The sequence below is a fragment of the Mustelus asterias genome, chromosome 4, assembly GCF_964213995.1.
Source record: "Mustelus asterias chromosome 4, sMusAst1.hap1.1, whole genome shotgun sequence".
NCBI lineage: Eukaryota > Metazoa > Chordata > Chondrichthyes > Carcharhiniformes > Triakidae > Mustelus > Mustelus asterias.
The window spans coordinates 100,238,373-100,526,730 of record NC_135804.1 but is presented as its reverse complement, the minus strand read 5'-3'; the positions used below and the strand labels follow the sequence as shown (position 1 = coordinate 100,526,730).

The following is a 288,358-nucleotide window of genomic DNA, read 5'->3' as shown; positions in this document are numbered from 1 at the left end:
AAACCGGGATGTTGGATTTATATCACATTATCAGTAACCCCACAGCTTGCCTCCTGGGCTTGCAGAATTTCACCAGCTGTTCTGTCTGGAGACAATACACATCTCTTTAACCTGTGTTGAATGCTCCCTCCACCCACATTGTCTGTACATTTAAGACCTGGCTGGCTGTAGAGATTTGCATTCTAATCAGTATTCTGTAATTTGATTTCTGTGTCTGTTTGCACTGTTTGAGAACAGATAACCACTCCATCTGACGAAGAAGCTGTGCTCCGAAAGCTTATGGTATTTGGCTACCAAATAAACCTGTTGGACTTTAACCTGGTGTTGTGAGACTTCTTACTGAAAGTTAGAAGCCAGTGGTACATTGCAAGGTACAAGTATGATTGTAGAGAAGACTGCATAAATCAATAAATTATTAAAAAGAGAAAGAGACTGCAATAGCTATAAAAAAAAATAGATTAATGAACAATAAAAAGCATACAATTTAGAATCTGGCAAAAAAGTAAGATTTGTGATGGGACTCTTCAACATGACTGGCTGGCACAATCAAATATTCAATCCCCTTTTTTAGGAGTTATTAAACAAAGAGGGGAAAATGAACTGTAGTAATTCAACTAAACTCCAGTTTGCCATCACTAACACCCTTGGTGTACCAAAGGAAAAGGCCGCTCCGGTAGCTTACCGTCAGATAGTCTTCACCTTGCGACCTACAACTCCGGTCCGGGTAAAGTTACAAACTTAAAAGTCCCTGCTGACTGTTTCTCAGTCAGCCTCCGCTTGCTCAGTGAGGCAGCTCGTACTTCACAAAGCCCACGAGGAGATCTACTGGTGATCCCTCATGGTCTTTGTGGTCATCAAAATATGAACAAAAGCTGGAGGTCAAGAGCATACAAATATATGCCTTTAAGTGGATTTCAAGCAAGAGGCAGGTAAGGGATTGCATTTTTTTTAAGTAATCTGAGTTAGACATGTGAAAACAAAGACAAAAAAATGACTTGAACATGGTTGTAAACTCGAAGAAGTCTCACAACACCAGGTTAAAGTCTCTTAAAGTCCTGGTGTTGTGAGACTTCTTACCGTGTTCACCCCAGTCCAACGCCGGCATCTCCACATCATGTAAACTGGAATGCAGTGCAGTGCTTGGGAGAATCAATATGAAAATCTAGGGGATAGCCAATCAAGAGATGATAGTTAGATGACACCAAACTTGAGTTTTAAAGCCTGGGAATTGTAGACAGAATGACAGACTGAGGGAGGTAAGGAACTCAAAACAATGATAGAATAAATGTTCTGAAATGAATGTTTAGTATAATAATATCAGCTTGTGGTGTAGGGGGTACAATAAAGGAAAGTTCAGCGAAAAACTGAGCAGGGTTCTATCAAAATAAAAATAGAAAAGAAAGATTGTGAAAGGCAGAGTTTGGAAGCTAGTGATGGAAGATTTGAGTAACAGATGACAAAAATGTCAAGTATTGTGTATAGCAGTGTGAGAGAGAAGCTAGAAGAACCAGCTAAGATATAGGAACATAGGGAGAGGAATAGCTTACTCAACCCTTTGCACCTGTTTTTTTTTCTTTTTTCTAACCCTTTGCACCTGTTCTGACATTTAATTTGATCGTTGTGACTCAGCACATCAGCACTATTAACCACTTCTGTCCTATATTATCCTGACTTCAACTGGTCCAGATTCACAAGAAATATCACATGATGGACAGACTTGAGAAATTATAGGGTTAAAAACAGTGTCAAAAATCCATTAAGCTTCAAGAGAAAACATAAGCAAGAGGACAATGGGCTCAAAAATACTTTAGAGACTAGCTGTAAAGCAACACTGTTTTTCACACTGTATAATTTCTAACTGGAGTTTCTCTCTATAAATAGTTAAGAATTGGCTGATGAATTCCCAGCAAAGACAAATGGGAAAACTGTCCTGCCTTAGCTTAGATGAGTGATGCACTGCTGGGAATCTGTGTGAGATTGGGTCATAACAATGCAGACTGAGAGTCAGATTCAGCTACCATGGATCAGCTATCAGTCCCCTGCGTTTCTTCACACATTATGGAGAGGTATTTAATTTGACAGCAGGCCAGCACATGGCCAAAGTATTTTTGTCTTTACAATTTGTTACCAACCTGCCAGGAAGCCTGTAGGAACAGAACACAAAAGGACTGCTCAATCTCCGTTGAAGTCTACATAACAGCACTTTGTTAGTCTTCAAAATAGAAACAGTTTTTTAATGCTTCACATTTGCACATACAATGAATGACTCTGAATGAGAGGTCTAAGCTGTAATTACAGTCTTGTGTCAGTCTTCAATGTTTCAGCTCTGTTGAGCCTTCTCTCTGGTACACAGCAGAAGGCATCTTTATATGCTTAATTTCCTTATTTCTTTGTTCTGGTTATTTGACATCATTGCAAGGGTTCTCAGCAGTTGTTGATTTAATTGGTAACAAGTTATTACCTCTAGTTTAGAGGTATTAACAGGGAAATAAGCTGGAATCTCAAATTGTACAATATACATTTGGTTCAGGCTGCATGCTGTTGCATTCCATCCTACTCAGATATTTCTGTGCAGCCCTACTCAGCATATATCTGCATTAAACAGCTTGGTGTCACGAGTAATGAAACAATATCCACAAAACTGGAAAGGCAGTTTAAAAATGCTATCACCTAAACCAAATAATGATACAGCACTGTTCTGTTATGACATTCTCCAGCTCTCCTCCTTTCTCCACCAATCACTCATTTTTAAAAATGAAACACTTTTACTTTCTCCATTAATAAACACAGAAAGTGCTGGGTACTCAGCAAATCCTGCAGCACATGCAGAAGAGTAACAAAGTTAATATTTCAGGTTGTGGCCTTTCGTCAGAACTGCCAGCATTTTCTGTTTTTTATTTCAGATTTCCAGCATCTGCAGTATTTTCCTTCCGGTCCACTTTCTTCATTCCTTTCTGTGCACCTGTCCATTCCACTGCATCTCTAGGAAAGTTATTCCATTATTATGCTGAACTCATAATAACTCAACTGCATGCCGGCAGGATCTTCTGACCCCACTGATGGTGCGCCCTAGTCGTGGGTTTCCCAATGGTATGGCGTGCAGTCAATGGGAAGTGGAAGCGACAGGGCCAAAAGATCCCATGCCGGCGAATGGTGTGCCATCTTCTGCCATGAGGAACACATTGTGGGGAGGCCAAAAGTGAACCCCCACCGTCTCCCCAATGATGTCTACGTGCAATGTATGCCAAAAGTACAGAAACACACAGCAGAAAGAGGAGATGATAGTTACTGAAGTTCCACCCTAACCATAGTGTACTTTGTCACTGTGGCACATTAAGAATGGCACCTCAAAGTTTTGCAGTCTTTTGAAACATCTAAGATCCTCAGGGGTCTTGACAGGGTGGATGTGGAGAGGCTGTTTCCTCTTGTGGGAGAATCTAGAATTAGGACTCAATGCTCAAAAGAAAAGGTGTCCAAAATTTTTCTCTTGATGGGTTATGCGTCTTTGGAAGTCCCTTCCTGAAAAGATAGTGGAAGCAGAGTCCTTGAACAATTTTAAGGCAGATTCTGGATAAGCAAGAGTGTGCTAGGTTCAGGGGTCAGCGGGATATGGATTTGAGGTTATTATCAGATCAGCCATGATCTTATTAAATGGTGGAGCAGTCTTGAGGAGCTGAGTGGTTTACTTTTGCTTCTTGTTCTTATGCTTGTATAGTTGCAGACTCAAAGTTTTCTTTTATCCAGAAGATGAAAGACTTGAGAGCCACAACAATCATCTCAGTAGTACGAGTTCTGTTTGCTGAGCAAGGGATTCCTGCAAGATTAATATGTGATAAGGCACCCAGTTCAAATCCAGGGAAGTTAAGGAATTCGCTGAACAGTATAGGTTCAACATCAACACCTCATCACCCTCGAGGACACAGGTTTATAGAACAACACATCCAGATTGTGTAAAGAATGCTTGCAAAATGCTGAGAGACAAAGAAAGACCCTAATCTTGCCTTATTGTCACTCCGATCCACACTCTCGTGGCTGACATGAAGTCCTCTGCAGAGTTGCCAAGCAAAATACATCCCCCAAGTAACCAGGAAGAAGTTATAACAACTCACTGAAGCACAGAAAAGAGATCAGCACTTCAACTAACATGCTAAATCCCTACCTGAGCTGTTAACAGGATAAAGTGTACATGTGCAGGGTCCAACCATGAAAGCTTGGAGGTCAGAAGAAGTTGATGCTGAACTCGAGACACCAAGGTCATAGATTATTGAAATTGAGGGGAATTGAAAACTAGAGGGCATAGGTTTAAGGTGAGAGGGGAAAGATTTAAAAGGGATCTGAGGGGTAAGCTCCATGCAGAGGGTGGTGCGTATATGTAATGAGCTGCCAGAGAAAGGCAGGTTCAATAGCAACATTTAAAAAGCATATGGTTAAGTACATGGATGGGAAAGGATTAGAGGGGTATGGACCAAATGCTGGCAGCTGTGACGAGCTGAGAGGCCACCATGGTCGACATGGACCGGTTGGGCCGTAGGGCCTATTTCCATGCTGTATTGCTCTATGACTCTATAATTAAGACTGAAACCAGCAAACAAAAGAGAAGAAACCATGAAAAGTATCAAATGTCAAACTACTAGGTGGCGGCACAACATTTTACTACCTAAACAACACCATGAATAATATTTTAGAAAAGAATATACAATGTAAAAGAATTGACGAAGGAGTTCCATTTATTTCCAAAAGTTGATACTTTTTGGTTTATAAAAGTTAATGTCTGGAACAGTTACATTAATAGGGGCATTACATTTTAAAGAAACAAAGATGTTGTATATTGTTGTATTATGTGTAAATATCTGTTAAAAGCTAGGTACTACTTAGCTAGGGACTAATGTGTTATGTGGAAGTATTCCAGGGAGACACTAAACACTGAAATGAAGTGTACTTAACTAGTTCAATCTAGTTTTTCTTTTGAACTAGGAAGCAGGGCAATGTTAAGCATTAAGAGTTTCTGGTCTTTATAAATTTAAAGTGAACAACACCCATGAACCAAGAAAAACAAGAAGTGATATAAACTATAGGGTACAACTCCAAACAGGGGTGTAGGAACAGAGAGTCCTGAGGTCATCAATGCTAAAATCATTGAAAATGTCGAAAAAGGTTGAGAAAGCAATTTAAAAAGGCATATGGAATCCTGGACTTTATAATTAGAGGCATAGAATACAAAAGCAAAGAGGTATGCTGAAAATTTAGAAAATAGTGTTCAGTCTCAACTAGAGTATTGTGTCCAATTCTGGGCAACACATTGTAGGAAAAATGTGAAGATTTTCGAGAGGGTGTAAAAAAGATATATGAGACTGGTTCCGGGGGTGAGGGATTTCAGTTATGTGGATAGATTAGAGAATCTGGGGTTGTTCTCCTTAGAGAAGTGAAGGTTGAGAGGAGATCTGGTAGAGTTGTTCAAAATCATGAGGGGTCTAGACATAGAAGATAGAAGAAACTGTTCCCATTCATGGTAGAATTACAAACCAGAAGACACCGATTTAAGGCGATAGGCAAAAGAATCAGAGGTGACATGAAGAAAACTTTTTTTACATAGCAAATGGTAATGATCTGAAATACCATAAGGAGTGGGAGAGGGAGATTCAGTCGTGGCTTTCAAAAAGAAATTACACAAGCACTTGAAGGAAAAACATCTGCTGAATGATGATGAAAGGTCAAGAGAGTGGTACTGGCTAAATTGCTTTTGAAGAAAGTTGGCATGGCCTCCCTCTGTGCTGTAACCATTGAATGATTCTAAGTTTTAAATGTATATGGAATGGGAAATAGAAAGTTTAAAATAGGTTAAACAGTAAAAATATTGCTATCTGTCTAAGGGAAGGCGTAAAGCAGAGAATTGATCAAATCATATATTAATGGACAGAATATAAAAACAAAATTGGGGGACTTGGCATGAAGACATGCACATATCTGCAGTATGAAGTTAAATGATATGATGGAAAATCTACTGCTTTCCAATGAACTGATTCATTAAGACTTCTATATGTGCAGCAATATCACCTCCCAATATTTTTTCGTATCCTCTATTTGCTTTCTTAATTTTCATTTTTACGTCACTCCTTTATTTTCTATACTCCTCTATGCTTTCTACTGTATTAAGTCTTTAATGACTGCCATAAGCTTTTCTTCTGCATTACCTGGTCTATATGTATCTGGATAAATCAGGGGTCTCTAGATTTGGCAGTACCATCCTTCTTTTTTGTGAGGACATGTTCACATGGTGCCCGCAGAATTTCGCCTTTGAATAACTGTCTCCAGTCCACTCTTGCCAGGTTATCTCTTGGCTTTGTAAAATTTGTCTTCCCCCAGTTTAAAACTTTTACTCTTGTTCTACCTCAATCCTTTTCCATAATGATTCCAAATCTAACTATATTATAGTCACTATCTCGAAAATGGTCCCCCATTACTACTTCATCCACTTGCCCAGCTTAATTTCCTAAGACTAAATATGGAATTGTACCCCTTCGTTGGGCTTGTTGTATGCTGGCTAAAAAAGTTTTTTGAATGCAGTTCAAGAATTTTGTCCCCTCTGTGCCCTTTACACGGTTCAATACCTGATTGATATTAGGATTGTTGAAGTCCCCAATGATTACTGCCCTATTGCTTTTGCACTCAGAAATCTACATATTTGTTCATCTGACTGCTTTCCACTATTTAGTGGTCTATCGTACAGTTCGAGCAGCGTGACTGCCCCTTTTTTATTTCTGAATTCAACCTATATGGTCTCATTTGGTGCTTTGTATAGTATATCATCCCTCCACACAACTGTAATTATTCTTTAGCCAAAGATGCAACAACCCACCTTTTGTATCTCCCTCCCTATCCTGCTTGCAAACCCTGTATCCAGGGATGTTGAGCTACCATTTTCGTCCCTCCTTAAGCCTAATTTCCATTATAGCGATGATATCAAACTGCCATGTGTCTTTCTGTGCCCTCAGCTCATTGGCTTTACTTAAATATTCTTTGCATTTACATATATATCTTTTAACACCGTCAATTTCCTGTGCTGTACACTTTTTAACCTGTGCTACCCCCTTGTTTTCAGTCATTAACTAATTCCCCATCTTGCATTTCTTGCTCTGAATTTTCACTCAGGTTCTCTGAGGTGGTGATGTAGTGGTATTGTCACTGGAAATAGTAATCCAGAGACCCAGCTTTGTGTCTCTGGTTCGAATCCCACCATGGCAGTTGATGAAATTTGAATTCAATAAAAATCTGGAATTAAAGTTTAATGATGACCCTGACACATTGTTGATTGTCGTGAAGATCTATCTGGTCCACTAATGTCCTTTATGCATAATAAATCTATCATTCTTACCTGGTCTGGTCTACTTGTGACTCCAGATCTATAGCAACATAGTTGACTCTGAAAAGCCCTTTGAAACAGCCTAACAAGCCACTCAGTTCAAGGGCAATGAGGGATAGGCAATAAATGGTGGCCCTGTCAGTGACACCTAGATTCCATGAATGAATAAAAGAAAATCCCTTGCCAATCTAGTTTAAACCCACCTGAACAGCACTAGTGAATCTCCCTGCGAAGATATTTGTCCCAGTCCTGTTCAGGAGGTGTTCAGACCCCACTTCCCCAGAACAGGTTCACAATGCCTCATAAATCAGATGCCCTTCCTCCTACATGAGCTTTCCAGCCATGTGTTTAATCGCTCAATGTTCCTATTTCTATCCTCATTTGCACTTGGATTAGTAATCCAAGGTGGTGTTTCAATTTAATTAATAAATCCAGAATTAAAAGCTACTCTCAGTCATGGTAACCTTGGCAACTATCATCAATTGTTGAAAAACCCATCTGATTCTAATGCCCTTTAGAGAAGTAAATCTGCCATCCTTGCCTGGTCTGGCCTATATAATGACTCCAGACCCAGAGCATTGTGGTTCACTCTTACGTGCTCTCTAAAATGGTTTTAGTAAGCCAAGGGAAATTAAGGATAGATATCAAATGCTGGCATTGCCAGCAAAACCCACATCTCATGAAAGAATAAAGTGAAAAAAAAGAACAGATTTAGACAAACTAAGTCTGTTTGTCTTAGTTTGGGCAAAGAAATTTTACTTATCTTGACCTGGTTGGGACAGCAGATAGAGCGCAGGGATAATGGACAGAGAAGGGATAATGGGCAGGTACTCTAATTGGTAGGATGTGACCAATGGTGTCCTGCAAGGATCTGTGTTGATACCTCAACATTTACCATAGCTTTTCATGACTTAGATGATGGGATAGAAAGACAAATACCGAAATCTGCCAATTACACAAAGATAGGCGACATTGTAAGTAGTCAAGGTGGAAGCTACAGAGATATATTAATGGATTATGTGAATGGGAAAAAATGTTGAAAATGGATTTCAATGTAGACAAAAATACAGTCGACCACTTTAGACCTAAAAAGGATAGAACAGGGTACAGGTGGTGGTCACAGGTACGTAGATAATTAAAATGTCATGAACAGGTATAGAAAATAATCAAAAGGTTGAATGTGATTTATCTATATCTTTATATCTAGGTGAATAGAATAGAAAGGGGAGAAGTCATGTTCAAACTATACAAAGCCAGTTAGACCACATCTGGGGCACTGTGAACAATTTGGGTACCACACCTCAGGAAAACCATATTGGTGGGGAAAGTACAGGGTTGATTTACTAGAATGATCCTGAGACTCAAAGGGTTAAATTACAAAGAAAAATTACACAAAATAGGGTTGTATTCCCTGAGAAATTTAAGGGGTGATTTGATCTAAGTTTTCAAGATTTTAACAGGAACAGATGGGATAGAAAAAAAGAATGTATTTCCACTGTTTGGGAAGTCCAGGACAAAGGCACATAGTCTAAAAACTAGACTCAGGTTTTTCATGAGTGAAATTAAGAAACACCTTTACATATAAAGGATGTTAAAAGTTTGAGACTATCTTCTGAAAATGGCAAATTGGTGCTTTATCAATTTTAAATCGAAGATTGAAAGTTTTTGTTAACCCAAGTGCAGACCCAGTGGTCACTTGAGAAGGTGATGACATAAGAGGTCACTTGGTGGGAGCTATCCTCGGGACTGCAGGCAGCGCACAAGTGTTGAAGTAGCTGCTAAGCTAGTGAATAAAATACTCTTTGTTGGCAGTACTTGCTGTCAGTGATTCGGGAACCCAGCACTTTTACATGGCGTCAAGAGTTGGCAGTATGGCACAAGGACTTTCCCACATTGACCCACTCACCTTTGATGAAAATATTGTGGATAGTTGGGAAACATTCGAGAAGGAATATATTTACTGCGGTGCTGCATTGTCTGAGAGGTCGAAAAAAGTACAGGTTTATACTTTATTAAACATAGTGGGCCCCAAGGCCATTGAAAAATCCAATCATTTGTTTTCCAGATGGAGGAGGAGGAAAAAGGAGACTCTGAAATAAACCTAAAGTATTTGAGAATATCTGTCTCCCAGTAAAAAATATAATCCTAGATGGACATGGGTTCAATTCAACAAATCAAAGAGTGGGTGAATCAATACAATCTTACACAGCTATCATGAAAATATTGGCAAAGAAATGGCACTCTCGCTGATGAACTAATCAAGGATCAATTAGTTTGTGGAATTCACAGTGATTTAGACCAGAAGCAGCTGGGAGAAGGAACTAAACATTACAAGCAGCCAATCGAACATTCAGAAAAAAAAAGCAGAGATTTTAAGTGGGAAACAGAAGTTTTCACAGCAGAGGACACACTGCTCCAATTGCAATTTCCATTACCCCCCTGTACTGTTCTAATTATGTTGGGGGTTGTGGGTTTTAAACAAAAAGAAAAAAGATGTGGTTTGCACACAGATGCTAACTAACAACAACAGATTTATTGAAGGAGTTCAATAAACTGAAACTAAAACAGCAGCCTGTGCAACATCTAATGACATTACCATTAAATCATGTGACTGGCTCTTAAAGCAATCATGCAACTACTTAAAGAATAACCGTCCCCATTTACTTCTGTGATCATGACAGCAAATTACTACGATGTTATTCATAAGATCAATAATACTCCAGACATAGTTCTATGCATTATTAATCATTAAACACAGTCAATAAGAAAGTCAATCAGGAGCATGTCTATTCCTCTTTGGTTGCATACGATATTCTGGCATTTGGCTGTCCTTGACCCTAGAAGCATGATTTGGAACATCAGCAGACATTTCTTCTCTTGGAACTAATTCTACATCATTCTCACATGGTACAGAAACATAGACACAATTATCAGGCAACTCAGGTTCAACAAATCTTTTATAGTAGTATTCACAACACTAGGGATTGAAGAAGTTGGCACTTCAGGAGATGATGTGAGAAATAATTTCCAGATGACAACAATTGGTGAGCATGGTGTTGCCAAACTAGTTCGTCTTCAAGTTGAACAGTGTAAAAAATTGGACCTGGTTTTGCTAAAGCACGTGGCATAATTATGTGCTAACACAGTAATCCAGCTAAGCTTTTATCTTCTCTAAGCATGATCTCGCAAATTGAGCTTGAAAATTACCATTGACCGCATGGAGAGGCAACCCCACTCTTTGTCCACTCAACTCTACGTTGACCATGATGTACCCTTTTAAAGGCACAATCTTTTCCATGCATGTCCTTAAATTCTCATCAGTTCGTTTTAAAGGAAGATACTTCAACTTTTGTTGATATTCAGTCTTAGGAATTAAAGATACAGCAACACCAGTATCAATATTCATCCCAGTAGGTTGTCCACATAACTTCAGAATCATCCAGAAACTGTGAGATTAACCCTGTATGAGTAAAACATTCAGTTGGTGCTCTTCATCATATTTCTGGACATTTTCTTCTTCAGTCATAATTCTTTTCTTTCATGTTGTAAATTATTTTTGTTGAATGCAACTTGTTTTTCTCCTGAATGTTCTTCTCAGGAGAAGCTGGTCTAATCCAATAAGCTTTTGTAATGTGACCCATTTTGCCACAATTCTTGCATTGACTATCAGTTCCCTCACTAAATGGCCCATTTTGATGCATCTGTGACATGCTCGTTTCTGTTTTGACTTTTTATGGACAGTTGCCAACTTGTGGATCTTCAAGTCTGCACCAAATTGCGAAGCCTCTTTGGCATGCCATCGACACTGCCATTTCTACTTCTTTCTTTAAAGTCAAAGCATGTTTAGTAAGCATTGTTCTTTGGATAGCACCATTTTGGAGACCACAAGCTAGACGATCTTGAAGAGTATCTTCTAATAACTCACCAAACTTTTTAATGTTGCCACAAACTGAGAAATGATATTACCTTTTGCTTGATTTCTTTGGTGCAACTTGAACCATTCCATGATGATCAGTGGCTTTGGAGAGTAATGCTCCTCAAGGATCAATTCATTTTGATTCCTGGCTTTGGTGGATGTATCAAGCACCTGAGCAAATTGAAGGTTTACTTCCTGATTTACTGAGAAACGCTGGTATGAACAACTCATTTTAATTTTACTTGCCTGTAAAGAGTATTGAACTCCATGATTCATTTTCTCCATTGAAATGACCTATGGATCCTAATTGACCCATCTTCTCTCTTGCAGGCACTAGCGACTCAAGACTGTTCGGTATATATTTTTTTATTGTCTTCCCAGTACTCCGCTTTTTACTTGGAGACTGTAGGCTTGATTTTTTTTTCAAGTGATCCTGGCCATACAGTAAAGCTTCCCCCCTTCTTTTTAAATGTGCCAGATACTGCCTGGAATCTCATCCTTCTCTGATCAGAAAAAGCCCTATTTTAAAACCACACGGAGAGCTTTTTTCCTACATGGCCTTCCTTCACTGGCACCTTAGTCTTTCATCCTGTTGTTGATTTTCCCCAGACTTCTAATATATGAAGCGTGGGGTCCCACAATGTCTTTTTCTTCTACTTAGAACCTTTTCTCAATTTTCTCGATGAAACAAAATCCCGACTCACACCAATTTTCATTTTTTATCCCCTAACTATTTTAAGGGTTATGCATTTAAACTAAAAGAAAAGGCAATGGGTTGGACATGTAGATTCAATCTAATGCCCAACAGGTTTTATTGATGGAGATGTTCTTTGCACTGCACAGAGTACAAACTGAAAGTGAAACAGCAGCCTGTGGCAACACCCTAATGATATCACCATTAAATCATGAGTCTGGCTCTCAAAGTAACCTTGCAACTATTTAAATATATGACACCTTCGAACAGAACAGTTTGTCCTGCATATAGTAAAAGGTGCAATAAATGTGGGAAATGGAATCACTTCGCTTAGTGCTGCAGATTAAAACCACAGCAACATGTCAGCTGGTCAATCTTCCACAGGTTGGAGCATCGTAAAGTGAATGAATTAGAGTTTAACCAAAGCAGTGAAATTACAAAGCCTCAAACAACACTCGATTGCAAGAGTGTTGACATTGTCGCAGAAAGGGTGAGATCTGCACCACTCTCAACATAATTAGCAGTAATGCAAGATCAAAGGTTAAGATTGAGATTGGAGCAAGTGTAAAGTATTGTCCAGCCGCATGTTATAGAAACTAGACTCATATGCAGCACAAGACCCCAGCACCCAGGCGGATCTTGTGGCTGAGAGCAGACAAACCATCTGTACCAAAGGTGTAGTTACCCTCCACTGCATACAGGGCAATTTCAAGTTTCATATAGTTTACCTGAATGCAAGGCCAATACTAGGTCTTTGGGTCAGAGTTTTCTGCCATTTACACATTCTGATCTCTTAATGGGCTGCTATTAGTACCATTCTCAGCCTTAATTATAGTCCCTTTGTCTTTTTGTCTGTGGCATCTTTGTCATTTACACCCCCCTCCCCCAACCCCCACCCCTGCCGCTTACAGTCATAAATCTCATCGTATTTTCTTTGGCTTCAGCTCTGAAGAAGAGTCATTCTTGAAATGTTGGCTCTATTCTCTCTCCACAGATGCGGTCATTTTCAGTTTTTGTTCTATTATGCGGACATTTGAACGCTGACCTGGGGTTTTTTGTAAAGGAGGTCATAAATTCACCTTGGACTGGGAACAAGCCTGCCGTCTTTGAAGAAATCACCTAGCCTGCTTTGTACTTGAGGAAGATCTGTTTGTTTGTTTAGAACTGCTATCATTTTAATTGATGAGGAAAAAAACTGAAAGACTTCGTGGAAATCACATTGCAGATCCAACCTTTAAGTTTGAACCTACTAGTTTTGAAGTAAGTCTTGTCGTAGAATAAGCTGAGAAAGGGAGACTACCGTAACTGGCTCTCTGTCTGTCTCCCCTGAAATTGTGTGTTTCTCAACCTGCTGCCAGAAAATCCCCATCTGAATGTAATATGCCAGCATTTGGACCTGCAAAGCTGAGGCAAGTCCTATATTCTCCTCTATGCTGAAATCCCATTGATGAGAACTTCCGGATGTCCATTGGGAATATCAGCCCGTCCTCACAGAGGGGCCTCCATCCTTCATTTTATAATGCCTATCCACTAAAGCCCATCTCTACAAAGAACCATATAGAACCTTAGAAAAGTTACAACGCAGGAAGAAACCATTCATCCCATCTTGTCCATGCCAGCCTGAAGATGCCCAGGGGCCCTTTCTAATCTCACTTTCCTGCACCCAGCCCATAGCTCTGTAGGTTACAGCATTTAAGGTGAAGATCCAGATACTTCTTAAAAGCGTTTAGGGTCTCTGCCTCCACCACCAACTCAGGCAGTGAATTCCAAACATTCTTCATCCTTTGCATAAAAAAGTTCTTCCTCATGTCCCCCCTACACATATTGCCATTTATCTTGAATCTATGTCCCCTGGTTCTAGAACTCTCCACCAAGGGAAACAATGTTATCCTGTCCATTCTAACTTTTCCCCCCATAATTTTGTACATTGCTAACAACTCACTCCTCAGTCTTCTTTGGAAAATAGCCCCAACCTATCCAATCTCTCCTCATAGCTACACTTCTCTAGCCCTGGCAACATTCTTGTAAATCTCCTCTGCACTCTCTCCCGAGCAATGACGTCTTTCCTGTAATGTGGTGACCAGAACGGCACACAATATTCCAGTTGTGGCTTCACCAATGTTTTATGCAATTCCAACATTATATCCTTATTTTTATATTATATACTTTTGCCAATGAAGATGGGCATTCCTTATGTGCCTTCTTTACAACCTTGTCTATTGAACATTTGCCTTTAGGGACCTGTGTACTTGTATGGCAAGGTTTCTCACTTCATCTACACCTCTTAATATATTCCCATTCATTGTGTATTCCCAATATCTGTTTGACTTCCCTAAATGCATTACCTCACACTTTTCTACATAAAAATCCATCTGACACTTTACTGCCCACTCGGTCAACCCATTGATATTGTTTTGTGGATTATAGCTCTACACTACTACACGGCCAATCTTCGTGTCATCTGCAAATTTTCCAATCATGCCCTCCAAGTTCACATCCAAATCATTATTATATAACACAAATTTGATTTGATTTGATTTGATTTATTATTGTCACATGTATTAGCATACAGTGAAAATTACTGCTTCTTGCGCGCTTTACAGACAAAGCATACCGTTTATAGAGAAGGAAATGAGAGAATGCAGAATGTAGTGTTACAGTTATAGCTAGGGTGTAGAGAAAGATCAACTTAATGCAAGGTTGGTCCATTCAAAATCTGATGGCAGCAGGGAAGAGGCTGTTCTTAAGTCGGTTGGTACATGACCTCCTTGTGTCTTTTTCCCGATGGAAGAAAGTGGAAGAGGGAATGTTCAGGGTGCATGGGATCCTTAATTATGCTGGCTGCTTTGCCGAGGCAACGGGAAGTGTAGATAGAGTCAATGGATGGGAGGCTGGTTTGCATGATGGATTGAGTTACATTCATGACCTTTTGTAGTTTCTTGCAGTCTTGGGCAGAGCTGGGGCCATACCAAGCTGTGATACAACCAGAAAGAATGCTTCTATGGTATATCTGTAAAAGTTGGTGAGAGTTGTATCTGAAATGCCAAATTTTCTTAGCCTTGAGAAAGTAGAGGCGTTGGTGGGTTTTCTTAACTGTAGTGTTGGCACGGGGGGACCAGGACAGGTTGTTGGTGATCTGGACACCTAAAATCTTGAAGCTCTCGACCCTTTCTTCTTCATCCAGCAAGGGTCCCAAAACTGAGTCCTGTGGACCACCAATTGAAACAGCTTTCTATTTGCAAAAGCATCTATCGACCATTACCCTTTGTTTCCCGTTACTATCTGTCCTTTGCTTGTTTGTCTGTGTGCTGGGGAATTTTTTTTTGTAAGAGATAGATAATTATACTTCCAGACTACAACTCACCCCTCAGTCTTCTTTGTTCCAAGGAAAATAACCCCAACCTATCCAATCTCTCCTCATAGCTACACTTTTCTCACCCTGGCAACCATAACCAGTACTTGCAACATGTTAAAGATTTATTTTGTTTTATAATAAACTGATATGTTTTTTGTATATTGAAAGAAGCATGGTTAAAATCTTTTTTATTTAGGTACCAGTATTGAAGGTAAATGATTGGCTATTTTTGTGAGAAAATTAGATTTTTAAGTTACTGGTATGGTCTACCGAGTTAGTAGGGCTAGATCATATGTGCTCTCCCATCCTGGTTGTAACACAAGATTAAAAGGTACATTTTTTCAAGGGAAAGTGGATATATGAAACAGATCACAAGTGAAAGTAGCTAATTCTTGGTTAATTGATGCCATTATAATAGAGTTTAATCTCCAGATAAGAAGTAAGGCAATTAGCTGATCTGAGATTAGAACTAGCAAACACAATTTTGCTCGTGTCATTGCGAACAAGTCAGACAGAATGGACATACTCACAAGAAGGAAATTGAACTTATAATTTAGATATAATCCTTTTACACAGTATGCCGTTAATGTGTGGGAGGCAATGGAGGTGGATAATGTTGAAAAATTCAAGAAGGAACTAAGAGATTTTTGGTGAAAGGAAGATTGAGGATTACAAGGTGTCATGCTGCTGGCAGGGTGTTTTGCACAGCTAATGCATATAGGAAAATCATGCCACCCAACCTGCAATTCTTCATCCATAATTTGTTAATGATCATGGACAGTTGCCTGTGACTTTTCATATTGGCTGTCTGCAGGCGAGATCCTAACATTAATGTACGGAACCTTTTGCACTATGGGGCATGTCACATTGATCCCAGTGATCCTTTTGGTCCTGTATATTTTTGCACAGCCGGTGCAATACAGCTTAATACCACCTTAAACACATTGCAACATTTTCCAGAGACTGCTGTTTTATTTTAGGTCTTGATTTTGTGTTGAATTCACAGATCCTGCCAGCAGGTGGTTCTGAAGGGCAATAGCACAAGCAACATTACTAGTGACTTGCTAGCTGTGAATGGAAATTCTCCAGCTTTCCACTGAAACCACCTGCAAAGACAATCAATTTGCACCAGGCAATCACACTCGCACAGTACATACGCAACACACTGGGGTCTCCAAGTTTTAACGGGAAATGTTAATGTTACTTTTTTTGCCTAAGAAAAGCTCATGGAGTGGGGAGTAACACATTGGCATGGATAGAAGATTGCCCAGCTAACAGGAAACAGAGGAGACACAAATGTATAATTTTCTGGTTGGGAGAATGTGACGAGTGGTATGCCACAAGGGTCCGGAGCTGCGCCACAAATCTTTACAATTTATATAAATGATTTGGATGGAGGTACTAATGGATTGGTTGCTAACTTTACTGATGACACAAAGATAGGTAGGAAAGTAAGTTCTGAAGAGGACATAAGGTTAAGTGAGTGGACATGATCTGGCAAATGGAGTATAAAATGTGAAAATGTGAGGCTGTCTATTTTGGCACGATGAATTAAAAAGAAGCATTTTATCTAAATGATGACAGATTGCAGAGCTCTGAAATACAGATATTAATCTTGAAAACCTTGTAAACCTTGAATCACAAAAGGTTAGTATGCAGATGCAGCAAGTAATTAGCAAAGCTAATGGAATGTTATCAATTATTGTTAAAGGAATTGAATACAATGGTAGGGAGGTTGAGCTTCAGTTACAAAGGGCATTGGTAAGACCATACCTGAAGCACTTGTACAGAACTGGTTTCCTTATTTAAAGAAAGATGTAAATGCATTGAAAGCAGTTCAGAGAAGGTTTACTAGATTAATATCTGGAATGGCTGGTTGCCTTCTGAGGAAAGGTTAGGCTTGTAATCGCTGGAGTTTAAGAGGAAACTTGACGGAAACATAAGATAATAAGGGGTCTTGACAGGATCAATGTGGAGAGGATATTTCCTCTTGTAGAGAGCCTAGGACTGGGCTCTACTGCTTAAAAATAGATGACAGAAATTAGCGGGGGGCCATTTTCTGGCCTTGCTGTACCTGGTGCAATCCCCAAAAATTGCATGCGGGCCTAAAAATGGGTATTATGCCCAGCGCCAAATAATTTGTAATTGTCTTGGTCCCTTTATATTGGCGCAAACTGGATCATGCTCAGTAAAGCTGATTAGCATATTTAAAGTAACAATAATACGCTAAGCCCATTTGACACCAGGTTCTCCCAGCTCCTGGGTTCTTCCGACTCTGGGGAGTGGTGGGAGCCTGGCAAGAATCACTACTGGTCTTCACTAGTGGAGACCTAGTATTCGGAGGCCACTGAAACTCCCAGTGGTCGAGGAAATGGCCCACCTGGCAATGCCCATCTGGCACAGTGCCAATTGGTCACTGCCAGTGTGACAGCAGCAGTGCCAAGGGGGTGGGGCTTTGATGGGGGGCTCTGTTCGGGGTAGTCGCGAAGGGGCGGGGCATGAAGGGGACATGTTGGTGTCATGAAGGGGGGCCTATTGGGAGGGCCCCAATGTCGATGATCTGTGTTGGGGAGGGGGTGGGGAAACATGTCGTCGATGAAGGGGGTGTCCTGATGTCCATGGGTGGAGGGAGGGGTCTCTCAATACATTGTGAGATCAGAGTGCCTTTTCAAAATGGCACCCGATCGCTTTGCCACCAGGCTCACTGGTGTGTTTAAGCCCTGTCCCTCACAGTACCAGCATGCAACTCACCACACTCCCAATAACTATGGGATGGTTGCGGTCAAGTCCATGCATAACTTCAGTTTTCTCACCATTATGATACTTAGGTCATCTTTTGGGAAATTCCAGCCTAGGAAAAGAAAATTCTCGCACAGGATTGTGAGACTTTTGAATTCTCTTCCTCAAAAAGTGTTTGAGGCAAAGTGTTTGAATATCTTTAAGGCTGAAGTAGACAGGATTCTTGATAAACAAGAAGGTGAAAGGGCATTGGTAGCAATGTGAATTGAGGTGAAAATCAAATCAGCCTTGAAGTTTTTGAATGGCAGAGCAGGCTTGAGGGACTGAGTGGCCTAATGCTCCTAATTCATATGTTTGTACATAAGTGCCTTACAGGGAGAATTTTGAAACTTGTTTAATTCACATAAAATTGTTACAAAGTCACATTAAGGATCAAAATCAATGCAAAATTCCATGTAACTTCAGTTTTTCTGCTTTCTCAGTAAATCCCAATTGGAACATCAATGTACTTTACTCCAATTCTTCTGTTGCAGTTAAAGTAAAGGGTACTGGATGAGGTTTAGGACTGGTCAGTGACAAGCAGTAATCTGGACAATAAACCACATTTGTTTTCAGGCTTTCAATGTCAATGCATTAAAATAACATTGCTTTTCGATGCAGATTTTTGCTTCTAAGGTATTAACTTAATTGCAATTAGCCAAGAAATTATTATAATTATTTCCGAATAGTATGATTAATAGCAAAGGATTTGGATTTTAAAAAATTTATCGGGTGAATCTGAAATAACCTAGGAAATTAGCATAGATTAAATTTAAATTAAAGTAAGGATTAGGGAAGTCAGAACTCAAGGATGGGAATAATCCAGATTGAGATTTGCACCAAAAACATTTCTTATGAAGACTTAATTGCTTATGTATGGACTGCATTGAATTTAGATCATTTTAAGAAAAGTCTCTTACTGTAGTATTAGGGTGTTTCGGTTAATAAGAGTTATTGTGACACTGGGAAACAGTGCCACCCACATTATAAAGTAGAGAGTCACATGATGGCTGACTTGTGTGTAGAGAGGATCTGAAAGAAGTTGGCATGAAGATAACAACTAGTTGGGGCCAAACTTCAGAGATATGTATCCAGTTTTGTGTTAATAATAAACAGTTTCAACCACAAAAGCCTCCAGATCTCTTAGTGAGATACCTAACAACCTTAAAACACTTACCATTGTTTTACCATGTCTTCTGTTATTGTCTAATTTTGACAAAAACACATACTTAAAGGAAAAGGTGACACTGACCTCTGGACAGGATGTATGGATGGGGGATACATAGCTGCAAACGTTCTCGAGTTCAAATGTTTCTTTCTCCTTTATCTGTATAAGCTCAGGCATATCCTCGATGGCACTCTGGTTAGAGGGATAACTATCAACGATGCCTTGATCATAGTAGTTATATCTCTAGATAAAAATACAAACACAGGTATTTGTTAATTATTTCTGCTAATTCAATAAATTTAAGGAAAAATGAATCTTGGTTTCCCTAACCCGAACACTTCTAGGTAGAATACCAAAACCCATTTGGGACAACCATTTGTGAATAGAAGAAAAATTAAGGCTGCCCTGGTTTGGGATGAACAATGAGTACTCTCACTAACATGAGTTATTTTAATCCTGGAACTCGAGGTAGTTAATTTTCATTGAAATTAGCCTAGATGTTCCAATTGAAGATTAGCCCTAGAAATTGGTATTTTATGACTGCAGACACCAGTATAATTTCAGAATCAGTCTCATGGCAATATTTTGTACATACCCCAAGCATGAGTAGTACTTTTGATTGGGAGATTGTCTCATTGGGAGTTGCGAAGTAGGGATATAAAACTGCAGCAGGGTCCAAACATCAATATCATTATTTTTTAATTTTAAAAAGTCTTGCAGGAGAAAAATAGACCTTTGTTACATGGAACCAAACTATTCAGCCTAAGGGAGAGCCTCCCTTGAGTTGTTCAGGATCCTCAGTGCCAACTGCAATGTGATTTGGTACAGTACAGAAGAAATTTTAATTACCTAATCAAATCAAACAAGGTAAAAGAAGTCTGCAATATCGTGCAACAGTTAATAGCACTTAAACAAGCCAGTCATTTGCAAATACCTCTTCCACACTTGGGCCAGTATTTCAATCCTGTGCACAGAGTTGGGAGAATTCCCAGATCCACAAACCCATCTTTAAAAATGGCTGCCCTGACATCATATTTTCTGTCTGAGGGTGGTGGGGTTTGTGCTGGATTAGAAACTGGGGCCAGTGACCTCGAAAGAATTGAGGAGGCTGCAGGGTACAGAGGCAGGTTGACCAGAGGGACTGCTTCTGGAACTGCCTCAGGATCTTTAGAAGGATGAGGGGGGATCTTATTGAAACTTACAGGATAGTGCGAGACCTGGATAGAGTGGATGTGGAGAGGATGTTTCCACTCATAGGAAAAACTAGAACCAGAGGGCACAGCCTCAGGCTAAAGGGACGATCCTTTAAAACAGAGATGAGGAGGAATTTCTTCAGCCAGGGAGTGGTGAACCTGTGGAACTCTTTGTCGCAGAAGGCTGCAGAGGCCAGGTCATTGAGTGTCTTTAAGACAGAGATAGATAGATTCTTGATTAATAAAGGGATCAGGGTATGTGGAAAAGGCAGGAGAATGGGGATGAGAAAAATATCAGCTATGATTGAATGGTGGAGCAGACTCGATGGGCCAAGTGGCCTAATTCTGCTCCTCTGTCTTATGGTCTTAGGGCACTGTGTCCAAAATTTTAAAATATGAATAAAACATGAAACATCCGCCCAGCCCTAATCCCTCAAACTTCCCATGTCCCATCCCTGCCAACCCAGGGCACTTCATGCCATGTACCTACCCCATAACCCCTCATAACCATGCCGACCTAAACCCCTTCAATGTACCTCCATGGCTTCTCATACTCTCCATGCCAACCTACCCACCCCCAGGCTCTTTACAGTCCCTATGCCAACTTAGTACCAACCCATACCTCCCACCCACTTTTAAACCTACCATACCAACTCACCCAGTAAGGGGGCATTGGGCAAGGTAGCCTTGTCTGCTGGAGGGATTGAGTGTCAGATTTAAGAGATGTCTATGCAGAGTTGACTGAAAACTTTGTCGGAACTCACATGGAGATGTGTTTGGCTTGCTCATTTTCTTATCAAGGGTTGTAAAGAGTTTCCAAAAGAAGTGCAGTGGACTGTATTGAAAAACCAGGGTCTTGGTCCATGAAGTTAGAGAGAGTAGAATGGGCCATTTGTGTTGGATTGTGCTGAGGACTGTGAGGCTATCCATGTAAAGCATCAGCAGCTCTAACACGGCTCTGCTATGTACTTGTACTCCTAGCTCCCTCTGTTTCTCAGCACTCCCCAAGGCCCTACCATTTACTTTCTAAGTCCTACCTGGCTTCATTTCATCCCTCATTATTTTGCCTCTGAATATAACATGAAAAAATAGCATTGTATTATTCTCCTTCACTTGCCTGATCCAAGATGGAAAGAAATAGCAGAGAAAAATGCCCTGATGAGCATTTATGGATCAGGGTTGTGGTGTTTATATGCCCAGATGCACAGCGGTACAAATAAAGATGTGGCACAATAGGTATTAATTACAATGAAGGGACATGATAGCCTTGACATAAACTTGGCTTCAGATGAGGTGTGACTAGAAAGCAAATATTCCCAGCTATAGAGGTGGACAAGGAAAAAAGGGATGACCTGTAAATTAAGGACACAATCAATGTCAATTAAAAAAAGATTTATTAATGGTAGTGGTTGAACAAAGTCTGGGTTGAATTTGGTAATTGTAAGGGATGTGTTATGATGCTGGAAATAAATGATATATCATCAAATAGTCCAAATGTATCCAAGGATGAATTTGTATGAAATTAAGCATGATTTTCACTTGCTGTGGAGTTGTGGCTACCACAGGGTACGTAGTCACAAGGTTATGCCCCTTTATTTTGAAAATATATTTATTCAACTTTCAACTGAATAGAAATTTTACAATTTGAAATGAGACCGAGCAAACAACTTAAAAATGCAAGGCTAGATGCCAAGGAGAAGGTGAAAACAAACAAGAGTCTCAGGGAAGTGTAATTCAGAGACCCACTGAAACTCATCACTGTCTGAGGAAGAAACATTAAAATGCAAATATTGAAACAATGGCTGCTACAGACCCACCCAAAACCTCTTGGAAATACATAATGGGTTAAGTATTTCAAGCCAGGCTGCAGCCACTGCAGAGAGATTGCAAGAAAGACTCCATCAGAAGTGACAGGCTGAAAGCTCTATCTGTATCTTTTGGAAAAAGTATATTACCTGGTTCAAAAACCCACCCTATTAGGAATTTACCCAGCAAACTGAGATTCGTAATACTTACAGCATCTTTTACATCTGACTGCAACAACAAAACCAGCTAATCCAATCAACCACAACATGTAAAAATCTACACCTCAAAGAAAATCAAAGGACATTTAACTGTATATTCCTTTAACATTTTTTCTCTAACTTCCTTTATTTCTGACAATTGTGTGTGCAATGTTGCATCTAAATTATTTTCCCCTTGATTTAATGGTTAATAAATTTGCTATTTCATTGACTCAAGAAAGCCTTGTTTGATTGGCTCCTTATTGCTCACAGTTAAATTCTTCTGGGTTTGTTTATATCATTTAAAGGATATTCCCATGAAAAAGAAATTTAAGGCTTTGCTTTGACCAACTGAGGTGATTGACTCTTGTGTCCTCGCTGGTGGTGAGCTTGGAGGCGGGATGGTTGTGGTGAACCAACGTTGATTCCCACTGGATAGTACTGAGCCAGGGTCTGGCCAGTACTACAAGGATGTACATATGTTACTGTTGCGTTGTGCTCCTTGTTGCTGTTGGGGTTAGGGTGGGGTTGTTACACCTTTGTACTGGAGTGTTGTGGTACATCCCAGTCGGGTTCCGCCTCCTGGGAGAGGTATAAAAGTCTCTGCTCTGGCTGGGACCCCTTCAGTCTGGGATACTGTATATAATTATTGGCTGCTTCATTACAGTAAATAAAAGCCTTTTATTTCCCGAGCATCTGGCCTCGTGTTTGAGAAGCGCATCAATTTTATTTACGGTTGTTAAACTCTCGTCGAAGAAAAAAAAAGAGTATGGAGCAGATACTGAAGCCGGAACGCCTTACACTAGATCCACGTGCAGTGGGCGCTTCTAACACCTTCGACCACTGGATGAAGTGCTTCGAAGACTACTTGGCAGCCTCTGCAGCGGTCACCACAGATGATGACAGACTCCGGGTCCTCCATGCGAGGGTAAGCGACACTGTCTACCTCGCGATCCGTGCGGCCACCGATTATACTAAGGCCCTCGAGCTTCTGAAGAAGCGTTATATCAAACCACCCAATGAAATACACGCTCGTTACCTCCTAGCCACTCGACGACGGCAGTCTGGCGAAACGATGGAGGAATATGCGAACGAGCTCCTACAGCTAGCCAGGGGCTGTAACTGCAAAGCTGTGTCGGCTGAGCAGAGCATGAACGACCTCGCCCGAGATGCGTTTGTGGCGGGAGTCGGATCGTCGTACATTCGACTTAAACTATTGGAGAAGGGTAACCTTAACCTTACCCAGGCAATCGAGCTAGCGGAGATGCTCGAGACGGCCTCCAAAAGCTTAGTATTATATCCGGAGGACCATGTGGAGACAATGTGGCAGGAGCAGTCGCCAATCCCTCCTCGTCCCTCGGGTTCAAAATGCTGTGTAATGGCGTGCTCACACTCGGGCCAGACGACGGCAACAGCTCCGGGCGGCCCGCGGTGCTACTTCTGTGGGGGAGCGAAGCATACTCGGCAACGGTGTCCCGCTAAGGCTGTGTTGTGCACCGTATGCGGTAAGAAAGGGCACTATTCGAAAGTGTGCCGATCTAAACCTAGGAACGGCAGTGCGGCCTGCGATTCTTCAGAGCTCGGGTCTTCGTCGTCGAAGTCATCGAGGGGTTCGTCCACGTGCAAGGCCAGGACGACGCCATTACGGTCGACGGAGTCAGAGGTGTGTGACCACCAGGGGTCGCTGAGTTTGGCGCCATCACCCACGTGCGACTCATGGGAGCGGCCATGTTGGTCGGCACTGACCGCGAACGACCAGCAGGGGTCCACCTCATCGATTTCAGCTGCCTGCAGTGGCGCTCATGAACCAACGGTGGCGTCGATCATCTTGGACCAGGCCAAGCCTCATAGACTTGACAAATCTATGATGAATATCCAGGTAAATGACCACGTGATTTATTGTCTGTTTGACAGCGGGAGCACTGAGAGCTTTATCCACCCAGACACTGTGAAGCGGTGTGGACTCCAGATTCAACCTGCCAAACAGACAATCTCTATGGCATCGAGGTCCCGGTCTGTCACCGTGCTAGGGAGTTGCGTGGTAAATTTGAAGGTGCAAGGCACAGTTTACGAGCGTTTCAAGCTCCTAGTGTTGCCGTATCTTTGCGCGCCAATACTTCTCGGACTAAACTTCATGGTCCACTTGAGGAGTGTAACCCTACAGTACAGTGGGCCACTCCCTTCACTGGCAGTGGGAAAACAGCAGCAGCCTCCAAATTGCCCAACGCCTGTAGCATCTCGACGCTGAAGATCACCACACCCTCCTTGTTCCAGAATCTTGTACCAGGCTGCAAGCCCATCGCGACTAAAAGTAGGTGTTACAGCGCTGAGGATCGGATCTTCATTAGATCTGAGGTTCAGCGGCTCCTCAAAGAAAGGATCATACAACCCAGCGCTAGTCCGTGGAGAGCGCAGGTCGTGGTGGTCAAGAGCGGGAACAAACCCCGGATGGTCATTGACTACAGTCAGACCATTAACCGATATACGCAGCTGGATGCGTATCCTCTCCCGCGCATATCTGATATGGTCAATCAGATTGCGCAGTACCGGGTGTTCTCCACCATAGACCTCTAGTCTGCCTACCACCAACTCCCCATTCGCCCAGAGGACCGACAATACACGGCTTTTGAGGCGGATGGTCACTTGTATCACTTTCTCAGGGTTCCCTTTGGTGTCACCAATGGGGTCTCGGTCTTCCAGCGTGCTATGGACCGAATGGTGGACCAGAACGGGCTGCGGGCTACCTTCCCGTACCTGGATAATGTCACCATCTGCGGCCATGACCAGCAGGACCACGACATGAATCTCCTGAACTTCCTACGCACTGCATCTCGCCTGAACTTGACCTACAACAGGGAGAAGTGTGTGTTTCGTACGCGCCGTTTAGCCATCCTAGGATACGTGGTGGAAAACGGGGTCATTGGCCCTGATCCAGACCGTATGCGCCCCCTTTCTGAACTTCCCTTGCCTGCTAGTGCAAAAGCACTGAGAAGATGCTTAGGCTTCTTCTCTTATTATGCGCAGTGGGTTCCCAATTACGCGGACAAAGCCCGTCCGCTCATTAAGTCCACGACTTTTCCCCTAACGCCAGAGGCCCGATTGGCCTTCGATAAATTGAAAGCCGACATCGCGAAAGCTACGATGCACGCTGTAGACGAGTCCATCCCCTTTCAGGTGGAGAGCGATGCATCTGATTTCGCCCTGGCCGCCACACTTAACCAGGCGGGCAGGCCCGTCGCATTTTTTTCCCGCACCCTCCAAGGCCCCGAAATTCGGCATTCAGCGGTGGAAAAGGAGACCCAGGCCATTGTGGAGGCCGTCAGGCACTGGCGCCATTACTTGGCGGGAAAACGGTTCACCGTGATCACGGACCAGTGGTCCGTGGCGTTCATGTTTAACAACACGCAGAGGGGCAAGATCAAAAATGACAAGATCTTGCGGTGGAGAATTGAACTTTCCACCTATAACTACGACATCATGTACCGTCCAGGGAAACTCAATGAGCCCTCGGATGCCCTCTCGCGTGGAACATGCGCCAGTATACAGGAGGACCGTTTGCAGGCTCTCCATAATGACCTATGCCATCCTGGGGTCACTCGGCTCTACCACTTTATAAAAGCCCGCAACCTGCCCTACTCGGTGGAGGACGTCAGGTCAGTAACAAGAAGCTGTCGGGTTTGCGCGGAATGCAAACCGCACTTTTACCGACCTGACCGGGCACATTTAGTCAAGGCCACTCGTCCCTTCGAGAGACTGAGTGTCGATTTTAAGGGCCCCCTTCCCTCAACAGATCGGAATGTGTACTTCCTCAATATCATTGACGAGTACTCTCGGTTCCCTTTTGTTGTTCCCTGCTCTGATACATCCGCTGCCACGGTTATCAAGGCATTCCGTGATCTCTTTACCCTGTTCGGGTACCCCGGCTACATCCATAGCGACAGGGGCTCGTCGTTCATGAGCGATGACTTGAGGCAATTCCTGCTCTCATACAGGATTGCCTCTAGTAGGACCACGAGCTACAACCCTAGGGGTAACGGACAGGTGGAACGTGAGAATGCTACAGTCTGGAAGGCTGTCTTATTGGCGTTGAAGTCAAAAGGTCTTCCAGTCTCCCGTTGGCAAGAGGTGCTCCCTGATGCGCTCCATTCTATTCGCTCCCTCCTGTGTACGGCAACCAATGCTACTCCCCACGAGAGGATGTTCTCATTCCCTCGGAAGTCTTCCTTGGGGACCTCATTACCGTCTTGGTTGACGTACTCAGGACCCGTCCTCCTGCGGCGACATGTAAGGGCCCGCAAGTCCGACCCGTTGGTCGAACAGGTCCATCTCCTCCACACCAACCCTCAGTATGCCTATGTGGCATACCCTGACGGTCTCGATCCGAGACCTGCCGCCAGCAGGGGACATAGCAACCCCTGTCGCTCCCATACCCCCTGTTACAAACCCCATAACTCTTGTTTCTCCCCTGGACACGGCGCGGGCAGCATCGGGACCATTGCTTAACCCTTTTACTCCCATGTACAGCTTGCCTGAGCCCAGAAGATGGTCGCCACTGCAGGGCATGTCAGGACCCCATGGACTACCGTCACCTCAGGGTCAACCGGCCTGTGAGTCCGTGGAAGAACAGCTGGACGCCGCCTTGGGGAGAACGCCACCGCAAGTGCCTACTCCAGTGTCACCGCCGGTATTGAGGAGGTCACAACGACGGTGCGGTCCCCCTGACCGTCTGAACTTATAGACTGATGACACTTTATTCTGTTTTGTACCCCGCCGGCCTTTGTTCTCAAAGGAGGGGTGAATGTGGTGAACCATCGTTGGTTCCCACTGGATAGTACTGAGCCAGGGTCTGGCCAGTACTACAAGGATGTACATATGTTACTGTTGGGTTGTGCTACTTGTTGCTGTTGGGGTTAGGGTGGGGTTGTTACACCTTTGTACTGTAGTGTTGTGGTACATCCCAGTCGGGCTCCGCCTCCTGGGAGAGGTATAAAAGTCCTTGCTCTGGCTGGGACCCCTTCAGTCTGGGATAGTGTATATAATTATTGGCTGCTTCATTACAGTAAATAAAAGCCTTTTATTTCCCGAGCATCTGGCCTCGTGTTTGAGACGCGCATCAATGGTAGTGTGCTGGAACCCTGTCAACATCCCACCCTGCCAGAATTAAGCTCTAGGTGGGAAGGGGCATGGCCCCTTCCCACCCCACTGCCAATTGAGACCCTTGGGAAGCTGATTAACAGGCCCTTAATGTCCTCATCCTGGTAATAACCCTGCTGCAGGCAGGCTTGTGCAGCCAAGCTTGTCACCTTCGGGGAACAGGGGTTCCTCAATCAAAGGCACTCAATGCCTGAATGAATTTAAGTTTAAGTTTATTTATCATTGTCAGAAGTAGGCATACATTAACACTACAATGAAGTCACTGTGAAAATCCCCCAGTCTCCACACTCCGGCGCATGTTCAATGCAGCATGAGTTTCGGACTGTGGGAGGAAACTGGAGCACCTGGAGGAAACTCACGAAGACATGGGAAAAACGTGCAGACTCCGCACAGACGGTGGCCCAAGCCAGGAATCGAACCCGGGTCCACAGTGACACCGTGTCGCCCCAAGAGGGACTGGATATCAGGAAGGGGGAGACCTGCTGAGTGTTAACCCCCTGTCCTTGCTGTTGCCCACTAAACCCTTCTCCCAGTGTAACCACCTCAACACTGTCGTCCCCACACCCCCTCCCCCCAAACCTCCTTCCGCATTATTTACCAATGAGCCAGAAGAAGATAATGGAAGAACAAATAATAGGGATATAAAAACAAAAATGTTCTGAAAAAACTCAGCAGGTCTGGTTGCCTGTGAAGAGTGAAACAGAGTTAACATTGAGTTCAATATCACTCTTCAGTCAAATTGGACTCAAAATGTAACATTGTTCCTCTCTCCATGGATGCAGCCTGACCTGCTGAGTTTCTCCAGAACTTTCCATTTTCTTTTCAGATCACCAGCATCTGCAGTATTTTGCTTTTACAACAAGAGAGAATACCTAATTGACATTTATTCAGCAATCCAGCTGCTACAGATGCATCTGTTCATTTCAATATTGCTGGAGTGACCACTGCACAGTCCTGTCGTCAGGCTGAGAAGACCCTTCATTGTTTTGTGTGGCACTACCATTGTAGTGCATAGAATAGACTTAGGACAGATCTTGCAGTTCAAAACTGGGCATTCATGAGGTGCTGTGGAAGCAGAATTGTATTCAGCCACAATTTGTAACCTCATGGTCCATCATATCCCTCACATTACCATTAACAACACACCAATGGTTCAACCTTGGTTTTAGTAAGAGTAGAAGAGCAGGTTAACGCTCTCTCCACTCACATTGTCTGTACCTTTAAGACTTGATTACCTGTAAAGACTCGCATTCCAATCATTATTTTGTAAATTGAGTTTGTGTCTTTATATGCCCTGTTTGTGAACAGAACTCCCACTCACCTGATGAAGGAACAGCGCTCCGAATGCTAGTGGCTTGTGCTACCAAATAAACCTGTTGGACTTTAACCTGGTTTGTGAGACTTCTTACTGTGTTTACCCCAGTCCAACGCCGGCATCTCCACATCATTAGAAGCAGAACAGATCCCATCCAGAAAACTATTGCCGCATCAGGCTGCTCCCAATCATCAGCAAAGCGTTGGAAGTGGTCACTGTCCATATTATCACGCGGTATTTGCTCAGTAATAACCTAGCAATAACCTGCACAGTGATGCTCAGTTTGGCTTCCTCAAGTCAGATTCAGCTCCAGACCTCATTATGAAGGTGAGGTGAGCCCTTGACATCAAAGCAGCATTGGATCACACGTCACAATTTGCCTTAGCAAATTAGAAGTCAATGGCAAAAGGGGGGGGGGGGGGAACTTTGCACTGCTGGAATCATAGCTAGCACAAAGGAAGATGGTTGTGCTTTTGGAGGACAATCATCGCTGTCCCAGGATATAACTGCAGGAGGTCCTCTGGATAGTTTCCTTGACCCAACCATCTTTGGATACTTCATCAATGACCTTCCCTCCATCATAAGGTCAGAAGTGGATCCTGATTGATGATTTCAGTGTTCAGTACCATTCGCGATCTTTCAAATAATAAAGAAATACATGTCCAAATGCTGGAGGCCCTGGCCAACATTGAGTCTTGGGCTGATAAATTACTATTAACATTTACATCACACAAGTGCCAGGAAATGAACATCTTCAACAAGAGAGAATCTAACTATTCCCCTTAACATTCAATTACATTACTATTTGTGAAACACCTACTATAAATGTCCTGGGGGTTACCACTGACAAGAAACTGACTGGATCTGCCATATAAATACCATTGCTACAAGAGCAGGTCAGAGGCTGGTAATTTTGCATGAGTAATTCACTTCTTTACTCTTCAATGCCTGTCCACCAATTACAAAGCATAAGTCAGGTGCGCAATAGAATCGTCCCCATTAGCTTTGGTACGAGCTGGTCTAAAAATACTCAAGAAGCTCAACACCATTTAGGATAAAGCAGCTGCTTGATCAGCACCCCAAACATGCAAACTTATGGATTAGGAGCAGGAGTAGGTCATTCAACCCCGCAAGCCTGCTCTGCTATTCAGTAAGTTCATGGCTTATCTGATTATGGCCTCAACTCCATATTCTGCCTACATCTGATAACCTTTCATTTCCCTGTTAGTCAAGAATCTAACTAACTTTGCCTTAAAAATATTCAAACACCCTGCCTCTATCACTCTCCAGGAAAGAGAAAAAAAAAATCTTCTCATCATTGTCTTAAGTGGGAGAATTCTTATTTTTAAATGAGGATTCAACAAATATATATTTGCTACCAAATATTAACCATATTAAAGAAGATTTTTTCCAATTTACAACAATCAACTTGGCAACTCAAAAAATGCACATCTGATGTTCAGCCCCCATGTTCCACAGCATTTCAGTTAAAATGAGTTTTTAAAGCAGTCATTTAAAAACAAGGTCCTTAGTTCTACTCTCAACCCACAAGGGAAAACATCCTTTCTGCATCCATCCTGTTAAATCCTCTCACGATCTTATATGTTTTAATAAGATCACTTCTCATTCTTTTAAATTCCAATAGATACAGGCCCAATCTATTCAACCTTGCCTCATGTGATAACTCCGCCATCGCAGGTATCAGTTGAGTGAACTTTCGCTGAACTGCTTTTAACAAATTTATATCCGTTCTTAAATGAGGAGACCAAAACTGTACACAGTACACCAGCTGTCTCACCAATGCCCTGTACCACTTTAGCAAAACATCCCTACTTTAATATTCCATTCCCTTTGCAATAAGCAACAATATTCCATTTGCCTCCTTTATCACTTGCTGTACCTGCATACTAACTTTGTGATTCATGTACCAGTACACCCATAAAACCTCTGTATCACAGAGTTCTGCAATATCTCTCTATTTAATAATATGCTGCTTTTCTATTCATCCTGCAAAGTTCACATTTTCCCAGATTATATTCCACCTATGAATACTTCTGCCCACTCACTTAACCTACGACCCTTTGCAGACTCCTTTTTTCTTAACAACTTACTTTCCTACATACCTTTGTGTCATCAACAAATTTAGCAACCATACATTCTGTCTCTTTATCCAAATCATTGATATAAATTGTAAATAGTTGAGGTCCTAGTATTAATCCCTATGGCACTCCACTCATCAATCTTGCCAACCTGAAAATGACCCAGGTGGTAACCTGGTTGGAAGGATTCAAAAACATGGCATTCCAAAAGCAATGGAAAAATATTTAGCAGCCGACAACATGTTCAATTAAGCAGAGAGGAAAGGGAGGTTGGAGATGGGATGGTAGTTTGCCAAGACTCTGGGGTCGAGATAATTAAAATTTCTGCTGGATAAGGTACAAGTGAAATATATTCTCACTTGGAGTAAATGGGAAGTGCCAAACATTTGAGTGCCATTGTTAAATAGAAGTTAAAGCAAAGCAAGGTTTTAGAACAGAGGGATATGATAAATAAAGGGGCAATACTATAGAAAAAAGTTGTGAGAAATATGTATAGCATAAACAGGACATTTGATGACATCACGAACTCTACAGACACATAAATACTGCAAAAACAGGCTGGCTTTACAGTCCACTTTTGAACAGATAATTACACTGCAGCAGGTGGCAGCCAAACCACACAAATACAAGGAGTCAGTATATGTTGCCTACATCAACTTAAAAAGAGCTTTTGAGTCAATGAATAAAGTATGCCAATGTTACAAACCATTAGACAGCTCAATCGAATTTATATAACTAGTCCCTTGGAAGTACAGAACTTGAGTATTGCTGAAAAATAGGCATGTTGTCAAAGTTTTTTATCTTCCACTCATCAGGATAGATTCATAGTTGTTTCGTCTGAGATTTGGTGTTCTTGCAAATCTGTCCTGACTGTCAACGTATCAGCAATTGCATCCTTTGGCAATTACATTGTTAAGCCAATTGTATTGTTAAAGACAGATGATGATTATTGAGTCAACAATAAATGGACACAACTAGAACAGCTGGGTGTGAGGAATCATTAGGAGAATATCATCATGCCAAACTGTTGAGAATAAACTTGCTTAAGGTAAAAGACAAGCTCAGGCTTATCCCTTCACCACATCCTATTATTGAAATTAACACTGAGCAGAAGAAGAAAAGTTTTGACAGCATGTCTCTTTTTCAGCAATATTCAAAATTATATAACTAATCCAAGGGGTTTATGCCCACACAAACAGCTGGGTCCATATTGACAGAAAACTACTGAGCCTTTCAATACACCAGATTATATCAGAGTTATATTCTTACCTGAGCTTTATTCTAGCCAGATATTGACTCATCATGAATTCAAGAACAGAGGAAGAGTGGATGTACCAGCCTAGACAATCATTACATGTATATAGGTCTGGACTTTGCTATTGGCACAACGGCCTTGGCTGAAATGGTGTAATTCTCAACAAAGCCCCATGCGCAACCTTCCTTCTGGTTTGTTTTAGTTGTAGAAGAAACATAGAAAGAAACATAGAAAAACTACAGCACAAAACAGGCCCTTTGGCCCCACAAGTTGTGCCAAACATATCCTTACCTTTTAGGCCTACCTATAACCCTCCATCCTATTAAGTCCCATGTACTCATCCAGGAGTCTCTTAAAAGACCCTATTGAGTTTGCCTCCACCACCACTGACGGCAGCCGATTCCACTCACCCACCACCCTCTGTGTGAAAAACTTCCCCCTAACATTTCCCCTGTACCTACCCCCCAGCACCTTAAACCTGTGTCCTTTCGTAGCAGCCATTTCCACCCTGGGAAAAAGCTTCTGAGAGTCCACCCAATCTATGCCTCTCAACATCTTATATACCTCTATTAGGTCTCCTCTCATCCTACATCTCTCCAAGGAGAAAAGACTGAGCTTCCTCAGCCTATCCTCATAAGGCATGCCACTCAATCCAGGCAACATCCTTGTAAATCTCCTCTGCACCCTTTCAATCATTTCCACATCCTTCCTGTTATGAGGCGACCAGAACTGAGCACAGTACTCCAAGTGGGGTCTGACGAGGGTCTTATATAGCTGCATCATTATCCCCGGACTCCTAAACTCAATCCCTTGATTGATAAAGGCCAGCACACCATACACCTTCTTAACCACCTCCTCCACCTGCGGGGCCGATTTTAGAGTCCTATGGACCCGGACCCCAAGGTCCTTCTGATCCTCTACAGTACTAAGAGTCTTTCCCTTGATATTGTACTCCTTCATCCCATTTGACCTGCCAAAATGGACCACTACGCATTTATCTGGGTTGAAGTCCATCTGCCACTTCTCTGCCCAGTCTTGCATCCTATCTATGTCCCTCTGTAACTTCTGACATCCCTCCAGACTATCCACAACCCCACCAACCTTCGTGTCGTTGGCAAACTTACCAACCCATCCCTCCACTTCCTCATCTAGGTCATTTATGAAAATGACAAACAGCAAGGGTCCCAGAACAGATCCCTGGGGCACACCACTGGTGACCGACCTCCATTTAGAAAAAGACCCATCTATACACACTCTCTGCCTCCTTTGGGCAAGCCAGTTCTGGATCCACAGGGCAGCAGCACCTTGGATCCCATGCCCTCTCACTTTTTCTAGAAGCCTTGCATGGGGGACCTTATCGAACGCCTTGCTAAAATCCATATAAACTACATCTACCACTTTCCCTTCGTCAATGTGTTTAGTCATATTTTTGAAGAACTCCACCAGGCTCGTAAGGCACGATCTGCCTTTAACACAGCCATGCTGAGTATTCTTGAGCATACTAAACCTCTCTAAATGCTCATAAATCTTGTCCCTCAGGATCTTCTCCATCAGCTTACCAACCACTGAGGTTAGACTCACCGGTCGGTAATTTCCTGGGCTATCCCTATTCCCCTTCTTGAAAATAGGAACCACATCCGCAATCCTCCAATCCTCCGGCCTATTCATTAAAGTGCACAAACCCTTTTAAATTCTTTTTTGACAGGATGGAAAATCATTGACTTGGGTTGCATTGTTGCTCAAATGGAAAATGTATTTTTCCTATTTCTTCAGCAAGGTAACTTAAAGAGGCCAACGTGTGCTCGTCCTGCATAGAACTTCTAGATTGGAAGAAACGGATAAGCTTTTAGATGACAATAACAACGATAAAAAGGAAACAGGAAAGGAAATTAAGGAAGATAAAAGAAAGAATGAAAGAAGAGAAATAGCAAGTATTTTCATAAGCTTAATGAATGTGTTAGGCTGGAACCATGCAGAGTTGAAAGGCGTTTTTGGGTACTTTAGGGTCAAGGAATGAGAAAGATATATACATTTAGAGAAAAAAGTGAAATTGAGAAGAGGATTTGAATAGATGTTTAAAAAAGTCACAGAACTACAAATATAAAAGGCATGATTATGCAAGATAATAAGCAACCCAGGATACAGTATAGGATGAGAAGGAAGTATCAGAGCCACTAACCACAACTTTCCAAAAGAAAGTTGTTGAATGATGGAAATGTTATTGTCTGCTGAAGAAATAGGAAAAGGATAAGCCAGGAATGACAGACTAACTGAGGTTTCAGGGAAGACATCCAAGAGGAGATTTTCTACTTTGGCACTCATGGCACAAGGCCAGAATACATATTTGACAACTGTGCAACCCAAGCCCATGATTTTTCATCCTGTCAAAGTCACCAGATTGGAAAACCCTGCCTCCAAAATTTATAATACGGGACAAAATTAGTGAATACTTAGAAATATGTGATTAATCAATGACAGTTAATAGATTGGTTTAAGCCAAATCTGTTTGATTAACATAATTTAAAATTTGAGGAAATGAATATAACAAGAATTAATATGTATGATATTAAAGAAATGTGCACATACATAGAGATGTGACTGGGAACAGAAAGCAAATACATGAAGGAAATAGATGCTTGGAGATCAGCCAATGTGTAGTTAGTGATATGGTGCTGAAACCTTTATTTTCCTGTTTACAGAAGTTATTTGGGTGGGGGATAAATTATATTAAAATTTCTTGATACCATATAACCAGCTGTGAAGAAGAATGTTTGAGGATTATCACCCAAGGAATGAAGGGAAAATAAACAGGAATTATTTCTAAACAGAAGCTATGAAATGCTTTATTGCTCATGGTTAGTGAGACATCAGCTAGGGGGCAGACCACATAGTTCCACATGTAGAAATATCAATTGCTCAGGCATCGTGGACTGATTCACTTCCTCTGTGTTATTTTGTTAAGGATTCTATACCCATTTACAAGTATTAACAATGCTCCATCAGCATACACAGATCTATATTTAGTGGTATTCTTTGTGCAGGCAATTGCTAGGGAAAAAAAATTCACAGATGTTTACTATTCCCAATTGTAAGCCTTTCTTTGACTTTATAACCTGGCACAGTACTTTCAGAAGTAGGCATTTGAAAAACAATACCAGTTGATGCTTATTCGTTATGATAAGGAATCTGACAAACTTCAATAATTTCCTTACAAACAGTATTCAATTATTTAAGCTCCATCTAAAATATCACCATGTTATTTGCATTTCTGCACAGGTCCCAGTTTCTATTTTCTCTGCAAAAGCATTCAATTGTCCAAATGATAAAATAGGACCCAAAGACTCAATTGCAAGATAATGGGCCCTATTTTACCATTTTGATTTGATGTTCTGGGCGGACTTATAGAGTCATAGAGGTTTACAGCATGGAAACAGGTCCTTTGGTCCAACTTGTCCCTGCCGCCCCTTTTTTTAACCCCTAAGCTAATCCCAGTTGCCCATGTTTGGCCCATATCCCTCTATACCCATTTTACCAATAACGGTGTAAACATTTTTTAAAAGACAAAATTGTACCCGCCCTCCCAAGTATACTCCTCAGGCAGCTTATTCCAGACACTCACCACCCTCTATGTGAAAAAATTGCCCCTCTGGACCCTTTTGTATCTCTCCACTCTCACCTTAAACATAAGCCCTCTAGTTTTAGACTCCCCTATCTTTGGGAAAAGATGTGACTATCTAACTGATCTATGCCCCTATTTTATAGACTTTATGCCCCTATTTCACCCCTAAGCCTTCCACGCTCAGAGAAAATAGTCTCTCCAGTCTCTCCTCATAACTCAAACCATCAAGTCCCAATAGCATCCTAGTAAATCTTTTCTGCACTCTTTCTAGTTTAATAATATCCTTCCTATAATAGAGTGACCAGAACTGTACACAGTATTCCAAGTGTGGCCTTACCAATGTCTTGTACAACTTCAACAAGACGTCCCAACTCCTGTATTCAATGTTCTGACCAATGAAGCCAAGCATGCCGAATGCCTTCTACACCACTCTGTCCACCTGTGACTCCACTTTCAGGGAGCTATGAATGTGTACCCCCTAGATCTCCCCAACGCCCTACCATTAACTGAGTAAGCCCTGCCCTGGTTTGGTCGACCAAAATGCATCACCTCGCATTGATCTAAATTAAACTCCATCTGCCATTCGTCAGCCCACTGGCCCAATTGATCAAGATCCCGTTGCAATCCTAGATAACCTTCTTCACTGTCCACTATGCCACCAATCTAGGTGTCATCTGCAAACTTACTAACCATGCCTCCTATATTCTCATCCAAATCATTAATATAAATGGCAAATAACAGTGGAACCAGTACCGATCCCTAAGGCACACCACTGGTCACAGGCCTCCAGTTTGAAAAACAACCCTCTACAATCTTCTGTCATCAATCTAATTTTGTATCTGGGACTTGAAACTGGGAGTGTTTCAGATCTGACTTTTAGACCCGTTCTCAGGGGCCCCCATATGCACTTTGCCTGCAAAAATATCAGCAATTCCGAATTGCGCTGCACAGGCCTGTGGGTGGGGCTTAACGTGCCCGAAATCCAGCTGCTCCGATCGACACCTCCAAGTGCGCATGCGCAGAAAAAAAATGATAGAATGCGGCTCCCCTGTCACATCGCTCCTGGGTCGGATAATGCCTCCCCCTGGCCGCTACAGACATTGCCCCACCCCCACAACATTACTGACCCCCTTATTCCCCCCACACCCTCTGCAACCCAGAATGATCACGGGCCCCTCCCCCCTTCCCCTTCACTGATCTCAGGCAGAATGGCAGCAGACTCCCCTTCTCTCCCACTGATCTGAGGTAGCATGGCAGCGGACCCCCCCCTTCCTGCTCACTGATCTCAGGCAGAGAGGCAGCAGAACCCCTCCCTTCGCTTCCTCCACCGATCTCAAGAAGTGAGCTATCAGACTCCCCCCCACCCCCCCACCGATCTCAAGTATTGAGCCGTCGGACGCTTGGCACCTACATCCTCACTAACTGGAGTGCCCAAATCGGACTTTTGTGGAGCATGTCTGTTTTGGTCCGATTCTGATGGGCGAATGCAGTGGTAAAGGGGGAAATGCCAGTAAAGTTGGGTGTGCAGCCTATTAGGTCAATTGAAATGCATGCAAATGCATTTAAATTGCTGTCGCGCCCGTTTTGGGTGTGGTCCCGATCGCGGCTATTTACGGGCCTTGGTAAAGGGGGAACCAGCACGGAGGCGGGCACGGATCGTGCCACTCGCCTCATGGCTGACTTTGCCATGTTTTCGCGCTTGAAAATGGGCGCAACCTGATGATGAAATCAAGCCCAATGGTTAGAATGGAGTCTTTACAGGTAATCAAGTCTTTACAGGTACAGACAATGCGAGTGGAGAGAGGGATAATCACAGGTTAAAGAAGTGTGAATTGTCTTAAGCCAGGACATTTAGTAGGATTGTACAAGCCCAGGCCATATGGTGGGGGTTAGTGTGACATGAACCCAAGATCCCGGTTCAGGCCATCCTCATGTGTGCGGAACTTAGCTATCAGTTTCTGCTCGGTGATTCTGCGTTGTCGTGTCTTGAAACCCACCTTGGAGAACGCTTACCCAAAGATCGGAGGCTGAGTGCCCTTGACTGCTGTAGTGTTCCCTGACAGGAAGGGAACACTCCTAGTGTCCATTCATCCATTGTCGTAGTGTCTGCATGGTCTCACTGACGTACCATGCCTCGGATCATCCTTTCCTGCAGTGAATAAGGTAGACAACTTGAGTATGTACCGTATACCTGGTGGATGGTGTTCTCCTGTGTGATGATGGCATCTGTGTCGATGATCCGGCATGTCTTGCAGAGGTTGCTGTGGCAGGGTTGTGTGGTGTCGTGGTCACTGTTCTCCTGAAGGCTGGGTAGTTTGCTGCGGACAATGGTCTGTTTGAGGTTGCGTGGTTGTTTGAAAGCAAGTGGTGGGGGCATGGGGATGGCCTTAGCGAGATGTTCGTTTTCATCGATGACATGCTGAAGGCCCCAAAGAAGATGTTGTAGCTTCTCCGCTCCAGGGAAGCACTGGGCGACGAAGGGTACTCTGTCGGCCGTGTCCTGTGTTTGTCTTCTGAGGAGGTCAGTGCGGTTTTTCGCTGTGGCGCGTCGGAACTGTCGATCGATGAGTTGAGCGCATATCCTGTTCTTACGAGGGTGTCTTTCAGTGTCTGGAGGTGTCTGTTATGTTCCTCCTCGTCTGAGCAGATCCTGTGTATACAGAGGGCTTGTCCGTAGGGGATGGCTTCTTTAACGTGTTTAGGGTGGAAGCTGGAGAAGTGGAGCATTGTGAGGTTATCCATGGGTTTGCGGTACAGTGAAGTGTTGAGGTGACCGTCCTTGATGGAGATGCGTGTGTCCAAGAATGCAACCGACTCTGGAGAGTAGTCCATGACGAGTCTGATGGTGGGATGGATCTTGTTGATGTCATCATATAGTTGTTTCAGTGATTCTTCGCTGTGAGTCTAAAGGAAGAAAATGTCATTGATGTATCTGGTGTATAGCATTGGCTACAGATCTAGTGCGATGAAAAGGTCTTTTTGAACTTGTGCACGAAGTTGTTCGCATATTAAGGTGCGAATTTGGTCCCCGTGGCTGTTCCGTGTGTCTGGATGAAGAACTGGTTGAAGGTGAAGACATTGTGGTCCAGGGTGAAGCGGATGAGTTGTAGAATTGCATCTGGAGATTGGCAGTTGTTGGGTTGAGTACTGAGGCAGTTGCAGCAATGTCGTCATCATGGGGGATGCTGGTGTAGAGTGCCGAGACGTCCATTGTGACAAGGAGTGTTCCTGGTTCAACTGCTCCATGGGTGCTGAATTTCTGCAAGAAGTCGTAGTGTCATGACGGAAGCTGGAGGTTCCTTGTACGAGGAGTTTCAGGATGCCTTCGATGTAGCCAGAGAGGTTCTCACACAGGGTCCCATTGCCTGATACATTTATATACTTTAATAGAAGCCTGTAGAAAGATCTGTGAGTTCAGATCCAAGCTCCTTGGAGCATTATCTCAGTTAATGACATTCCGAAACCAGAACTGATGCTCATTAAGAAAATCACAGAGTCAATTATTGACAGTGGTCCTACATGGATGGATTAAAATCAATTAATAATTAAAGTAGCAAGTATCTTTACATTCATGCTGTTCCTTAATTTCATTCCCTTGATAGCAGCTACCCCTGCAGCTAATGAATCCATTTAGCACTCTGAAATCAGCCTGTCTCCCCACCTGCCCCAATTTTTCACCCCTCCATTTGTTGTTATCAAAACCTTGCTGGGATAAGTTGTACAAGCACCAACAATCTTTTAGCAGCTTGTACATATACTTGATAATAATTCACTCTTACTTCCACTCACACTCTGTAAAGTGAGTTTCAACTTGAGATTTTGCTGAAATTTGATCGGGGAATCTGAAATGGAACACGTCCTTTTTTTCATTTTCTGCCAGGGAGTCACAAACATTGCAGGAATAGTGAACATTGAGAAAGTGAAATTCTGTACCACAGTGCTTCTTATTATGATACGCATTAATCTCCATGAGCAGTATTAAAAGAAAATGAACGTGGCAATAGATAATTCCACCAATACCCAGTTATCTCATCTGTAATTGGATATTTTAAATTGCTTCAGGTTTATTTTTCTGCTGAGTTGCAATCTTCATTTCACTGCTTTTCAAATGGATCAAGTGGTGGCACAGTGGTTCGCACTGCTGCCTCACAGCTCCAGGAACCTGAGTTCAATTTCTGGGTTTGGTGACTGCCTGTGTGGAGTTTGCATATTCTCCCTGTGTCTGCGTGGGTTTCCTTTGGATGCTCCAGTTTCCTCCCACAGTCCAAAGATGTGCAGGTTAGGTGGATTAGCTTTGCTAAATTGACCCTCAGTGTCCAAACATGTCTAGGTTAGATGGATTATAATGGTAAATCACGATACATGACAACGCAGAATCGCTGAGCAGAGACTGATAGCCAAGTTCTGTACACATGAGGACGGCCTCAACCGGGATCTTGGGTTCATGTCACACTATCTGTAACCCCCACAACGCTGGAGGCAATTCACACCTCTTTAACCTGTGCTTAACCCTCTCTCCACTCAATTGTCTGCACCTGTAAAGACTTGATTACCTGTTAAGATTCACATTCCAACCATTATCTTGTAATTGAGTTTGTGTCTATATATGCCCTGTTTGTGAACCAAATCCTGCACTCAACTGATGAAGGGGCAGTGCTCCGAAAGCTCATGCTACCAAATAAACCTGTTGGACTTTAACCTGGTGTTGTGAGATTTCTTACTGGTAAATATGTGAGTTACTGGGATAGAGTGGGGAAGAAGGCATGGGTAAAATACTCTGTCAGGGAGTTGGTGCAGACTCAATGGGCCGAATGACCTCTGCACGATAGGGATTCAATTCTATCATGCTGCCACTGCTAAGACCAGATTTTCACGATTAAGGCGGGTAGCTCAAGTTGGGATATTTCTGGACTTGGCAGACCCACCTCGATATAAAGGATCACATTGTATACAATTTTCACTCTGGGGAGGTGGAGGAAGAATCGCGATGGGCTCGCTGAACCTGGGAATAGTTTAGAAGCAGCCAAAGGTGTTGCGTTATTATAATGATAGTTATTATAACCTTGTAATTATTGGCTGTACAAGGCACAAGTTACCAATCGCTCATAAGGGATTGTGTAAGCATGTTGTTGGTTCATTTATTAAGACTAGGCATAAAATAGCCGTTAGAAAGATGTAAAGCTTGAAGACATCAGAGCTGTGTCTATGCTCTGTTCAAAGAAAAAGTGGAATTAGACTGGATCACATGATACATTTCCCTTCTAGTGATATCATGCTGATATCCCTTAAAGGCATATTACAATGAGGTGAGGGAGTACAAGTGCCAAGGGGGACTGGTTAGAGGCCCTCTTTGGTTCTCTGGGAAGTCATGCTAGCTGTATTAAAAGAGGTTAGGTTCTTCAGACTACACCCCTTAGAATGCCACCTCCACTGCATGTCTTCTCGTACCCCATGCCACATCCATGGCCACTCACCAGTATCCATTATGGGCAGACCTCAGGAGCCATATGGAGAATAAAAAACTTTAAACAACTGATACAGCTCTCACTCATACACGTTTGATACTGCAAAACTCTCATTCATGGAACCTATTCAAGGATTTTAAGTCCCCTCAAATAGTCAATCTACTATGTGAACAAAGTATTCAGTAACCATATCAAAGACAGGAAATCCTTCTGTAGCCTCATAAAACTATCCATCAAAATGTGAAGTCAGCCCATTTTTGATTAGTCTGTGAAGCTTTTAGCCATGTATTCATAATTGGCACAGCTTTGGTAATGACCCTTTGGAAATGTCAACAATGAAGTTTATCCAAACTGCAGACACAGATGGTATTTTCTAAGCTATACCAGATGGTCTGTTAATCAAAGGAGTCCCGCAGCTGATGTTTCTGCAACTCTAAATGATAGCTGCAGCTTGTTCTTTTTTCATGTTGGGATTTAGATCTTGACACTTACAGAAACCATATCTGCTCTTCAGAAGTGTTTATATCTTCCCCATAGATTTACGATTCCGACATTGTGGGTTAAGGTCCTTGTGGTTTGTTTGAATTTAACACTAATTTCAAATGCCCTGCTAAGCTTGGGTTTCCTGCCTGTCCTCATGTCTCCTTCCATCCATGCCACCATCCCCCAATTCCATGCCCGAAATGGGAGCAGGACTTCCACATTTGGGTCCTGCCTGTCATTTTTAAAGACCTCTGGAGTTGGCTCATCCCTGTGAAAGTCTAGCCTCTAAATTCTGCAGATTTCCTCTATACTCCTAGAGAATTCCTCTTCTTCCAAAGGTGTAAGTGGTACAGTTCTGTTTTATTTCTGCGAGGAAACTGTAATAACTCCACGGAGGGGAAAGCCCAAGTTACTTTATTTACATCATACATTTGTACACAGTCAGCTCTCCAGTTGCTCCCTGCTGAATGCAGGCTGGGAGACTGACACACCTGCTTTAAATAGGGAGCATGAGGCTCCCTGATTTAACCATCAATTAAGACCCATCAGGTAGTTCGTAATCTAGCAAGCCAACCTCATTAGCCTGGCTGAAGTCATCACACTCCTCCACCTCCCAAAGTCCGAGGAATGCCCTCGGTTTGCTTCCCTCAGGGGTCTTTTCCTCCGCTTCAGCACCGGGTCTGGATCCTCCAACTTGGCCTCTGATGTCGGCGGTGTGTAACGGTTGGGCGCCCGTCTCTTCCACTGCGAATACCGGAGGTCTGGTTCCTCGTCCACTCCAGATGGTAGGGGAATCGCTGCAGCTTTGTCCCCTGTGTCCTTTTCGGACCCTGAGGTCCCCATCAAGGGTGCAGGGGAGGCGGTACTGGCTTGTCGAGGGGACCGTGCTCATCCCTAGGGTTGCGGGGCGGACTCGGCTCTGGAACAGGTGGAGAGCTTGAGGCCCGGACCTGGGATGTTTCCTTACCACTGCCTCACTTACGCGTACTCGGTAGGATACCCGTCCGGTCCTGGACTTGAAAGTTCTGGTTACCCAGGTGGGTCCATTTGCATAATTTCTGACCCAAACTCTCTCCCCTGCTTCAAAGTGCCTCTCTCGGCGAGTGTTGTTATGGCCCCTGCATTGGGCTTCCTGGTGTCTTTCCACCTTTCCTCCCAGGTTTGGCAACAACAGGCTCAGTCTGGTGCGGGGCCGTCTGCCCACCAGTAACTCTGCTGGCGCAGTTCCCACGGTGGTGTGTGGAGTGATCCTATTGTCAAATAACCACCTGGCTATTTTTTCAATCCAGCCTTTAACATCTGGACTGCTCTCTCCGCTAGCCCATTTGATGCCGGGTGATAAGGTGCCATCTTGATGTGCTGGATCGCATTTGATGCCATAAATTTTGTGAACTCTAGGTTGGTGAACACTGAACCATTATCGGAAACTGATACTTCTGGGATCCTGTGCCTTGCGAACGAGGTGCGCAGTTTCTCAGCGGTTGCCATCGTGTTTGCCGAGTTTAGTTTATAGGCGTCTAACCGCTTGGAATGAGCATCTATTATCACCAGAAACATGGACCCCATAAACGGGCCTGGAACATCGAATTGGAGTCGCGACCATGGATTGCCTGGCCATTCCCACGGGTGCAGCGGGGCTGCCGGTGGTGCCTTCTGCCCCTGTTGGCACTGTCCTACCAGTTTCGCTATGTCTGTGTCCAGACCTGGCCACCGGACATAGCTCCTGGCCGGCATCCTCATTTTTTATACTCCAGGGTGCCCATGATGTAGTTCGGCCAGTATGTCCCGATGGCCCTGCCTTGGGACTATGACCCGTGCTCCCCACAGCAGTGTCCCGTGATCTGCTCACTCCTGCTGAAGTATGGGTGGAACTGTGGATGGACCGGTCTTTCCAGCTGCCCTGTTAGCACCAGGTGCTTCACCTTCGTCAATACAGGGTCTTTCTGCGTCCACTGGCGTATATTGTGTGCATCCACCGGGTGGGTATCCATAAAGTTTAATGTCATCATGGTCTCCTCTATTCTGGGTACCAATGGTGGGGTGTCCGGTAACAGTAGCTGGCTTAAGGCATCGGTATTTGCCACTCTAGTCCCTGGTCAGTGCTCCAATCGATACTGATATGCCACCAACAATAATGCCCAATGCTGTATCCAGGCTGACGCTATCAGCGGCACTGCTTTGTCTTCCTTCAGTAGGCCCAGCAAGGGTTTATGATCTGTTACGATCGTAAATTTTCGCCCATATAAATACTGGTGAAATTTTTTAACTGCGAAGATTACCGCCAGTCCTTCCTTTTCAATCTGGGCATATCTTCGCTCTGCCATTGTTAGGGTCCTGGAGGCATACACTATTGGCCGCTCTTGTCCGTCCTGCAACCTGTGTGCCAGGACTGCGCCAACTCCATATAGGGACGCGTCATAGGTGAGTACCAATTCCTTCTTGGGGTCATAATGTACCAATACATTTTCAGATGAGAGTTGTTGTTTAATTTTCTTGAAGGCCCTGTCCTGGTGGGCCGACCATTCCCAAATTTGTCCCTTTTGTAGCAACTGGTGGAGAGGATCCAGAATGGAGGCCCTATTCTGTATGAATTTCCCGTAATAAGTTACTAGTCCTAAAAACGACATTAGCTCCTGGACGGTTGTGGGAGCTGGGGCGTCTTTTATTGCTCGCACCCGATCCTCCAGAGGATGTAGGCCCGACTTATCTACTTTGTACTCGAGGTGGGTTACTTGTGGTGCTAAAAAGATGCATTTCTCCCTTTACAGATGCACTCCCGCTGCTGTAAATCTCCTGAGATTCTGCAGATGTTCCACCCTTGTTTTACCCGTAATGAGGACATCGTCTAGGTAAATGGCAACCTCTGGTAACCCCTGTAGGATGCTCTCCATGGTCCTTTGGAATATGGCACATTCTGATAAAACCCCGAAGGGCAATCTTTTATACTGGAAGAGGCCTTTCAGCGTATTTATTGTGGCGAATCTTTACGAATCCTCGTCCAGCCGTAGTTGCAGATATGCATGGCTCATGTCCAGTTTTGTGAATAGGAGTCCTCCTGCCAACTTTGCGTACAGGTCCTCAATCCTGGGAATTGGGTATTTGTCTAGCTGAGAGTAACGGTTTATCATCTGTTGAAATTGCTGCAAAGGCGCACCGAGCCATCTGACTTTAAGATAGGAACCACGGGTGCCATCCATTCCGTGAACTGGACCGATTTTATTATTCCTTCGTGCAATAATCTTTTGACTTCCGCATCGACCTTTTCCCTTAACACAAAAGGTACCGATCGGGCTTTGCAAAACTTTGGGACAGCCTCCGGGTCGACATGCAATTTTCCTTTGATTGTCCCGAAGCCTTCCCGAAAAAGCTTCAGATATTTGCTCAGGGCCTCACTCAGGCGACCATTTTCCAGCTGGAAGATATTTGTCCAATCTAGCTGGATCTCTTTTCGCCAATTTCACCCTAATAGGCTCGGTCCCGAACCTTTCACTACCATTAATGGGAGCCTAACTAATTATTTCCCGTAAGCAACTGGCACATGGGTTGTACCCATCATTTTCAGTGGTTTCCCCATATAGGTCCTCAGCCTTGCCAAAGTTTTGACCAGGGTTAAGGTTTGGAGTCCAGTGCGTATCTTGTTAAACATTGTCTCCTCCATGACCGATACGGCTGCGCTGTGTCGACCTCCATTAAAATTGGACGTTTTCAGTCTCACTGACAATTTGATGGGTTCTGATTTTGTCATTGCTATGCATAGTAGCTGTTCCTCGTCAGAAGTAGGGGGAGCTTCCAGGTTGTGCATTCTCCTGTCCCTCGACCTATGTGTTCTTTTCGGCCATGTTGGTTTAGGAGACTTGTTTTTCCTCTGTGCATTCTGACACTGGCAACCATAGCAATGTTGTTTTGGGTGGGGCTCTACAGGAACTGCTGTCACTCTGGGCTTAGCTTGATCTTGTCTAGGTGCAGTTCTATAGGCGGACTTGGGCTCCCTCATATCCGAATCCTTCCGGAAGGCCGCTATGTAGTGGCCTGCCCCGTAGTGGTAGTCCGCTAACCCAGTCTCCCTGGTGTTGGCCTCTACCTCCTTCGGGATACCTTGGAGCTCATGCTCTCCGCTTGCCGCTTTTTCTAACGACAAGGCCAGCTGTAATGCCTATTTACAGTCCAACTGGGCCTCCGCCAACGGGTATTTCTGTTTAGTCATATCATTAATTCCGCACACCAATCGGTCTCGGAGCATCTCGTTTAGTGTCCCCCGAATTCGCAAGCCTCTGCCAGACATCTTTGTTAGAAAACTGGTGGTTGAATCCTCCGCTTCTCTAAAGCGGTAAAAACGGTACCTCCGCAGGATCAGGGGTGGCTTAGGGTCATAATATTCTTGAACTAAGTTTGACAACCCTTGGGAAGGACTTTGTGTCCGGTTCCTCCGGGAAAGTTAAACCGCGCATAATCGAAAAAGCTGCTGGTCCGCACGCAGTCAGCAAGATAACCCTTTGCTCCTCATCTGAGGTTATGTCATTTGCCTTGAAGAAATACTTCATCCTTTCCATATATTGGCCCAGTCCTCCACTACGGGCTCAAAAAAATCCAACTTCCCAAACAACGGCATGTTTTCTCAACAATGGCTTACCCTCAATATGTGCGGTGATTCAGCAAGTTCCTCCAGGCACTCCTTTTTCCTCGTCGCCACTGTAATAACTCCACAGAGGCAAAAGTCCCGTCACCAAGTTACTTTATTTACACCATACATCTGTACACAGTCAACTCTCCAGTTGCTCGCTGCTGAATGCAGACTGATGGTCTGACACACCTGCTTTAAATAGGGAGCATGAGGCTCCCTGATTTAACCATCAATTAGGACTCATCAGGTGCCTCTTTTTGTGTACCAGCCAAATAAACAAAGTCAAATTAACTGAGGGACAACTCAAAAAGGGCAGCTCCCTATAGGAAGGGGGAACTGCCTGAAACAAAAAACAAAGCAGAAAGGAAACTTAAAACATCAAATTAAAATGTGATTATCGGGGTCAATAATGCACCCCAATCCCTGTAGTGCCCCCGGACACCGCATGTGCCCTCTCCATGGACTCCTGGCCGCGAATATAAGACTCATCAGGTATCGCTTTCAACACCAACCAAATAAACTAACTCAAACTAACTTAGAGACAAATTAAAAGGGGCAGCTCCCCAAAAGGACGGGGAACAGCCCGAACAAACAACAAAATCAAAAGGAAACTTAAAACATTAAATGAAAATGTGATTATCAGGGTTAATAATACACCCAGCCCCTGCCGTGCCCAGCGGGCACGGAAGGCGTCAACTGTGCCCCCGGACACTGTATGCTTCCTCTCCAGGGACACCTGGCCGCGAATATAAGACTCATCAGGTAGTTCACACTCGAGCAATTCAACCTCATTAGCCTGGCTGAAGTCATCACAGAAACTTCATTTTGCTAGCATCATTTTAGATATGTTTCATTTGAACATTACCTCATGAATAGACTGATTTAGTGGTTCAGCTGAATCATCAAATTAACAGCTGAACCGTCGGTTTGAGATTTGGTCTGTGCTGTATCATTTCATCTCATTTGGTTAACAGATGAGTACTGCAATTGGCTTCTATGCCTCTGGGGAAATGAAGCCCAGAGCCTCACGTCCAATTACTACTTAGTGGTTCCTACAGGAAGTGTACATTTGTGAACATGATATTAGGAAATATTTTGGTAGTGATCATGATATTACATAATCAAATTGCCAAAACTTATTTGCAAGGTTCACATACAAAGAAAGGCCACTTGAGTGATGTACTGGACGGTTGCTGGCATTATTCTCTGGGGAAAAAAAACTGTCCAACAAGGAATCACATTTTATCTTTATATAACTTATAAGGGCAATCATGGGTCCTCTCCAACTTATGTAAGTGAAATAACAAAACCAAGGTCAAGCCAGACTTGATGTTGCTGTGACCTGGCAGTATCAGGGGGAGCAAGGACTAACAATATAATGGGGAAGGGGAGTCTGGGACCTTAATTGCCTTGGCCTCTTTCAAACTATGGGCTGGATTTAATGCACTGAGGAAACCATGACAGCAGATCCACTTAATCATGGGAGAGGCCGCACATCACACTCCCCTTGCATGAGATCATCCAGTGAATATGCTGGAGGTCAGCAGGGGCTGATGTAGGATCGTGGCCACCGGTGGCAGGGTATCAGTCAGGCACATTAATGAGCCCAAGAACATTCAGAGGTTCTCTGACTGGTGAGCAAATCACCCACAAAATCCAGCCTATGACCCTCATCCATTCCCGACCAGCAGTCTTCTCCATTGACTTGTTTGCAATCACTTCTGTGTCTAAGGTTACTCATCACCATTTGTCTCAACAACACCTAATTCCTGTTGTTACTTTACTGCCATGAGGTCTTTAAGCATATATTTTGCTTCTTAAAATTAACAGATGGAAACTAATGCACTGGAGTTTGCAGTTTCTTGATATGCATTCCTCCAATTATGTGCCAGGAGAATAGAAACACTGTTAGTGAATTTGCCAAGATACAGTCTTCAGTCAGTAAGTGTACATTTCCGTAAACAAACAAAAGTGTGTCATGAAGATGTGCTATATTGAATTAATTTGATATTTCATCTGCTGATTTCACATATTAAATGTTCACTGAAAAACAAAGGTACTGTGAAGGCTGTGAAGAATGTGGTGATGGGGCGGGAGGACAGATGGTTCACAGCTCATCCCCTGCCCCGAAAGCAAAGTCGACGTGCAGTTGCTTTTGGTGCCCGCCCAACCCTTTTTACAGAGGTGAGCTTGGGGTGGGTGGGAAAGTGGTGGCTGCCCCCATCACTGGAAACGTGGCTGGCAGGACATGTAAAATGCAGCCCACTGATTTAAAATGGCTGCCAATTTGTATCTGTGTAGTCACAGTCCATTTCATGGAGACAAAGGCTGGAATTTTCCAGCCATTTACACTAGTGGCATCGAGGGGTACATTCAATGGAAAATCCTGTTGACAAAAGCAGGACCAAAAGATCCCGCCGCCGGCCAATGGCGGGCCGCCACCGCAAGAAACACAGCAGGTTGGGTGAAAAATCCCACCCAAAAGGTCTATGGAGGCCTCAACACACAATGACCTCCTTGGAGGTGTGAAGAGCTTCTTCTCTATCACATTCAAATGAAAGAATGAACCATTCAGGATTTAATTGCTAGAACATTAAAAATTAATTTGGGCGGCACGGTGGCACAGTGGTTAGCACTGCTGCCTCACAGCGCCAGGGACCTGGGTTCAATTTCAGTCTCGGGTCACTGTCTGTATGGAGTTTGCACATTCTCCCCATGTCTGCGTGGGTTTCCTCTGGGTGCTTAGGTTTTCTCCCACAATCTAAAAATGTGCGTGTTAGGTTGACTGGCCATGGTAAATTGACCCTAGTGTTGGGGATTGGCAGGGAAAATATGAAGGGTCACAGGAATAGGGCTTGGGTGGGCTTGTGGCCAGTGCAGACTCGATGGGCCGAATGGCCTCTTTCTGCACTTTAGGGATTCTATAACTCTATTCTATAATCAGCTCAGCTATCACAATGGCTAAGAGAAGCTGTGCCAGACATGAGTTGATAACCTTCTTTGAGAATATACACTTGGCAGGGAATATGCAACCTTTTGTGTGGATGCTTGAGTTTGGGATTTGGCAGAGATATTCTAGTTGATGGAGCGAGCGGCCATCTGTTGTGCTCTCTCTCTGTACACTTTGAACCTTGTTCTGCTGATTTAAAAGTGGGTCTATGATTTCTACAACAATGTCCCTCGGAAAAAAGGGACATACCAGTCATGAACTTGAACTTAAACCAACTGCCTCAGCTGAAGAACCAACGCTTCCAGATACAATCAGTGAATCTTTTTTGACTTTCCTTTTTTTTAAGCCTGCACTTTCATTTAGCCAACTTTAACATCTTATACTCTGAAAAGTAGCATTTGTCCTCCATGCTTGGGGTTTGAATGTGTGTTTGCACGCGTTCATGGGAAGTAGGACATATTTATATACTTTTCACATTTAAAATTTTTTCACCTGTGTGGGTTTTAGCACAATAAAACTAACCCCCTATGTGTTTAACTCCAATATGCCTGTCTGGTTGAATTTTTGCGAACTGACAGAGTCAAGTGCATACTGAATTATCAATCCAGCATCCTTTTGAAAAATTCAAAACCCCTGCTGCAACCAAACAATGAGTGAGAAAAGAAGAGCTTCTTCCATTCTTGTTCATCTGGTTGTAACAAGTAGCTTTATAATATAGTTGGATGTTCAAAGAAACTCTATATCATTATTTTTTTTGTCACAAAGTTGTGTCAAATTTCATTATGAAAAGATAAACACTTGCATTTGTACAGAGCCTTTCATGACTTCAGGGCATTCCATAGTGCTTTATAGCAAATTAACAACTTTTGGAGATTATAACTTCCAATGTCTAAATTTATAATTGGTTTTTACCCGTGCAAAACCTCTCATACTGTAGTTGCATAATCTGCCTACCAGGGTCCCCGTAATTGCACAAAATGCTTTCCCCTCAGACATTTATTTGTGAGTAACTAGAATTTCAAAGGTAAGAAACCTCTGTAAATAGGTTACAGGAATTACAGCATGCGATTAACTCATGTTCGTTCATCGCAATGGAGAGAGCTCATTAATTTGGCGCTGCCTGATCTTTTAAATGGTGTTGTGAAAAGCCAGAGCTGGCATTAGCAGACTGCCCAATATCACCAGTGGATAATGCTAGTGGACCTTTGGACCGTCTGGGAGTAGAAGAGAAGAAATCAAGACACTCTGAGGAATTTGTTGCTCCCTGAAGAAACGTCTGAAGAGGAATGATCTTCAGCTCCCGGAAGACTATCACAGCTGTAGTCATAGACCGCCTCAGAATCTTAAAATCAAAACTGCATGCATACATTGGGGCTGAGTGCACGGTTGTGCAGACTGGACACTCCCCCACCCTCTACTCCACTCCCCACAAACCCAGGTGAAATTGACATCTTCTCTCTGTCATAGGACTTTGAAGGGGTCTGCTCACACCTGCAGCTTCTGATAGGGAGAAAGGAAAATCTCTGCTGCAGAATGGAGTGCTGCAATAATTTAAAATCCTACCAGGTGATCGGGGGGATGAGGGGTGCATGGAGATTAAAGTGACCCGGCCACTTCAGAATTTTCACAGCTGACAGGCAGGAATGCAGATGTTGATCACAGGGCTGCCTGAAATCATCATGGATGGGGTGCCAATCAAGCAGGTTGCTTTGTCCTGTGGTATCTAGCTTCTTCAGTGTTGTCGGAGCTGTTCTCATCCAGGGAAGTGGTGAGTATCCATCACACTTTTGTAGATTGTGGACAGGCTTTGGGGAGTCAGAAGGTGAGTTACTCATCACAGGATTCTTAGCCTCTAACTTGCTTTCATAGGCACAGTAGCCACTGATCCAATTAAGTTTCTTGTCAATGGCAGCCCTAAGATGTTGACAGTGAGGAATTAAGCGATGATAATCCCATTGAACATTGTGGGCGATTGCTAGATTCTCTCTGGTCGGACATGATTATTGACTGGCAACTGTGTGGTCTGAATGTTACTTGCCACTTGTTAGTCCAAGTCTGGATATTATTCAGGTTTTGCTGCATTTGGACATGGACTGCCTCTGTATCTGAGGAGTCACGAATGGTGCTGAACATTGAGCAATCATCAGCGAACATCCTTACTTCTGCCCTTATGATGGAGGAAAAGTCATTGACAAAGCAGCTGAAGGTTGTTGGGGTGGTGGGACATCTACCCTGAGAAAACCTTGCAGTGATGGCTTAGAACTGAGATGATTGACCTCCAGCCACCACAACCATCTTCCTTTGTGCCAGGTATGTCTCCAACCTGTGGAGCATTTTCCCCGATTCCCATTGACTCCAGTTTTGCTAGGTCTCCTTGATGCCACGCCCGGTCAAACACTGCCTTGATGCCAAGGGCAGTCAATCTCACCTCCCCTCTGGATTCCAGCTCTTTTGTCCATGGCAGAAACAAGGTTGTAATGAGGTCAGGAGCTAAGTGACCCTGTTGGAACCCAAACTGAACATCCGTGAGCAGATTGTTTCTGGGTAAGTGCTACTTGACAGCACGGTTGATGCCCCCTTCCATCACTTTGCTGATGATCAGGCGTAGGGTGATGGGGTGGTAATTGAATTTGTCCAACTTTTTGTGTACAGGAGATAGCAGGGTAGTTGTCAATATTACCGTGTAGATGCCAGTGTTGTAGATGTAGTGGGACAGCTTGGCTAGGGGCACAGCATTAATTTATCTTAAAAAATTTAACACAGAACCTCATCATAAGCTTCTTCTTGTTTCCTTCCTGGCAGTCCACCAGATTGACAGGCTGGCATGCTGCTACGTTGGAAAACAGTAACAAGACGCTGCAGCTGGAGATTGTTGAGGCAGTTGGAAGCAAGAGATCATGGCTTGAGATTGTAGCTTGTTGGAAGGGGTGGGAGGGAAAGCCCGGCAACAGTGGGGGGATAACTGAGGCTTGTTTTGTGGGGGAGGGGTTAGGTGATGATTATGGCAGTGGAAAAACTCAAATATCAGTAGAAGGGAGATCAAAAGCTTTCATGAAGGGCCAGAGCAAGAATTCCTGCTCCTCCTGGCCCACAAGTAGGATGATAAAAAGCTCAACTTCTGGAACTGACAGCTCACACTTCCATTTCCCAACCAGATTTTCCAAGACCTGGGAAATCCAGTCCACAGCTATTACATTTAAATTAGGCCCCTATCTGCACTGTGGGAACCTAATTTAAGTGTGACAGTGAAACTCCCCCCACCCTAAGACAGGATATATGCATGACTTGCAGCCCATTGCTGTAAAAATAGCGACAGGCACATAAGCAGCGGGATGGTTACATGTTTCTTGATTTTTAAACCTCCCCTCAACCCAAGTCTTAATGGGTGTTCATATCGAGATCACTATTCAGAAACCTCACCAACCCTTAAAACTGCAGGTTAAAAATGTTACTTTTAAAGAATTAGCCACATGCTTTACTTGATCAACTTGCCTGTTTAAGGCAGCTTTCAATGGTCAAAGAACTCTGGAATTGAGCACTTCAACGAGTTTTGTCCTTGCTTGCTGAACAGTTATATTTACTATTGTTTGTCAGGATTTGTTTTTCACTCTATTGGGCATTGTAGAATCCACCTTAGCGTCAACAAATTTTGTTACATTAAACTGTGTGCCTGGATCAACGCAAAAAGTGTATCTGACATCTTCTTGTCACAGAATTCAATTAAGGGATTGTTTGGAGTTCTATTTATTGATATTAATGCCAACATCTGAAGAATTTATGTAAATTAAGCACACATAGGAGCTTCTCCTCAAAGTTACTTACCCTTAAGCAACTCACAATGAAGTAATAAAAGCCCTAGCTCTTAAAACAATGATAAGTGAGTTCCTAAATATATCGTTTTCTTAAATATATACATTTGGCCCAACTACCTGCTGTGTTGAAGATCTCACATAGTAATTTATTTTTTTTAATTTACTGTTTAAATGCAGCAAAGAGATGAAAAACATTCTGTATCATACCACTGAACATTCTCACCATTGACAAAGAGTACCACCCACCTTGCAGCCAAATGTTAAGGAGACTCTGATATTCGTGCCTGGTATGACACACTGGCACAGAAACGGGCAGGAATAGTTTGAATCACCATAGTACGAAGCCATTCTTCAGTTCAAGAAATTAATTCGAAGCCAGACATACTTGAAGCAAAAGCAAAAGTCATGTAGATGTTCCCCAGGAAGTGGCAGAGAATCGTTGAAATGTATTCAAACCTGTTTGACTTCCAATCTGCCTTTTTTCTCTCAACGCTAATGTTGTGACGTAATTCAGACCAGTTGCAGTGTGGTCCCAATGCCTATGGCTCTCAGGTGATGAAGCTGCACAAAAGGTGAAAGTGAAGGTAGGAAAAATTGCCGCAATGGCGCATCCAGAAAAACTAAAACTCTGGAGAAGATTTGTACATTTGGATCCACTTCAACCATTTACATTTGGCAACGCAGAAACATGCCGTTCAATTAGTCATCTGAATAAGGGCTGCACCCTACCAATACTTCCTCGCTTATGGTCAGTTTTATTATTCTGCCATTCTTCATCTAATGTTATTCTGATGGCCATCAAAAGCCACAGATAACTAAACAGCAGCCGCAAACAAGCTATTACTGATCAGTCCGATCCCTCTCTTAATGGTTCATTGGTTTCTTCCCGTTATTGTGCGCAATGAATTATTACTAGCAAAATGTTGATTTGCCAGTAACTAATTTTCATTGGATAACCCAACATTATTATTTAAAAGAAGTTAAAACTATCATTATTTGTACGCACCGATGCTTATCAAGAAGCTCATTGCTTCTTGGAAGTGCAGCAGAGAGGGAGAGATTCGCGAGAGGAGTGCTGCGGGTAAGCGCTGTTATTTTTTAACTTACTTTTTCGCGGGTTTTTAAAAAAAAAATATCTAAACCCGGAAGTGGTCGCGCAGGGAGGTCTGGGAGAGAGATTTTTTTTCCCCAATAAATTGGAACAGAGAGGAATCCCGATACTCTACACTTGTAGAGTATCCCACCCTCCCTCCTCCTCTAACCTAAAAAAAAAGACCCAGTGAGAGCAGGGCTTTGGAGAAAACAGGAGGAGGAAAGGTAAGTTTAAAATTTTCATTCACTTTTTTTTTTCCCTGTGTGTTTAAAGGGGCAATTATGAGTGTGAGGCCAGTATGTTGTTCCCAATGTAGGATGTGGGAGGTCCTGGAGGCTCCTAGCCTCCCGGACGACCATATCTGTGCTGGGTGTGTTGAGCTGCGGTTCCTAAGGGACCATGTTAGGGAACTGGAATTGCAGCTCGAGGACCTTCGCCGGGTTAGGGATAGTGAGGAGGTCATTGACAGGAGCTATCGGCAGGTGGTCACACCGGGACCACGGGAGGAGGGTAACTGGGTAACAGTGAGGAAGGAGAAAGCTCGGTTGATGGTGAGCACCCCGGTGGATGTGCCCCTTAATAATAAGTACTCCTGTCTGAGTACTACTGGGGTGGACAGCCCACCTGGGGGAAGCAGCGGTGGCAGTGTCTCTGGAGCTGAGCCTGGCCCAGTAGTGCAAAAGTGTAAGGAAAGGAGGGTAGTGCTAATTGGGGACTCTACGGTGAGGGGGTCAGATAGGTGTTTTTGCGGACACAGACGGGACTCTCGGATGGTGGTTTGCCTCCCTGGTGCAGGGGTCCGGGATGTCTCTGGTCGAGTCCCAGAAATCCTGAAGGGGGAGGGAGAGGAGCCGAAGGTCGTGATGCATATAGGTACAGCTGACATAGGTAGGAAGAGGGAAGGGGTCATGAAAAGAGAATATAGGGAGTTAGGTAGACAGCTGAGAAAGAGGAATGCAAAGGTAGTAATCTCGGGATTGCTGCCTGTGCCGCGGGAGAGTGAGAACAGGAATCGGTGGAGAATGAATGCGTGGCTGAGGGACTGGAGCAAGGGACAAGGATTTGGGTACTTGGATCATTGGGACCTCTTTAGGGGCAGGTGTGACCTGTTTAAAAAAGACGGGTGGCACTTGAATCCCAGGGGGACCAATATCCTGGCGGGAAGGTTGGCTAAGGCTACTGGAGAGACTTTAAACTAGAAAGGTTGGGGGGAGGGAATCGAAATGAGGGGACTGAGAGCGAGGAGGTTAGCTCGCAAATAGATAAGGAATGTAAACAGGGTAAGAGGGAGGTTAGACGAGTGATGGAGAAGGGAAGTGCTCAGGCTGAAGGTCTGAGATGTGTCTATTTTAATGCCAGGAGTGTAGTGAATAAAGTGGATGAGCTTAGAGCGTGGATTGCTGCTTCGAATTGTGATATGGTGGCCATTACGGAGACTTGGATGTCTCAGGGACAGGACTGGGTGCTTCAGGTGCCGGGTTTTAGATGTTTCAGGAAGGACAGGGAGGGAGGCAAGAGAGGGGGGGGAGTGGCACTGTTGATCAGGGATAGTGTCACGGCTGTAGAGAAGGTGGACGCCGTGGAGGGATTGACTACGGAGTCTCTGTGGGTGGAGGTTAGGAACAGGAAGGGGTCGGTAACGTTGCTGGGTGTTTTCTATAGGCCGCCCAATAGTAACAGAGATGTTGAGGAGCAGATGGGGAAACAGATCCTGGAGAGATGTAGGAATAACAGAGTTGTCGTGATGGGAGATTTTAATTTCCCAAACATAGATTGGAATATCCCTAGGGCTAGGGGTTTGGATGGAGAGGAGTTTGTTAGGGGTGTCCAGGAGAGTTTCCTGACACAGTATGTGGATAAGCCTACTAGAGGAGAGGCTGTACTTGATCTGGTGCTGGCTAATGAACCTGGACAGGTGGAGGATCTCTCGGTGGGTGAGCATCTTGGGAATAGCGATCATAATTCTATCTCCTTCACGATAGCATTGGAAAGAGATAGGATCAGGCAGGCTAGGAAAGTGTTTCTCTGGAGTAAAGGGAAATACAGTGTCATCAGGGAGGAAATTAGACGGGTAAATTGGAAGGAGGCATTCTTGGGGAAAAGTACCGAAGGAAAGTGGAGGATTTTCAAGGAATGTTTGTCTGGAGCTCTGCATGACAACGTTCCGATGAGACAGGGGGCTGTTGGTAGGGTACGGGAACCGTGGTGCACGAAGGTTGTGATGAACCTGGTGAATAAGAAAAGAGAGGCGTACAGAAGGTTCAGAGAGCTAGGAGGTGTTAAGGATTTAGAGGAGTATACGGGATGTAGGAAGGAGCTTAAGAAGGAAATTAGGAGAGCGAGAAGGGGTCATGAGAAGGCCTTGGCGGGTAAGATTAAGGAGAATCCCAAGGCTTTCTACAAATATGTCAAGAGTAAAAGGATGAGATGTGAAGGCATAGGACCCTTAAAAGGTGAAGGGGGAAAAGTTTGTGCGGAACCGTTAGAAATGGCGGAGCTGCTTAATGAATACTTTACCTCGGTATTCACGGTGGAAAGGGATCTGGGTGGTTGTACTGCTGGTTTGCGGTGGACAGAAAGGATCGAGCATGTGGACATAAAGAAAGAGGATGTGTTGGAACTATTGAATGGCATCAAGGTTGGTAAGTCGCCGGGACCGGATGGGATGTACCCCAGGTTACTGTGGGAGGCGAGGGAGGAGATTGCGGAGCCTTTGGCGATGATCTTTGCATCGTCGATGGAGACGGGAGAGGTTCCGGAGGATTGGAGGATTGCAGATGTGGTCCCTATATTCAAGAAAGGGACCAGGGACAGCCCGGGAAATTACCGACCGGTGAGTCTAACCTCAGTGGTTGGTAAGTTGATGGAGAGAATCCTGAGAGACAGGATTTATGATCATCTAGAGAAGTTTAGTATGATCAAAAGTAGTCAGCACGGCTTTGTCAAGGGCAGGTCGTGCCTTACGAGCCTGGTTGAGTTCTTTGAAAATGTGACCAAACACATTGACGAAGGAAGAGCGGTGGATGTGGTCTATATGGACTTCAGCAAGGCGTTCGATAAGGTCCCCCATGCAAGACTTCTTGAGAAAGTGAGAGGGCATGGGATCCAAGGGGCTGTTGCCTTGTGGATCCAGAACTGGCTTGCCTGCAGAAGGCAGAGAGTGGCTGTGGAGGGGTCTTTCTCTGCATGGAGGTCAGTGACCAGTGGAGTGCCCCAGGGATCTGTTCTGGGACCCTTGCTGTTTGTCATTTTCATAAATGACCTGGATGAGGAAGTGGAGGGATGGGTTGGTAAGTTTGCTGACGACACCAAGGTAGGTGGTGTTGTGGATAGTTTGGAGGGATGTCAGAAGTTGCAGCGAGACATAGATAGAATGCAAGACTGGGCGGAGAAGTGGCAGATGGACTTCAACCCGGATAAGTGTGTAGTGATCCATTTTGGCAGATCCAATGGGATGAAGCAGCAGTATAATATGAAGGGTACCATTCTTAGCAGTGTAGAGGATCAGAAGGACCTTGGGGTCCGGGTCCATAGGACTCTTAAATCGGCCTCGCAGGTGGAGGATGCGGTCAAGAAGGCGTACGGCGTACTAGCCTTCATTAATCGAGGGATTGAGTTTAGGAGTCGGGAGATAATGCTGCAGCTTTATAGGACCCTGGTTAGACCCCACTTGGAGTACTGCGCGCAGTTCTGGTCACCTCATTACAGGAAAGATGTTGAAGCCATTGAAAGGGTGCAGAGGAGATTTACAAGGATGTTGCCTGGATTGGGGGGCATGCCTTATGAGGATAGGTTGAGGGAGCTTGGTCTCTTCTCCCTGGAGAGACGAAGGATGAGAGGTGACCTGATAGAGGTTTACAAGATGTTGAGAGGTCTGGATAGGGTAGACTCTCAGAGGCTATTTCCAAGGGCTGAAATGGTTGCTACAAGAGGACACAGGTTTAAGGTGCTGGGGGGTAGGTACAGAGGAGATGTCAGGGGTAAGTTTTTCACTCAGAGGGTGGTGGGTGAGTGGAATCGGCTGACGTCGGTGGTGGTGGAGGCAAACTCGTTGGGGTCTTTTAAGAGACTTCTGGATGAGTACATGGGACTTAATGGGATTGAGGGCTATAGATAGGCCTAGAGGTGGAGATGTGATCGGCGCAACTTGTGGGCCGAAGGGCCTGTTTGTGCTGTGGCTTTCTATGTTCTATGAAATCTGCATGTAAATATGCACTCAGTAAGGTTAGCAGAACAAATGCACAAGCAGAAAAAAAGCCACCGGTCTGTGCGATTCACACTTAGCACGGTATTTTCTGGGGCCTGTAAGAGAGGGAAATGTGACAGGTTGACTGACTTAATTAGTTGAGAGGTAAAAATTTGGTTTCCTGACGATGGGTTGAGATGCAGAAATTAAATAAGTGGCATGGCAGTGGCGGCTCATTTGGAGGGCCGATGCAGATGCAATGGCCACCCTCTGCACTGTAAAATTCTGTGATTCTGTGGGTTGATTTGATTTGATTTGATTTGATTTGATTATTATCACATGTATTATGTCTACACGGGGGTGAAGTAGAAAGGGTCGAGAACTTCAGGTTTTTAGGTATCCAGATCACCAACAACCTGTCCTGGTCCCCCCATGCTGACGCTATAGTTAAGAAAGCCCACCAATGCCTCTACTTTCTCAGAAGACTGAGGAAATTTGGCATGTCAGCTATGACTCTCACCAACCTTTACAGATGCACCATAGAAAGCATTCTTTCTGGTTATATCACAGCTTGGTATGGCTCCTGCTCTACCCAAGACCACGAGGAACTACAAAAGGTCGTGAATGTAGCCCAGTTCATCACGTAAACCAGCCTCCCATCCATTGACTCTGTCTACACTTCCCGCTGCCTCGGCAGAGCAGCCAACATAATTAAGGACCCCACGCACCCCGTACATTCTCTCTTCCACCTTCTTCCTTCGGCAAAAAGATACAAAAATCTGAGGTCACATACCAACCGACTCAAGAACAGCTTCTTCCCTGCTGCTGTCAGACTTTTGAATGGACTTACCTTGCATTAAGTTGATCTTTCTTTACACCCTAGCTATGACTGTAACACTATATTCTGCACTCTCTCGTTTCCTTCACTATGAACGGTATGTTTTGTCTGTATAGCGCGCAAGAAACAATACTTTTCACTGTATGTTAATACATGTGATAACAATAAATCAAATCAAAATCAAATTAAATCATACAGACAAAGCATACCATTCATAGAGAAGGAATCGAGAGAGTGCAAATGTAGTGTTACAGTCATAGCTAGGGTGTAGAGAAATGCAAGGGAGGTCCATTCAAAAGTCTGATGGCAGCAGGGAAGAAGCTGTTCTTGTGTCGGTTGGTATGTGACCTCAGACTTTTGTATCTTTTTCCCAACGGAAGATAGTGGAAGAAAGAATATCCGGGGTGCGTGGAGTCCTTAATAATGCTGGCTGCTTTGCTGAGGCAGTGGGAAGTGTAGACAGAGTCAATGGATGGGAGGCTGGTTTGCATGATGGATTGGGCTACATTCACGACCTTTTGTAGTTCCTTGCTGGTTGGAGCTCACACTGTACCGTGGTGGGTTCCCGTTCCTGTTGTAATAAAACTCCATGCCATGAATACACATTATATTAAAACTTTTTGTAATTACCTCCTACTTTCAAGATTAAGCCAACAGCATGTGGGAATTTTCTGGTTCACGTTTGTTTAAAGGTGGGAGTGCGACAGTCAGCTTTATGCAGTCGTGTCTGAGGTCAGCTGTTTCCTTTGTTGAACTCTGCGCCACAGGGGAGGGGAGCAGGAGAATGGCAGCTTGCATGGTGGCTCAAGAACTGGCAAGGGTAAGTCAGGGGTGAGCAGGTGGTTTTAGGGTGGGGTGTCAAATGGAATTGGGGGCATGGAGGATTGGAGCAGGGCTCCGAGGGAAGACAGAGGCTGGGGTTGGAGGTATGGAGAAGAGGATGTAACATAGGAGGGCTCTTCCCAGTCATATCAGAGTGAGAGGTTGGTCAGGATGCAGCCATCTGGGGAAGGCATCATGGAAGGCAAGTACTAGTGCATCACCATGTCTTCAGAACACAAACTAATTACCTGAAGATGTCATAGAGGCAATGGCAGAGGCAACTGAGACTGCCTCAGGAAGTGGTCACTGAAGCATGTGGAAATGTGTAGCCACATGGATTTTGTGGGACCCCATACCAATGGTCCTCAAGGTGACGGCCATGCTCAATTTTTGTGCCATTAGTGCTTTCCAGGGCTCCACAGGCGATATGTGTGGCATGTCATAGGCTTCCACACATGGCTGCAAAAAGGGCCTGACCAATGTCCTCTTCTGATTTAATTTTGATTTGATTTGATTTGATTTATTATTGTCTCATGTATTAACCTACAGTGAAAAGTATTGTTTCTTGTGCGCTATACAGACAAAACATACCGTTCATAGAGAAGGAAACGAGAGAGTGCCGAATGTAGTGTTACAGTCATAGCTAGGGTGTAGAGAAAGATCAACTTAATGCAAAGTAAGTCCATTAAAAAGTCTGACAGCAGCAGTGAAGAAGCTGTTCTTGAGTCGGTTGGTGTGTGACCTTTTCCCGAAGGAAGAAGGTAGAAGAGAGAATGTCCAGAGTCATCAATTACTTCACAGATGAGGACAGCCAGGTGGCAAGGGCACTGGGGTTTTGGACCATCACTCCCTTGTCCAAAATGTAAGGGGTCATCGACTGCACTCATGTGGCCATTAGAGCTCCCTGGGACCAGAATCACAAGGGCTTTCATTCTTTGCATGTGCATCTGGTCTGCGATCACAGGCAAAGAACTATTCATGTCTGTGCTTGTTTCCCAATGAGTCTTATGATTCACATATTTTGCACAACTCACAGTTCCCAGTGCTTTTTGAGGTTCCAGCCCAGGTTGGCAGCGGGCACTGAATACCTGCGTGATTGCATGTGTCCCCCAAGCATGCCACCAGCATATTAAATTTTAATTAGAATTGTGTGGGAGCTGGATTTCAACACAAGAGTAGAAGTGCCGCCCTCTTCTGGTAAGTATGGCATAGTAAGAAGTTTAACAACACCAGGTTAAAGTCCAACAGGTTTATTTGGTAGCAAAAGCTACCAAATTTAACCTGGTGTTGTTAAACTTCTTACTGTGTTTACCCCAGTCCAACGCCGGCATCTCCACATCAAGTATGGCATGCCAGAGATAAAATACTGCCCTTACTTACCAGGTTCTGTTAGAACATGAGCTGTCACCTTTTATCATTTTCCTTTTCCAAACACAAAGCCCTCCGCTGCCTAATGAATCTAGAGTGTTTAAAGCACTATGTGCGGATCTTTTCCACAAGTGTATGACTTCAACAGTGAGATTAATTTTAGTTGGTAACTTCTGACAGGATATTTGCTCCCAGTCCATGCCAAGCAGAACATCACTGCTGCAAAGGCCCACAGTAAGGAGTCACCAACCTTCAGTTGCCTTCTCGAATCATCTGGCTTCTCTCAAACCTGCTTTGCTTCAATTCTGTTCTCTGCAGCTTTCTCTCTTTAATTCAGGGAATTTTTATTCTGCTCCTTACTTTTAACTTTCCTAAACAGGGCCCGTTTCAAATTCCTGTCCCTGTCCCTTAACTTGGGTTGTCTTTTAGGATCTCTTTCTCTCCCACTCCCTGGTATAGGGTCTTCTCCCTGTCCCTCTCCTGCGTCTTGCTCCTTGGGACACCTTCTCTGGAATGATGCTACTCTTCTGGTCACCTGGCTTCCAGTTTCGCATTGTTTCACATTTTCTTCTTTTTTCCTTCTGCGCAGGTACGCAGAGCTGGTCTCTGATATGAAGAAATCAAAAAATCAAAATGCGCAAATATGCAGGGCTGCTTACTTGTCTGAAGACAGTGAAATCTATCAACTGTGCAGGTGCAGCCATTCTTCAGCCAGAGTATGCAAGCATGAAAATGAAAAAACTTTGAACTGCATATGTGTGGCCATTCTATGGTTGCCACATGGAAAAAACCACGAGGCTCATTGGGAACAGGAGTTTCCAGCCTCCGACAACCGATTTAAGGTAAGATTTTTCTGAGGTGCATCTCAACAGTTTGACTGCAGTGTCATTGCCTGCAATGGCCTAGCTTTGTAAGACACCCTCGATCTCTTCAATTCCGCCTGCCTTGAATGTTGCCAAACCAAAACACATAATCAACCCATGTGTGGTCAGCCAACTATTCCCCTTCCTACATGTGCTGAAAGAGAGACTCTGAAATATGTTAAGCAGTCTCCTTACCTTCGCAGCCACCTCTCAAAAAGCCACCATTGTACAAGAGATCCAATATCAGATTAACTGCTCCAGTTCGGCAGTCTATCAACTACATCAGTCAGTGTTTGTCCACAAAGACCTCCACAAATCAACAAAAGTCCCAGTTCTGTCACCATGCTCTTGTACTGGAATTAGACCTGGAATTTGTATCAGTGACATAAAAGTGCTAGAGAAATTCCATCTGCAAAGGCTCCTGTGCATCTTCCAGAGTCAATGGGAATATCGTTCAACAAACACTCGTGTTCTTATTGAAGTCAGCTTCATAAGAATCCAGACAAAACTGCAAAATCAACTTCAATGGACTGGACACCATGATCAGATAGCTGAAAACCATCTCTCAGGCCCTGCATCTCTCAGTTCTCAAATGGCCAATGTTCCAGTGGAAGGTAAAGAAAATTCTTCACAGATACTCTGAAGCTCTCTTTGAAATGTGTCAGTATTAACCTTGATGACTGCAAGGAGCTTGCTATCAATCACTAAGAATAGAGACAATCTGTGCATCAATCCCAATCCCAATTTGAATCCCAACACCTTAATGACGAGATAAAGTGACGGCAAAATGGAAAAGAAAGCATATCTTGCACTTCAGATCCCACTACCTTATGCCCAAAGATCTGTGGGTTGAGAATTAGCCTATTCAGTCACATGAGGACCCATGGCAGAACTGGGAACTCCTGAGTAGTTATCATCCTCGACTTTAAGTCTATTCTGATCACTTTTTATCAGAGGATCTTTTAGAACAAAGAACCAAAAAGAACAAAGAACAATACAGCACAGGAACAGACCCTTCACCCCACCAAGCCTATCAAGATACACTTTGAACGCGACTAACGTGTCTGCTTCCACCACCTCCACTGGCAGTGTGTTCCAGGCACCTGCCACCCTCTGTGTGAAAAACTTTCTCTGCACGATTCCCCTAAACTTACTATGAAATTACAAATTAAGCCTCGTTCATTGCACAATACTAGATCTGAAATAGTTTAATCTCTTATTGGTTCCACCACATATTGTTCCTAAAAGCTGTTCTGAAAGTATTCCACAAGCTCATTTTGCAAAAACGTTTATAAGGATTAGAAATAAAAACAGAAAACGCTGAAAAAACGCAGCAGGCTCGGCAGAAGCTGTGTAGAAAGAAAAACAGTTAACGTTTCAGATCTGTGACCTTGCATCAGAACTGGGAAAAGTTAGAGATGTAATGGATTGTGTGCAAGGGATGGATGGGACAAGGACAAAGGAATGTCAGTGATAGGGTGGAAGACAGGAGAGATTGAATGACAGAAATGTTTGCCCTTGAGGACCAAAGAGAATGGAGATGGGGCAAGAAGAGAAACAGAAGATTAGCTGAGAGTAGGTTTGTTGCTGTATGAATGAAAAGAAACAAAAACAGAGAAAAGGAAACAAAATGCGGGACAGAGTTTATGTCAGAAAGTATTGAACTCAAATGTTGAGTTCAGGTGGCTGTAAAGTGCCAAATTATGGTGCAGTTCCTGAAGCTTATATCGAGCCTCACTGGAACAGTGTAGCAGGCTAAAGACAGAGATGTAAGTGTGAGAACAAGGTAGAGAATTAAAATGACAGGCCACTGGAAGTGTTAAGTCATGTTTGCAGACAGAAGAGAGGTGTTCTGCAAAGCAGTCACTCAATCTGTAGTTGTTCTCCCCAGTTTAGAGAAGATCACATGGTAAGCAGTGAATGCCGTTGACTGAAAGTACATGTGTATTGCTGCTTCACCTGGCAGGAATGTTTAGGCATCGCTTAGGTCCTACGTGGGTACACCTTTTATCTGAAGGAAATGAGAGGAGTTAATTTAGAAATTGTTCAATGAGCGAACAAGCTCAGCCAAGAGGAAGAGGGTTTATTCTGTTCATCGATCATGGGAAAGAGGTTGGAAAGAGGTGCATGAAATTAGAAAACTATGAGGTCAGAAGCCATGGAGCGAACATCATCGGAGCAGAATAAGTCAGTGACTCTTCTCGAAAATATAGATTGATTTGTGGTTTTACACTGCAGTTGGTGGATTGACAAATCTTGTGGTTCAATAAGTACTCCTGGTTGTTCTGGGGAACAGTTAACATACATGTTAATGTATGTTAACTCTATTGTTAGAATACATAGGTAAAGGGCATTGTTTCCGCAGTCTGAGCACATATAAATAGGCATCCACTTGGCAGTGGGGGAGGTCCCCAGTGAAGGGCTCCCTACATGGGAGTCCTCCTTGTTTCCATTGGGGACCTGAAGTGGGGGTTGTTACATGCAGCAGTGCCATGCAATCAGAGATTTAAATGGCTCACATGCCTTTTTTTGCTGTCAAAGTGAGTCATTTATGTAGATTGCCCAAGGTTGCAGCCCCTTTTCAGTTATTTGATGGGGTTGCTCCCCAAATTTTGGTTGCACTCCAGCCCTTGCTCCTAATCTGCTCATAGACCTGCTCCTCTGCCTGGTCAAGTTGGCCATTAACAGGTCCAGGCAGCGGGCGATCAAGGGGGTCATCCAACCTGTCTATTTTCTATCTTTCTATATATTTTTTTCTATGACTATCTGCCTGTCTGCCCTGGCTATATTTTCGCTTGGTGTCCTTGGAGAGGGAGCATTCTTCAGGCCTTCCACGACCAATGGGCACCATGGGTTAGGGTTAGGGGTGCATCATCAACCCCGAATGACATTTTAGTTCAATTAGTTAAGTTTCCTTTTGATGTTTCTTTTTTGTTACAGCGGCTGTCACCCCTGAATTTTTGTTTAATTTATTGATTATTGATTTTATGAAAAGAGTATAAATTGGGAACATCTAGACACTAGGTATATGAGGAGACAAAGTCAACAAACCCTCTGAAAAGCTCTGTATCTTAATTTTTACAGGCATGGATTCTACTAACATCCCAATTTAGCACATGTCTACTGTCAGTGGCACGCTGACTTCTGGAAGCCAGCCAGAAATTCAAAACCACTCATTCCGACTGGCACCATCGCAGAAAAAGTTTATATAATTACCCAGGAAAAGAAGCCCAGGAAACCGATGGGTTCAACGTTAACATGAAAACAGTGTGTCAATAGTGCTCCAATTGAACAATTAACAAATGAAATTTGTTTCATTTTTGGGGCGGCTCGGTAGCAGTGGTTAGCACTGCTGCCTCAAAGCGCAAGGGACCTGGGTTTTGATTCCCGGCTTGGGTCACTGTCTGTGTGGAGTTTGCACGTTCTTCCCATGTCTGCGTGGATTTCCTGCGGGTGCTCCAGTTTCCTCCCACAATCTGAAAGATGCGCTGGTTAGGCGCATTGACCCGAACAGGTTGGAGTGTGGTGACTAGGGGAATTTCACAGTAACTTCATTGTAGTGTTAATGTAAGCTTTACTTGTGACTAATAAATAAACTTTAACTTTAAAATTGGAAGTTGTCTCTCTTGTGGGGATTACACTCAGACACCTTAATGCGCTGGAATCAATTAAACAGACTAGTGTGCTACAGCCAGCTTCACAACCTGCAGTTAATTTTGTCAGTTTTAACTCTCTACCCATACTCAGACCAATGTGCATTTCCAAGTTAAAATTCATCCCCAATATTCTGGGGCTAATTCTTTATGGATTAAGTTTTATTTATTCAATTAATTAATAAATCTGGGAAACAATGCTAGTTTCATTAATAATAATCAGGAAACTACTGGATTGTCGTAAAAACCCATCCAGATCACTTCTGTCTTTCAGGGGAAGAAATCTGCCATTATTAACTGATCAGGTCTACATGTAACTCCAAACTCATTGTGATGTAGTTGACTCTTAACTGCCCTTTGAAATGGCCGAGCAAGCCATTCATTTACTTCAAACCATAATACAAATAAGAATAAAAGCAGATGGGCGATATGGCAGTGATTCAGGCAACAGAATTGTTTTATGATCTGGCAGATGGTAGTTGCCACGCAAACCAAATCCCAAAATTTGACATACTTATCACAATTCTTTCTTTTGACCATGAGAAGGTACATTTACTAAATTGAGAAGCCACAAATTCCAGTAGCACTACTGGGGATTTTAAATATTAAATTAAAACATTTATTAATAAAAGCAAAGTAAACTTTAACACACAAGGTTACATTTACAGTGAAAATTCGTCTTACACAACATTTCCCCTACAAAGCTTCCCACTTTGTCAGACTCACAAGACATCCTCACCTATGTCCATATTTAATTAGGTAACCAGACACTTGATACTATCTATCATCCAAATGCTAAAAGTCACATAATTTTTAGCAGCCATCTTTATAGCTTGTTTGTGTCCAATTTTTAAAAGTATTCACTGAAAGCCTATCATATGACATGGCTGTACTGGGCAAGGCACTGACCTTGACATCAAGGCAGCACTTGACCAAGAGCCACATCCAAGGTCCCTAGTAAAACTGAAGTCAATGGGAATCAGTGGAGAAACCTGCCACATACAGGAGTTATACCTAGCAAAAAGGAAAATGATTGTGTTCATTGGAAGCCAATTATCTCAACCCCAGGACATCACTGCAGGAGTTTCTCAGGGCAGTTTTGTAGGCCCAATCATCTTCAGCTGCTTCATAAATGACCTTTCCTCCTTCATAATGTCAGCAGTGGGGATGTTAGCTGATGATTGCACAACTTTTAGCACCATCCAGGACTCCTCAGATATTGAAGCAGTCCATGCCTACATCCAGCAAGACATTAGATAACTAGGGCTTAAGTAACATTTGTGCCACACAAGTGCCAGGCAATGACCATCCCCAACAAGGCAAAATCTGGCCATCTCCCCAGGATATACAACAGCATTGCCATTGCTGAATCCCACACCATAAATATTCTGGAGTTACCATTGACCAGAAGCTCAACTGGACCAACCATTTAAATATAAATACTGTGGCTTCAAGAGCAGGGAATTGTGTTCTGAGTGATTCGCCTCAAATTCCCACAGCATTTGCACCATCTGTAAGACACAGTCAGGGTGTGAAGGGATGCTCTCTAGTTGCCTGAGTTCCAGCAACACCCAAGAAGCTCAACATCAGCCAGGGCAAATCAGCCCACTTGATCAGCACTCTTTCCACCACCTTAAACATGCATGTCTTCCACCAACAGTGCAAAGAGTGTACCATCTACAAGATCCACAGCATCAACTCTACAACAGTCCTTTGACAGCACCTTCCAAACCAGTGACTTGAATGACCTAGAAGGACAAGGGCAGCAGACACATGAGAAAACCAGTACATCCAAGTTCTCTTCCAACTCATACATCATATTGACTTAGAACTATGGGGACGATTCTCCCAAAAGTGCTGAACTGGGGAGAAAACTGGTCTGAATCTCGACTGTTTTTTCAGTTCAACTTCACACTCGAATCTCCACACTCTGTGCATTGCAGAGGTCACAATCGTGAATCTCAATAAAAGCTGGGGGCCTATTCATGCCAGAGGCTGACAGCTCTGGAACTCTGCACATGCAGAGTGGCCCTGATCTGTCAGTCTCACCGTTTGCTGGCCAGCGATTGAGCTGGCCAGCCTGGGACCCTCGCACTGCTGCCCCTCTGACGCCCCTCCCCCCCATGGCCTAAATGCGGCCTCCGCAAGCATTCCCGGGCCTGCCCCGAACACCCCCCCCATCCAGGAGCGGCCGGCTGACCAGCCGCCCCCCCCTCCACCCCCCCCCTCCCCACCCAGCAGTGGCGATCCCCTCACCCTCCCCACAACCCCAGCAGGCCCCCCACCCCCTACCCTAGGAGGCAGCCCCCCCCCCTCCAGCAGACCAGCTTCCCCAGCCCACCCTGATTGCTGGCCTCCCTCCAGCCCTGACTGATCCTGTCTGCAGAGTGGCAGCGGGACACCCCAACTCCACTGACTGCCCCCAGGTCCCACCCACAATAGACCCCACCCCACTGGCACTGCCCGATGCCTGATGGGGAGTGCCAAGGTGCCCCCTTGGCATGAGCACTTTGCCCTTTTGCTAGCTGGCACTGCCAGGGTGACCACCCCTCCGCTGCCCAACCCCCTGGGGGGCCCCAATTGCGCCCCCTTCACTCCGGCGGAGTCTCCTGCCAGTTCCCTGAATGTGGGGAGCTACTCTAAACCCCGCCAGAGGAAATACTCCTGGCGGGGTGGGAGATGCTATCGGGCCCGGCAAATTCCGTGCCGGGCCCGATTATCACATTTAAAATACATTTTTAAAAGATTTAGATTACGTATTTCTCTTCCCGCCCATTTCCAGCGCGGTCCCGACTGCGACTGTTCTCCAGCTGTGGGAGACGCGCATGCGTCCCAAATCCTGCAAAATGGCCGACATGCGATTTTCCCGTCCCGCCGCACCAAAAAACGTGCTGTTACTGTTACTTTCACTGTCGCTCAGTGAAAATCCTTCAGTTCTTTCCAAATAGCACTGTAGGTGTATTTACATCAAACTGACTGTCGCGATTCATGAAGGCAGCTTACCACCACCTGCTGAAGTCAATTCAGGTTGGGCCTTGCCAATAATGCTCACATCCCAATTAAGAATGAAAAATGTGAAAGCAAACATCTTCAGTGAACAAGTGCAGCATTGTAACACATTGGCTAGGATTTTCTGCTCCCATTTGAAAGGGGGGTGGTTCAGCAACGGGAGCATAAAATATCACAAGAAGGACAAATTCATGTTTTACATTGAAGTAAATGTGTGACACGATGGTCTGTGCCACCAGTCAGATATGAGGCGCGTTTCCTGGTATTCAATGACAGGAACATTATTTAAATAGATTGACATATAATTATCAGGCTCCTACACTTGAATCATCATCTCCCATCATCAGAACATCTATTCAGATTGGCATGACGGCAGAACTGCTTGAAACCCGACTGCTCTCCCAAGGCCTGCACCTAGCAATGCAGACCTACCACGGGAGCTCTGGTGAGTGCAGCAATCAGGGGCAAGAGGGTTATGCTTGGGCACAGCCCCTTGTCCCTCCACCCCGGGCACCATCCCGGTAATGTGTGGCAGTGCCTGGGGCAGTGCCTGGGGCAGTGCTAGGTTGCAGTACCAGGGAGCAGTGCCGGGGCAGTGCTGGATTGTTCCAGGGTGAGTTACTTTGTGTCAGGTGGCCTTTGAAAATGGTGGGCCGATCCACAAATGTCTAAGTTGCCGGCGATTCAGAGATCAGAGATTGCAAGAGCTACGTCATAGGACCTGCCCCTTTAAGTTTTTTCTTCAAAGTCCGGGACTCTACAGCGGTGAAAGCTGCCCTTGCTGTTGACGGCTTCACTGCTGTTATTCCCGCCCACCACCGGTGATTTGTTGATTTCCAGTAAAATCCCGCCTCTTATTTCAATTAAGGCAGATGTTATAATGAATAATGTAGAAGAAAAAGGCATTTCAAATTTGTGTTCACTGCAAAATTGTGGCTTCCATAAAAATCATAGATTCCTACAGTGCAGAAGAAGGCCATTCGGCCCATCGAGTATGCACCGACCACAATCCCACCCAGGCCCTATCCCACAACCTCATGCATTTACCCTAGCTAGTCCCCCTGACGCTAAGGGACAATTTAGCATGGCCAATCCACCTAATCTGCACATCTTTCGAGTGTGAGAGGAAACAGGAGCACCCGGAGGAAACCCACGGAGACACGGGGAGAAAGTGCAAACTCCACACAGACAGTGACCCAAGCAGGAAATTGAACCCGGGTCCGTGGCACTGTGAGGCAGCAGTGCTAACCACTGTGCCACCATGCTGCTCCTAAGAAGCTTGCGAACTAAAGGAGTATCTTTTAAGAAATGAAATTTGTGGCATGTTGCATGGCATGAGTGAGATAATGTGCTATAGGAACAGCTATTTTCATTTTCTGTAGCATTATGCATCAGATATATTGGGCGGGATTTTCATCCCACCACCTGTGGCATGTTTCGAGCTGATAGAGCCAGTCCACCATTCGCAGGGAGACCCGCAGCGGGGTTTGTCATCTGCAGGACCGAAAATTCCACCGGTGGGAACAGACAGTAAATTCCCGTTTATGCACGTACTGACACAAACACATAAAAGCTTATGGTGTTGGGAGTAAAATGTCAGCATTGATAGAGGATTGACCAACTACCAGGAAACAGAAAGTCAGGACAAATTGGTCATTTTCAGATGAGCAAATTAACTAGTGGAATGTCACAGTGATCAGTGCTGGAGCCTTAAATACTTACAATCTATATGAATTACTTGGATGAAGGGACAGAGAGTATTGCAGCCAAATTTACTGATGGTGTAAAAGGGAAAGCAATTTGCGAGAAGGACACAGAGAACCTGCACAGGGAACTAGGGAGATTGTAACGTTACTGGACTAGTAATCCAGAGGCCCAGGCTAATGCTCTGGAGGCATGTGTTCATATCCCACCACTCAGTTTAAGGGGAATTAGGTATGAGCATCAAATATTGGCCTTTCCAGTGATGTCCGTATCCCATCAAAGAGTGAAAGAAAAATAAATGGGATAGTTTGAGTGAATGGGCACAAATTTGGCAGATGGACTAGAAACGTGGAACAATGTAGGTTGTTCACTTTGGTGAGAAGAGCAGAATATTATTTAAGTGGGAGAAACTGCAGGATCTGTAGTACAGAAGGATCTGGGTCTCCTTGTATGTGAATCATAAAACATTAGCATGCAGATATAGCAAGTTTTTAGGCAACTGGAATGTTGCCCTTTGTTACAAGGGGAATGGGGTATAAAAGTAAGGAACTCTTGCTACTGCTATACAAGGACACCTCGAGTATTGTGCACAGTATTGGTCTCTCTATTTAAGGAAGGATATACTTGCATTGGAGGCAGGTTGGAGAAGGTTCACTGGGTTGATTCCTGGGGTGAAAAGGTTGTCCAATGAAGAAAGGTTGAGAAGCTTGAACCTTTACTCATTAGAGTTGAGAAGAATTGGAGTTGACCTTATTGTAATATTTAAGCTTCTAAGGGGGCTTGATAGGGTAGATGCTAAGAGGATGTTTCTCTTTGTGGGGAATCTAGAACTGGAGATAAATTTTGAAAATAAAGGATTTGCCATTTAAAAGAGGGGTGGGGAAGAATTTCTTCTCTCAGATGGTCACTAATCTTTCAAATTCCGTACCCCAGAGAGAGTGGATGCTCAGTCATTAAATGTATTCAAGGCTAGGTTTGAAAAAACTTTTGATCTCCAAGTGAGTGGAGTTAAGGCTACAATCAGATCAGCTACAATTTTATTGAATGGCAGAACAAACTTGAAGGTCAAATTGCCTACTTTGCACCCATTTCTCATGTTCTCATGTACTGCTAAGATCTGGGCACCGGGAAGTCCAGGTCAAGGGAGATCCACGTGTGTGGGGCTTAGAGGAGCATTCCTTCTCTGGAATTAAAAAATCTTAGGACTACTGTCCAGATATAATCCTGCCTTTCTTTTTGAAATGGAGTCAGGCTTCATTAAAAAAAGATTAATTCGCAATAGCCCTGCAGGCAATCAGAATACTCAACCAGATGTGAGTGACAAAAATCTCTTGGCTGGCAACTAAGTCATTTATAGTTGATCACAACAGAAATTAAACAGGATCTTTGGTAAGGTTTTACAAATTTGCTGGCATTAACATTTCAAAAATATATGAGACTAAACAAACTTTGCCCAACTAGATTCTGAATACAGGCAGTGCCTGGCTGGCTCACTGTCTCCCCACAAAACTAACAACTATTTCATTGAATGGTTGCAGCACAGGTTTGTCTTTCACCCCATGAGAAAAAACTCTTGAGCATATAGCTAAACAAAATGTGGGTAAAATGCTTCTGAACTCTGTATTGAAGCTCACTCCACTTCCGCCACCGTGCCACCCCCACCAACCAAAAGGTTGTAAACAATTAGTTAGCTTGACTTGGTATTGGTGAACACTGTGATCGCAAAACAGGTGCATGGCACATTTTATCTGGCAGTCATCCTCCCCTTTGTTGCAAACATACGGGGATAAAAATGGGAACTGTCAGGCTTTTAATTAAGGATTAGAATAGGTATTATATTAGTACTATTAGTACTGTACTACAAGTATTAAAATATTAGAATAAGCTTTCACCAGAGTCAACCCTAGAGGACTGGAAGCATAGAAAACCCTTCAGGACAAGTGAGTGTGAAATGAGGGGTACCTAGGACAGATCTGCTGCCATGTAACACCAGGGATAATTACAACTCAGATGGGGACTTAGTATGATGTCGAGTTTAATGTTTTTTGAACACAGCAAAATGATTGATCAGGTGATTCCTGACTTGTCAAGAAGTATATGCTCATTAGCCATATGTTCCTCATTCTACTACATTTCCAACAGAGAGTAGCAGCAACTTTGGTGGTCTCAGGACAATCGTGGATGCCTAGAGTAGTTTTGGATGTGAGAATTTGTTAAGGAATATATCACAAGGTAGTTTGAAATAATCCATGAATATAATTTTTCTGCAAGATGATTGAAGACTTCATGAAGTTAGAATACCCCGAGTTACTGCTTCCGTTCTCCAAGCCTATACTCTCACCAGCTGTGAGTGTATATTTCCAAACTCTAATGACTGGAAAATTGAGAATTGTACTTGTGCTATATTCTGTTATCATTCCCAACAGACAGTGCTCTATGCCAGAACTGAGAAATTTACTGATGTTCCAAGGTATTGTTCTTTTTTAAAGTTTTTTTAATTGGTGTCAATGCATATTGGAAAAATATTTTAATGAATATGTATAGAAAAAAGCTTGCTTGCTGCCTGCAATGTATTCTTTAAAATTATTCTTTAATGGGATGTGGGTGTCATTGGCTGGGCCAGCATTTATTGCCCATCCTGAATTGCCCTCGAGGAGGCAATTAAGGGTTAACCAGATTGCTGTGGATCTGGAGTCATGTGTAGGCCTGACCAGGTAAAAGTTTCCTTCCCTAAAATACATCAGTAAACCAGGTGGGTTTATAAGACAATTGACAGGGTTTCATGGTCATCACCAGACTTTTAATTCCCGATTTTCTTTTTATTGAATTCAAATTTCACCATCTGCTGTGGTGGGATTTGAACCAGTGTCCCCGAATCATGTCCTGGGCCTCTGGATTACTAGTCCAACAACAATACCGCTAAGCCACTGCCACCACTAATATCGTGCAAATAAAATGGAAGGAAAAAATTTCAATGTTGGGAGAAAAGAGCATGGAAGGGAGATGATCACAAATATCGATAAAGAGAGTTAGGAGACTGAATTTTCAGGTTGGTATCAGAAACCTGATATTGGAACTTTTTCCAGGTACTAACCCTGCACTGGGGAAGTAGAGACAGCTTGAGATTTTCCTCGAGGAAGGCTGTTAATTAGCTGGAGGGCAGGTTTGGTGGACAACTACTGGCGGAAGGCGTGGCATGGAGGCAGGACTTGTTAAGTGTAGACCTGACGGCAGCCATTATTGGGGTAGCCACTTAACATTGCTTTGAAAGCCCAAAGTCAGTAGAGAAAAAGGAAAGGCTTGAACCCGTGGCAGGGCTGCACCATTGCTGCCTGGTGTAATCCTTGACATTATGTTGGGAGGCAGCATGCAAGAGGTGAGAGGTTGGAATGACTCAGGAAGCCCAACTGGAAAGGAACATAGTTTATTACAGAATGAAAAGTAAAACCACTACTGTGGTGTACACATTAGTCCCTGCCAGGGACTAATGTTCAGCAGGCCCAGCCCAGAAGCAGTCTATTCAACTCATGTGCATGAATCTGGCTCAGGGTGTTAAAGGCATGAGTTCCTTCATTGAGAGGGTGTCCGACCTCATGGGCAACCATATGTTGCAGCACTCAGAGCAGATGCAGGAGCAGGGCAGTGATATGCATTAGTCAGTGGTGCTGATATATAAAGAATGCATTAAGTGCATGTCAGTTGTGCCCCAGTTGTTGTTCCCCCACAGCGTACCATCCAAAGGCTGAGGCAGTCAATGTGGAAGAAGAGGTTGCCAGCCCTCACGGGATTCTATCATCTTCATCGGCCTCCATAGTCCCTCTAACTGAAGAACCATCTATGCTGTAGGGCCCTGTGACGGAGGCTGCCTATGCATTAAAGTCAGTGCAACATCCACTCGAGGTACCCCCACTGCAGCTCCACAATGTGGGTGACCACCACATGCACCTCAGCTGTAACCAGACACACACAAGCAGGCTGCCTCCAACTCATCCGAGGCCACAAGGGAAACACTGGGTAGAAGTGGAAATGTGGAATTTTAAATACAAACAGATAAGCCATGATCTTATTGAATGACAGAGCAGGCTCAAGGGACCAAATGGCCTACTTCTGCTCCTATTTCATATGTTCGTAAGTGGCTGAGACTGGAGGTCAGAGCACTTTCATTCACAGGGGTTAATTTCATTTGTGAATGTACAATTTGTAATGTATTACTACCATTGAAAATGTTAATCCATGATCCCAGACATTCGAGCTTCCATTCTTTCATGGTAAGGCTGCAAAAGAGGATTGAAGTGGTGAAGGGAATCCACGGTCTTTGAATGGGGTCAGTGAGACCACTAGACCGATGTGCATCATGCATTGGCAGTAAGAGTGAATCTAAAGATTATGGGTGGAATTTTACAGTCTCGCTCGACATTCCTAACTGGGCCCCTTGCCCCCTCCAATTCTGTGGCGGGTGGGGCGGTAAAATTCCGGTGTATGACTTCAATGGGAACAATCTCATACACAAGTCTGGGGTCACATAGCAACCAACTCAAGAACAGCTTTTTCCCTGCTACAATCAGACTTTTGAATGGACCTATCTCACATTAAATTGATCTTTGTCTACACCCTAGCTATAACTGTAACACTACATTCTGCACTCTCTCCTTTCCTTCTCTATGAACGGTATGCTTTGTCTGCAAGAAACAATACTTTTCACTGTATACTAATATATGTGACAATAATAAATCAAATCAAATCAAATCGCAGGTAGATCAAAGTGAGTTCCAGAGAATGCAGTCCTGCTAATAAGTAGCTCTCAGGTGAAACATGTCTAGATTATACATGCCCTGGAATTGATGCCATCTGTTGACAGCTTTGATTCCTAATCTGGTCCTGGACACTTCCCTACTCAACATGGATACCTCTCTGTTCTGCCTCTTCTTTGTCTTTCTCTGATGAACTGTGTCACTGTTTACAAGGTCCAATCCACTCTGGAAGACCATGTTATTATGTAGAGCACAGAAAATCACCACAATGTGCAAAATATGCAGAAATGTACTGCAAGGTTCAACCTGACTGGTGTGGGCACAGGAACTACATCTTCAGAAGCCTGATGGCTTGTTTGTTGGTGACATCATTGTGCCTCGCTCTCTCGAGATGATGTAAAAGTGTGAGTAGACATCTCTTCAAGGAATATCCCTTATCCCCTCGAGTTCATTCATGTAGTTTGGAGGAGGGGTTGGAATGAAAAGCTGCTGAACCCTGGATGAATGTGTCCAGGATAATGAGCGCACACATGCATAAAGCACTTCTTGTGGTCAAATACCAGATGAACATTGAAAGAGTGGAAGCCCTTCCTGTCAATAATTTTCACGAGCTGATCACACAATTCTTCGATGGTCACTTGGGTGCAGTCACCTGCAGGAATCCAGCAATAGAAGCAAATCTCACTGCCCTTGTGTCTGCGAGGCCCACCTGTTTGTATTGCCCAGCTCTCACAAATCGGGAAGTGGTGGCATAGTGGTATTGTCACTGGACTGGTAATTCAGAGACCTAGCGGACTTGAGTTCAAATCCCACCAAGGCAGATGGTGAAATTTGAATTCCATTAAAAAATCCTGAATTGAAAGTCTAATGATGATTGTCGTAAAAACCCATTTGGTTCACTAATGTCCTTTAGGCAAGGAGATCTGTTGCCCTTACCTGGTCTCCAATGTGGGTTTGACTCTTAAATGCCCTCAGGGATGGGCAACAAATGATGGCCCATTAATTTCAATTTAATCTGCTGGACTCAAATACGAAACTATTTTAATAGACAGTTTCAACTGCTCAAATGACACTGACTTAAGATGGTTCTCACTCGCCACCTGACATATTTGCACCTGTAAGTTAGTCAAGTTTCTGGACGTTCCAATGTGGATTACAATTACAACATGTCCAAGCAGCCTTCTCATTGAATTTCACACATGCTGATGTCAAGGATTATTTCAAAGTTGGATTGTAACTTAAAATGGCTGTCGCCATTTGCATCATTTTACCAGCTACATTCCATTAGACAAAGACAGAAAGAATGTGTGGGGTGTGTGTACATTTCAACAAGCCCTATTACAATCAGGTCCCCACTTGGTCATAGCACACCAATGGGTCACTGCATGACTAGCTTCCTGCTGTGTTGCCTTCCATTTACATTATTCCTGATCCATTATGGGCCCGGTGAGGTCCCAAAAAATTCCAAACTTTATGTTTACAAGCTAACAACAAACTGGTCAACAAGTTCAACTGGATACTAATCTGAATTGAGTGGTTTTCTGGGTTCCACCTTCCCCTCTCCTGAGCAAAGCTGCTGACAGTTACAATGGCGAATCAACCTGCCATGTTGGCTGGTGGCACTAATTTTGTACCTGCCTGCCCCCATACCCATATAGGGGTGAAAATTCATTGCACAGAGAAGAAAGGTAAACAGTTATGGCTACATAAAAAGAGAAAGAGAAAAATAGAAAGATGTGACAAACCTGAGTTGAGATATATACACAAACAAGAGTATTCAAACTATTCTCCATGGAAAAGTAAACAGTTTTGCTGTAAGTTTCCGTTGAGTCCAAGATGACATTCTTATTGACAGAAGCTTAGAACCAAGCCAACTCGCTGAGGTCAGTAGTAATTTGCAGCAGCCCAGGGCAACCTCAATGAATGATCAACCAAATTGAGTTTTGATTTTGTTTCATTTTAAATCAATTATATTGATTTGCGATCAATGAGGTTATGATAGATAGCACCCCAACTCAACAGGTACATAATGGTGGTTGGGGGAGGGATGTGTGTTCATGTGAAAGCAAGAAAGAGAATGAAAAGAAAAACAAGGAAAATGAAACACAATGGGGCGATTCTCCCGGCCTGCTACGCTGCTCGAGCAGTGCAATGGGCCAGGAGATATTAGTGGAGGCTGTTTCGTGGGCTTCCCGCTGGGCACCATGGCCTCCGCTGATGTCTCCATTTCATTAGAGAGCCCGGGACTGAAGTCTCCGGACCAACGAGCATCTCCCACCTCGTCAGGAGTGGTTCACTCCAGCGGGGTTTACTACTGCTCCCCACTAATCGGGAATAGGCAGCAGCCCTGCTGGAGGGAAGAGAGGACATTGAGGTCCCCCCAGGATGTCGGGGGTAAGGGGGGTGCTCCCTTGGCATCGGGCAGTGCCAAGGGCAGGGCAATTGGTAGGGGAACCCACAGGCAGAGGCAGGGAAGAGGTGATTGGGGCTGGCCATCCAGGTGTTTGGTGGGGCGGGTGAGGGCAGGGAACAGGACATTGGGGCTCGTGTGCGGAGGCCTGGGAGGCCAGCGTTCAGGGGGCTGGGGGGTGTCGGAGGGCCAGTGGAGTATGGTGTTCAATTCTGGTTGCCACACTACCAGAAGAATGTGGAGGCTTTGGAGAGGGTGCAGAGGAGATTTACCAGGATGTTGCCTAGTATGGAGGGCATTAGCTGTGGCGAGAGGTTGGAGAAACTTGGTTTGTTCTCACTGAAACAATGGAGGTTGAGGGGTGACCTGATTGATGTCTATGGGATTATGAGCAGCATGGACAGAATGGATAGTCAGAAGCTTTTTCCCAAGGTGAAAGAGTCAATTACTGGGGGGCATAGGTTTAAGGTGTAAGACGCAAGGTTTAAAGGAGATGTACGAGATAAATTTTGCTACACAGAGGTTGGTGGGTGCCTGGAACTCGCTGCCGGGGGAGGTAGTGGAAGCAGATACAATAGTGACTTTTAGGGGGCATCTGGACAAATACATGATTGGATGGGACTAGAGGGATATGGTCCCTGGAAGGGTAGGGGGTTTTAGTTCAGTCGGGCAGCATGGTCGGTGCAGGCTTGGAGGGCTGAAGGTCCTGTTCCTGTGCTGTCATTTTCTTTGTTCTTGTTCAGTGATGGCTGGTTGCAGGGCTGGCCAGTATACACCTGTGGGACTGGAGTGCATCATCACACTGGGAATATCAATCTAATCTGATTAGTTAATTTTGCTTTATTTGTTTTGTCTTTTTGTTACGGTACATCAGTGGTACCTCTTTCAGAATGGGCACTTCGTTCCTTGTTTTGGCAACCTAATGGTTGGATCAAAAGAAGTATAAATAGATAGAGGCTGGAATTTTACCGCTCCGCCCGTCATAGGAATCGGAGCAGGTGAGGGGCAGACAATGGAAAGGCCCATTGACCTTGGGTGGGATTTTACGGTTTTGGGACGAGCGAGCCATAAAATCTCACCCATAGACTGGAACTGAGGTTGTAAGGAGGTGAAAGATTGTAATGTGTAACACGAGATAAATGTAAAGGTGTGTAAAAGTAAGTTAGATTTCTAAACCAGCAGTGATAAAGTATGTAGCAGAAGATTTACATACAGTGTATTTTGACCAGTTGACTTTTGGCTGCTCTCCAAATTTTCCCCTCCTGTTCCACCTGCGACGATGTCTGCCACTGATGTGGCCGAAAAATCCTGCCCATGGTGAATTGCATTGAGGTGGTTCACAATGAATGGTTCTGCTGCTAAAGTGCAGCTGTGTTTTAGTGGCTACTCCCTTCCAGGTCACAAAGTCTAAATAGAATAATCCTGAAATCAATGGGAAATTAATTGTTGTTGGTGAGGAAAGCTTGTGGAATGGCAGGGCAATTGTGAATTCTCAACTCCAGCTGGAAAGAAACCAGCATGGGATGAGCAGTTTCTTTTCAACGCTGTTATATACTGCAGGATTCCATTTAACACCTTGTGCAGTCTTACAGTGCATTGGTGAAACTGATCTACCCCAGCAGTGCAAAACAGGCTTGTAGCAAGTTGGCTGCTAATTTTATACCATGTCAGTTTTAATTTTACATTGACTTGGAAAACGGTGGTGTTAGTTCAAATCAGGTATGGTTTTATGAACGTCAATGGAAATACGATCCATTATGCTGAAAAATAGGCTGGTGGCTTGTTATAAGCCCGCTTTGCACGACTGGTGTAAGCCAACTTCACTCCCACATGTCTCATACTCACTGACTAATGGATTTTAATAGTTCGTCTTCTGCTGAAACGCCTATCTGCACTTTTGTTACCTCCAAATCTGACAACTCCAATGCATGCAGACCAGCACCAGATCATCCAAAGTATTTCCGCTTCTATCCTGACTTTCAACATCACCCATATGCTCCAACATTGGCTTCAGTCCAGCAATGCCTTGATTTCTTTTTAAAGATTCATGTTTTCAAATCCTTCCAAGGTCCACTCCTCCTCATCGATATGATTTCCTCCAGTTCTATAACCCTCCAAGATATCGGCATTCCTTCAATTTTTGCCTTTTGAGCATTCCTGATTTAATTGCCCCACCATTGGTGGCCGTACCTTGAGTTGTTGAGGCCCAAAATTCCTTCTCTAAACCTGTCACTCTGTCTACCTTTCTTTCTTTAAGACATTTCCTCACACATACCTCTTTCACCAAGTTTAGGTCATGTGTGGCTAGGTATCAAATTTTCTTTCAGAACACTACTGTGAAGCACTTTGAGGTGTTTTATTTTGTTAAAGGTGCATTTTAAATACATGTAATTGTTATTGAATATCTATATTACCCAGCAAGAATTCATCACATCTACTGAAGCTATCAAAGCTCCTGGACAGTTTTAATTCTTCAGTTTTATTACTTTATTGATTCAATCTTCCGTCATATTTTTGATGTATTTGGTCCTTGTTACTTGCTCATTCCATTTCTATTTCTTTGTCGATTGTTTTTGAATGCTCTGGATCTCCCTTATCATTTATTCACTGTCCATGTCACTCATTCTCCCTTCTCTCTGCTGGCCAGCCTCATCTCCCCTGTTGATTACATTTAGTTCCTCTGATTTTTGATTCTATTTCAAATTTCAGAGTTCCTAGGAGTAGTTCATCTCATCCTTAGGAAGTGTGATACAAATCATTTTTCAGCAAGGCGATAATGACAGAAGCTAGATACAAGCAGGCTCGGGGAGACAGGTGAAAAGCCAGATTGGAAAAAAAATCAATGCAGATAGCAGGCAAGGACGATGGATGAGCAGGCAACACTCAAGAAGGGTAGTTAAAACATGTGTTATTCTGTTTTTTCTTGTTTGTTTAATTAAGTTTAACAACAATCATAATGAATCAGAAACTAGCCTACAGTACAGCAATAATTTCATAAACTTACAGTTGGAAAAGAAAGGGAAAGGTAGAAAGTAGGAGGAAATTGAAATTTTTGAAGAGTGAAGAACAGGTAATTTTCATTCCACTCTATCAAAAATCTTATCTGCATCCCTAGTTATAAGAACCCCAGGTGGAGGAGTATCTGAATGGATATAAATAATATTAAAAAGACACCTTAAACTAGAGAAGGATTGCCTGCCCTATATAAAACGTGTCTGGTCAGGAGAGATAATAGATGGAAGGATAGGTTCAAGATGATGGACAAAGGCTTTAGCTAGTATCTTGACATCAGCATTTAAAAGGCCAGTATGAACTGCACTGCAGAGGATCCTTATCCCTGTTTAAAATAACAGACAAAACTGTCTCACGCTGCGTAGGAGGTAGCATTTTAGAGAGAAAGCATTCTGAAAACAGGAACAATAATGACGGTGAAGGTTTAAATTGATCATTGATCTCCTGATGAACAGTGGTGGTTGACCCTGTTGGAGTGGTGATTTCAGTAATAGATTTGAGAGGAAGTAGACTCTGAAGCTGGTGAGTCAAGAGTCTATTTGTTCTTTCAGCATGTTCATAGAATGTACAACATGATCTAAATATAGGGTTTTTTGCTTGTTTAGTAGAGAAAAGATCAAGTTCAATCTGTAAAATCAGACGCTTTTTTTTCTCAATTAGCATACTGCTGGTCCACTAAAAGAATTTCATCAATTCAAATCTGATCAGACAATTTTGAGGTATTGCATTTGTTAAGTTGAGCAGTCAATGAAGTTACTTGTCCACATAGTTAAGCCTTCATACTCTTCCAAACAGTAACAAAAGATATATCTGGAGTAGCATTGTTCTATTAATGTATTATTTGTGAGGAAGTGAATTTAATAAAATTCAGGTTCGCCAGAAGAAGAAAATTAAGTTGCCATGATGGATGAGAAACAGAGTTGGTCATGGAATGTATAGTATGTTGCAAAGACGGGTGACCACAGGTGGATTAATGAATGGGTATCGTCGTTGTCTAAGTGTCAGCCCAAGTGATATAGGTGACCAGGGTCTTCCAAACGTTCTGATCATAGCAACAGTGGATGACTTCAGTGCTGGAGCTCTGATCACGTCAATTTTTAATTTTGTCAAGCTGCTTACTTCGCTGTCGGCTTCAAACTCTTTTGTTAATCCTTCCAGTAGCAATTAGGAATTCCAACCTTTCTGCATGGAAAACATGTCCAAAGAACTCCATTTGTCTTCTTTTAAAATTTAAGAGTTCTCTTGCTCTTCTTACACCACTGAGTAATTCTTCACCCTTAGGAACGTTTTTATGTTCCACTTTTTGAAGATATTGATTTTCTTTTCTTCTTTCCCAATGTTCCAAGATTCACACCTATAATTCATTAACGACCAGACATAACATATTGACACAAGAACTCTTATTTCAAGACTCAAGCTGGTGTTTCTTAGAATGTTGCCTAATTTTGTAAAACACTTTTGGCTTGCCCAATCCATTTTGTATTTCAATGCTGCTTCCAACTTCTGGGTGTCACTGTGCTTCCTAGGTAGTTGAACTCATTGACATGTTCTAACTTGCTTCCATTTATTGTGATTTGCAATCTGGAGTGTCTTTTCCCTTCATCATAACTATACAATTGAGTGTAAGCTTGTGTCTAGACTTTCTTTTATGACTTCCCTTTGTTGTTATAAGTGTCATCAGCATGGTGAATGTTGTTGCTGACTGGCTCTCCTACATTCATACCATCTCTTCTTCAATTAATCTGAGAATTATTTCACGAGATGTATAAAGAGAAACAGTTTAGTGATAGAATGCAACCTTGTTCTCATATCTGATTGCTACTACCTGATTCCAGTAAATAGTCCTGATGTATTGAAAATGTTTAGTGTCAATGTTGATGCCTTTCAGAATTTTCATGACAAGATTTTGCTGGACTTAATCAAAAACTTTCGTATAATCAATAAAACATAGAGGTCATTTTTTTATTTCAATGGCTCTTTCTGCCGACTTTTTTAAAAGATAGATTGTATTTTGTCATGAGGATTCTTGAGGATAATCTTTACTACTTGACTCATTAGGCTGATTATTTGATGTGTCTCGTATCCTATTATGCCAGGTTTCTTTGGCAAAGCGATAAAAACAGATTTAAGTTAGATATTCAGGGGTAATGCCAGTGTTGTAGAAGTTGTTGACGCTACTAGTTAATCAGTTCCTAGCTCTCTTCTTGCTTGAATAATCACTTTTGTTATTTCATTCCGTCCTGTTGTTTCCTCATTCTTCATCTTCTTCAGTGTATGTTCAATTTCTTCTCTGGGCTCATGTTACTTCAGCCAACAACATCTGCATCCTTCAGCTCCAGCTTCACCTGGTTATTATAGCTTTGTGTCTCACCTAGGTCTCTTGAAGTAAGCATCCTGCACCCACTATAGCTGAGTGTCTCTTGTCTGCTGCTTATGAGGAAAAGATGCAACATTGGGTTTATGGGCAGGATCCATAGTTTACTAAAGAAGAAAGACCAGGTACTGATTTTCCTCTGCTTGTTATTATTCCACATCTAGGAAGACACGATGAGCTGGATTTACCATGCGACCCCGTGGCATGATTCACAGCAGCGGAGGTGGCTTGTCATTGGCTGGTGGAGGGACCTTCTGGTTTCATGTTGTTTGCACCCCTTCACTGTTGGGAAACACACGGCGAGGGTTCACTATTGGTGGGACTGAACGATCCCATTGCCGTGAATGGCCTTAAAATTCAAGCCGATATATTCAGAAGTAAATTCACAAGTCAACTGGTACCCTGAAAGATTGCACAGGCACTTCATTCAGGTAGCGGATTACTAAGTCAGCCATGGAACAAGCACCCAGTTCTGAACTTCAATCATCAAGCATGTTATCTAGGTACTTCCTCAATTTGAAAGAGATAGCACTTTCTCAAGTATCCACTAATCCCTGGAGGATAATCTTACAGTGCGGGATTTTCCATGTGCCCTGCGCATGTTTCATGGCAGCAGAGTCAGCCTGCCATTGGCCGGTGGCAGGAACCTCTGTTCCTGCTGCTGTCAACGGGGTTTTATGTTGTTTGTATCCGGCAGCAGGATTTGCCGTCAGCAGGACCAAAGGGAATGGCTGGACATTTCCAGCCATATAATCTTTAGAATTGAACTGACTGAACATGTTAAAATGACCAAAGAAAGAGATGCATCAGATATAAAGGAACAAAATGCATTGACGATTAGTCATTGCTCTTTTTCTCTCTCCCTACTGACAACAAATCCACCACAGTGGAAGTTAATGCAGTCCTTAACCGAGTAATAACAACCCTTCAGGAAACTGCAATTTCAATGCATGAGGAAGCAGGGATCAATCCAAATCTTTTGGAATGAGTTAACTGAGTCAGTTAATAAAATATTCCACATTACTGTTTTATTAAAACTATTTGTTCTTGCATTTCTCATTAGACTTGAAATGAGCCCAATTAAATTTCCTTTCCTATGGTTATATTTAACAATTGCCACTGTTTAACCTTGGGTGATTTGCAATAGGTTCTCTGTGCTCCTCTTTGCTGTGGCTCCTGGATCAAAATAAAAAAAGGATAAATAATGGGCGGGGAAGCCAATTGTGGCACTTACAATTGTGGTCTCAAAAAATTCTGATTCATAAACATATTTCATCATATCCTTGAAATTTTTGTCCAAAATTGAGTGGCCATGTTGACTCATCAGCATATACACATATATATACCTACTAATGAAATGTATAACAAAACACAGAAAATAAAAAGCACTGAACCTACCCAGGAACTGATGCATTGCTACAGAACTTAATTTTTATGCCACTGGATCCTTTCAGTCTGATTGCATCAGCTACAATCCCAGACTGCAGTTCAGAGTTGCATTAAGCAGGTCAGCAAAACCCACTTTTCTAGATCCAAGTGTTCATCACTTTCCTCACTGATCACAGCAGTTAACAGGACAGAGCTCATGGATTTACAGCAGCAGTTGTTGGCTTCAGTCTGTCCGGGGCATGATTGACCGCACACATATGTCCATCAGGATACTGGAACACAACCCAACAGCATTCACCCATAGGAAAAAGGATACCACTATATCAATGTACAACTAGTGCCTGATCACAGGTGATCCCAGGAACAACATTATGTACCTCTGTGTGAAAGTACCCAGGGGAATTATTATGACATGGGCTGATGAGGGCATTGCTGAGTGGAAGTCCTGACAAAGACCATCACTCACTGCTGACCTCATGCCACTGCCACTCATTTGGGGCTGGGGTTTTTCACTTCCACTGATCTGTAGAAGAACAGTCTGCACAAGATAACTGACCCTTCAAACCTTTATCTATTGGAGTCCAAAGTTTGCAGGGCAGCTGTTTGAGCTTCTATCAAAGATGCAAAGCATGCTAGCATAGACTCGATGTGAGGGTCCAGGTGCAGCATTTTTGGACTGCACTATCCAGGACAGACATTGGGGAAGCGATGGCCAAGTGGTATTATTGCTGGACTATTAATCCAGAAACTCAACTAATGTTCTGGGGACCCGGGTTCGAATCCTGCCACAACAGATGGTGGAATTTGAATTCAGTAAAAAAAATCTGGAATTAAGAATCTATTGTTGACCATGAAACCATTGTCAATTGTCAGAAAAACCCATCTGGTTCTCTAATGTCCTTTAGAGAAGGAAATCTGCCATCCTTACCTGGTCTGGCCTACATGTGACTCCAGAGCCACAGCAATGTGGTTGACTCTCAACTGTCCAAGGGCAACTAGGGATAGGCAATAAATGCTGGCCAGCCAGTGGCACCCATGCCCCATGAATGAATAAAAAAAAGACTGCAGAGTGTGTTATTCTGTGATAGAATACCATGGAGACTAGCAATGAATCATTAGACACTAAGCAATAGCAGTGAAACCTGGAAGGCATTACAATAATTTATAAAGCTGTTTATGTGAAACCATCAGTTTTTGTCTGATGTTGGAACTCTCAAGCTCCTCGACTCTGTCTTCCTGAGTAAAACTGGGAGAGGGACAAGCTTTGGACAAGGTCTCTTTTGGCCTGTGTTTGCCAGAAGTCCTTACTGCTGCCCACTGGTTCTACATGTTTCACCCAGATAACTAGCTGACCCATATGGGATTGCCAAAAACTGCACTGGTGCTTGAGGAGTGTCTGACACTGTTTCCTCAGAAAGACTGTCCCTTCCAAGATCTATTCCTCTGCAGAAGCCCTGGAAGAAAGAGAAAAGGGGGAAGAGTTGTGATGGGAGAGAAACGTTGCAGATGATCATGTGACAGTTTTAAGAACTCAAGTTGAAGCTGTTAGTTTGTTTTCATCTGTGCTAAGTTGAGTGAAGGGCTGCAAGTAATATGCAGGCCCTTGCTTGGATAAGCCACCACTTTGGCCTTTCCCACTGTTCATGACTTTACCTAGGCCAGGCATGTCCGAAGCTTCTCACTCTTGTGTGTGTGGTTGATCATACTGGGGTTTCCTCCATTCATTCTGTTCCTCCCTCTGGTAATATATGCAACCTTGTCCAGTAGAAGGTCAGAGGTGTAAGTGCTGGTTGAGGAAGTGAATGGAGGTGTGCAAGACTTGCACATAAATGACCTGTACAGACTCGTGGAGAATGGTGACTATGGGATCGTCAGCAATTAATTAGTACTCGACTGTATCTTAAATAAAACACTTTCAGACCTTTTACAAATGAGGGAAGACATTACTCTTGCAAATACTGTGCAAATAATGCAACAGACCAAGCTTAGGTAACTAAACAGAATGGTTGTTCATGCGAAAAGTGATGTCCCTTGGGAAATAAATAATGAAACCATTCAATATGTCAGATAAAAAAGAGAAAGTACAGTGAAACTAAAACCCTCAAAATCAGAAACAAGTGCACCAACCACCACCTTGGAATGCTCTTGGTGTGTCAGGAAAATCTGCAAAAACAGGAAGAATGTCCAACAGGGGAGCAGAGTGTCACAACTCTGGGAAAGTAGGTCATTTTAAACATGTCTGCAAATCTAAAGTGCCAATAGCTCATAGGAGGAAGAGAAAATAATGAAATCAAGTTAAATCCAAGAAGTGGAAGAGTCACAGAAAAAAAAATAACCTTCTTAAGAGAAGTTAACAAAGTAGAAAATAATTATTGGAGCATTAACTTCGAAGTTGATGGCCACCCCACAGAATTCAAGCTAGAGAGGTGTTTCAGTATTATCTGATTAAGCGACGTGGCTTGAAGATATTACATTACAGCCAACCACCATCCTGTTACAAGATCCAGGAGAGATGAAACTGAAAGTAATAGGCCAACATTTGGCAAGATTGAGATATAAAGATAAAGAATTTGTGGAACCCGTGTATGTGATAAAAAACTAGGAGTCATGATTGCTGAGCAGAAAGGCATGTTTGCAGCTGATGCTCATTTACAAGGTTGAGGAAATTGCTGATGAGCAGTCTAGTAATGGTTTCAGGAATCAATTTACGTCCCTATTTTCAGGCTTTGGAAAGCTAAAGACGGAATACCACGCAACCCTAAAGGTGGATGGTAAGCAACGAAGTTCCCTCACTCACTCTTAGACAAAGTCAAAAGTGAGACTGTGCATATGGGCCATCTCTCCAGTAACCATACTGACAAAATGGTGTTCTGGAATGGTCATGGTGCCAAAGACTAATAGTTCGCTCAGAATTAACATGTGGCATCCCTGATGTAGTGGTGCCTTCAGTTTGTGAAAAACATTCTTCCATAACTTTGCATGAAAACATGGGTTCATGTATGTGACTAGTTCGCTGGATATTCCGGATCGAACGGAGAAGCAGAATGAAGATTTCATACAATCAAGCAATTAATGGAAAAGAACAAAGATATTCATTTAGCTCTTCTTAACTACAGAAACTCACTGCTAAAAATGAGCTCTTGCCATCAGAACTATTGATGGGAAGATGGTTGCAAACACAACTTATAGCTCAACAACAAACTCCATAACCTAAATCACTTGAGATGATCGTGAGAATGTTAGGAAGCACGAGGGAGCAATCAAGTGAAAGCCAAGCTTGTAATTTCAACTCAAGACATGGGGCATGGGATTTGAAAGTGCGACAGTCTGGGGAGAGGATGTGGATACATCAACAATAAAAGGGAATTGTCACAGAAAAAGCTTCACGATCGAGATTTTATAGAATTGAGATGGATCAGGGAAACATCAGAAAGAACTGAAGAGCCTTGACATCATTGGAAAGGAAATCAATGGAACCTTGGACATACTATTCTGGATGAAAACAAAGATCCAGAAAAACATAAAAGCTGTACAACAATGCACTCTCATTAAAAGATGAGAGAGAGCACAATTCATCCTCAACCTCAAAACGAAATAGGGACCAGACCAGGGAGATTGGTCTAAACTCTGTGATGTCTGATACTTAGGGAGGGAATTTGGGGGTATATAGTTGGGATAAAGATTTTGGGAGGAGTAAAGAGTTAATATCAGGAATACCACTATGTAACTGCTGATGTAACTGTGATGCAGTGTAACTCGGTTCAGTAACTGAGAACAGGTGGGAAGCAAGAAGTAGAACCTTAGGTATAGCACTGATATATACACATATATCTGTAAATAAACAGGAATGTTTATTTAAATGATTAATAACCTACAGTTGTATTGTTAGGGCAACTGACGTACCCTCAAGAAATCCATCCAAGACTCTAACTCAAGATGAAACATCCATTGGCGTATTTGAAAGTGGCTTCGTAATCTTCCCGCTCACCTGTGACCTGTTTCCTAAATTACATTACAGTGGGGAGGAAAGCTATCAGACAGCCTGCCTGCCCTGAGGTCAAATGAGGTCTTTAGGTGGCCAATTAATGGCCATTTAAGGATCTCATCCTACCTCCACCACTATTTCAAGTGCAATAGAAAACAAGGCGGCAAGGGAGGTAGCCCAGCAGCTTTCATGGCAAGGGCTGCAGATAGGCAGGAATGGGTGTACTTCATCTGGGCGATCCCCTGTGCCCATTAGAGACATCTCCCTCTAACCTTCGCCCCTGGCCTCACTAATCTGCCACTGCGCCTCCTCATCATCCTCCTCACTGGGGTCCGCCATTCAGACCTGCCCAAAGCTCTTGACTTACTTCGAAATCCAGCTCCATCACTTTTACTTTTTTGGGGCTGCCTATTATTCCAGCAGTTGCCATTGTTGCAAGAACCAAAGAGTTAGTGGTTGCATGAGTAGAGTAGTGACAATCTTCGATGGAACTGAAGAAGAGCTTGAGATTCCCGATTTTAACTTACAGCTATGGCAGCACAGTGGTTATTGGACTAGTAATCCAGAGACCTGGCCACTGTTTGATCTTGGTGCTGCACTGATTGCAAAGTTGCTGTCCAATCAGATAGCCAGCAGCTCTTCAGGGTGAAACTTCCTCCCAAATGGCAGCAGAAGTCTCGTCCTGAAACAAATAAGGCTGCTCCCAGTGTAATATCATTTCGGGACAGTCGGATTTTGGGTGGGTAGGCTGACAACTGACCTTTCAGTTCGGGGGGAAGTGAGGGATATGGCACTCCATCAAATCCAGTCCCATGTCTCCGAATCAAAAGTCATGTCTCTGAATTACTAGTCCAGTGACATAACCGCTGTGCTACCATACCTGTAACCTAAAACTGGGACTCGCATTCTCATTTTCAATGTCCTCTAAGACTCTTACTGTTTTAAATATACAACCATTAGCTCTTTGCTTCTCCAAATCTATTGTATGTTCTTCTCTGCCTTCACCCTGCTTTTGGTGACAGTCCTCAGATATCCCAACACTCTCCCTAACTCTCCACTTCATCGCTTCTCTGTCCATTTTTAAAGATTTTTAATAATGTAGCTTTTCAGTCACCTTTTTGTCACATCTCATTCTCTTATTGTGTCCTGTGTCCATTCCATTTCAATTTTATCCTCTATAAAGTGGGAAAGTTTTTTCTATATCAGAGACGCCATAAAACTGATAGTTGTCATGATCAATCAATGCAATGTGAGAGGACAAGAGAGTATCAGATTGTGAGTATTTATGGCATGAAATTTGAAAGATAGAGCGGATGAATGTATTACAGTACAAAATTGCCAGTAAGTGCGGACGTAGTTGAATGTTGCAAAGTTACTCACTGAAATGAAGAAGAAACTGAGTGGGAGAGAGAACAGAGCCCAAGGGAAACCTTATATTAATGAAAAGACCCAGATGACAAATCATCAGCTGCACCGCAGACAACGCAATTTGAAGTGTAACTTGACAGCCATGAGTATTGCTCTTGGGGGAGCTGATGATGGTTTAGAAGAGCACAGCTAGTGATGTCATCTACGAACCACTCAAGCTTCATTCTTGACCTTCACAGCATGACCTGAATCCATAGAACTAGAAATGTTTTCACCACAGTCAGGGACCATGAAGTCTGCACTAGTTCTTTGCTGAACTAATCAATAGCTAATTCCGTTGCTCTGCACTTTTCTTATGGCTTTTTTAAAATCTTTCTCTGATTTAAATCGGTATCCAGTTTTTCTTTAAGAGATGTGATTGTGTCTGCTTTAACCATTCCTTGTAGGCAAAGAATTCTATGCTCCAAGAAACTTCTGAATAAACAATGGGAGCAATTTTCCGGACCTGATCGCGATGGAAGTAAATTCCATTATGGCCGTTAACTCTTGTGAGAGGGCCATAATGGGATCTGCACCGCTCCCCACCAGTGACACAATCAGGTTCACAGCCAGTGAGGACATTTACCTGATTTCCATCAATTTAAATATACTGAAATATACTGTAACTTCAAATTGAGACTTGGGTGCTCTTTAAAAATAGTGCCCTGATTTCAATGGAGCCCGCCTTGCTGGTATCTTTGGGCCCTGCCCCTCAGGAATGATGATGCAAAACATGCCCCCCTGCTTTTTTTTGACAAAATGTCAACCAGAAGATCTGCGGAGTGAAAACCTGTCTGTTTCTGGGGAGAAACGTACCGGTTTTCAGTCAGAACCTGACACTTTGCCATTTATAAGGAAAATTCTGCCAATGTTTTCCTAATCTCTCTCCTCCATCTCATTCACATTTTTAAATTGATGAACCTTCATCAATTACTTACATCTAAATGAAATGGCCTTTTCCTGTCACTATCAACATTCCTCAAAAATTAAAAAGCTTCTATTCAATTTCCTCTTTGACTTCTCAGTTCCAGAGGAAATAGTATTAGCATCTTAAATTTCTTATCATAATTGTTTCCCATGCCTTGTATTATTCTGGTAAATTAATGCTCCAAGCTCTCCAAGGCTCTGACATCCATGATATAATAGGGCGCCCAAAACTACACACAATTTATTCTAACTGGGCTGGCCAATGCCTTGTACTAATTTATCGATAATTCTTTATTCTTGCATTCTTTGCCAGTGTGTCTTCTTCTTCTCTCTCCCCCATCTACTGACACAAGGCAAACAAAGCATGCACTTAAGTCTGCTTCCATAGTTCATTTTTCCTGGAACAGGTCACTAGCCTGCCACAAGATGCTATAGCTTGAGTGGCACCACTCTGCATAATGCATGGTTGACCAGGGGCTCTCCCTCACTTATTGCCTACCATAGGTGTATCTGTAGTCCATGTTTAACAATTAGCTTTAGTTTAGTTATGTTTAATGATCAAGTAATTGAAGTATATGACTCAATTAACTTAATATTATATCCTGCTTAACTGTAATTAATGCAGGACACTAGTACACCACGTGACTGGCTCTTTATGGTTGACAAGTGAAAGACAGCGCATGACCTCACACTGTGCAAGTCACACTTTTACGATCTAATGACAAAGCAAATGATACAAAGCTGTCAAGGTTGAGTAGTTCAATTCCCTAACCATCATACTCCTTGGCAATCAAAACTTATCAGCTGTATCTGATACCTATGATTCAGAGGGGAGTTAGAAAGGCCTATTGTACAAACAACACTGCAATGTTAAACATTCAGCCTTTTGTCCTAAATTAGTGTGATGTTTAACTTGTAATGCTTTAAAAGTGACGTGGTCACTTCCTGTTACATTAAATAACAGCTCTATGTATCCTTTGTTTAGAATTAAGTTCTGTAATTTATATAGTTATGTACCTGTTTTGACTCTTGACCAATCGAATGTATCATGCTGTATTTTATAAGTGCATCTCAGCTTTAACATACTGACTTTATATCCACTTCGTATAAATTTTACGTATCAGATAACTTTGTAATTTCTGTATTAGTTCAAGCTGTGAGCAAAACACTTCTAATATTTTTAATTGTACCAAGTACCAGCAAGCAGTCCTCTCAACCAAAACATACTGGTCTTAACAAGAATTCTACAAGACATACAACACATCAATATACCTCTATATCAATTGGCATTTGAGCCCAATCATTGGGTATTACCAACATCATACCCTATTTTATATAAACATAGAAAGTAGGTACAGGAGTAGGACATTCGGCCCTTTGAGCCTGCACCATCATTCAATATGAACATGGCTGATCATGCACTTTCAGTATCCCACTCCCGCTTTCTCTCCATACCCTTCATCCCTTTAGATGCAAGGGCCACGTCCAGCTCACTCTTGAACATATCTAATGAACTGGCCCCAATAGCTTTCTGTGGTAGAGAATTCCACAGGTTCACAACTCTCTGAGTGAAGAAGTTCTTCCTCATCTCAGTCCTGAATGGCTTACCCCTTATTCTTAGACTGTGATCTCTGGTTCTGGACTTCCCCAACACCAGGAACATTCTTCCTACATCTAGCCTGTCCAGTCCCATCGGGATTTTATATGTTTCTGTGAGATTCCCTCTCATTCTTCTAAATTCCACTGAGTACACGCCCAGTTGATCCAGTCTCTCTTCATATGTTAGTCCTGTCATTCCGGGAATCAGTCTGGTGAACCTTTGCTGGACTCCCGCAGTAGCAAGAATGCCGTTCCTCAGATTAGGAGACCAAAACTGCGCACAATACTCAAGGGGTAGCCTCACCAAGTCCCTGTATAACTGCAACAAGACATCTTTACTCCTTTACTTAAATCCTCTTGCTATGCATGCCAGCATGCCATTATCTTTCCTCACCATCTGCTGTACCTGCTTGCCAACCTTCAGTGACTATTCCACCATGACACCCAGGTCACATTGTACTTCCCCTTTTCCTAAACTGCCACCATTCAGATAATAATCTTCCTTCCTGTTTTTGCCACCAAAGTGGATAACCTCACATTTATCCACATTATATTGCATTTGTCCACTCAGCCAGCCTGTCCAAGTCACCCTGCAGCCTCTTAGCACCCTCCTCAGCACAAATTGTCACCCAGCTTAGTGTCATCTGCAAATTTGAAGATATTGCATTCAATTCCTTCGTCCAAATCATTTATATATATTGTGAACAGCTGGGGTCCCAGCACTGCACTCTGCGGTACCCCACTAGTCACTGCCTGTCACTCTGAAAAGGGCCCATTTATTCCCACTCTCTGCTTCCTGTCTGCCAACCAGTTCTCTATTCATATTAGTACATTACCCCCAAAACCACGAGCGTTAATTTTGCTCATTTATCTGTCTGTGTGGGGTCTGCACGTTCTCCCCGTGTCTGCATGGGTTTCCTCCTGGTACTCTGGTTTCTTCCCACATTCTGAAAGACGCGCTGGTTAGGTGCATTGACCCGAACTGGCGCCGGACTGTGGTGGCTAGAGGAATTTCACAGTAACTTCATTGCAGTGTTAATGCAAGTCTTACTTGTGACGAATAAACAAACTTTACTTTACTTTAATCTCTTGTATGGGACCTTGTTAAAGCCTTTTGAAAGTTCAGATACACAACATCCACTGGTTCACCCTTGTCCACTCTACTGGTCACATCCTCAAATGATTCCAGAAGATTTGTCAAGCACGATTTCTCTTTAGTGAATCCATGCTGACTTGGACCGATCCTGTCATCGCTTTCCAAATGCTCAGTTGTTAAATCCTTAATACATCTTATCTTAAAGAAGCAGATACCGAAACTACCTTGAGGCTTCCTGTTATCTCAATAGAACATCATAAAATATAGCAAAATTACAGGAAAGTTATAATGAGGGTTATGGTCCCACAAATTGCTGATATATTAAGTGAGCAGTCAGAAGACAACAGGAAATGACATCAGTGGACAACCATTACCCCGAAGACACTAATCAGAAACCAATCATGGACTAATTGTGCACTGTCCAAACTACTCTGAGTTCAGGAACACCACTGATCATTCACATGAGCTGTGTGCGAGGAAACGTTAAGAAGCACCAGCTTTCAGCTGCCAGGTGTGTTAAATTTAAAACTGAACACAAGAGACTACCTTTGACGCAGGAGCAGAAAATCACAGAAATGTTAGACAGAAAGAGCGAGGAAGAGCGAGAGAAGAGCATGTCGCCTCGCACCCTAAGCTGAACTGGGAAGCAAGAACGCATTGAGCCTAGTAAAGTTGCTGCCTAGCCTTGTGAAGTATTACTTCTTGTTGCTTAATAAACATTTCCTGAGTTGCATCACTAGGTTCTATACTGTTCAATTCTATAGTGGAATATAGTGTTCAATTCTGGTCGCCACACTACCAGAAGGATGTGGAGGCTTTGGAGAGGGTACAGAAAAGATTTACCAGGATGTTGCCTGGTATGGAGGGCATTAGCTATGAGGAGAGGTTGGAGAAACTTTGTTTGTTCTCACTGGAGCGACGGAGGTTGAGGGGAGACCTGATAGAAGTCTACAAGATTATGAGAGGCATGGACAGAGTGGATAGTCAGAAGCTTTTTCCCAGGGTGGAAGAGTCAATTACTCGGGGGCATAGGTTTAAGGTACGAGGGGCAAGGTTTAAAGGAGATGTACGAGGCAGATTCTTTACACGGAGAGTAGTGGGTGCCTGGAACTTGTTGCCGGGGGAGATAGTGGAAGCGGATACGGTAGTGACTTTTAAGGGCCATCTTGACAAGTACATGAATAGGATGGGAATAGAGGGATGTGGTCCCCGGAAGGGTAGGGGGTTTTAGTTAAGTCAGGCAGCATAGTCGGTGCAGGCTTGGAGGGCCGAAGGGCCTGTTCCTGTGTTGTAATTTTCTTTGTTCTTTGTTCTCTCCAGGGCCTGATTGGCTAAGCCTCAAAAGAACAAATTTAATATTGAGTGAGTGTAGACTCATGGATTGGGATTTAAACACTTCTAAAAACTCACATAATTGGAAGGATTTACAGGTTGATAATCAATCTGTTTGACCGCGTTATGAATTCAATTTCCACGATCATCAAGACCTCAAGTGGGTCTTGAAACCTGCTTCTTCTTTGGCAATCACTCAGGTTCGAGGAGAACTTGCTTCCATTCCGGGGAGGTGGGTTCTGCAGTGGTTGAATAATCCAATCCTGGAGCTACAGACTCTGCCGAAGATTTGATAGATGGTGTTTGATGAGGTGGGTGGGTGGAATGCTCTGAATTATGCACCCTCTTTCACTGTTCATGCTTGGCCTCCGCATATTCTATCCGGTGTCACTTGAGGCGGTTGGCTCCTTCGCGGATGCTTCTTCTCCAGTTTGTGTGTTCTAAGGGAAGCAATTCCCACGTGTCGATGGGGATGTTGCATTTATTTAGGGAAGTTTTCAGTGTGTCCTTGTAACATTTCCTCTGACATCCTAGTGATCATTTGTCATTGCAGAGATCGGAGTAGAGGACTTGTTTCGGGGGTCTTGCGTTGGGCATGTGGACAATGTGGCCCTCCCATTGCTGCTGGTCGAGTATGACCAGTGCCTCGATACTGGGCATATTGGCCTGAGAGAGGACGTTCACATTGCTACCTGGATTTGCAGGATTTTGCAGAGGCAATGTTGGTGATATCTCTCCAGGAATTTGAGGTGCCTGCTGTATTTTGTCCATGTTTCTGATGCTTTGAGGAGGGCAGTAACCATGGCCGCTCAATAGACCATGATCCTGGTGCCAAACCTGAAGTCCCGGTCTTCGAAGATTGGTCCTCAGGCATCCCAAGACTGCACTGATGCATTGGAATCGATGCTGCATTTCACCATCAATATCTGCTCTTGCCAAGAAGAGGCTCCCGAAGAATGGGGAATGATCCATATTTTCCAGGGGTTGACCGTGGATCTTGGTGGTTGGGGGGGCGGTGGGGGGGGGGGGGGGGGGGGGCAGTTTTGTGTGGCAAGATCAGGCTGGTAGAGAACCTTAGTTTTCTGGATCTTTAATCTTTGGCTCATTCTCTCATACGCCTCGATAAATGCGTTGACAATGATTAAATTGACCTATGAGTGTGCGCACACACAGGCGTCGTGTGTGTACTGCAGCTCGATAACAGAAGTTGGGGTGGTCTTGGTTCTGGCCTGAATGCATCAGTGGTTGAACAGTTTTCCATTTGTCTGGTAGGTTAGCTCCACTCCAGGGGGAAGTGTTGTGGGAAAAATCCACTAGTAGTCAGACTTCGAGATTCAGAAAATACGATTTATTAAACGGATCCGTGGAGACAAGGCACGTGGTCTGTAGCAAACCTTCTCTCAATTGTATGCCGGGAGCGGTTCATTTTTATACCCTTTACACAATGGGCATACCGGTGATTCGAACATTATCACATTGTTTAAGTGAGTACAAGTATTTAACATTTCATGAATGGGTACATTTCCCCATGTTTACAAGAGTACAAACAGGTATAGACATTTAACATTTTATGAATGGGTACATCTCCTTATGTCTGTATCTATCAATGGCTAGTTTCGTCTCGTTCAGGTGCTAATCGGTTCCCTTGCATTCATATTTCCCGCCTTCCTTTAACATTAATCTAAGCTCTTTGTTTTGGGGTTTCCTTATCTTAAAAGATGTCTTGACCCTTGGCTTTGGCTTCCTGAGGTGTTTGTTTGCTATGAGTCACTGTCTGTGATTTGGAAATGGCTTGTCTGTTAGGTTTTTCTGAACAGCAGGAGCCTGTGTCTGCTCTTTTGGCTTTCCCAGTTAACCCTTTATGTGCCAGGCAGCCATTTTAAAGTGTGCTTTCTTGTATTGCCATTTTAAAGTGTGCTCCCTTGTATTTTTCCCCTTACAGGAAGCTTCAAGGTGGAGCTGTGAGAATGATGGAGAAGGGCGGCACGGTGGCACTGCTGCCTCACAGCGCCAGGGACCCGGGTTCGATTCTGGCCTTGGCTAACTGTGTGGATTTTGTACATTCTTCACATGTTTGCGTGTGTTTCCTCTGGGTGCTCCTGTTTCCTCCCACACTCCAAAGATATGCGGGTTAGGTTGATTGGCCATGCCAAATTGTCCCTTAGTGTCAGGAGGGTTAACAGGGTTAATACATGGGATTACGGAGATAGGGTCTGGGTGGGATTATTGTCGGTGTAGGCTTGATGCGTTGAATGACCTCTTACTGCACTGTAGGGATTCTATGAATCGAAGAGCATTGGTTCAATCTCACAGCCCTTTTTGATCTCAGTTTGCACACATATTGCGTCTGCAGTGCTTCCGTTGGTGAGGATCATGTAATCGTGCAGAGGGTGGGTGCAGGAATATATTGCAGGGGGGCTGTTTAATTATATGGAATTATATTAAAATGCATTGAAACCTAATTATGTTGCCAGTGAGGGGTGATGAAAATCAGAATTCATGATCTCGTCAGGTTTTGCAGGATTTTAAGCCCCTGCTGCCATTCCTGTGGTAGGCGAGAGTGGGCTCAAGATCCCGCCGATTGTCTTTGATGAGTGTTGCAGACAGACTGACTCACCTCCAATGGAATGTGGAACATATGGGAATGCAAATGAAGTTCCCCTCCAAACCACTCATCATCCTGACTTGGAAATACATCACTGTTCCTTTACTGTTGTAGGGCCAAAATCCTGGAACTCCCTCCACAACAGTACTGTGGGTGTACTAACACCACACGAACTGCAACAGTTCAAATTTGCAGCTCACCATCACCTTTGCAAGGGCAATTAGGGATGGGCAATAAATGCTGGCCTCACCTGTGATGCCCACATCCCATGAATGAATTTTTTTAAAAATTCTTGATTCTGATTTTAAGTGTTATAAAGTGACAGGCTGTGGTCCTGTTGGCTTTGGATCACTGACTGCCCCCACTTATTCTAACTTTTGATAGTCCATGGATCACCTACTTGTTGGCAGCAGCCAGGTCCACTTCATCTGCAAATTGGAAAACTATATGACACATATGGGGCTCTGCCTGCAATTTTGAGTAACAGATAGGCAGACCAATTAGCTTTTGTCCAAGGTGAGCATTAAAAAAAAGGCTCCAGGTTTTCTTTAGTGCTATTTTTGTGGGGCCACCACAATATTTAATCTGAAAACAGGCCTGTGTGGTACCTTCTGGCCTACTGCGTGGCTACACAAGGATGCAACTTAACAGGAATACCACTGGTAAATCTTAACTGCTACCAAACATCTTGCCTGGTACTGAAAATTTACTTTGTCAAATGCAGTCTTCACGTTTTAATTATCTTTTAAAAGTTGTTTTGAATTATTTTCTTTTTGTCTCATCTCTCTCTTAATCCCATCTTTTTTCCTTCTATTTCATTTTTTGTATGTGATTTTACATTGAATTAAATATTTTAATTTACATTTACACTTCCTGGCTTTGATTCCACATGTCTCATTAACAATCCTTCAATCTGATTAGTTATAGAGACACCCGCTGTGGCTTTCCCTTTTTGCACAGGTCTCAGAACTCCTGTAGTTGGTACCATGCTGAAATTTATCTCTAATTGCCATACGTTGCCAGGAAAAGTCTGTGTGCAGCTCTAAGCATAGTGAATAACAAGCCCCATTCATTTGCCACTAATCACAAAATCTGAGCCATAAAACATGCATATAACACAATACTCAGAAAGTCCATTCTCTGAGGCAGTAAAGTTATTATCATACTGTCACTCATTTCCAAGATGTTGTTGACTGGTTACGTCAGGATTTATTCTAATATAAAAAAAATCAAAACAAATGTTAATCGACAAACCTCCTAATACTAGTGCAGTAACAAGTTTTTGTTAATTCAGGTTGCTCTCCAAAGCTGAGTATGCTTAAGGTCTAAGCTGTTTTAAAATGATGGGAACACAGCAATCCAATGAATGTGCAGATTATGCTATACCAGTGATAGAAAGTTCAGCCTGAGCTCTGCCCTAATTACATTGACTGAGAGTTCCAGTGACCAACCTTCTTTAATCAGTGTAGCACCAGCACATTGCATTCATTAAAGTGCAGTGGTGGTGACATCTAATGCCTTTGTCATTACTTTGCCACAACTAAGCACGGAATGCTTTGCTGCACTGCAGTGGCTACGAAGTGTTATAATGCAAAATATGTTCCATTCAGCCCTAATGAACAGAAAATACAGTATTCCACATCTATGCTTAGCATTGCAATCTGCAGACAGTGTTTTCGTTAGAAAGTGAAAACATACAATTTGATTCTTACTGATGCAGGAACTCTGAAAATGATAAATACAGTTTAAAGCAATATATTGTCAAATTCAAGAGGGTACAAATTAGCTGTTAGAGGTTTCGACAGATGCAGACATTTTAGAAACTGTGAAAACAATCTGAATGTGTGTGTATCATTACAGCATGTCTGCAGCCATGAACAAAAATTCAGCCAAAACACGGTAGCTTCTAAATCTGCTCTTCTTGTTCTAACTGACATTTTTACGATAAGTATGGTGCCTGTTTTCTTCTAAACATTCAGTAACACGTGCGCAAAAAATGCATATCATTTGAAATTATAAGCTCGCTTAAATCTTTTTATTCCAGCTTATGCCAACTTGTGAATAACAGCATGCAGCAGTTCACAAATGTTTTGGTACAAGCATGGTTCTTGTCCAGATATGGTTCTGATAAAGCAAGTTTTTTTTTCAATGCTGCACAAGTTTCCAGTGACAAGCAATTCACATGTTTTAAAAACTGATCAAGCTTTTTTCTGCTTCAATTTGAAATCAGCTTATTTTTTCTTTTATTCTCTACAGATTTGACTATGCAGTCAGATGTAATCCAGTCTCCGATGACATCCTACTTTTGTACGGATTTGTTGTTTACCTGACCAGGTACGGGAGGGGGTGGAGGATATTGGGGGTGGAGGATATTGGCGCTGGAAAAGGCTTTTAACTTTCCCTGCTGAAAAGTAACAGAGTGGGTGGGCAGTTAAAATGAAGCCATCCCATTTCCCTCTCTGACCCCACCAATTTACAATTTTAACACAATTTGTTTGGCTAGTGGATGAGGCACCCACCAAACTCAGGTGTGAACCTCATCTATAAATGTGAATTGGGATCCCCTGACTTCAGTAGAAGCCTGTGGCATTTTAACTGTGGCCTGATAAGGGAAACCATCATGCGTTTCTCATCAGCCTCAGCAGATCGGTAGCTGGATAAAGAAGGATAAAGAAGCCCTGCAGGTAAGTGAAGAACCTTCCCCTGCAGAGCCAGAAAAATTCTTGTAGTACCCACAGGAAAATGTTTGGTATCATTTGCCTGGGATCTCTTCCACCTTCCTTCCGAAAAAATCCTAACGAAAACCACTCCCTGCCATTTAACTGGAAACCAACTGGATGCCAAAAACAGCTGCTCTGTGCTCTCTTCCTACCTGGTGGACTGGCAGAATTTAGGCCCATGAGATAAAATATCCTAGAAATGATACTCAGGCCAATGAATGTACTCTACACTCACCCCATCAACATGCCTGTCCGAAAGCCACTGGGTTAAAATTGATACCTTGGATGTTAAATAGGTCTAATATTGTTTCCATTGCTATTTTAGAGATTTAGCTCATGACAATACTTGCTAGCATAATGAAATGAATCTTCTGACCATGTCTTCAGCTGATGAGGTATTCTTCTGATGAGTAACTGCAGAGTTCAGCAGTGGTATCCCTAGAATGCTGTTGGCTGCAGGTCACCTTAACATTCTTTCCGATGTGCCCAAGCAGAAGGATTCCTTCTGGCATTTCCCAGGATTATGCTAATGGACCACAAGTCTCAATTGCTCAACACGTCAGAACATAATTTGTTTGTTGAGAAAAGTTTGATTTTCAGTTGACAGGATGATTTTGTAAGAAACATTCATTAAGGGTAAGTTTTTGCTATTTTTACTGGTATGAAAGAAAATAAAGCAATTTTTCATTTCAAACCCTAGCAATATTTCAAATTCATCAAATTAATTTCTGTTTTGACAACCATGAATGGCTACGCTTTTGAAATTTAGATTTAATTAAGACGAATAATAATAAAGCTAAAGAATCTTAAGAATTAAACGTTTAAAAAAAAATCTTGGTCATGAATGTGCGCATATACAAACAACTAATTTAAAGATGGTACAGGTACCTGACCTGTATCCAGAAAGCTCGGGACTGGACATGGACTGGATAGGGGAATTTTCAGAATTTTGGGACCCAGATAAGGGGCTTAGGACCTGTATTTATGTCCAGAAGTCATACAAAGAGAGAGCGCACAACACAGAAGACTTCTGTAAATCAGTGCTCAACAGCCAGCATTTTATTTAGTTCCACTTGACAAAATGGACAGAGTTAAATCAGACCTGGAATAATTAAACCATGTCAGCACTAAAATCAGGAAGTGACTGGACTTTACTTTTCTCCAGGATCGTTATATGTGAACTGCATAGGTGTGGATTTCAATATGTGCAATGCAAACCATTTATATTTCCTCTATTGCTATTAGAGTTCGCAAACTTTATACACGACCCACGTTATCTAAGTTTCTATAAACTTCCAGACTGAGTTGATCATCATGGTAGCAGTTTGGGAAGACCAGAGCACTGAGATGGTTCCAGTCTTCCTCGACTGGTAATTGTTAAATAATTGAACATTTTCTAATTTTGTTTTGCAATTAGTTGCATTGATTCAGTAACGGATATTTGTGAAGACACGTAAAGAATGGGTGATATGTCCCACTGACAAAATAGTTTCAAAAAATAAAACATAGTAAACAAAGATACAATACATTGACAAGTCGTCGCTTTGATAACCCCAATTAGAGACTCAATAACCAATAAATAAAGAAAAATCAAAACGTTTTTACCAATTTGCAATTTGCTGCTGTTGTTATATAACTCCTTATCTAGTCATCCATTCGAAAATACTACCAAAAAGAGCAATGAAACATTCAGTTCTACATTTTTACCATTTTCCATCTTTTGCCTTGTTTTCCTTTTCCAGGTATTCTGTAAACAGCGATGCATTGTTGACACATCAAGAAAAATTAAACATTTATTTCAATTTTGTATTGTTGGACAGACCTCTATGAGTAAATTTCAGAGAATTTTACCAAAAAACACAGAACCATACAATCATTTTTGGCTACAAAATTAATCTGCAACGATTATGTACTAAATGATAGCTTACCCATCTGGATTCAACATTTTCCACCTCTCCGCCATTAAGCACATCTGCAGAATCATTTGGACCAACAGAAGGGGAATTTTGGAGCTGTTTTACATCATATAAATGTTATGTTCACAACATTTTTCTGGCTACCAAATATGTTAAGCACCACTGGTAGCTAATGCACTCTCTACTTGCCTATGGATGTGACTCATTAAATGAAGATCTGTTTCTTCTGTCAACTGAAAGGGTCATGTATCACAATAGTTTTTCACAGTTTCAGCTACAATGTGGCAGAGAAAGCCACCATTGTCTTCGACAGATTCCACGCCCCTTTTCACACCCAACATCAGCTTTTGCCAACGGCCAGGACTTTCCCGGATAATGTCATCAATTGCCCAAAACCACTGCATTCAAACATTTATGATTGGCAACATCACTTAAACATTCAGACACCAAAGAGTTTATTCTCCATATTTCTGAATCTCGATAGCTTCAAACATAATGGGGGCGATTCTCCCAAAAAAACTTGAGTGTCCAAGGGTCAGGAAAATGGGAGACTTTCCCGCCCGTTTTGTGGGCATACTTAGTTTTATGAATCTCCGGCACACTATGCTCCACAGAGTGCCTCAGGGGGATTCATGCCGATAAATGGGGGACGGGGCCTCATCCTGCTGGAAAGGCCAGCATCAACGAGTTGAGTGGGCCACTGCGCATGCACCGATCTGTCAGTGTGGTGATCGGCGCATGCGCACGAGCGTGCCATCGTCGGCCTCCCAATCACCCAATCAGCATTCCGATTTCTTCCCAGGGCCCCTCCCCCCCACACTGACTGCCGGCTTCCCCAACCCAACCCCGCATTCACCAGCCTCCCCAAACCCCCCCGTCAAGCCAGCCCCAATCACCAGCCCCCATGACCATTCACAGTAACTTCATTGCTTACATTCACACTGCCTTACTTGTGATGAATAAATAAACGTTTAATTTTACCGTCCCAGGCTCGCTAATGGTATTGAAATCTCGATTTCAATACTGTAATCAGCCTTCCGTTGCTTTCTGGCGCGAGGCTGAATACTCTGAAAAAACGGGCCTGGGAGACTGGCGATTGGCCGGATGCCGAGCAGCGCAGTGGGCCAGGAGAACTGCCCCACATAAAACTGAGCTAACTTTACAAAAAGCAGACTCTGTTCTTAATGAGGTATCTTTATGTTTTTCTTGATAACCCATAACTCATGGGCCTGAATGTTTTTGCCCGCCGGGCACACACACACACTCAGCAGACCTGGAAGTGGATGTGAAACTTATTCTGGTCGGCCCCAGAGCACAATTTCACGCTGGCTAATCAATTAATGGCCATTCAATGTGAAACACGCTCTGTTAAAGGCTGAGCACTGCCAAGGAGGGTGGGGAAGCACGGGCAGGAAAAGGAGTTTGGGGGATGGTAGTTCTAATATGCTCCTTCAGCACTACAGCCGCTGCTGAGCTGTCTCGGGTAGCTGCTGACCCATGAGATATCAGTCAAAACTATGCCACTAGTGTGTAGACAGCACAATCACACACAGACCTCAGTCCCCAAACACACTTGTTAATATTATTTCAGCCCTGACTGTTCGTCCCGCCCTGGATTGAGGTTGCAGCTAAAATGTAAAGGCCACCTGGCCAATTAGCTCACCCAATGCCCTCTCCGCAGCCTCTCCCTATTTTCCCTCCCCACCTCCTCCCCTCTTTCCCCACCGCTCCACCAACCAGAGATCTCCATTGACAGGGATCGGCTGGAAATGATGTTTTCCATCCAGCACCCTGCAGAGCTCAATTTGGCATGGGAGCAGCAAGGACAGTTAGAATAGCTAGGGGAGTTTCACCGTAACTTCATTGCAGTGTTAATGTAAGCCTTACCTGTGACTAATAAATAAATTTTAAAACTTTAATAAGGTCAGTACAGAGGAGGTTGGGGGTGGGGAGGAGGTCGGGGAGCGCCGAGAAAGGTCGAGGAGAGCTCCTGGAACATCAGGAATGCCCAGAATTCACTTGCATTGGTGGGATCCAAGGCCTGAATTCAGGAGAGAGTGTGGTATGGGAATATTTGGGGGCTGAAGGGAGGGAGAGAGAGTGCTTGGAGGTTGGAAAGAAGAGTGCAGAGAGTCGAGACTGGAGGGAGAGAGGGGGAGAGTTTTGAGGCTGGAGGACCTAGAGGGAGGAGAGTTTGCAGGCTGGAGGGAGACTGGAGGGAGGTGGGGAGAGTTTGGAGGCTGGAGGAAGAGGGATAATTTGGAGGCTGGAGGGAAGGAGGAGAGATTCAAGACTGCAGGGAGAGAGGGGGGCTGAGTTTGGAGACTGGAGGAAGATAATGGGGAGATTTTAGAGGCTGGAGGGAGATGGGGACGGTTTGAAGGCTGGAGGGAGGGGGAAGAGAATTGAGACTGCAGGGAGAGAGGGGGAGAATTTGGAGGCTGGATGGAGAGTGGAAGAGCCAGGAGACTGGAGGGAGAAGAGGAGGAGAGTTTGGAGGCTGGAGGTGACAGGAGAGCAAAGATAATTTTAAATAATTTATATTTGTATTGGTAAACATTAGCATTCAGGTATTGTTTTATGTAGGTTTAATTTAGTGTTTCTGTGGAAGGAAGGGTGAAACCTATGGCTAGATTCATGCTAGACAAAGGTGTTTGTATGTGTGGGGATTGGTTCAATTCAAACTGTGCTTCTATTGTGCTTACAGAGGGATACAGGAGACCAAGATATTGTTCAGGAGAATTCAAGAGATAAGTAAATGAAGTGTTCTAAGTTAAAGAGTTAGTTGCAGTAACCAGAATTAAAGTGGTTCCAGTTCCAGCCTCCATGAATGTTACTGGCAGATTGGAATGTTGTGGGCCAGGCTGAAGACTAACTTTTGCTCATTCGATAAATAGGCATGTGTTACCACAGCTAACATGTTCCTAAATATACAAAAGTGCAAACCCCAAATCTAAACCATCCTCTGGCTCTCAACCCTGAAGTCCCCTGAGTACTGCTATATGTTGATTTCTATAAAAGACTGTAAAATTGAAGCTTCACAAAAGTCATCATACTTACCTAGTTATTCTTTATGATAATGTTCCTGCATATTGCACATGCAAGCGATTAGGTAAGCCCTGACTTGGTCCGCTTTGCCCAAAACCAAAAGGGATATGACAGACAGACACTGAAGGCTCACTCCATTACTCACCTGCTATTTAAATTTTACAATTAAATATCTGATAGTGCTTTTTATGCTATCGCTATCCAATGTGAATTGAATCCAAAGGGAAAACAGATCTAATATCTTTCTACAGCCACATTAGCTGCAGGTCACTACTTATGTCCTAGCCATGAACCTTCAAATGTAACATAAGATCCATAATTTTGCAGCCCAGAGTGAGAGCAGTGGAAAATCCATCATCAAATTAGAATGGTTGAGGGTACAGTCTTTCATTTTCACCACACTTATTCTGATGATGAGAATACGATACCATGTGGAAATTAACCTAGAGTGAGCAATTTTCCAGCTATTTGCTTAATTGTCTTAAATATTGAATCAATTATTTTAAACAATTTAAAAATATCAAAAGTTTAGAACACTGTTTATTCGTCCGCAGATCAACATCCATAAACCTGACATTACAAGTGAAAGCAGCATATTTAATAAATTAATAATGGACCCGTCCACACCATTCATGTAATTAATAGGCGGTATAATTCTAAGATACAGTGCTCCTATGATTGTGAAAACATGTTCCCAGATAGCATTACTCCCCACTGGGAACACATTCATGCATATCTCAATTTAGCTTCAGGAACAATTGCTATACATCAAAGTGAAAGATCTATCTTCCCTCTGTCTTCTTTCACATAATGTGCAGTTACCTTACTCACAGGGAGCTGGGAGGAACCTACTGCCTGAAATTCAAGAAAAATAAGGGTAAATTTTGTGTTTATATATTGTCTTATGATGGTAGAAAAAAATCTGGAATTGCTTCACATAGTTAATGATTTTTGGAGAAAAGGGAGTTGAGACTGATATTCAGATAGATGTGATAATTTATGGTGATTGGTCGAAGGATTAGAGGGGGTGATAGGAAAAGCTTTGCACCCAGAGGGTGTTGGGTGTCTGGAATTTACTGCCCAGATTGATGGTTGAGGCAGAAACCCTCAACACATTTGAAAAGTAGCAGGATCTGTACCTGAAGTCCTGTAACCTGCAAGGCTACAGACCAGGTGATGGAAGATGGAATTAGAATGGGCAGCAACTTTTTTTCCCAGTCGACAGAAACACAATGAGCTGAGTGGCCTCTTTCTGTGCTGTAATTTTTCTACGGTTCTATGTGTTTAGCAGTGTGATGCTGTTAATATCCCAAATATCAATGATCAGTGAATCTACTTTGTTTTGGTGGTTTTGGTCAAGGGAGAAATGCTGCCAAAGAAGGGTGCTGACATGTCCCAACATTACCTGCTGCTTCCTCTATTTCCCCTAGGTCTACCCCATCTATGAACAGTGGATGGTACTGTTTTCCCTCCAAAAGACACAGGAGCAGAATTAGGTCACTCGGTCCATCGCGTCTGCTCCGTCATTCAACCATGGCTGATATTTTTCTCATCCCCCATTCTCCTGCTTTTTCCCTATAACCCCCGATCCCCTTATTAATCAAGAACCTACCTATCTCTGTCTTAAAGACACTCAATGACCTGGCCACCACAGCCTTCTGCGGCAAAGAGTTCCACAGATTCACCACTCTCTGGTTGAAGAAATTCCTCCTCATCTCTGTTTTAAAGGATCGCCCTCTGGTTATAGTTTTTCCTACTAGTGGAAACATCCTCTCCACGTCCACTCTATTCAGGCCTTGCAGTATCCTGTAAGTTTCAATAAGATCCACTCTCATCCTTCTAAACTCCAATGAGTACAGACCTAGTGTCTTCAACCGTTCCTCATAGGACAAGCTCTTCATTCCAGGGATCATTCTTGCGAACCTCCTCTGGATCCTTTCCAAGGCCAGCACATCCTTCCTTAGATATGGGCCCCAAAACTGCACACAATACTCCAAATAGGGAATGACCAGAGCCTTATGCAGCCTCAGAGGTACATCCCTGGTCTTGTAATCTAGCCCTCTCGACATGAATACTAACATTACATTTGCCTTCCTAACTGCCGACTGAACCTGCACGTCAACCTTAAGAGAATCTTGAACAAGGACTCCCAAGTCCCTTTGTAATTCTGATTTCCTAAGCATTTCGCCATCTGGAAAATAGTCTATGTCTCCATTCCTCCTTCCAAAGTGCATAACCTCACACTTTTCAAAGTTGTATTCCATCTGCCACTTCTTTGCCCACTCTCCTAGCCTGTCCTAGTCCTTCTGCAGCCCCTGTTTCCTCAATACATATCCCTCCACATATCTTTGTATCAACTGCAAATTTAGCAACAGTGCCTTCAGTTCCTTCTTCCAAATTGTTAATGCATATTGTGAAAAGTTGTGGTCCCAGCACCGACCTCTGAGGTACACCTCCATCCAGAAGCAAGAATGGCTCCCATAATAAGAAATACCTGGCCAAAGGGTTATGAGGCAATAACTGCATAATTTGTTATCTGGCAGCTGGAAATGTTTTTCCAGATTATAAACGATGCTGTTATACATGCATTTGGGGCCCATATCTAAGGAAGGATGTGCTGGCCTTGGAAAGGATCCAGAGGAGGTTCGCAAGAATGATCCCTGGAATGAAGAGCTTGTCCTATGAGGAACGGTTGAAGACACTGGGTCTGCACTCATTGGAGTTTAGAAGGATGAGAGTGGATCTTATTGAAACTTACAGGATACTGCAAGGCCTGAATAGAGTGGACGTGGAGAGGATGTTTCCACCAGTAGGAAAAACTATAACCAGAGGGCGATCCTTTAAAACAGAGATGAGGAGGAATTTCTTCAGACAGAGAGTGGTGAATCTGTGGAACTCTTTGCCGCATAAGGCTGTGGAAGCCAGGTCATTGAGTGTCTTTAAGACAGAGATAGGCAATAACTGCATAATTTGTTATCTGGCAGCTGGAAATGTTTTTCCAGATCATAAACGATGCTGTTATACATAAGTTGCAGCTGGGAATGCTTTTATACTGATTCAGGAGCTTTTTTTCATTTTTTAAAGGGATCTGTGGTTGTTACTGGCCAGGCCAACATTTGTTGGCGGTCCCAAATTGCCCTTGAGAAGGTAGTGCGGAGTTGCCTTCTATCTGGTGTAGGTACCCACACAGTGCTGTTAGGAAGAGAGTTTCTGTTTTTGACCTCACAGCAGTGAAGGAACAATGTCACGGTTCTAAGTCAGGATAGTATGTGGCTTAGAAAGGAACTTGCAGGAGGTGGTGGTGTTCTCATAGGTGTTCTCATACCTCTGAGCCGGGATTCTCCCCCAAAAAATTCTTAGTTCCCAACGTGCGGGAAAATGGGACTAAATCCCGCCTTTTTTTAAAGTTTGATTTTCAGAATGAATCTCCAACACTGCATCACAGAATGATGGAAACCTGAGGGTGGGACCTATTTCCGCTCGAGAGGCCGGTAGTATAGCGCTGGGCGGGTCACTATGCACGCACCGATCTGTCAGTGCGGAGGTCGGCGCAGGCGCAGTGGTTCCCCCATTGCCAGCCTCCTGATCGCTGGCCAGCCCGAATTCTGGCCAGCCCCACAAACCGCCCCCCCCCCTACACACACCCCTCCCAATCGCTGGCCTATTGACCCCCCCACCCCCTGATCACTGGCCTCCCAGACCTCTCCAGGCCAGCCCCTATGTGCCACCCCTCCCCACCGGCAAGCCCCAATCTCCTTGACCCCCTCCCCCAGCCCCCCCTCCCCACCTAACAGTCCTGACCCCCTCCCACTGATCCCGATGACCAGCCGAATGCACCCCCACCACCCCAGCAGCCCCGATCTCCTCCACCGACAGCCCCGATCACCTTCCTTTCTCCCTCCTTCACCGACCCTTTTGCAGAGTGGCAGTAGATGCTCCTCCACCGATTGCCTGCCCCAATAGGCCCTGCCATTGCCAGGTTGGCATTGCCCAAGGGACATCCCCACTTACTCCCGGGAGGATCTCAATGGCCTCTCTTCTCTCCAGCGGGGTCGGGCCACCCTTTTCCAATTACTGGGGAGCAGGAGTAAACCCCGCTGGAGGGAACTACTCCTGGCAGGGAGGGGGCGGGGGGAGAGAGATGCTAGCGGGCCCACCTGGTGTTCTTGTCCTGCCCTGCATCTTGTAAAACATACAAGATGAGAAGTGTGGATCAGAGACAAGATTCTTTAAATCTAAATAAAAGTAATTAAAAGGATATGCAGGCAGTGTTGGCTAAATTGAACTGGAAAATTAGATTAAAAGGTAGGACAGTAAAGATACAGTGGCAGATTTTCAAGGAAATATTTAATAACTCTCAGCAAAGATTTATCTTTGTGAGAAAGAAAGATTCTTTGAGAACGATGCATTATCTGTGGCTAAATAAACAAGTTAAGGATGGTATAAAATTGCAACGAATTCTGTAAAATTATGTGAAGAACAGCTGTAGGCCAGAAGATTGGTTTTAAGAAGTAGCAAAGAAAGACTGAAGGGAAGACAGATGAATTAGAATATGAGAGAAAGCTAGCTATGAATATTAAAACAGATACTAGTAGCTTCTGCAATATTTTAAAAGGCAAAAGAGTAACTAGAGTGAGTGTTGGTCCTCGACAAAGTGAGAGTCTGAGGAATCAATAATGGAGAACTAGGAAATGGCAGAAGCATTGAACAAGTAATTTGTGTCTGTCTTCACTGCAGAAGACTTAGAAACTTCTCAAAGATACTTGAAAAAAATGGGTGAAAGGGGGGAGGACGACTTAAAACAATTACCAGGAAAAAGATACTAGACCTGAAGGCTGGCAACTCCGCAGGACCTGATGGCGTACATCCTAGGGTCTTAAACAAAATGGCTACAGAAATAGAGTAAGAAGTCTCCCAACACCAGGTTAAAGTCCAACAGGTTTATTTGGTAGCAAAAGCCACCTTTTGATACCAAGTAAACCTGTTGGACTTAACCTGGTGTTGGGAGACTTCTTACTGTGTTTACCCCAGTCCAACGCTGGCATCTCCACATCATTACAGAAATAGAGGCATTGGTTATAATGTTTCAAAATTCCTTAGATTCTGGAAGGGTCGCAGTGGATTGGAAAATTGCTAATGTAACATTTTTACTTAAGAAAGGAGGGAGACGAAAGCAGGAAACTATAGGCCACTTAGCCTAACATCTGTCATAGGGAAATTGCTAGAATCCATTATTAAGGAGGTTATAGAAGAATACTTAGAAAATTATAACTCGATCAGACAGAGTCAACATGGTTTTGTGAAAGAGGAATCATGTTTGACTAATTTATTAAAGTTCTTTGCAGAATAAACAAGCAACCTGGATAAAGAGGAACCTATAGATTTGGTGTACTTGGAAATCCACATTGATAAAATGCCACATCAAAGGTTGCTATACAAAATTATAGTTTATGGCGCAAGAGGGCAACATATTAGCATGAATAAAGGATTAGTTAGCTAACAGGAAGAAGAATAGGGATAAATGGGCCATTTTCGGATTGGCAAGCTGTAACTAATGGTTGTCAAAAGGATCGGAATTGATCAGGCCTCAACTATTTACAATCTATATCAATAACTTTGATGAGGGGACTTGATATATAGTTGCCAATGACACCAAGAGAGGAAGGAAAGTAAGGTGCCAAGAGAAGGGAAAGAGTCTACAAAGAGATATGAATAAGTGAGCAGCTAATAAGATGGCAGGTGAAGTATAATGTGGGAAAATGTGAATTTGTCCACTTTGGCAAGAAGAATAGAAAGGCGATAAACTATTTAAACGGAGAGAGATTGGAGAACTTAGTGGTATGAGATCTGAGTGTCCTGGTACATAAAGAACAGACAATTAGTACGTAAGTACAGCAAGTGATTAAGAAGGCAAATGGTGTGTTAGCGTTTATTGCAAGGAGAATAGAATATCAAAATAGTAAAGTTTTACTGCAACTGTACAAGGCATTGGAGAGATCACATCTAGAATACTGTGTACAGTTTTGGTCTCCTTATTTGAAAAATGATATAAATGGATTAAAAGCAGTTCAGAGCAGGTTCATTCAACTCATTCCTGGGGTGAAGGGCTTATCTTATGAAGAAAGGTTGAACATGTTGGGTCTTTCCCCATTGGGGTTTGGAAGAATGAGAGGTGATCTTATGGAAGCATGTAAGATAACATGCAAGTAACATTCGCACCATCCAAATGCCAGGCAATGACCATCACCGATAAGAGACAGTCTAACCACATTCAATGGTATTATCATCACTGAATCCCCCACTGTCAACATCCTTGGGATTACCATTGACCAGAAACTCAACTGCACCCACCACATTAACACTGTGGCTACAGGAGCAAGTCAGAGGCTAGGAATACTTCAAGCGAGTAACTCACCTCCTGACTCCCCAAAGCCTATTCATCATCAACAAGGCACTAGTCAGGAGTGTGGTGGAATACTCCCTCCTTGCCTGGATGGGTGCAGCTCCAACAACACTAAAGAAACTTGACACCATCCAGGCCAATGCAGCCCGCTTGATTGGCACCACATCTATAAACATGCACTCCCTCCACCACCGACGCTCTGTAGCAACAGTGCGTACTATCTACAAGATGCCCTGCAGCAATCCATCAAAGATCCTTAGACAGCACCTTCCAAACCCATGACCACTTCCATCTAGAAGGACAAGGCCAGCAGATACATGGGAACATCACCACCTGCAAGTTCCCCTCCAAGCCACTCACCATCCTGGCCTGGAAATATATTGCCATTCCTTCATAGTCGCTGGGTCAAAATCCTGGAATTCCCTCCCTCATGGCATTGTGGGTCAACCCAATGCACGTGGACTGCAGCGATTCAAGAACGTGGCTCACCACCACCTTCTCAAGGGCAACTAGGGATGGGCAATAAATGCTGACCAGCCAGCGACGCCCATGTCCCACCAATAATTTTTTTTTAAATCCTGAGGGGACTTGATAAAGTGGATACTGGGAGAATGTTTCCTCTTTTGGGGGAGGTTAGAACTAAGGAATACAGTTTAAGAGTAAGTGGTCTCCCTTTTAAAATGAAGATAAGAATTTTTTTTACCTCAGATGGTCATTAGTCTGTAGAATTCTCTTTCCCAAAAAGCAGTTGAGGCAGGGTCATTGAAGGCTGAGTTGGAAAGATTTTTCATAGACACAGGAGTCAAGGGTCAAGGGACAGGCAGGAAAGTCGACTTGAGACTACAATCAGATCAGCTATGACTTATTGATGGTAGAGCAGACTCAAAGGGCCCAAGCCTATCCAGCTCCTAAGTCCTAGGTTCCTATTTAAACACTGCTGCCACTGTGTGCCGGTGGTGGAGGGAGCGAATGTTTAATTCAGTGGATGGGGTGCGCATGAAGTGGGCTGCTTTGTACTAGATGGTGCTGAGTTTTTTGAGTGTTGTTGGAGCTGTTGCACTTATCCAGGCAAGTGGAGAGTATTCCTTGTATGTGCCTTATAGATGGTGAAAAGACTTTGGTAATCAAAAAGTGAGTTACTTACAGCAGAATTCCTAGCCGCTGATGTGCCCCTGTAGTCATAGTACTTATATGGCTGGTCCAGTTAAGTTTCTGGTCAATGGTAAACCCCAGGATGTTGATGGTGGGTGATTTAGTAATTATAATGTTGTACGTCAAGACAGATGGTTAGATTCTGTCTTGTTGGGGATCGTCATTGCCTGGTATACGTGTAACGTGAATGTTCATTCACCAATCTCACAAGGATTTGATGACGTGTTTGTCAATAAAGATTGAACAGGTATTTCTCATTTTCCCCCCAGATCTCCTAACTTTTTTTGCACCACCCAAGAGATTACATAACTGCCAGTAGGGGAGCACAATATTTAATTTAGAGCCGAGGTTAGTCTTTTCCTGTCCATCATTTTTTATATTTTTGCATGCATTATGACAGGTACACTGGATTCAGTGATTTACTTTTTATCAATAGACCTGGGTGAAATACCTTTCCATTTTTACATCAATCAAAGTTACAGCCAATTGATTTCTGATGAAATATTTACACCTGAAATTTTAATTAACTGTTCTCTGCACAAATGTTGTCTGACCAGTTAAGTGTTCCAAGCATTTTCTGACAGATTTTCAGCATTTGCAATGCTTTTGCTTTGTGTATAGCCAATTGAGTTACTCACTTCTGGGCTGAGAAGTTCAATACTTGTAAATGCTGATGTCCTCCCCACCTCAGCTGAGGACAGGCTGCTTGCTACAAGGTTCTGATCAGTAGGTTTCAGTGCAGCAACTAAGGTCACTTCATAAAATTCTTGAATATCTTTAAAAAGAAAAACAGAAAACATGAGTCATAAAAAAAATCTTAAAAGTCCAAAGATCTCACTTGCAGGTTTTTACATTAACCCCTTCTCACCTGCAAAATAAAAGATACTATGCTGCATGTTCCTCAGCGGTGAACTTTGTGCTGAATTCGCAGTAATATTACATTCCACCATTCAATGTAACTTCTCCCACACCAGCTCAACTTTTCTCAGAGCAGACTGATTATATATTTATGGTACTCCCAGCGCTATTTGCATCTGCTATCAACAATTTGCCCAGAGTGGGGGTGTTGCAGTACAGAAAGGAATTCCTTGGTTCAGGAGTTGCAAAGGAAATTTTGCTCTCTGCAACAATATGGCACAAGGCATTCTGGATCCACAAATGGGGAGATATGGGCACCAACACTCCAAGGCCAAAGGCTGCCTGTGATGCCTGTAGAACTGACATTTCTGTAACAATCCTCTTCATCATGTTTTTCTGCTGTTTCAGAACAGAGGAACATGGCGAGGACGAGAGGACATTTCTTTGGTTCCAAAGCCCAGTTCACAAGCTTTCTAAAAACTTTAGAAACTTAAAGCAAAAACTTAACTTGACATTAAAACTATTTAAAATATATTTAAATTAATTTAAAATGTATTTTACAAATGCTTTGGGTCAAGTCCAAAATGCCTCTAGTCAATGCCTACTGCTTATAAGGTGCTATATCCAGTTGGTGACCGTTGGGTGCAGGGGTGGGAAACAGTCCACCCCACACTACTGTTGTGTGTGTGTGTTTGTTTGCTTTGGGACAAGGTTATGGCAGTTACATAACACTGAACAGAGCTTGGAGGAAGACAAAGGAAAATCTTGTTGCAGCTTTCCTCTTGCTAATACCTTGGATCTCCTGAAATTGGAAATTCTCCTACCCTTTGGGAGCTGTTTCCACGTTTATATAAGATTTTGGCACTTTCAGTTTGATACACCCCATGGGTGCAATCTTACCATTGCCAGCCAATGGGCCAGGCGAGCCGGTAAGATCGCGAGAGAGTCAAAAAATCAGGTTTGCGCCCGATTTCTTGCCTCTTGCGATCTTATCGGTACTGGATAGCTGAAATGGCGCCCTCTGCTGCTATCAGCCGGCTTTTGGGGGATTTAGGCCCCGCCCACTTCCCCTCCTGGCAAATTTCAAGTTTGTCAAGATTTTTTTGCCACAGTCAAAAATAAGCCGCAAGTTTCTCCTATTTTCCCTCTTGTTCGGGACTTAGAATTTTTTTGGTAAGATCGCCTCCCCCAGATCTTTTAAAACAGTTTATTGAGAAGTTCAGACATGATTATTTGCATCTCAACAGTGGTAACACCCCAAACCCCCCTTTCTAAGTCATCTTCCTCTTAATATCTGATTTGTACTGTATTTAAAATAAGCGGAAAACAAAGAACAGACCTCAGTTTTGGGATTGAGCCAACTGACACCTTAATATATATCTCTAAATTAACCTATTTTGCTTTGCCTCCCCATTTTTGTTTTGTCTCTTTTCTGAGGAACATGTTCAGGATAGTTCAGCACATTCATGGATTATTCTCATCTTCATCTTTCATGACTACTCTAGGTCCAGTTTATCAACTTACAGTATGCATGTTGTCTGATCAAGTTGTATTCTTTGCTACCTGAAAGTCGGCTTGCTTTTTTCAAACTTCAATCAGAGAGTTCTGTGCGGTCAATCAATCACCTGATATTCCTTTTGACAAGGTCTTTATTATACATTATACAGTTCAGAATGTTGACATGTTTCACACTTTATCCCTCAGTCTCAAAGCACATTAGTAAATGCCTCACAATGTCCTTCATGTTCTAAAGCCAAACTCCCTTACATTGCTTTTTGACATGTAGAAGAAGCCAGCATTCATCCACTTTGTGGGTAGAGTTTATGTCGTGACTCCAGAGACTCAGTAAAATATGAGACATTTCCTAAAAAGTGGTTTCATTGACTCCTGTCAGATTGGTCTGCAACTGTCTCTAGGCTTTCAGATGCCTTCCTGGAGGTCCTAGTTGAAAAGGTGAGGGAAAGGGAGGACACCCTGTGTCCCAAAAATTAGCAAAATATTATCAGGACCTACATATCCAAGACAAGGAGAGAGAAAGCAGAGCAACATCCTCTCTAGGACTTATATTCAATCAGGCAAACACTTAAAAAAAACCTGACGCGAGCATTACAGTTGAATGTAGCTCTTTATTTCTCCATCCCTATCAATAACAACATGTTCAACCTCCTCTCTAATTGTCTGATCAATTCTCACTCCTGTAACATATCTAATCAAGGGCACACTTTACCACCTTTCATTCTCACACCAAACACACATTCAACTCTTGCTTGCTGCCTTCACAGCAGCTGCCAAAGGCATTCTGATAACAATTTCAGATAAGGGACTGCTCTCAAGATTTATTCCTCAGTTCATATTCCAGTTACCTGCTTTTCCTTCTACACATCCACAACCTGCTTGTATCTTACTTCTCTTTCGCTCTCAGCGTATATATTACACGCAGAAGCCCATAATATTTGGACTTTGCTTGACAAAAGCCACTAATTACCTCTCTCCGTCTCCGCCTCAGGCCTATATAGCAGAGACAAACAAAGGAGAGCAGTAAGACTAAGGAAGCATGCCACACCCCCAACCCCAAAACCATGACCCTCATTCATATGCAGTATGTGGGCATGGTGGTGTATTGGTAATTTTGCTGGACTAGTAAATCAGCGGTGCAGGCGAGATCCAGCAGTGATAGTGGCACAGTAATAGTACACAGTCAGGAAGGAGTTGACCTGGAAGTGCTCAACATTAACTTCACAACCAATGCAGTCTCATGGCATCAAGTCAAACATAGGAAAGGAAACCTTCTGCTAATTGCCACCTACTGCTCTCCCTCAGCTGATAAATCAACACTCCTCCATGTTGAGCACCACTTGGAAGAAGCATTGAGAGTAGCAAGGGCACAGAATGTACTCTGGGTATGGAACGTCAATACCCATCGACAAGAGTGGCTTGATACCATGACTACTGACTGAACGGGCCAATTATTTTGCTTTATATTCATTCATGGGATGTGGGTGTTGCTAGCTAGGTCAATATTTATTGCCTATCCCTAATTGCCCTTGAGAGATGGTGATGAGCTGCCTTCTTGAACCACTGAAGTCCATGTGATGTACGGACACCCACAGTGCTGTTACTGAGGGAGTTCCAGAATTTTAACCTAGCGACAATGAAGGAAGGGTGATATATTTCCAAGTCAGGATGGTGAATGGCTTTGAGGGGAACTTCCAGGCGGTGGTGTTGCCACGCACCAGATATCCTTATCCTTCTAGATGGTAGAGGTCATGGGTTGGAAGGTGCTGTCTAAGGATCATTAGAGAGTTCCTGTAGTTCATCTTATAGATGGTACGCGCTGTTATCACTGTGCGAGATGGTACAGGGATTGAATGCTTGTGGATGGGGTGCCAATCAAGTGAGCTGCTTTGTCCTGGACAGTCTCAAGCCTGTTGAGTGTTATTGGAGCTGCGCTCATCCAGGCACGTGGAGAGTATTCTTTCACATGCCTGACTTAGGCCTTGTAAATGGTTGATAGACTTTGGGGAGTCAGGAAATGAGTTACTTGCTGCAGGAATCTGAGCCTCTGACCTGTTCTTACAGCCACAGTATTTATATAGCTAGTCCAGCTCAGTTTCTGAGCAACGGTAACCCCCAGGGTGCTAATAGTGGAAAGTTCAGTAGTGATAAAGCCACTGAATGTCAAGGGGTAAATAGTTAGATGTTGGAAATGGTCATTGCCTTGCATTTGTGTGGCATAAATGTTACTTGCCACTTGTCAGCCTAAGCCTGGAAATTGCCCAAGTTTTGCTGTATTTGAGCATGAACTACCTCAGTATCTGAGGAGTCATGACTGGGGCAGAACATTATACAATCATCAGCGAACATCCCCACTTCTGAACTTATGATGGAAGAATGGTCATTGATGAAGCACAGAAGATAGTTGGACCACTTCCCTGAGGAACTCCTACGGCAATGTTCTGAAAGACATATACAGCAGCGGGATCCTCCAACCATTCATGCCAGTGGGATTCTCTTGTCCCACTGCAGTGAACAGAGATTTGGCTGAGCGCCAAATTCTCCGTCCTCTCTGGCACTGGCAGTGAGGCGTGAATGGCCAGAGAATTCCAGCCATGATCTCACTCTCATTAATCTACCTGTCACAGATGTATCTATTCATGACAGGATTGGCGGAAGTGACAACCACACAGTCCTTGAAGTCACAATTGAAGTGTTGCTGAATATAATATAGTTATTAGTGTTTCCTGTTGTGCATTCAAAAACAGAACAATATCAAACAAATGCAAATGAAGGTGACAGGTCATAACAATTTAGAGGAGGCAGTGGCGTAGTGGTATTGTCACTGGACCAGTAATCCAGAGACCCAGGGTAATAATGCTCTGGGGACCCAGGTTCGAATAACACCATGGCAGATGATGAAGTTTGAATTCAATAAAAATCTGGAATTAAAAGTCTAGTGATGACCATGAAACCACTGTTGATTGTCATAAAAACCCATCTGGTTCACGAATGTCCTTCAGGGAAGTAAATCTGCCGTTTACATGTGAATCCAGACCTACAGCAATGTGGTTGACTCTTAACTGCCCTCAGGGATGGGCAATAAAAGCTGGCCAGTGATGCCTATATCCCATGAACGAAAAAAACAATTCCATGCTTGTTCCAGAAGAGGCCTGTTTTCCTGTTCATACTGCTGGTTTGTAAAATTGGTTCATAAAAACTCCTGATGGTTTGCTCAATTCTAAAACTTGCAGGTGCAACATGTACACATATAGTGAAAAATAAACATTGTACAGTTCTAAAATACTGAAGCAAATGATTTGGGGGGATGGAAAGGCAGTTCCGAAAGAGCAGCTGCTGGCTCCTTTCCCTGGCATGTTATGCCACACCATGTAACCCATCTTTTCCAAATCAGGAGAGAAACAGAGAGGTCAGAAGATTTAGATGAAGAGGTGAAACAGGAGGCATAAAAGAAAGAACTTGCATTTACGTAGCACCTTTCAAACATTTGGACATATGAAATTCCTTCACAATCAAGGGTCAAACACTGCAAATAGAGCATCACCAAGAAGACGATCTATGTAAGTTTGTGCGTGTGTTAAATTTTGGGCCGATTTTACCATTTTCATTCAAAATGCTGAATCTGGGCGCAACTCAGATCCAACTTGGAAACCTGTTCTAAGGCATCTCCATATGCGCTTAGTCTAAAAAAAAAATCGCGGGTCTGAATTGCACTGTGGGCGGGGCTTATCGCGCCTGAAACGTTGCTGGTCTGAGCAGAGCCTTCAACTGTGCATGTGCAGTGAGAAAAGAAATTTGAAAAAACGCGTCCCTGTCACATTGCTCCCGGGCCGCAAAGAACGGATAAAGCAGCCTGGGAGCGAAAAGTGGGAGTGATAGCCCCCATAGACATTGTCCCACCCCCACAACATTACTGTCCCCCTTATCCACCCAACCCCCCCCCCCCCCGCTACCCAGACCGATCACGACCCTCTGCTCCCCTTCTTGCCCCACCGATTGCCCGCAGAGTAGCAGCGGACCCTCCTGCCCTCCCGCGCCCCCCCCCCCCCGCAACCAGAGATCCATCTGGTCTCCCTCCCTCCCCCCCGAGCAGAGAGCGATCGGGCCTCCTCCCCACCAGAGATACATCTTACCCACCTCCCTCCCCCCCACCAGAGAATGATCGGGCCTCCCTCCTCCCTACCCCCCCCACCAGTGAGCGATTGGGCCTTCCCCCCACCAGATATACATCTTATCCGCCTTCCACCCCCACCAGAGATACATCTGACCCCCCTCCTCCTCCCTTCCGCCTCCCCCCCCCCCCCCCCCCCCCCACCAGAGAATGATCTGGCCCACCTCCCTCCCCCCTCCACCACCAATCTGCTTCAGAGAGCTGTTGGAAGCTCTGAACTTAACTCTTCAGAAGCTGGAGCGCCCGAAACAGACCTTTGCTGAGCATGTCTGTTTAGTGCTGAATCTGGATGCGCGAACGCGGTGGTAAAGGGGGAAATGCTGGTAAAGTTGGGCGGGCAGCTCATTAATTCAATTTAAATGCATGCAAATGCATTTAAATCGCCGTTGCATAAACATTTTTCAGACAAGGTGAAATATTCATACTACTGATAGTTTTTTCTTTCTAGTCTTTATCATGTAGTTGCTGTCTCTACTTTTCCTATTTTCCTTCTCAATCTGTATATTTCCTTGCTCTTCTATTTTGCTTTTGTTCTTCCTCCTTTACATTTCTGTTTATCACCTTCTTTCCAGCTGCTTTATCATTTTTGCTCCATCTCCAACTCTCCAAGAGATGCCAGTCAGTCTGAACTACATTCAAATATTCAAGATCTCAGAACCTTGATGATTGTTTATTAAATGGGTAATGCACAGTGCAGTGATCCAGTGAGGTACAGGAATTGCATGAGAGGTGAAAATGTTAAAAGGTTTCTAGTTTTGCAGCGATTAAACATTTAACTTTGGCCAATCTTCAAGCGTCTACAGAGTTACACACCTATCACCAAAATCTGGTACCATCCTGCTTGTCAGAAATAAACAATACTTTAGATGTAATAAATAATATGGGTTTTAGAAAATACAGTGACAGATGCTTCATTAATTAAGCCAGTGCAAAACTTGTCTCTGTCATCTGGCACCATCATGTGGACAAAAGGTGTGACAGCATCCATGGCACATTTTGAATAAGGAACAGAGTGTGAAGCAGATAATCAGGAAAATATGATATAAAACTTCAAATTCTGGTTTTGTGAAGTACACTCATCCTAGGATTTACCCACTGAGAGTGCTTAGTGTAGTGTGTGTCGGTGAGTCAATTATAGATCAGTTTCAAGGCGATTCGTCTGCCATTAATGGGAATATGGTCTCTAAATGGCCTCCCTGCTCTGTTAACTCTGACAAAGCAATCCAGTGCCATTTTGAAAGCGACCTATCACTGAATCGGAGGCTTTTCAATAAGTTAAGAGCTCATGGTGTTAAGGGTAAGATCCCGACATGGATAGAGGATTGGCTGACTGGCAGAAGGCAGAGAGTAGGGATAAAGGGGTCTTTTTCAGGATGGCAGCCGGTGACTAGTGGTGTGCCTCAGGTGTTGGGGCTGGGACCACAACTTTTCACAATATACATTAACGATTTGGAAGAAAGAACTGAAGGCACTGTTGCTAAGTTTGCAGTTGATACAAAGATATGCAGAGGGACAGGTGGTATTGAGGAAGCGGGGGGGGGGCTGCAGAAGGACTTGGACAGGCTAGGAGAGTGGGCAAAGAAGTGGCAGATGGAATACAATGTGGAAAAGTGTGAGGTTATGCACTTTGGAAGGAGGAATGGAGGCATGGATTATTTTCTAGATGAAATCCTTCGGAAATCAGAAGCACAAAGGGACTTGGGAGTCCTTGTTCAAGATTCTCTTAAGATTAACATGCAGGTTCAGTCGGCAGTTAGGAAGGCAAATGCAATGTTAGCATTCATGTCGAGAGGGCTAGAATACAAGAGCAGGGATGTATTTCTGAGGCTGTATAAGGCTCTGGTCAAACCCCATTTGGAGTATTGTGAGCAGTTTTGGACCCCATATCTGAGGAAGGAAGTGCTGGCCTTGGAAAGGGTCCAGAGGAGGTTCGCAAGAATGATCCCTGGAATGAGGAGCTTGTCGTATGAGGAACGGTTGAGGACTCTGGGTCTGTATTCATTGGAGTTTAGAAGGATGAGGGGGGATATTATTGAAACTTACAGGATGCTGCGAGGCCTGGATAGAGTGGACGTGGAGAGGATGTTTCCACTAGTAGGAAAAACTAGAACCAGAAGGCACAACCTCAGACTAAGGGGACAGGGGTGGGGAGGAATTTCTTCAGCCAGAGAGTGGTGAATCTGTGGAACTCTTTGCCGCAGAAGGCTGTGGAGGTCAGGTTGTTGAGTGTTTTTAAGACAGAGATGGGTAGTTTCTTGATTAATAAGGGGATCAGGGGTTATAGGGAAAAGGTAGAAGAATGGGGATGAGAAAAATATCAGCCATGATTGAATGGCGGAGCAGACTCGATGGGCCGAATGGCCTAATCCTGCTCCTATATCTTATGGCCTTACGGAATGTCCAAAGCATCATGTGTTGCAGGCGCTAGATGAATTACAATATGGTAATTGGTTTTTGGGACTCCAACTGTCACATTAGGTGCATAAGTGCACATTCATACCCTCATCACCCTCATAGGCGATTGTGCACAAGAGGCCTGGCCAAGTCAAGTTTTATACTGACCTAGATCTTGTGGTAATAATGACAGTGAATCTCTCAGTGATCTGTGTCATTATTTCTCTGAAACTGACAGAAACCTCTGAAGTTCCAGCTGCTTTATCATTTTCGCTCCATCTCCAACTCCGCATAGGGAAAAGGCAAGAAGAATGGGGATGAGAAAAATATCAGCCATATGCGGTTAATGCAGAAATTCAAAAGTCAGTGATCCTGTGCTTCTCCATTGGGTGCACTGTTAATGTCCCCATAGATTGTGATCAATTAGAAATCACTGAACTATGAACACTTCTCCTTTTACAGTGGAATATCACTGTTAAATGCCCCCTTAAAAAGTTATATCTCATTAATTGGGTGTGACTGGATTTTTAATGGAACCCATACTAAATCACAACTATTGCTTAAAAACCTCCCTGATCCTGAAAAACTAGTTGAACATTTGTGCAAGTCATTTTTTTCAATTTTGATTAAAAAATCAAGTTTTTTAGCATGTTAATTTTTTTAAGTATGTGATATTTCAGCTTTGAGGGTGGATGTGTATGTTCACTCCGTAACATTTAGAAAAACGCAAGACAAGAGTGCATTTTGCTTCCTGTTTTGCTGTGTGAGAATTCTTCAATATGATCGGCTGCTTAGTCTGCTTGATGATATCACTTTCGTTGAACGCCTGAAGATCCTCTTTACTTGGTGCCAAATTTGAAGCAATGGCAGGAAAGGAGAAATCCACACTACAGAGATCGCTATATCTTTTTGGGCCATGTTCTTCAAGGTCTGCAGCAAGCATTGCTGCTTCACCACTGACCACAAAATCCGGACTAATGTTTTTGTGGCATCAACAAGAGGAGCACTCCATTGAATGCAACTAATCTGGGCTGCCGCTGCTTGGCAGTTTCTACTTCAACAATCTTCCTGCTTCCATCCCTTCTCCGCACTTACCTTGTTGATGACCCAGGTGGCCTAATATTGGTTAGCCTTAGTTTGGCAGGCTACCCATTTGCTGTCCTGAAAATGAGGCCACTGCCTCAAAATCATGACTCCCATTTCACCATGGGTAAAAACTGCACTGGCAGTTTACATTAACATCAAGGAATTGGAGTTGCAATGCTGCAAAAGTACAGATTCTTATAGGAACAACAAACAGCCGTTAGAACTGTCTTCTCACGTCTCCAATAGAAGAATGAAATGAAATCAGCTATGTCCGTCTCAAATACCTTCATAAATGGGAGGGTGGCAAAACAAAATTTCTGATGCTATTGCAGAAAAGGTTACAACTTTCTTCCTTTTTTGAGGAAAGAGTTACTTTTTACAGATTTCAGATATATTAAATGAAAATGGCAATTCTGTGAACAAAATTATGTAGTCACACCACACCTGTAGTGCTTTTCCTTTCACATTTTGCAAAGCGCTAAGTACCACTTAACAGGAATAAATGGCAATAATCTCAAATCCTGCTGTGAAGTGCACCAAATCTATATTTGATGCATTGACAAAAATGTAAAATCTGTTGAATTACCCAGAAAGTGCATTGCTGATGAAAAGGCAGTCCTAGGTCTAAAGGATGGGCCCAACTTAACTCATTCAAAACCCATTTACTAACACAGAGTTAAAATCAGGTCAACCATGTTCTTCTGGTTAAAGAGATTTGGTTCTATGCAGCAGGTTATGATGTGCTCATTTTATAATTATTTTATAAATTCAAATTGATAGCTGGACTATGTTTATTACTAAAGACATTTTTTAAAATCATTCATGGGTTGTGCATAGCTAGGCCAGCATTTATTGCCCATTCCTAATTGAGAAGATGGTGATAAGCTGCCTTCTTGAACTGCTGCAGTTCATGTTGTGAGGTACACTTACAGTGCTGTTATGCTGTTCCAGGATTTTGATCCAATGACAGTGAAGGAACGGCGATATATTTCCAAATCAGGAAGGTGAGCACCTCGAAGGGGGAACTTCAAGTTGATGATGTTCTCATGTGTCTGCTGCTCTTCTCCTTCTAGATGATATTGGTTGTGGGGCTAGAAGGTGTTGTCTAAGGAGCCTTCCTTGGTGAGTTTCTGCAGTGCAGCATGCAAATGGTACACAGTGCTACCACTGTGCACTGGTGGTGGTGGAAGTGAATGCTTGTGGATGGGGTCACAATTAAGCAGGCTGCTTTTCTCGGATGGTGTCAAGCATCTTGAGTGCTATTTGGAGTGGCATTCATCCAGGCATGTGGAGAGTATTCCATCCTGACTTGTGCCTTTTACATGGTAGACAGGGCTTTGGAGAGTCACAAGGTGAGTTACACATCACAGGATATGACCTTCTCTTGTAGCCACAGTATTTATATGGCTAGTGCAGTTCCGTTTCTGGTCAATGTTAACTCCCAGGATGTTGATAGTGGGAGATTCAGTGCTGGTAATGCAATTGAATGTCAAGGAGTGACAGTTAGATTCTCTCTTGTTGGAAATGGTCATTGCCTGAAACTTATTTGGTGCAAATGTTACTTGCCACTTCTTGGCCCAAGCCTAGGTATTGTCTGAATTTTGCTGCATTTGGGCATAGACTATGTCAGTATCTGAGGAGTCATGAATAGTGCTGAACATTGAGCAATCATCAGCAAACATCCCCACTTCTGACCTTATGATGGAAGAAAGGTCACTGATGGAGCCGCTGATGATGGTTGGGCATTGGACACTAAGTAATGCCACTGGAATCTTTGGGTTGGATTTTACAGGTGCAAATCAGGAGCCCCTCCCAACCCCCTATCCCATGGGACGATAGACTATGATGTGGTGATGCTGTGTCAGCAATATGATGTCATCATGCCAGTCTCAGATATTACAGAAGGCGAGCAGGCATCAAAATTGTAATTCTGCCCACCATTTTGAGATAATCAATGAACAAGCTACTGAGCTGCTAAAGAGCCAATTGTGTGCAATTCTTCATTGCCAGCTGCATTATTCAGATGCAAGATGGGAAAATGTTTGAGAGTGCTTTACGGCAGGCATGATGAGGTGGCATAAGGGAGAAAGAAGTGGTCCATCACCGGGACCAAGGCTGCATGTAGCAGCAGATTCCACTGCTGATGGCGGCTGTGTTTGTATGTCTTCGGACTTCACTTATTAACTTTTTTGAACCTACAATAAGAAAAAAAAAGGTCAGAGGGCCTTTAAATTTGTCGCCGTGACCTGGTCATGGCACAACCCCTCTGGCCTAGGCTCCTGATTAAGAACATAAGAAGAACATAAGAACATAAGAAATAGGAGCAGGAGTAGGCCATCTAGCGCCTCGAGCCTGCCCCGCCATTCAATAAGATCATGGCTGATCTGAAGTGGATCAGTTCCACTTACCCGCCTGATCCCTATAACCCCTAATTCCCTTACCGATCAGGAATCCATCTATCTGTGATTTAAACATATTCAACGAGGTAGCCTCCACCACTTCAGTGGGCAGAGAATTCCAGAGATTCATCACCCTCTGAGAGAAGAAGTTCCTCCTCAACTCTGTCCTAAACTGACCCCCCTTTATTTTGAGACTGTGCCCTCTAGTTCTAGCTTCCTTTCTAAGTGGAAAGAATCTCTCCACCTCTACCCTATCCAGCCCCTTCATTATCTTATAGGTCTCTATAAGATCCCCCTCAGCCTTCTAAATTCCAACGAGTACAAACCCAATCTGCTCAGTCTCTCCTCATAATCAACACCCCTCATCTCTGGTATCAACCTGGTGAACCTTCTCTGCACTCCCTCCAAGGCCAATATATCCTTCCGCAAATAAGGGGACCAATACTGCACACAGTATTCCAGCTGCGGCCTCACCACTGCCCTGTACAGATGCAGCAAGACATCTCTGCTTTTATATTCTATCCAGTAAGAAGTTTTACAACACCAGGTTAAAGTCCAACAGGTATATTTGGTCGCAAAAGCCACACAAGCGTTCGGAGCTCCAAGCCCCTTCTTCAGGTGAGTGGGAATTCTGTTCACAAACAGGGCATATAAAGACACAGACTCAATTTACATGAATAATGGTTGGAATGCGAATACTTACAACTAATCAAGTCTTTAAGATACAAACAACGTGAGTGGAGAGAGCATCAAGACAGGCTAAAAAGATGTGTATTGTCTCCAGACAAGACAGCCAGTGAAACTCGGCAGGTCCAGGCAGGCTGTGGGGGTTACAAATAGTGTGACATGAACCCAATATCCCGGTTGAGGCCGTCCTCGTGTGTGCAGAACTTGGCTATCAGTTTCTGCTCAGCGACTCTGCGCCGTCGTGTGTCGTGAAGGCCGCCTTGGAGAACGCTTACCCGAATATCAGAGGCCGAATGCCCGTGACCGCTGAAGTGCTCCCCAACAGGAAGAGAACAGTCTTGCCTGGTGATTGTCGAGCGGTGTTCATTCATCCGTTGTCGCAGCGTCTGCATGGTTTCCCCAATGTACCATGCCTCGGGACATCCTTTCCTGCAGCGTATCAGGTAGACAACGTTGGCCGAGTTGCAATAGTATGTACCGTGTACCTGGTGGATGGTCTTCTCATGTGAGATGATGGCATCTGTGTTTTATATTCTATCTCCCTTGTGATATAGGCCAACATCCCATTTGCCTTCTTGATCACCTGTTACACCTGCAGACTGGGTTTTTGCGTCTCATGCACAAGGACCCCCAGGTCCCTTTGCACAGTAGCATGTTGTAATTTTTTTCCATTTAGATAATAATCCAATTTGCTATTACTTCCTCCAAAGTGAATAACCTCGCATTTGTCAATGTTATACTCCATCTGCCAGATCCTCGCCCACGGGAACCCCCCTTTCACACTATAAATTATCCCCCTTCCCACTTGGTGGTTGCTAATTGGCTGTCCGATACTTAATTCATTGAGCTGAGATGGCAGGGGAAAGTGCAAGTGGACCACCCACTCCTGTTCGGTCTCCTTCACCATTACGAAAACCATAAAATACAGCCCCTGGAGTCGATGTACACAATGGCTGGAATTTTATCACCCCGCCCGCCACGGGAATCGAGGCAGGTGAGGGGCAGACAATGGGAAGGTCCTTTGACCTCCGGCAGGATTTTACCATTTCGGGACAAGAAAGGTCATAAAATTCCACCGAATGTTTATCTTGGAACAAAGAAACAGGAGCCTGTGATTTGATACAAAGTCTGATCCTCAATTAGAAATAAATTAGAAATCATAGAAACCCTACAGTGCAGAAAGAGGCCATTTGGCCCATTGAGTCTGCACCGACCACAATCCCACCCAGGCCCTACCCCCATATCCCTACATATTTTACCCACTAATCCCTCTAACCTACACATCTCAGGACACTAAGGGGCAATTTAAGCATGGCCAATCAACCTAACCCGCACATCTTTGGAATGTGGGAGGAAATATGTACTGATCCACGTCAGATCAGCCATGATCTTATTGAATGGCGGGGCAGGCTTGAGGGGCTAGATGGCCTACTCCTGCTCCTATTTCTTATGTTCTTAAACCGGAGCACCCGGAGGAAACCCACGAAGACACGAGGAGAATGTGCAAACTCCGCACAGACAGTAACCCGAGCCGGGAATTGAACCCAGGTCCCTGTAGCTGTGAAGCAGCAGTGCTAATCACTGTGCTACCGTGCCGCCCCAAATGAAATCACCTATGAATTATTCATTCACAGATAAAACATTTTAAAATGACAGTGAAATGTAGCCATTTGTGACAGTAGTTTTGAATCAGTTTATGAATGGTTAAAAAAGATGATTAGTTCATTGAACAGAAGAAAAATACCACAGATGCTGGAAATCCAAAATAAAAACAGAAAATGCTGAAAGCACCTGGCCAGGCAACAACAACAACTTGCATTTATATAGTTTCTTTAAAGTAGCAAAACATCCCAAGACACTTTTCATGAGCATTATCAAAACAAAATTTGACATTAACTATGAAGACAAAAACACAGTTGACATTTTATTTGATGACCATTTACCAGACAAATTTTGGAGATGATACAGACCAGAGCAAGGAGAACAACAAAAGAGTATTTAGTGTTTACTGTGTTTCTGTAATTAGCTTGTCTTTGTGGGCTTTTCAGATAATGGGTAGTAGGCTCTTTTCAGTAGTTCGGTAGCATTCTAATCCTACCAGTGTTGTCACGTTTGGAATTATATAACTATTCCTCCTACAGAAATGTATTTTTTTTCTCCACATCCATTGTCGTTTAGTCAAGATTGTAGCTAACTAGATTATTAGAAATGTTCCAAATCTCTTGAGAATCTGCAAATCTAAAACAATTAATTGCACAATAGATTCCATCCCTGTTAAGACAGGTACAAAAAGGCCTGTCAAAAACCACTTTGGAACAAGAGGTGAGATTAATGAGAGCTGTGCAAGCAACATTGAGCTGTTGATTAATTGCCCAGAAATGCATGTTAAGTGTTCCTAACGTGTTTTTTTTTAGACTCCATAGCCTAGCTGTTTAAAATTATGTTGATTAGAAGAATCCATGTTTGTATTTAATAATCACAGCTTGACTGGCTTCTTTTTAAATCAGAGTCAGAGAATTAGCCAATGCCTTAGTGTGTAGTGGGAAAATCATTTTATCAAACTGCAATGCACAACATTGAGAAGGCTTATTAACTAAGCATCAAAACACTTAATTTTATCAAATTGATATCTTATTATTAATGCCAGTGCCTTATAACATATTCATAGAAGGCACTTACTTCTAATCTACTATACATACTTCTAATATGCTTCTAATATACATATCTCTAAACCAATTTGACCTTATTAACTATACTATTTATAATGTTGTGAGTTTACAATACAACAATAATAAAAATGTTTAAGTTGGTAACTGCCTGTTCTAAAGCGAACAATTTAAAGTTGAGGGGTCAAGACTAGATAATTACAGATAGTTATCTATATAATTAAAATATTGTATCTAGTGGCAACTATTGAGCAAAATGCCCACAGAATCTGGAAAATAGGGTCTGGGAAATGGCCCCAGGATGCAAAGCTTGCTAATTGGCTCAAACACCCACTCACCAAAAATAAGAAATCAAAAACCATTAACTATTGCGTAAATTATGCTGATTGGCTTAAACGTCCAGTAACAAAAATAAATGTTTTCTCTTTTTTTTATATGTGTTCAGCCTTAACTGTTTCTTGGCTCATTTATCTGAATATAGAATAGAATCATAGAATCCCTGCAGTACAGAAGGAGGCCATTCGGCCCATCGAAACTGCACCGACCACAATCCCACCCAGGCCCTATTCCTGCAACCCCATGCATTTACCCTGCTAATCTCCCTGACACTAGGTTCAATTTGCCATGGCCAATCAACCTAACCCGCACATCTTTGGACTGTGGGAGGAAACCGGAGCACCTGGAGGAAACCCATGCAGACACGAGGAGAACGTGCAGACTCCACACAGATAGTGACCCGAGGCTGGAGCTGAACCTGGAACCCTGGCACTGTGAGGCAGCAGTGCTAACCACTGTGCCACCATGCCACCCTATATACATATACATTTATATTGGTATGTGCCACAGGATGATGTTATGCGTCAAGTTTATGCAGAAGCGACAACAGCAAATCCAGCCCCGTTGACTGCAAAATACTCCTTACTAACACCTGGAGACTTGTGCCAAAATTGGAAGAGACTAGTGAAGCAGCAGCCTGACATAAGCATACTTATGGCATCATACCTTAAAACTAATGTCCCAGACACCATCATTACCATCCCTGGGTATGCCCTGTAACATTTTAACAGGACAGATCCACCAGAGGTGGCCGCACAGTGGCATGTAGTCAGGAGGGAGTTGCCCTGGGAGATCTCAACATAGTTTCTGGACGCTACGCAGTCTCAAGGCATCAGATCAGACGTGGACAAGGAGACTCCCTGGTTATCACCTACCACCCTCTTTCAGCTGATGAATCAGTACTCCTCCATGTTAAACACCATTTGGAAGAAACACTGAGGCTGGCAAGGGCACAAAATGTACTCTGGGTGGGAGACGTCAATATTCATCACCAAAGTAGTTCAGTAGCATCACTACAGACAAGCTGGTTGAGCCCTAAAGGACATAATGGCTAGTCTGAGTCTTCAACAGGTGGTGAGGAAACCAATAAGAAGGAAAAACCTACTTGACCTTGTCCTCACTAATCTATCCGTCGCACATGCATCTGTCCATCACAATATTGATAGAAGTGACCACTGCACAGTGCTGAAGCAGCATCTGGCAAAACTAAAAATGAAGTGTTAACCTGGTAAAGCAACAACACAGGATGCCTTGCATGCTGAACAACAGAACTAGCATACAATAGACAGCTAAGCAATTCCACAACCAAAGGATCAGATCTGAGCTCTGAGGACCTACCACATAGTTGTGAATGGTGGTGGACAATTAAACAAGTAACTAGAGGAGGAGGCTCCACAAATATCCCCATCCTCAATGATGAGGGAGCCCAGCAAATCAGTGCAAAATAGAAGACTGAAATATTTGCAGCCATCTTTAGCCAGAAGTTCTGAATGGATGATCCATTTCGGCCTCCTCCTGAGGTTCTCAACATCACAGAGGCCAGCCTTAAGCCAATTCAATTTGTTCCACATCATATCAAGAAAAAGCTGAAGGCACTGGATAAGGCAACATTGCCGCAATAGTACTGAAGACTTGTTTTCCGGAATTAGCCATGCCCCAAACCAACCTGTTCCAGTACAACTACAACACTGGCATCCACCCAGTGGGAAATTGTCCAGGTGTGTCCTGTCTACAAAAAGCAGGACTAATCCAACCTGACTAATTATCGCCTCATCAGTCTACTCTTGATCATCAGCAAAGTGGTGGAAGGTGCCATTGAGGATGCGATCAAGCAACACTGACACAGAAATAACCTGCTCACTGATGCTTAGTTTGAGTTCGGGAAGGGCCACTCAGATCCTAACCTCGTTGCAGCCTCAGTCCAAACATGGGCAAAAGAGCTGAACTCAAGAGATGAGGTGAGAGTGACTGCCCTCGACATCAAGGCAGCATCTGACTAAGTGTGGCATGAAGGAGTGCTAATAACTTTGGAGTCACTGGGAATCAGGTGGAAAACTCTCCATTGTTTGAGAAAATACCTCACACAAAAGAAGATGGTTGTCGATGTTGAGGTCAATCATCTCAGTCCCTGAACAGCACTGCAAAAGTTCCTCAGGGAAGTGTCCTATGCCCAACCATCTTCAGCTGCCTCACCAATAACCTTCCCTCCATCATAACGTCAGAAGTGGGGATGTTCACTGATATTTACATGATGTTCAGCACCTTTTACAACTCCTCAAATACTGAAGCAGTCCATATGCAGTTGAACTGGACACCATTCAGCTTGGACTGACAAGTGCTAGGAACATTCGCGCCACACAAATGCCAGGCAATGATCATTTCCAACAGGAGAGAATGTACCCATTTCACCTTAACCGTAACTTTGATCACTGAACCCCCCCACTATCAACATCCTGGGAATTACTTGAACTGGATCAGCCATATTAAATACTGTTGATATGGGAGCAGGTCAGAGTTTCGGAATTCTGAGGAGTGTAATTCACTTCGTGATTCCCCAAAGCCTGTCCATCATCTACAAGACACAAGTCAGGAGTGTGACACTTGCCTGAACGAGTGCAATTCCAACAACAATCCAAAGATGTGTGGGTTAGGTGGATTGGCCAGCTAAATTGCCACTTAGTGTCAGGGGGACTAGCTAGGGTAAATGCATGGGGTTATGGGGGAAAGGGCCTGGGTGGGATTGTGGTCGGTGCAGACTCAATAGGCCAAATGGCCTCCTTCTGCACTGTAGGATTCTATGAACTATCAAGCAGCTTGACACCATCCAGAACAAAGCAGCCCACTTATGTGGAGAAATGTGAGGTAATCCACTTTGGTAGCAAATTTATAGTGCTCTGGCGAAACTGCACTTGAGTCTTGTGTTGTTTATGTGGTGTCTGTCTCTTTAGGACAGTAAGCAGTCTCACAACACCAGGTTAAAGTCCAACAGGTTTATTTGGTAGCAAATACCATAAGCTTTCGGAGCGCTGCTCCTTCGTCAGATGGATTGGAAATGTGACAAAGGAGCAGCGCTCCGAAAGCTTATGGTATTTGCTACCAAATAAACCTGTTGGACTTTAACCTGGTGTTGTGAGACTTCTTACTATGTTCACCCCAGTCCAACGCCGGCATCTCCACATCATGACTACCATCTTTAGGACAGCACAGCAGAAGAGAGTCACCTGACTTGAGGAACTAATGGGAACTGAGAGTAAGTGATCACACCATAGGGTGAAGTCAGGCAGAATATATCTGGTAGCCATGTAGTGAGCATGTAAGGGCTAGAGCAACTGGGTTGGCTGCTCCAAGACAGCTTAGTGCTGCAAACCCCCCTACCTAGTTTCTCTTAACAATAAATACCTTTTATTCTGAACAAAGTCTGAAGCCTCTTGACAATACAGGAGTGGTTCCTAGTATTAGCGATCTTTGTTAAGAGGAAATACTGGAGAGACTTGGGATGTTTAGCCCTGAAAGAAATGTCTGGGAGTTTATTTTATAAATACATACAAGCTAGTAAATGGTATAGAAAAGTTACATCTGGCTGATCGCTTTAAATTAAATTGCAGAAGTAGAGAACAAAACCACAGATTCAAACTGGCAAAAGGACAATATAGGACCGATATCATGATCTTCACACACATATAGTGAACAACACATAGAATGCAACAGTAAATGTGAGAATCTTGGAATAATTTAAAAGACAATTGGATGTGGTAATAGTGGGTTACCAAGAAAACTGAAAGAAGATCCATTGAATAACTTTCCACAAGAGCAATTATCTGATGATCTTGTGAACAGGTTGCTTCAATGGAACAGTCAAGTTTCCTCTTTCACATTATCTTTGCGATTACATATTGTAAGGGTGGCACAGTGGCAGAGTGGTTAGCACTGCTGCCTCAGCACTCCAAGGACCAGGATTCAATTCCGGGCTTGGGTCACTGTCTGTGTGGAGTTTGCACATTCTCCCCATGTCTGCGTAGGTTTCCTTCAGGTGCTCTGGTTTCCTCCCAAAATGTTTAGGTTAGGTGGATTGGCCCTGCTAAATTGCCGCTTAGTATCCCAAAATATGTAGGTTAGATGGATTATCCATGGTAAATTTGTTGGAATACAGGGATAGGGCAGGGGAGAGGGCCTGGGTATGATATTCTGTCAGAGTCGGTGCAGACTCGATGGACCGAATGGCCTCTTCTGCACTATGTATGTATGTGGATAGCATGATTTCACCCATGGAGTTTCATGCATTTACAACAGAGCTGAAAAATGGAAGCCAGAACTTTCCTTTTAAAATATGAGTGCTTAGAGTCATGTTATAGCCATTCCTTTTGAAGGAAACAATGAGATAATTCAATAGTTTCTATATCTTGATTGATGGGGTTTTAATGGCTGTAAACTGCAGCACTCATTGTGTATTCCCTTCTCCCAGGCTTTGCACATTTTAATAAATTTACCTAATGATTCTGAAATCAGAGCAAAGACAATTTTCTGTGTTTCTGTCCATCAAGATTTGAAGGGGTAACCAAGAAGGTAGATGAGGGCAGTGCAGTGGATGTTGTTTACATGGACTTCAGCAAGGCCTTTGACAAGATACCACATGGTAGGTTGTTGCATAAGGTTAAATCTCACGGGATCCAGGGTGAGGTAGCTAAATGGATACAAAATTGGCTTGATGACAGAAGCCAGAGGGTGGTTGTAGAGGGATGTTTTTCAAACGGAGGCCATGTGCCTCAGGGATCGGTGCTGGGTCCACTGTTACTTGTCATTTATATTAATGATTTCGATGAGAATATAGGAGACATGGTTAGTAAATTTGCAGATGACATCAAGATTGGTGGCATTGTGGACAGTGAAGAAGGTTATCTCAGATTGCAACGGGATCTTGATCAATTGGGCCAGTGGGTTGACGAATGGCAGATGGAGTTTAATTCAGATAAATGCAAGGTGATGCATTTTGGTAGATTGAACCAGGGCAGGACTTACTCAGTTAATGGTAGAGCACTGGGGAGAGCTACAGAGCAAAGAGATCTAGGGGTACAGGTCCATAGCTCCTTGAAAGTGGAGTCAGAGGTGGACAGAGTGGTGAAGAAGGCATTCAGAATGCTTGGTTTCATGGGTCAGAATATTGAATACAGGAGTTGGGAAGTCTTGTTGAAGTTGTACAAGACATTGGTAAGACCACACTTGGAGTACTGTGTACAGTTCTGGTCACCCTATTATAGAAAGGATATTATTAAACTAGAAAGAGTGCAGAAACGATTTAGTAGGATGCTACCAGGACTTGATGGTTTGAGTTATAAGGAGAGGCTGAAGAGACTGGAACTTTTTTCTCTAGAGCATAGAAGACTGAGGGATGATCTTATCGAGGTGTATAAAATAATGAGGGGTCTAGATCAGCTAGATAGTCAATATCTTTTCCCAAAGGTAGGGGAGTCTAAAACTAGAGGGCATAGATTTAAGGTGAGAGGGGAGAGATACAAAAGTGTTCAGAGGGGCAAATTCTTTACACAGAGGGAGATAAGTGTCTGGAACAAGCTGCCAGAGGTAGTAGTAGAGATGGGTACAATTTTGTCTTTTAAAAAGCATTTAGACAGTTACATGGGTAAGATGGGTATAGAGGGATATGGGCCAAATGCAGGCAATTGGACTAGCTTAGGGGTTTAGAAAAAAAAGGGCGGCATGGACAAGTTGGGCCGAAGGGCCTGTTTCCATGATGTAAACCTCTCTGTCTCTATGACTCAATCATACATTACTACGTTTAAACTCTTGTCCCCTAAATGGGAAATCTATTCTCAGTCATCAACATTTCCAAGGACAAAACATCTGCTTTTAATTTTGTAATCTAATGGGGTAAATAGACTTCATTTTGACTGCAGCTACATTTCAAAAAGATAAACTCAAAAATTCCAGAACTTGTCAAATATCTCTTACTTCTTGATGAACTGTGCACCATCTCAAACTATATCTGTTGTGATGACATATTGTGTTTGGACATATAGCTTCAATTAGCAATGAATTTCAGTGCATCATTGTAGAACTAAAAACTAGTAATCAATCTGGGACATTAATTCCTTCTTTTAAATAATGCAAATCCGAAGCAGGACACCTTTTTCTTTTTGTCATAATGTTTTCCACAGTATTTATGTTCTACTTCATAAACCTTCAAAATATTCTATGGTTTCATATCTGGAGTCACTTTCTCTTCTTTCCATTAATCTATGCCCATCTCTGCCTCGGCAATTTCAATTATCATTAAAGATCAGAGACGTTGGCTGGAATTTTACCATCCCGCCCACCACGGGAATCGAAGTGGGCGAGGGTGAACAATGGGAAGGTCCGTTGACCTCAGGCGGAATTTTACGGTTTTGGGATGAGTGAGGCCATAAAATCCCACCCATTGAAACTATTCTATTCTTCATATTTACTCCCCTGTAGAAACTTGTGTACAGCTCAAAATGGCAGTGAAGTGAACAAGGTCTGGGGGGACATTGCTCATAGTAACAGTTCTGAATTTTTGTGGTGAGTTAAGATTTTCTGTGTATACAGGAATGATTTCAGTTGTGCTCAATTTCTCCTCACCCATGTTGTGCCAACAGATAGAAAAACAGAAAATACTGGAAGTACTCAGCAGGTCTGGCAATGTCTGTGGAGAAAGACACAGAGCATTTGTTTCAGGTCTGTGACCTTTCCTCAGGACGGGGAAAACTTAGAAATGTAATAGGTTTTGAGCAATGGGTGACTGGAACAAGATCAAAAGGCAGATAGATCTGTGATAGGATGAAAGTCAAGGGAGCTTAAATGACAGAAGAGTTAGTTCTCCAGGGCCAAAGAGAATGGAGATGGGGCAAGAAAAGAAGCAAAGAAACAAAGGACGTGCATGGAAAAGGTGCCCTACTGTCTGAAATCAAATAAAAAGAGAAAAACCAGAACACACAAAGGAAACACAAATGGGGCAGAGATTATGGTCTGAAATTGTTGAACTCAATGTTGATCCATCGAAGGCTGTAAAATGCCTAATTGAAAAATGAGATGCAGTTCCTCAAGCTTATGTTGAGGTTCACTGGTACAATGCACTAGATTGAGGATGGAGATGTCAGCATGCAAGCAACATAGAGAATTAAAATGGAAGGCTACTGGAAACTTCGGGTCATGCATGTAGACTGAACTGAAGTGTTCCATAAAGCGGTCACTCAATCTGTGTTGCGCCTCTTCAGTGTAGAGGAGACCACATTGTGAGCAGCGAATACTAGGTTGGAAAAAGTGCAAGTAAATTGCTGCTTCACCTGGAAGGAATATTTGGGGCCTTGGACAGTAAAGAGAGGGAAGGTAAAAGGACAGGTGTTACACCTCCTGCATTTGCATGGAAAAGTGCCAAGGGAAAGAGACAGGGTGCTAGGGGTGACTGAAGAGTGAACCAGGATCACAGAGGGATTGATCCCTTCATAATGCTGAAAGAGGAGGGGGGAGGGGGGTGGGAGGGTGGGGGGAGATGTGTTTGGTGATAGCATCACACTGGAGGTGGCGGAAATAGTAGAAAATAACCTGTTTAATATGGACAAGTGTGGACAAGAAGAATTCTACTTTAGTTTTGGAGGAAAGGGGAAAGAGTGAGCACAGAAGTGTGGTGGACATATTCAGGAGTCTTGTCAACTGTGGAGGGGGGGAATCCTTGGTTGAGAAAAAAAAAGACACCCCAGAAGCACTATTGTGGAAGATTGCATCATCAGAACAGATATGACAGAAACAGAGGAACTGGGATGATGGAATGGAGTCATTACAGGTTGTAGGGTGTGAGAAAGTGTAGTCAAGGTAGCTGGGAGAGCCAGTAAGCTTAAAGTAAATGTTAGTTGGTAGCTCGTCACTAAAAATGAAGACAAAGAAGTCAAGGAAGGGAAGAGTCAGAGATGGGCCATGTGAAAATAAGACATGGGTGGAAATTGGAAACAAAACTGATGAAGTTCTCCAATTCAGGGTGGGAGCAGAATATAGCATCAATACACTCATGAATGTACTGGAAAAAAAAGAGTTGAGGGAGGGGGCTTTGGCGTAGATCTGGAACAAGAAATGTTTGACATATCTTACAAAACAGAAGGCATAGCTAGGACCCATGCAAGTACCCACAACAACACCTTTTATTTAGAGGAAATGAGCTGAGTTAAAAGAGAAACTGTTCAATAAAAAAGCATGTTCAGCCAGATGGAGGAGGCTGATAGTCGATGGAAACTGGTTGGACCTCCATGCAAGGAAGAAACTAATCTGCTGGGGAATGGAGGAGTAGAGAAATTGGACATCCATGAGAAAGAGGAAACAGTTCAGACCAGGAAATTGGAAATTTTAATGTGACAGTGGGCATCAGAAGAGTAATGGATTTAAGTAGTGATAGACTGGACAAGTTTGCAGTTTCTGACTTTTCAATTTTTACCAACAAGTGCCTGACATCTGTACATCAGTGTCTTCAGAAGAGAAAGGATGAAAGGTGTGAACAAAGACTGGAACAAATTAAATTGTATGAGACTTGTAAAGTCAGATGGTTTCATATAAACATATAAAATAAGACCAGATGTAGGTCGTTCAGCCTCTCAAGCCTGCTGTCATTTAATAAGATCATGACTGATCTGTTCGTGTTTCAAGTTCCACACTCCCATCTATCCCCAATAACCTTTAATTTGCTTGCCTAACAAGAATCTATCGAACACTGCCTTAAAAATATTCAATGACCCACTTTCACCTCCTTCTGAGGAAGAGTTTCAAAGTCGCACAACCCTCAGAGAAAACAATTTACATCTCTGTCCTATAAGGGAGACCCCAAAATGAGTACTCACCCACAACAGGGAACATCCTTTCCATGTCCACCTTGTCAAGACCATTCAGAATCGTATATACTTCAATCAAGTCACCCCTCACTCTTCTAAATTTCATTGGAAACAAGCCCAGCCCGCCCAACCGTTCTTCATAAGGCAACCCACTCATTCCAGGTATCAATCTAGTAAAATTCCTCTGAACCACCTCCAACGAAAAGAAATTTGAGTATTGCTGAAAAAAGGAGACATGCGGAAATGTTTTGTCTTCCACTCATTGGGGCACTTTGCAAGAATACCAGTATAAGGGGAAAACAACAATTGAAATTAAATTTGATAATGGATCTGCTGCAACACAATTTGTCAAGGATGACAGAAAAGATGAGGACACATATCTAAATAATCCATACATATTCCAGAAAGGGGAAGATCACAACTCAAATATTTTACTGATCAATTATTCGGAGCAAAACTATTTATAATGTTAAAGAAAATATATTTGCAAGTAAAATGCCTGTAGGCTGCACAAGCGAAGTGGTCATCCATATTTCAAATCTCCACTCATATGCTGTCCCATTACCTCGAGACAGCTTCCCTGATCTACCTCTCTCATTCTTGCAGCCTTTTTCAGAATAGTGCTTCACTGACTCCGCCCAGTACCTAATCTCCTGCTCGATTTACATAGCAGATACAAGCTCTTCTTTACCTGGCATTCTAATGACAAACATTTCTTCTCACAGTAGCTAGCTGCTGTGTATATTTTCTATCTTTCTGGTGGATCAATAGTTATGGGTACTTCCTGTTCCTGGTTCATTGCCAGTGTTGATAATTTTGCATCAAATTTGTGATAGCTGCCTTTCTTAATCTGACACTTTAAAGTGGATTCAATCAATTATATTTCATTGCCTTTATTACGTTGGTGTGAACTATTCTGTTTCCTTTTTCTTCCTAACCGCTGCCAGTTTCAGGCCCTCAAAAGGCTCCATTGCAAGTATTCCCAAACTCTTTCCTGCCGTTAGAGCTGGAAGAACTACGAGAATAAAAATACTAGCCCCCCAACAATGGGTTTTCCAACACCCTAGCCCCTTCTATGTATTTCCACAGCAGCAATCCTCGTCTTGTATTTACAGAGCCCACTTCAACCACCCTTACCCCAAATCTTGGTGCGATCCACCCTTTCACTTGATCCATATTCTCCCTGCTTCCCAATCACACTTGCAGATTTTCTAGAACTTGCATGGCATGTTCTCTATCATTGGCTACATTAAGGTTCCACAAACACTCACTGCTCTTCTTTAAAGAAAATGCTATGGGATCTTTTATATCCACCTAAAGTATCAGATGAGGTGTCATTTTAAAAGTTCCTCTGAAATAATTATTATTTAAAAATTGCCTCCAGCAAACAGCTCTTCCTTGGTTCAGTGCTGTGTCAGACTAGATTATGTGATCAAGTCCTGACTGAGAATCTTAATCCCTAACTTTCTAATTTAGAGGCACAAGTAATACCATTGGGTTAAGATAACACTTAAGTTAACTGCAGTTAATGTGTGAATTTTGCAAAGTGACAGTTGTAAATTCACAATCAGAAGAAACCTGCAGGAAATGCTCTGCAATGAGGTGCTTTACTTTCCTGTTGTTTTCTATACTTTGAAGTCTGACTTCTGCAGTCTGATTAACTCAAAAATTTGCAAGTTAGAGATCTCCCATGGTGTTGCTTATGGTAAGAATTAACATATTCTGCATTGCAGTAGCATTGTACAATAAAACTTATTAAATCAATTGTAGACTATGTTCTTCCAGTAATCTACCTCTCTCAATCAGACTAAACGTGAAGATGGTTAATAGCATGAGCTTCACTGATCCAAAATTTAACCCAAATTGTAATTTTCAACAGTGGTGGTGAGCCAGTGATGGTTTGCGAGTTCATTAGCAAAGGAAGCAGTTTAGTTGATACATGACTCATGTTTAAGATCAGGATCACTTAAATTACATTCAAAAATCAGATGATCTTTATTTGGCTCTTGGTGATAATCTCTCTCTAACTCACTAAAAAGTACTTTCTCAATAAGCTGCTACAGCTTTAGGAACTGTTTGGTAATCAGTGAATTGCCTCTGGTGTACCTGTTTTGCATTGGAAGTGTCTCTCACTCTGGGGTGATGCAGAAACTGAGATGGGTTCCCCACTGACTCCTCTATGTAGCTGTGGCTCTTGTCCCACCTATTTCCTGTCTTTACTGCTGGAAGACCAACATCCATCCTGTATCTTTCAAGTCTCTGTAAGCAATATCAGTTTGATTCCAATAGTAGGCATAAAATGTTTGTGGTTTCACATTCATTTTCCAACATTGCATTAATGCAGAAGCATAAAATACTCACTGTTTCATAACTTAATATTGTCGGAATGCTATTTAAACACACAAAAGTTTCCTGTTATAATGCTTTAATACAAAATGAAATGGTACTGTATTCAATACAACTACAAAACTGTTCTCTTCACCAAATGCATTCACAGACTGACCCAAATAAGATGAGATAATTACTCAAAGGAAGCTGTACAATATTGGACCCTATAACAAAACCGCATGACTGAATCATTTTATTATACTTCCCAGACTAAAGATAATTTCTCTGGCAAAGGTCATTGTACTCATATTCATGAAAGAGCCTTAAGAGCAGAGAACAAAAGCATAGTTAGAATTTTTCATTGGATACTATCTTAAAGATATCCACTTGCACTTTTCCCAGAAGTGCACTTACTGCTACATCCATGTGTACTTGCTGTTCCAGTGAATACACACCAAATTATTTCTTTCTCTTGCTTTCAAACTCTGATTTAATTTGGTTTTCTGAAAGCCTGGACCATCCTCTTTTCAGTAAAAATTCAAGACACCATCATTTTATTTCAAGCATAAACCTTTCCAGCTATTGTCTTAAAGGTTATCTTCACCACGATTTTGCTTTGGAAGTTGAAAGCACAGTGTAGTTTCTGCTCAACAGAATTTATGGGTGCCACAGTGGGAGGTTAGAATATTCAGAGGGCGGCATGGTGGCACAGTGATTAGCACTGCTGCCTCACAGCACCAGAGACCTGGATTCGATTCCTGGCTTGGATCACTGTCTGTGTGGAGTCTGCACGTTCTCCCCGTGTCTTCATGGGTTTCCTCCGGATGCTCCGGTTTCCTCTCTCAGTCCAAAGATGTGCAGATTAGGTGAATTGGCCATGCTAAATTCTCCCTCAGTGTACCCGAACAGGTGCCGGAGTGTGGCGACTAAGGGATTTTCACAGAAACATCATTGCAATGTGGATGAAAGCCTACTTGTGACTAATAAATAAACTTTTTTAAAGCACAATTCAAAAAAATCCTTGCCACAGTATGCTGCTTTTACAAACTGTATTAGACAAAAAGGTGGAATTCACTTCAAGCATCATGTGAACATATCTTCCAATAATCCAGGGTGTTGGATATCTGAATCCAATTATAAAATCACATAATCATGTAATGGTTACAGCACAGAAGGAGGCTATTTGGCCCATTGTCACTGTACAGGCTCAGCAAGGGCATCTCAGCCAGCCCCATTCCCCCTCTCATTCTCCTTAGACCTGCAATTATTTTATCCTTCTCCTGCTTATCCATTTCCCTTCAGAAAGTGCCAATCATGTTTGCCTCCACCACACTTTCAGGTAGTGCATTCCAGATCCTAACCATTTGGTACTTATGGTACTTTTGATCTTACCAAAAAAAATCTAAGTGCCAAATGAGCGTAAAAATGGGAGAGAATTGCGCTCATTTTTTGGGCGAGCTCTCAGACATGATCCTATGCTACTTAAGAGAAACAAAATGAGGCAAAGTGTGATTCTTGTTAGTAGGGGGAATGGATGGAGTCTATTCATGCTGGGAAGCCGGTTGATGACTGCCATTGCCCATGCACTGATCTCCTAGTGCTGTTTACAAGAATACACAATTAATGCACTGGGAGATATCTCACTCACCCCACCCCCTTGGGAAGCGGTAGGCTTCCCTTCTAAGACTCTGCACACTCCAGTGCAAAAGGTCAGGACAGGCATCAACTCAGAGGGAATCCTGCTCCTGCAATTTCAGGCTTTCCACTGCCTCAGCTGATCTCCTACTTCTCCCCTAACCCTCTGACCAGCTGATTCCTTTGATCCATCCTGCCACCCACCACTCTGCCATTCGACCCACCGTCACCCCTCTCACTCACACTCATTTACTAACACAGTGAAAAGTTATTTAAATTTCCAAAAGCTTAACCAATACTCGACAGTGGTTGAAATCCCACCTACCATGAGTTTCCAGAATAGCTAATATCTGAGTATCTGAGAGGGACAGGGGTGATTATGTGGGGTAAAGGTCGTGGGAGAGGGGTGCAGTTAGGTCAGCAGCTACAGTAGGAGGGTGTCTCTCTGTGCTCCCCCTCCCCACCTTCTTGATGTTCAGTCTCTCAATCAGGCACTGAGCCCCTTTGATCAAGAGACCCCACCCTTTCCCAAATCCCTAGGAGTTGATAGGAGTGATAGTGGAACAGACCTTAACGCGGGTTAAGACGTGGATAACAGTGATTGGGATGATCTTAATTTTATGGGACGTAGAATATGGGAGACCAGCCAGGAATGCATTGGAACTGTTGAATTTAGATGTTCTGAAAGCATGAATGACGATTTCAGCAGCAAATGAACTGAGATACGGCCAAAGTTACAGATGTGGAAATGGGCAGCATAATGATGGTACAAATATGGGGTTGGAAGTTCATCTTGGGATCAAATGTGACATCAAGGTTGCAAACAGATGGGCTTAATCTTAGATTGTTGCTAGGCGAGAGGGATGGAGTTGATAGCTAGGGATCGAAGTTTGGAGTGGTGACCGAAACAGTGGCTTCAGTCTTCACAATATTTATTTGGAGGAAATTTCTGTTCATCCAGTACTGATAATTTACCAACTATGAAGGTGTAGAGAGGTGATGGTAAGGTAGAGTGGGGTATCGCCAGTGTACATGTGAAAACTATCTGACTACCAATGAAGTTGCAAGGGGCAACATGTGGATGGAAATAGGAGGAGGTCAAGAATAGATCCTTGAGGGATACCAGAGGTAACGGTGTAGAAGAAAGTAGAATGAAGTTGTCCAACATTGTCCACTGAACTGCCTATAGGTCAACCATGCTTATCTTTTGCTGTGCTGCTACCTTACTCTGAAGAAGCAGAAAAGTTCTAATCCTGTAGGTGTAATAGTGTTAGCAATTTATTTCCACAAAGCACTATATCTGAGATCTATCTGATCACAAGCATGGTATCTAGTTACAGGGTGTGACAAAGATCTTCCTGGGATTAAGGTGGCATTGTACCTCCTTATGCTGGCACTTGAGATGGCCTTGCAACTGCATTTGCAATATTTACGGCTACAGTAGCTGATGGTCCCACCTTCTTAATAGCACATTTAGTGCAGGGAGGGTGCACAAAATGTGGAGTTGCCCTCCTAGACATCAACCTCATCCATTCCTACTAGCCATGATCCTGCATGCAAGCACCATATCAGTATAATCAGTGAAGACAGACCTGGAGCAGCAATAGGTCTATGAAGCCCAACACATAAGCCAGAAATGTTCCTCATGTTTCTCAAACTTAATCATTTTGACAGAAATTTGGCACAAATGCATTTTTTAACCGAAGTTATGCTAATAGAATGGAAGAAATTCCACGGAAGTAGCATTGATGGACCTTGCTCTCCAATATGCCAAAATGTTGGAGCCAGGCAAAGCAACTTCTACATTGGGCAGCACGGTGGCACAATGGTTAGCACTGCTACCTCATAGCGCCAGGGACCCGGGTTCAATTCCTGCCTTGGATGACTGTCTGTGTGGAGTTTGCACGTTCCCCCTGTGCCTGTGTTTCCTTCAGGTGCTCCGGTTTCCTCCCACACTCCAAAGATGTGTGGGTTAGATTGATTGGCCATGGTAAATTGCCCTGTGTCAGGGGGATTAACAGGGTAAATACAGTTGGCTAACGGGGATACGGCTTGGGTGGGATTATTATGGGTGTGGGCTCGATGAGACGAATGGCCTTCTTCTGCAGGGATTCCATGATTGCTACTGATGGCTGGTTTAGCTCAAGGGAGTAGCTTCAGCTGAAATTAGTACCTATGCGAATGGGGACTTTGTTGCAGATTTTCCTGGATTTATCATCTGTAATGTCAAGGAGCCTTCCTGTATGATTGTAGAGACGTAGCTGGTGCACTGCTAGCCACATCTTTCAGAGTGATTTATATAGAGTTAGTTTGAAATATCAGAGGCACAAGAGTTCCTGTTGTAAATTGCAGCTGGAATTCGAATCCTACAGTCATGCATAGTAAGCACTTTACAAGATACAAGATTTTGCCAGTGTTTTGTATCCTTGCATCATTTATCCAATAAATGGTACTGTTGAATAGTCTTACCCTGGCAGCTTTCTCAAATTTTTCTTTCTTGTATCCTTTTCCCTCAATTGTTCGCAGACACTATGGGCACTGGACACATCTCACATGCATCTTGTTTGTTTCCCTCTAGGAAGAATGCCCTGTCATGCCAAACAAAGTAATCCTTCTTGTACATACTGCATGCTGCAGCATCTCCACTTCACCATATTCAAAAAGTGGAATTTGGTTTCTCCTGTGCGCCATTAATCATGTAGAAATTCCACTCTCTGGATAAAATTTTATTTTTGTCTCTAAATGGCCACTAAAATAGTTGCTACATCAATGGAGGAGCTAGATTTCAGAGACATTAACCATGGGCCAAATGTGTTCTGTCAAGTCCATGTAAAAGGTCCCATTATGTGAAGAACAATAGATTCTTCCAGTGTTCCCTGAATCAACATCACTAAAACTGTTTAGACACAATTTGTCTTATTGCCATTTGTAGGACCTTGATAAATTGATGGCCCTGCTTCTGTACATTACAAAAATGACTACATTTCAACAGCAACTTCATTGGTTGTCAAGTATTTTGGGGGAATCTGAGGTGATAAAAATGCTATAAATGCAAGTCTTTTTATTTCTTCTTGTGGTTCCTATTTTGATTTCTGCGAGAGCTATCTGAATGTGAGAGGATGCAGAATAAGATAATTGGGGACCTAGAATATTGTATTCATTGCTCCTGACGTATGGCTTCGGGCATTAGCATTAGATTTTTTTAAGAGGCATGATATGGGTCAGATTTGGAATTGACTGTTGTACACTGGCACAATAGCCCACATAATGGAAAACTATTTCACTTTTGTGCAGATATGTCATCCGGACCCTATTCTGGGCTTTTTCTACTATTGATTGCTGCCTCTTCTCCTTTCTGTCCCCCGAAAGTCTTTTGTGCAAGGAAAAGTTCTGTTTTTTTTTATTCTGTTGCATGTATTCCAGGGAGAAGTGGATTAATTGAATAACTCATGCAAACAAATTATCTGTGATCTGCATGACATAACTATGCACTGAAGGTTGGATGATTTGGCAGTTGTCACTTGCTATTGCTTGAAAGGATTTGATGGAGTCAATGGTCATTCAACGGTTATTTTAACAGCCACAGCAGGGCAATTTTAGAATTGTCCATCTGATCCTCACATTGCAGTTTAGCAATCGAGCCAACTTTCCCAGTAAAGCCACTTGCAACAATGTCTGGCTCATTCATTAAAATGCTAGCTGCTGAGTTTCAGGACTATTTTGAAATCTGGCCTGTTCAGTGTTTAATCATTTTATTTGTCTGTGACCACACAACTACAATAGTAAGGCATGTCAGGAATCTTCAGTAATAACTATTATTTTTCCACATGGTCTAGCTCATAGAAAAATGTGATTGGTTAGGACATTAAAGCTCTTCAATAATTTAAGATGAGTCAGCATTGCTCATCTACTGATTTTATTACTGTCATAAGTAAATGTGACCTAGATTTGAATACACCACATCCTAACCACGTCTGCAAATGTTATTGTATTTCCCTTGGAAATGTTGAACTCCCTGTAGTTGAGTATCTTTGATCATGGTTTTGCACCAGCAGTATTTATGTGAGAAGTTATGAGAACCTAGAGGCTACCTTGAGCAGGCAAAGGAGGAAAAGTAAGACCTCCTTCCCTTCAGTCTCCATTCCCCAACCCCAATCCACAGTCACTCACTCACCTCCATCCCAAGGCCCATTCTACCTTCCTGCCAGAGCTCCATTCCCCAGTCTCACTTTCTTCCCAGCATAATTACATTACTACTTCAAACTTGCCTCAATGACTGTTAAGTACTTTGAGATGTCCTAGAGTCTTGGACTGCACTCTTTGAATGTAAGCCTTTTTTTCTTTTGTCCTTTAATATGTGGGAAGCACAGGTATTGGCCCACATTATACCACAATTTAAGGATTTCTCAGTAACTGAGTCGGAATAATTTCCAACTGATATAGGCAGTTAGCCAACACTGAATTCATGCAGAACATGAACATACTGACGAGAATACAGTACTATGAAAAATTAAAGTCAGTGAAAATCACTCCATACAAATTTATACTGAATTAAAGTTAAACATCTAATCATTCCAATAGCTACAGTTCTTGACACAATGACAAACATTTCCAAAATGGAAAATATATGACAAAGACTGGAAGATGTACCACAGTTGAAAGAATTAGAAGAGAAGATTACACAGGAAACAAACCATTCGGCCCAACCAGCCCGTGCTGGTATTTATGCTCCACTTGAGCCTCCTCCCATTTTCTTTCATCTAAATGTACCATTGTAAGCTTTTGTTCCCTTTTTCCTGATTGTCCAGCTTCCCCTTAAATTCATCTGCACAGCTCACCTCAATCACTCCATGTGGTAGCATTCTCATCACTATTTGGATGAAGAGGTTTCTTCTGAATTCTTCTGATTTTCTTGGTCACTATCTTATATTAACAACCTCCAGTTATGCTCTTCCACACTACAGAAAACATCCTCTCTGTATCCACTGTATCAAAGCTTTTCATTAATTTTAAAGGCATCTATTAAGTCACCCCTTAACTTTTTTTAAATCAAATCTGTTCAAGGTATACATCAGCCTGGCAGGTAAAGGTCAAGTCGCCATAGTCCCAGATGACTATAAGGTGCTCTCCTCTTTTGAGGTGGTGGTTTGACTGCTGGTGATTTAACTTGAGGATCACCACACCTCAAGCAAGCGGCAAGGTTAACTTCAGCTGGTACAGGAATTGAACCCACACTGTTGGTGTTGCTCTGCATCACTAACCAGCTGTCCAGCCAACTAAGCCAACTGACCCCTGGCACCTGGCAGCGTAGCAGCATGAAGGCAAATACCATGTGGGACTCTCAATCCTGCTTATAAAGAATGTTTCTGTCCCAATTATTGAACCCCCTACAATGACCACGTAACACTTCTCTCTCTTTGGATAGACTCCTGCGCTTCACATTGTGGTATTCACACATGCAAACCAGGAAGTGAAAAGAAATAAAATCAGGAAGTGCTGAAAATATTCAGTAAGCTGAGCAGCTTCAATAAAGAGAAAAACAGTTAGGGGACTGGATTTTACAGCTTCCGGTGAGGCAAGAGAGGCAGAACAGTAAATGCACAGTCCAATCACTCCCACCCCACCATTTCAGCATGGTGAATGAAGCAGCGGCCAGCCAATTAGCAGCCGTGTGGTGATTGGTTGGTCAGTTAGGGCTGGGAATGAGGCTCTGCGCTAATCAGGCATCTAGGGTGGGACATTCAGCAGCAGCAAGGTTAGGTTGTGAAGTGCAAGGTGGTCATAGCCACCCATTTGATGTGACCCTGATATCAGGCTGGTGACTTCTTCACAAGGAATCCATATTTTGTAAGGGCACTATTTGAAGAAAGCAGAGCAGCAGCAGATGAGGACATTTTGTTCCATTATGTGGGCTATTGTGTCAGTGGTATCTCACTCAGGACCCTTGTCAGGGAGGAAACAATATTTGAGCACATCTGTCCATTCCCTTTCTGAATAGCAAGTGTTTAGAAAGAGAGTCATATTCCATTCTTTTAACTTTGTTTGCCTCTCCATAGGGGGCGAAAAGACCACCTATTTCCAGCATTTCCTGGTTCGAATTGTCATCTCCTCTTGCAATTACCAGACAAAATGGGCTCAGGCTATGGATGGCCCATGGCTTGATGATGACTTCCTGGTCATCCTCAGACTCAGAGAAAGGGACTCACTCCATTAGATCATCAATGCCAGGGCTACCCCTCTCTAGAGTGCCAAGTTGTGTTTGGTGCAGCAGACCACAACCGCTAGTGAGACACAAGCCAGAGAATATTGCAGAGAGCTGCCTGCATGGTCCAAGCATTGAATGCATATTTTGAGCATACCAATGGCCTGAGGTCATGTGCCACCTGTTCAGCGGGTATCCCTTGTCTCCAAGAAGCCAACCCTCAAATGGCTATAATGGATAGAAAACTAGTGGCACTTGGGAATGCCTAATGCTGTAGGAAATGTGACTATACACCTGTACGATCTTTGATGATGGTCATACAAGTTGGACATTGAAGGAATGAAAATCTTTATGACTGACAAATGCTCATGGCCTGATGGAACTTTGATGGCCGCATATGTGCAATCTATCACACCTTGAACTTTGGGGAATCCAGCAATGTGTGCAAAGCCTTTGCTCTCTCAGCCCAACGAACATCATTGGTGATGAAGGAGATGAAGTCACTTGCTCGCCTAAATATTGCATCCATAACAACCTTTATGCAATAGTGAGCTGAATCTTTGGAAATGCCAGAAAGCTCTCCAGTTAGTTCCCCAAATGCATGAGTTCAAGGTCACAGTCATCTTGGGAATGTCATGCATAGGGTGATCACTAACGCAATTTAAACTGATCTCCCAAGCCAACAATTCACAAAGGGAGATCGCTGTCTCCCTGGAGAGATATGAAGACACTGATGCTCTGAGACTTGAAGGTAACTCAGCCTTTACCTATATACGCTCTGCACAGGATATTGTCTTATTCTACTACCAACTGGTTGTTGTTGTCTGTCTTTTTCTGGCCTTGTGCTGCACCAGGTCCGTCTTTGGTCTGGCCCACAGGGCTCACCTGGTCCAGGACAGCTGGCCTCTCTTCTGCCTCATTCTCTTCATTTCCTCCTCACTGGATGAGCTTCCCCTTGACTACACAATCTCCATGGGGACAGCAATCTTTGGTTCCTCTGCTGGAGTCCTTACCCGCCAGGATAGTCCTTTCTCCAGGCCCCCTTCCCTCTCACTATCTCCTTTTTTGTAATGACAGCCTAGAAAAACTGAAGACATAAAGTCCCCTTAGGTAAAGCACTGCCATCTTCAGCAGCAGACTCTACTGCTACATACATCCACGATCCTGTTTGCTGGTCTTTTCATCCACTTCTGTGTTGCCTGCTCACACCTGGTGTAATTAACTCCCAATGTTTTTCCCACACAAGAACTGAAAAATGGCCAACATATGATTGCAATCAATTACCTCTTCAACAAGATCTTTAGCCTGTTAACTGTTTCATTAAAATGGTGACAGACTTCAGATTTTGGTACCTTCTGTATTACTGGAAACTGGTGAAATAATATTGGATTGCTGACCCAACATCATCGCACCATATTTTATGTAAGCGCACAGGGTGGCCCTCTCGATTTGCTGCCATAAAACCCAGCCCAATATTTCAGATCAATTTCTCACGTCATTATGCTGCCTGACTTGCTGAGCATTTCCAGTGATTTCTGTTTTTATTTCAGATTTTCAGCATCCACAGTATTATATTTTTGCAGGATGTTATAATCATTTAATATCTATCACTTTTAATTTAAAATTTCAGGTAACAGAATAAATTATAATTGGGTTAAGATCGAAGCTAAAGCAAAACTAAACAAGCATTTCAAAATTTACCATGATAGAAAACTCTGACACTCAACAAATACATTGTTCTTTCAGGATCAGTGAGGTGGTTTAAAAATGAAATTACACCTCATTAAACAAGTGTAACTCTTTCCAAGGGTTTTTACAACAAGACTAATAGCATAAAAGAACAAATTTTCACCAATTCAGTGATTTCTATTTGATTACTGTCTGGGGACGATTTCAACATTGCACCATCTGGAGAAGCATATAATCATTGCAAGCAACTTCTGGATTTTGGCAATTAATTGCGCATGTGGGGACTTCAGACATTGCTGTCAGTTTCAGAGCAGTAATGAAGATGACTACTGTAATTATTACCTCAAAATCCAGGCTGTGATTTTCTGTTTTAATCCATGGATGGTTACTTTTTAAAACTCTGCTGCTACTTATCATTAAAACAATATTTTGTTTAAATTTTGCCATAAATTTTCTAATTTATTTCAGAGCATTACATCAATAAAAATCAATTATCTCGTGTTTTTGCATTGAAAAGTTCAAATTCTGCCAGACAGATTGAAAATAATCTCCCAACTTGAATGTGAACTGAACCTGTGACATTATGATACACAATTCATGATCCAAATGTCATGTATCACAAAAAACATATCTGATATATGTCAGGGTCTTTTTTTAATATTAATTTCTTTCATGGGAGAATTATTTTGAGGTCATAGAGGTTTAGAGCATGGAAACAGGCCCTTCGGTCCAACTTGTCCATGCCACCCTTTTTTTTAAAAACCCCTAAGGTAATCCCAATTGCCCGCATTTGGCCCATATCCCTCTATACCTATCATACTCATGTAACTATCTAAATGCTTTTTAAAAGACAAAATTGTACCCGCCTCTACTACTACCTCTGGCAGCTTGTTCCAGGCACTCACAAACCTCTGTGTGAAAAAATTGCCTCTCTGGAACCTTTTCTATCTCTCCCCTCTCACCTTAAACCTATCCCTCTAGTTTTAGACTCCCCTACCATTGGGAAAATATATTGACTATCTAGTTGATCTGTGCCCCTCATTATTTTACAGACCTCTCTAAGATCACCCCTCAGCCTCCTACGCTCCAGCGAAAAAAATCCCAGTCTATCCAGCCTCTCCTTATAAGTCAATCCATCAAGTCCCGGTAGCATCTGAGTAAATCTTTTCTGCACTCTTTCTAGTTTAATAATATCCTTTCTATAATAGGGTGACCAGAATTGCACACAGTAATCCAAGTGTGGCCTTATCAATGTCTTGTACAACTTCAACAAGACATTCCAACTCCTGCATTCAATGTTCTGACCGATGAAACCAAGCATGCCGAATGCCTTCTTCACAACTCTGTCCACCTGTGACTCTGCTTTCAAGGAGCTATGAACATGATACACAGGTAGGTGAATTCAGTTGCCAGATTACTTACTGGTAAACAATTGATGTCAAAGTTTGATATTTTCTCTTTTATAAAGAAGATTCTCTTTAAGACATTACTTGCTCTCTTGTGGGATTATCCTTTACATAATTCTCTCTTCTTCCATCATTAATACTTAATGTGCAATGAGTATTTCAATCAAATCTCCTCTCAGCCTTTTTTTCTTAAGGAAAACAGTCCTAACTTCTCCTTGAGGTTCCTTATCCCTGGAATCATTCTTGAGAATCTTTTCTGCACTCTCTCCAATGAATTCACACCCTTCCTAAAATGCAGCACCTAGAATTGGGCGCAATATTCTAACTGAAGCCAATTAGGTCTGATCTAGTCAGGTCAGGTTACGGGTGTAGTCGGATGATCAGGTATGGGTGTGTTGATTGTGGGGCAGTCAGTTTTGGAATTACCCAGCCGTTAGACCAGATTTTCAATTGTCTAACATTTCCAGGGTCGATACACAGGTAGGTCCTGTGTATCTATCCCAAATCTCTGACTCTAACTCAGGATTGGAGACTTTCAGGGAGGGTACTGGGAATCAGTTCGGCAGAAGGTTAAACTCACCGGGCAATTCCCACATATGTTTGCATGACAGGATCTTATGCACATCTCCTAATGCATATTCAGTCTCCAATGATCCAGAGGTGGAAAGATTTGGGCCATTGTGTTTCACTTAAATAATTGTATTGCTTGATTTCAGTCAGAAATAAACTTGTGGACTTGAGGAAATATCTGGTCTTACTAACTGCGATGTCAACTTTAAATGTTGAATGTTTTTTGTAACATGTAATGATGTCCCAAATAAAAAACATTGTTAATAAGATTTTTTTCATATTTACTTGCACTTCTGAAATCAATTCCACCACGTCTCTCCACCCCCTGCCATTTTAGATTGGCTTTTGAAACTTCTTAAATATTGAAAGAAAGCTTTGCAAAATTCTATTTTAATGATCCTTGCCTGTTGCACATAACAGTGAAAACTACTCACTATGAGAAATCACAACTCCTGTTCTTGGGTAAAATAGGGCAGCTCAGTGTCCAGAGTCCTATTGTCCTGCAACAATGTGGATATTTCACAATCTCCTAATTAGGATCGAATGAGACATTATTAACCTTGACGTGCTGACCTATTTCTTTGCCTGAAGTAGCAAGTAAGATGGAGACAATCTAGTAAAACAAGTAACCATTCCAAATCAACTGACATAATCAAATTTGTTTACTTCATTGTCAAATTAATATTAATTTTGGTAAAGTAGAGTTGATTTATTGAGGGTCTCCTTACACCATACTGCTGCTTCAGTTTCAAAGATATGGGATTAGGCTGTTCTAGGCTTATTTTCTAAATTAGTTTCGGTCATGACTTCATTCAATCAATCATTTCCAGTGACTGATAGAACTTGAATGTAAGGAACAAGTGACTCACTATATCTGAGACTTCTACTTATTGTCAAGAGAAATAGGCTGACAATTAGAAACTAAAAATTTGGCACTGTTACGTAATTCCTATTTTTTAAATGGGAAGATGCGTTTGAAGACTTCTAGTTGAACAGATAAAGGCAAGTTGAATGCATGACTGAAGATTTTGTACTGTAGGCTGTAAAATCAAGTTATTTGGAGTTAATAGGATGGGTATTTGAGGAGGGGGGGTGGAGTACAGTTCCGTCCTACATTCAGTTGGTAGACGTTTCCCAATCAGGTATTAAGTGCTAACTTTCCTGCACATTCTCCCACAATCTTATCTCTCTTCTTAATTATTGAAAATGTGCCATATCACTTACTTAATAATTCATTCACAAAACATATTTCCCGCCCCAGGCAATACTTGCGAATTATACTCACACAGAACTCATGTTACAATCACTGGTTTCTAACTATGAGGCCATTTGTCTATTGACACTTCTGGAATAACATTTTAATATTAATATGTGTAGTGTAATCTGTACAACCTACCAGTATTGCATAATTGTAATATATGAGAACAATCCAGTTAAAGAGTAATCCAATACTACAACATCAATTTACAGCAGTAAAAATCATGCAAAATCCACTTAATAATTAAAAGTTGGATTAACATGTAACCAGCCTGTGGTAGATATAGTCCTTGGGGCTAAAGGGATATGGGAGCAAGGCAGAATCAGGGTATTGAATTTGATGATCAACCATGATCATAATGAATGACAGAGCAGGCTCAAAGGGCCAAATGGCATACTCTCGCATCTATTTTCTATGTATGTTTCTATGTAGATGGCATCTTTAAGGGGCAATCCTTCACGGGCCACAGGACCTGCCGGAGCCAATGGAGAGTAAGCTTGTGAACCTGGGCCAATCAGGAGCAAAGGCGAGCAGTCCCAGGGCTGGAGGACTTCAGTTGGAGTCAGGGCATTATTTGGAGTAGACCTGTGTTAGTTGTGCTGTTGAACTCTTTGTGTGTATAGTTCTTCTGATCAATAAACCCTTTAGATAATTGTTTACCGCCTCAAGTTATTATACGGGTAACAAACAAAACAGGGTCAGTCGTTGAGGTCTGGCAATGCAAAGATGGAAGGGGAGATGAGTGTTATTCGAAATTGAAGTGCAAAAAGGTAAAGACTCCATCTTAAGATGCAATTGTTTGAGAAGCCAGAAACACTTGACCCTGAGATTGAGAGTTGGGGGCAATATATTGAGAGGCTGCGGTATTTCGTCATGGTGAATGAAATAGCACCGAGGAGAAATAAAAGGTGAAACTGCTCACAGTCTACAGCCCACCGACTTACAAACTAGTGAGGAGTTTGACTTCACCTGAAGCTCCGGACACAAAGAGGGCGATCTTACCATTTTGCGCCGCCAGGCGATGGACGGGATGAACCAATAAGATTGTGTGAGAGCTGAGAAACCAAGTTCGCACCCAATTTCTCGCTTCTTGCGATCTCACTGGTATCGGCTATCTGGGACAATTATTTAAAGTTATTTTAATGCTGATTTAAATGGAATTAGCGAGCCGGGAACGGGATCGTCTGGGCTCACTTGTTGTGTGGCCTCTCCAGGAAAGGTTCTCTCCGGCGAGCATCACATAGGTTGCCCCATCAATAGGGGCCAGATGTGACGGCCTCGTCAGTAGAACTAGTGGCCAATGAGGCCCCCCCAGGGAGGTCGGGGGGCAGGGGAGTGAGTGCCCCTTGGGCGGTGCCAGCCGAGCATCCTAGAAGTGTCAGTTTGGCACCCTGGCACTGCCAACCTGACACCAGACACTGGGCAGTGCCAAGGGGGGGGGGACCTGAGGGGGGCAGGACCTACTAGGGGGCAGGGCCAGACGAGGGGTGGACCGTTCAGTGGGAGGGGAACACTGCTGCACACTCTACACAGTGACTGGTGGGGGAAGGGGGGTCCGCTGTGCACTCTGCACAGCAATCAGTAGGGGAAGGGAGGGGGGTGCACTGCGCACTCTGCACAGCGATCGGTGCGGGGAGGTTGCGATTAGTTCGGGTGGAGGGAAAAAAGGGATCTGAAACTCCCATTTCCCTGCCATTCTGGACTTAGAATTATGTTGGTAAGATCACCCCCCAAAACCTTTGACCAGTTGGTCAATTTGGTTAAGGATCACCACAACCTCGGTATTCCTGCAAAGATACAAATTTCATTCTGCAACTAGAGAACCAGGAGCGATGGTCTCCAGCTTTGTGGCCAGACTTTGATTGTTGGCTGGCTAAGCACTCCAAGTTTGGGCCATCGTTGGGAGACATGTCGAGGATCCGTTTAGTATGTGGGACCAACAAGCCCAACATCCTAAAGAAACTGCTTGCTGAAACCAAAATTTCACTGGAGAAAGCTGGAGAGTTGGCCCATGGGACTGAATACAGTGAGCAAGGTGTGTGTGAGCTGCAAGGTGTGCAGAATAGGGTGAACCAATTGTGGTGGGAAATGGCTGTTGCGAGAAACAGCCCGAGTGAGGGCACAGCGGAGCTTAAAAAGAATCGTTCAGCACCAGAATCTGAGACATGTTTTAGCTGTGGGGGAAACCACCCCAAAAGACATGCTGATGCAGAAATTTTGTCTGCTTCAGATGTAAAAAGGGTCACTTGCATGCTAGATGTAGAGCAAAGCAGGCTGCACAGAATACTCCAAAAAAAGAAAATGATTAATACAACCCGTGTAAATAAGCTAGAGGAAGAACCAAAGGAGGGATCCAATGCTTATACATTAAATCAAGTCCAACTCAGCAAGGTACCACCTATAGAGATTGCCCGAATGGTAAACGGCCGCCCCCTGAAGATGGAGGTTGACACTGGCACGGTGGCCACTGTCACTGGGGAAAAGACATTCAAACATCTCCAGAAGGGACTACAGATCTTAAGTCTTAGCCATTCTGATGCTATCTTGACAATGTATATTGGAGACACATTAAGAATACTGGGGACAACCTCTATGCCGGTATGTACAGGAGCAATTTTCTGCTCAGCTACCCATCATTGTGGTTGAAGGGTAGAGGCCAAGTCTCATCAGGTGGGACTGACTAAAACAAATAAAAGTGGACTGACTGGAAATATTAATGTACAGGATGGAGGAACTACTGTGTAAATATCATTTACATTTAGGGCCTTTTTTTATATTTACATTTGGCATTTGGCATGTTAGGTCAGCCCCCTACCACCCTACCCGAAATGGGTTGGCGGAGTGTGCCTTGCAGACATTCAAGTCTTCCTCGAAGAAGTAGGCTCATAGGCTGTTGCCATTGTGATTGGCAAGTGTTTTTGCTGTCCTACAAAACTACACAACCACTGGAGTTACGCCTGCAGAATTGCTAATGGGTTTATCCCTGCATACCTGTTTGGACTTGTTTGAAGAGGAGGGTGGAGGCTAGACAAGCCTCTTAGAAAGATTATCATGACTTTCAGAAAGATGACAGATCATTTAATGTGGATGACCTCGCGTTGGCACGAGACCTCTATGGGTGCAAAGGAGATTTGTGGAGGTCCAGTCTCACATGTGGTGGAGGCACAGGGCTCTTGAATTAAGAAGCGTGTCAACGACTTATGCAAGAGAGTGGAGCCAACTCCAGGTGACAAGCAAGTGTGCCCTGCCTCAAGTTCATATGTACCAGCCTCTGAACAAGACAGTTCCTTGTCCATGGTGGGCCAAAACAGCCTTCATCTTCAGTGGCTGAGGCAGAAGGAGGAGCCGGCCAGGGTTTAGCTCCAGATGTGGCTAACATGTCCTCCCTTTCAGTGGATCCTGTCTGTTCCTGAACAGCCTGACAGAGTTGCGGCATTCCGCAAGGGTCCAGAAATCTCTGGACTGGCTAATATTATGAACTCTTTTCTCTTGGTGTCCCTTCTGTAATATTTTTGTTCCTCTGCCTGTGAGTGGGGGGAGGGGGGGGGGGTGTAAAACTACTACGGGAAGTATAATGGTTAATAGGAAGCAAAGCAGCAGGTTAGCATGTGGGGAGAAGGTTTCAACTAATGGAAAATTACAAAAAAAGTTAAAAGGGAGAAGAACTAACTGATGCATGTAAAAATGGTATGGCACCTATCATGGAAACTTTAATCTACATGTCGATTGGTCAAACCAGGTCGGTCAAGACAGCCTTGAGGAATGGTTTAATCGAATGTATCTGCAATAGTTTCCTTGAAAAATATGTAATGGAACCTACGAGGGAGCAAGCTATCCTAAATCTGGTCCTGTGTAATAAGACAGGAATAATTAATGATCTCACAGTTAGGGATTCTTTCGGAAGGAGCAATCACAGTATGGTTGAATTTAAAATATAGATGAAGCATGACAAGGTAAAATCCAATACCAGTGTCTTGCGCTTAAACAAAGGAGACTACAATGGGATGAGAGAGGATTTGGCTAAGGTAGACTGGGAGCAAAAACTTTATGGTGGGACAATTGAGGAACAGTAGAAGACTTTCAACGCAATTTTTCACAGTGCTCAGCAAAGGTATATGCCAGTGATAAGGTAGGACTGTAGATAATCAGCCATGGATATCTAAGGAAATAAAGGAGGGTATCAAATTGAAAGAAAATGCATACAAAATGGCAAAGATTAATGGGAAACCAGAGGATTGGGAAATCTTTAAAGTCAACAGAAAGCCACGAGAAAAGCTATAAAGAAAAGTAAGATAGATTATGAGAGTAAACTCGCTCAGAATATAAAAACAGATAGCAAAAGTTTCTACAAATATATAAAATGAAAAAGAGTGGCTAAGGTAAATATTAGTCCTTCAGAGGATGAGAAAGATGATTTAATAATGGGAAATGAGGAAATAGCTGAGGCATTGAACAGGTATTTTGTGTTGGTCTTCACAGTGGATGGCACAAATAACACGCTAAAAATTGATGACAAGGCGGCTATGGCAGGTGGGGACCTAGAAACGATCATTATCACTAAAGAAGCAGTGTTAGGTAAGCTAATGGGGCTAAAGGTAGACAAGTCTCCTGATGGAATGCATCCCAGGGTACGAAAAGGGATGGCGGGGGAAATAGGAAATGCACTCATGGTAATTTACCAAAATTCGCTGGACTCGGGTGGTTCCAGCAGATTGGAAAACAGCAAATGTTAGCAGTCCCAGAGCTGAAGAGCTTCAGTTGGAGTCAACACGTTGTTAGGAGTAGACCCGTATTATTTGTGCTGTTGAATCCTTTGTGTATATAGTTCTTCTTATCAATAAACCCTTTAGTTAGTTGTTTGCCACATTGCGTCACCTCATGTTATTACACAGCCCATCTCTTAAGCTCACCAAACATGGCTGAGTGGATATAGTTGATACCTGTGCCTGCTTGCCTTTAAATAATCAATGTTTACATTGGCAATGGAATATCTACTAAGCAGATGGTTCATCCCATCTCCATCATAAACAATTTCCTTGGATGGAAAAAGTGTCTCAAAGGACTGATTGGTGTGCTGCTCTGTTTACATTGCCTCAGGTTGGATAAGCAAAACTAAGTTAGGTTTATCTTAAATGCATCCAAGGAACCTGGTAAATTGTTAACCTCAGGAACACTTGAGTCTCAATACTTCTGTAAAAAGAGCAGCAATATAATGCTGACCTCTCAGAAAGAAAACACATTTAAAGCTACAAAATCACAGGCTTGGAAATAGTTTAACCACGACAAAGGTATAAATGCCACAGTAACTTTCAGTAAACACTAACAATACCAAACAAAAAAATTACATATCCTGACAAATATTTATCCCTCTAACAACATCATAAAAAGAGATGATCTGACCATTATGACATTGCTGTGCGTGGGAGCTTGTTACATGTAAGTTGGCTGCTGCATTTCTTACATTATAACAGTGACTATATTCAAAAAATACTTAATTGGCTGTGAAGTGCTTTGGGACATGTGGTGGTTATGAAAGATGCTATTGTCATGGACAGAATTTATTTCTGTGATCAAAGTGTTCGTATGTGAGGTATGTGTATTTTCTCAAAGTAAGAGTTTTAACAACACCAGGTTAAAGTCCAACAGGTTTATTTGGTAGCAAATACCATTAGCTTTCGGAGCGCTGCTCCTTCGTCAGATGGAGTGGAAATGTTTCCACTTTTTCACATGTTTAAATGTTTCACATTTCCACTCCATCTGACGAAGGAGCAGCACTCCGAAAGCTAATGGTATTTGCTACCAAATAAACCTGTTGGACTTTAACCTGGTGTTGTTAAAACTCTTACTGTGTTCACCCCAGTCCAACGCCGGCATCTCCACATCATTTTCTCAAACTCAGAGTGGTTGTCCCAATTTAAGTAATTCCAGCAGCAAGCATTTTGATGAGTTTTAACATAAGGAATGTTATTTCTTATCTCACATTTGCCCCAGAGGTTTAAAAAGATGACATCTCACACAGATCACCATTCACTTTCTGGGTATTACTTATTACCTTGGCTGCTTAGTTGACTGCAGCCAGTTTGATGGATTTCTACTGGTCTATATTACTCTGCAGAGCTGATTTTTGCTGTTTTAAAAGCAAGTGACAAACATAGCTCTCTTATCCGTGTGATCTGTTACAATGGGCGGCACAGTGGCTAGCACTGCTGTCTCACAGCGCCAGGGACCCAGGTTCAATTCCAGCCTTGGGTCACTGTCTGTGTGGAGTTTGCACATTCTCCCCGTGTTTGCGTGGGTTTCCTCCAGGTGCTCCGGTTTCCTCCCACAGTCCAAAGATGTGCAGGTTAGGTTGATTGGCCATGATAAATTGATCCTAGTGTCAGGGGATTAGCAGTCGGTGCCAACTTGATGGGCTGAATGGCCTGCTTCTGCACTGTAGGTATTCTATGATCTACGAAGTCCAAAGTCTTTTATCAAATAAGGTGTATTCGATAAATGGACATCCTATATTCTGACTTTTCACACTTAGAGAGCAGCTCTCAAAGGTGTTTGGATGAGGGACCTTCACAATACAATTCCCATTTGTCCATCATCCAGTGAGTTTTGATGCCCCTGGTGAAAAATGGGTGGCACAGTGGTCAGCACTGCTGCATCACAGTGGCAGGGACCCAGGTTCAATTCCGGCCTTGGGTCACTGTCTGTATGGAGTTTGCACATTCTCCCTGTGTCAGCGTGGGTTTCCTCCGGGTGCTCTGGTTTCCTCCCACACTCCAAAGGTGTGCGGGTTAGGTTGATTGGCCATGTTAAATTGTCCCTTAGTGTCAGAGGGATTAGGAGAGTAAATATGCGGGGTTACGGGGATAGGACCTGGGTGGGATTGTTGTCAGTGCAGGCTTGATGGACCAAATGGCTTCCTCCTGCACTGTAGATTCTATGATTCTATATGAGAGTAAACACCATTGCCTTTAGATTTTGGTCCATATTTAATCAGGTATTGGCTGCAAACTGTACTGTCTACACTTCAAATGACACTAATCACATAGTGTGCTTTTGTTAACTGTCTACAATACAGTTTTAAAATTTGCCACATCTTCACGGCTGTATTACACTATATAAATGATTTCTTTTCAATCTGACTATCCAAATGATGCTGAATGCTGCTAGTGGAATGCTGGATGCTGCTAGTGGATGCCTGGAGAGCAGACCACACCTGAGTAAGATTTGACAGATTGTATAGCTGGGAATCTGGTTCAAGTTCTCTGGTGGCAAGTTCTGGTAACTTTTTCTGAAGTTACTACAAGCTGTTACATCAAATTCTTTGGAGTTTGGATTAAGTGTCAGTGGACGGAGAAAGAACGGCTACAATAATGATTTAACAACAATAATGGCAATAGTGGCTTTAAAATGGCTATTCTGGCTGAGAGTGAAGCAGGCTGAGAAATTTGATCAATTTATAGATTAAACCCAAATGCAGGTTGTAGAGGCTCTGGTCCAGGAGCTGTGACCTGAAGCTTCCTGTGTTGGTCAGATCAGGGAAATTGTTTACATTAACTGAGACAGCGTGGCTCCAATTTATTCTGCATGGGATATGTAAAATGAACTATGCATCATGGCATCGTTCAAAAGTAGTTTCATTGGATGTTCGAGCCACGTGATCGGTTTCTGGTTACACAATTGGCTGGATGACAGAGAATCTTCCGGAAGCAAGTGGAGAATTGTCGATAAAAGACATGTGAGTTCTTTGTTTGGCAGTGGTAACTCTAAGAGAACAACCATTGCAACAAGACCTTGTATCCTGAAGGAGACTTCAGAGAGAAGAAGACAGATTCTACATCGAGGATATTTCTTGGCCAAGGTTTTATTAAACTTGGTAGTATCTATTTTCAGTTAAATAGTTCAAGTTGATGTTCAATTAAAGTGCAGTTTAAGAGTTAAAGCTCAGTAGAGAGTTAATGAGTTGCAACTGTTTATATTTGAATTGGTACCAGAAGTGCTAAATAAAGAAATTGTTGAATTACTGTCCTTGTTTGTCTCATTAAACTGGAATGCTTGGAAGGTGTTTAAATTAAAGCTGTATAACAGTCAGGCTCTGTTATGGCTCTGAAAGAATTTTCAAACTTCACATTAGTTAAATAGTGCTGTTAAACAAGGCTGGCAGTTCTCTTTCAATTAGCTGTGAGCAGTTGGTTCAAAAGGTGTGGTAGGAAACTAAACTAGATGGTGACTCATCAGAGGAGCAGATGGGTCTTTTCAAACTGCATGGAGTAAGGGGACATACACGGAGTGTATGCCTGAGTACAACATAAACAGTACAGTTAGTAATTTGCTTTGTGTGAAATTGGTGCAGAGGGGAAAAATAAGTGCTCCCTTTCTCAGCCTTCAGTAGCTGTGAAAGACACAAGTTGCTTTCAGAAATAGAGGGTAGGGCCGGAGTTTGAAAAACCAGAGGGTCAAGTCTATGCATTCAGAACATTCCAAAGAAAATGTATGTGTGATATAATAACAAAAAGGTTAAGTGATTGGTTGCTGTACATTTTTTCTCATCTAAACTAGGGAATTTTAATTGTGGTAAGTATAATGTTAATTACAGTAAGAATCTTTCAAATTGGGTAATTTATTTATGAAGTTTTATTTATGGTGGTAAGGTTTATTAGTAGTAGTAGTAAAGCTTAGTAGTAATGAGTTAATTTATTTTTTAGTTACTTTATAATTAATAAATGCATTATAAAGGTGACGGGGCAGGTGATATGTGCGGGCTGGTGGATGCCATTGTGATCAAAGGCAAACACTTCGGCAATAAGAGTCAGTGCTACTTGGGAAGTTTTGACTGAGTCATTAAGCCAGAGGCTGGGTTACAGATATTACGATCCACCGGGAGAGGAAAAAGTTACCTGGACATTTTGTTGCAGAATGCAGTCACACACCTTAGGATAGGGTTGTTAGTTTTGATCAATGGTAAGGAACAGGAGCATGTGACTGCAAGTGAGGCAGGTAAGGGGATCAAGAAGGTAGAAGTGAAGGAGCCTCAGCCTTTGCAATTGTCCAACAAGTTTGAAGTTCTTGTAGCTTGTGTGAATGAGTGGGGGTTGCAAGGTGGATGAGTGGACTGACCATGCCATTGTAATACAGGCAGCCATTCAGTAGGGAGCAAATAGGAATGCTATGGTAGTAGGAGACAGTATAGTCAGAGGGATAGACATGGTTTTCTATATCTGAGACCAAGAGTCCAGAAGGCTGTGTAACCTGCACTTTGCTGGAGTGTAACTTAGTGGGCAGGTCCAATTATAGTAATCCCCATGGGTACCACTGGCACAGAATTTGGGGATTGAGCAACTACGTGCTAAACTAAAAAGCAGAACCTCAAAAGGTCATTTCAATTATTACCTGAGTCAGAAGCAAATTGGCATAGGATAGTTAAGATTAGTGAGATGAACGTGTGGCTCACACTGTTGTGGGAGAAATGGGTTTCCGATCATTGAGCACTAGCACCATTACTGGGGAAAGTGGGAGTTACACTGTTGGGTGCTTCTTCACCTGAACTGTGTTGGGACTAGTGTTCTGATGAGTTGTACAACAAGGATAAGTGCTTTAAACTAAATAATGGGGGAAAGGATCATGAGAGGGAAGATATGATCAATTAGGAGGAAATGACAAGGTAGCAGTGTAATGCAGTGATTTGGCTACTGATAACCAGAGGTTGCAAAATAAGGCCAGCGGTTGTTTTAAAAAAAAGACTGAGTGAAAGGTTCTGAATACACACAGTATTCACAACAAAATGGATTTAATGTAAGCACAGATAGAAATAAATATGTATGATCTGACAGTCGTTAGAGACATGGTTGCAAAGCAACCAAAGCTAGGACCTGAATACTGAAGGATACATGACATTTTGGAAACCCATTTCTCCCACAACAGTCTGTGAGCCACACATTCATCTCACTAATCTTAATTATCCTATGCCAATTTGGAAATACAGGAAGCTAGGAGAATGTGGTGTGGTTGCTCTGTAAGTTAAGGGTGACATTAGTACAGTCATGAGCAATGATCTTAGCTCAAAAGAGCAAAATACTGAGCAAGATTTCACAGCCTATCTCATCCCAAAACCGTAAAATCGAGCCTGAGGTCGACGGACATTTCTATTGTCCGTCCCTCACCCTCTCCGATTCCTATGATGGAATTCTGACCACAGAATCAGTTTACATTGAAATAAATAGGATAGGCACGAGGTCATTTGCAGGAGTAATTTATGCCCCCCCCCCCCATTCCGCGGTTACACTATAAGACAATATACAGGAAGGAGTAAAGGGGCATATAAGAAATAATCATCAGTGACTTTAATTTACATGTAGATTGAATGCATCACATTGGTAAAATTATACCTGAAGATGAATTCATAGACTGTATTCAGGTTAATTTCTTACAGTAGTGCATTCTAGTGCCAACCAGATAGCAGGCTATCCTATACCTGGTAATGTGTACTGTGACAGTCGGTTGGCTTCTCTGACCTCACCCGCAACTGGGATTCTCCAGTCCCACTGCAGTGAACGGAGATTTGGCTAAGTGCCAAACTCTCCATTTTTGCTGGTGGGTCACAAACAGCTGAAGAATTCTGGCCAGTATTAACCAATAATCTCTTGATAAAGCGCCTCAGGGCAACAGCAATCATAACTTAATAAAATTTCACCTTGACGGTTTTGGTGAAGAGTGTGGGTGTGAGTTGGTGTTTTAAGCCTAAATAAGGGTATGAAGGCAGAGTTGGTTAAAGTGAACTGGGAAACTGGGTTAAAAGGCAGGGCAATAAAGATGCAGTGACAGACATTTAAGAAGATATTTAATAACTCTCAGCAAAGATTTATCCCAGTGAGAAAGAAAATGCATCATCCATGGCTAAATAAGGAAGTTAAGGAGAGTATTGAAATGAACAGTGGCTTGACTTACAAACCTTTTAACTCTCAATTTACTGAAACGATTTTGCAAAGTACAATAGAAAATCTCAAAAGTCTGTTGCCTTACTTGGATTGAGTTAATGTTGCTCCACAGCATAGCTAATAAAAGATGTGCGACAATAGTTGAGTTTTACTGACTGCACTAAAGTTAGCTATTAAATAACCTTAAATTGTGCACGAATGACTTCCAGCAGAGACTTTTTAAGGACTGAAAACACTTTTACTTTAGGCTATATAGCTCTTGAATGTATCTCTACAGTTCTGTGAAGGTCAGTGGCAGGTCAGAAGATTGGACAGATTTTAAGAACCAGCAAAGAAAGAGGGACACATTTGAATATGAGGAAAAGCTAGCAAGGAATACTCAAGCAGATACTCAGGGTGGGATTTTCCAGCTGCGCTCACCCCAAGGCTGGAAATTCCTGCCCAAGGTCAACAGACCTTTGCGCGGTCCGTGTCCCACCTGCTACGAATCTTGTAGCGGGCAGGACGGGAAAATTCCGCCCCAAGAGTTTCTATAATATTAAAAAGGTAACTAAACACTGGTCCTCTCCAGAAAGTGAGTCTGAGGCATTAGTAATGGAAAACGAGGAAATGGCAGAGGTGTTCAACAGGCATTTTGTGCCCATCTTTATCGCAGAAGAGTTGGAAAACTTTTCAAAGATACCGAAAATCAGGATGCGAAAAGGAGGGAGGAATGTAAAACAATCACCATCAACAGGGAAAAGGTGGTGGAGAGAATATTAGATCTGACAGCTGAGAAGTTCCCAGGACCTGATAGTCTATATCCTAGGGTTTAAAGGAAGCGGCTGCAGAGATAGTAATGGCATTGGTTAGAATCTTCCAAAATTCCTTAGATTCTGGAAGGGTCCCAGTGGATTGAAAAATTGCTAATATAACACTTTTATTCAAGAAAGGACAGAGGCAGAAAGCAGGAAACATATCGAACATCTGCCATAGGGAAAATGTTAGAATCTATTATTAAGGACATTATAGTAGGATACTTAGAAAATCATAATTGGATCCAACAAAGTCATCATGGTTTTGTGAAAGGGAAATTGTGTTTTAACTGATTTATTGAAGTTCTTTGAGGAACTAACAAGTGAGGTGAATAAAGGGAACCTGTAAATGTGATGTGATTTGGATTTCCAGAAGGCATTTGCAAAGTTTACTATACAAAATAAGACTTCATGGTGTAGGGGACTAACATATTAGCATGGAAAATGGAATCTCACAGCATCACCATCGTGCTGCCTCCTCAAAGCCTGCATGATTTGACCCTCAGTTCCCAATATCAGGCCTCCGGCACCTAACATCTCATGCGATTCTGTGACTGCCATAGTTCCTGCTCCAACGGCCTGCATCACATTTCGGTCATTGAGTAGGAGCACATGGATGACAGACAGTAAGGGAACATGCAAATTGATTTGGAATACAGCATGGTTGGATTTATAAATTTGGTTTGGAATGTTTTTTTTTGTTTGCCCAAATGGACAGTGTGATGGTTAGTAACAGGAGGAAGGGAAGGGAGTGAATGGAGAATTGGGGTTGCAGTTGCTGGTATCACAATTTAATAATTTGGCTATGGACAACCCTGCATGAAAGCGATTGCCTAGGTTGTCTCCTTTCCTTTTTCTCTTCCTCTAGCTCCTGTTCATCAGCTGCTCAATGTATAACTGGAACTTCCTCTGACCACCGTGAGAATACACCCCAGACTCAAGATCTCCACAGAAGACTTGCTTTGGTAAGCAGGTGTCAGTCATTCTCGCTGCATCAATCCAACTCACTTTCCATGCGGTTGCATGGCTTTCATTGCATGCATGATGACTACATGTTTGTGAGTTGCACATGACGGCACGGTAGCACAGTGGTTAGCACTGCTGCTTCACAGCTCCAGGGACCTGGGTTCGATTCCCAGCTTGGGTCACTGTCTGTGTGGAGTTTGCACATTCTCCTCGTGTCTGCGTGGGTTTCTTCCGGGTGCTCCGGTTTCCTCCCACAGTCCAAAGATGTGCGGGTTAGGTTGATTGGCCATGCTAAAAAAAAATTGTCCTTAGTGTCCTGAGATGCGTAGGTTAGAGGGATTAGTGGGTGGATATGGGGGGTAGGGCCTGGGTGGGATTGTGGTCGGTGCAGACTCGATGGGCCAAATGGCCTCTTTCTGTACTGTAGGCTTTCTATGATGACTGGGGTTATCTGAGATCTATCAGAGGATTGTTCTCTTTGTCCCGTAGCCATCCTTTCATTTGTTGTGGGACATCTCAGAATTGACATCTAGAACGCAGAAAGCAATGTATGTGCAGTCAATAGCACCTGGTATCATGGGGAAGTCTGCAGTTCTGGTGAAGCAATGTGCTTGTTCTGCCTGCTACTCTTGGGCAAGAGCATGAAATGTAGCTAGCTCCCTTTTAATAGTGAACATCTGTGAATTCCTTTATGCAACAGCAGATGACCAACTGCAAGATATTGCAAATAATTCTATGTCCAGCCTGGAAGGAGCAAGACACAGAAAAGTTCATTGCCTCAATCATCTTCATAGCTAGTAGCAGTACAGACATTGCCCTGCTCTGAGGATCCAGTTGTGCTGCAAAAGTTGGCAGATTTCAGCAAGAACCGCCTTTGTACACATCACTTCTTGCTGAGGTTCAGGGAGGAGAATTGCTCTCTAAATACCCTGGGTTTTGTTTTGATTTGATTTATTGTTGTCACATGTATTAGTATACAGTGAAAAGTATTGTTTCTTGCACGCTATATAGGCAAAGCATACTGTTCATAGAGAAGGAAAAGAGAGGATGCAGAATGTAGTGTTACAGTCATAGCTAGGGTGTAGAGAAAATCAACTTCATGCGAGATAGGTCCATTTGAAAGTCTGATGGCAGCAGGGAAGAAGCTGTTCTTGAGTCGGTTGGTACGTGATGTCAGACTTTTGTATCTTTTTCCCAATGGAAGAAGATGGAAGAGAGTATGTCCGGGGTGCGCAGGGTCCTTGGTTATGCTGGTTGCTTTTCTGAGGCAGCGGGAAGTGCAGACAGAGTCAACGGATCTGAGGCTGGTTTGAGTGATTCACTGGGCTTCGTTCACGAGCCTTTGTAGTTTCTTATGGTCTTGGACAGAGCAGGAGCCACACCAAGCTGTGACACAACCAGAAAGCATGCTCTCTGTGGTGCATCTGTAAAAGTTGGTGAGAGTTGTAGTGGACATGCCAAATTTCCTTAGCCTCCTGAGAAAGTAGAGGTCTTGGTGGGCTTTCTTAACCATAGCATCGGCATGGAGGGACCAGGACAAGTTGTTGTTGATCTGGACACCTAGAAACCTGAAGCTCTGGACCATTTCCACTTCATCCCGGTTGATGTAGACAGGGGCATGCCCTCGACTACGCTTCCTGAAGCCGATGGTTATCTCCTTCATTATACTGATATTGAGAGATTATTGCCATCACACCAATTCACCAGATTCTTTATCTCTTTTCTGTGCTCCATCTCATCATTGTTTTAGATCCGGCCCACTACGGTGGTGTCATCAGCAAACTTGCAAATTGTGTTGAAGGAGAATTTGACCACACAGTCATAGTTGAATGATCAGAGCCCATCCCCTCCTCCCTGCTCGTCCAGCTTGATCTGTTCTGTTCATTCTCAGTCATACTTTATTTGAAGAAGATTGTGGACTAGTGTATCCATGTTCGAAAGCAATTGGCAGAAACCTTAAAGTCAGGACTAGCTCCTTCAGCACGTTCCCTGTAGATTTTAGCAAATTTATCAAAAATCTAATGCACCAAACACCTTTACTTTCACAGCAATGAGTAGTAGAAATCAATCAGCTGCCAACCTAAAATCACTTGATAATCCCTTTAAATGGTGCTAGTTGGGGGGGTGGGTGACTGGGTGGTGTGTGAGTTGAGGTCTTTCCTGTTGCTGAGTGCATGTTCAGCATTACACACTGATTAGCTCCATGTTCTTATTCTGTACACTTCTGACAATCACTGTGCACATGCTAACACCTTCACCAATATGTCATCCCGATGTAATTCACACCAGAAGTGTGCGCACACACTGCAGACATTATTTTGGCCTCCACGACCATACATACTTCTCAAAAAACAAATGCCATGTGTCCAAATCTTGAAGCTCCTCATGAAGTGCAAGTCAGAAAGGTTTGACAAATAGTTAACTCTAATATCAACATATAGTAAGAAAAGTTACCTAATAGTGCTCGGAACAAGTCACTTTTGAAAATGTTTGTGATTTTCCCAATTGCCACTTGGAGTTGCTCTTCCTCTAGTTCTGGAAGATTCCTGCAGTACTTTGCAAGTAACTGCACTGCACGCTCAGTGTCTACGAAGAAAAAATATAAATAGGATGCTCTAATTCATTCCATTTATCCAGTATAGTCACAAGATGTTAGTTGATGGTAAAATGTTCAGAAATAAATCATTATGAGCCAGTCTGAAAATAATTATCCCAAAAAAACGCTTCTGCAATTAATTACTGTGGCAATTTCAGATTTTATCATTTGTACTGTAAAGGCCTTTTTTTTAGAAACAGATTTACAGGAATCCTAAACAAAATACTGAGCACTGCAATATTACATTTTTAAAAAAGGAACTTGTCTATACTGGGATTGTGAAATAAAATAGACTTTTTTTCAGGATATTGACACTCAAGTTTAGCAAACATAAGTTATAATTTCAGGTGTAAGGTCTTTCATCCAGAAAGAAGCACTTGACAAGTTTCTCTCTCTCTGGAACTGAGGAGGTTAAGAAATAACATGATAGAGATCTTCAAGATTTTCAGGTAAATCATAATTTTTTTCCATTGGTCATTAAGACAAATGCATGAACCAAATATAAGATAATTGCAAAAATAAATAGACTAGATTTAGAAAAATTAAATCCTTATACAAAGCCATATTAGGATGTGGAACGTTTGACCACAAATTGTTATTGCAACAGCTTGCTTAAATTCTTTAAAGGGAAATTAGCCAATTACTTTATGATGATATATAAGCGAGTACAGAGACTGAACAGGAGCATGGGATTCGACAAGGTGTCTCTGTGGACTAGAATCAGTATGTCACACTATTTGTAACTCCCACAGTTGCGTGGACCTGCAGAGTTTCACTGGCTGTCTTGTCTGGAGACAATACACATCTTTTTAGCCTGTCTTGATGCTCTCTCCACTCCCATTGTTTTGTTTCTTAAAGACTGGATTAGTTGTAAGTATTCGCATTCCAACCATTATTCATGTAAATTGAGTCTGTGTCTTATAAGTTCTGTTTGTGAACAGAATTCCCACTCACCTGAAGAAGGGGCTCAGAGCCTCGAAAGCTTGTGTGGCTTTTGCTACCAAATAAACCTGTTGGACTTTAACCTGGTGTTGTTAAACTTCTTACTAAGGCATCTATCTGCACAGACATGCATAGTAAAGTGGCCAATTTCTGCATTGTAATGTTCTATTTTCTTTTCATTGGAAACTGCAGCTCTAATAAATGATCTGCATCAGAAATGCATAACTACTTTTTTTTCCAGATACAAATGATTATGCATTTTTTAGGGGTTTTCTTTTGGACCAGAATTCAGCATTTGCAGGCCACATTTTACTGTAATTTTATGAGGAAAGACATGGGGACAGTAACATCATATACTTGGGATACAAATTAGAATAGCCATGACAGATTGTGTTCAAAACCTTCATAATGGTACATGAGCCACATATGCAGGAAGTTAAATTCTAGCTCAGTGGTTCAATGTGTGGACATAACCATTGGACAAATGGACACCTACGTAAAAATCTTACCTATTTGAAAACTGTCTATGACTGAAGATGTGTCCTTTCAATTCACAGGAGTGCTCACATTTGATGACATTTCAACTTACCCAATTGGACAGTGTGCATAAATCTCCTCAACTGAACTATTCTTAATAAGAGTTATTTCTCAGAAGACTAAGGAAATTTGGCATGTCAGCTATGGCTCTCACCAACTTTTACAGATGCACCATAGAAAGCATTCTTTCTGGTTGTATCACTGCTTGGTATGACTCCTGCTCTGCCCAAGACCACAAGAAACTACAAAAGGTCGTGAATGTAGCCCAATCCATCACACAAACTAGCCTCCCATCCATTGACTCTGTCTACACTTCCTGCTGCCTCAGCAAAGCAGCCAGCATAATTAAGGACCCCACGCACCCTGGACATTCTCTCTTCCACCTTTTTCCTTCGGGAAAAACATACAAAAATCTGAGGTCATGTACCAACCGACTCAAGAACAGCTTCTTTCCTGCTGCTATCAGACTTTTGAATGCACTTACCTTGCATTAAGTTGATCTTCCTCTACACCCTAGCTATGACTGTAACACTACATTCTGCACTCTCTCGTTTCCTTCTCTATGAATGGTATGTTTTGTCTGTATAGCACACAAGAAACAATACTTTTCACTGTATGTTAATACATGTGACAATAATAAATCAAATCAAAACCATAAAATCCCTACAGTGCACAAAGAGGCCATCCCACCCATCAAGTCAGAACCGACTTTCCGAAAGAGCATCCCATTCAGGCACTCCCATCCACCCTATTCCCGTAACCCCGTGCATTTACCAGGCTAATCCACCTAACCTACAAATCTTTGGATTCTAACAGGCAATTTATCATGGCCAGTCCACCTAACCTGCACATCTTTGCATTGTGGGAGGAAATCAGTGCACTCACAGGAAACCCATACAGACACGGGGATAAGGTGCAAACTCCACACAAACAGACAGTCACCTAAGGCCAGAATCAAACCCAGGTCCCTGGTGCTCTAAGGCAGCAGTGCTAACCACTGTGCCACCATGCCGCCCAAGAAAGTGTTGCCATTTTTAAAAGGTTCATTGGTATTTGTAATACAATGGAATTACATTATAATTTACAACAACTCTATACAATTGTGCAGCATAACAACACATTGTGCCACAATTGTACTTTTGTGGGACCTCCACAGAATTCATCTGCAATTCCCATGCAATTTGTAATGCAAGTTCCATTCTGTAATGCATCGTGCAGCCATTGCACATATTAGCTGTGGAATGCTGGGTGATGGTTCACAGGAAGGCAGCAAAAAGTACAGCAAATGACATATTCACCTCAGTAAATTTTTACTTTCCATAACCAATGCCCATTCCTTCTAATCGCTCTTTCCTATTGTAAATCCAACTCCTTTGATGGATAGAACAATCTGCACAACAATGGCATCTTGAGGCTTACTGCCCACACTCACAGACAGAAATAGTACTTAAGTGGCTAACGGCAGGCCTTCCCCGGTAACAGGATGCCGGGGCAGAAGTCCCACCCACAGAGCAGCTAGCTGATCAGAGACTGGAAACTATTTGCTCACCAGCATCATCGGGGAGTCATTAGTTTCTGCCAGAACAGCAGCCACTGGAGGCCTACTATCATAGAACAATCCAGACATTAGTGATTAGCAATGTTGGGAGGGTTTTTGCAAGGTCGGGGTTCACAGGCGAGGTGGCTCTCAATGAACCCATTCCCTCCTCCCAATGCCTCATCCCTCTATCAGGTACTGAGTGCCTTTGAACAAAGGACTCTTGGATGCAAGATGAGGCCTTTAAATGGTCATGAGTCACCCTCTTAAGAGCCTCAATTGATAACAAGGCAAGAGGTCTGACCCTGGGCCTTCCCACCCCGGTATCCATATAGAAAAGGTTCCCATTTGTGGAAAATGTTGTATGCGCACTATGTTGGAGTCATTTTCCTCAAACACGAACATGGCAGATTACAAATGTTGAAATACCTCAGTCAACATTTGTGCTGTTTAAGGCTTTATGAGGAGGACTGTCTTTGATAGTGGGTAAATCATCTTCTTCTGCCATTTTTTGCTGTTTTAATTCCATGAGATCCTCAACAGTTAATTCTTCAGAATGTGATGCCAGCAACTCATCAACATCCTCTGGTTCAATGTCTAAGTTGAGATCTTTGATCATTTCAGCAACATTTTTGGTAATCTCTTCACCAATGTCTGTAAAGTCTTGGAAGATGTACACAAACTCAGGATAGAATTTTATCCAAAAACATGCAGATTTGATGTGTGACTTCATTCCATGCCTCGTCTATGTTCTTAACTGCATAGTAAATGCTGAAGCCCTTCCAGGATTTCTTCAGAGTTGGTCCACCTTCCTTCTCAGTTGCCTTGTTTGCTTGGGCAAATGTGTGCCTAAGATAGTGGACCTTAAAGGACGCAATTACCCCGGTCTATGAGTTGCAACAGTGAGGTGGTGGTGGGGGAGCAGAAATATTACTTTATCACAATGAACATCAGCAAGGATGGTTGAATGACCAGAAGCATTGTCAAGGCTTAACAATGCTTTAAATTCAAGGTTGTTTCTGCTGCAATGATCTCTGACATTTGGCACAAAATGATGGTTAAACCAATCATCAAAGATCCTCATGCCTTATGATTGGATTTCCATATCACGAGCAGAAATGCCTTGGAATATCCTTTAAAGGCTCTAGGGTTTTGCAAATGGTACACAAGCCAAGGTTTAAATTTAAAGTCACTTGCAGCATTGGCACTGAGCAAAAGGGTGAACCTATCTTTAGCAGTTTTGTATCTTGGAATGGATTTCTCCTCTTTGGCAAAATAGGCCGCGATTCTCCCATCACGACCCGCAACTTTTCTGGCAGGTTGAGGTGGGAGATATACGTCTCCGGCCTTGAACTGGGATTTGCGCATGCGCCGGAATGCATGCGTATCTCCCAGAGCCGGCAAACAGTTGCCGGTCAGACCATGCTGGAAACGGGTGGGAAGGCAGGTAAGTAATTTAAATCTTTTTAAAATGTATTTTAAATATGTTTATTAGTTCATTATCAGGAACTTTCAGGTCCCGATTGAATCTCTCACTCCGCTGGAGTGTTTCATTCCAGCAGGGTTCTGACTAGCTCCCCATGTTCGGGGAACTAGCGGGAGACCTCGCTGGAATGAAGGGGGGGCAATCGGGGCCCTCCCCCCCCCCCCCCCCAAGGGGTCAGGCAGTGCCCCCCTGGGGATGGGCACCCTGGCAGTGCCAGCCTGTGCTACATGGCACTGCTCAAGGGGCAAAAGTGCCCATGCCCAGGGGGCACCTTGGCACTGCCCATCGGGCATGGGGCATTGCCAAGGGGGCAGGGCCTAGGGGTGATCGGTGGGAGTGCGGGTTCTGCTGCCACTCTGCAGACAGGATTGGTCTGGGGATGGGAGGAGAGCAGCGATTGGGGGGGGGGGGGGGGATGGAGGAATTGCCACTGCTGAGGGGGGGGGGGGTCGGGGGGGCTGTGCATTGGGGTGCTCCAGAATTGGGGGAAGGTCAGGGCTAGTGCAGGAATTGCTGTGGGGGCCATGATTGGGCTGTGGGGAGGGGCAGCACTGCAGGGGTCCCGGGCTGGCCAGCGATTGAGCTGGCCCGCAAACAGGGAGTCTGACAGATCGGGACCACTGCGCATGCGCAGAGTTCCAGAACTGTCAGACTCTGGCGCGAATAGGTCCCGCCCCCCCCATGGGTTTTTAATGATATTCACAACTGGGACCTCTGCAATGCACAGAGTGCGGAGATTCAGGTGAGAAGCTGAACTGACAAAACAGTCGGGATTTAGTTTTCCCGCCAATTCAGCACTTTTGGGAGAATCGCCCCCATAGGCCGTGATTCTCCCATCGCGACCCGCAACTTTTCTGGTGGGTCGGGTTGGGAGATGCGCGTCGCCGGCCTTGTTATGTGATTTGCACATGCACCGGGAACGCATATGCATCTCCCAGAGCCGGCGAACAGTCGCCCGTCAGACCACGCTGGAAACCGACGGGAAGGCAGGTAAGTAATTTGAATCTTTTTAAAATATGTTTTAAATATGCTTAGCAGTTCATTATCGGGAACTTTCAGGTCCCGATCGAATCTCCAACTCCGCCAGGAGGGCTTCATTCCGGCGGAGTTCAGACTAGCTCCCCACGTTCGTGGAACTAGTGGGAGACCCCGCCGGAATGAAGAGGGGGCAATCAAGGCCCCCCAGAGGGTCGGGCAGCAGGGGGTGGTGCTCCCTGGGCAAGGACACCCTGGCACTGCCCAGGGGCCAAAATGCCCATGCCCAGGGGTCACCTTGGCACTGCCCACCACGCATCGATCAGGCAGTGCCAAAGGGACGGGCCTACTGTGGGTGGAGCCTAGGGGCAATTATTGGGGGTGGGGGGATCCCGTTGTCATTCTGCATGGGGATCGGTCTGGGCTGGAGGGGGGGCAGTGATTGGGGCGGGCTGGGGGGCGGTGGTCTGCCACTGCTGGGGGGGGTTGGGCTGTGCATCGGGGTGCACTGGGATGGGGGATAGGGGTGGTCAGGGCTGGCCAGAGAATTGCTGTGGGGGCTGCGATCGGGCCGTGGGGGGGAATGGAGGGGCGCATGTCGAGCAGTCTGTAGCCAGCTTAGGCTCTAACCAAAATTGCATGGGTAGCTCGCTGAAAAAAACAGAGTGAAACTCTTCTGTTTTCAGACTTTTGTGACACTTAGAACGTTTTTGGGAAAATTCTGCCCCTTTTCCAGACTTATGCCTAAACTCACAGGAGCACACTGGTGACTTTGGTCCTCCAGCCAAATGATTAACAGTTTCTCAACCTGAGCAATAAGTCCAACGCATTGCTTTATTATCACAATTAACTGTATAGGAACTGAACCCTTAACATGTTCCTGAATTCTTAGCTTGTCTTTCAGGACGGTCACGATAGTCGTTCGGGGGCTTTCCAAAGCTCAATGAATTTTAGTGCACATTTCAACTTTTTCAGACCTCTTGATTAAGTCTATTTTTGGTTCCATAGTAATTGTTCCACATTTCTTAGAAGAAATATCTCTTGCACTATAGAATCATAGGAGCCCTACAGTGCAGAAGGAGGCCATTCGGCCCATCGAGTCTGCACCGACCACAATTCCACCCAGCCCCTATCCGTGTAACTCCACACAATTACCCTGCTAATCCCCCTGGCACTCGGGTCAATTTAGCATGGCCAATCAACCTAACCCGCACGTCTTTGGACTGTGAGAGGAAACCGGAGCACCCGGAGGAAACCCATGCAGATTTACACTTTTCCATCATTATTATGGGCAAATAAATTATAAAATTTGAAGAGAGTTTGAAAAAACGAAGGCACTGAGTACTGTAAAAATGCGTTGGAACAGCAACTGACCATCAATGTGCATGTAAGATTTCGCATGAAGTTGAAATCAGTGTGGGAAAGTCAAAATGGGGTGTCAAATTATAAATGTCATAGGCGCCATTTATCATAATGTGGATGTCGCAAAATTGAGAACTATCTATACTTCGTCAACCTGAACGTTGAGTGGAATGGTTCCTACCTTTCCAGGGATAAGCAGTTTCTTCACTGTCTGATAGAACCATTTTATTACCATGTTATAACATAGAATTTGATTTGATTTATTATTGTCACATGTATTCGCATACAGTGAAAAGTATTGTTTCTTGTGCGCTATACAGAGCATACCATTCATAGAGAAGGAAACGAGAGAGTGCAGAATGTAGTGTTACAGTCATAGCTAGGGTGTAGAGGAAGATCAACTTAATGCAAGGTAGTTCCATTCAAACGTCTGGCGGCAGCAGGGAAGAAGCTGTTCTTGAGTCAGTTGGTACGTGACCTCAGACTTTTGTATCTTTTTCCCAACAGAAGAAGATGGAAGAGAGAATGTCTGGGATGCGTGGGGTCCTTAATTATGCCGGCTGCTTTGCCGAGGCAGCAGGAAGTGTAGGCAGAGTCAATAGATGGGATGCTAGTTTGCATGATGGATTGGGCTCCATTCATGACCTTTTGTAGTTTCTTGCGGTCTTGGGCAGAGCAGGAGGTGATACAAGCAGAAAGAATGCTTTCTATGGAGCATCTGTAAAAGTTGGTGAGAGTCATAGCTGACATGCCAAATTTCCTTAGTCTTCTGCAAAAGTAGAGGCATTGGTGGGCTTTCCTAACTTTCGTGTCAGCATGGGGGGACCAGGACAGGTTGGTGATCTGAACACCTAAAAGCTTGAAGCTCTCGACCCTTTCCACTTCCCTGTTGAAGTAGACAGGGACATGTTCTCCTTTACACTTCCTGAAGTCGATGACAATCTCCTTCATTTTGTTGACATTGAGGGAGAAATTATTGTCACCGCACTAGTTCACCAGATTCTCTATCTCATTCCTGAACTCGGTCTCGTCATTGTTTGAGATCTGACCCACTATGGTGGTGTTGTCAGCAAACTTGAAAATCGAATTGGAGGGGAATTTGGCCACACCAAATTCCCAAAGATAACCTTGAACCTTTAATGAATAAGCTTTGGAGTCGAGACTGTGTACTAACTAGTAAGTGGTTTCCTCCAGATTTTTTCCAAAGGTTTATGATCTGTCTTGAATTGAATAAGCGTCTCTGGAAACCAGTAATTTCCAAAGCCAAATGTGAGAATTTAGCATTCAATATTTGAATAATTTGCCTGTGTGGACGACAGACATTTTGATCCAAATGTAGCAGGTTTGCTATCCAGCTCCCTGGACATCTTGATTAGATGCAACCACAGGCATATGTGTTCAACAGCAGTCGGGGAGAAGGGATCTCACAAGCTGTACTATCAATGCCAAAGATCTTTGAGTCCACAACAATCAAAATGGAACAACAGTCATCAAGGCAACAAGGGGCATGGGAGTGACACTCTGCAGACAAGGAACATCACCCAAATGTACTGCCAATGCTAAAGTAGTCATGATGTGGAGATGCCAGCGTTGGACTGGGGTAAACACAGTAAGAAGTTTAACAACACCAGGTTAAAGTCCAACAGGTTTATTTGGTAGCAAAAGCCACAAGCTTTTGGAGCCTTAAGCCCCTTCTTCAGGTGCTGGGTAGTTTGCTCAGACCATTGTCCGCAGCAAACTACCCAGCCTTCAGGAGAACAGTGACCATGACACCACACAACCCTGCCACAGCAACCTCTGCAAGACGTGCCGGATCATCGACACGGATGCCATCATCTCACGTGAGAACACCATCCACCAGGTACACGGTATATACTCTTGCAACTCGGCCAACGTTGTCTACCTGATACGCTGCAGGAAAGGATGTCCCGAGGCATGGTACATTGGGGAAACCATGCAGATGCTGCGACAACGGATGAATGAACACCGCTCGACAATCACCAGGCAAGACTGTTCTCTTCCCGTTGGGGAGCACTTCAGCGCTCACGGGCATTCGGCCTCTGATATTCGGGTAAGCATTCTCCAAAGCGGCCTTCACGACACACGACGGCGCAGAGTCGCTGAGCAGAAACTGATAGCCAAGTTCCGCACACATGAGGACGGCCTCAACCTGGATATTGGGTCCATGTCACACTATCTGTAATCCCCACAGCTTGCCTGGACCTGCAGAGTCTCACTGGCTGTCCTGTCTGGTGACAATACACATCTCTTTAACCTGTCTTAATGCTCTCTCCACTCACATTGTTTGTATCTTAAAGACGTGATTAGCTGTAAGTATTTGCATTCCAACCATTATTCTGTAAATTGAGTTTGTGTCTTTATATGCCCTGTTTGTGAACAGAATTCCCACTCACCTGAAGAAGGGGCTTAAGGCTCCGAAAGCTTGTGGCTTTTGCTACCAAATAAACCTGTTGGACTTTAACCTGGTGTTGTTAAACTTCTTACAATGTTAAAGTACGCATAGACCTTTAAGATACCTGCACAATTGAAAGACTATGTGCACAATGCATTGTGCACAAGCTGGCTAGGAGTATAAACAGTGTCAATGCTTGTGAACAGCCTGTATATAGTGGATAACTCTGGCATCTCAACAGTCACAAAGGATCATGGAACAAATCTGTCTTTTCTCTGCTGAGATAAAAGGGAAACATTTTTTAAAATCTGAAAGTTTATCTCAAAAATGGTGGGGATGATCTTCTGAAAAAATTCTGAGTGTCATAAAACTCTGAAAATGAGTGTGCACCATACCAGTTTTTTGGGTGAGTTCGGCACTGCAATCTTCCCACACTTAGTTTTTTTGACAGTAGGGAGATCCACACTGGTGGAGGAGGGCAGAGCCTAAATAAGTTGATGAAGCAGGCTGCAGATTCCTCGGGCGCCAGTGTGCAGGGCACCATGATCTGACAGCGAACCGGGACACCTCCTGCCACCTGACCCACACCCCATCATCGCTGGCATGCTTTCCCCCACACTAACACAGGTTGTCAGCATTGGGATATCAGGACACTCCCGATGCGTCCCCTGCATTCACCCGCCCCCGGACTGGCAATACCCACTGCCGACCACCCCTTTGCATAGCCCCCCGCTTGCAGAGCCCTCCTCTCCTGCAGAAGCATCCCCCCTGCACCTTTGCGCATACCCCCTCCCATCATAGCCCTATCCCCACTCAGGCCACCCCCCTCCCGAAATACAATGCTATCCTAACTGACTTGCCATAGTCATGTGACTCTGCCATGAGGACACTGGCTTTGGAAACAAACATCTTAAGAGCATTCAAGAAAAGCCTCTCACAGAGATGCACTAATAAAGAATGCTGTCCTAATACTTGCAACAGATATTCAGACAGTTTGCTGTTGTCTGTCAGAAGTGAAAGGAACCGCAAGGCAACGAATCTGACCGTATGTCAGAGACAGAGTGGAGAGGGATATTTGGGGAATTCTATGCATGGCAGCCATGGTTTGTGACTTCAAGAGATCTTTTTAAACATAGCACTTGCTTTGATGATTAATCCTTCATCTGTGTTTGTCTATCTCCCTCTGCATTCTCGCATGGTTAAAAGACAATGGCCCAGAACTTCTGATCTCCAGTTGGTCATATTCCAGCGTTACCCCAAAGATGCAACAGGGGCTCTTCGGAAGTCCCCAGATATTGACACACATGGGAATTGTCTGGGAAGTTTGGACTTCCAGAAGGGAATTCCAATGCGTTTGGAACCCTCTGGAACTCTAATTTAGAGTTAAATCCTTCAGATGGTTCTAACTCACTTACCAGAAAAGTTGGAAGAATTAAAACTGGACAGGTTAGAAGGATCAAAACCAGTTCTAACTCCTGGGTAACTATACTACTTACACCCTGACTATTCACCCGACTACACTCCTGAGGAGATAGGGCGGCACAGTGGCACAGTGTTTAGCACTGCTGCCTCACAGCGCCAGGAACTCAGGTTCAGTTCCCGGCTTGGGTCACTGTCTGTGCAGAGTCCATATGTTCTCCCTGTGTCTGCGTGGGTTTCCTCCAGGTGCTCCGGTTTCCTCCCACAGTCTGAAAGACATGTTGGTTGGGTGCATTGACCGTGCTAAATTCTCCCTGAACAGGTGCTGGAGTATGGCAACTTGGGAATTTTCACAGTAACTGTTAATGTAATCCTACTTGTGACTAATAAATGAAAACTTTAAAAAAAACTTAAAATTAAAACTTGTTCCTCGCCCCCTCCCAACCAACCTCAACCCACCCTGCCACCCTATCCCCTCATCCACCCAATTGTCACCCTACATACTCATGCACTTATCTGCCACCCTACCCCCTCACTCACTCACCCTATCCCCTCACTCACCTACCTTCTCTCCTTAAATTATCAAAGTTGATTTGAGCCTTTTAAACATACTGGAATACAACAGCTGATGCCATAAAAGGGGATGTGGCTTGGGTTTCCTCAACAATCCTGCACTACAAGGGAGGACTTCGAGAACAGGTACGTTCTGCATTTCTGAAAAGGGCCGATTCAGAACTCTGGGTGAGAAATGCAGATGCTACAAGTAAGTCAATGGGAGCAGAGTGGCAATCTGGCAGTGGTTGACGCTTCTCTGAAGGTTCGACTCCATATATTTTTTTTAAATTCTAATTCCTTATAACAAAGCATAGGTGACAATTAAGAGATTTCAAAATTCCAGTTTTTGATTAAATTCAACCAAATGAAAAGCGAAGAGATGTGGTGTTCGACACCTGCTAATAATTAGAATGTTTACATTTTCTCACAACATACCAGGTGATAACAGTTAAGATCATTAGAGGCTGTTTGCTTCAAGTCAACTCAATTACCATGATACAAAACACCATCTGTCTCTGAGCTTATTGCAGTTTCTGAAGTTTACAAACCAAAAGAAAATACAGCTATGTAATCAGTCATTTAACTTGCCCTCACAAAAATAACGCTTTAAAAATAAATCAATAAAATTTTCTCCTCAGTGAAAATCCTAAAGTTTGTCCTATAGCATTTCTTTGCAAATTTGAAGAACAGTTCGGTAGAAACTGCTCGAATGTCGTTGGCCGAATGAGGACTGCTGCATTCTGGGAAATTAGATATATTACACATGCTCAGATTGCACAATCCAAATTCAGAAACAGTGGGCGGAATCTTCCGAAACAAATTCTAAGGACGCAATCTTACAAAAATTCTAAGTTCCAAACGAGCAAGAAAATGTGAGAGAATTGCGTGGATATTCTCGGTGATCTGCGAGTTGCAATCTTATGGCACTAAGTGCAACAAAAGAGCCTGGATGTGATTCATGCCAGTGGGAACAGGCAAGGGGGAGAGCCTAAGCTCACCGGTGAAGTCGGCTGCAGAGTGCTTGGGCACCACTGTGCAGAGTCCTCGATCTCCCAGTCTCCCCCACCCCACCCCTCGCCAATCGCTCCCTGTGCTGGTCTGCCCTGGGGAGTGGCTGGGGGGAGCCTAAGTACGCTGGGGAAGCGGCTTCAGAGCACTCAGACACCATTTAATTTTAAGTTTTTAAAAAAAGTTTTCATTTATTAGTCACAAGTAGGATTACATTAACACTGCAATGAAGTTAGTGAAAATTCCCAAGTTGCCATACTCCAGCACCTGTTTTAGCACAGTCAATGCACCCAACCAACATGTCTGATCTCGAGTGCCTGATCTCCTATTGAACTGACAGACCTCCTCTTACCACCTCTCTCCCCACCCCCCCGCTCCATGGATATAGGACACCCTCCCCCCACTATCATCGGCAGCATTGCTACCCCTCCCCCCCCCAACCACAGGTCATTGCCATTGGGGCATGAGGATCCTCCACATGAGTCCTCTGGTAGACCCTGACATAGATCCCCCCCGCATGTCCTGTCACCTTGCAAAGCTCCCCCATTGCAGAGCTCCCCAGTGCATGACCCCCCCCCCCCCATCCTGGGCAGAGCTTTCCCCTGCATAACTCCCCCCCCCCCCCCCCCCGCCCCAATAATTGTGCATACCGACCCACTCCCACTCAGGCCCCACCATTACTCAGGCCGCACCCCCACTCTGTTCACTAATGGAAGTAAAGCTGCTATCCTTGCCCGGCCTGCATGTTCCTCCACACCCACAACAATGTGATTGACTTTAACTGCCCTCAATTCAAAGGCTCTTAGAGATGGGTAACAAATACTGGCCTTGCCAGCGATGTCCACATCCCATGAAAGAATAAAGATTAACAAAAAGCTCCAGACAATAGAATGTACAGCCACCAGTGATGAAGGTTAAAGGTCTAAGTGATGCACAAGAAAGATTCTCAGATGTTGTAGGGATGTAGAATGTTATACAAGCATGCAGAAGGGGTGGTATGGTGGCACAATGGTGCCTCACACTGCTGCCTCCCAGTTTGATTTCCGGCTTGGGTCACTGTCTGTGCAGAGTCTGCATGTTCTCCCTGTGTCTGCGTGGGTTTCTTCCAGGTGCTCCGGTTTCCTCCCATAGTCTGAAAGACATGCTGGAAAGGTGCATTGGCCGTGTAAAATTCGCTAAATTAAGTGTACCCAAACAGGCGCCAGAGTGTGGTGACTCGAGGATTTTCACAGTAACTTCATTGCAGTGTTAATGTAAGCCTACTTGTGACACTAACAAATAAACTTAAACTTGCAGAGGTGAGGCCAAGAATGGGTTTAAATATGAAGATTAGAATTAGCATTTGAGTATTGGGGGAATGAGGGCCCATATATATCAATACATAGTGTAGATGGGTGAGCGAAACTTGGAGTAAGATAGGATATGGCAACAAAGTTTTGGATTAGCTACAATTTATGGAAGGTGAAGAATGCAATGCTGGCCAAAGGAGCTTTGGAATAGAGAAGTGGGAGGTGACAAAAGCATGATGAGAGTTTCCACAGCAAATGGTGTGTGGCAGGGTCAGAGATCGGCAATGTTATAAATTAGGAGAATGCAATCTTTATGATGTTCAAGTAAATTCATTTAAATTATTGAACAAAATTTGCTGTTAACAAATCCATGTTGATTGTTCTTAATTAATCCCCAAAGGTTCAGTTGCTTGGTAGTACTGAACTTAATTATTGCTGAATGGTGCGACAGATTGCAAAGTCTTTTATCTTGCACCATCAGGACAAAATGCAAGAATACCAAATCTCAAGTGATCACAGTAATTTATACTACAGGAGAAAAGAGTATTCATTGTTTGTTTGGCAAGTCAACCATGGCCAAAGCATTGCAATTGAGAAAGCAATGGGGAACAATGGGCTCCCCAAGCTCTCTGGTAATTCAAAAAAATATACCCTGCCATCCATTGTTCTCACCCAGCTCCCTAAACTATCTCAAGGTCTATTTATACCATCTCAAACATTGGGCAACCTATAATGTGCACCATTATAGGTCGCCCAATTTCTCTATCTATTTCTTAACTCTATCCATATGGATTCTGTCTTAACACAAAGATGCCTTCACTTTTTAGCACTATGATAGCCCTTACTAACACTGTTCTTTTACCTTATCTCTAATAATTGGGATAATTTTGTTTACAGTGCTGTTGCTGTTTATACCTATCCTCCATCTTCATTAAAGCCATCTTTCAGTAGTTATTAATGCTTACCACTCTCCAGTTTTATTTTGAATGCTTTGCAAATTAACATAACACTTGATTCTGATACCAATTTTTTTGAACATCTATTTCTTTGGATTATTATCACCTATGGATGAGACATAGAGACTTTTAAGATCAGTTTCTACCAATTTCTACAATGATGTTATTTTTAAAAATTCCTCCTGCACTTTAGAAGGAAAACCCAAAGTTCCCTTTTCTTTCCAAAACTCTAGTCCAGAGGTGCACATGACTCATTTGTGATCTATATGTAAATGTGCACTGCGAATCTGGTGCTGAAATCACTGACGCAGTGTGTCGACATTCCTGGGTCCAATTTGCAGCAGGGACAGAAACAAAGATTCAGTCTGATTTTTTTTAAAGCTGACCTTCAACAACTTTAGGTAGAGATCTGAGGAACATGTTCTTTATATTACAGCAAATGATAGCTTTCCGCTCCTAATTAGGTATTAAACAAGGACAGTGATGCACCGGCACAGGTAGCTCTCTGAAAATGGTCATCAAAAAATGGCCAATATGGGTGATATACCTATTTCCCTATTATTTCCAAAACGCATGACTTCATGTTGGATACACTAAATTGCATCTATTACAAATCTGCCAATTAATTTTGTCTCTTTGCTATCCTTGCCATTTTTGCTATCTTTCACAAATGTTGCTGCAATATGCCATTTCTCCCATTTTGATATAATTGTCGAAGTTTAATATTGTTTTATAAATTCCTATGTTCACATCATTATTTCATGTATTAAATAAGAGCAGCTCCAATACTGCCTCAATGGAATACCATCAACCAACACCTTTTCGGGGGTCACGTGATGCGAGCGCGGGAATAGTCACATTTCCATGAGTTCTGGCGCTGTTCATTTTTTAAACCCGTCTTTCATCCTGATGCACACCTCAAGGGAGTGTATATTTTGTGCTAGGACCTAGAAAGATTTTTGGTGGCATTTTGGTGACAAATGCCGAGGGGTGTCAAGAAAATCCTTGATAAAAAGTAGTGGGAGGCATACAGGATGCAGCTGGGCCCTCAACATGGTGAGGAGCAGGCTCTGGGTCTGGCTCTCTCGCTCTCGAAGCCATTGCAGGTGATGATTGCCAATATTATTAAAGTTATTGACAACAAACTCAGCATTTTGACACAGAATATCAGTGCTCACTCTGAACTGCGAAATTCTGGTCAGAGGCTCAGTGAAGCGGAAGGTAGAATCCTCAGTGTCGAGATTGCTACTTCTTCAGTCGAGACCTGGTTGCAAACCGTAGAGAATCAGCCGAATGGTATGTCAGATATCCTGGTGGATCTGGAGAACCACAGCTGGAGGAAGAAAAACCATCTGATCGGTTTTCCAGAGGAAGCATAGGGTAAGTTCCCTGTTAAATTGTTTGAGAGCTGCTACCATATTTTTTAGCCTTGACGCGAAGGCAATGCATGTTAAGCTTAAAGGGGTAGACTGTGTCCTATCCTTGAGGCCTAGGGACAATTAGCATCCATGGCCTATTACCATGCATTTTCATAACTTCATAATCACAAAAGAGTATTGGAAGGTGTGGTGGGACTTGGCTCTATGATGGAACAAAACTTTCATTCTTCCAAGACTTCTCGGCTGCGATACTGCAAAGGCGTAAGGGGTCCGATGAGGTGAGAAAACATCTGAAGGCATCTGACTTCCAGTATGTCCTACATTATCCTGCTATCCTGAGGGTTATTCTCAAAAGATCCGTTAAGACATTCAACAATCCTGCTGAGGCTTTAGTTTTTAAAAATTCCGTGGAAAGCAATAGTACGGAACGTGATCCACAGTTTATCATTAATCCTGGACTGTACCTATATTTACATCCTTGTATTGATCCTGTAGTGGCTTTTTTTTGATATTGATGGGAACAATCTTGTATCAGAGCTCTGAGGCAAATCTCGCCAGTTGTATTCTGCAGTTCTTGGTTTCTTATTAACCCTTGAATGTATCCCTTGTAACTTCATCTCTTAATTGATCCTGTAATGTGATTTATTACATTGATAGGGGAAATCCTGTGAGTGAACATTAAGACAAAATTTTGCAAGTTATCCTGTTGAAACCAGGCACATCTATTTATCCTTAATGGAATGCACCCCGTGCTGTACCTCTCGTGTTTGAGGAATGTATTACGTAGGTTGTACAGTACCAGGGCTGTACGATTTTTATCCATTTTCTCAATTTATAATCCTTGCATTAATAGAATGATAGAATCCCTACAGTGCAGAAGGAGGCTATTCATCCCATCGAGTCTGCACTCTCTGAAAGAGCATCAAACCAAGGCCCAGCCGCCCTGCCCAATCCCTGTAACCCTGCACATTTACCATGGTAAATCCACCTAACCTACCTATCTTGGGACACTAAGGGGCAATTTAGCATGGCCAATCCACCTAAACTGCACATCTTTGGACTGTGGGAGGTAACCACAGCACCCAGGAGAAACTCTCACAAATATGGGGAGAACATGCAAACTCCACATAGAGTCACCCAAGGCCGGAATTGAACTCTGGGTCCCTGGCGCTGTGACCCTAACCCTAACCTGATAGCCTTTATTCCAATTATAGTTAAAATAAGTAGCGCCAACTTAGGAAGGTGGGCAAGTGGTTTACTACGCAAGTACTGGATAAGGCCCTACGAGTTCGCACACCCGAGGAGGAAAATCCTCCCACCACTAGAACTCTGGGTTTGTGTACTTTTTGTATTTCTATTGCTTTGGGACGATAAAATCTCTGACTCCTGTTGTGGTACAGACTATATGGGAAAAGACATCGTATTGTATCAATGCTGCCTCTAATGTAATGACTTTAAAGAGTTGTTCCTGGAATATACGGGGAATTCATCATCCTTTCAGAAGAAAGAAGATTGTCTTTTCTTAAGAAGGAAAAAGTTGACATAGCTTTGTTGCATGAAACTCATCAGGATGACAGAGAACACATCAAACTCAAGAGGGAATGGGTGGGACATGTATTTCTTGCTTCTTTTTCGATCAGCAGTCGAGGTGTAGCAATGTTAGTTAATAAGAATCTACCTTTCAATTTAGAGTTGTGTGAAATAAAGTGGGTAGGTTGTAGTTGTTAAGGGGCTGGTATATGGGGAAAATATACCGATAATAAATGTCTACGGTCCTCCAAACTATTCCCCGAATTTTGTCACTAAGGTCTTCATGGACTTTTCTGAATTGACCTCTGATTACTCCTTTAATGGTGGCGATTTTAATTGCAATTTTAACCCGCTGATAGACAAACTCCCTCTCACAAGGAGCCACCCCCCCCCCTCCCCCTCCCCCTCCCCCTCCCGTCTCCCACATGGTAGGCCAGGGTGTTGGCTTCAGCTTGTGAAGAAGTGGGGTATTTAGATGTGCGAAGAACTCTACACCCCAAGGATAAAAAGTTCACCTTTTTCTCGGCCCCTCATTTGTGTCACAATAGGATTGATTTTACAGGCAGTACTGTTGCCTCTAATCATGAATTTCTCCTCAAGGGGGCCCACCCTTTGTCTAGATCCTGGAGATTTGATGCATCTCTACTCAGAGATCTTAAATTTATTTTGTACTTTCGGTCCAAATATGATATTTTGTACTCTGTTAGTTCACTTTCTCAACCCTTTGGAATGCCCGTAAGTCCTTTGCTGGAGATTTGGTCATCTATTTTCAACCAATAAGAGGCTAGAACAGCAGCACCAGTTGGAAATCTGGCTGAGAGTATAGTATGAATCCTAATCATGCAACATTGAAGGAAATTGGTGTAACAAGGGTGGCATTAGATTCCTTGTTAACTCAGTGTGCTGACAAAAGTTTAAAGTTTGCTAGGCAGAAGTTGTAGAAGCCAGAGTGGTGAATCTGTGGAACTCTGCTGCAGAAGGCTGTGGAGGCAAGGTCGTTGAGTGTCTTTAAGACAGAGGTAGATGGGTTCTTGATTAATAAGGGGATCAGGGGTTATGGGGAAAAGGCAGGAGAATGGGGATGAGAAAAATATCAACCTTCTTGGTTACCCCTTCAAAAAACTCAATCAAATTTGAGAGACAAGATTTTCCACTCATAAAGCTATGCTGACTGTCCCTAATCAGTCCTTGCCTCTCTAAATGCCTGGAGATCCTATCCCTCAGAATACCTTCTAACAACTTACCCACTACAGATGTGGGGCTCACCGGCCTATAGTTCCTAGGCTTTTCCCTGCAGCCGTTTTTAAACAAAGGCACAATATTTGCCACCCTCCAATCTTCAGGCGCCTCACCTGTGGCTGTCGATGATTCAAATATCTCTGCTAGGGGACCCGCAATTTCCTCCCTAGCCTCCCACAGCGTCCTGGGATACACTTCATCAGATCCCGGAGATTTATCAATCTTGATGGCTTTAAGATTTCCAGCACCTCCTCCTCTGTTATATGTACACTCCTCAAGACATCACTATTTATTTCCCCAAGTTCCCTAATCTCAACTTTCTCAACAGTAATATTCATTTAGGTCTCTCCCATCTCTTGTGGATCCGCACATAGATTACCTTGTTGATCCTTAAGAGGCCCTACTCTCTCCCCAGTTACTTTTTTGCCCTTTATGTATTTGTAGAATCTCTTTGGATTCTTCTTTGCCTTATCTGCCAAAGCAATCTCGTGTCCCCTTTTTGCCCTCCTGATTTCTCTCTTAACTCTACTTCCACACCCTCTATATTCTTCAAGGGATCCACTTGATCCCAGCTGCCTGTATGTCATGCGCCTCCTCCTTTTTCTTGACCAGGGCCTCAATATCCCGAGCCATCCAGGGTTCTCTACTTCTACCAGCTTTGCCCTCCACTCTAAGAGGAATGTGCTTGCCCTGAACCCTGGTTAATACACTTTTGAAAGTCTTCCACTTACCAGATGTCCCTTTGCCTGCCAACAGACTCCCCCAATTAAATTAAGGGTTATTACCTCCTGCTTTCTTCCATTGTTGGGTTATATTAAGTAAAATCTACATCATTGGTCCTCCATACCAATTTCCTGGCTGGGTAGAATTACTTTGATTAAGATGAATGTATTACCTAGGCTATTAGAACATAGAACAGTACAGCACAGAACAGGCCCTTTGGCCCATGATGTTGTGCCAAGCTTTATCTGAAACCAAGATCAAGCTGTCCCACTCCCTATCATCCTGGTGTGCTCCATGTGTCTATCCAATAACCGCTTAAGTGTTCCTAAAGTGTCTGATTCCACTATCACTGCAGGTAGTCCATTCCACACTCCAACCACTTTCTGAGTAAAGAACCTACCTCGGACATCCTTCCTATATCTCCCACCATGAACCCTATAGTTATGCCCCCTTGTAATCCACCCGAGGAAATTGTCTTTGAACGTTCACTCTATCTATCCCCTTCATCGTTTTATAAACCTCTATTAAGTCTCCCCTCAATCTCCTCTGCTCCAGAGAGAACAGCCCTAGCTCCCTCAACCTTTCCTCATGAGACCTACCCTCCAAACCAGGCAGCATCCTGGTAAATCTCCTTTGCACTCTTTCTAGTGCTTCCACATTCTTCTTATAGTGAGGTGACCAGAACTGCACACAATATCTATTCTATCCTCTGCAAATGCTATGTATCTTGTTGTCTGCAATTAAATTAATGGGGTCCTCAGTTCTTTTGTTTGGAACAAGAAGCAGCCTTGTTTAAAATTAGCTAAGCTGCAGCTGCCTGGTTCTAAAGGGGGACTGGCATGCCAAATATTAAAATGTATCAGTTAGCCTTAGACTTGTACATGAATGGCGTAGGGGAGATCTTTCGTCCATGTGGCCTGAAGTTGAAGCTGGTCAGTCATTATATTCCTTACAGTCACTTTTATTTTTTAGGGATCCTAAGATTGTGTTAGATAAGTGTGATAATCCTATTGTTGTTAATACTTTGAAAGCTTGGAAGATGGTGTATAAGTTAGAGGGAAGATCCAATTTTATTTCCACTCTTTTCCCCATTCCAGGTAATTTGGATTTCCCGCTGGGTCTCATGGGCCACGATTTCGATATCTGGAGAAATAGAGAGCTCTATTGGGTAGGTGATGTGTTTGACGGCGCTACTCTTATCTTCTGAGCAGCAACGTCAACAGTTTGATATTCTAAAATACTCCTTTTTTTTTAGATATTTGCAACTTAGGGACTTTATCATTAAATCCTGACATCTGTAGAACCTAGGCAAGTAATTAATAAACTTTATGCTCAAGATCCTGGCATAATACATTGGACATTCTGTGGTCTTGGGAGAGAGACCTCGCAGTAAATATTGACAAGGAGACATGGTGATATTTGGGAATGTGCTAACAAAATCTCAGTTTGTAATAGAACAAAAGAGATTGCTTAAGCTTTTACACCATCTGCATATTACTGCAAACTTACGGCACAGATTTGACCCTGCCATATCCTTGTTGTGCCAGAAGTGCAAGGTTGACACGAGGGATTACCTGCACTGTTTCTGGTACTGTGTCAATATTGAATCTTATTGGTTTAATGTCCTTAAAGAGCTTGAGAGGATTTTTGATACAGCCTTAGTTTGATCCTTTGCATTTAATATGGATCTCCTGCATAAAAAGATAAATGATGCCAATGGGAAAAGACTGTAAAATATCCTAACAATTGCAGCATGGAAAATTATCCTCTGCTCATGGAATAGTGATGTCATCTTCAATTCAGAATTGGCGTAAAATTATTATGGAACTCTTGACCTGTTTACTGCAAACTAAATCGGATACATTCCATATAGTATGGGACCCCATTCTTAAAGTTTTAGGTTCACACTGTCTGACTTACCCCTACAAGGTTTTCCACAAGTTTTGTACCTCTGTCACCATTATCCTGTGAGTGAGGGTGTGCACCACTGAACCAATTACGGCTGCAACCCTGTTTTCCTGTTATCCTAATGTCCCCAATTTTCTGATATATCCTTTCACTATTTGTATGATGTGATTTCTGGAGACAATAGAATAGAGTAGAATAGAATCATAGAATTGAATCCTTATAGTGCAGGAGGAGACCATTTGGCCCATTGAGCCTGTACCGACAACAATCCCACCCAGGCCCTATTCTCATAACCCCACGTATTTATCCTCATAATACCCCTGACACTAAGGGGCAATTTAGCATGGCCAGTCAAGGCTGGAATTGAACCTGGGTCCCTGGCGCACTGAGGCAGCAGTGCTAACCATTGTGCTGCCCACAATGAATAATCTGAACCAACTGTGTTGGTAGTTTTCTATCTCTTCCTACATGTATTTGTTGAAAAATGATCATGCTATTCTGTACCAATCTTGAGGGTTTGTTGCGTTATTTGTAAAAATTGAAAAATCTTTAATAAAAACATTTTATAAAACACCTTTCGATCAGGGAAGCTTCCTTTTATCCATGCCCTTTGCTTTGTCACCTAGCTCTCTATCCTTGCCAGAAACACTTTAATTCGATATTCAATACCTTTACCAGAAATCACTTTCCTTTTTTTGAAAACCCTAGTAAAATATCATTCTTCAAAACATTCTATAAAAATTGTGAAGAACAACTTAATTTTAAAAATCTTTGTTGAGTACCATGATTACCTCATATTTCACCAAGTTTTTCATAATGTCAACCTGTATTATAAATTTTAGTAGGTTACTCAAAGGTAACCAGACCTTCACAGAAACACAGAATTATAGAATTATTACAGTGCTGAAGGAGGCTATTCGACCCATTGTGTCTGCACCGACTCTCCAACAGATCAAGCCCATCTCCCGCCCTATCCCCGTAACCACATGCATTTACCTTGCTAAACTCCCTAACATACACATCTTTGGACACTAATGGGCAATTTAGCATGACCAATCTAACTAACCTGCAAATTGTTGGACTTTCTCTTGACTTTTCCCTGTAATGTTATTTTTAAATAATCATCTCGGTTCGTCTTGAATGCCTTGATTGAACCTGCCTCCGCTACATTCTCAGGCAGTGCATTCCAGATTCTAACCATTTTGCGGTGTGAAATTATTTTTCTCATTTTTTTCTTCTTTTGCCAATTACTTTAAGTCTGTGCCCTCTTGTTGTCAATCCTATCTACTCTGTCCAGACTCCTCATGATTTTGAATACCTCTATCAAATCTCTTCTCAGCCACCTTCTTCTTCAAGGAAAAGAGCCCCAAATTCTCCAATCTATCTTCATAACTGAAGTTCCTCATCCCTGGAACCATTCTTGAAAATCTCTTCTGCACTCTCTCCAATGCCTTCACATCCTTCCTAAAACATGGCACCCAGAAGTGTACACAATACTTCAGCTGAGGCTGAACGAGTATCATATACAAGTTCAACTTAAGCTCTTTGCTCTTGTACTCTATGCCACTATTAAGAAAGTCTGGGTTCCATGTTTTGTTAATTGCTCTCTCAACAGATCCTGCTACTTTCAATAATTTATGCACATGTACATCCAGGTCCCTCTGCTCCTGCACCCCCTTTCATATTCTCGCTCCATGTTCTTCCAACCAAAATGTATTACCTCAAATTTCTCCACACTGAACTTCTTCTGTCACCTGTCTACTCATTCCACCAACTTGTCTATGTCCTTTTGAAGTTCTACAGTCTTCCTCAGTTTACAATGCTTTCAAGTTTCGTATTATCCACACATTTTGAAATTGTTTCCTAGACACCAAGATCTGGATCATTAATATTCATCAGGAAAATCAAGGGTCCCAATATAGACCCCTGGAGAACCACTACAGACTTCCCTCCAGCTGGAAAAGCTTCAATTAACCACTACTTTCTGTTTTCAGTCCCTCAGCAAATTTTGCCACTACTGTCCCTTTTATTCCAAGAGCTATTACTTTTCTCACAAGTCTATTTGTTGCAGTATCAAATGCCTTCTGGCAGTGCACCACATCAACAGCATTGCCCTCATCAACCCTCTCTGTTCCCTTTTCGAAAAATTCCAGCTAGTTAAACTCCAGCTGGCTCCCCTTAATTAACCCACATTTGTCCGTGTGACTTAATTCTGCCCTGCATTATAGTTTTGAGAAGCTTCCCCACCACCAAAGTTAAACTAACTGGTTTGTAGTTGCTGGGCTTATCCTCTTTTGAACAAGGAAACCTTGATCAACAATGTTCCACAAACTAGGCATAACACAACAGAAGTGGCTCACAGTAATCTTCCATTCATTTTTTCCTACATCAGAGGAAAAATTCTCTTGGTTTTTGCTTGGCACTTGCCATAATGGGAATTTGCTGCATTACACTGTCCTGATTTATAATGGTGATTGTATTTTCTACTGAAATACGCTGGTTTATGGATGAATTAAGCACTCATAGCTGCAAAACTCAGTGTTAGAAAGTTAACCAGTCGATAACCATACTTGAGTGAAATCACAATAACCATAGTGACAACGAAATCACCCTATCCATAAAAAGGCAAAACATCAGTATATACTTGACACTTTTAAACTTAATCTGTTTTAATTCTATTAGCTTCAATTGTTGAAACACTCCAGCTGCCTGCTCTAGCTTAATCTTGCTAATTCACACAAAATATCTTTGTGCGCTGGTGAAAAATAATCAGTGGAGCACATGGGCTTTCAACAACATATACGAAAACTGTTTCAATATAAAACACGTGAAAAATAAAATCACAGCAAAACTTGATCCACTTCTTCCAAGCTTTTACTTGCGAATTGTTTCTCTACCTTCCCTGTGTGATAACAGCTAGGAGCAACTTAATATCAATGTTACACTCAAAGTATTATACAGCACGTGCAGGCACGTCTCTGATGAAGTCTAAAACAAATTTTAAAATGCACAACCATGGTCAGGCTCACTAGCAGCCTCCGCGAATACCCCCGAACGGGTGCCCTTGTGTACTGAATTGCTTCAATAACCACGGTACTAAATATGAGACACCCCACACAAAAAATATGACGCAGCGATTTCAGTACGAGTCCACTTTTGTTCTCATCCGATGAAAAGTGCAACAAACTCATCAGCTACTCTGAAGGAGTACATTTTATCACAAACTAACAAAGCACACGCGGCACGGAGAGCTTTAGAGGACAGGCACGGCAGGTATTGTATTATATAAAGATGCTGCACTGCACCTTCTATGTGAACCATTGTTGAGTCTCAAACCCCTCCTTTTACACTCGACGCTCCGTCTACCCCATTATACCAAGGAGTAACCGCGACCATCGAGCCACTCAATATTTGCAAACGGCAGGATTTGTGAAAGTGTTCCCAGCGGGCGCTTTGCTATCGGATCCTCCCTGCTCCGAATGGCGCTGCTACTCCCTCGCTGTTCTGGTATTATTCAGTGTTTTGGCGAACCCGCAAAAGCTGCACTCGGGAGCTCCGGCACAAACAGAATCGGACTCAGACTGGCATCTGGTAAAGTCAGCGACAGTCAGAAAGAGTGAGGAGCAGAGAGAGAGAGAGAAACACTGGGTAAAATGAGAGAGAATCAAGAAAGGGAGCATCGAGACAAAGAGAATGGAAACGTGAGAGAAAAACAGACTGACAAGTAGAAAAATGAGAGAAATAACGGACTTCGAGGAGACTTGGATGTAGAGGGCGATAGAGATAGTGAGAAACAGGGCAAGCCAGAAAGAAATCAAGAGACTGGAAAAGTCAGAGACAGAGAAAAAAGGACAGCGAGAAATAGACAGGAGAGATAAGCAGGTGAGGGGATCCAAATGGAGAGAGACAGGATTAGAGAGAAAGAAAAAGCAGAGAGAAGAAATGAAAAAAAAAATCAACTGTGTAAAAAGCGAAAAGCAGGAACAGTGAGACAAAGTTAGGGATAAGATCCTAGACAATGTGGAACTCAGTATCGCACAAGAACAGGTGAAGCCAACAGCACAGACACATTTAAGGGAAAGATACACAAGTACATGAAGGGAAATGGATGAAATGAAGAGTAATAGGCCAATTAGCCCTTTGAGGTTGTTCCGCCGTTCAATTAGATCATGGTTGATCTGTACCTCAACTCCGCATGTATCTGCCTTTGTTTCATACCCCTCGATGCTATTACCTACTAAACTCTATCAACACAAAATAATAGCAAAATATTATGAGTGCTGGAATTCTGAAAGTACTGGAAATAGCAGGTCAGGCCACTTTTATGGAGAGGAAAAAAGTTCATATTTCAAATTAATGACCTTTCATCAGATAAAAAAATATATCAATGTGGCTTGAATTTTGCAGCTGAAATCACCAACTGCCTTTTGGGGTAATTTCAAGATAAAGGTTAACATTCCACTAGTGTACATATAGAAATCATAGAATCCTACAGTGCAGAAGGAGGCCATTCAGCCAACTATTCTCCACCAACCACAATCCCACCCAGGCCCTATCTCCATAACCGCATTTACCTCATCTAGTCCCCTGATTCTAAGGGGCAATTCAGCATTGCCAATCCACCTAGCCCGCATATCTTTGGACTGTGGGAGGAAACCAGAGCACCCAGAGGAAATCCACACAGACATGGGGAGAATGCGCAAACTCCACCCAGACAGTGACCCAAGCCAGAAATTGAACATGCATCCCACTGTGAGGCAGCAGTACTAACCACTGTGCCACCCACAGCATGAAGCTTCTTTTGTATCGGTTCTGTCCAAGCTACAAAGAGGATGTTTGCCATATCACTGCATAATATTTTATATATTGCTCAACATTTCACTACCCTTTGAGTGGAAAATGCTTTGAGATTTCATGCCAAAACTGTTTAAATTTAATAGTGTCCCATTCCAGAAATTCACCCTTTTTAATGATATAGTTGTTTAATCAGAATAAAATTCAATCATATTTAATACCTTGAAATATACATTTAACATGTTCAATTTAGAAATACATATCCTAATTTACATTACCACTAATTTTTAAAAATGTTAATATACTTAATTACATTAAATCTGATCAGTTCAATATTTCCAAAAACATTTCATAAATCATTTTCTTGTATCACTTTAAAATATTAATAATAGTGCTAGAACCAATGTTGACAGCACAGAAATAGGCACTTCAGCCCAGGAGGTCTATGTCAGTGTTTATGCTCTATACAAACTTTCACCCACCCTTCTATATCAAAATTTATCAACATATCCTTCTATTCCTTGCTCTCTCATTTAGATTCCCCCTTAAATGCGTGCCACCTCAACTAATCCTAAACAGCAAGTTCCACATTGCAACCACTCTGATCAAAAGGGTGTCCCCTGAATTGTCTATTGGATTTATTAGTGACTATCTAATTTTTATAGCTCCTTGTTCTGGCCTCCCCCATGAGTAGAAACACCTTCTCTGAGCAGAATCTTCTGTTCTAGAGTCCAGTGATGGGTAGAGAAGTTCGAGTGATTCCCTCCGCCATGAAACCCTCACTGACCAAAATATCTCTCTGGACATTCCAGCCTACTGCATCCCAGTTCATCCTTGCTGCAGCACCTGCACCCCCACCCCCCAAACTGAGACAGTTCCCTCCTATTACTAGTACGTTGAGTTCACTCCCTGGACCCCAGCATCAACCCCACCCTCCAAGTCACACTTTTTCCCCTTCTTCCCCACTTAGCTTGCCTCCTGTTAAGCCTTCGGTCCACCCTACCTCTCCCTTGCATCCTTCACCTGCCTCCCATGTCGTCAAAGCTGTTGTTACTAGCACTCAATGAGTGAAGTTATGCACCATCCCCAAAGCAGCATCGACTGATCGCAAAGTCATGGAAGAAGTGAAGTGCACCAGGTGCATACCACTTGTATAGTCATAAAACTGGACATTCTAAATTCTTGCTGGCTGGGAAGTTAATTTGGAGGTTGAACTTAATTCCAGCAAGGTGGCTTTTGAGCATGCACGAGATGTTAATATATGCAAATAGTGTTCCCAACATTGTTCGTCAGGAAGCTCAACCCATCTTTAACTCGCCTCAAAGCTGCTTATTCTGCCTTCAGGAAACATTCTTCGTCCTCCCACCAAATTAAATCCTCCACAATTCCCATTGCTGGTGAGACTCGAAGATTCTGCCCTCTAGATGTGTCTCATCAAACCTTTTTGCAATCTTGATAACCTCTATCAGGTCAACCTCTCAGTGTTCTCTTTTCTGATGAAAAGAGCTCCAGCTTGTTCAATTTTTAGTGATACAACCACTCCATTTTGGTACCATTCTAATAAATATTTTTGCAACTGCTCTAATGTCTATATGCTTTTTATAATATGGAGACCAGAAATGTTCACAATACTCCAAATGTAGTTTAACCATGGTACTATAGAAGTTTAACATAACTTATTTGCTTTTCAATTCCATGCCTTTAGAATTGAACCCCAGTGCTGTTAGGTTATGAGGAACATAGGAACAGGAGTAGGTTATTTAGCCTCATGCCTATTCTACCATTCACAAGATTATGGCTTATCTGACATCCAACTCCACATACCCATCTTTACTCAAATCTCTTCAGTTTTAAAATTGATAATGCATCTAGCATCAATTTCCATTTGGAATTCCAAATTTCCACCATCTGTTCTGTGAAGAACCATTTCCTAATTTCACTCTCAAAAAGCCTGGCTCTAATTTTGAGACTGTGCCATTTAGTCATAGACTCCCTAACTAGCTTAAGTAATTTCTCGCCATCTGCCCTATCTGTTCCATTTAATATCTTGAGACCTATCAGGTCACTGCCTAAGCTTCTAAATCCGGGCAATATAACCCTAGTTGTGTCAGTGCTTCTCAGACTTCAATAAATCTATGCTGCACTCCCTTCTAGGTCAATATATCCTTCCTCAGGTGTGATGTCCAGAACACACATCGCATCCCAGGTGTGGTCGAACCAAGGCCTTTTATAGCTGAAGGATGTCTTGTCCACCCCTCCCGCTCATCTCCTGGATATAAAGACCAGCAACCCAATAGTGGTTTTGATTATTTTAAGGACCCGTTCAGGACATTTTAATGATCTTTGCACCTAGAATCCCAAGGCTTTTTGGAGCTCCACTGTTGTTAGCTTTTCTCCATTTAGAAAGCACTTTGCTCTATGTTTTAGGTCCAAACTGGAAGACCCCATTTTTGCCCATATCTAAATCCATGCGTCAGTTTTGCCTTCACTTCCATGAGCTTCAACTTCAGCCACCAGTCTCTTGAGGGACTTTATCAAATGCCTTCTGAAAGTTTACATAACATCCATAGACATTCCCCTACTAGTTTAGTAGCCTCTTCAAAAAAAAATCAAGTCACCTCTTCAAAAAATTCAGTCAGATTTGTCATGCATGACCTACCCATTATATATCCATGCTGGCTCTCTATGATAACTAAACATACTCAATGTGTTCAGTCCTTAGTTACAGAGTCTAGCAATTTCCTGACAAAAGATGTAGGACTTTAATTCCCTTTTTCCCTATTTTCTTAAATACCAGTTACATGCATAATTTTCCAATTCAAATCATTGGTTCTCAAATCAAGAGAACTTTGGAAAGTTATGCTTCGTGCATCTGTAATATTCTCTCACTTAAAAGTTATTTTGTTGAAAGTTTTTTTCTAACTTGCACTAACCATCATATACTGACCAAGAAGCTTAAGTACTTAATGCCTCAAGCTTGAATCAACATATATTAGAGACAATAAAATATCTCCTTTTGCTTCTGCACCAAATTCCCAACTTTTTTCACTCTATTCCTCCTGCATTATTTCACAACCACTGTGCAACCACGTTATAGTGATTCACATCCTTGTGGATTTTTTATCTACAGTACCCAAACCTTTCCATGACAAATTCCTATGTCCAATTTTATAACAGAAGTTCATCATTTTGACATCCTGGTTGCTGTTCTCCCACAATTCTCTCAATTTCATTTGAATGAGAAAACCTTACAGTAAGGAGGCCATTCAGTCCAGCACATCTGTGCCAGCTCTTTGAAAGAGCTACCCAATTAGCCCTACTCCCCTGCAAATCTTTTTATATACACACAAACAATTCTCCCTCTCTTCCTTTATTTATTCTTTGTGATCCTTTCCTTACATCATATTCCAATACAGTTGTATAACTTTCTTAGAAACTGATGAAGAATTTAGGGAGATTAAAGTGTTTACTTCGCCTGAATAAAGCTCAAGCTTTCTTCTGATGAAAACAAGCATGTCAGGACAAGCCCCAGTGATTTATGGCAACATCTTTGAACAAATGAAATTGAGTTTTCATGTAATTTTTACCTTGATATTCAATTATTGGCTTAAGCAAAATTGAAAATTCAAGGAAATTACATACTCCAAATGAATAATTAATTTGTCCATTGAATTGGAAAGTTCCAATTTAATGATCACCGTGGCCTGAAGTTTGCTTGAGTTGTAATTTTTATTCGGTGAATTTGGATTGTGCAGTATGAGCATGAGCAGTGTACCAAACATCTGGAATTTGAAAAGGCTCCACCTTATTAGCTTACCTTTTCAATAGGTTACATTTGTCGGCCCTTTTTAATAAAGTGGATGCTGCCATTTCAAATGGCAATGTTGGAGCATGGAATTGACAGACAAGCTGTGCATTATCAGCACTTTCTGCATAAATTTCAAATGTGACATTTTCAATTTCATTCTTGTTGGATCTGATCCAAAGATATTTAGTAGAATCCAGAGGGCATGAGCACTTGACATCCAGCTTGACTTCTCCTCACTTTGGTGCTCAGATAAATACACACATGACAAACCCATTACAAACTGGCTAAGTGGTGAAATGGCTCATTTTATTGTGTGTAATACAAGGATGTGACTTTACAACAAGAGGTGGTACCTTAACACAAATATTCTAATAACTAGCTGTAATGAGACCATTTTAATTATGGAAATATGAAGACAAATTTTCTTTATTAAACAGTTAATGTGTCAGTGAACAGTTTGGGTGACAGGATATTTATCTTTGCAAAAGACTTTAGACACAGGTACACAGGCTGAGCTAATCTAATTTGATAAAGGGTATAAACTTCAGTACAGGCAAGTGGATTAGTGTCTTACTGCCTTTCCAAAGATGTTAATCTAGTAAATGCATACACAGACATGGGAACATTACAACTCTCAAGTATTTACAACAAAAAGACAACTTTAAATATTCAAAAAGAAAAACACACCACTGATGGAGGAGGCTCCAGTACTTATCTGCAAATATTTCCATTGTAATAGGCTGTTTTTGAATTATTCAAGAGTATCCTTCATTACTGCCCTCCACAGGCTGCATTAAAATACCAACCATTATTGTAATCACAAACAGGAAAGCCACACTTGGTATCAGTTACAACTTCAACCTTGCATACACTCATCCTCAAATGAAGCTGATTAGACATGGCAAGTTCAAATGGAGTATTTCACTGAGCAACAAACTTAACCCCCCTCACTTATGTTGCTATTCTTCCAAAAGGTAAATTGCTTATTTTAAAAGTGTCATTAGAAATGCAGGGCATGCTTCAAGTGAGCCACAGTGAATGCCTGCTTGATTTAGGGCGATTGCTGTTGCTTATCCGAGGACCCAGTCAGAAAGTCTGAACACAGAACCTTCAGTTCTTTGAGAACACCACAATCCAGCTAATTATGCTGTTTTTCCATTCTAATCAATTCTCAAATGGCAAAAAAATGACGTGTTTTGTGGAATAAAGTGCCCCTGCAATGATCAACAGTTCCAGTAAATATTATAGGCTCTTCCAAAAAGGTACAGTAATAGCACTTGCACTCAAATTATTGGTACAAAAAGTATACTGCTGGATATAAAGAGTTAATTTTAAGTCTGCTGATGAGTTAGCATCAATGATTACACTTATTTTAATACCTCCCCATTTGGTTGTAGCTTCACACCAAACAGCAGTTTAAACAAATACAAGTAACATTGCCCAAGAGTATGCGTAATCTACATTGCTGGGTACATCTCTGGTACAAAAGTACTACCTTAAGCTTCTACAATCAATACTAACACAGCAAATCAATGTGCACTGATGGAATTATTCACAACATCACATGAACAATTAATCTGGCAGGAATAAGGTCACATCAAAAATTTACAGCAAACAATTTTATAGCCAATAATTGTGGTTTAAGATGTCAGTTCAAAATTATAAATACATCAAACTGTTCCCAACAAATCTATTTAAGATTTTATATAGTCCATTAAAACAAAGGATTCACATAAATATGCTATGAACTGAGCTTACTACTGGACCAAGATTTCAGGTGCTCATGAAGCAACAACAAACTTCAACCCCTACTAAATCCAAAGCACCAGTTACACATTATAGCCTTTTTGCAATCGCAAGTAGAGACAGTACAGAGCAGCACAACACCCAGAGGCTTTAAAAACTAATTAACTGTGGCTCACCTGCAGGGCAGTTCCCTCAAAACTACTAGCTCACAAAGGAGCCTGGTGAATAAGCTACTACTAACACAAACTCTGAGGTCTGGGATGGCAACTTTCTTTTAGCTGCAGCAAAATTATTTAGAAACACTCCATTTAGTCTGAAACAGCGAGCCATGTGGAATGTACAAAATTGCAATCAAACAATTCTCCAATTACATAGTCACCCTGACCTATGAATAAAATTCAAACGTACCTCTCCACAGTGGAGACCTCTCCCAAACAAAAGATATTTCAAGGAATTTAGAGCCGTTTACTAAGAGTAACCAAAAATGACTATTACTTTTCACGTGACAAACTGAAAAGGGTCAGCATGTCACAGTTATTATAACTTAGAAAAATGCAGAATGTAAAAGCACCAATTCATTTTGAACCTGAAACCTGCGGGGACTATTTGAAAGGGCTACTCTTCGTTAGGATATTGGCCAAATAGATTCAGTAAACAGCAACCACCAAAACATGACACTGTACATATCAGCCATCACTTCCTGCACCATAACTTAAATTACAAAGCATGATTGAGTTATTTCATGGGTATTGAAGTTGGATGCTGTCTATTTGTGCAATGCCATAATCACTATCTACTTGGGAAGGAGACTCTGAGGGGCTACTCAGAGGAAAACCTTCAGATACTTTCCCTATTGACCATCAACTGATTTCCAACTTTAAATAAACAGATATTACACCACTGCACTTGCTCTCCTGCACTTGAACTCCACACGGCTGTGCACATGAGCTAAGACACACATCCAGAAAGGGCAAAAAGAATGCAGCTTTACTGGCTTCCAATGGTAGAAAATCAATTCTGTTCTAGCACCACATAGTAGCAAGAAGGCTGCTCCACCTCATCACAGATCACCCAAGGCAGCATATTAAGACATTACTCAGAGATACCAGGAGTCTTGTTGAATATATTGGTGCTTCCCCTCCTTCCCAGGAAAAAAAAAACATTCTCTCTGGTCAAAGCAGCATCAGCACCTCAGCTCATACCCACATCAGGACCTCATCATAGACAATTTTTCCTTTTTATTGAAAACCTGACACAGCAACATCTTTGCATATTCACACAAACATTTTACATCGTGCACACACTTCTGTACAATGTAGAGGACTGCATCGCTCAGTGTTAGAGTGCAATACATAACATAATTAAATCAAACTTTGATCTCTGATCTTAAATAAACCATGCAGCTGAAGGAAATGAAATTGAATTTTCTGAATGAAGAAGCTCCTGGTGTGATTACAGCAGCACGTTCACACGTTACTGAGCCAGCACACCACCAAGAGGGAGCAAGGTGGCTAGTCAATGACTGTAATGCAGTTGGTGATGCTGGCCAATAGGGAACAGTTTGATTGTGCCAGTATTAGCAGGAGCAGCCACCCTCGTTGATTGGTGGTTCTGGTGGTTTCTCCAGCTTGATATCAATCACTGTGTAAATGGAGTTAAGGAAATTTTACCCTTTTGAAGTAAGACTGGCATTTATACAGCACCTTTCAAAACATCTCAAAGGCTTTACAGCCAATAAAGTACTTTTTAGTGTAGTCACTATTCGAATAAAAGACAGAAACTAATTTGTGCACAACAAACTCCCCAAAATAGCCATCTAATAATGACCAGCTAACCTGTTCTCTGCAATTTTAACTGAGTGGTAAATCTTGGCCAAGGCAGCAGAATAATCCTTAATTCTGTCAAATAGCGCCAATGGATCTTTTGCATGTGCCAAGACAGTAGATGGGGCCCTAGGTTTAATGTTTCATCTTCAAGATCAGTCTGAATTGTACACTTCCCTGATGGATTGGGGGGGGGAAGAGAGATCTTCAAATTGCATGGACTGGATTTCCTTGCCCCAACCCAGAAGTGATTATATGGTGGGGCAGGCAAGGCATCGGATGTGAAGACAACCCTTGCTTCATTTAATTGACACTTAAGGGTCTTTTCGCACCCAGCTGCAATTTTCAAGCTGGCACGCACCGGATAGCTGAGGATGGGAAGTAGAAGAATTCACTGGCCTCTATTGGAAGCCGGCTTCTGTCTGGGGACGCCCTTCCCTCATGTAGTGGACACCTCTGGACTTCTCTAAGCTCTGGTCTGTCCTGAGTTACTGAATAGTCATCAGGAATCTTGGTGATTTTTTTCCCCCACCCCTGAAAAATAGGTGCAGGTTCCATTTGTAGCACCCATACCCTCACTTATACCAGCTTAAAGTTTAGTTTATTTATTAGTCACAAGTAAGGCTTACATTAACAATGCAATGAAGTTACTGTGAAATTCTCCTAGTTGCCACACTCCGGCACCTGTTCAGGTCAATGTACCCAGCATGAATTTCAGACTGTGGGAAAAAACCGGAGCACCCGGAGGAAATCCACGCAGACATGGGGAGAACATGCAAACTCCACACAGACAGTGATCCAAGCCGGGAATTGAACTCAGGCCCCTGGCACTGTGAGGCAGCAGTGCTAACCACTGTGCCACACCCTTGTTCAGCACCTTAGACTCGTTTATTTTTTGCTCTCATCTACTAATAAAGCCACTGGCATTGCCTTTGTATCCCCCTTTCTGATCCCTCTCTCACACACCCTCCACAACAGCTCAACCACACCTATAGCAAACTGATGTTTGAAGTTTCTTGTAAATATGGAAAGGCAAGCAATAGTAAAGAATTGCCTAATTTTTTATTTCTCCCCATTTTCTTCAGGTAATGTTGCACATCTTGCCCCCACAAGGAATTGAATTAATTGTCCCAAAACTGAGAATGGAATGGCCCACAGCTATTTCATAGAGCTCTAATACTTCATTATACAGAAAATATATTACTATATCAACACACCCCAGTTACTGTACACAGTAAAGGAAACTGTACCTATCTAACATTTTTAACTCAGTAAAATATACTAATTTGCTGCACAGAAGAATGAAATAACTAACCTTATCGAAAGTCATAACTTCAGAACTAAAAAACTCACCTAGTCATTCATATTCTGTAATGTTGGTTGAATTTCCAAATTGGCATCCTACTTTCCTAAATTATGTAAAGGTGGTTATTATTTTGTGTATCCTGACGGACAATAAAAAAGTGAACTATTTTACCATAACTGTTGGTTTGTGCTCTGACCTACAGCTAGATATTATTTAAAAAGTCATGGGAAAGTGCAGTGAAGGATACTGTCTTCTTTACTCTTTTCAGGTGCATTGTCCATGCCAGGCAGTGCAGCCGCCACACGTCGGAAAAGCTGAAAGAAATGAGTTAGAAGCTGATGACTCAAGACTAAGCGCAACAAGACTCAAGGCAAAAGAAGACAAGCTATCAAAACAGAGCAAACTCATTCTGGACATGTGCTGTGTAGGATTTAACAACTGTAACCTGTTCCAAACTACCAACTCCACCTGCAGCCCCACCTTCCCCCACTTTTACTCTATCAACTTGCTTTCACTAGTTGAAAGAAGAAATGGCTGATTTGGGACCACTTGCTACAAATTACAACATAGCTCAGTAATAAGTGGCATCTAGTACCAGGATATGACAAACCAAGCTTATTACTGTCCTCACTTGGGGGCATGTATTATAGAGAGGTGGCCAACACAGAAACTGTTAGGGAATTACTTTATATCACTTTATATCATATTCAATAACATACATTCATATTGCACATTTCGTGAAATGCCATTCCTTCACAGCGATTTTGGTTGAAGAAATAGAGTTGGAGTCAGATAACTGGAGGACATTGAAGTCTCGAGAGGCTTTCAGAAATAGTTAAGCAAGGCCATGGAGAGACAGATTTTTTATTTAATTCATTGGCAAACAGCATATGGTGGACTGTCAGTTTTTAACGATAGGACTGGTTTCTTCCATTTAAGAAAGGAACCATTATGTTCTAACTAATGTCAACATTTTAAAAGTGGTAAATAAAAATAAGGGAAAATATCCAGGAGTCACAAAACAGAAAAAAAGCAATGGTCACTGTCAGAATAGTACTCCAACAATGTATTTCCACTGATAATCCAGTTTCTTAATACTGACTGAGCTTAGTATCTTCTCCTATTCGGCACCCTGTACCTTGCTTTGCCATCTCAGTAACCCCTCCTTCCAGCTCGCATCCTCATAACTGCGAAATGTTAACTACTTTGATCATTTAGCTTTATAAATATTTAGAGCAATAAGCGTTTAGGAATTTGGATAATTACATAATACATCACATTGACTAGCTACAGAAATTCATAAATTTGGTCAGAAGCAGGAACCTCAGGAACAGTTTGTGGAAATCCAAACTGAAAACAAACCTGAACTCAAATTTAAACTTGATATCATTTGTACCTTAAAGCAATCAATTCATGACCTGAAAACCAGTTTATTCAAAGCTTATTTGGGGCAACAGCATACAAAACATCTCCCATCTTCCTGAGTAAGAATTTAAACTGGGACCCAACACCACACTTCACATGTCCCAATAGGAGTTTTTAACGTGGGGACCCAACACTAACAACCCCCCCACCACCAGAATACCTATCTTTGTAAAATCATCTAAACAATTTTTAAGTAGCTTAAAGAAGAGACTGGTCTTTAGGGAGAAATGTCACAAATTAGTAAATAACATCCTTTGATTCTAGAGTGTAGTGCGACTAAAATGCTGATATTTACAGTTTTGGGCAGGCTATAATGCAATTGTTCAAAGTTGACTGCATAATTTAGGCTGATATTTCAGTGCAGGTTATAAGGGAATGCAATCTTTCCAATTAGACATTAAGCCGAGTCCTCAGGTGCTTTGTTCAGATGGATGTAAAGCTCCATTGTTTTGTTCAAGAGTAAGGATTATTCCCAGTCTCCGGGCCAACATTCCTTAACAAAAATAGATCATTCATTCACTGATTGTGGAACCTTGCTATTTGAGAATTGGTGGCATAGTTTACTCATTAACTTTGGGACATCCTGAGAACATGAGATGTCTTTTAACTGCAAGAGCATTGGTAGTTCAGTGGAGGTGCACATGTCCCATGAAAAAGGTAGTATCCCAATATTTTGCAAGATATGAAGATTTACATTTTCTTTGCTCGATACCTTCAAATAAATTGCTGGCCAAAAGGAGAAAATATTTCTTAAAACATGATAAACTTCTAATGTTAAACCATTTTTGTAGGAACATTTGAACAGAAGTAGGCCATTCTGTCCCTTGTGCCATCAAGATCCTGGTTGATCTGCATTTTAACTCCGTCTATCCAACTTGATTCTTCAGCACTTAATACACTTGCCTAACAAAAATCTATCAATTTCAACTTTCAAATTTTTAGTTTACTGAGCCTCAACTTTTTGGGGAAATAGTATTCCAGATTACCAATGCTTTTGTATGAGAAAGTGCTTCCTTATATCACCTGAATAGTGTAGCTTTAAATTAAGGTTATGCATTTTCTTCTGCACTCTCCCACAAATAGCTTTGAACCACCCCATGAAATCCTTTAAATTATTAGTTCATCCATTAAATATTGTATAAACAAAGGAATACAATAGTTTGTGCAATATGTCCTCATAATTTAACCCATTTAGCCCTAATCATTCCGATGAATCTGTGCTGCACCCAATTCAAGGCTAATATGGCCTTCCAGACTTGTAGAGCCCCGAATAGATCACAGTATTCAAAACAGTGTAACCTGAGCTTTCTTCTTTTGCCGTTCTCTGCCTGAAGGAAAGTCTGACCCACAGTGCTGCAATCTCAACCACGTGTAGGCTAAGGAGGCAGATGCCAATCCACCCCAGCCAGAACAGGAATCGAATTCCATATTGTTTGCACCAATCTGATGCACACCAGTCCATCAAATGAGCCAACACTGATCTTTGAGATTTAAAGTGGACATGGCACTTTGCAATACTGAACTCCATCTGCCACAGATTTGTCCAATCACTTAATCTACCAACAACCTCTTGTAGCTTTCTGCTCCCAACTGCAGAATATACTGTGTCATTCAACTAATTGTCGTCAACAAACTTGGATATATAGTTCGTTATTCCTTTATCTAAGTCATTTATAAATATAGTGAAAAGCAGAGGCCCTAAAACTCTCCATATATTGTATAAGGCATATAACAACAGCAGTGTTAAACCACATGAAATGCACAACATATTATTCTGCTGCCAAGATGGGGTTTTTAAACAATGTGAGTGTCACTGGCTAGGTCAACATTTATTGCCTATCCTAGTTGCCCCTGAGAAGGTGGTGGTGAGCTGCCTTCTTGAACTGCTGCAGTCCCTGACTTGCACAGCTTTGCATTTGTAGTAACATTGGCCAGTTGTAATAAGAAATAAATATTTGGATAATTTTGTGTATTTAAAATATAAAATAAATAATAAAGATTCAAGTATTAAGGCAAAAACTTTACAGATTAATTTAGCCTGCTTTACAGGAATCATTTTGTAAATTTAGGGCAGCAATAGTTTCAAGCCCAAGAGGAACCTTGTAGCTTTTTAAACATGCATGTACCTACCTGCTTGACATTATATCCTGCTTTAGCGCTGGTTTCAATATACATTACATTCAGTTCCCTTGCTTTCCTCTCGCCCTCCTCCATTGAAACCTGCCTACAACAATGGAAATGCAACACCATTTCATCACATGATCAAAGAAAAACCGAAAACTGAGATATTGTAACATACTCTAGAAATAAAGGGATTATTTGATCTATTAATAGTTCCAAAGAAACGTTTTGTTTTTCTTTCATGTGATCAGAGTGCCATCTGTAAGGCCAGCATTTGTTGTCCTGCCCTCTCAGCCTTTTGGCTAAGATCAAGTGTAGTATTGACATGCTGTACTTGGTTGAAGTCATTAGGTTACATTTTAGCTTCATTTGAAGCTATTTTTAAAAGCGGCATCTCGGCCTTTTGGTTAAGATGCAAAATGAGATCAAGCATTGGAAGAGGTGCAATGCCTACTCCAATCAGCTTGGATCATGTAGATCATGCCCAAGACAGGAGGTGAGAGCCCTGTCTTGTCAGCTTGGATCGGGAATGTCTCACTTGTGGAGACTCTGAATTGGACTTGATTTGGTGAATTGGATTTTTTTTTAAAATTTGTTGTCCTGCCCGAATCACCCCTGAACTGAGTGGCTTGCTTGGCCATCAGATTAGAGCAGTTAAGAGTCAATCACATTGCTGTAGGTCGGAAGTCACATGCTGGCCAAACCAAGTAAAGACAGCAAATCAGATGGCATTCTGCAACAATTGCTGATCGTTTCATGGTCACCATTACTGAGACTAGCTTTTCAATTCCAGATTTATTAATTAAATTTAATTAAAAACCAGCTCCCTTGGTGGGAATTGAACCCGTCGCCAGATCATTAGCCTCGGTCTCTAGATTACAAAACCAGCAGCCATCTGCCCATTCCTACTTTGCTCATACCACATCAGATGTCTGGTGCATATCTCATGAGAAGCATATCTGGGACACCCACATTATAATTTATTAATCACCTCATTTAACAGGAGAATCATAAGAAACTTACCAAAATACAGTTCACACCAAATAAAGTCATCACTAACATCAGCTAAATAAAAGGTGAGCAAAGTATACAAAATAAAAAGATCATATGAAAATTCATTTAGGCTCGTTACCTTTTGTCAGCCAGATCAGTTTTATTCCCAACCAGCATAATGATGACATCACTTCCTCTTTCTGTCCGTACATCATCAATCCATTTTGAAGTTTGTTGGAAAGAGTTCAAATCTGAAGGTATTGGGAATGGCACAAAAAGAAACAAATAGTCTCTAAGAATATAGCAATACAACTTAGATAGTTATTTTCAATGCAAGAAGGCTGTTAGTGAAAATCAACAGCAAATGCAATGTCCATCTCGCTTGGCGTGGGGCTTATTTCCATTCTGTCCAAACTCCAGGCAGCCTTAGCTGGGTTAAACCACCATATGCAAAATTAAAAATTTTATTAAAGAGTTTCCCCAATGACCAAGTAGCAATAGGCACAAGAAATCTAGCAGCAATAGGCTTCGCAGATATTGTTCAGAGACTGATAATCTTAGCTGTTTTAGATCCAACTGTTAATTACAGCCACCTTAGTGGCTAAAGGGGATTTCCAATTGTTTCTCTGCTCATGCACAAGGAATTCACCTTCCGTGCAAAAAAAGCAGCTATCCGATATCCAAGACTGACTTTACAATCCCCCCAGACACATTTGCCAATGCATACGGCAAAATGTGACAAAATTACGACTATAGCATGAACAATCAGCTTCCTCACTCTGCTTTTCTCACTTCTCGCATCTATCCCACTTCTCCTCTGTTCTCCCCTTCACATTCCACTCTTTCCTCTCGGGCTCCTCTCCAACACTTCTCAGGTGCCAACTTGGTTAGTAATTAAATTATGATTGCAGTTTAAAGCCCTAATAGATTGTAATCTGGACTGACATTTCAGTGCCATTCTAATGGAATATCAAAAGATGACAAGGCTCAGTTGCCTTTTCTGGTGAAAGCAGAACCTGGCACTTTTCAAAGACAAGAAGAGAGTTTTCTGAAGTATCCTGACAATCACACCTCAAAAAAACCCCCTCAGAATTACGATTGGTCACCCTTAACTGCCACTTGAGATCTGCACACAAATTGGCTGCTGCATTTGTCTATAAAACAATTGTTAATCGTCTGTAAAGCCCTTTGGAGCATGAAAAGGATTTGCTGATATTAATATTTTTCTTTTCACTCCTTCATTCCTCTGTTCTATAGCCTTTGAATCATTTATCACCGCTTCTCCTTCTCTCAATTCTCTCTCCTTCATGCATCCCCCTTCTTCACTTCTCTCCCTTTTACCCTTTTCTTCAGTGATGATCCTCTCCTTTCTCCCAACTTTTATTTCTAATTCCCACCTGCCTCCTCCTCTTTACTACCTCTTTTCATTTCTATTTTCTTTTCAACTTTCTCCGGGGAGGAGGAGGAGGGGGGGGGGGGGGCAGGATACATGATAGGGTCCCCTTGCATTCACCTTCATCCCCTCTGCCTCAACATTCAAAAGATTATCCTCTTTTGTCTCCAATATGATGCCATCACCAAACATATCAACCGGTCTTCCCCTCCCCTTTTCAGCAATCTGAAGGTATAATTCCCTCTGGGCGACCCCAGTCCACTAGTGAATCACCCCCAAAACAGCCCCCTTCTTATATCACTTCCCCATGCAAGCAAAGCAGATGTAACACATGCCTTTTAAGCCCCGCTGCCCCCACCTTCAAGACTCTAAACATTCCTTCCGAGTGAAACAGTGATTTGCTTGCACTTCTCTCCATTTAGTATTCGATATTCATTACTCACAATACAGTCTCCTTTACATCAGAGACCAAATGCAGATTGGGAAGTGCTTTGCAGAAGATATCTGTTCAGTTCACAAGCTTGACCCAAGCTTCTGATCACTTGTCATTATAATTTTCCGTCCTACTGCACCCTCTTTGTCCTTGGCTTCCTTACATTGTTCCAGTGAAACTCAAGGGAACAGCACTGCATCCTTCGATTAAGTCATTGGACTCCACTTTGGGTTCAACAATTTCAAATCATTAATAATAAGGGGTGGGATCCAGGGGTTTTGTTTTTAGACAGCAGATATTAGTGTTGATTCTGCTTTCCCCATTCACAGCTCAAGATCCATCTTTTATTTCTTTACTTGCCCCATTACCATCTCCTTTTTTTCTTGCACCATCATCCCTTTTGGCTCCATCACAGATCTAATTACTGCTTTCCCCCCTGCCCCCTTTTCTGGCCTCTATTTACTTAAAATCTGTTACATCTTTAACTTTACCACTTCTGAAACATCCTGAATTATTAACTGTTTTTCTCTCACAAGTACCGTCAGACTTGCTGACTATTTCCAGTAGATCCTAATTAATCCATTAGGACCTGTCTCAACAATCTACACACTGGAAGAATGCAGTAGAAATGGAATTGAACAGTGACTTGAAATTTGCTGTACACCCACAAAGACCAGCAGCAAAATTACCTGCTGGGAAACCAACTGTGGGTTTTTCCACAACCATATTTAAGCTGGAATTTCTTTCTTACCAATCGCTCCCATTCCTTTCCCTCCATAGTAAATCAATTACTCTCTCCTGTCTTTCCTCAACCTACAACGCATGGGTCTTTTTCCACCCCGAGCCCCAACCAGCCTTACATCACTTTCTCTACATGCGAACAGGACCCGTAGCACCATGAACTTAATCATCTAACATCAGAATGTGAAACAGTTATATAATAAGAAAATGCTTTCATGTTTTCATTTTAACTCTGAAAACCCTTTAAAATTCACAACTGAATAAAATAGTCCCTTGCCAGCTAAATGCTGAGAACTAGATGAATTGGCATGTGTAGCACTGGTAGCTCGGGATCACAGTATTCAGTGGTGACTTGATCAGTCCCTGCTAGTAACATCTAGCAAAGAAAGGAAGCATTTGCATCCAGAAAAGAAAGCAACACCAATCAAGGCACATTCCTTACCAAGGTGAATGATCCACACAGAGGGAATGTAGCTTAAAAGTTAGGAGGAAGGCGGGAAATGATAGAACATTTTCACTAAAAGGGTTAAAAAAAAAAGCATTGTAGAGGGTTGTCAGGGAAGACACCAAAAATAGATGCCAAATGGTTACAAGAGGCAATAAGACATGTTTCTCAAGAAAAATGGGGTTCAGGTACACTTTAGGATTCTATCAAAAAGGAATGGCTTGGCAGGTGCAAAGGCACTTATTTCTCGTTTCTTAATGGGCCATGAGAAACGATGGCCCAAGCTCCAGGGCAGTGTAACTGGCGGGTACCCAAAGATGTGGTGGGTGTCCCACAAGTTCCCAGGAAGGTTTGCACAGCAATTGCTTAAGTGAAAACTTCCCTTGGGCAATTGCCCTGCACTGGGAACCATCTGAAAATGCAATTTAAATTACAAACATTTGGATGGTTCTGATGGTGATACATCAATAGTTACCCAGAAAAGGTTAGGACAAAAATCACTAACTTCTGGATAACTAATAGAGACCCATACCAATCACCCCATCGGAACTCCCCCCATTCCCCACTCCCCCCCCCCCCCCCATCTCGAATCTCCATATTCCGAACTGCTCCCACCAATATATTCCAAGGTGCGACTCTCCACCCTCACACCAAGGCCTGCCTTCCCTCACCGAAGCCTGTCTCCACACCGAGGCATCAAGGCCCATCCCCCTCCCCACTGGTACCTGATTCCGTTCCCAAGACCGGGCCCATCCCCACCCTGACTGCAAACAGCCCCCCAATTCCCGCTCTCCCCCCTCACCCTTCCCACCCCAGATTTTACCTTATGCACTTGCCTTATTCTAGGCCTTTCAAGAACTTTTAAATTTGCTTGAAACTTTGTCTAGTTTAGGGCAGCTAGCGCTGTACAAAAGGCGTATGCCTCCTTACATCTGGTTGTGCTGCCCTCCATGATAGGCCCTGGGGACATGCTGCATTGCCTGGATCTTACCTGGCCTGAGTTGGAAGGTTGGGCAAGATAGGGTCAAAAACGTTTCAGACAGGAAAATAGTAGAGTGGCAATTCGACTCCGATTGCCACTCCCGGGAAGTTCAAGCCCATTAATTATTGCCCCCAAACAACATCAGATATCCATGAAATGCAAAATACCATTAATTTGGGATCAAGTGCACATAAGGGATAAAATAGGGCTCTGTCCACAATGTTCTAAAACCTATTATAAACATATTGTGAATCTGTATTTTAATATACACACTTTTATTTTCAGATGCCCGCTTTCAAAAGTTGATCTCCTTTGGTGTAGGGAGTGGGACAAACAACTCTGCAGCGTTTCTTCTTGCAAAAACACTGGCATATTTTAGAAGGGACACAGCAAAGTCACCAATCATTACATTTCAGGATCAAGGAGGAATGGGATGTTGCACTCTGAATTCACTGTCATACTCAGCACTATGGCATCACTTGCAGTAATTCCATCATTACATCACAGGGGATGCAGTGGAGTTCCTAACTATATTCTATTATGGATATTAGTAAGAGATTATACCAGCTGTGTGATAAACAGAAGTGTGTCATGCACAGGAACATAGTGGAGTATGAGAAAGAATTAGCAGGAATTTGCACTCACTTGTAATATCATAGACTACAACAGCAATAGTGGAGTCACGGATGTAGCTGGGAATCAGACTGCGGAATCGCTCCTGGCCGGCTGTATCCCAGAGCTGCAGTCGAACCTGCAGAGACCAGGTCCAGGACAGCAGAGAGAGAGAAGAAAGGCAAGGGGAAAACGACAGGATCAAGGACCAATTTCAATCAGCACAGCAGAATGCCACTCACTGGGAGCAGGTCAGAGTCTCCACTATTGTGTTTCATGATAATTGGATTTAGTTAGAAAGTCTGAAAAGCTCAACAAGCATTTTACATCAATCTCATCTCAGGCCTGCAGAATGAAACTTGCATCTGCATCCCATGACAATTCAGTAAAGTTTTTTTTAAAAAAAGATCATTGGTAACTTTCCTGAAACACATGGAATTGTCTTATCAGGTGTCAATTATGTAATTATATGAGAATTTAATTTCTGTGCATCCCTGCAACAGCAGCCGGAAAATTTAATGCACTTAAGTTGATAACTTGAAATTCTTGCTGTCATAGCTGCGATTTAAATAATGGCATGCAAGTGCGGCAAAGTGACAGTCACAAGCTAGTTCAGTACACGTTACACATTTTAAAGGCTCAGACACACTACCCTTTGAACCTCGCAATTGTGTAAGTGTTGTGAAACTCCCTTGTATACGTCTGCTACTATATGCTTTAAATGGTTCACCTGATAAGAACACATTCCAGTCAATTTTCTTTAGGATGACTGAAATTCATCCTATTTGGGTTGCATTATAGGAAATATTTTCGATGCAAGTGATCCTTTAAATAGTACTCATTTGATAACACAAGGAAGATAATCTCAGCTTCAATCCTTTCTATTCCAGGTCTCAGAAATATTGCAGAATTAAATCAGTTTTGGATGGAACTACAAGAAAGAAAGAAAGAAAACAGCAGTCCTGTAACAAACAGCTGCATCAATGTGATATATGAGATAACAGAATTGAGTGCAAACACTAGAGCGGTCTCATTTCTCTTTAGTAGCTGCTAAGAGTTGCTTTGAGTACAGTAATATACAAGGGCTCTGCAGTTCTACAACACTGCTGAGGCTAAATCCATAACCATTCAAATAATATTCAATTTGTGGATAAACTCAAAAATCTCACTCTGGTTGGCAATTGGAAGATATGCCATCTGTGCGAGGTGCAAAATGGACATTCTACCAGGGGGTACAGGAGTGAGTGACACATAATTCTATATCAGATTAGACCTAGCCTCTGAAGGAATTCAGAGAAAGCTTTGCACTAAGGTGTACTATGGACTATTGGGGCTGCCTGATGATGTCAATGGGTGCAAGTTAAACACGTTCCATTCCCAGTTGCATTAATCTTCACCTTAACAAAGGAAAAGTTTGTTCAGTAAGTTACACCAGCATGTAGCCACAGCAAAAAGGCATTTTATTAATATTGCCTCAAAACCTATGAACCTGAGTGGTTACTTTGAACAAAATAGTGCGTTAATCGACAGATAGCCCATATATTGTTTTATTAAGAGTACAGATTGTACTGGAATCAAAGCGCACATACACCGAATACCTACTTGTAATATCAAACACTACAACAGCAGCAGCCGAGTCACGGATGTAGCTGGGAATGAGGCTGCGGAATCGCTCCTGGCCTGCGGTGTCCCACAGCTGGAGTCTGATCTGGGGGTGGAGGAGCAGAGGGGAAAAACCAAATGGGAAAACAACACAGGAAAAATACACTGAACGGTAAAGTAAACAAAATGAAGAATGCAGGGAACCTAAAAACCTGAAAAGCAGAATGGTATTTTACAAACCCAGCAGAAGCTCCACAACAAGTTTGTACATTCAGGTAAAAACATAGATAATGAAATAAATGGATCTCCTTTCCTTCGTCCTCTCATGAATGTGCTAAAGCAGAATTAGACCCTACTCCGCTACATACACCCAGTCAATGAGTCTCAAAGTTCAGCAAGGCATCCAGTCATTCAATAGGAGAATCATTGGTATATTAGGAGTTTTCTCATGTCCTCTCCTGAAGATGCAAACACATGCTGGAGTACAATTCCACAGATGTTGGCTACCCTTCTGGACCTCATCCAAGTGACATTCGTAATACTGTGAATCAAGGTAGCCAATTCCAACACAATATTCAATCATAAAAGCATCAGAGCTGAGCCCAATTTTGTCCTCCTCCAACTGCCACACAGGCACTATCCATTAGGGAATACTAGATAGCAATCAGGAGTATAATCATGGCAATCTTAGCTCTCTTGTAAATAAATAGTTGTTTGGCTCAATGGAGGAGACCAACAATAGCCTCTGTCTTCATGCCACAAATGGCCCTTGAGCTGGAAAAGCAAAGAATCTTTTTACAGAGCGTGCAGATGAATGAGGAGAACTCATCTCCAGTTTTCCCCTGGATATATCTTAAGCAGCTCTGTAAACTACCAAAACAACCAATTGATGCGTCCAGGCCGCAGCTAATACCCTCTTTACCTAATGTTCATTGTCCAATAATTGGCAAAATAATAAAGGTGTATTGTTAATAGTTCCTCAACTATAGTCTCCTTTATTTGGTACGGTTCAGATTGGGAATTGAAATGGAAGTCAAATCTGTATCTTACCATCCGTGGTACTAACCACCAGCAGTGTAACAAGCAGTATTACCACACAACTCTCAAACTTATTCATAATTTAATCACTGACAACATCTCAAACACTAGACCGTGGGAGGATATCACAACAACACCTAAAGTAATCCTATTCTTGGACAATGTGGGGATGTTCTTGTAATGAACCTACATTATGAAAATCCCCATAGAAGGTTCCAAACTCTCTAAGGCTGTCTGCTAAACCAACCATCTTCATCTACGAAAATTCAAATGGTACATCTTGCAAGAGGTGAGATGCATCTTATATTTCATTAACTGGCCGAAAAATAGCAAACTGTGCTGAGGGGGCACTGGTTTCAATTACAGCCTTCTCTGGTTTTTGCACCAACAGTTCCCTTAGATAGGGATCTTGAGTACAATGTGGAGATTAGATGTTCTAGCTGACAAAACAGGAAATTAATTCTCCATGAATTACATTCTTGTGTCAGCCTTAGCAAATTTTGCTAGCTGGCTTAGGGCAGCACATGTTCAGGCAATCATACCTGCCTCGTGAGCTACAAGTCTACACATTTGGCCCAGAGGCTACAAAGCGCAATATTAATCAAAAGTTCTTCTAGGCAGTAAAAAAAAGGAAATAAACTGTGACAAAGCTAAGACAAGTAATATCAAACACAATGCTAGTGGGAGAACTGATAATCTTCAAAAATTTACCTCCACTAGTTAGTGCAATAAATAGCTGAAGTGCCACAAGCTATCCAGGCAAGTTCACATTTCTCAATACAAACAGACCATGTTAACGATTGTTCTATCTTAAGTACGCTTGAAAAACTAATGGAAGGGTGGCATTAATTTGAGGATGTCTAATTTCACTGTAAAGAGTAGGCCCTCTTTCAAATGGTTACAATTTCTCTGAATAAATTTTATATAATGTGTGGAAAGGTGTGAGTGGGAAACTTTGTTAGCAGCCTTTGGGATCTCACTCTTCTAGGTACTTTATAGATCTGCCATTGTGGTGAGAGCAGCTGACTGCAAGCAAGTGTGGTGAATCATGTAGCCAGTAGGGACAAACGTTGAACTAAGAGCAGAACATAATGAGAGAACACAGATAAGATTGGGTAACAGTTTTTTCTAAAAAAAGTTAAAAATTGAGGAGACATATAAAATTTTTGGTTTGAAACTTGAGTGTTACTTCAGAGGGAATTCCCTAGCTGATGCCACAATGAGCACACCAACTCCATAAAATTGCTGCAGCTAAATAGTGTGTCTACCATCACCTTCTCAAAGTACCAAGGAGGGGAAATGTGGTCTTGCTCTCGCTGCTGGGAACTAATAAGAGAATAAAATGACAAATAATAAGCTGGGAGTTTTGCAGACATGTAAATTAGTGCACTTAGCAGAAGTTGATTACAGCAAGGAAAATAAGAAAATATGAAAAAGGTGAATTATTGGAGAACTGGAGGCAACACTGAGAATGGAAGAATTTAATGGAAACTTAGCTGCAACTCAAGGCAACACTGGGAACTGAAATTCTCGTCCATTAAAGATCAGGAAAATCATCCTGCCCTAAATGGTATGCAGCTAAGAATTCTGAATAAATTGGGGATAAAATGTTGGAAGCACAGGTTAAAGAATTTTAAAGTGAGAATTGTGTCAAAGGACCGGAAGAGTTGAAAATATCACACTGCTATTCAAAAAAGGAAAAAGGGAATAAATTTGTCTTAATTTTGATTATGGACAAACTTCTAAGGTTAAAAATTACTGCTAATTCCAAACGTAGGTTTGCCACAGTTTGGATGTCCTATCTGACCCACAATCACATCAAGTGAGGTTTTGTATCAGCAGCAATTACCTCTGAAGTACATAATATGGACAGAACTTGATGAAGGCTGGAAAGGTAAGGGCTAATTAAAGGCAGTCAGCCTGAATGTGTATAATGCAGGCTGTATTCGAGTTAACTGAATTTTTGAGGAAATAGGATGTGTTTCGAAAAATGGAATTTGATGGGTCACAAAAAAATAGGAATAGGCCATTCAAACCAATTTTGGTCAGTCATTCTATAAGATCGTGGCTGATCTGATTGTGGCCTCAACTCAATTTTCCTGATTGTTTTAATCCCTGACACCCAAATTTAGATAATTCAGCCTTGAACATATTCAGTGACCCATGCTCCATTGCTCTCTGGGGAAGAGAATTTCACAGACTGAGAAGAAATTACTTTAGAAGATGCCACAAGACCTCCTCAAAATTTAAGACAGTAAAAGAATTGTAGCAAATATACTTGGTGTCGGGGGGGGGGGGGCGTGAGAGAAGACAGTCAGTGGGGATAAACATGTGTAATTCAAACTGACAGAACATGGTGTTTCAATGGGATAATTGGTGTGAACTCTTGCTTCCTATTTATATAAATAGCGATTCTAAACACAAAAGGTGTCATTATGGTGGCTCAAAAATGGAAACTTCAACTGTGGTGCTGAGCTACGGGTTAGATGTTCAGTGGGAGTCAGATATCAGAGTTCTGAGATCAAAAACAGGTGCATCAAAAACATTTTCTCCCTTAGGAATTTTTAAATGGAGAACTTACCTGTACATTCAGGGAAACAAGCAATTTCAAAAGATCATTCAGAAATGAAAAAGGAAGTGATCTACCAATTCTTGTTGAAATGATGCATACCTTCGTTATGGTAGATATTTAAAAATTCATTTTTTTTTTAAACAACTGGATGCGGGCATCGCTGGCTAGACCAGCATTTATTGTCCATCCCTAGTTAGAAACATAGAAAAACTACAGCACAAAACAGGCCCTTCGGCCCCACAAGTTGTGCCAAACATATCCCTACCTTCTAGGTCTACCTATAACCCTCCATCCTATTAAATCCCATGTACTCATCCAGGAGTCTCTTAAAAGACCCTATTGAGTTTGCCTCCACCACCACTGACGGCAGCCGATTCCACTCGCCCACCACCCTCTGTGAAAAACTTCCCCCTAACATTTCCCCTGTACCTACCCCCTAGCACCTTAAACCTGTGTCCTCTCGTAGCAGCCATTTCCACCCTAGAAAAAAGCTTCTGAGAGTCCACCCGATCTAAGCCTCTCAACATCTTATATATCTCTATTAGGTCTCCTCTCATCCTACGTCTCCCCAAGGAGAAAAGGCCGAGCTCCCTCAGCCTATCCTCATAAGGCATGCCACTCAATCCAGGCAACATCCTTGTAAATCTCCTCTGCACCCTTTCAATCATTTCCACATCCTTCCTGTTATGAGGCGACCAGAACTGAGCACAGTACTCCAAGTGGGGTCTGACGAGGGTCTTATGTAGCTGCATTATCATCCCCGGACTCCTAAACTCAATCCCTCAATTGATAAAGGCCAGCACACCATATGCCTTCTTAACCACCTCCTCCACCTGCGGGGCCGATTTTAGAGTCCTATGGACCCGGACCCCAAGGTCCTTCTGATCCTCTACAGTACTAAGAGTCTTTCCCTTGATATTGTACTCCTTCATCCCATTTGACCTGCCAAAATGGACCACTACGCATTTATCTGGGTTGAAGTCCATCTGCCACTTCTCTGCCCAGTCTTGCATCCTATCTATGTCCCTCTGTAACTTCTGACATCCCTCCAGACTATCCACAACCCCACCAACCTTCGTGTCATCAGCAAACTTACCAACCCATCCCTCCACTTCCTCATCTAGGTCATTTATGAAAATGACAAACAGCAAGGGTCTCAGAACAGATCCCTGGGGCACACCACTGGTGACCGACCTCCATTTAGAAAAAGACCCATCTATACCCACTCTCTGCCTCCTTTGGGCAAGCCAGTTCTGGATCCACAGGGCAGCAGCCCCTTGGATCCCATGCCCTCTCACTTTTTCTAGAAGCCTTGCATGGGGGACCTTATCGAACGCCTTGCTAAAATTCATATAAACCACATCTACCGCTTTCCCTTCGTCAATGTGTTTAGTCACATTTTCGAAGAACTCCACCAGGCTCGTAAGGCACGATCTGCCTTTGACAAAGCCATGCCGAGTATTCTTGAGCATACTAAACCTCTCTAAATGCTCATAAATCTTCTCCCCCAGGATCTTCTCCATCAGTTTACCAACCACTGAGGTTAGACTCACCGGTCGGTAATTTCCTGGGCTATCCCTATTCCCCTTCTTGAAAATAGGAACCACATCTGCAATCCTCCGGCACCTCTCCCATCTCCATCGACGACTCAAAGATCATCGCCAGAGGCTCTGCAATCCCTTCCCTCGCCTCCCACAGTAACCTGGGGTACATCCCATCCGGACCTGGCGACTTATCTATCTTGATGCCATTCAAAGATTCCAGCACAACCTCTTTCTTAAAGTCCACATACTCAATCTTTTCAGTCCACCGCAAGCCCGCAGTACATCCACCCAGGTCCCTCTCCTCTGTGAAAACCAAGGCAAAATACTCATTAAGCACCTCTGCCATTTCTACTGGTTCCGTACAGACTTTCCCGCCTTCACCTTTTATAGGCCCTATTCCTTCACGTCTCATCCTTTTACTCTTCACATTTATAGAACGCCTTAGGGTTAGCTGCCAAGGCCTTCTTGTGACCCCTTCTGGCTCTCCTAATTTCTTTCTTTAGTCCCTTCCTACAAGCCATATACTCATCTAGATCCCTATCTGCGCCAAGCTCTCTGAACCTTTTGTATGCTTTCCTTTTCTTCTCGACTAGGTCCCGCACAGCTTTCGTGCACCACGGTTCCTTTAACCTACCAACATCTCCCTGTCTGCTCGGAACGTTGTCCTGTAGAACTCTAGACAGACATTCCTTGAAAAACTGCCACCTCTCTTCAGTACATTTCCCAGAGAATACCTCCTTCCAATTTACAACTAATTTGCTGCCTTATGTCTTCATATTTCCCCTTACTCCATATAAACGCTTTCCTAGCTTGCCTGATCCTCTCTTTTTCCAATGCAAGCATAAAGGAGATAGAGTTATGATCGCTATCCCCAAGTTGCTCTCCCACTAAGAGATCTGACACCTGTCCAGCCTCATTGGTCAGTATCAGATCAAGTACAGCCTCTCCTCTTGTAGGCTTGTCCACATGCTGTGTCAGGAAACCCTCCTGAACACACCTAACGAACTCCTCCCTATCCAATCCCCTTACCCTAAGGATATTCCAATCTATGTTTGGGAAATTAAAGTCTCCCATCACAACAACTCTGCTATTTTTGCATCTCTCCAGGATCTGTTTCCCTATCTGCTCCTCCACCTCCCTGTTACTATTGGGCGGCCTATAGAAAACTCCCAGCAAAGTGATCGGCCCCTTCCCACTCTGAACTTCCACCCACAGAGATTTTGTGGACAATCCCTCCACAGCATACACCTTCTCTACAGCTGTGACACTATCCCTGATCAGCAGTGCCACTCCACCCCCTCCCTTGCCTCCCTCCCTGTCCTTCCTGAAACATCTGAATCCCGGCACCTGGAGTATCCAGTCCTGTCCCTGAGACATCCAAGTCTCCGTAATGGCCACCACATCCCAATTCCAGGCATCGATCCACGCTCTGAGCTCATCCCCTTTATTCACTATACTCCTGGCATTAAAGTAAACACATCTCAATCCTTTGGTCTGAGCTCTCCCCTTCTCTATCCCCCATCCATCCTCCCTCATGCACTGTCTATAACCCTTGTCTGTTTGCGAGCTAACTTCCTCGCTCCCAGTCACCTCGTCTCGATCCCCTCCCCCCCAACCTATCTAGTTTAAACTCTCCCCAGTAGCCTTAGCCAACCTTCCCGCCAGGATATTGGTTCCCCTGGGATTCAAGTGCCACCTGTTTTTTGTGTACAGGTCACACCTGCCCCTAAAGAGGTCCCAATGGTCCAGGAACCTGAGTCCCTGCCCCCTGCACCAGTCCCTCAGCCACACATTCATCCTCCACCTCACTCCATTCCTGCCCTCACCTTCCCATGGCACAGGCAGCAATCCTGAGATTACTACCTTTGCTTTCCTCCTTCTCAGCTGTCTCCCTAATTCCCTATACTCTCTTTTCATGACCCCTTCCTACCCACATCAGCGGTACCAATATGCACCGCTACCTCTGGCTCCTCTCCCTCCCACCTCAGGATTTCTGGGACTCGACCAGCGACATCCTGGATCCCGGCCCCACCATCCGAGACTCCTGTCTGCCTCTGCAAAAACGCCTGTCCGACCCCCTTACTGTCGAGTCCCTGATTAACACCACCTTCCTCCTCTTTTCCTTAGCCCTCTGAGTTACAGGGCCGGACTCCACTCCGGAGACACGGCCACTGCTGCTTCCCCCAGGCGGGCTGTCCCCCCCAGCAGTACTCAGGCAGGAGTACTTGTGGTGTAGGGGCACATCCACCAGGGTGCTCTCAATCACCCGAGCTTTACCCTTCCCGGCCGTCACCCACTTGGCCTCCACCCGTGGCCCTGGTGTGACCACCCGATGATAGCTCTTGTCTATCACCTCCTCATTCCCCCTTAACAATCTAAGATCCTCGAGCTGCAGTTCCAGTTCTTTAATCCGGTCCCTCAGGAATCGCAACTTGACACCCCTCACAGATGTGAATGTCCGGGAGGGCAGGTGCCTCCAGGACCTCCCATATCCTACACTGGGAACAACACACTGGCTTCACACTCATATTTGACCCTTTTTACCAAGGTACCCAGAGAAAAGTAAATAAGAATTAAAAACTAAGAATTAAAACTCACCCCTGCTCGCCCTTTCCTCGAAGCCCTGTGAGCCAAAGCCCTTACAGCTCACACTCTGCTTCCCACTCCCTCCGCTGCCCTTAAGGTGGTGTGAGCTGCCTTCTTGAACTGCTGCAATCCACAAGGTGCAAGTATACCCACAGTACTTTTAGGGAGTGCCAAGATTTTGACCCAGTGACAGTGAAGAAATGGTGATATATTTCCAAGTCAGGATGGTGAGTGGCCTGGAGGGGAACCTCCAGATGGTGGTATCGTGAGGTATCTGTCGCTCTTGTTTTTCTAGATGGCAGTGGTCATGGATTTGGAAGGTGCTGCCTAAGGAACCTTGGCGCATTCCTGCAGTGCATCTTGTAGATGGTATACATGGCTGCACTGTACTTTGGTGAAGGGACTGAATGTTTGTGAAGGGGGTTGGAATCAAACACATTGTTCTGTCCTGGATGGTGTTGAGGTTCTTGAGTGTTGTTGGAGCTGCACTCATTCAGGCAAGTGGAGAGTACTCCATTTCACTTCTGTAAAAGAGGTTGCACTGCTCCATATACAACATTGTTTTTATTATTTTAAAGTTTATTTATTTAGTGTCATAGGTAGGCTTACATTAAGACTGCAATGAAGTTGCTGTGAAAATCCCCTAGTCGCCACATTCCTGCGCCTGTTTGGGTACACTGAGGGAGAGTTCAGCATGGCCAATGCACCTAGCCAGCACGTCTTTTGGAGTGTGGGAGGAAACTGGAGCACCCGGAGGAGAAACACGCAGACACGGGGAGAACATGCAAACTCTACACAGACAGTGACCCAAGCTGGGAATCAAACCTGGGTCCCTGGCACTGTGCTCACCACTGTGCCACCCATTGCATCAATGGACAGAGCATCACGTCAGCTTAGGACACACAATTTAAGTAGACAATTTCAGGTGTATCAAAGCTTCCCTTAGTCTTCCCTAATCTGAGCCACCAACTGAAGTCATATATTCAGATTAATTAAATATGGCCTGGGGAGTCAGGAATAAATGAACCTGCTTAAGAAACACTCAGTTTTTACATGAATAACCAGCTCCAGTCTCACATGTAGATATTTGTATTAAAAAAATCAGGAGCAAAATTCCTGATTTTAATACCTCTAACCTACTTCAATGTCTAGTTTCTTTGACTGCAGATAATACTAGACACCATAGAGAAAAGCAACAAGACTGGAGCATTTTAGTGCAGCTTTCTGCTGATCATTATTTAAAGAAAACCAAAAAGAGTATTTTTGAGACTCAGTTTAGTTGAAAGATGCACATGTATAGCAATGGATTTATCAGTTGCAAATTAACTAATCTCAACCAGGATCATGACAGATGTTACACAACCAGCCTCAGTGGTTGGTACTCGGGCTTGGTGAAGGAGAAACTAAGATGGATCCCATGTTCCTGTACCCTACAATCTGTAACCCGTTTTCTTATGCTGGATATCATGTCTCAAAATTAGGTGAACACACCAGGCTCTTAGGAGTTCTACTTTACATGAATATCCTATTCACCATTTATTCTCACATGAAACATGCCTAATTGAACAAGATACTTGAAGATAACTAGTGTTAATTAAATCACATACCAGTATGGGATAACATCTTCAGGAGAAAAAAAATAAATAAGACAAGGGTATTATGGTTTGTGATACATGGTAGTGTACAAAATTAACCCAATAATTGCAGCACCCTTTCTAATGCTCTGATAAACAGAAACTGTATCAGTAATTTCCCTTCAGTAGTCAGTTTTCTTAATGCATAATTATCCTGCAGAATTAATGCAACTCGTGCAGTACTTCTCGACAACCAAATTGCAATCGCAAGAAAAATTCACTTGCATCGAACGCCAGCTCATAACCTGTAAATGGTTTCAATTTATTATTTTGATTAAAAATAACAGATTCTGGAATATTTCAGCAGTAGTTTAGAGGACAAGAAAATATATCTGCCTCAACTCAGGCAGATTCAGGAGGCAATTGCCATAATCTGTAAAATGAAAGATTTCACACATTTTAATTTTATTCCTGTCCTGCTGAAGAACAAATCCAGAATTGTTCAGTGAGCATTCCCCACGGAACAACCAATGCCTTTCAACCGAACTTAAGCAAGGCTAAAGTGTGTGTGTATACACAAGATGAAAGCACAAGTACTCTTATTAGCTATAAATGTGATCATACTCACCGTCCGATCTTCCAAATACATTGTTTTTGACAGGAAATCAATTCCAATTGTTGCCTGGAAACAAAACACCAGATTAGAAGGAAGCAAAAAATATCTATATTATAGGACAAGTGATAACAAATTATAATTTCACAAGTCTCAAAAGCAAACAGTTAGACTTTAGAAAAAGCTTTCCTCCTAGGGCAGATTCCCAGCGAAAATATTTGATTTAGAGTTGCCTGGTGCATTTAAAAAGGGAGCTGGATGATCACCTGTTGAAAAGTCAGTTGAAGAATACAGAAACATTAATGGTGCTGTATGACTCTTTTCCCCCTAGAAAATAAAGTTAGTGCAAAAAATGTAGACTTATACCCCTCTTCTGGATGCTACGAGTGCACTTAGAACTCCAAAATGGTCTCTGTGATGCAAATGCGCACTTCTGGGGTATATCATTTTGGACATTGGCAGGCACAGTGAATGGTGGTTGGAAATCCACATAATAGACAGATCATATAATCCATGTAAAATGTTGATTTGATAACATTTTGGAGTTCAGTTAGCAAGCCAATAGCCTCTCGACCTCAACTGAAATACACATTCAACAGCAGGAAAGACCCCCCACCAGTGATATTTAAAAAGTGTAATCGACTACTTATAGATTAGTTGCTTGTTCAATTCTTATGACAGTTGCTTTGGTCCACAAGTATTTGGTGCTTTATACCAATATTTAAAACTGCAGAAATCTAAAGGTGTGGTGCCGCAGGTGCTGATGAGTTGGCCCTGACTTGATGGCTTTTGCACAAACTAATTGTTCTTAAGACATGTGCATCATGGTAGGCATTCCCCTTGGAATACAACATGACTCAGAGAATGAACAGAAGGCAAACAGGGCAGGACCAGCTGCGAGAAAAAAGAGGAAAGAGGAGAACAACGACAAGGAGAAGCGTTCTCAGGAGGAAGCCCCTTTCCATCTGGGGTGTTTACGGAACAATTGTCCAATGTGAATCTCAGCGAGGAGAAATATGTAAGATGTCTGCTTTTCAACAAGGACAGCTTCAGTGAAACTGGCCAACTGCTGTAGCCACAACTACAACTTCAGAACAGGACATGGATCACATTCCAAGTGGCTGAGAATGTGACTGTGGCAAGTAAGTTTTTTTTGCAGGTGGCTCCTTCCTGGCTTTAGAGATATTTACAACATCTTGTTGTCTTGTCACCCACTGTTGCATATGGTAGGTCACTGAGTCACGATATGCAATGAAAGCCAACTACATTTCATTCTGTTTTGCCAGTTGGAGTGATCACGTTGCTTTGCACTTCCCTCACAAGGTGCAAGTGTTACTGACTACACACATTCATTTGCTGGTGATGCACATCAATTTTCTCTGTAGTGGAAAGAAAACCAATTATATTCTCTCCATGTCCAGTTGGTGCGTGATCATGGGCAGCAAATTATGCAGCCAATACTTAGTTCATTCACAATAGTCCATTGTGCCAGCTAAATTTGACCTAGCGCAGTAAATTGAAGAGTGGCTACAGGGTGAAAGGGGCTATTCAGCGATGGTATGGCTGACAAGCTTAGTACATAGCCAATGCAAGTGCAGCATGCATAAAATAGAACAAACATGCTGCCTCACAAAATGCAACAGAATAAAGTTCGTATTACACTGGAGGAGTGCTATAGTATTCAGAGCAGGAAAGATCTGTGGTGGTCCATGTCCTGCTGCACAACTTCACAATTAGGAGATAACTTTTGCCACCAGCTAACTGACGTACAGTTGAGCAGCAGGAGCATTGGGAGGGAGGGAGGAGGAACAGGTACTAAAGTTACAGGGAGGGAGGGAATAACCTAGACAGTCATTTATCAGATGGGCTGACCACGAAGAATTCATCCAGGTGTGATACAAGTAACCACAACCCCAATTCTCCATTCACCAATATTTTCACCTTACCTTTCCTGTCACCAAACATCTCAGCACTCATTTAGCCACGATACAAAAATAAATGCCTCCACAAAATAAACATTCTAAATCAAATGTATAAATTAAATAGCGCCATTGTGCCTACAAAATGCCTACTAATCACCCTTGAGAATTTCTTTAGTGCCCATCTTCTGTGTATTTGTCCACCCATCAAGCAGCTCTGGGTTTAGAAAGTCCAGCTATGGACTGCATCATCTTAGCATGGGTGGCAGAAGTCTGAGTCGGTTGGCAGGCAATAGGGGCAATGATGCATATGGCAGGAGGACAAATGCTGTCTGCATTTGTCCTCCTGTCATATGCAGAAAGAACAACAGGTTTGTGCTCTATGGAACCATTGCCACTTAAGAGTCATAGTCAAAGTCATACAGCCCATCGAGTCTGCACCAATAATAACCACCACTAAAGGCACGCTGATTCCATGTGCCTGCTCTTGTCCCACATTCTTGAATGTTATGATATTTCAAGGGTTCATCCAAATATTTTTAAAAGTTGAGATTTCTGGTCCTTCTACTACCTTCCCAGGCAGTACATTCCAGATTCCCACCACCCTCAGTGAAAAAGTTTTATCTCAAATCTCCTCTGAATCTCTGCCCCTAAACCTAAAACTATGCCCTCTCGTGATTGACCCTTTAACCAAGAGGAACAGCTGCTCCCTACTCACCTTGTCCATACCCCTCAATCATGTCCCCTCTTGGCCTTCTCTGCACTGAAGGAAACAATTCAAGCCTTTATAGTTTCTCCTTGTAGCTCAAATCCTATTCACATGCTCTGCCAACTTCAGGGATCTGTGAATAAGTACCCCAAGATCTATCAGTTCCTCTGAGCTTCCCAGTGTCCTGCCATTCGTTAAATACTTCCTCGTCTTGTTTCTTCTTCCAAAGTGCATCATCCCACACTTAGGGTTAAATATCATCTGCCACTGCTTTGTCCACCTGACCAATCCATCTATATCTTCCTATAAACTACAATCATCTTCATCACTATTAACCACCCTACCAATCTTGGTATTGTCTGCAAACTTGCTTAACATTCCCCCCACATTTTCATCAATATCATTTATGTATATAACAAACAAAAGGATCTCTGTATTGATCCCTGTGGCACACCACTGGACTCTGGCCTCCAGTCACTCAAACAGCCTCCTACCACTATCCTGTGTGTCATATCACTAAGCCAGTTTCTATTCATCTCATCAAGTTTCCTTGAAATCCATTTGCTTTAACTTTTGCAATCAGTCTCCCATGTGGGACCTTGTCAAAAACTTTGCTAAAATCAAAAAAAAAACTACAAAGAACAAACAGGCCCTATGGCCCACCATGCCTGCACCGATCACGTTGTCCTATCTAGACCAACTGCCTGTATCCCTCTATTCCCCACCTGTTCATGTATCTATGCAGATAAGTCTTGAATATCACTAACATGTTTGCCTCAACCATCTCACTTGGCAGTGCAATCCAGGCCCTCACCACCCTCTGTGTAAAATAACATCTCCCACACATCTCTAATGAACCTTTCCCCCTCTTTACCTCGAACTTGTACCCCCATGTAATTGTCATTTCTGCCCTGGGAGAAAGCTTCTAACTGGTCTCCTCATCTATGCCCCTCAATTTTATAAACTTCTATCAGGTCGCCTTTCAGCCTCCATCTTTCCAGGGAGAACAATCCCAGTTTATTCAATCTCTTTTCAAAGCTAATAACCTCCATACCAGGCAACATCCTGGTAAAACGTTTCTGTACTCCCTCCAAAGCCTCCACATCCTTCTGGTAATGTGGCGACCAGAATTGGACACAGTATTCCAAATGTGGTCTAACAAACGTTTTATATAACTGTAACAATTTCCCAACTTTTATACTCGATGGCCCGGCCGACGAAGGCAAGCATGCCATATGCTTTCATCACCACCTTTTCCACCTGTGCTGCCACTTTTAAGGATCTGTGGACCTGTACTCCCGGATCTCTGTGTCTATGCTCCTGATGGTTCTGCCATTTATTTTATGTCTCCCACCTGAATTGGATCTACCAAAATGCATCACCTCGCATTTGTCTGGATTAAATTCCATGTGCCATTTCTCAGCCCAATTTTTCAATCAATATCCTGCTGTATTCTCTGACAATCTTCATCACTATCCGCAACGCCAGCAATCTTAGTATCATCCGCAAACTTGCTAATCAGACAAGCTATGTTTTCTTCCAAGTGATTTATATATATATATTACAACAGCAGAGATCCCAGCACTGATCCTTGCAGAACATTGGAGAATGCTTACCTGAAGATCAGAGGCTGAATGAAGGGCATTTAGCCTCTGATCTTCGGGTAAGCGTTCTCCAAGGTGGCCTTCACGACACACGACAGCGCAGAGTCGCTGAGCAGAAACTAATAGCCAAGTTCCGCACACATGAGGACGGCCTAAACTGGGATGTTGGCTTTATGTCACACTATCAGTAACCCCACAGCTTGCCTCCTGGACTTGCAGAATCTCACTGGCTGTCCTGTCTGGAGACAATACCTTTAACCTGTGCTTAATGCTCCCTCCACTCACATTGTCTGTATCTTTAAGACCTGGTTGGTTGTAGAGATTTGCATTCTAACCTGTTTGAGAGCAGATTTCCACTCCATCTGACGAAGGAGCAGCGCTCCGAAAGCTAATGGCATTTGCTACCAAATAAACCTGTTGGACTTTAACCTGTTGTTAAAACTCTTACTGTGTTTACCCCAGTCCAACACCGGCATCTCCACATCATGACTTCTATGGCCAAGCCAGTTCTGAATCCATTTAGCTAGTTCACCCTCGATACTGCGCGATTTAACCTTTTGCACCAGCCTGCCATGAGGAACTTGTCAAATGCTTTACTAACGTCCATGCAGACAACATCCACGGCTCTTCCTTCAATCATTCTTGTCATCTTCTCAAAAAACTCAATCAAATTAGAGAGATGTGACTTCCCTCGTACAAAATCATGCTGTCGTTAATAAGACCATTCAGTTCCAAATGTGTATAGATCCTATACCTAAGAATTATCTCCAACAATTTCAAGATCACTGATATCAAGCGCATTGACCTATAATTACTCAGGTTATCCTGACTACCCAACTGAACTTCCTTCATCCACAAACTTGATCACTTTTTCGAAAAACCCTAACAAATTTGTTAGGCATGACCTCCTTTTGACAAAGCTATGCTGACTATCAAAAACAAAGAACAAAGAAAATTACAGCACAGGAACAGGCCCTTCAGCTCTCCAAGCCTGCACCGACCATGCTGCCAGAGTCATAGAATCAGAGATTTACAGCATGGAAACAGGCCCTTCAGCCCAACTTGTCCATGCCGCCCTTATTTTTTTTAAAACCTCCAAGCTAATCCCAATTGCCCACATTTGGCCCATATCCCTCTATACCCATGTAACTATCTAAATGCTTTTTAAAAGATAAAATTGTACCCGCCTCTACCACCACCTCTGGCAGCTTGTTCCAGACACTCACCACCCTATGTGAGAAAAAATTGCCCCTCTGGACACTTTTGTATCTCCCCTCTGGACACTTTTGTATCTCCCCTCTCACCTTAAACCTATGCCCTCTAGCTTTAGACTCCCCTACCTTTGGGAAAAGATATTGACTATCTACCTTGTCTATGCCCCTCATTATTTTATAGACCTCTAAGGTCACCCCTCAGCCTCCTACACGCCAGAAAAAAAAGTCCCAGTCTATTTAGCCTCTCCTTATAACTCAATCCATCAAGTCCCGGTAGCATCCTAGTAAATTTTTCCTGTACTCTTTCTAGTTTATCATCCTTTCTATAATAGGGTGACCAGATTTGCACACAGTATTCCAAGTGTGGCCTTACAAATGTCTTGTACAACTTCAACAAGACGTCCCAACTCCTGTATTCAATGTTCTGACTGATGAAACCAAGCATGCCAAATGCCTTCTTCACCACTCTGTCCACCTGTGACTCCACTTTCAAGGAACTATGAACATGTACCCCTAGATCTCTTTGTTCTGCCCAACTGAACTAAAATCCCCAACTCTTCCGGGGATCATATCCCTCTATTCCATCCTATTCATGTATCTGTCCAGATGCCCCTTAAAAGTCACTATCGTATCTGCTTCCACTACCACCCCCGGCAGTGAGCTCCAGGCACCCACTACCCCGTGTAAAAAAAAAACTTGCCTCATACATCTCCTTTAAACCTTGCCCCTCGCACCTTAAACTTATGCCCCCTAGTAACTGACTCTTCCACCCTGGGAAAAAACTTCTGACTATCCACTCTGCCCATGCCCCTCAATCTTGTGGACTTCTATCAGGTCGCCCCTCAACCTCCGTCATTCCAGTGAGAATAAACCAAGTTTCTCCAACCTCTTTTCATAGCTAATGCACTCCATACTAGGCAACATCCTGGTAAATCTTTTCTGTACCCTCTCCAAAGCCTCCACATCCTTCTGATAGTGTGGCGACCAGAATTGAACACTATATTCCAAGTGTGGCCTAATTCTATAAAGCTGCATGCAACATGACTTGCCAATTTTTAAACTCAATGCCCTGGCCAATGAAGGCAAGCATGCCGTATGCCTTCTTGACTACGTTCTCCAGCTGCGTTGCCACTTTCAGTGACCTGTGTACCTGTACACCCAGATTCCTCTGCCTATCAATACTCTTAAGGGTTCTGCCATTTACTGTATGTTTCCTATCTTTATTAGACCTTTATTAGGCATTACCTCATTTGTCTGGATTAAACTCCATCTGCCATCTCTCCGCTCAAGTCTCCAACCGCTCTATATCCTGCTGTATCCTCCGACGGTCCTCATCGCTATCCGCAAATCCACCAACCTGTGTCGTCCGCAAACTTACTAATCAAACCAGCTACATTTTCCTCCAAATCATTTATATATATATTGCAAACAGCAAAGATCCCAGCACTGATGCCGGAGGAACACCACTTGTCACAGCTCTCCACTACTACCCTGTCTTCTATGACCGAGTAAGAAGTTTAACAACACCAGGTTAAAGTCCAACAGGTTTATTTGGTAGCAAAAGCCACACAAGCTTTCGAGGCTCTGAGCCCCTTCTTCAGGTGAGTGGGAATTCTGTTCACAAACAGAACTTATAAGACACAGACTCAATTTACATGAATAATGGTTGGAATGCGAATACTTACAACTAATCCAGTCTTTAAGAAACAAAACAATGGGAGTGGAGAGAGCATCAAGACAGGCTAAAAAGATGTGTATTGTCTCCAGACAAGACAGCCAGTGAAACTCTGCAGGTCCACGCAACTGTGGGAGTTACAAATAGTGTGACATAAATTCTGATTCTAGGATCGCATGATAAAGACTCAGGAGGAAAAAAGCAGAAATATTTATGTGAAATAGTGTGACATAAACCCAATATCCCGGTTGAGGCCGTCCTTGTGTGTGCGGAACCTGGCTATCAGTTTCTGCTCCGCGACTCTGCGCTGTCGTGTGTCGCGAAGGCCGCCTTGGAGAACGCTTACCCGAATATCAGAGGCCGAATGCCCGTGACCGCTGAAGTGCTCCCCAACAGGAAGAGAACAGTCTTGCCTGGTGATTGTCGAGCGGTGTTCATTCATCCGTTGTCGCAGCGTCTGCATAGTTTCCCCAATGTACCATGCCTCGGGACATCCTTTCTTGCAGCGTATCAGGTAGACAACGTTGGCCGAGTTGCAAGAGTATGTACCGTGTACCTGGTGGATGGTGTTCTCACGTGAGATGATGGCATCTGTGTCGATGATCCGGCACGTCTTGCAGAGGTTGCTGTGGCAGGGTTGTGTGGTGTCTTGGTCACTGTTCTCCTGAAGGCTGGGTAGTTTGCTGCGGACAATGGTCTGTTTGAGGTTGTGCGGTTGTTTGAAGGCAAGAAGTGGGGGTGTGGGGATGGCCTTGGCGAGATGTTCGTCTTCATCAATGACATGTTGAAGGCTCCGGAGGAGATGCCGTAGCTTCGCAGAGTCGCGGAGCAGAAACTGATAGCCAGGTTCCGCACACACAAGGACGGCCTCAACCGGGATATTGGGTTTATGTCACACTATTTCACATAAATATTTCTGCTTTTTTCCTCCTGAGTCTTTATCATGCGATCCTAGAATCAGAATTTATGTCACACTATTTGTAACTCCCACAGTTGCGTGGACCTGCAGAGTTTCACTGGCTGTCTTGTCTGGAGACAATACACATCTTTTTAGCCTGTCTTGATGCTCTCTCCACTCCCATTGTTTTGTTTCTTAAAGACTGGATTAGTTGTAAGTATTCGCATTCCAACCATTATTCATGTAAATTGAGTCTGTGTCTTATAAGTTCTGTTTGTGAACAGAATTCCCACTCACCTGAAGAAGGGGCTCAGAGCCTCGAAAGCTTGTGTGGCTTTTGCTACCAAATAAACCTGTTGGACTTTAACCTGGTGTTGTTAAACTTCTTACTGTGTTTACCCCAGTCCAACGCCGGCATCTCCACATCATGACTATCTATGACCGAGTCAGTTCTGTATCCATCTTGCCAGCTCACCTCTGATCTCGTGCAATTTCACCTTCTGTACGAATCTGCCCATGAGGGACCTTGTCAAAGGCCTTACTGAAGTCAGCGTAGACAACATCCACTGCCCTCTCTCAATCATCTTCGTCACTTCCTTGAAAAACTCGATCTACTGAGGCACGACCTCCCCTTCACAAATCCATGTTGCCTCTCGCTAATACGTCCACTTATTTCTAAGTGGGAGTAAATCCTGTCTCGAAGAATCTTCTCCAATAATTTCCCTACTACTGACATAAGGCTCATCATCCTGTAATTATCTGGATTATCCTTCCTACCCTTCTTAAACAAAGGAACAACACTGGCTATTCTCCAATCCTCTGGGACCTCCCCTGTAGCCAGTGAGGGTACAAAGGTTTCTCTCAAGGTCTCAGCAATTTTCCCCCTTGCCCCTCTCAGTATTCTGGGGTATATCCCATCAGGCCCTGGAGACTTGTCTACCTTAATGTTTCTCAAGACCCCCAATACCACCTCCTTTTTGATCTCAACATGACTCAAACTATCTATTTACACAACCTTCCCTGGACTCATCATCCACTGAGTCCCTCTCTTTGCTGAATACTGATGCAAAGCACTCATTTAATATCGTGTCCATTTCTTCTGGCTCCCCACATAGATTCCCTCCATTGTCCTCGAGTGGGCCAACCCTCTCGCTCTTTATATATGTATAAAAAGCCTTGGGGTTTTCCTTAATCCTGCTGGCCGATGACTTTTCATGACCCCTTTTAGCCCTCCTTAATCCTTGCTCAAGTTTCTTTCTACTTTCCTTGTAGTCCACACTTGCTTTGTGTGTTCCCAGCCTCCTAACCTTGACAAATGCTTCCTTTTTCTCTCTGACTAGGCTCACAATATCGCTCATTATCCAAGGTTCCCAAAACTTGCCATACTTATCCTTCATCCTTAAAATGTGCCGATCCTGAATTCCTATCAACTTACACTTGAAAGTCTCCCACATCAAACATCTGCCCCAATCTACATTCTTCAGTTCCTGCCTAATATTGTTGTAATTAGCCTTCCCCCAATTTAGCAACTTCACTTGAGGACGGCACATCTTTATCCATCAGCATCTTAAAGCTTACTGAATTGTGGTCACTGTTCCCGAACTGCTCCCCTACTGAAACGTCACCCACCTGGCCGGGCTCATTCCCCAATACCAGGTCCAGTACGGCCCCTCCCCTAATTGGACTATCTACATAATGTTTCAAGACGACCTCCTAGATGCTGCTTACAAACTCTGCCCCATTCATGCCCCTAACAATAAGTGAGTTGCAGTCAAAATAGAGGAAGTTAAAATCTCCCACAACAACCCTGTTACTTTTACACCTTGCCAAAATCTGCCTACATATCTGTTCCTCTATCGTTTGCTGGCTGTTGGGCGGCCTATAGTAAAACCCCAACATTGTGATTACACTCTTCCTATTCCTTAGCTCTACCCATATTGCCTCGCTACATGAGCCTTCCGAGCTGTCCTCCCGCAGTACAGCTGGGATATTCTCCTTAGTAAGAAGTCTCACAACACCAGGTTAAAGTCTAACATGTTTATTTGGTAGCACAAGCTTTCGGAGCACTGCCCCATCATCAGGTGAGTGGGAGTTGTGTTCACAAACAGGGCATATATAGACACACTCAATTTACAAGATAATGGTTGGAATGCGAGTCTTACAGGTAATCCACATTAATATTCTCTTTAACCAGTAGTGCAATGCCCCCACCCCTTTTACAACCCCCTCTATTCCACCTGAAACATTTGTATCCTGGAACGTTAAGCTGCCAATCCTGTCCTTCCCTTAACCAAGTCTCTGTAATAGCAACATCATCATAGTTCCAAGTACTAATCCGCCTTACCTGTTACACTTCTCGCATTGAAACAAATGCACTTCAGTCCACCAGACCCTCTTTGATTAGCAACCATACTCTGCCTGCTCTGAGTCTTACTGGGCCTACAGTCTAGTTCCCCTTCAGTTAATTCGGTTATCCCACCCTGACTATGCCTTTTCAAGTGGATGTTAATTCTCTCCTTCAGAATTTTCTACAGTAGTTTTCCCTACCACTAACGTGATATTCACCGGTCTGTAATTTCCTGGTTCATCTCTACTACCCTTCTTGAAAAGCTGAACCACATGAGCCACCCTCCAGTCCACTAGCACATCGTCTGTGGCCAGAGAGGAAATAAAATTTGTGTCAGAGCCCTGCAATTTTCTGCCTTGTCTCCCACAGCAGCTTAGGATGCAATTCATCTGGGCCAGCCTGTCAGAGCCTCCAATACCACCCCAGTTCCTATGTTAAACTGTGCAAGTTCCTCAGTCTCTTTTCCTGAATTCTGTCGATATGTTCTCCTTTTCCTGAAAAGGAGAAGACCAAAGTGAAGTATTCAACACCCTTCCAATGTCCTGAGGTTTCACACACAGATTGCCCCCGGGACAATCCGAGTAATCAGTTGGAGGGCGGATTGCTGGACTGCTGCAAGAACCTTTTGTACACTGTAATTCACAGTTATGGTGACAACAGTCTGAGGTGTCACTGCAGCACTGCACAAAACTCCGTACCAAGTTGGTGCCAGATGCTTCAAGTTCCTTGACATTGACTTTTGGCTTACTAATGGACCAAGCATTTCTTTGTGCATACTCAATATTCTTCTTAGACTAAACCATTCAAATGCTCATCTATGTCCCCTTCGGTAGGACTCATGCATGACCTTAGCCTCCAGCATCTGGCACCTGGGCTATCCATGCCCTGGGCCATCCATGCCCTGGGCCTAGTGCCTCATAGTTCAATATCTGAGACGATGGCTGAGAGTCTGCAGCTGAATGATGTTGCATCTTTTTTCTTACTCTCTTCTCACTGTTCTTCCACAGGCTGGCCAAGTTGCACTTAAGAGTTTCCGAAAGGAAAAAGGCACAAAGGTAAGGCTGTGGTGTGGGCATTAGGTGGCAAGAAAAAGCAACTTATAAATCAGACAAGAATGTGGGATGAGGCGGAGGTGGGATGCAAGAAGGACTATTCCTTCTTGAGGATTTCAACCTCGCTTCTAGTCATGGCTGAGACCACGACTGGCACATCCTTTGAGGGGTTAGTATATTCAGATATGCTTTCAATCCTCTGGTTACGGGCTGCTTTCTGCAAGAGAGAAAGATCAGTGAGAGTGGGGTAATCTGATTGGCTGATATTGCTGTCATGGTTGAATAGTTGGTAGCATGTGCAAGCTCTGAGATGTAGGTGTGAAGCTGGGAGCAGTGCTAAACATGTGAAGGTGTACTGGAGCATATCAAAATCAGTTATGAGTTCTATGCCAGAGATTGTTGATAGGCGAGTAATGGAGGTATGAATTGAGAAGTATCTGAAGCTCGTGGTGCAGTTATATGGCATTTGAAGATGCATTCACTCACTTAACTCGTGCAAGATCACAACAACTTTTGGCACTGCAGCCAGATATTGGCCTGGTATCGACCTCCACGTCTCTCACTGACTTCTGAGCTTCTGCCTTGCAGATAAGACCATCTCATCTCCTCTCCAGCTCCACCAAATCCTTCAGCAGAATGTCTGAATATCTTGCAGACATCAAACCTTGTGCCATTCTCCAATATTTCCCTGGCTAGGGACACATCCTGCATGACTGCTAGTGGTTCCAGCTACAATGCACCTCACCTTTAAGCGGTGCATTATTTTAAGCGGTGTTAGTTATTCGCTAAATTGGTCCCTTGCTGACACATCCAATCAACAGGGATGGTTAATATTGGCTGAACACTGAAATCATTGAAATGATGAGGCAGCTTGAAGGTGGTCTGCTACCAGTGTCACAATAATTCTGCGTGGGTGAACCGTGCATCTTTATCCAAATTGCTATTTTTCATTGGGTCTTTATAAAAACATCCACCCGAATTTTCTGTTCACTGGTTGACAGCCACCAGCAATTTCTCAACTCTGGAGTCAGATACCTTCACATATTCAGCAATCCTCCCCAAACCTCTAATCATCTGTTCCCAAATTGTCAATTTTCCAAACATCGGCAGTTAACTCAAACAGGAACTGACCACTAAATTGTATCACAAATCAAAGCGTACTTAGAAATACAGAAGACCATGACCCAGAATTGAATCCATTTCACAGCACAGGAGATTTTAGGAAGAGGGTCAGGCCAACAAACTCCTTTTTTGGTTGACCCAAGTTCCATTATGCATCTTTGATTATATCCACATTCTCCAGAAAGTATGCAATATAAAAAAAGAGCTCAGTAGCAATAACAACATTTCATTAAGAGAACATGTCTTATGATTCAAAAATATTTCAAAAGTTATGACAACACAGTACTGGAATTGTAAATTTCCTTTAAAATTTTGGTTGAATCTTAGTGCCTATGCCTAAGGGAAATTGTGCAATCAATTGACCATATAGTGGTCTATACCATTCATACACTGATAAGCCGACAGACTTTGTGGTGTAAACGCTTCTCCTGGTCTCAACTACCCAATGAAAAATTCTCATGGTTAATCAAAATCGTAGGTTTGTCAAGAAACGTGTTTCTCCTTTTCTGTCTCCAACTCCCTTCAAGAAGTGTGTGCCTTCAATTCTGACCTCTTGCGCCTCCCTGACTTTCTTCATTCCACCAATGGTAGCCAGGCCTCCTGTTATCTTGGCCGAAGCTCTGGAATTTCCTTCTTAACTACGTCATCTCTTTCTAAAGACACTCCTTAAAACACATCTCTTGAACATAGCTATTGCTCACCTTTCCTATATCTCTTAAGGGTGGTTTGGTCAGATACCTCCACATATTCAGCAATCCTCCAATTTTAATGCCCCTATGAAGTACCATAGAATGTTTCACTACATTAAAGGTACTCAATAAATGCAAGTTGTGGCAGTTGCCCAATCTGTATTTAATCCCTTCACCATTGTAGTCAATATACCTGGATTAGCTAATATCACTATTTATCACAGTTAAGCTTTAGGTTCACCTTTTTGTAACCAGTAGGGGCAGTAAACAATTACCACCACAAAGCTTGAGACTTTTCACACCAACTGACACCAGTGACTGCTTTTCCATCCATCAGAGATCATTTTCTCTATCGCTCACAACTGAAAAGATTAAATCACATTTATGGACAAGCTTCTTGATACAAGTTAAATACATTATATTTTGTAAAATGGAAACAAGAATATCCTGACGATGGCACAATCACTGCTCACTTGCTAGGAAGGTGTGAAATCTACTCAGCTCTCTGCTGATACCACACAATAACAATCACCTCAACTCCATGCAATATATCCTGTAGTATCCTAATGGCCTACTCATAAGATTTGGACTTGGACATATCAGTTCCCTAAACCCTGCTGCTAATAAACTCAGCATACGAGCAGAGAAGCATTGCAAAACAGAGCACAGTCACTTAGAACAGTTTTGCATTAAGAGACACTGGCCTGTGTTACTCACCTGGTAAGTGTTGTCGAAACTGTCATACATAAACCTGGTTATCAGTGATGTCTTTCCAACTGCAATAAAAATGACATTCCTCAAATTAGCAAACATAGTTTATAGATTAAAAGGAAAATAACTCACATGAAAAGACACAAATATCACGCACAATTAAGGAAAACAGAGACAGCTTTCAGAACAGCCAGCAGTTTACTGACGAATAAATTGGCAGATAATTTCAGTTTCAATGGGAAAAAGTTTTTTTAAAAAAGGGTTGCGTGTAAAAGATTGCATAAAGCCATTGAAAGTCACAAGAAAAAATTCATATGGACTCCCAAGGGATTGAGGTAAATGATTATTTTGCACCAAGTTTCACTACTATGGGCAAAGCTGTATGGAAATGAATAATAAGACTAACAATGATTGCCTATGTAAAACCACTACTAATATCTTCTTTTGTAATGCTTGCTTTTAGCATTTGCTGAAATAGTAATATTTTAAAGGTTACAATATACAGCAATCGGATCTCAGTGCAACATTCCCCCATACAGTTGCATACACAACCCTATAAGTAAGCCTTCTTTGTGGAATGCTACCCTGTCCTCAGGAGAGCAACTAACCGAAGATGAATTCAAACCCAGGCTCCGACATGAAAGATTATTTTAATAAAAGATTTTATTCTACCTCGTCTACTGAGGTAGTATGGGCTGAGGTTAGAAACAGGAAAGGAGGGGTCACCCTGTTGGGAGTTTCCTATAGGCCTCTGAAACATTCCAGAGATGGAGAGAAAAGGATTGCAAAGATGATTCTGGATAGGAGCGAAAGTAACAGGGTAGTTGTTATGGGGGACTTTAACTTTACAAATATTGACTGGAGAAGCTATAGTTCGAGGACTTTAGATGGGTCAGTTTTAGTCTGTGTGCAGGAGGGTTTCCTGACACAGTATGTAGATGGGCCAACAAGAGGAGAGGCCACATTGGATTTGGTACTGGGTAATGAACCAGGCCAGGTGTTAGATTTGGAGGTAGGTGAACACTTTGGTGATAGTGACCACAATTCAGTTACAATTACTTTAGCGATGGAAAGGGATAGGTATATACCGCAGGGCAAGAGTTATAGCTGGGGGAAAGGAAATTATGATGCGATTAGGCAAGATTTAGGATGCATAGGATGTGGAAGGAAACTGCAGGGGATGGGCACAGTTGAAATGTGGAGCTTGTTCAAGGAACAGCTACTGCGTATACTTGATAAGTATGTACCTGTCAGGCAGGCAGGAAGTGGCCGAGCGAGGGAACCGTGGTTTACTAAAGAAGTTGAATCTCTTGTGAAGAGGAAGAAGGAGACTTGTGTAAAGATGAGACGTGAAGGCTCAGTTAGGGCGCTTGAGAGTTACAAGTTAGCCAGGAAGGACCTGAAGAGAGAGCCAAGAAGAGCCAGGAGGGGACATGAGAAGTCTTTGGCAGGTAGGATCAAGGAAAACCCTAAAGCTTTCTATAGGTATGTCAGGAATAAAAGAATGACTAGGGTAAGATTAGGGCCAGTCAAGGACAGTAGTGGGAAGTTGTGCGAAGAGATAGGAGAGACGCTAAATGGATATTTTTCGTCAGTATTCACACAGGAAAAAGACAATGTTGTCGAGGAGAATACTGAGATACAGGTTATTAGACTAGATGGGATTGAGGTTCATAAGGAGGTGGTGTTAGCAATTCTGGAAAGTGTGAAAATAGATAAGTCCCCAGGGCCAGATGAGATTTATCCGAGGATTCTCTGGGAGGCTAGGAAGGAGATTGTAGAGCCTTTGACTTTGATCTTTATGTCGTCATTGTCTACAGGAATAGTGCCAGAAGACTGGATAGCAAATGTTGTCCCCTTGTTCAAGAAGGGGAGTAGAGACAACCCTGGTAATTATAGACCAGTGAGCCTTACTTCTGTTGTGGGCAAAGTTTTGGAAAGAATAAGAGATAGGATTTATAATCATCTAGAAAGGAATAATTTGATTAGGGATAGTCAACACGGTTTTGTGAAGGGTAGGTCGTGCCTCACAAACCTTATTGAGTTCTTTGAGAAGGTGACCAAAGAGGTGGATAAGGATAAAGCAGTTGATGTGGTGTACATGGATTTTAGTAAAGCATTTGATAAGGTTCCCCACGGTAAGCTATTGCAGAAGATAGGGAGGCATGGGATTGAGGATGATTTAGCGGCTTGGATCAGGAATTGGCTAGCTGTAAGAAGACAGAGGGTGGTGGTTGATGGGAAATGTTCATCCTGGAATTCAGTTACTAGTGGTGTACTGCAAGGATTTGTTTTGGGGCCACTGCCATTTGTCATTTTTATAAATGACCTGGATGAGGGTGTAGAAGGATGGGTTAGTAAATTTGCGAATGACACTAAAGTCGGTGGAGTTGTGGACAGTGCGGAAGGATGTTGCAGGTTACAGAGGGACATAGATAAGCTGCAGAGCTGGGCTGAGGGGTGGCAAATGGAGTTTAATGCGGAAAAGTGTGAGGTGATTCACTTTGGAAAGAGTAACAGGAATACAGAGTACTGGGCTAATGGCAAGATACTTGGTAGTGTGGATGAGCAGAGATATCTTGGTGTCCATGTGCATAGATCCCTGAAAGTTGGCACCCAGGTTGATAGGGTTGTTAAGAAGGTGTACGGTGTGTTAGCTTTTTTTGGTAGAGGGATTGAGTTTCGGAGCCATGATATCATGTTGCAGCTGTACAAAACTCTGGTGCGGCCGCACTTGGAGTATTGCGTACAGTTCTGGTCGCCGCATTATAGGATGTGGAAGCATTGGAAAGGGTGCAGAGGAGATTTACCAGGATGTTGCTTGGTATGGTGGGAAGGTCTTATGAGGAAAGGCTGAGGGACTTGATGCTGCTTTCGTTAGACAGAAGAAGGTTAAGAGGTGACTTAATAGAGGCGTACAAGACGATCAGAGGATTAGATAGGGTGGACAGTGAGACCCTTTTTCCTCGGATGGTGATGGCTAGCACGAGGGGACATAGCTTTAAATTGAGGGGTGATAGATATAGGACAGATGTCAGAGGTAGGTTCTTTACTCAGGAGAGTAGTAAGGGCGTGGAATGCCCTGCCTGCAACAGTAGTGGACTTGCCAACATTAAGGGCATTTAAATGGTCATTGGATAAACATATGGATGATATTGGAATAGTGTAGGTTAGATGGGCTTTAGATTGGTTTCACAGGTTGGCGCAACATCGAGGGCTGAAGGGCCTGTACTGCGCTGTAATGTTCTATGTTCTATGATTATCAAGCTGAGTTTACACAGTATTCAGAATTAGTTTAACCAACTGCATGATCAAAAATCAAATACATTATTCTCTGTTTTCTATGTGGACTGAAGAAATGTTCCAGCACAGGTATTTACATGAAGTGATAGTAAGAAAAACAGTGAACTGCATGGGTTTTGTTTTTAGAACATCCTTGAATCCTGACAAATTTAAAAAAAGATAAAAAACAGATTTTTTTCTTTAGACAGAGAGCTCAAAACCTCCTTATTGAAATTCAATACAACAGCGTGGAGCATGTTGGCAAATAATCACCCATGAAAGAATTCACTACTGTTGTGCCATTTGGTGTTTGACTGGAAAATGGAAGATGAAATTACACTGAAAAATGGATATACATCCAGGAAGAAGCTCTCCATGTCTGATCAATACATTTTAGTAAAATTAACGTGGTGAGTCAGATTTCATACAATGGCCACTTCAACTTTGAAAAAAATCAATTATGGATTTGGGGTTGTCTTTGGAGGAGGATTTGTACTTTAACACTAGGGTGAAGCACTGCATACATGCATATTGTGCAACATTAAGAGTTTAAGAGTAATTTTTCCAGTAATAAATTGATAATATAGTGAATTTATTGAATTAGTCTGACTGCACCAATGGTGCGACTCAACTGTTCAGACAAAATTATTGATCAATCTGAAATACTACATTTAAGTCAATAATCAAATAGAAAATTAGCAATGAGTCGTGCTGGCCTCTGATTGCATAGTGACAGTGGCAAATGGAAGACCAGAATTTAATCTCAGTCCATTCTTGTGGCCACCCAATCAAACTATTAAAATGTTACCACATGCAACAAAACTTGTTCTCCAAAACTTGAGGTCAAGCATTTCCAGAAGCCATTAACTAAATCGAATGACATGGATTTGGATGCAGGGGCACAATATCAAAATTTACAGGCAATTTAAAAATAGTGAGATTAACCTTTTTTAAAAAAAGGACTGAAAATGACTGTCATTAGAAAAGTGGATAGATGGATGTCAAATAAAATCCAAATCAGAAAAAGAGATGAGACTGAGCTCTGGGGTGCAGAGGGATTTGGCTGTCCTGGTGCATAAATTACAAATGGCTAGTTTGCAGTTACAGGAAGCAATTAGGAAAGCTAACAATATTATTGTTTATTGTGAGGGGAATTGAATACAAAAGTAGGGAGGTTATGCTTCAGTAGTACTGGGCATTGGCGACACCACAACTGCAGTACTATCTACAGTAATGATCTCTTTATTTAAAGGAAGGATCTAATGCATTGGAAGTAGTTCAGAGAAGGTTTACCAGACTAATGTCTGGAATGGGCAGGTTGTCCCATGAGGAAAGATTGGACGGACTAGGATTTTATCAGCTGGTGTTTAGAAGATCAAGAGGAGACTTGGTTGAAGTATATTTGATCATAAAGGGTCTTGATGGAGGTGGATGGGAAGAGAATATTTCCCCTTGTGAGAGAATCTAGAACTGGGGGTCACTGTTTAAAAATAAGGGGTTATCCATTTAAGACAGAAATAAGAACTTTTTTCTCGGAGGGTCATAAATTTTTGGAACTCTCTTCCGAGTCTGAATATCTTCAAGGCAGTGGTAGATAGATTCTTGATGAGCAGATTTTATCAGGTGTAGATAGGGAACGTGGGAGTTGGGGCTGTAATCAGATCAGCCATGATCTTATTGAATCGTGGAGCAGGCTCGAAGTGGTGACTGACCTACTCCTGCTCCAAATTCATGGGTTTGTACACATTTTGGGAGGAATAAGCAAGCAGAGAAACTATACACTAAATGGTAAAACATTTTTTAAAAATTAGAACAGACACTAAAGGGATTCAGATATACAAGTCCTGAAAACACGAGCAATTTGATGAAGCTATGCAAAAATTGCATACGATGCTATAGCTTTAAAAAATAGCATTGAAAGTTCCAATCTAATTCTACCTTTGCAGCATTAACTAATTACATCAGTCCGATTCATAAAAACACAACTGACACTGTAACCCTGCAGTTCCTGAAATAAAAAATAGGATCATGAAGTACTGACCCAACAATTAGTTGTTCAAAAATTGTTTTTAAGAAATTCCTTTTAACACGAGACAGTTTTAGTTCAAGAAAAATTAAATTCTCATCAAGCACCTGGACAGCACAGAGACTAGTTTGTGAAGACTGGGCACAGGCATAATATTTCTTTCCTGCAACTGATGTCACAGTGTAGCTATGAGGAAGTCTCATTACCTCAACCAAGATTTCCACGTAAATTAATTCATCCAGGTATCAAAAATCAAATTAAAATATTACTTAAACAAAAATAAAGCAAATTTTTCCAGAACACATTACTAATGATCAGAGTCCAACGTTTCCCATTGAAGTCTGTCATTGTTCTTCAGAGTATAAATACTGTTGATTGAAAGAAACAAATTGTGCAGTAGTGGTGGGTTTTAATTGGAATATAGGTCTACAAATAGTCAGTGCAAGTGGCATGATGCATAACAGTACATATTTTGCATGCCTATAGGACCATTATCAGTGTTATCCATAAACCAGTGGGCATACAATTCTTGAGAGAATAACCTGTAATTACAAGGAAATAGGCACGGTTGGGGAGATGGGTGGGGAAAAGTAACACAACCTGCTGCTTTCAGCATTCCAGGCAGGGCTAAAGTTTGGATGACTAAACACAATCTCAGATTTGTGCAGAAGGAAAAATAATCTCTTTTAAAAAATGTCTCTGCAATTTGGAACAAAGAAAATTCCATGTATTCAGTTTACACACATGCGGGATATTGTAAGCCATACAACTCATTGTTTTAGGAAAGATGTGTCACAAATGCAATGTAAAACTAATTGCATTGCCCTGTTTTCATTTCATAGCCCTGTATCTTGCTCAGTTTCACTACTGATCCCTTAAAAAACACAAGAAACATGAGGGGTAATTGAAACTATCGGGATGAGGCCTTAGAGAAAGCAAATGAGGAAGAGTAGTTACCGAAATCTAACTCCACCAGGTATTAAGCTTCCTGTGGACATCAAAAGTTTTCCCTTGGTCCAGTTAAACAGTGACGATCAGATAGATAAATCATACCAGAGAAAATGGCAAGATAGAAGAGCTGGTTTGAAACCTTGCTGTGCTGCCCCCGAAGGAACAAAGTTCTGCACGAAGTAAGTGAAGCAATACCATTTCTCAAAATCAATTAATCCTCCAACCTGGAAATAAAGGCTTCCATAAAGAAACTCATGAATGGGCTGCCCCCAACTAAAGTCCGACATCAGTTGACATTTAATACATAGGGGCAAAAGATCTTACTCAAAAATGAGAAGGATGGACTAATAATCCCAATTTAGAAAGGCAAATACAGCAAAATCTTCTTTGTTGAAAGCTGCAATAGGAATACCTTCCTGTGAAGTGAAGATGACTACAAAGTGGACTTTACCTTGGAGAATTCTGCAAGTCAAAGCATGAATGGCACTAAGCTAAATTCAGAAGATTTCACTGACTTTAAATACAACAACATCGCCATTCTTGTGGCAATACCAGAAATAATAAACTTGGCAGTAATTATCCTCAAAGAATGAGGGTAGGTTCTGAGCCCAATAGGCAGGACGCCAAAGTACATCATAATGGAGATTTAAATTCCCTTTCCACCACTTTTGAACACCAAAACCACAGTTACCTGTAATGTTGTTCAGTTTGAAGTTTTGTACCCAAAACATCAGCTGTCTAATATTTGCTCAATTAATCCTGCTTGACCTGTCAATTATGACATTTTCTGCTCGTGTTAGCTCTTTATCCAAATTGGAGGGGATACTGAAGTGCTACCCAAGGGATTACACCTCAACATACATAGCCAACAGGAAAACTGTTTACAGACTGATCAGTTAACTATGTAAAATAATAAATCAGTGCAACATAATGAAAAAGGACATCTTTTTGTGCTCTTCACACATAAGATTCCTAAATAGTGCATGCTTATGCAGCAATGCAAGATCCTAACAAGTCAGCAATAAGAGTTGCCCCTAAATACACAAAGGATCCTTGCCAACAGGGATAGGGAAGAAACGACAAATTGAAAGATTAAGCAGCATTCCTACAATAACGAAGATGTCCTAATGACTTTATTAAAGTATACAAGATCATGAATGGTCATGTTAAGGTGGATGTGGAAAGGGTATTGCCTCTTGTTGGCGAGTCCAAAACTAGGGAGTACTATTTTAAAATTAGGAGTTGCCCTTCAACTTTGGAACTCGGTCTTTGATGGCAGTGGAAGCAGGATCATTGAATATTTTTAAGTCAGAGGTAGATTGATCCCCTTGCTTCACAAGAATCTAAGGATATTCTAGATGGACATGTGGAACTCAAAACAAACAGATTGGCCATGACTTTATTGAATGCCAGAACAGGCTAGTGGGGCCTGAATAGCCAACTATAGTTGGCTATTCAGGAACAATTACTGTTCCTATTTGTGTGTTCAGCTTGAAAGGGCAATAGTTGGGAAAAGACAAAGGGGCTAATTGAGATAACCAAGAATGAAATGACAGAAAATATCCCAAATTAAGGAGATGAGCACACAGGGATCCAATCTTCTCCAAAGTGGCTCTAGCAAATCTCCCTGCCAGGATATTTGAGCTGCTTCACAGCTCCAGGGACCTGGGTTCGATTCCTGGCTTGGGTCACTGTCTGTGAAGTTTGCACATTCTCCTCGTGTCTGCGTGGGTTTCCTCTGGGTGCTCCAGTTTCCTCCCACAGTCCAAAGATGTGCGGGTTAGGTTGATTGGCTATGCTAAAAAAATTGCCCTTAGTGTCCTGAGATGTGTAGGTTAGAAGGATTAGTGGGAAATATGTAGGGATATGGGGGTAGAGCCTGGGTGGGATTGTGGTCGGTGCAGACTCGATGGGCCGAATGGCCTCTTTCTGTACTGTAGGGTTTCTATGATTTCTATGAAATCTACAGAAGACAGATTCCAATGGACAACACTTTGATATTCAAGGGAGGATAGTCCAATTTTACATATTTACTCAATAGAAACCACAAACACGTTCCTCTAGAAGGAGCTTGGGGCTTGTGTGCTGAGGCTAACTCATCTTCCATCTTACTAAGTGCCAGATCACTGTCAGCCATTCTTACAACTTTTTTCCTCTGCCACAAATCCATCTGACAATTAAATCCTGCATCAGTTGCAACCCGGAAACTTCTAAAGATGAAGATTTCTAGAGACATGGCTAATAGGGCATACATACACTGGACCCGTTTTAAGATTTTTCATTAATTCAAAAAAGAGTAAAATACACCAAGCCCCATTTTAAGGAAGCCCCCCCTGAAGGATGAAAGGTGGAAAGTCCCAAACAATTGGAAGAGGCGAGGATGAATCCGAATACTAGCCACCGAAAATAAGCAACGTAGGTAGAGAAATGAAAAGAAAGAAGGGTGAGCCCGGGGTAAAGGGTCTCTGAAGCAGGTTGCTGAGCCTGATGTTTTTTTTTGGAAGAGGAGGGCGGGGGGAGGAGGGGGGTTGGGGAACTAGGCGTCTCCTTCAGCGAGGTCATTGCTCCCGGATCCGAGGCTGGATGGGGGAGTCTTGCTGCCCCCTCCCCTCCCCTCCCAACTCAGTCACAGTAACAGGGCCTGTGGCAGTCAGAGCGGAGGAGACCGCGGCCTCAGGGCCTGGCTGCAAGGCCCCGGATGGCCCTGCTTGCCGCAAGCCAGCTTGTGCTGACGACGCAGCCCCGGGGGGGGGGCCCACTGCCGGGCCTGGCGCCGGCCACTCACCGCTCTGTTCGCCCAGGAAGACGAGCTTGAACTTGCGCAGTGGATTTCCGAACTCTCCGCCGCCGCCAGACATTATGATGGTGCTAAAAAGCGAGAGAGAAGGGGAAAGAGCGAGCGAGGACCGTCCGACCAGCAAGGCCCACCCGTCACCGCAGCAACAAATGCGTCACTTCCGCCAGCCCCGCCCCTGCCTGTCAGGTTGCTGGGCGACTGTCACAGGTCACCTGACCGACTGGCTGGTGCTATGGAGTGAGCTGGAAAATCTCAGCAGGTCTGGCAGCATCTGTAAGGAGAGAAAAGAGCTGACATTTCAAAGGGGCATCTGCACTCGAAACGTCAGCCCTTTTCCCTCCTTACAGATGCTGCCAGACCTGCTGAGATTTCCCAGCATTTTCTCTTTTTTGGATTCAGATTCAGATTCCAGCATCCACAGTAATTTGCTTTTATCTTGGAGTTAGCTTGTGGTCGCAGAGGTTTACAGCATGGAAACAGGCCCTTCGGCCCAATTTTTAACGACTAAACCAGTCCCAAATGCCCGCGTTTGGCTTATATCCCTCTATACCCATCTTACCCATGTAAAGTTTATTTATTAGTCACAAGGAAGCCTTAAATTACACTGCAATGAAATTACTGTGAAATTCCCCATGTAACTGTCTAAATGCTTTTTAAAAAGAAAAAATTGTACCCGCCTCCTCTGTTGCCTCTGGCAGCTCATTCCAGACACCACCCTCTGAGTGAAAAAAAATGCCCCTCTGGACCCTTCTGTATCTTTCCCCTCTCACCTTAAACCTGTGCCCTCTAGTTTTAGACTCCCTACCTTTAGGAAAATATCTTGACTATCTACCTTATCTATGCCCCTCATTATTTTATAGACCTCTATAAGATCACCACTAAGCCTCCTACGCTCCCGAGAAAAAAGTCCCAGTCGACCCAGCCTCTCCTAACTCAAACCATTAAGTCCTAGTAGCATCCTAGTAAATCTTTTCTGCAGTCTTTCTAGTTTAATAATATCCTTTCTAAAATGGGGTGACCAGAACTGTACACAGTATTCCAAGTGTGGTCTTACCAATGTCTTGTACAACTTCAATAAGACGCCCCAACTCCTGTATTCAATGTTCTGACCAATGAAACCAAGCATGTTGAATACCTTCTTCACCACCCTGTCCATCTGTGACTCCACTTTCAAGGAGCTATGAACCTGTACCCCTAGAGCTATTTATTACTCTCCCCAACGCCCCACTATTAACTGAGTAGGTCCTGTCCTAGTTTGATCTACCAAAATGCATCACCTCACATTTATTTAAATTAAACTCCATCTACCACTCAAGAACCCACTGGCCCAATTGATCAAGATCCCATTGGAATCCATTAAAACCTCCTTCACAGTCCATTATGGCACCAATCTTGGTGTCATGTGCAAAGTTACTAACCATGCCTCCAAATTCTCATCCAAATCATTAATACAAATAACAGTGGACCCAGCACTGATCCCTGAGGCACACCACTGGTCACAGGCCTCCAGTTTGAAAAACAACCCTCTACAACCACCCTCTGTCTTCTGTTGTCAAGCCAATTTTGTATCTAATTGGCTACCTCACCCTGGAGGGAGGGGGAGGGAGGGGGAGGGGGAGGGGGAGGGAGGGGGAGGGGGAGGGAGGGAGGGGGAGGGGGAGGGAGGGAGGGGGAGGGGGAGGGAGGGAGGGGGAGGGGGAGGGAGGGAGGGGGAGGGGGAGGGAGGGAGGGGGAGGGGGAGGAGGAGAGGGGGGAGGGGGAGGAGGAGAGGGGGGAGGGGGAGGAGGAGAGGGGGGAGGGGAGGGGGGAGGGGAGGGGGGAGGGGAGGGGGGAGGGGAGGGGGGAGGGGGAACGAGGGGAGGGGGGAACGAGGGGAGGGGAGGGGAGGGGAGGGGGGAGGGGGAACGAGGGGAGGGGAGGGGGGAGGGGGAACGAGGGGAGGGGAGGGGGGAGGGGGAACGAGGGGAGGGGGGAACGAGGGGAGGGGGAATGAGGGGGGAGGGGGAATGAGGGGGGAGGGGGAAGGGGGAACGAGGGGAGGAGAGAGGAGAGAGGGGAGGGGGAGGGGAGGGGGGAGGAGGAAGGGCCTTTATGCATTATTGCAACTCTGGGACGTGTTTTGATTTGATTTATTATTGTTGCATGTATTAGTATACAGTGAAAAGTATTGGGGGCGATTCTTCCAAAAAAATTCTAAGTGTCGAATTTGTGTGAGAACTGGAGTAAATCACACTGATTTTTTCAGTGGGGGTTTAGAGAAGAATCTCCCACACTCTGTGCACTGCAGAATGCACTAGCGTGAATCATGTAAAAAATCAGGGGATGGGGCCTATTCCTGCCCGGGAGGCCAGCAGCATAGTGCTGAGCGGGCCATTGCGCATGTGCCGATCTGTCAGCGCTAAGATCAGCACATGCACAGTCGCCCACACTGCCGGCCTCCCGATTGCTGCCAGCTCGATCGTTGGCCCGTCTCACAATCCTGCATCACCTCCCTCTCCACGGCCTGATCGCCTATTTCCAGCGCAGAGCTGATAGCACCTTATATCCGGCACTGGGAGACGCACTCAGGCCCGGACGCCCAGCGATAATCCGATGCTGCCTAAATCTCCTGGCTCGCTACGCTAAAAGATCAGCGCAGCGGGATGGGAGAATCAGCCCCATTGTTTCTTACATGTTATACAGACAAGACATACCATTCATAAAGTAAACAGGAGAGAAGGAAATCACCCACAATACTAGCTAGGGTGTATAATACAAAGTCTCTCTTATACGTCCAAGTTATTATTTTTAATTTGATTTAATTTAATATTGTTGTATTAATATACAGTGAAAAATATAGTTTCTTGCGCACCGTACAGAAAAAGCACACCGTTCAAAGCGAAGGAAAAGAGAGGGTGCAGAACGTAGTATTACAGTCATAGCTAGGGTATAGAGAAAGATCAGCTTAATATAAGGTCGGAGCATTCAAAAGTCTGATGGCAGCAGGGAAGAAACTGTTCTTGAGCCAGTTGGTCTGTGTTTTCAGACTTTTGTATCTTTTTCCCAATGGAAGAAGGTTAAGAGAGTACATCCAGGGTGCATGGATCCTTGATTATGCTGGCTGCTTTTCCGAGGCAACAGGAAGTGAAGACGGAGTCAATGGATGGGAGGCTGGCTTGCTTGATGGACTGGGCTACGTTCACAACCCTTTGTAGTTTCTTGCTGTCTTGGTCAGAAAAGGAGTCATACCCAGCTGTGATACATCTGGAAAGGATGCTTTCTATGGTACATCTGTAAAAATTGGTGAGAGTCATAGCGGACATGCCTCCTGAGAAAGTAGAGCAGAAGGAGGGAGGAGGAAGGGCCTTTCTGCATGATTGCAACTCTGTGAAGTGCCCTGGGACATGTTTGTATGATATAAAGTCTCTCTTACACATCCAAGTTATTATTTTTATTGGTGTGAGGAAAATATAAAGGAAGAACGTCCAGACACTCTCCTGTAAAGAGGCTGTGGTTCCCACGTGTATTTAGGATACTTAATAATGCTCTAAAGAAGTGAAAAGGGAAATCTTATCATTGTACTTCAGGATGGCACCTTTCATAAAGCTGAGCTCCTCCAAATTGCTGCCCAACATCCCAGTTGAGTCAAGGCCAGTTAACCTGTCAGTCTTGTGCTCCCTAACATTTCAATCCAGCAAGGTCTCATTTTAAACTTCTCATAAGAAGGCAAAATGATGTGAATGTTGCAAATCTGAGATACCCTCCATTGTGTTGTGTGGCACCACCACCGTGCTTAATGGATTAATTTCGAACAGATCTAGCAAACTCAAAACTGGACATTCCTGCGGTGCTGTGGCTTATCAGCAGCAGCAATATTGTACAGAACCACAATTTGTACAACCTCATGGCCCAGCGTATCCCTCATTCTACCATCACCATCTAGCTGACAATAACTCTGGTTCAAGAAGAAAACAGCAGGGCATGTCAGGAAAAGCACAAAGGCATACCTAAAAGTGAGGTGTCAACCAGGTGAAGCTACAATGCAGGACTATTTGCACACCAAACAGCAGAAGCAGCATGCGATTGACAGAGCTAAGTGATCCCACAGCCAACAGATCAAGTCTAAATACTGCAATCCTGCCACATCCAAAATGCGATTGATAGTTGACAATCAAACAACTAACTAGAGGAGGATGCTCCAGAAATATCCCTATCCTCAATAGTGGAGGAGCCCAGTGCAAAAGACAAGGCTTAAGAATTTGCAATCACCTAGAGCCAAAAGTGCTGAGTGGATGATCCAATTCAGTCTCCTCCTGAGGTCTCCAGATTAACAGATTCCAATCTTCAGCAAATTTGATTTATTCCATGTGATATCAAGAAACAGCTGAAGACGCTGGATTCTGCAGTAGTAATACGGTAATAATACTGAAGACTTGTGCTCCAGAACCACCCACGCCCCTAGCAATCTACTACAACTCATTAGCAAAGTAATGGAAAGTGTCATCAATAGTGCTACTAAGTAGTGCTTATTTAGCAACAACATGCTTACTGACACTCAGTTTGGGTTCTGCCAGGGCTACACTGCTCCTGACCTCATTACAACCTTGGTCCAAACATGGAGAAAAGCTGAATTCCAGCGATGAGGTGAGAGCAAATGCCCTCGACATTAAGACAGCATTTGACAGAGTATGGCATCAAGGAACCCTAGCAAAATTGGAGTGAATGGGAATAAGGAGAGAAGACTCATACCTAGCACAAAGAAAGATGATTGTGGTTGTTGAAAGTCAATCATCTCAGTCCAAGAACATAAAAGCATAGAAAATAGGAGCAGGAGTAGGCCATTCAGCCCTTTGAGCCTGCTCAACCATTCATTATGAATATGGCTGATCATCCAACTCAATAAACTGTTCCTGCTTTCCCCATTTCCTTTGATCCCTTTAGCCCCAAGAGCTATATCTAACTCCTTGAAAACACTCAATGTTTTGGCCTCAACTGCTTTCTGTGGTAGAGAATTCCACAGTCTAAGCGATCTCTGGGTGAAGAAATTTCTCCTCAACTAAGTCCTAAATGGTCTACCCCAAATCCTCAGAATGAAGACCCCTGGTTCTGGTTTCCCCTGCCATCGGGAACATTCTTCCTGTATCTATCCTGTCTAGTCCTACTAGAATTTTATGTGTTTGTATGATCCACCCCTCATTGTTCTAAACTCCAGCAAATATAATCCTTAACTGACTCAATGGGCCCTATTTTAGCATTTTGATTCTAAGTGCTGGGCGGACTTGAAACTGGGGATGTTTCAGATCTGACTTTTAGACCCGTTCTCCGGCGCCTCCATACGCACTCTGCCTGCAAAAATATCAGTGAGTCCGAATTGTGCTGAACAAGCATGTGGGTGGGGCTAAACGTGTCCGAAACCCTGCAGCTCCTATTGGAGCCTCCAACTGCGTATGTGCAGAAAAGAATTGATAGAATGCTGCTCCCCTGCCACTTCCCTTCCGGGCCGGATAATGCCTCTCCCTGGCCCCACAGACATTGCCCCACCCCCACAACATTACTGACCGTCTTGTCACTCCAGCCCCCCACCACCCAGTCTGATCATGGGCCCCTCCTCTCCTTCCCCCTCACTGATCTCAGGCAGAGTGGCAGCGGACCAACCTTCCCCCCACTGATCTCAGGCAGAGTGCCAGTGGACCTCCCCTCCCCCTCACTGATCTCAGGCAGAGTGGCAGCGGACCCACCTTCCTCCCACTGATCTCAGGCAGAGTGGCAGCTGACCCCCTTCCCCCCACTGATCTCGGGCAGAGTGGCAGCGGCCCCCGCTTCCCCCACTGATATCAGGCAGAGTGATTCCCCTTCCTCCCATCCCGGACCTTCCTGCACAAGGCCCCCATCTCCTCCGGACTCCGATGGCTGCGTGACACCTCCCTCTCCCCTGTCCCCAATCATTGAGGTACTCAACCATTGAGGTACTGATCCACTAACACCCCCCCCCCCCCCCCACCCCACTGCCCCCATGCCCATCAGCACACCTGCAAGTGCTCACTTGCCTTCCCCTCAGTGCTAACAAATAAACTGCATGTAACTTGCTGGAATGCTCTGCCAAACTGCCTGCAGCTGATCTGCCCTAACGAGGGGCAGCTCCATAAAAACCCCAAGGATGGATAGGCAAGCAGGCAGTGCAGGAAAAAATGAGCGCACAACCAGCCCTCCGATTTTCTGAGGGTGATCTGGGAAGGCTACCGGATGCAGCAGAGGTGAGGAAATCCTCTTCCCCCAAAGAGGACACAGACCCAGGAGGGATGATGGCAATCCGGCCTGGGAGGCAGTTGCCGCCTCAGTCAGTGCCAGGGCACTGGACCCCCGATTCGGGAAGCAGTGCCGCAAGAAGGTCAATGACCTCATCTGGGCAGTAAGGGTGAGTGCTGAACCCCATCTAGCATCTTCCCCCAAATCTTCTGCAGATCTTCCTATCCCGAGCACCCTGCATGTTTCCAGCCCCTGATCCCCAAGCACCTCTTCCTATCCTTCTCAAGAGCACCACTGCGCTTGCCCTCTCAGGGTCACCACCTGATACTCTGCAGGAGTCATACCATCATTTCTTTCAAGGTTCATCCTATCTCCACAGGAGAACACTGACCATAACACCAGAGAGAAGGCAAAGACAAGGGGTGGTGAGCCAGACCTCCGGGTCCTCACCCACTTTGAGGAGCGGGCGCTGGAGCTGTCCAGGGAAGGGGAGATGCGGGCTGCCAGCGACAGCATGGTCGGGCTGCTGTCAAGACGTGAGCACCTGTCAATCCTCCACTCAATTTGAGGCAACTCCTCGGGAGCATGAATTTTGGGTGCGAGGGGCAAGGTTTAAAGGAGGTATACGAGGCATGTTTATGCCTGGAACTCACTGCAGGGGGAGGTTGCAGAGGCAGATACGAGAATGACCTTTAAAGGGTGTATTTAACGCTACATGAATGGGGTGGGAATAGAGGCATATGGTCCCCGGAAGGGTAGGGGGTTACAAATCAGATGGGCTGCCTGGTCGCTGCAAGCTTGGAGGGCTTTGTGCTTTATTCTTTGTTCAATGGAGAAATGTGAATCACATGTTTTGCACCCCGGATTCCTCTCCCTCCCTTGCACTTATTCTTGTGTCCTGTGATGCAGGGACAGATCTGGACGCCCCGGGGCCATCTGGCATCATGGCCTCCATTGCGGCTCCCGCTCATCCTGCGCTAGACTGCTTGGTCGAGTCCTCGGAGGATATGGGTGAAGGGACCTCAAAGGGTGGCACCGTTTGGCGTCAGCTTCCACCTCACAACACATCATCCCAGATACTGACACATCGGTGGGTCCAGTTCGTGGTGAGACTTCTGGGTCACAATCTGGTGAGCACGACACATCTGCTGATGTACATCAGGTGGAGGAGGGAACGTCCAAGGTCTCTGGCACTCAAGGGCCTACTGGAGGTGAGGACTCAGCTGGCCCTCGGCTACATGCTGGGCCTTTGAGATCACTTATCCCTTAGCTGCTGGAGATGCCGCAAGAGAGCCAGGGAATGCAGGAGGGACTGATGGCCACACTGGACCGTCTGCGAGGCTGTTGGGAGGAGTCCCAAAGCTTTCAGGCGGACCAGCTATTGCCTATCTTGTGTGCATCTGCAGTGGAAAGCCTGGGTCAAGGGGATCCTCACCATGAGTTGCAGGCCCCAAGCGATGACTGAGTCACAGCAGGCCACAGTGGAGTCCCAGAGGGCTGTGGTTGAGTCACAGTAGGCCACAGCTGAGGGACTGAACAGGCTTCTCGAGATTCTGCGGCCCATGGCTGAGAGACTTGAAAGCTTGCAGGAGGCCCAACGGGACAGTGTTGAGACACAGTGGGCTACAGCAGCAGCCCTTGAGAACGTGGCCCAGTCACAGAGGGTCATGGCTGAGAGGCTGCAGAGCGTCATCCAGTCTCAGAGGCACTTGCTGCGGCCATTGACAGGTGGCCCCCGACTCATGTTGGCCTAGCAGAGGGACCGACCACCATGGGTAGGACTCAGGTGGTCCTCCAGGACTGGCAGGGCCAGGTGATGCCGGAGCTTCTGGAGCTCAATGCAGAAGCACTGCCATTCCATGGAGTGACGCAAGGGCCCACAGGAACCCCAAGGGAGGAGGATGGGCTCGAGCTCATGTCAGGGCCTTCCAGCCAGGAGATTGGCTGTGGCTACACCTTCTGACTCCTCTGTTCCTGACACCGGGGCATCGCAGGGGCAGCGGGATGAAGAGGGTGTTATGGAAACGTCCCAGACACCTGGAAGCAGGCCACGGCCCTCAAGGTCCACGGCCTCCAGAGGACACCTGCCACGCACATCACAGGCAACGGGGCAAGGTAGGCAGCTGGCCCCCTCCACCTCTGATGTACATTCTGGGACGACACTGAGACATAGTGGTAGGCCACGTAATGTTTGGAAGTTGTAGTTGCACTGAGATGGCATGGGTGAAGGGCTGCACTAATTAGATAGATCTTTAAGCACCTTAACTTTTTCCGTTCACAAGTTTTTATGTTAGAACTTATTATTTAAACACCTTTATTGCAATCATTAAATGTTTTTTGACCACCCACCTGTGACTAATTTGTCTCAGATTTGACTCAAATAGGAATCCTCTTCCACTGATGATCCACGGAGGGATACTTCATGTTGATGTCAATTGGGGAGGCCCTCAATGATGTTTCACTGAGAAAAGGAATCCATTGGTTCCTCAGAACCCATGAGCGATTCCCTCCCCTTCCCTCCCCACCCGCTCCAGGGCCATGTAAGGGGGTTTCAGATCCCTTACCCACTACACAGACGTGGGCCCAGATGCCAGCGTGCATGCGGAGCTCAGATAGGAGTCAGACTAGTTTCCACAAGGGCACCATCATAATGATGCTTAGTGAGTTGTCATCACTCTCCTGCCTGCCAAATAACTCACTAACACAGCGTACCCAGGCTCACCACTCTGGTGTGACAATGTTGCAGAAGATAGAAAGACTTTGTTGGGGGGGTTGGTGGGAATGGAACCCACAGACAAACGCCCCTAGCACCTGAACCGTCTGGTGATCAGGGCCTCACTAGCTGCCCTTGCATGCCTTTTTCGATAAGCCAGCCCTCCAGCGCTGGGGTCGTGTTCCTCGGCGTGCTCTTCCTCTTCTTCCTCCTCCAGCTGGTCATCCTCCCCAGTGACACCCGGCTGGTCAGCCTCCACGTTCTCCTCCTCCTCCTCCAATAGGTCACCTCTCTGCTGTCCCAGGTTGTGCAAGGCACAGCACATCACACAATGTGGGAAGAGATCAGGGGGCTGTATTGTAGGACCCCGCCAGAGCGGTCCAGGCACCGGAATCTCATTTTGAGGAGCCCAATGCACTTCTCCACTATCGTGCAGGTGGCTACATGGGCCTCATTATAGCGGGTCTCCACTTCAGTCACAGGCCTCCGCACAGGCGTCATCAGCCATGTCCGAAGCGGGTAACCCACATCACCCACGAGCCACCCCCGCAACCGGGGCTCCTCCTCAAATGCCTCTGGGATGTCAGAGCTCCTGACAATGAAGCTATTGTGCACACTGCCAGGGTGTCTCGCGCAGACATGCACAATGTTCATATTGTGGTCACACACCAGTTGGACAATCAGGAGTGGAACCCCTTTCTGTCAATGAATCTTCGTGGAGTTTGCAGCGGGGCCTTGAGGGCGACGTGAGTACAGTCGATGGCCCCCTGTACATTAGGCATCCCCTCAATGGCTGCAAACCCTACAGCCTGGGCTTTCTGATGGGCCTGGTCCAGGTTAAATTTGATGTACTGCCCAGCCCAGGCACACAGGGCTTCCGTAACCTGCTTGATACAGGTGTGCACAGCTGACTGGGAAATGGCACATGCATCTCTGCCACGGGTCTGGAAGGAACCAGTCGCATAAAAGTTCAGAGCGGCCGTTAATTTGACAGCCACCGAGAGTGGGTGCACCCCCCGCTCCAAGGTGTCAGGCCCTGCAACAGGTGGCACAGGTGTTGCACTGTCTCCTTTCGGAGGCAGAGCCATCGGCAGCATACGGTGGCCGGCATCTGTTCAAATGACACTCGTGCACGGAACTGCTGGGATCTCTGCTCCCTCCTTCTCCTGTGTCCCCCCCCCCTCTGGGCGAATGGCGGGCACCTCCAGCCTCTGGTGGTCATTTCCCTCTACTCCTACAAGTGGTAAGGCCTGGGCCTCCTGTGCCCGCAATTCTTCCTCCTGCTCGTCCTCCTTCTCAGCTCCAGCAGCAACCAAAAGAACAGCAAGATCAATCAGTTGCATCGCAAAAGCCATCTTGTCACACTGAAGGGGGGTGGGGTTGGAGATGGAGAGGAACACATGTAGAGGTTAAGGAACGCTGATTGCCTATACCCATCAACAATCACTGTCCATACTGCCCATTCCCCCAGCCACATGCTCCCCAAAATCTCAGCCCCCTCCCATTCCCCTAGCCACATGCTCCCCAAAATCACAGCCCCCCATTCCCCCAGCCACATGCTCCCCACAACCACAGCCCCCCCATTCCCCCAGCCACATGCTCCCCAAAATCACAGGTCCCCCCATTCCCCCAGCCACATGCTCGCCAAAATCACAGCCCCCCATTCCCCCAGCCACATGCTCCCACAATCACAACCCCCCCATTCCTCTAGCCACATGGTCCTCAGAATCATAGCCCTCCCCATTCCCCCAACCACATGCTCCCCAAAATCACAGCCCCCCCATTCCTGCAGCCACATGCTCCCCACAATCACAGCTGCCCCATTCCCCTAGCCACATGCTCGCCAAAATCACAGCCCCCCATTCCCCCAGCCACATGCTTCCCACAATCACAATCCCCCCATTCCTCCAGCCACATGCTCCTCAGAATCATACCCCTCCCCATTCCCCCAACCACATGCTCCCCAAAATCACAGCCCCCCATTCCCCCAGCCACATGCTCCCCACAATCACAATCCCCCCATTCCTCCAGCCACATGCTCCTCAGAATCATACCCCTCCCCATTCCCCCAACCACATGCTCCCCAAAATCACAGCCCCCCATTCCCCCAGCCACATGCTCCCCACAATCACAGCTGCCCCATTCCCCCAGCCACATGCTCCTCAGAATCACAGCTCCTTGAAAAGTTGAGAGGCTGCAGCAGTGCAATTTGTAAGGGCTTTGTGCACATCCTTCAGCTGGCAGGGTGCTGAGTGCACTAGGACCCAGCAGCATCCACAAGTCCCGAAGTCAGAGCTGAGACCTGGGTTCGTGCTGCAAATTGGACATCGGAGACCCTTCTGAGCAACAGCCCCTCACCCCCCCACCACACTCGCAGAGCCCCCACCGACCTGAGAAACAAAATGGACGCAATGAAAGGACATCCGTGAGCAGCAGAGAGCCATCAGATACTAGGCACTTACCTCCTCACTAACCCTCACTGATGGAGCACCCGAATTGGACTTATATGGAGCATGTCTATTTCACGCCGGTTCTGAATGCGGTGGTAAAGGGGGAAGTGCTGGTAAAGTTGGGCTTGCAGCCTATTAAGTCAATTTAAATACATGCAAATACATTTAAATGGCCGTTTCAGGTGTGGTGCCGATCGCGGCCATTTTCGGCCTTGCTAAAGGGGGAACTGGTGCAGAGGTGGCACGGATTGCGCTACTCACCTCACGCCCGACTTTACCAAGTTTTCACGCCTGAAAATAGGTGCAACTTGATGGTAAAATCGGGCCCAATCTCCCCTCATGTGTCAGTCCTGGGAATCAGTTGGGTAAATCTTTGCTGCACTCCCTCCATAGCAAGAACATCATTTCTCAGACAAAGAGACCAAAATTGCACACAGTATTCCAGGTCTCACCAAGGCCCTGTATAACTGAAGCAAGGCTGCTCCCGTAATCGAAGGCTCTTGCCATGAAGGTCAACATACCATTTGCCTTCTTCACCGCTTACTGCAGGAGTTCTTCAAGGTAATGTTCTCCGCTCCTCAGCTTCTTCATCAGTGACCTTCCCTCCATCATAAAGTTAGAAGAGAGAATGTTCACTGATGATTGTGTTATGTTCAGCACCATTCAGGACTCGGGTACAGAAGCGGTCCATGTTCATATGCAGCAAGACCTAGATAATATTCAGACTTGGGTTGATAAGTAGTAAGTAACATTCATGCTACACAAGTGCCAGGTAATGACCATCTCCAATAAGAGAATTCAACCATATTGCCTTGACATTTAATGGCAATGAATCCCCCACTATCAACATCCTGAATATTATCATTGGCCAGACGCTTAACTAGACTAACCTTATAAATATTGCGACCACCAGAGCAGGTCAGAAGCTGGGAACTCTATGGTGACTAACTCATCTCATGACTTCCCAATGTCTCTCCACATGTGTCCAAGGCCCAAGTCAGGAGTATGTTGGAATACTCTCCACTTGCCTGAAAGTGTGCAGCTCCAACAACACTCAAGTAATTCAACACCATTCATGACAAAGCAGCCTGCTTGATTGGCGCCCAACTTCAACATTCGCTCCCTCCACCCCTTATGTACAGTGACAGCAGTGTGCATCATATACAATTGCCAAAATCTTGATGCTGTTCAGGCTGGCGGGATCTTATGGTCCTGCTGACAGTGCACCCCCGCCACGGGTTTCCCAGCAGCAAGGGGTGTGTTCAATGGTAAACCCCATCAACAACAGCGGGACCATAAGATCCCGCCACTTCCCGCTGCCACCAAACATGCCACTGAGAGAGGGAAAAATCCTGCCCAATATGTACTGCAGCAAGTCACAAAGGCTTCTCTGACTGGACTTTCCAAACACATTAATTCTAGCACCTAGAAATGCAAGGGCAGCAGATGCATGGGAACACTTAGAAGAAAATCAAAAAATTCTGCCAGAGTTAGCATTTCAAGTCCATTTGACTCTTTATCAGAACTGAGAGAGAAAATGTGTTGGATATTAAACTGTAGCTGGGAGCAATTACAACAAGACTTGGCAACTTTAAGAACAAGAGACAGATGGCCTGGTGAGGTGGGGGAGTTTTTGCATTGAGACAATAAATGTATGGGATGTTAGAGGAGAGTGTATTGGGAGCAGCGAATACAGTAGGCATGGTACATTGTACCCTCTACATTGAGGAGACTAAATGCAGACTGGGTGACTGTGGAACACCTTTGCTCAGTCTGCACACATGACCCAAAATGTTGCTTGCCATTTCAACTCAGCACCTTGCTCTCATGCCCACATGAATATCCTTGGCCTGCTGTAACGCTCCAGAGAAGTTCAAAGCAAGCTGGAGGAGCAGCATTTTGTCTTCCGATAAGGCACATTACAGCCCTTAGGACTCAACATTCAATTCAGCAACCGTGATGTTTCTCCTCCATTTTAAACCTTCTTTTTAATATCTCATTCATTTATTGTCTCACTTTTCCTTTGGAATTGATCTAAAAAAATGCAAGCTTTGAATTCACAGATTTCCTGACAAGTTACTCACCAGCTGCACACTGATAGAGTGGAAGTCTTTGCAGTTCACAAATGGTCTGGTTTATGTGGTGATGTGGTGAGGTTTGTATATAGTCAATGACATCTTACATTTATGTGTAGCCAGCCAGAAAAGCAATCAAAAGCATCTGACCATTCTGACTGATGTTATCACAGGCAACCTTCACATCATTTCCAGCCTAAGCAAACAACTTTTCAGTCATCTGTCTTATGCATGTTGGCTACTCGAAGATCCTGGCAGTGTCTTCAGCAGAGGCATGGAAATGCCCAAAGGCAAAAGAACTGAGGATGCTGATCATTTTGTTACGTGTGGCCAGGTGCAACAGGAAGCAGGTGTTCTTCCATGAGATAGAAGATTAACCATGGTCATGTTGAATGGCAGGATAGGCTTGAAGGGCCAAATGGCCTCTGTCTGTCCTATTTTCTATGTTTCTATGAGACTGCAGATATCTGTCACCACCTACAATGACAACCTGAGTGGAAACACAGCTATTCTGACAGGTCAATGAAAGCCAACCTCTGCCTGCACATCGTTTTGAGCACAGAGCCTCCTGCTAATTGCATCCGTGTCAACTCCACTTTCAATTGCCCTTCTCTTTGTTGTCCAGCTGTAAGTCTGCCAAAGCAGGGTATTGCTGCCGATGCTCCCCTCTGTAATGGTCCACTGTCTGGTTTGTTAACCATGATGTGGAGATGCCGGCGTTAGACTGGGGTAAGCACAGTAAGAAGTCTCACAACACCAGGTTAAAGTCTAACAGGTTTATTTGGTAGCACAAGCTTTCAGAGTGTCGCTCCTTCTTCAGGTGAGTGAAGAGTTGTCTAGTTTGTTAACAGCAGCCTTGCAGTCAAATCTGCAAGCATTTTGTTCTGATTCAGGTCCTGCTGAGGGAGCAGAGTTAGAGGTTGCACAGTGAGTGGTTGGGATCTGGAATGCACTGTCCAAAAGTGTGATGGAAGTAGGTTCAATCAATCCAGGCATTTGAGAAAATGGATTATCTGAAAAGGAAGAGTGTACTGGGCTACAGGGAGAAGGAGAAGTGATAATAGGTAAATTGCTCATTCCGAGAGCTGGCACAGACATAATGAGCTGAATGGCCTCCTGTGCTGTAACAATTCTGTGATTCTGAGAGTATAACAAGTTAGGGGTTAAATTAAAGAACAGAACCAAAAGGTAATATCTATGGATTACTGCCTGAACCATGTGCAAATTCACATAGGATACATCAGATCAGAGGGTTGAAAGCATTGCTCAAAGATTGGCATGGAAGAAATGGGTTTCATAAGGCACTGACACCAGTACTGGAAAAAGAGTGAGCGATATTATTGGGATGGCCTTCACTTGAGCTATGCTGGGACCAGTGTCCTGGTATAGCTAGAGCTGAAGAGGGGGCTTAAACTAAATTATGTGGGTGGGAGGAAGGGTTTATGTAAGGGGGGGGGGGGGGGGGGGATTTAGAAAATTAATGAACAAGGACAATGCAGTAACACAGGACAGTGGTAAGGATAATAATAACCAGAGTGTGACAGGAAAGGACAGAGCATAAAAACTTAAGAGTGCACCATCAAATAGGTGCATTCATCACGGGCATTCGGCCTCTGATCTTCGGGTAAGCATTTTCCAAGGCAGCCTTCACGACACACGACAGCGCAGAGTCACTGAGCAGAGACTGATAGCCAAGTTCCGCACACATGAGGACGGCCTCAACTGGGATCTTGGGTTCATGTCACACTATCTGTAATCCCCAGGACTTGCCTGGGCTTGCAAAATCTCACTAACTGTCCTGTCTGGAGACAATACGCATCTCTTTAACCTGTGCTTAACGCTCTCTCCACTCACATTGTCTGTACCTTTAAGACTTGATTACCAGTAAAGACTTGCATTCCAACCATTATTTTGTAAATTGAGTTTGTGTTTTTATAGAACTCCCACTCACCTGACGAAGGGGCGGCGCTCCGAAAGCTAGTGGCTTTTGCTACCAAATAAACCTGTTGGACTTTAACCTGGTGTTGTGAGACTTCTTACCATCGAATAGGGTCAGAGTAAGGGAAATTGGTAAAAATACAGAATTAAAGGCTCGTTATCTGAAATCACATAACATTCATAAACAAGGTGAATGAATTGATAGCACAAATTGAAATAAATGTTTATCATATGATAGCCATTACAAAGACATGGTTGCAAGCTAAAGAAGCCTGGGAACTGAATATTCAAGGCTATTTCAGGAAGGTAGCAAGGAAGGAAAAGAAGGTGAGGTAGCTCCGTTAATAAAGACTGAGATCGGTACAGTGATGAGAAATCATCTTGGCTTCAAAGATCAAGATATAGGGCTCCCATCTCACCCAAATGAGATGCAAGTTTGGTGGCAGGCAGGAACGGAGAAGTTAGTGGAAGCCAAATAATCAGAAACCTGTTGGCATAAAACCTTGTTGCAATTCTCTCTAAGGCGGGGTTAATAGCAGGTCACTTTTCCCACTGGCTGGTGGCGTGATCACTAGTTGCATTTCATAAATGCTCATTAAAACAGCTGCCCATCAGCATCTAGTCAGGCCTGCCAATCTTGTGTCACACCAGCTTGAAATTATGTTGGTCTAAAACCCGATTGCTAAAGGGTGTCATGCACAAGGTAGTCCTCAGTTCACAAGAGATTTCAAGGTGATTGCAACAAAGCCTTTCTGCCATCGTGCTGCACTGCAAGGCCAATCCACCGAACCTGTATATCTTTGAACTGTGGGAGCAAACCGGAGCACCTGGAGGAAACCCACACGGACACGGGGAAAACGTGCAAACTCCACACATTCACCCAAGGCTGGAATCGAACCCAGGTGCCTGGTGCTGTGAGACAGCAGTGTCAACAGCCATGCCGGAGTGTAAGGTGAGTGGGGGGCGGTGTTGGGGGTGGGGAGGTTAGGTTGATGGCCTGACAAAGACAAGGATGGCAATGTGGAAGGAAAGCTGTGCAAAGGGGTGGGAAGAAGGGGGATAAGAGGGGAGGGGCTTATGAAAGGAGGAAGAGGGGCAAGGAGGTGGAGGAAGAAGACAAGCAATGGAAGCCATTGGTAAGATTTGATTTGATTTATTATTATTGTCTCATGTATTAGTATGCAGTGAAAAGTATTGTTTCTTGTATGCTATACAGACAAAGCACACCGTTCATTGAGTACATAGGGGAGAGGGAAGGAGAGGGTGCAGAAAGTAGTGTTACAGTCATAGCTAAGGTGTAGAGAAAGATCAACTTAATATAAGGTAGGTCCATTCAAAAGTCTGATGGCAACAGGGAAGAAGCTATTCTTGAGTCAGTTGGTATGTGACCTCAGATACCTTTTGTATCTTTTTCCCGATGGAAGAAAGTGGAAGAGAGTATGTTCGGGGTGTGTGGGGTCCTTGATTATGTTGGCTGCTTTTCCAAGGCAGCAGAAAATGTAGACAGAGTTAATGGATGGAAGGCTGGTTTGCGTGATGGACTGGGCTACGTTCACAACCCTTTGTAGTTTCTTGCGGTCACGGTTAGAGCAGGAGCCATACCAAGCTGTGATACATCCAGAAAGGATGCTTTCTATGGTGTGTCGGCAAAAGTTGGTGAGAGTCATAGCGGACATGCCGAATTTCTTTTGCCTCCTGAGAAAGTAGAGGCGTTGGTGAGCTTTTTTAACTATAGTGTCAGCGCGGCGAGACCAGGACAGGTTGTTGTTGATCTGGACACCTAAAAACTTGAAGCTCTCGACCATTTCTACCTCATCCCCATTGATGTAGACAGGGGCATGTCCTCCACTACCCTTCCTGAAGTCAATGACGATCTCCTTCATTTTACTGACATTGAGGCAGAGATTATTGTCATCAGACCAATTCATCAGATTCTCTATCTCTTTCCTGTACTCCGTTTCATCATTGTTTGAGATCCGACCCACTAAGGTGGTGTCATCAGTGACGAAGGGAAAGGGTTAATGTTTCTTTGTACTCAATGTATTTTGTACCTAAAAGGTTGAACTTTGTACCTGGAATGTATCACAAACATAACCCTTCTTTATGGCTAGTCTCCCCTTTGTTTATATTGCTCCTGGTAGTAGTATAAGCCATTTGTTCATGTCTTTCATCTTTAACTTTTAGTAGTATAAGCCATTTGTTCATGGTTCCTTCGCTTGTTTATATCATTCTGATAAAACAGACAGTTAAATGTAAATGTTGGGTGGTAAGTCTAACGTTTCCCGTAGGCTTGTGTATGATTTAAACAAAGGAAGCAGCTACCAAATGGTAGAGTGCAAGAATGGCCGTTTGAAGGAGGACTCCCACTGGGACAGCTGCAATCGCACACAGTCACTTCAAAGGAAAGGCCGCGGGAAGAGCAGAGGGACCAGAGGTTGCATCTTGACTACAACTACCAGGAGAATTGTGCTTTATGACCCAAGGATACCAGTTGCACTCTGGTTTATGATTAGAGACTATCCGAAGCTGTTAAAGGAACTATAATTTATGATCAAGGACTGTTAACTGGACTTTGCTTTATGACTTGTATTGGGAACCCTGATGTATAAAGGTCCACGCTTCTTGTGTTCAGGGAGAACTTTGGCTTCCGCTTTCAAGGGGTCAAGTTCTCCCACAAGCTTGTGAGAATAAAGTTTACTCTATTTTGACTCGTACCAGCCTCAAGAGGTATTTTTACCGACTTCAATCAGCAACCTTGAAAATTGAATTGGAGGGGAATTTGGCCACACAGTCATTGGTGTTTAAGGAGTATGGTAGGGGGCTGAGAACACAGCCTTGCAGGGCAGCGGTAAGACCGAGAAGAGGTAAGCTGAACCCTAACGTGGCCTCATGAAAAGGTCACAGACAAGGGATCAAAGGGGATACCATTTTATTCACTGGAACAGGATGCACAAAGATTCCAGATGTGGTGGGTCGAGGTCCAGGGGGAGAATGGGTGCCTCGCAGGTGATGGGTTCAGAGGAGGTTGATTGAATTGAGGACCCAACTTCTTCTGGAGGCTGCTAGCCTTTTTCCACTGGGTTGTTGACATCCTACATAGACTGATTAAGACAGGTGGGTGGGCTGGATAGAGTGCTATGAGTGTGCTGGACTGGTGTTTAAATACAGTGCTGGGACCTTTGAACCTGCTGAGGGCAGGTGGATGAATCAACCACCAGCCCACCAGGAGAGGCCAGTGCATAATTAATGAGATTCCAAGCCCAGAATCTGGTGTGGGATCTAGTTGTTGTGGCCAGCAGGAAAGGTGCCGCCGTAGCTGCCCCTCACCACATTTAGTCTCAAAAACAGAAAATTTCACTCGTAAAATCAAGTTGAGTGTAAAAAAAATTGCATGGGAAAGAAATTTGTGGTGGGAGCAGTTTATAGGCCTTGAACTGTACACTGTAAGATGGAGTTAAGCCAAAAAATAATGGGACCTTTGTAAGAAAGATATTGCTGTAACCATGACTAATTTTAATCTTCATATAGATTCGATGAATCAAAATGACAAAGGTAGCTTTGAGGTTGAATGTATTGAAAGTTTCCTAGAGCAATACATTCTAGCATCAACCAGGGAACAAGCTATTTTGATCTGGTAATGTGTAATGAGATAGGATTAATTAATGATCTCATTGTGATATTTCATCTTAGGTAAGAGTGTTCTTAGCATGATATTCACATTCAGTTTGAGGGTGAAAAAGTTTGGTCTGAACATATATAATATAGGACCCTAACTTTCATCCCGAATCCCAGCATATACAGTTCACATGCTGCACATGCGTATCAGGACTATACAAAAGTTTTTGAGAGCTATCAGAATTGAAGCACTCTGCTGAAGTGCCCGATGAAAAGTGATGGGACAGCGCTAACTTTGCTTACATATCCTGATTATCGGTGAATATTTACGCTTCTTTGTTTGCACACTTCTTTTCCATTCTAGCTGAAGTGAGCAGACATATTGGAGATATTCGGAGATATTCAGAGATATGGGTTTTTGTAAATGTGTTTAAAAGATGTTTAAAATATGTGTAATTCACAGAAAGTGAAAGAAAGATTTTTCTTTTTCTTTTTTTACCATTATGTCATGACCAATGTTAATTCCATTAAAAAGTAGTTTCGTATAAAACAAAGTGGGTTTGAAGTTTCTGTAATAAGTTTCAGCTAAAGTTCATTTGGATTTTGCTACGTATTTTAAGCGGCGTTTTTATCCCAATGTTATGAGTCTCCCTGATGCAATGTTGATCATTAAAAGCCTCTTAAGTAGTGATTTTAAAATAGGGTGAAATGAATTCTGCATTAACAGTGGGAAATAGGTAACTTGGCTGTTTCAAATGCTTTAGGGAAATTGAATTCTTAAGATGATATATGCAAGCCTCTAGTAAGCTGATGTGAACTCTCTCTCTCTGATAGGTATTCCAGAATCCAGTACAGATTGAAAACTTGATCTCGAGATCGCCTGGCCACTGCTCCTTATGGACTTTGAGCTTTTAAAATTAACAATATTTCCCCTCTCCTTCCCTCCCTCATTCCCTTCTCTCTTTCCACCATTCCTCCCTTCCTCATTCCATTCCCTTCCTCATTCCATTCCCTCCCTTGCTCATTCCCTTCTATCCTCTCTCTCTGACCTCTTTCCCTCATTCCCCTTTCTCCCTTCCCTCCCTCCTCTCCCTTGCTTCCCTCCCTGTTTACACGAAGAGAACAGAACCATTTGTTCAATTAAAAAATATTTTATTCACTGTTATGTTAACATGAAAAGACATCTTTTATTTCAAGAAATTTGGAAAGGTTGAGGCAATTATTAGATGGAATACCAGTTGCTAAAGTTAAACATTAAGTTAAATGTCAACATGGCATCAAAGTTTTGTTTTTATAATATTTTACATTAAAATTAACAAAATTCTACAAATAACTTATTGAAGCATCAGGATACAACATTAAAATGAGAAATTCTACAAATGCCTTGTTGAGACATCAAAACACATTTAAATAGGAGACAATTGAAATAATCAAACAAGAAATATACTACTGATAAACACAAATTAAAAAAACAGGTGATACATCACACAACTTAGAACAAGTTGGTAGCTAGCTGCACAGAACATTTAAAAAAGATCATGCATCAGAAGAGGGGGTGGTTAAGGCAGAGGTAACAGTATTGGAGGAAGATGAGAGGAATTCCTAATTCCTCCTGTATTGCCCCTGCACTCTTTCCCCTCCATGTGGGGTAACCTTTAGCGTCCCTGATATCATCGTGGGAATCCCCCTCCTCAATCATTCAATGATCCTGAACATCACAATCAAAATCAGAAAACTCATCCTGCTGCAGGTCTTCCCCTTCCTCTGCTGCAGCTTCACTGCAAGCACTGCTACAATGTACTTGCTTCCATTACATCTCTTGCAGATACCTCTGGTGCCGCTTGACACTCATCTACACTCTGCTGTGCTGTCACCGTGGCACATGTGAAAGCTGGAAAATGCACCATTATTTTTGCACCAAATTAACTGTCATCCTTATGAAAATGATCAATCAACTTTTCTTCAAACCTTGACTGAACCCAAAATTTACACAACCACCTAGTCCAGGGGTTGAGAGACCCAACAGTTCCTATGCACACCCCTCCTTGTGGGGTGAGATCCTTAAGGAACGGCAGTCCGCCTCTAGTCAGTGAATGCTCCCGGGCATTATGGGCCTGTTTTGCCTACAGAAATAAATAAACATTTTTTTTTACAAATCTTACTATCATATCCTGAAGCACTGTGGTAGCTTAAAGCAAAAAGCCTTGCAAGGGCAGTCTTCTAATCTTATGACCAAGTCAGAACCACCTCCAAGTTATGGCCACTTCTGTAAGTTTGTAAGGAGCTGGTAAGGAGCTCATTTACATTGAAGCCCTGCTTCAAGAAACTCCATTGTTATTAAATTTTACGATCCCTTCTGCAAATTTATGAGGAGAAGATGTTATGTATATTTTGTCCTGATTAGTGTCCTGATTGTTAGTGACTTACATGAGCCCTGGGTTAGTTAATACCAGACCCCTTCAGGAGAAGTTTCTTTAAATTTTAATAATTTTTCATCAAGATATATACATACCTAGTCTGAACACATCAAATCATTAAGTTTCTTTTGGCACTGATCTGACATCCTGGACTCTTCACTGTTTGATAACAGAATGCCTGAAACTTGCTTCTAAGCCATGGATTGTACCTTTCTTGGTGATTAGAATTTCCGCGGTCCATAATTTGGGCTCTCCTTTGCTCAGCCTTATGTACTAAGTTATCCAAATCATGGTCCGAGAAGTTCTGACTTCTCTTCTCTCCAACTAAACTTTCAGTTGCCATATTCTAAGTTAAAACTTACGAATACATTTATGCATGCCACACGTAAAGGTACATAATAATACAGTGCAGATTTAAATAGTATTTTCACAGATTTAAAACAAATAACAAAACTTAAGTCCATTTATAAATATTAAATGATAATCACCTTCAATAATAGAATTATAAAATTAAAAATGACACTTTAAACTAACTAACTAATTGTCTGTTTAAAGGAAAGAACAAAAAAAATGTTTTTAAAAAACCCCTTTAAAATGCCTTTAAAATAGCTGTCAGACTTGTTGCTTCCTATTACTTCAATACAAGGCTGCTGTTTAAATCTCTGTTCTCAGTGGGCATTCCCTTCGTTGCCCCATCATACTCTGAAACTGTCCCAATGCAGGCCTGAGGCTGTTGACGGAAACAAATGCTTTTTTGCATTCTTCGAATGCAGGTAAGTATGTTTTCACTTAATATTGGCGGGCCATGTCTTGCCACTGATATGATGTGGAGATACCGTAAACGCGCGACAGCGCAGAGTCGCTGAGCAGAGACTGATAGCCAAGTTCCGCACACATGAGGATGGCCTCAACCGGGATCTTGGGTTCATGACACACTATCTGTAACCCCCAGGACTTGCCTGGACTTGCAAAATCTCACTAACTATCCTGTCTGGAGACAATACACATCTCTTTAACCTGTGCTTAACCCTCTCTCCACACACATTGTCTGTACCTTTAAGACTTGATTACCTGTAAAGACTCGCATTTCAACCATTATTCTGTAAATTGAGTTTGTGTCTTTATATGCCCTGTTTGTGAACAGAACTCCCACTTACCTGACGAAGGGGCAGCGCTCCAAAACCTAGTGGCTTGTGCTACCAAATAAACCTGTTGGACTTTAACCTGGTCTTGTGAGACTTCTTACTGTGGTTGCCACTGATAAACAGAAGTTATGGCTCATGGTTTCATCGCTTCAGAAACTGGCTCACTGGCCCAACCTATTAATATCCTGCACCTCACTTTGGACAACAACGGATCCCTGCTAGTCCAATGCTTGATTTGCTGTGCCAAAACTGGCAACGTGCTCAAGAAATTCAGTGGCATAACAATTTCCTGCAGAACTAGGGGAGGTGTTACACTTTCTGGTAAAGGCAGACAACTAAGTGCCTCTGCAAAATGTGTTCCTGGATGGTGCTTGAATGTTTTTGCAGACAGACAGAATTAATGTCCAACATTGAATTCTTGCTGATGCGATTGACAGAATAGCCTTGTCTTTTTAAAAAAGACACAGGAATGATTTGTGGTCCAGAACAATGGTGAAGTGCCTCCCATATACTTTCAGGTGGAACTTCTTTAGCCCATGTGCTATTGACAATCTGGGAGTAGTCTTTTTCGGCCTCTGAGGGGGTTCTCGAGACACATACCCATTGGTCTTTCAGATCCATCATCCATCTTCTGGGAAAATACTGCACTGACTCCATATGGAAAGGCATCACAGGTTCACACCAATTCCTTGGATGGGTTGAAATACACCAATAAACTCGAGGAATGTAACAATTGCCTTACTCTGCTAAAAGCTGCTCTCTGGGTGTCCTCCAAAACCAACACATATATCAAGAAAAATGTTGATGTAAATACAATAAACAGCAGTATTTTGGAAAAGGTGTACCTGTGGAAATGCACACGATCATATAGGATTATAGTGGGGCATGTACCACGCAATTGACGTAAAAGTAGAAGATCACAGAGGAGATCAGGCCATGTGCCCATTTCCTTCTGGTTTGTGGTTTGCATTGCTCTGTATACGTGTGTTAGACTGGTTGTTCACATTTCATGCTTGAGCATCTTTAATACCCCATATTTTATGAAATTATTTAGAAGCAAGAGTTAAAGATGATTTTTGATTTCCTTTTGTTTCTGCATTTAACACTGAGGAAAGTTGCCCTCTGCTTAAACAGCTGTCACAACACAGGATGGAATTTCACTAGTCCGGATAGAGCTAGTGGTTAGGGAATGCGGCAAGCATAAGGTAAGACAAGTAACGCTAAATAGGAGAAGGGCTCAGCAGACTCTCTCCTACCAAAGGTGGCAAATCCACGGACAATGCCGCAGTTACTTGAGCATGCTCAAGGAGTCTTCATCCCCCACACTTCCTCAGGAAGGCAGTAGTGAAACTGTGCCTTCTTCAAACCGACCACTGAAACCTTGTCCATGATTGGGATGGCACTCCCTCTTCTGGTGAAAATCACCACTGCTTTGAACAGAACTGCCTCATTCAACAGCATGCAGTCACTGAGCAGAATTTTATGTCTCCTACTGGCAATTTGCAGGCTGGGGGTACCCAGAAAATTCCCTGGGCGTCCTTCCCGCTGCCCCCCAGTCCACACATCAGAGATAGATAGGTTCTTGATTGGTAAAGGGATCAAGGGTTACAGGGAAAAAGCGGGATAATGGAGTTGAGAAACTCATCAGCCCTGATTGAATGGCAGAGCAGACCCGACAGAACGAATGGCCTAATTCTTCTCCTATATTTTATGATCTTATGGTCACACCTGACCTGACGGCAATGTTACATGGGGCAAGCAAACCTTAGGGCCCAATTCTCGGCCACTTAAATGTCACTTCCCACCCCAGCCTCAATTTTGAGTTCAGGAGCAGGGGGACACCTGTGTGGTCACTCTGCTTGGGCATCAGATGTGAACCAGGCAGGACAGCAGCCAGTTAGGTAATTGGTCAGCAGCTCTCTGAGGCAGGACTTTTGCCAGAGTGAGAGACTGAAATCCTATCCCAAGCCTCAAAGTGTTAAATGGCTGTGGGGCTGCAGTGATCCTTCTGACACTTCAGGTGGCAGCACAGGAACCCCGCCATCCAAAAAAGTCCTGCCCACCGCATCTATCGTACACTCTTACATGCACTTATGTTTTCTAGAGGGAAGAATTTCTTTAAATCACCTTCATTCTTCACTTTTTACAGGCAAATAATTTATTAATTTTTAAAAATATATTTTTATTAGTGTTTTTCCATTTTTACAAATAATGCAACATACCCTCAAAGCTGGTACAGTACAGCTTGATCATTTCTCCCCATATAATTAGATAAAAAGACAGAAGCAAACCAATGCAGTTGGTTCAGTATGTTCAGTATACCCGTTGATTCTATATATACACAAAAAAAAGAGAGGACAAGTAACAGGATGGGGAAAAAGAGGATAAAGCCATGGAGACATGGCTAATGGTGCACACCTTCACGTATGGCATATTAGAGGCATTGCTACATAGTCTAGAAAAAGCCTCCCAAGAGTAAGTCAGATGTTATGGAACCTGTATATTTGAGATAGGGGGCCCCCACCTTCCAGAATGCGTCTGATTTGGATCGGATTATACAGGTTAGCAATTCCATTGGGATACATTCCATAATAATTTTATGCCAATTTTGAACAGAAGGGGACTTATTGCAAATCCAGAAACATGTGTTAGGATATTACACAGTCTTTTCTCATTGGAGTCAATTATCTTTTTGTCTACGAGCCCCAGAATCAAGTAAAAAGGATCAAACTCTAAGGGTGTGACCAGCGCGACAAGCTTGAGATGCAAATAATTGGGTTCATGCAATCATACTGGCCCTATTTTGCCAGTGAGATCGGCTTTACTCCCAGAAAGGGCACAAAGCCAATTTAAATATTAATGACACGATTACCATTTCATTAGCAAATCTCAAACGGCATCGTCTGAGCTCACTTGTACTTATCTCCTTATAGTTGGCCCTCACACTGGCGAGAATCACAGCTGGTCTTCATCAGCGGACACCAGACGTGATGGCCACGCCAGTGGGAATCGGAGACCATTGAAGCCCCTGGCTACTTGGGGAGCATGGCCAGACAGGGTCCATGGGGCAGTGCCAGCCAATTAATTGGGAGATTGGACTAACTATGCATTGGTGCTCTCAGCTGTCTTCAGCCAGCTTAATTGGTGAGCTGAGGTTCTGCCCCCCCCCCCCCGCCCCCCCCCCCCCCCCCCCCCACCCCTCTCCACCCCCCCACTACTGGTGAGAATCGAACTTCTCTCCAAAAAAGTGACAGTGTCACAAGATTGCATTTTCAAACTAATCCAAAAAAAAATCTGAAACTCTTCCGTTTTCTTGCTCGTTCAGCAATTAGAATTTTTTTGTAAGATTTTATACAGCTCTTAGACTGTATAAAATATCTTCTCAAGCTCTTCAAGTATGTCCAGCCAGTAGAATTTAATTTTGACACACTGGACACAATGGGTGGAATTTTCCATCCATGCTTGCCCCAGGGTTGGAAATTCCCACCTGAGATCAACGGACCTTTGTGTGGTCCTCCCCCGCCCGCCAAGATTCCTGTGGCAGGCGGGGCGGGAAAATTCCACCCAATCTGTGTAGTCACCTCTCACCAATTTGCATTTTTGGCATAGTATGAATATAGTGGACTCTATCTGTGTCTTAAGCTTGGTGTAATACGCCAATAGTTTAATATTTTAAGTTGGGTCTCCTTTGTTCTATTGCAGACTGAGGTTCTATTGGCATTCTTCCAGATACTGCCCCAGGTTTCCTCATCAACATTCACTGTGAAATCTCATTCCCCAGCATCTCTAACATATTCACACAGGATCGAGAACATAAGGTGCCATAAAACTTTCTGATCAATTGCTTTGGGGCAATCTAGAACAAGAGGCCACAGGTATAGGTTGCGAGGTGGTAGATTTAAAACTGAGGTGAGAAGGAACTACTTCTCGCAGAGGGTGGTGAATTTGTAGATCTCGTTGCACCATAGCATGGTGGAGTCTAAATCATTAAAGGGTTTCAAGAGGGAGATAGACATATTTCTAATAAAAAAAGGAAAAGAGGGATATGGGGAACAGGTGGGGAGATGGATTTGAGACGAGGGAGACATCAGCAATGATCTGATTCAATGGCAGAGCAGGCTCGAAGGGCTGAATTTTCCTACTGCTGCTCCTAATTCCTATGTTCTTATGGCCCCAGAGCATTATTCTGGGTCTGCTGGATTAATAGTCTAGCAACACATCACTGTGCCACCGCCTACTCTAGTGGCGGTAGAGGTTGGTAGTGGTGCCAATCCCTGGATCTCTCACCAGTGTAATGGTAGGAGACTTGGAGAACACACACAGAATTTCTAGTCCCAAGGTTTTTCTGGGCAGGTAAGGGAAGGTTCTGGGGTGTGATCCAATCACAGAATTTGGACCCTTTGTCTTTCTGTTAGTGATCGGTGACAGATTGGGAATCACAATTATAATACAGTTATCCATTGTCTCCCAAGGAAACCCAATGTCACTGAATTTCATCAGAGGAGGCGAGATACTTCTCATCAATCATATTATCGACTTGTACATTCATTGACAGAAAAGACATAGAAATCAACCTTTTTATGCACCCAAAAATGTGCATTGTAATTGACAAGTCTAGTTAAAGTTTTATGCCCAGGTTAAGTTAATGGCTGAAAGTCCAGGGAATTTAACTGCTGCCAACAGGACTGGTGGAAACTAACATTCATACAATTTTACCCTGAATTGGTGATATTTTGAAAAGGAAAATAGAATTGAGTCTCAATAGATTCCCGAAGACTGGTGTTCTGAAGAACTGATTTTATTGTGTCAGATTTCAGCAGATGCATCTGTTTGGATTCTTGCCCTGTCAATCCTTTTAATTAGAAACAAAGATGTTAAAAGGGGTTATCCATAAATAATTATCCACAGACTCATACTTTATGAGTATACATTAAGTGTAGAGTTCATCTGACTGAATGCTCTTTGTTGTTGTGAAATTGAAGGTATAGGGTTGTCATGTTTACATTGTGATGATGTGTACACAGGAAGTTACACGTTGGTCGCATGGGAATGCTCTCCCAGCACAGGCTGACACACAGCATGTAACAGCTGTTAAGATCTCCCAGTAAACATTTTAACCAATGAGTCCATTGTCATCATTTCCATAAACCCAGTAAATTTACATGATGTCAGGAGCTGGCTGAGATGGACTTACCATATCGACTCACTGACCTTTGATGAAAACATCACTGATAACTGGAAGAAGTTTGAAAAGGAATAGCGTGCCTACTGTTCTGCTGCTCTATCTGATAAATTGAAGAATGTACAAGCATACACACTGTTGAACCTAGTGGGCCAGCAGGTGGTCAAAAAATTTGAATCCTTCGTCTTCCAAGTGGCAGAAGACAAAGAGAATCCTGAAGTATTGTCAAAAAAAATTGAACAGACATGCACGCTGATTAAAAAATCATCTTGGACAGATATGTTTTTAACATCACCAACCAGAAACTCGATGAGTCAGCAAAATCATAAACTGCAACTTTGAAAATCTTGGTGAAGCAGTGCGCATTCAGAACCCCCACCAACTAACTCATGAGAGACTGTATCATATGTGGAATACACAGATGCACAAAGTTTATTTATTAGTGTCACAAGTAGGATTACATTAACACTGCAATCAAGTTACTGTGGAAATCACCTAGCCGCCACACTCTGACACCTGTTCCGGTACTCTGAGGGAGAATTTAGCATGGCTGGTGCATCAAACCAGCACATAGAAAGATAGAAATAGAAACCCTACAGTGCAGAAAAAGGCCATTTGGCCCATCGAGTCTGCACTGACCACAATCCCACCCAGGCCCTAGCCCCATATCCCTACATATTTTACCCGCTAATCCCTCTAGTCTACGCATCTCAGGACACTAAGGGGCAATTTTAGCATGGCCAATCAACCTAACCCGCACATCTTTGGACTGTGGGAGGAAACCGGGGCACCCGGAGGAAACCCACGCAGACACGAGGAGAATGTGCAAACTCCACACAGACAGTGAGTCAAGCCGGGAATCGAACCCAGGTCCCTGGAGCTGTGAAGCAGCAGTGCTAACCACTGTGCTACTGTGCCACCCATAAATCTTTCAACTGTGGGAGGAAACCGGAGCACTCGAAGGAAACCCCCACAGATATGGAGAGAACGTGCAGACTCCGCACAGACAGTGACCTAAGCCGGGAATCAAATCCAGGTCCCTGGCGCTGTGAGGCAGCAGTGCTAACCACTGTGCCACCATGCCACCCCAAAATAGATGCTTTGAGAAATAAATCTCATGTTAGAATCTGCTATCAATATCTGCATGTTAAATGAGCAGTCGGAGAGAAGCACCAAGGACCTAAGGCAGGAAGCAAAGGTTTTTGTGGTACAGAATACACCCTGCCCAAAATGTGGTGGCCATCAGCCACAATGCAGAAGCATTTGCTTCTCATTTAATAGATGTTGCAACAATTGGGGCAAATGGAACCACTTTGCCAAGTGTTGCAGGTCACAGCAACCCGCCACTACCACAGGCTATATTGCATCCAGCTACTCCTTCAAGGTTCAGAACACAAACACAGTGAATGAGCTGGAGGTCAATCAATGGGAAAAGTAAAATCTTTGCTACATGAATCATTGCTCACGCAATGCAAAACTTCAACTCAAAATCAATGCTGGAGCAAAATGCAAGGTTTTGTTGAAGCTGCTTCTGTGGGAAATCAATCCCTTTGCTGCACAAGATTCCACCACCCCAGTAAATCTCATCGCATAATGCAGCAAACCATGCGTACAGAAGGCGTGCCCACCCTGCACTGCATGCAGGGCAAGTTCCAGTTCCACATAGTTGATCAAGAATTCATTCCCTGTTACAGGGCAGCATTGTACTGGGGCTAGTCCACCTTGGACTGGATGTATACACCCAAAGCAACAAGCTCAGAGATGCTAGAATACAAAGATCTGTTTAACTGTGATCTTATTGGAAAGCTGCCTGTCATATATCACAAGGCTAGATTACACAGTAAAGCCCACAATCTGAGCCCCAAAAACAGTACCCCTTGCCATGAGACAGAACTAATTGGATCGAATGACAAGCGTAGTTTCCAGAGATGAGGCTCCAGAGTGGGTTCTGCGATGGGAGCTACGATAAAGAAAGACAACATGGTCAGGATCTGCACTGACCCAGTCCACCTAAACAAAGCACTGCTGAGACCCTATAATTCCATGAAGAGAGTTGGATAGGTTATAGCCGACATGCCCAATGCTACGTATCCCAGATGTGAAGTGCAGATTTAGGCAAGTCTCATTAGATGAAGAATCCTCAAAGCTCACTATGCTCAGATCTCCAATGGGCAAATACCATTTCCTCTGCGTGCCCTGTGCAATCTTCATTGGCAGTGAAGTCTTTCAACAGTCTATGGAATAGCTCTTTGTAAAATCAATTGTGAAATCATCGTTGATGACCTTCTGGTCTGGGGTTGAACGATGCAAAAACATGATGCACATTTGTGTTTGGTCTTCAACAGAATCAGAACTATACAGTTGAAGCGCAACTCTGCTAAATGCAGATTCAGGGTCAGTCAGGTCCCCTACATGGGCCACCTCCTCACAGCCGACGGTGTGAAGTCAGACCCAGATAAAAACAAACTCCATATGGGAAATGTCCATTCCTGAGGACAAGCATATCCTGCAACATTTCCTTGGCATGACAAATTATTTATCGAAATTCATTCCCTGTTACAGTGAGATGACTGGATGCCTCAATCAGCTTCTCCTCTGGGATGTTGAATTGTGTTGGCAGGAGCATCACACTGCTGCATTCAACAAACTCAGCATCTGCTTTAAGCCCCTCCAGTGCTACAATACTTTGACGTTCAAGCATTTGCTTCCCAGCACAGACTCAGTGCGGCTTGTGTCCAGAATGACAGATCAGTAGCCTTCGCAGTAAGGGTTCTCACTGACTTGTTACATCCAGATTGAAAAGGTACTCATTGCCTTCATTTTTGCATGTCAGAAATGTCATAACTTCATCTATGGTTGCCCTGCCAATGTTGAAACTGTTCGCCAGATGCTCAAATTACAATGGTATAACCTCAGAGTCCTATACAAGCGCAGAAAGTAGCTATATTTCGCTGATGCCCTCTCCAGGGCTTATCTACCACCACTGACCAGGCAGATTGTGAGGAGGACATTGATATTATAACAATGCTAGTAAAGAAACCATGTACTGGTCCTCAAAGAGAGGGAAATGTCCAGATGTGCACCATGCAACGCACTCAAACCTCATCAACCCAAATAACTGCTGCAATCCATGGTTGCTCATGGTGACGGATATATTTGAATGGAATCGGAAACAGCATCTGGTGTTTGTTGATTAATACTCAGGCTGGTATGAAGTCGACTACCTACCTGACATGAAGAGCAACACAGTCACTGGAAAGCTGAAGAGACACTTCATTACACAAGGTATTTCCCAGAGGGTGATGACAGACATTGTCTGGCAGTGTGTCTTCAGGGAGATCAAGGACTTTGTGCAAGCATGGGACTTTGAACACATTACAAGCAGCTCCGACTCACAATCAAATGGTTTGGGTAATATGCTCAGCAAAGCACCTCCTTGAAAAATTCCTCTTTGATAACACGGACCTCTATGCCACAATACACAATCTGTGGAATTTGCCAAGACAGGGCCTGCCCTCGTCGGCACAGAGAATGTTCTCCCGATGTACCAGAACCAAGTTTCCTTTCACTCAGGCCCTTCTGCAACCCAAAGTGTAAACAAATGTGGATGGAGCCCTCATGAAACAGTGACAGAGGTAAAAGGTACTATGACCACAACACGCACAGAAGCTGCACTCTAGAACCACACCGAACAGTCAGAATGCAGCCACATGCAACCAAGACAAACTAGCAGGAGGATGGTTGTGATTGTGGAGGGTCAGTCATCTTACCTTTAGGACATCTCTGCAGGAGTTCCTCAGGGTTGTGTCCTAGGCCCAATCATCTTCAACTGCTTCATCAATGACCTTCCCGCCATCATAAGGTCAGAAGTGGGGATGTTCGCTGATGATTGCACGATGTTCAGCACCATTCGCAACCCCTCAGATACTGAAGCAGTCCATGTTCAAATGCAACAAGATCTGGACAATATCCAGGCTTGGGCTGACAAGTGGCAACATTTGCGCCACACAAATGCGAGGCAATGACCATCACCAATAAGAGACACTCTAACCACTGCCCCTTGACATTCAATGGTGTAACTAACATTGAAACCCCCACTGTCAAAATCCTTGGGGTTACCATTGACCAGAAACTCAACTGGACTCACCTCATAAACACAATGGCTAGAAGAGCAGGTCAGAGGTTAGGAATACTGTGGCCAGTAAGTCACCTCCTGACTCCCCAAAGCCTGTCCACCATCAACAAGGCACAAGTCAGGAGTGTGATTGAATATTCCCACTTGCCTGGATGGACGCCGTTCCAACAACACTTAAGAAGCTTGACACCATCCAGGACAAAGCAGCCCGCTTGATTGCCACCACATCCACAAACATCCACTTCCTCCACCACCGATGCTCAGTAGCAGCAGTGTGTACTAGCGACAAGATGCACTACAGCAATACACCAAAGATCTTTAGACCGCACCTTCTGAACCCACGACCATCTCCATCTAGAAGGACAAGGGTAGCTGATAGATGGGAACACCACCACCTGCAAGTTCCCTTCCAAGCCACTCACCATCCTCTGACTTGGAAATATATCGCCGTTCCTTCGCAGTTGCTGGTCAAAATCCTGGAATTCCCTCCCTAATGGCATTGTGGGTCAACCCACAGCATATGGACTGCACGTTTCAAGAAGGCAGCTCACCAGCACCTTCTCAAGGGCAACTAGGGATGGGCAATAAATGTTGGCCTGCGATGCCCATGTCCCACGAATGAATAAAAAAAAGTCCAGTCTGTGCTTTGTAAATTGTAAATAGTTAATGTTTTATTGCTGAAGTCTGTGCTCTGTACAGTGTAAATCTAATCATAGAATCCTACAATGCAGAAGGAGGCCATTCGGCCCATTGAATCTGCCTGACCACAATCCCACCCAGGCCCTATCCTCATAATCCCATGCCTTTACCCTAGCTAGTTCCCCTGACACTAAGGGGCAATTTAGCATGGCCAATCCACATAACCCGCATATCTTTGGACTGTGGGAGGAAACCGGAGCACCTGGGAAGCTTATGTAGGGATGAGGAAACAAGGTTCAGATGGCTCGATTGAGGGTTACAAGTTAGCAAGGAATGAGCTGAAAAAAGGGCTTAGGAGAGCTAGGAGGGGACACGAGAAGTCGTTGGCGGGTCGGATCAAGGAAAACCCCAAGGCTTTTTACTCTTATGTGAGGAATAAAAGAATGACCAGGGTGAGGTTAGGGCCGGTCAAGGACAGTAGTGGGAACTTGTGTATGGAGTCAGTAAAGATAGGCGAGGTGATGAATGAATACTTTTCTTCAGTGTTCACCAAGGAGAGGGGCCATGTTTTTGAGGAAGAGAAGGTGTTACAGGCTAATAGGCTGGAGGAAATAGATGTTCGGAGGGAGGATGTCCTGGCAGTTTTGAATAAACTGAAGATCGATAAGTCCCCTGGGCCTGATTAAATGTATCCTAGGATTCTTTGGGAGGCAAGGGATGAGATTGCAGAGCCTTTGGCTTTGATCTTTGGGTCCTCGCTGTCCACGGGGATGGTGCCAGAGGACTGGAGAATGGCGAATGTTGTTCCTCTGTTTAAGAAAGGGAATAGAAATGACCCTGGTAATTATAGACCGGTTAGTCTTACTTCGGTGGTTGGTAAATTGATGGAAAAGGTCCTTAGAGATGGGATTTACGACCATTTAGAAAGATGCGGATTAATCCGGGATAGTCAGCACGGATTTGTGAAGGGCAAGTCGTGCCTCACAAATTTGATAGAATTTTTTGAGGAGGTAACTAAGTGTGTTGATTAAGGTAGGGCAGTTGATGTCATATACATGGATTTTAGTAAGGCGTTTGATAAGGTCCCCCATGGTCGGCTTATGATGAAAGTGAGGAAGTGTGGGATAGAGGGAAAGTTGGCCGATTGGATAGGTAACTGGCTGTCTGATCGAAGACAGAGGGTGGTGGTTGATGGAAAATTTTCGGATTGGAGGCAGGTTGCTAGCGGAGTGCCGCAGGGATCAGTGCTTGGTCCTCTGCTCTTTGTGATTTTTATTAATGACTTAGAGAAGGGGGCTGAAGGGTGGATCAGTAAATTTGCTGATGACACCAAGATTGGTGGAGTAGTGGATGAGGTGGAGGGCTGTTGTAGGCTGCAAAGAGGCATAGATAGGATGCAAAGCTGGGCTGAAAAATGGCAAATGGAGTTTAACCCTGATAAATGTGAGGTGATTCATTTTGGTAGGACTAATTTAAATGTGGATTACCGGGTCAAAGGTAGGGTTCTGAAGACTGTGGAGGAACAGAGAGATCTTGGGGTCCATATCCACAGATCTCTAAAGGTTGCCACTCAAGTGGATAGAGCTGTGAAGAAGGTCTATAGTGTGTTAGCTTTTATTAACAGGGGGTTGGAGTTTAAGAGCCGTGGGGTTATGCTGCAACTGTACAGGACCTTGGTGAGACCACATTTGGAATATTGTGTGCAGTTCTGGTCACCTCACTATAAGAAGGATGTGGAAGCGCTGGAAAGAGTGCAGAGGAGATTTACCAGGATGCTGCCTGGTTTGGAGGGTAGGTCTTATGAGGAAAGGTTGAGGGAGCAAGGGCTGTTCTGTCTGGAGCGGAGGAGGCTGAGGGGAGACTTAATAGAGGTGTATAAAATGATGAAGGGGATAGATAGAGTGAACGTTCAAAGACTATTTCCTCGGGTGGATGGAGCTATTACAAGGGGGCATAACTATAGGGTTCGTGGTGGGAGATATAGGAAGGATATCAGAGGTAGGTTCTTTACGCAGAGAGTGGTTGGGGTGTGGAATGGACTGCCTGCAGTGATAGTGGAGTCAGACACTTTAGGAACATTTAAGCGGTTATTGGATAGGCACCAGGATGATAGGGAGTGGGATAGCTTGATCTTGGTTTCAGATAAAGCTCGGCACAACATCGTGGGCCAAAGGGCCTGTTCTGTGCTGTACTGTTCTATGTTCTATGTCACCCGAAGGAAACCCATGCAGACACGGGAAGAATGTGCAAACTCCACACAAACAGTGACCCAAGCCGGGAATTGAGTCCGGGTCTCTGGCGCTGTGAGACAGCAGTGCTAACCACTGTGTTAACATGCCACCCTATAGTTAGGGGGCGATTCTCCCCAAAAAATTCTAACTGTTGAATTCGCATAAAAACTGGAGTAAATCACACTGGATTTTTCAGCGTGAGTTTCAAAATGAATCTCTCTGCACTGCAGAGTGCACTAGCGTGATTCACTCCAGAAATAAGTGGGCGGGCCCATTCCCGCCCGGGAGGCCGGCAGCATAACGTTGAATGGGCCACTGCACATGGCCGATCTGTTAGCGCCGAGATTGGCGCACATGCAGTGGCCCCTGTCTTCCGGCCTCTTGATTGCTGGCCAATTTGATCACTGGCCAGCCCCGTGACCCCGACAATGCCAGCCCTCTCACCGCCCCCCCCCTCCGCCCCCCCCCATTGCCCAATGGCTAATCTCCTGGACATGTCTGGGAAAGTTTCGACCCCCCCCCCGCTCCCCGGCCTGCTTTGATCTCCCTCTCGCCTTCCCCTGATTACCTGCCTCCACCCCCCCCACCGACAGTGCTGATCCCCTCCGCCCCGCAGCTCTGAGCCTCCTAGCAGGCTGACCCCCATGCCCCATCCTGATGGCCAGCCCTGATCGCTGGCCTCCTTCCCTTCTACAGCTGACCACAGAGTGGCAGCGGGACCGTCCACCCCCACAGAATGCCCCCCTCCCAGAGGCCCTGCCCCATCAGTCCCTGCCCCCCCCTCAGGCCCCGACCAGTGTGAATTGCGCGAATTGGTCACCACTAGAGTCTCCTGGCTCGCTGCGCTAAAAAAGCAGTGTAGCGGGATGGGAGAACCACCCCCTTAATGTTCTGTTGCTGAAGTCTGTGCTCTGTACATTGTAAATGGTTAATGACCTTTTACTACAGTCCAACATTGTCATATGCCTATAGCACCAGTTGTCCCAGCTAAACGGGGTAGATGTAGATTGGGAGGTCATGTGTACACCATGATGACGTGGACACGGAAAGTAACATGTTGGTAGTATGGGAATGCTCGCCCAACACAGGAAGACACACAGCATAAAACAGCTGTTAAGATCGCTCAGTGAACAGTTTTACCAATGATTGCTTTGTCATCATTTCCATACAATCCAGCAACTTTACAAAAGTATTAATCTGAAATAATGACATAAATTGTAAAATGGATATCCAGAAATTTCCTCCCTGTTCCGAGTGTAAAAAAACTTCATCATTTTCTCATGCTGCATTTTCATTCTGTTTCTCCAAAAATGGGACCAGTTTCATGTAGTTTTATATAATTCTCCTCAAAGAATGCAAGGAACACAAATAATGACATTGCATCTAAAGAATATTTGCAATGAAAAGGAAAATTGTCCAGGGCCATATAATGGGAGGCTGATCTCTGGCTACCTCTTGTATCCCTCTGCTGAAGTTAACATTTCCACTCAAGGTCATTTTGACCCTAAACCATTCCACCTCTCATGCACTGCATGCGATTAAAGTGTAATCCTCAACTTTCCCACTCCTGGGAAGTCATTGAACTTTTTTTGGCAATGACTCCAAATCCAAATCCTTTATGCAGTGCTGATGGCATTGACATGATCAGTGTGGCCTTTTGCCAAATCCCTTGACCTACCCTTTGGCTGACCTAACAGTCATTGCAATGAAAGAGGACATCTCTCTTCTGCTGCACAGCAATAATTTTATGGGTCTTTCTTAAATTGCGGAACCCATCTGCTACTGATTGCTCAGACATTTTTCTGGGCTGCTTCCAGCATAGCAGCAGCAAAATACAAAGAGTACCATTGTATCCCCAAGCTCCAGGAGGCCTGTAAGACCCAGAGTAGAACACAAAATGGGAAAGCAACAAATAGGGGGAATAAATCATGCCTGGTTCTCACCCGCATCATGCAAATGAAAAGAGCACAGTAATACAGCCAGGTTCAACAAATTTCAAGTTGGCCATGTGCAGACTACAAATTGTTACTTACCCCTTGGATGTAGTTCTTAGAAAGAAGAAGTATGGAATAGAACTGAGAGCCACAAATGAAGCAATGAGAAGAAAGCCAGGCCATAAGGCACCAACCCATCTTGGATCTGAGAACTACAACTCAGCTTCAGTTAAAGGTACATGGTGTGGAGATGCTGGGGTAAACACAGTAAGAAGTCTCACAACACCAGGTTAACCCGAAGATCAGTGGCCGAATGCTCGTGACCGCTGAAGTGATCCCCAACAGGAAGAGAACACTCTTGCCTGGTGATTGTCGAGCGGTGTTCATTCATCCGTTGTCGTAGCGTCTGTATGGTGTCCCCAATGTACCATGCCTCGGGACATCCTTTCCTGCAGCGTATCAGGTAGACAACGTTTCCCGAGTTGCAAGTGTATGTACCGTGTGCCTGGTGGACAGTGTTCGGTTAAGTGTTCTCCAAGGCGGCCTTCACGACACACAGAGTCGCTGAGCAGAGACTGATAGCCAAGTTGCGCACACATGAGGACGGCCTCAACTGGGATCTAGGGTTCATGTCACACTATCTGTAACCCCCACGACTTGCCTGGGCTTGCAAAATCTCACTAACTGTCCTGGCTGGAGAAAATACACATCTCTTTAACCTGTGCTTAACCCTCTCTCTACTCACATTGTCTGTACATTTAAGACTTGATTACCTGTAAAGACTCGCATTCCAACCATTATTTTGTAAATTGAGTTTGTGTCTTTATGTGCCCTGTTTGTGAACAGAACTCCCACTCACCTGATGAAGGAGCAGCGCTCCGAAAGCTAGTGGCTTGTGCTTCCAAATAAACCTGTTGGACTTTAACCTGGTGTTGTGAGACTTCTTACTGTGTTAAAGGTACAAGCAATATGTGTTTTAATCAATTTGTTTATTTTGATATCTTCCTTTGTTTTTTTTCCCTCAGTTCTTTTGGCCCCTCAAAATCCTGTTTCATTGGCTCCAATCACAGAAATAAACTGGTGCATTGTCAGCCACCAGGAGAACATATCACAGAATACAAAGAGCTTTATCAATAACATTCAGGTTTTAGCGATGGTCTTCTGTCAAAATTCTCTTTGTATAGGACCATTACAATGATACATGGTAGGAGACTTTCATTCTCACTGAGCATGGAAATATTGTTTTTGTTCATGGGATGTGGGCATCACTGCAAGGTCAGCATTTATTGCTCATCCCTAATTGTCCTCGGGAAGGTGGTGGTGAGCCATTTTCTTGAATTGCTGCAGCCCATCTGGAATAAGTACACCAACAGTGCTGTTAGGGAGTTCCAGGATTTTAACTCAGCAATAGTGAAAATATGGTGATATATTTCTACGTCAGGATAGTGTATGACTTTGAGACGAACTTGCAGGTTGTCCCCATGCACCTACTGCCCTTATTCTTCTAGGTTATAGAGAAGGTGCTGTTGAATGAACCTTGGTAATTTGCTGCAGTCCATCTTGTAGGTGCTACACATTGCTGACACTGTGTCAGTGGTGGAGGGAATGAACAGTTACGATTGTTGATGGGGCGCTGATCAAAAGTTGCCTTGTCCTGAATGGTGTCAAGTTGCACTCATCATGGCAAGTGGATGCCTTGCATCATATCCCTAACTTGTGCCTTGTAGATAATGGACAGGCTTTGAGGAGTCAAAAGGTGAGTCACTTGCTGCAGAATTCCCAGCCTATGATCTTAATAATTATTGATCTGATCCAGCGCCCAAGGTGGACAGGAGGTTTTCATCTCCTGAGCTGGATTAAACACAGTCCCAGATGTAAAATGACAGATGGTAATCTACAGCCCAAAGTTACCCAGGAAAGCTATCAGAAATGTATTATAAAAGTTTCTTAGACTCATTGGTTGAGGCCTTTTAACATTGTTGAGTGACATTTTGCTGCTGCTTATTTTTCACTATTTGTGTCAATTTTGACTTAATGCTTGGCTACAAATCTGTGAACCGAGTGCCCCAAATTTTACATAGTGAGCTTATTTGAATAATTATTCATTGTGCAGCTTTGGCCTTGTGCAGGGAACAAGCCTAATAAGCGATGTGGAAATATGGCCTCCGTCCAAATTAAATAGATGCATGTGTATTTAAGGGATAAGTGTCTATTGACCAAAATTTGTCAGCCTTTGAATCAGGGAGGGGTGACTATGTTGAAATGTCTTGCCTAAATAAAATGAAAAAAATAAAAATGGAAACAAAATGTAGATTATGTGTGTAGATGACAGTGATACTGAATCCAATCTCCTGTCCAATGACCAGAGTAATGAGTTATGCTTTGTAATGAAATGGTTCAAAGGGGATTTTGTTGTTCAGCACTTCAGGGGGCACTCCTCCAATTAACAGCACTATATTGTTCCTGGCATCAGGTGGAGACTAGACTCAGTGCTGTGTAATATCTGCATAGTAAGAAGTCTCACAACACCAGGTTAAAGTCCAACAGGTTTATTTGGTAGCAAATACCATAAGCTTTCGGAGCAATGCTCCTTCGTCAGATGGAGTGGTCTCTGTTCTCAAACAGGGCACAGACACAGAAATCAAATTACAGAATACTGATTAGAATGCAAATCTCTACAGCCAGCCAGGTCTTAAATGCACAGACAATGTGGGTGGAGGGAGCATTCAACACAGGTTAAAGAGATGTGTATTGTCTCCAGACAGTACAGCTTGTGAAATTGTGCAAGTCCAGGAGTCAAGCTGTGGGGGTTACTGATAATGTGACATAAATCCAACATCCCGGTGATATCTGCATACCAGGGAACAGATGTACAAGAACATTTTAAAGAATCACCATATATAAAGTGGATGATTCAAGACTGCATTGCCACAATTGCAAGAAAATTTTGTCCATATTTGTTACTCTGACACAAACTTACAGTCTCTTCACACATGCTATGCACCGCTATGAGTAGAATTTCATATGATTGGCTGGCAGAACTGGAAGCAGCTGCAAATCCTGGTCCTGCCCAATTTCAATAAAACTTGAGATATTAAGCTGGCTGCAACTTAAGTGGCAGCTAGCACTAATTGCATCCACATTGGGAGGGCAGGGTTGGTGAGGCCAGGCGTATGGAGACAATTATGTCCAATGGCAGCGGACTGTTGCGAACTTAAAAAGTGGCATTTAAATGCTGGAGGTGAATCCGTGGTTGCAAAATGGCTACTGCAGGAGGCCACAGCAGCTGAGCTGTGAACTCCTACAAACAGTAAATATCCCATTTCCCTGATGACTGCCTCAGAATCCTGGTGGAGACAGTAATAGAAAGCAGGGACATTGTGATGCCAAGGAATGGAAGGAGGAGAGATTATCTCACATCACCAAGAAGATCGGGACCAAGGTGTCACCAGAGGTAAGCTGCCATGGCCTTGTCCGTCGAACCTGCATCCGGTGATGGAAAAGGTTCAATGACCTTCTGTGCTCAGCATGGGTAAGTACTGGTTGGTCATTCTGCAGAATTCCTCAGATTTGCCACCATCTGAGAGAAGAAATTCCTCCTCATCTCTGTCTTAAATGGGTGACCCCTTACTCTGAGATTGTGCCCTCTGGTCCTAGACTCTCCTACGAGGGGAAACAACCTTTCAGCATCTGCTGTTATCAAGCCACCTGAGAATCCTATATGTCTCAATGAGGTCATCTCTCATTCTTCTCAATTCCAATGAGTACAGGCCCAAACTACTTAACCTCTCTTCATAAAAAAAAACCTCCATCCTGGGATCAACCCAGTGAACCTTCTCTGGACTGCCTCCAATGTCAGAAAATATTTCCTTAGATAAGGGGACCAAAACTGTTCACTGTATTCCAGGTGTGGTCTAACTAGTGCCTTGTATTATTTTAGTAAGACTTCCCTATTTTTATACTCCATTCCACTTAAAATAAAGGCCAATATTCCATTTGCCTTCCCAATTCTTGCTAAACTTGCATGTTAGCTTTTAGTGATTTATGCATGAGGACTTCCAAATCCCTCCATGCTACTGTTTTCTAAAGTCTTTCTCCATTTAAATAATATTCAGCTACTTTATTCTTCCTACTAAAGTGCCTAACTTCACATTTTCCTATATTATGAATAGGATTCTCTGGCCTCCCTGTGGTGTGTTTCATGTGGTGGGAGGCAGCATTCCACTTACCAGCGGCTGTTGTTAATGGAATTCCCATTGGCTGTACCCCACACTGCCTAGAAACCCATGGCAGCGCTGCGTCATCAGCAAGACCAGACGATCCTGCTGGCGTGAACAGCTGGAAAATTCCGGCCTATATTCCACCTGCCAAGTTTTTACCCATTCACTTAACCTGTCTATATCCCTCTGTAGACACTTTGTGTCATCCTCACCACTTTCCTTCCCACTATTTTTGTGTCATCCAAAAACTTGACAAAGTACATTCATTTCTCTTGTCCAAGTCATTGATATACATTGTAAATAATTGTGGCCTCAGTACTGATCCCTATGGCACTCCACTTGTTACAGGTTGCCATTCTGAAAATGCCCCTCTTATCTCAACTCTCTGCTTCTATTTGTTAGCCAACCCTCTGTCTATGTTAATATACTAAGCCCAACACCATGGTATCCAACATCATCACGCGTGATTGACAGTCTTCCAGGTTGGGCCCATGCCCGCCTGGTCATCGTAAAACCTTTAGCTTATAACTCAGTATGATACTCTTCAAGATGTGATGTGCAGTACAAACACTGCACTCACATCTTCCTAGGACATAACACCTTATGTCATTGTAAAACAACCTAGCTGCATGAGGTACAGTAACCAATTGATACCCAGCTTGCCATCCAAGGTTATGAAAGGCCTGTTGTATCCCACCCTTCCTCTTATAATCCATTCACATGCTGGTAGAACATTTTTTGGTTACCTTTTATGTTAATAGCCATTCTATTCTTATATTCCATTTTTGCCAGTCTTATTTTT

General features: G+C 43.4%; 2 protein-coding genes across 4 annotated transcripts; both read right to left on the bottom strand.

The window, feature by feature from the left end:
- Positions 1-96,386: 96,386 nt before the first annotated feature.
- LOC144492889 (disks large homolog 1-like) lies at positions 96,387-192,977 on the bottom strand. 2 transcript variants are annotated; one of them, XM_078211470.1, is made up of 4 exons: positions 192,796-192,977; positions 168,091-168,222; positions 113,541-113,677; positions 96,387-98,877 (listed from the first exon to the last, which is right to left on the bottom strand). In XM_078211470.1, the coding sequence occupies exons 1-4, from the start codon at positions 192,809-192,811 to the stop codon at positions 98,866-98,868; spliced, it is 297 nt and encodes a 98-aa protein (XP_078067596.1). In that variant the 5' UTR covers positions 192,812-192,977; the 3' UTR covers positions 96,387-98,865. The 2 variants fall into 2 exon arrangements, with proteins under 2 accessions (XP_078067596.1, XP_078067595.1); XM_078211469.1 differs by lacking the exon at positions 96,387-98,877 and adding an exon at positions 106,095-106,202 and having other exon boundaries at positions 192,796-192,883.
- Positions 192,978-198,365: 5,388 nt separating this feature from the next.
- Positions 198,366-246,781, bottom strand: rab41 (RAB41, member RAS oncogene family). Of its 2 annotated transcripts, none has more exons than XM_078211468.1 (8): positions 246,626-246,781; positions 237,588-237,646; positions 223,657-223,710; positions 213,715-213,820; positions 207,646-207,757; positions 206,523-206,616; positions 203,215-203,281; positions 198,366-201,479 (listed from the first exon to the last, which is right to left on the bottom strand). In XM_078211468.1, exons 1-8 carry the CDS (start codon positions 246,696-246,698, stop codon positions 201,415-201,417), a joined length of 630 nt encoding a protein of 209 aa, XP_078067594.1. In that variant the 5' UTR covers positions 246,699-246,781; the 3' UTR covers positions 198,366-201,414. The 2 variants fall into 2 exon arrangements, with proteins under 2 accessions (XP_078067594.1, XP_078067593.1); XM_078211467.1 differs by lacking the exon at positions 213,715-213,820 and adding an exon at positions 212,146-212,251.
- Between the last annotated feature and the right edge of the window lie 41,577 nt (positions 246,782-288,358).

Bases quoted from the DNA above. Each gene is read 5' to 3' on its own strand.
- rab41 (XM_078211468.1), bottom strand. From the start codon at position 246,698: ATGTCTGGCGGCGGCGGAGAGTTCGGAAATCCACTGCGCAAGTTCAAG. The intron at 207,758-213,714 runs GTAGGTATTCGG...CAATACCTTCAG, and splicing joins TGTAGTGTTTGATATTACAA to ATTTGAACTCTTTCCAACAA. The intron at 206,617-207,645 runs GTAACGAGCCTA...CCATTGTTGTAG, and splicing joins ACTGATCTGGCTGACAAAAG to GCAGGTTTCAATGGAGGAGG.
- LOC144492889 (XM_078211469.1), bottom strand. The intron at 113,678-168,090 runs GTAACTTTTCTT...TTCTTTTTAAAG, and splicing joins CTTGTTCCGAGCACTATTAG to ATATTCAAGAATTTTATGAA. The intron at 106,203-113,540 runs GTGAGTAACTCA...CTTGAATTTCAG, and splicing joins TTGAACTTCTCAGCCCAGAA to GCAGTAGGTTCCTCCCAGCT.